Source organism: Aptenodytes patagonicus, chromosome 11 (genome assembly GCF_965638725.1).
Source record: "Aptenodytes patagonicus chromosome 11, bAptPat1.pri.cur, whole genome shotgun sequence".
NCBI lineage: Eukaryota > Metazoa > Chordata > Aves > Sphenisciformes > Spheniscidae > Aptenodytes > Aptenodytes patagonicus.
The window spans coordinates 18,117,377-18,361,169 of NC_134959.1; the positions used below are offsets into that span (position 1 = coordinate 18,117,377).

The window sequence follows — 243,793 nt, forward strand, 5'->3', positions numbered from 1 at the left end:
TGGTTGGAAGACACCACCACAGCTCATACAGTTCAACCTCCCACTCAAAGCAGGACTACTCAATCAAGCCAGCTGTGGCTTCACTGAGCTGATAAATCTGAGGTTAAAAAGGTTCATATGCACCTAAGTGTGCAAAAAAGCTTCATGGAAAAGAAATACAGCTAGCCATGATATTCGATGGGATCTTTAAAAGGCGGGGCATCTGCCAAGATCAAGTACTTGTGATGGGACAATACTGAAAAACACTCATCTGCAAGTTTTTTTAAAGCACATTCTTAGAAAACCCTTATTTCAATCTACTGTATGGTTCCTTTTGGGGTTTGTGTGGATTAGGAAGAGAGATACAAATTACCTCACAAGGACACTTACAGAAAGTGAATATTACTTGCATACGCACAGACTGGGATGGCAGGGGTGGGACCTCAAGCTTTAGAGGTTTTTCATAAGGCTAATCTTCCATATAAAAAAGGAAGTTGAAAGGGGGAAGAGAAATGAACACAAATGCAGCTGAGTGTCATCATTTCCTTTTGGAGCACAGGCAGGACTTAGGTATGCTAGAGGAAGGCTGAAGAAAACCTGGGCTCAAGCAGATAGCCCATGCTCTCAAGACAGAAGGATGCTGTCCTTCCTTATCTAGGCTTTTAAGTTATGCTACTTTAACTGCATTTGGACTGTATTAAGTATAAGCCTAAATGAAGCTAGACCTCACTGTTATTTAAACAAAAATAAACAAGTTGGGTGTTTAGCTTTCCTGTATAGGAAGAAAGAAATACATGAAGAAATATATACTAGCTTATCACACTTTCATACTGATGAAAGTGTCTTCACAAGAACTTGGACTGATAGAAGTATACTACATTAAAAGAGTCATCTCCATAGTCTGAGTTAAGAATGATGTTCCTATTACTACAATATAGAAATCAAGTGTAAATTGAACCAAAGCAATTCAGCAGAATTCAGAACATAAGATCAGGTTACACTATACTCTAATCCTATTTAGAACCAAGCCAGCTATGCTAATTGCTGTTTTTCAATGAGAATGAAGCAGTCTGTAAATGTTGTGTGAATCACCAAGAAATGCTTGGGGATCCTGATGGGTGGAAAGTACTATACACAGACACATGTCATTTTACATTTAATTCTATAGTATTTGTATTTCAAATCCAGATATTCTACATAATTCAATAAGTGAGTGGGCTACATTCAGAGAGATACTCCCTAATTTTTTATCTCCCCCCCACCCCCGCTATCAGTGGGTATGGTCTACAAGGTGTAGCATTGGATTGCTAGTCCTATGTGACATTTTGTACACTGTCTGAAACTGCAGACTCTAGCATTTCCTAAGAGTTACAAGATGATCTTATAACAGATGCTTGCAAAACCTGCAGCCATCTTAGTCAGTAAGGGCTCATTAAGTTCTTCGGGAACTGCAGCAGGAGAAAACGCACAAATTGCAACTAAAAATGCTAACTCAAGAAAATCAGTGCACAAGAAGGCAGCCATGCATACATGCACCATATTTCAAAGGCCAGATATAAAGCAGTGTTCTGGCTTTGTAGAAGTGTGGTTTACAAAGTACCCGGGTCGAAATTCATTATTCCTTAGGGAGGATTGTCTGTGCTGTCAGGGAAAGTGATGCTGGAACCAGTCAAACACACCCACCACCAGTCCACTGGAAAAATAGGATAATGTCATACCTGCATTACAGTATCAAGTGAAGGATTAGGGTTCACTTATTGACCATAATTTCTCACTCTCAACACTTAAATTCACCTGGATGAGATGCATAATAGATACCCCATTTGATTTTGAAGGCCCAGGCAAAGCACTGACCGGGACTTGTAAAGGTTTCCCGCGGGTATACAGGCAGCAAATACTGACTCCTATCAAAACCTCAGTTGAAAGCACACTACACAACCAGAAATTGAGCTTTTCCAAAGACTGAGGATATTTTCATCTGGAGTTTTAGATCAGCCCCAATACAGAAATAGCCACAGAACATAACATCCGCTTCAACTAATTTCTTAGATTCTTTTAAAACATTTAGACTCTTTGGCAGGAGTATAGGATAGGAAAAAGTCTACATTGATGTTACTTGTTTATATATGCTTTGATCATTTGCTTCTCATCTGAAACCTTGACTGTTACACAAAGTGTAACCTTTAGGTTTGGAGCAGAGGGACTTCATTTATTAGGGTGTCTAGGGCTTTTTTAGTTTGTTTTTTAATGCCCCTGCCCCTCAATGACCCTATGAAATTTTAGGATGAAATTACTACATGCATACCCTATGTGAAGTAAATTACAAGTACCTAAACACAAACTCTTCAAGGACACTTACACATTAGAGAGTCAGATAGACCCAAATCTTTATATACAAAATAAACAATATCAGTTCATATAGTACAAGTTTTCAAGCCTATGCAAAACCCAAATAAGATTTTCACGGTTTGGCTAAGAATACTTTATTCAGGCTATTTTAATGCACAAAACATCTTCAAAATGTTCTAACAATCACATTTTGTTTATTCCATACGCTTTTAAGTGTAAACTGTTGATAGTATGTGGGTGAGCAATAAGCTTTTGTCTAAGTAAATGGTGAAAATGCATGACTTAGTAGAAAATATATGAATTTATTTTCTAATGATACCGTCACAGGAAAGTTGGTAAACATTTTCCTTGTATTTCAGTTCCCAAACAATCAGCCAACACTACAGTAAGACTAAAGCAAATAATGAAGACAGTATGACCCTAATATTCTTTCGACATTGTGTATTTGCATTCCAGGACAGTTGCATAACTTGACTTGAAAGTGATAATTCTATCTTTCTAGGTCTCATTTGGATCCAAAAATGCTTAAATATTTAAAGTAATGCAGAAAGCGCCATCACTCTTCACAGCAGATTAAGTGCTAAGATAACCTGCAAAATTCTGAGGTGCCATTTTTATTGCTATTACAATTGTTGCTGTTTAGGATTTTTTTTCTAAAAAAAGGAAGAGCATTTGGTCACCATTGATAAAAGGTGCTAGAAAAATGATACCATACACTGCGTCCAGATATATTGCAACATACATATTTATCTCATCACGTTGCTGTACTAATCGATGAACTAAAACAACATGGCATTTGTTGTACCTCAATTAACTTTTGCTTAACATTTCACAAGAATATAACAACTCAACTTTTCCTAACATTTCCTCCCTTCAGTGACCAAAGATGGACTTGCCCTGAAAAAACATTGATCTTTTAAACAGCAGCATCTACTAGATACATTGAGTTGTTTAACTAGACTACATTCTTTCTTATCTACAAATGCATTAACCCTAGCTGAAACTTTTTTTGTGCAAATCCAGAAGTAAGAGGGAGCAGGAAGCGGACATCCTGTTACCTCCTACTTAGGATAAGCTGGTCAAGCAAAATGTTCTCAGGGCTCCATCCTTCAAGGCTCAGAGGATGCCTCTTACAGAGCAGATGACCTTCACACTCTCGTAAAAGACACCTAAAACTGAAGGCACGCAAAAAACCTGCTTCACCTCAGGCGTAAGTAACTTGAGCATAGGACCGCCGAGAGAAGGTATTTCAAGATACTCTTCCTAGCCAAGCCATTCTACACGGATTTTGGAGGTAAGGGCATAGGCAGAGATAACAGAAAGAGGAAATAAAGGGTAGGGGGATATTTCATTTTTCTGTTTCAGTTTTCCACATGGAAATTCATTTTCCACATTAGGAAATGAAGGGGCAAAATGGGAGAGTTGCCATGGAGACCACAAGTTTCTCATTAGTGAACACACACAGAAATTAGTTGGAAGAGCTAGAGAAGACAGATGCTAAATACATGTTCTTCCTGAACCCACATTCATACTCCCTTTGTATTTTTTGCTCATATTCCCTTCTGACTTACCTATGCACAGATCCTTTCAAAATGTAAGGGGGAATTACTCCAATCAAACACAGAGTATGAGGATTATTTCAAGCTTTTTTTAAAATTAAGTCCATATAAAAATCACACGCCTAAGAAGTCTCATAATTTGTTAGTCTACAAACTAACTGCAACTTACAAACACTTAAAGCTAAGCAGTTTACGTAAAAATTTAGGTAGGGGGCTGCACATGACAAGTCACATAGGTGAAATACAACACATTGAACACATGTAGGATTAATAGAGAGAACAAGCTGGAGTTAAACCCTGAAATAATGCTCTGACTGTTTCTGACTGGTGCAAATCAATTAAATACCATAAATCCATCAGTCAAAATTTGCACCGTAGAAACAGTATGGGCTCCAGAATGAAAGTCTAATAGAAATCCAAAGACACCAATTTCTTGCATCCAAGCAGCATCTGAACTCATAATGCTAACTTAAATGTACATATTACCTGCAGCTGCATTGAAAGGCAATGAGACAGTACAACAGAAATACATCTTTACCTCTCAGTAAATTCTCCTAATTTGATTTTGCAGAATTGTTTCCTTTCAAATATACAGAAAGCTTAGCTTAACGATCAATGTAGGTTGTTAAACAAAAAGGACCATGCTATAACTTGCAACTTCTATATTGTCTTATTGCAATGATATGAAAACGTTTCTTGACAAGAAACACGGAAAGCATGCTGCAGTGCAAGTTTCTTTAAAATTCCTTGTAGTACAGCACATATTACAAATTCAGAAACAGCTCCACAGAACATATTTGAAAAATAGGAAACTTAAGTACTCCTGAGAACCATGGTCTGTTTCTGAAGAAAAAAGTAATTACATGAAACACATAGCCTCTTAAGTGTTTAATAATTTTGTATCAAAAATAAACAGCTAAATTTTGCATGGTGTAAATTGTGAAAGAGAAGTCACATATTGTGCTGTAATCTGGTGCAATTTCCATTAAACTGCTCTTCTTACAAATCCCTTTTTCACCATCTTTACACTGTGGCCAGCTACAGAAACTAACAGTAGACTGACAATGATGGAATTAAAAACAAAAAAGAAATTGGAATCTGTCCCCTAAGTTCCCTTAGTATGAACCAGATGTTTGTTTAGAACAAACTTATACATTAAAGCAAGTACAAGAGTCCTGATTATTTAAGCATATGGCTGAAGGAGAAAATTGAGCTAGCCCCTTTCTACATTGTCTTTTAATTCTTTTATCATAGATAAAACAATGATAAAAGTTTAAAAAACAAAAGACAATCTTAACATGACACTGTAAGGAAACCTTCAAAAGGTGAAGAAACCCAGACTGCACTGATCTTCACTCTTAGAAGAGCCACTCTATTGCCAAAAGCACTCAAATGCCATGCACCAGACACTACATCAAATACTTAACCCCAAACTTGACCAATACATGCCCAGTAAGAGTACTGGACCCACTCCTACTAGGATACTTTGAGTCATCTCCAAACATGTATAAGTTAAGAAAGGAAAAAAAACGTTACAAGTATTAGAACTGTGGTAACTCCAAGAACCTACAGCTAATCCCACGGTATGCATGTTTATCACTTCTTTCTCATTTTAGCATCGCTGTGCCCTTTCAATTCCAGGATATTGTGAAACTGCCTTTAAGAACATTAAGAGCTAAAAGTGGTGGGAAAAAGCACTGACTGAAGCTAATTAAAAACTCACCTGGTACAGTACATAAACTGTTTGACGATGTACATGAATGCCATCATATGAGGAATGCCAAGTATTTTTAAATGTTGCTTTTGCCTGTCATTTTGGAACTCCTTGAAAGTGTTCGCCAAAACTCAAGTTCACATTAACTTTTAAAGGTTCACTCTAGAAAGTTTATAAACTAGAAGAATTCTCCTTCAGAACAAAAATATCCCTGGCATTTTTAACCGTGAATGGAAGTGGATAAAACCAGCCTACGGTAATTTGTGTAGCAGCGGAGGCAAAGTGCTAACTGACCTCTGGGACGCTCTATTGATCAAAATGGATAGTACCACACCTGTATTTTCAAGTTCAGAAAGCACGATAATGAATAGTTTTCTCCAGACTGGACAATATGTTAAGGAAACATCTTGAATATAACTAATGTAATATTATTCAGACACCTATTGTGTAGGATATACCCTAGAAATATAGATATTACTTGTTCTAGAATTTCCCTCTCCTCCCCCTGAAAAGTAAAGAACAGTTGCAGTGACAAACTTGGTATGAAAGTTATGAATATTTGAGTAAAAAGAGAAATTATAACAGTCGTACAATCAAATTTCATCTTTTGCAGAGCAAGATACCTTACAGAAAACACACATTGAAATGCTAATTTATGTAGTCTATAAACTAACAGTATATAAGGTGGAAAAAAAAAACCACAAAAAAAACCCTTTACAAATAAGTTTTTTCTTTTAGCAGCAATGCCAACAATGGGAGGGAGGTTTGGGACCTTGCTCCCTGAAGGACTATCTCTGTCCACGACCTACGTCTGATTTAAAGGTCACTTGTTACCACCTCCTAATCAGTAAGGAAGCAGGATTGCCACTTTGTTCAAGGAGGAAAAGCTTTTACTTCCTCCTTCCTCTTTAGCAGAATATAGATCTGGCCACTTTTTCTTTTTAATGAAGTTACATGTACTGTTGTAGAAAACATTAGAAACAAAGGTACATTGATAAAACAATATAGTCTATATTAAAAGACTTACCATACTACAGTTTCTTTAATACCTGTCAGTGAAAGGGAATGCCTTCTCCATTCTTTTTTTCTTCTTGGATAAGGAATCAGAGTCTATGATAAATGTGTGCCTCAAAGTACATTTATATGTAACCTAAATAAAAGTATCATTACCTCATTCATCTTCGTTCCCTGCAATTTATTAGTATTTCTCTTCCACTTACTGTACTGTAATTAGAAAGAGACCAAAAAACCGAACCATGATAAGCACCACCACAGTTTTTGCTGCCTACTAGGACTGATAGATTTTTGGGACAGATACGTCTTTTTAATATAGTCTAAGTACAACTGAGGCAAAATACAGTAATCTGTCAACATGCAAGGCTATTATGAAATTGCTATAAAATACCTTTTTTAAAAAGTAAAACAAAGACCAATTTTCCAGGTCTCATGCATAGACTATGCAAATATTAAGTGGTCTTTAAAATATATAATTGGCACACTTACGTTACATTATGATTAGCATAAGTGTTTAAGGGAAATGATATGCTTGGAATAAGTATTTGGAGAAATAGACACAAATAGAATTTAACATCCTGTCTCAATTAGTGAAATAAGGACAGAGATTATGCTGGAGGGTGGTAATCATACCTTCAAGTTAAAGTTAGAATTCTACTAAAAAACCAAATTCTCAAAAATAATTCTAATAACCTACACTTTAGAAAATGCTTATAAGCTTTGAGAAACAATTCTGAATATCTACACACTAAATCATAAGGCTCTTGCCAGTTAAGTTACAGACAAGAGGAGGATTCATTTCATTGAATTAATACAGATAACAATCTAGGTTAGAGCCACTGTTATTCTGTACAAAGTGCTAGGGATAGTTTACAGAAAATATTCTATTGATGTTCATATTAGAAGTAGAAAAATATTTAAACTGAGGTGATAAGTACCGCCTTTTTAAAATTGGTTATGTATTTATGCAGAAAGGGTACACGCAATTGGCATTCAAAGCTGAATTATACAATCGTAGCAACCAACAAAAAAATTAAAACATTGAGAAGCCCAATCCTAACTTACTAAAAGGAGGGATCCAAAAATGGAAGTGTATAGTAAATAACAGTATCATGTTTGATCATGCATGTGTGACCTTAAAATGTCATCTTATCCACTTTAATACAAGAAAGATTTCTCAAGATATCAAATAACGTATATAAAAGGAGTACATAATTTTTATTCCATATATATTTTTCTTCTATCACACATACATGTGAGTATATACACATACCCATTCCATACATATATATACACTTTTTTATATATATACATACACATATATATGGAACCACTGAAACAAATAGCACAAAATGTTTACATTGTCATGCCTGAAACAAAATACAATAAAGATGGGGGGAAGTGGGGTTGTCAACTAGCTTTGGGGCCCTTTATATAAAGTCTAGTCCACCATCCCGCTCCATCAAGGAAAAGTTTAGATTCTTTACAGAGCAGATTTTTCCACCATAGCTTCTTAATAAGCAACGCACAGGGATTACACACAAAAATCATCCATATGGAAATCTGACACTGCACAGAAAATAAGATTACCTCTGGTGCCAATCCTGGCAATGAAGTGCTGGCACAAATACTTCTACCGCCAAATTAAGTAAATGCACTGCTCCTCAAGCTGTACTAATACCTTACACTTTCACATTGCTTTTCATTCTTGTCAAACTATTGCATTTCTATACCACTTTTGCTGCTTCGTGTTGTAGCTTCATGTAATTAAGAGTAATTATTTTCCATAAAAAAATTATTTTCTCAATGCTGGAACATTACTATATTTACATAAAATAAATATTATATACTTGCTTCATTCTTGGCTGCTGGGGGATTGAAATTTTAATTTTTTTAAAATAACTTCTGTCAATAATTCAGTTTTTTAGCATTTAATATTACACATATTCGGTATTTATGCTCACATGATATGGATGGAATTGAATCACAAGACTCCTTTTTCTCTCCACTTCTGCCACAGAATCCTGATACAACATAAGCAAGCAATTTAACCCTATTTTACACATCTGTTATTTGTACACTGTACTCACTTGTCTAAAACAAAGCAGTTAATTCCCTTTTGTAAAGAGCTGCTCACTTATCAGGACGTGTAAAAAGTGTAAAGCACAAACCACATAGGAAGCAATATAGATTATTTCATGAATTACAGAAACATATGTAAAGGTGAACAAATGTGCCCTGATACTGAAGCTAGTCATTCTGTTATAAGATGCTGTAAAACTAATTTTAAGCAGCCGTTCAGATATTTACAAGGAAATACAAGGAGCAACACTTAAAATAGATGTGGTTTTTGTATCCCGCAAGCCATATTTATCATATACTTATGAGCATGTTTGTAGATACCGTTTCTCCATAAACATATATGGGCAAAGCACAAAGTACTGCTATATCACAAAGAACATAATTTAAAATACAAACACATTTACATCATTAAAACTCCCAAAGTTACATTTATAGGCTTTTTTACTCAACTACTAAATACATTCCATCCGGAAAAGATAAACACAGTGTTCTTCAGCCAACTCTTCACATCCTGATGTTTGCTTCCGTCATTGGCATTTTCTAACTATGGTCTAATGTATCTCTTTGGCTAATCAGTAGTATAACCTGACAGGCACTACTGAATAGTTCTACTAACTATTGCCAAGAATATATATTTATTTTTATATTTATAAAGACTGAAACATTGTCTCAAAAGTCTAACAGGCAAGAGAGGAAGTTATTTCAAGTCTATAATATGTTTTTATTCATCTTTTTATTTTGAGAAAAAAGTGCATGTAGGAGAAACATGAAAAAAACTCTAAAGCTCTGAAGATTTAAGCTACATTTGAATATATTGTATGGATCTTCAAGTTACTTGCAAATCTACACTTCACTCTCCTGAAAGGGTCAAGGTTATTATAAAAAAGCCTAGAAAGGGAAACCTGCAGAAGAGCAAGCAGAGATGCATTATTTAATATTACTCTGAAATAACATGCTGTGCATAAAGCACCAATGTTACACAAGTTTCTGAAAGATATGGATGTTAGTACTTAAAATTAAGAATAACATTGTCAAAAAAACTAAAGCAAAAATATATTGTATTTTAGGAAGTAATGACTACTAGTTAGCTATTAAATACTTAAAACTCAGATGCTACTTTTTATAAACACTAGCTCATACGTAGTAACGATTCCTTTGCTCTTAATATAAAAATGTAAATGTAGGAAAAGAGGAAAATTTTTTTCCCCCATTAGCATGAACACACAACTTAAATCCAAGACACTGACAGTTAAAGCAGTTTTCTAAAGCCAAAAAAGTTGTTCATGTTATTTTTCTTTCAACAAAAAGAAATGTCAAGAGATAACAAAGCTAGTGAAGTCAGTAACATAAGAATGCTCATTTTCAGAGTACTGAGACCTAGATATATTGACCAAGAGAAAATTGTTTAACATTACATAAGTATTCTGATTTTTTTTCAGATATCCAGAAGTCTGTTAATTACATGTAATTTATTTCAGTTTAGGAAAAAATCTCTCCCCTAAGAAAACACTGGGGAACAAACTCAAATGGCCAAATTATTTACAAAATCATATAAGATTCTGGAATTTGAAAATAAATTAAATACTGGGGAAGAGTTCTTATATACAAAGCAGTAATCTGTAACATTTCAGAAACTCAAGAGCAGTAATTACATATAATTAAGTATCTGAATATTTGGGCACAAAGCTGACATCAATATCAATTCTTCAAAACAGAAAACAAAAGCAGAATAACAATGAGACTTATAAGCTAAATAACATATACTTTGAATTTTAGAGCCCCATTAAAACTTGTTAATAAAACAATTTGAGTAGGCACTTATTATTCTGAGGAAAACAGCATAATGGTTTATGGAATTTCTCCTTTTCTAGACAATTTTACTGAGATTATTCAAGAAAATAAATAGTATAGGTTGCTTATAAGAAATAGCAAGACTAATGGATTTTATCTATAAACCAAAATGCTTTGGTGAGTACTTTCATTTAAAAACCTGAGTTTACTCCATCTGCCAGTCAAGACTGGTTGGAATCATAGAACAGTTTGGGTTGGAAGGGACCTCTAAAGGTCATCTGGTCCAACCCCCCCCCGCCACGGGCAGGGACATCTTCAACTAGATCACATTGCTCAGAGCCCCGTCCAACCTGACCTGGAACGTTTCCAGGGATGGGGCATCCACCACCTCTCGGGGCAACCTGGGCCAGGGCTTCACCACCCTCAGCATAAAACATTTCTTCCTTATATCTAGCCCAAATCTACCCCCCTTTAGTTTAAAGCCATTCCCCCTTGTCCTGTCGCAACAGGCCCTGCTAAAAAGTCTGCCCCCATCTTTCTTATAAGCTCCCTTTAAGTACTGATAGGCTGCAATAAGGTCTCCCCAAAGCCTTCTCTTCTCTAGGCTGAACAACCCCAACCCTCTCTGCCTTTCTTCATAGGAGAGGTGTTCCATCCCCCTGATCATTTTCCTGGCCCTCTTCTGGACCCGCTCCAACAGGTTCATATCTTCCTTGTGCCAAGGGCTCCAGAGCTGGACACAGCACTCCAGGTGGGGGTCTCACCAGAGCAGAGTAGAGGGGCAGAATCCCCTCCCTCGACCTGCTGGCCACACTGCTTCTGATACAGCCCAGGATACGATTGGCCTTCTGGGCTGCGAGTGCACATTGCTGGCTCGTGTCCAGCTTTTCATCCACCAGTACCCCCAAGTCCTTCTCGGCAGGGCTGCTCTCCATCCCTTCATCCCCCAGCCTGTAGTGATACCAGGGGTTGCCCCGAGCCAGGTGCAGGACCCTGCACTTGGCCTTGTTAAACCTCATGAGGTTCACACGGGCCCACTTCTCCAGCTTGTCCAGGTCCCTCTGGATGGCATCCTGTCCCTCTGGCATGTAGACCACACCACTCAGCTTGGTGTCATCTGCAAACTTGCTGAGGGTGCACTCAATCCCACTGCCTATGTCACTGATGAAGATATTAAACAGTACTGGTCCCACTCATCACCAACATCCATCTGGACATTAAGCTGTTCACCACTACCCTCTGGATGCAACCATCTAACACCAATTCCTCACCCATCGGACAGTCCACCCATCAAATCCATAGCTCTCCAATTTAGAGAGCAGGACATTGTGGGGGACCACGTCAAAGGCCTTTCAGAGGTCCAGATAGACAACATCTGTAGCCTTTCCTGTGTCCACTGATGTAGTCACTCCACCAGAGAAGGCCACTAGGTTGGTCAGGCAGCACTTGCCCTTGGCGAAGCCACGCTGGCTGTCTCAAATCACCTTCCTGTCCTCCACGTGCCTTACCATAGCTTCCAGGAGGATCTGTTCCATGATCTCCCCAGGCACAGAGGTGAGACTGACTGGCCTGTAGTTCCCGGGGGTTCCTTTTTCCCGTTTTTAGAAATGGGGGTTACGTTTCCCCTTTTCCAGTCAGTGGGAACTTCACTGCACTGCCACAACTTCTCAAATACAATGGATAGTGGCTTAGCAACTTCATCCACCAGTTCCTTCGGGACCCGCAGATGCGTCTCATCGGGTCCCATGGCCTTGTGCACCTTCAGGTGCCTTAGATGGTCTCAAACCTGGTGTTCTCCCACAGTGGGCGGCTCTTCATTCTCCCAGTCCCCGCCTTTGCCTTCTGCGACTGGGGCAGTGTGGCTTGAGCACTTGCCGGTGAAGAGTGAGGCAAAAAAGTCATTGAGTACCTCCCCTTTCTCCACATCCCGGGTAACCAGGTCTCCTGTCTCCTTCCAGAGAGGGCCCCCATTTTCCCTTGTCTTCCTTTTATCCCTGACGTACCTATAGAACCTTTTCTTGTTGCCCTCGACGTCCCTGGCCAGATTTAATTCTCTCAGGGCTTCAGCTTTCCTAACCTGAACCCTGGCCGCTCGAGCAATTTCTCTGTATTCCTCCCAGGCTACCTGTCCTTGCTTCCACCCTCTGTAGGCTTCCTTTTTGTGTCAGAGTTTGTCCAGGAGCTCCTTGTTCATCCATGCAGGCCTCCTGGCGTTCTTGCCCGACTTCCTCTTTGTCAGGATGCATCGCTCCTGAGCTTAGAGAAGGTGATCCTTGAATATCACCCAGCTTTCTTGGGCCCCTCTTCCCTCCAGGGCTTTGTCCCATGGCACTCCACCAAGCAGATCCCTGAAGAGGCCAAAGTCTGCTCTCTTGAAGTCCAGGGGAGTGAGCTTGCTGTGCGCCCTCCTCGGTGCCCAAAGGATCTTGAACTCTGCTATTTCGTGGTCACTGCAGCCCAGGCTGCCCTTGAGCTTCACATTTCCCACCAGCCCCTCCTTGTTGGTGAGAAGAAGGTCCAGCACAGCACCTCTCCTCATTGGCTCCTCTACCACTTGGAGAAGGAAGTTATCAACAATGCGGACCCCCAGCCTTCTCTACTTTGCTTCTAGTACTCTAAAATGAGGACTGTCTCAACTTAAAGATAACAGGGAAACAACAATATTCTAGATCCGATCCTTTGTTTATGAATACGTTTGTGTAACAGTATAGAAATAGAGGTATCAATTTACAATTTCCTTCTGTATAAGCAGTGAATTCTCAGTGCATGCTCAGTACTTGGCCTTTAATTCTTCACACACATTGAATTAGCATGCAGTCATCTACAAGGGTCAATCCATTTTCAGCATATTGTTAAAACATGCTCAATTTCAGAATACCATACACCAGCATTATACTTACCAAGTATGAATTTAAGATGCATAAAATAGAAGTATTCCTAAACACTGATTTTAATATGTCATTGTACTTTTTCTCAGTTTGAATAGGAGATGAAACAGATTATTACTGTATAGGTATCAGGTTATGTAACATTCAAGAATCCGAATGCTGTGGCTCTTGTATTTGAGAATGACTAAGGCTCTAAAAAGTAAAAATCTAATGGCTGATGTTTATTAGGAGGTCATCTTGCATCCATTTTAGATGTTTAATATACACCAGTCTGAACCCAGTGTTATGTCAGTTAAACAGTTTCCTTGAAGTCTATCAAACAGCATCAACAATAAAGTTGGCCAGAAACAACTTCCAATCACTATAAAATAGCATTCTCCTCCTACTCTGTATCATTTCTACTGTCATTCAATTTTCCTCAAATGATCATCTTTCTGCACATTTTTCTTCAATTATTACAACAAAAGCTCCTTTCAAGTCATATAAAGTGATGCTATTTTCTCCCTGCAGCAAGCAGCACTAACGGAAAGTAGCAGTAATACTAAACATTGTCTACAATTGTTATGGAAATATATTTATCTGTATCCTGTTGTCATGGAAGCTAAAGATCAAGGCATACAAGCCACACAATAATTTATACTGATTTGAAAGAACATTTGAAGGAAATATTCAAACATATAATTTGATAAAAATCAGACTAGTTTTAAAGGCACTGGTTACCCAAGGCATCATTGCCAGACAGTTGTATTTCAATCAATATTTAATTCATTACTTACATCCTCCAGATTATATTAATATCCAGAGTACATCCAATTTAATAGCTCAAGCACTCTCAAAACTTCTAGCAATATTTTATCTTGGCATTAGGCCAATTTTAGCAATGTTCCAAACTACAACAAAAGGACATTTGCTGACATTCCACATTTGTTTATTTTTTGTAAGGCAAGGCTGTTTACTTAAGTCTGTTGTTTTGCAGCTGACCAATTTTCTAGAATGGCAAAACTTGTGTGCAAGTTTCACTTCCGTCAACACGAAGTTACTATTCTTTTATGAGTTATTCAGTTTGCTTCATTTTTAATTCTATAAAAATGAACACTATCACAATGTTTTAGGTAGTGATAGAGTGTCTGAACACTTCTTTACAAAGAAATTGTCCTTTTTTTATACAGGTGTGAAACAGTTTTACCTACACATATGCTTAACCACTGTTGTTGGAGAAATGCTGAGTGCCATGTAGCGTTTTATTTTAGAATTCTTCACAATACTGAACAATCTCATTACTGTGTACATTCCTAAAACAGCACCAGAGTCTGATTTTTTAATCTACAGCAGATTTCAGAATAGTGACTACTTGCTTTCGTTGATTTCAGCTTCATTATATTTTATATCATTTAAACAGTGGAGAAACGGCTTTCACTGCTACTTTAGTTCACTTGAATAGAAATATTTATGGAGCTAAAAAGGTAAGGATAGTCTCGGTTGTAAGTTCTCCAGTATTTACACTTATTTGAGAAGAGAAGAAATGAAAGGAAGACATGGTTTTTTTTAAAAAAAAAGTCAAGTAGCATCTTGCCTTGAATTCTTCCCAGATCAAAATCTTAAGTATTTGAGCTCAACCTTCTGCCAATATTCAAGGAAAACATCTGAAGCAAAATTTGTGGAAAAAGGACAACTGACAGCTTGGATGAGAAACAAATACTTTCACATTTGGGATACAGAAGATCCATGGGGAATCAATTCCAGAATGAAACATCCGCTACTACAAGTGTTAAGCTAGCAATCAGCTAATATTGTAGTATACAACAATGAAGTCATGCTGCATCATTAAATACCAAATTTGTCATGGCCAAATTTCATCTTGACCACCCTAGACTTTGAACAGACCAGTCAGACAAGCAGTACTGCAGAAGACCAGAAACAGCAAAATATGATGACATTGCATAAAGATGCCAATGAGGATTTAAGAAAGGTTTGGAACACCAGAGAAAATTGCTTAAGGAAAAAAGAGAGGGCTGGTAATAGACAGATATCACAGGGAGGAAAGAAAGCATCAGTCTGGAGAAACATTTTGATAGCAGAGAAATACCCTCACAACACAGGAACAGAAGTTTATAGAGACAGAGTAAGAGATAGAAGGTAGCGTTGGAGAAAGAACAAGTTCTGGTCTTGAAGGCAGGAAGCTAAAACATCTAAAGAAATCACTTCAAGACTGCATTTTCAAGACTGCAATTTTACACACATACTCTCTCAAAAAAAATTTATGCATGTATGCTGAGAAATACCTTAACTTTATGTTCCGGTTTTGTTTTTCAAAGATGGTATGTCTTTGGATTTTAAGAGTCTTCCATTAAAGAGTCAGTATTTTAATTAACAAATACAAGAACAACTAAGTTCTTGACCAGAGAAAAATCTTAAACCTGTGCATAGAATTACTTGCATTTTTTCTCAATTCTACCTATTGATAGTAATTTTTCATGCAAAGTGATTTAAAGTGCAATGCACAGAAGCCCAGAGCCTTCACTGCTTAGTTTAGCTTTGTATCTCCACATTTTGCCATGCTTTCTCTTTGATCACTAACAAATCCTCCTTGAAAATGTCCATTTGTGATCTTGGTCTGCTCCCCTCTACTTTGGTGTAGAGAACTCCTTCTATGGAAGTTATTTGACCTTTTGTTAAGTGACCAACTCAATGACTTAAAGTTCCTTGTTAGGTCTCCACATTAGCTGTGAAAAAAAAAATCCCTGATAACTAGTTAGCTGCTTCTCCCACTACAGTAAGTGCTTTTCTGTTGTCTTATAGCGCAAGTTATCTACTATGTAAAACGAAAAAGTTATGATACATGATAAAGTAAAAAGGAACAATAAAAATACTGACAGTTCCTACAGCCAAATTGGAATCCATGAAGTTGCACAGATTCCTAAACCAACTTTAAGAAAATCTCACCAACCGTTACCCTTATTTGGCACTCTGATTTCCTATATTAAGGTAACTCCTTAGGGCCACTAATAAATTAGAAATTACTTTGAATTTTCTATTATGACATCATCTAAATCAGAAATTGTGGTATTACCACAAGATGCTTTCCACATATTTGCATTAGAATGGCATTAACATTTGAATTAAGTCTACTTGTCACTGTGGCCACATCTAATAACTGGAAAGACATTATAATTAGTTGATCATAAGATTATATTGAAGTCATTTTAAAACCGTTAAAGCAAATTGTAATGAGTCAAAATAGCAATGCAACAAGTTTCACACTCCACGCAGGTGAGCTGAAGTTGTTTTGGCATTGTAATGTGAACTAATAATGGTGTGGTAATGGAATCACATTAGAGTCTGTTCTATCTTTAAATCCTTCTAGCATGATAATTTTGCATCATAATAGCATTACGACAGTTGCAGCATAGTCTCCCTTAAAATGGGATGGAATCATTTTTCCATACCACAACACAAGTTAAGAATATATGCACTGTACTAAACAGGATACTGAGAAAGTACAGTATGTTAGCATGTTCAAAAAAAAGTGAAGTTAGCAACATTTCGCAACAATACTAGCTTGGACCTCCAAGGAGGTTAAACATGCTAGCATTAAATTATACCTCTGCTAGGAAATTATCTTCCTCCATGAAGTTGCCTGATCAATGACAGGAACAGAGAGACTGCAGGACTAAACCAGTTTCAAGATGCTCTCCATTTGTTTTGTCTAAAACTGTGGTCAACAGTGCTCTAGCAAAAAGTACAACAGCAGCTGCATGAAGAGATTGTGAAATACCACCTGATCTGAATCCACTTTACATTACGTTAATGCTTCAGTGCTATTTGGACAGTGTCAGAAACCTCTGCTGATTAATAACTGCCATTTAAACTAGTCCAGGATCTACTAAAGTCTCCCCTGACCAAACTTCCTAGTTGACTCAGGCATATTCTCTCCACTCCTCCCTAGATCTGTAGAATTCATTTATCTGGTAAGGTGAGGTTTGACAGAATATTTAAAAGCCCTGTGCAACAGGGAAAGTTACATAGTTTCTATTGCCTACCTGTATTCTGGGAGTTTCCACTCAGCCTAGGCTGCTTTTGAGGCCGATAAAGACATCTCCCAAAGGTTTGTTTGTTGGGGTTTTTTTCCCCCTTTACATTACTTATCTAACACTCAATTTTTGAGCTGTCATTATTTCTTTCTACCACAGCCTCCCTGCTGCAGACATCAGAAGCCACAAGTCAGCAAGCAGCAGGAACAGGCTGTTCCATTTGAGAAGGTAAGCCAGGAGGCAAGCGTGTCAGCAAGGCAGGCACAGGGCAGTGTCCTCACCAGCGAAGGCTGCAGTCCACAGTAGCCAAAAGAGAAGAGCGGAGCAGGTCTGGTGACAGTAATGGGGTCAGCTAACAGTCCAATGGGTGTCAGAGAAGTCACAGCGATGAGGCAGTCTGAGGTTAAGCCAGTGAGCCAGGATCAGGTCTGCTAGTCAGATACAAGCATAGCTGCAACGTAGCCAGGGCAAAGAAGAAGGGCAAAGGCCTGAATTTAAGTGCTGCTTCTGAGCTTGAGGAAGCAGACCCCAATAAGGCTTCACACAACTCCTGCTGACACAGCAGTCTGATTTGAGGCCAGAAAGCTGCACCACATCAGAGCTGGCCTCAGGCACATGCAGCTAAACCTACACAATGGGTGGGGTTGTTCAGGGCCCACATGTGCTGAATATAGGAGAATATAGGTTGTAGCTATTTTAAGATTCCTTTTGTTACTTCATTATTACACTGGAAACTAATCAGATCTTACATCTAGTTCTAGAGCATTACAAAAACTCTACAATTAAAGAAACTTTAAAGACACTCTTCCCATCTCAATTTAGTAAAGGAGTAGAAAAATGGTACTAACAACAAAACTACAGAATGGAAACAGAGAATGATAATCAAAGTGTGAATCACAGGATTGTGCCCGATATTACATATATAGAAAAAAATCTGTACACTTAAGAGAACAGCTGGAGGTCAGCCAAGAGTCTGGCCTCAATTATTTAAATATAAGCACTTTAAGGCCTTTTATCCATGTATTTTGGTTCATTCAGGTTTCAGTTTTGGTTAGGTCACTATTGTTAAGTCCATTAAACTGCAGTAATCTCCCCACTGAACAGACTTACCCTTAAAAGGTTAATAACAGTCATATAAGTTTACTCTAACACATTACATTCTTTTTGTAACAACAAAAAAAGGCAAAATGCCAATCAAATGAAAATGATTCCTCACTTCAACAATAAATGTGTTTAAAGTGTACAAAGATAGCAAAAATTAATTTTGGAATTATCAATTCCTGAATTTAAATGAATATAATTATGTAGTCATTAAGTTACTTAATGGATTTCATCAGGCTTATTTCTGGGTTTGATGTCATTTTTCTTTCCAATTAACTCAGCTGTTAAGATTAATTTTATATGACTAGCAAAAGTAAAGATCAGAGCCAAGATTCACACTACTTAGGGTCACATAAAACCATACAGTATTGAAACTGATGATTTCTTCCTCAGCATGAATACAGATTCACTATGTCCATACAACAATAACTGCAAGTCCTATAAAATAGCATTGTTTTCATATTGTTTAAATGGAGTCATTAAGCCATTTAGGTAGAGTTGTCTTACAGTTTAAGTGTACTTCAGTCACATTATTTTAATACTTCCAGGTATAATAGCCTTAGGTAGTCGATAACTCTAAATATTCTGCTATATTTTTCACTGATATTAATCTGTCCTACAACTCTCAAAAATAACACGTTCTCCCAAGTCTCACCCCTATCCTATTGTTTCACTTGATACTAAAACAAAATTTACCAAGGAGATGAAAATTAAGGCAGCATTTTAGGAAAAAAGTGAGAAGTCTTGCTCCTGGGGAAAAAAGTAACCGTTACAATTATGAGCTTCTGGAAGTATTACGTAAATCTATACCCAGCAAAGAAATTCCATTTCTACCACCACATTATCTGTTCTATGAGAGAGGGGGAATAAAAAGATTTTATGAAACCATCAAAATTAAATAAGACAGAAGCAGAATCATTTTGTCACCTAAACTCTACTTTATAAACTTGAAGACATATAATCTGAAATCTGCTGTGAAATACATATTAGATCTATTAACAGGTCAAGTTCTCTAAAGTAGATAATCAACTTCAGCAGAATACAAAATTTAAAAGACATTTCCCATATGTATATTTCAGATAAATGTTACTGCTGCAGACAGCCTGCCTGTTACACATTTGCTTCACCTCTTTTCTACCAAAATAAGTTATCCCTGGCTTCTTCTGAGTCACCTGTGAACAGTAGTATACCACCACCAGAACAGTAAGGTTTTTCTCTTCCAAAACCTCAATTTGGACCAAAACAAACTATGTACAGAGTCACAAAACTCAAGCTGAAAACTGTCAATAATGATTTTGCTCTACAACAGCCTGATGCTGTAAGGTTCTGAGCACCTTCAACTTTCATTCAAATCAAGAAAGATCAGTGCCAAAGGGTTAAGTTGAAGCATTAGGTGTGGGATGAAAAAACTAAGGTTGCTTAACAATGGATATCTTTTCCACAGGGAAGACACATATAACTGGATTCAAGTTATTTCACCCTACATCTCACTTGCCCCCAAAAATATTAAATAAAAATTAAAAAACCCTGAAGATGCTGTCTTATCGGACACTCGGTGCCTTGCGATGAAACAGGTATCTGTACTACACAGAGCAATTTGATTATTTTAGTTCCTTTTTTCACAGGATTTTCAAATACTACCTGTCCTGGTTTGAAAAAACCCTTATAGGTAAACAAGGCACAGTTAATACATTACATTAACATCTGCCACATTCAGGGAAAAATAAAATTCCTGCTATTTTTAGAACAGTGTGGTTTTAGATCCTCAGGACCTATATTCCAACTAGGATTTATAAGCCATCAGGAAGATACAGCTAGTAGTATAGAACAAGGAAGGTGAGGGAAATAAAAGGGAAATAAAAGGGAAATTATATTGAAATATATCAAAAGCTACCTCAATCTACAGATCTAACCTTTGCATGCATCAATTTCATATGAATGTAATTCTCCTACCAGGGTCCAAAATCAGTTTAGAGTTGTCTGAATGTACCTATTTGCAAAATACTGGGTTGCACAAATTTAATTTAATACCTGAAGATTCTATGAAACTAGTGTCTACTGTTCTAGTTTCCCTGAATAACAGAACCATGAGGTTACTAATACAAGTTGAGGTTGGTTTGGTGGGGGGTTTTTTGGTCCGTTTATTTACTTTAAGGGTTATTCTGTCTTTTGTTTGGTTTTGTGGGGGAGGTTGAGTTTTCGTTTTGTTCTGGGTGGTTTTGTTTGTTAAGTTTTTGCTGTTGTTTTGGGTTTTTTTGGGTTTGATTTTGTTTTGGTTTTTTAGCGTGGTTTTTTTTTTTTTAAATTTGTTCCTGCCACTTAATTGAACAAACATAACCTAGAAGGACAGCACAGTTTAACAGTGCTATAATCTACACTCAGGCAACATGACCAAGACTCTTGAAATGCTAGTCATGCTCACATTGCCAGATTAACATTGCCATTGGAGATAATTTCCCTAAAGACGGTTCATCTTGGGAAGAAGACCAGATATAAGAAGGTTATAATCTCCATTTTAACTTCTATTTTTCTTCACTGTCACTAGATCCAATTCCAAATAGGTACCTAACCCATATTTGCCTTGGTCAGAGTTCAGTATATGTACAGTTCAAGTAGAATTGATTTACAATACCTACAGTAGATAATTTTGCACAAACTCATCTGGTGACAAAGAGAGGGATTTTCTTTCTCAAAAAGACAAAACCTAAAAAGACTAACAACTTCACTATCAGAACTACAGAACACATCTGATCAGAATATTATTCTTTACAGTTACCTGCTCTGTTGCAGCACCTTGTACCAAACATTTATTCTACTCGTCATCTTTCTAAATCAAATTCCTCAGCAAGACCACCTTACCCATAAAGCACCAGGAAAACCTGCAGTGGCTATCCTCCCATAAACTGTAAGCCAAACAAAACATAGGTGGTTATCTCATCACAAGTTGGGGGGGAGGGGGGGGAGACCCCCAACCAAAAAACCCACAACACACAGACACACAACCACATTTAGATGGTTAGCTGTCTCAATGTTGATGTGACTGCCAAACTTCTCTTCCTATGTATCAGGGTACTCCTCAAGAAGTCCAAAAACTTATTCTGCATGCTCCTCTAATACTATTGTGCTAACGCTTGGGAACATTCTGTACTCTTAAACATTTTGCTTCCTTCTTAGATGTTTGACAAACCATCCTCTTATGACCAAGTGATCATTTTCACATCAGCGGTGTCCATCTTTTTGATTCACCCTATATTTCTGCTTAAAAAGCACAAAAAATAGAAGACAATTTTTTACTACTTTTTTTTTCTTTAAAGAAAGAGGTCTGCAGAAACAGCAGTGGCATAGTTGTCCCAGTAACTGCTTTTACAGAACTGGTGCTCCTATATTATCATGTGGGCTTCTATACCATTTGATAACATATGCCTATTCCTTGAAGAACATGAGTCCTGCTAGATTTTACTGGATAAAAAGGACAGCTATCATGTTCCTTATGTTCAAATATGTTGCTAATCTAACACAGAACAGCAAAATCAATATAACAAGCCTTGTTTAGGATCCCTGTCATATCATAGTGCCAGATGTAACTACAGACAGCTGACCAGTTGCTTTGTTGCTGTAGATACAGATATTGCCATATAATCCGAGGATGAAAGTTACTACCTATTTTGTCAGTTTATTCTTTGGCAGTTGCCAAGATTACCAGCTGTTCTTTTCAAGCAGGAAATAAATATTGTATTTGGTTCACAGATATACACACACACAAATGTATGCACCAGAAGAACACTGGGTTTGTTGCATTTGTTTACATTCTGTGGTAACACAAACAGCAATATTGTTGAACGAAAACATTCAGTTAAACTATAAATAAAGGATAAACCAGGTAACCTTCACATTTTTTCCACTACAGTTCACATGAAATGAGAAAGTAACAATGAAGATTTGCTACATTATATTTCATACTCGTTCCTTACATTCATTGAGCTAAAGCACTGCTTATTTAGTTCCCACACAGATACACTGTTAAAAGCAACAAATAAAAAGTATTTTAAAGGGAAAAACCTCCATTGCGTTGTCATCAACTAACAGAGCATCACCTTCATGGTTTGTTGGTTTGGGTTTTTTTTAGCTAAACTAGTTTCTGATCTATTCACATTGAAAACCTGAATTTTGGGGCCTGATCTTGTCAGACACCTACATGGAGCTATTGGGAGAGTAATCTGCAAGTTCACTAAGGGTCTGCTTTTAAACAGCTGAAAACAACAACCACAAAAATGGTAGATTTATCATGGTATCCATTTCCTTAGTAATCTAGTCTTACATATAGTATAAGCATACATTATCTGCAATATCAAAATCATTGAAAAAGAAGGAAAAAGCAAGGGAATAGAGAATCCTAGCTGCCATTAAGAAATCAATTTTCTGCATCCTATTATAGCTCAGAGGAATACAGTCCATTTATTTCACTAAGAAAGAGGGGAAAAAAATGGGGACCAACTTAAAAAATTAGAACTAGAGTTTACGTTACTCCATTAAAGCAAAAAAAAAAAAAAAAGTATTTCGTAAGCAGAAGGGGAAAACCAGAATAGATTTATAGATAATAAATATTGGGAAACTGAGGGTTAGAAGATCAGAATCATGACACTTCCTTCCACCCTCCAAAGTAGCTCCTTAACACTTTAGTTCTTCCATAATGCAAGTAGCAATTACTTTATTGCATCTACAGTAGCTTAAGAGCCCAATATAATGATGTGAATGATCAGAACACATTTTTGTGTAAGCTGGGAACATAAACAAATAGCAGAAGCTGAGGAGATGGGAGAAAAGGAGGGAGAGAATAAAGCAGCACATTAGCCATACAAAGGAATTATCTAGAGCAAATAGGTACATAGAACTTAGATCCTGAGATTATGGTAAGTCAAAGTTGATTATCACAACTTAAAGTGACCATATTTTCAAGCTTTTCCCGCAAATTATCTTTCAACTTTCATATATTAAGTGAGTGGTAGTTACTGTCTTTCCCTCTCCTGATTGTTACAGCCCACCTGAAGCATCAACACAATACACAGTGCTCAAGTGCTGGGGAGGGGGAATCGAATTTATATCTTGTTTCCCTTTATGAAGATCAACCACAGGTCCCAGAGCTCTGTTAACACATACTAGCACAATTAAATACAAATCAAGACTTACCTAACCTAGGCGCATTTGTCATCGCTATTCCATACCTAGTATCTACCCTATATCAACTGTTTATTTTAACTGAGGTGAACTGAAAAAAGAGAAAATTCTGTCCATGGCACTTTGAGGAAAAAGTGGGTTGGTAAAAACTTGAACAAGAGAAGAGATGCTGCTTGTGGTATTACTTTTCATCCTCCCCCTTCTTCCTATTTCAAAGGATCAATAGAGGAGAGATCTTCATATATATGTACATATTTATACATGTGTACAGTATATATTCCATATATTATACATAAAACATTTTATATGTAAAAGCAGGATCTTAAAACTGAACCTTTACACTTTTTTTTTTTTAAATAAGCTCAAGATAGTTTTAGGCGCTGGTTCACAAAATTCAGACTTCAATTCATTCCTGGCACCAGTTTTATACTTATGAAAACATGACCAGGAATGGTGACAAACATTGTACATGCCGATTTAACTGTCTAAGTGTCAACTGCAAGAGACTTCTGGTATCAGTTAAAAATCCATGGACACATTAGCTAATTTGTCAGAGCAAGGAAAAATCTTTATTGAGTTGCAATGGGTCAGTGGCTAGCTGCAGTATTCACTACAGCTTGATTCTGCACTAGTTTTTATACCCGATCTGATCCTGAAACGCTACACATATATAGCATTTAATACAAAGCTAAAAAGGAGAATATGCACATTAGCTTTCTCTACGATTTGCTTACAAAACTGGTTAGAAACAGTAAAGTAGATCTTCTGTACCACAGAAATCTTCTCTGACGACCTTTCATAATGTTGCACCTTTTAAATTTTCTTCTTTAACACGCCATGTTGATTTTAACAAACCTAACATTACACAACATCGCACGGCGTAGCTTACGGACCCTCGTACGATGTGTCACAATACAAACTGTCAACCAGTACATCTAAAAAGGTACTTTTGTAAAAGTGGTCCGAAAGACTCTTGGCTCAAGACAACAGCAAGAACTGAAAGGGGCAGGGCAGCATAGAACAGGACAGAAGGGAGTATTAGTCCTTCAAGTATTCTGAAGTATTCTGAAGTTTCACATTCACAGCTTTAATCTATATATGACTCATTGGATCAAAGGGTTTTCTGACAATACTGATTAAACAATGGTACCAGGCAGGTGCCTAGCTTTTAGCTTATTACAGAAGGGGCTGAACAGAAGGCACAGGTAAATACTGAACTAGATGGATGTTGTACTGATCTATTCAATGATCCAGTGACCTGTTAGCTTGGCTGCCTGTATTACGTTTTCAGGGTGTGCATATAGAAAAGTTGCTCCACATCTGAAAATGGGTAATAATGGAAGTAGTTCTGCCTCCCCAGCCACCAAGAATAAATCTAGAACATTTCTAGAAAAGTAAAAGGGAGAAACTGCTTCAGTTTCTGCAGTATTAGGTTTACCTTCAAAGTGTGTTTGTGTTTTCGGGTTCCCCTCCCCCTTACAGTTGAAAGATGCTGAAATGCTCAAAAAGGGAAGAGTTGGCTTTGTCTAAATTACTTGGTCAAGGCATTTAATTGGCTGGGGGCAGGGGGAAATGTGCTGTTAGGTCCCTAAGTTCCTGCTGTCAAGAGAAACTCTTGACTATTTACTTAATTCCACAGGTAACAGTTGTGAAATTATTGGAATATCACTATATATGAATTACAAATATATGCTCAGTAATATAATGACAATGACATTCCCTTTGCATTTAAGTCAAAATATAAACTAACCCAAGAACTCTGGAATCAAACAAGCACAAAGATCTCATTCACTGCTGTCTCCTTAAAGAGAGAGCTTTTAATTAGCACACAATAATAATAATTCTGTCTCCCCTCCCCCTCTTGTTTTTGTTGTGTCAGATTCCACAGAATTACGCTGATAAACTCATATTAAGGTATTTAAGGTAAAGGAATTTAGAACTGATTTTTTGACAGAAAGGAAGGATAACATAGAACAGAAACAGATCTACAGACTCAAATGTTCAAAACTAAATATGATCAGATACTAACATTTAATACTAATATTTCAAGAAACACTTCACATTCTTATGTAAAAGAAAAATACCCTTGTACAGAATATCCTACTCAGCTTGCTTTCACAATTGTGGAGTAATTTGGAATATTTAACTGATTTTCAGTATTCAGCTATTATAAGACTGAGACATAGTCACTTGGTCTAGCCATGTAACATTAAGTCGTGTGGCTGGAAAAGGGCATCAGAGGAAAAAGGCATAAACATCCTATGCAAGGTTCAGAAACAGCTACAGGATGCTTTTTTTAGTCTCGTGCAAAAAATTCAGGTATCGAAAGTCAGATCAAATGCAGTAGAGAGATAATGAAGCCTTAGCTTCAAACAAAGAATAGGGATGACAAATCTTTTGTGGAAGATTTAGTTCCCTCTGATGAATGTTCAATAGAGCTACAGTGCGGGGAACTTAAGATCAATAACTGGATTTGCTATAGCAATTTAAAAATAAAGCAGCTGGGGAAAGTATCAGCAGCAATAGTCTCCTTCAGCAGATGCCTGTAGAGGTTGTCTCTAGAAAGGCCTGTAATGAGTTTACACTCTTACTCCACCTACCCTATCCATAGGGGTAGGCTACTAATGATTGTTTGGTCCTTTTGCCGCAGTTAGTGTCTTATGCCTCACTAGATGAGATAAATGAGATAATTAAGGATCATGGGGAAAAGCTTGCTAATGATTAAAGCAGACATTGAACCAGCATTCTATTTATTCCCCTTCCATACATTTCAGTGCTACCTGATTTACATCTGCAGTTCCATGTTTGTGAATCATCATATATCACATGAGCGATTTGCCTTCTCTTCACTTTTAACGTTCTTCGTATATGAGAAATGTAACTAATGCCAGCATACACCACTTGGCAGACATCAGGTATCTGCTCAAATAATGGACAGTAAACCGATGTTTCAACAGAAGCACGTATATTTCCCAAATATAAGAATACCCTAGAGAAACAAACAGGTAGTCATACTGACACACACGCTTGTAAATTGTAACAGCTCAAGAGCATCATGCCCTAAAACATATTCCCCTTAAGACAGTAAGTTGCTTATGGGTCACAGAAGTCTTTTCTTGTAAATTCTTTTTTTAACTGAAACAGTGGATAAGTTTCTTCTATACATAAAATGTAAGACCATGGGTTTTGAGCATATGGTCAGGATGTTTTGTTCTCTAGGCAGAGCGTATGAAGTTGGGTGACAACTTCATAGTAACGGTATCTGTGCAGGCTTTCCAGCTCATCAGCCACTTGAAAGTAATGAACTAGAAAAGGTTTAGGAAGTTAATAGTCACATATCTTCATGTTAGGTACCTCCTGATTATACGCTGAAACAGTGACCACAGAAACACTTACAGCTGAAATAATCCTGATAGCAGATCGATTGGGGGGTTCTTTTAGGTTGGGGGGGGGGGCAGGGGGAACAGTATAGGTTGATCATAAAAGCTTTAAATCAGAGAGGAAGTGAGACGGAAAAACAATTCTAAAACATGGAGGTAATTGGCAATTCTCCAATGGAACCTTTTTGTTCAAAAAAATTTATAAAAGATTACTTTTGAAATTAATAAAGTTTTAGAATGGTTCTACATTTTCTAAACGAAGAGAACATATTTGAAGCTTCAGAACAGCTTTTTGTTTAAAAACATTGCAAATTAACTTACAATTATCATGTGAGCCATCTGTTCACTCCAGTGCTTTTCCTTTGATTATTATCAAATCTTAGAAATTTTACCATTCATCCTGTGTTTGGAAGCCATTTTATTTGTTCATTGTTATTATTTTAAAAAAACAAACACACAACTCAAAAGCAGGTACCCACTCACCCCCTGAAGTTATCCAGATCAGGCAGATCCCTAAAAACAATTTTATACCAATTCCAGTCATTTGTGTCTGAGGATTTCTTTCCAGCATCAAATGTGGTACCAAGTAGATCAGTATTTTCTCCCCCCTTAACACTTAATGGAAGAGCTTGCCACTGCATGAAGGAGCTTACTACTTATGCTTTTAATAAGTTCCTTTTTGGTTACACGAGATTTTATTGAGCAAAGTTAGCCAAACAATAATGTCATCATCATGCAGTATTGAATGATGAGTACAAGTGTGTCTTCTGAACTTCCAGAGCAGCTGTTTTGAATCAAATGCTTATTGCCAATTTCTTTCCTTTTTCTTTCCTTTTTTTTTTTTTTTGAGAAGTTTAAGTGAATAGAGAACACTACAACTTAAGAAAGCTGAGCGTTACTACAATTTTCCATCCTAAGCAGAATTTTTTCTTCCTTGGCTATGCACTTATTATAGTTAACTTCCAAGTATGGAAAAAGTTACTGAAATTCAAAGCAACCCCATTACTCCTATAGGGGAATACTTTTTGTCCTACATACACACAGTATGTAGTATCCTAGAAGCACTACACTAGTTTATAAAAGAAAACCCAATCCAAGAATTGGATCCACCATAAAGTTCAACCTCAACTGATTACTAATAGCTTTTCTTCTGTGTAAGTAATTCCATTTCAAAGCCTTACTATCTGCTCTTTACCCCCTTTTTTTGTGCAAAAAAGGGATCTTTTCACACTTCAACCCAATTAAAAGCACTAACTTAAAGCCTGACTCATGTCCAAGCCCAAGAAGATAATTGTATTACAGGGAAATACACAAACCTTAGCTGTGATTGGATGACTTCTATCTTTTTATACCCTAACAACTTTCAGGGAGTAACTGAAACAAGCTATGGCCTTCTCTGTTTATAATTTAGCAGGAAGTTTACTCCTGCTGTAAGAGAAAAGTTTATCATTCCTGCTCTTCCTTCCCTTTCAGAAGTCCCTCCCAACTATTCCAGAAAAATGCTAACAAGGCATATGTTGAAGGAGAAAGCAGAACTGTCCAAGATTAATTTCAAGTATTGGAGTCTGATAAACATTTAGATAGTGCTCTCTCGTATGCAAATCTATTCTTCCGACATTAAGAAAAGTCTTTCTACACTTTGAGATATTAGAAAGCCTAAATGTGGAGGCTTACCAATACAAGCAGTAGCACCCCTTCTAAGAAAACTTCAATATGATCAAAATGGAAGTTTTCTTCAAAAAAGTGTCCGTTTAAAGCTCTGGAAACACTAAAAGATTTTTAAATCCCTAACAGAATTAGTCATTTTTATTTTTTCCCCCACCTGACCTCATTTAGCACAGCAGAAGCCTGCTTTTTCTCGTCTATTAAGACTTCAATAAAATCATTCATTTACAGTTAACTGCAACAGTATTCACATTTAGACCTGAATATTAATTGACTGATAATGAGATGATAAAGCTGCTTTTCTCTGCAGGTGTACCAATCAATTTCAATGAAACTGAAGAAGTATTTTTCCTTACTGCATCTAAAATTAAAAAGTGATTTATACTTTCTAATAAAGTGCTTTTCATTGATCTCCTTCTGAAAAAGTATGGTTTCATTTGCACCTTTTTAAATTATAATAGCTTCCATTTGTATAGGAATGATTTTCCAATATTATTTTGGCTCCGATTGATGATTAGCTTTAATATGCCTTTGCAGAATTAAAAAAAAACTCCAAAGAATTTATAACTTCTGAACAACTTGAAAATTTCCAGTCAACAGAATGAGCCTTTAAGACACAAAAAGGTATCAGAATAATTTTTAAGCAAGTATTTCTCTTGGACTTCTCTATTTGTACAAACTATTTACTATTACTGTTATTCAATGTAGCTCCAAGGTTTAATATATTAAAGACTTTTGCCAGCCATCAGTAACAAAATCCAGCTTGCAGCAATTCAAAGTACCATTATCTATCGAAATCTTCTAGCAGATGTTTGAACTAACAAAGCAATTAGCATTCACTTCAAAATTATTGTCTTTCAAGTGATAATAATTAAGGAACAATGAAAAGAATCCTGTATTCTGAACATGTGTTCAAATACCAGACTCAGTGTCGGGACCAGGAAAATTGGGTACAGATTGTTTGCTTCAGTACCAAGAGACCACAAGAAGAATGAAAATATGGGATATGGGGTAAAATACACACAAATAGAGGTATAAATATTGCTATACACTTGGAGAAACTGAGGACAGAAGCTTGGCCCCCCTTCTATAAGCTCTGGACATCTGGCACCTTACCGAGCACAGGTGCTTAACCAAGTTGGCACCCATGATACATACAAAAAACATTGGTACTTGATTAAAAAAAATCAAAAACAATGTTTAATATTTTAGTATCTGTAGAACAGTGTTGTGGATTATAAAGAGTGATCTGAAATAAGCAGAAGAGCACCTATGTCTTCTTAGCTGAATGAGAGCCAAAACCAAGGACATCGATCTTCAATGTTCTCAGTGACTAAGCACCATGTAACTACTATTGAAACTGGAAGTGACCATAAACTCCACTGCAATCTTGCAAAATTTTTCAGAGCAGTAAAGACTGCACTTAAAGAATCACCCAGTATCCTTACATTTTAGACACCAGAAGAGTCCTAGATATAAACTATGGATCTGCAAGTGACTGTCATCCCAAAAGGAATCTCTCTTATCAAAACACATTTAACATATGACCAGCTTGAGTAAAAGCATGAAGAATAAACAAGCAAACAATGCTCAGTTATAACATTTATTTTACCAGAGGATTTAAGCCTACCCAGATGGGATCTGATGCCAGCATTGCAGACAGCAACCAACCCAGTACAAGCCAAAGTGAAAAACATACAAGCCAAGAGACTGCATTGTTCTGATACACATACAGTAAGATAGAGGCTGACAGATAAGGAGGGAGAGTCAACACAAGCTCTGGAAAGTTTAAATAAAATGGACCAGGACTAGGAAGCTGACTCCAGGACAGATCAGGAACCAGGAGTAGAGACACAAAAATGATGCCAGGACTCAGGAGTTAAGATCGTAAAGCACAGTCTTAGTGAAGAGCAAACATGCAGCTGAGACATAGTACTCAAAGTCTTACATAGGCTTCTCTTGAAGGATCTGTTTAGAATAATAATTTCCCATCACAGCAGGACCTAGGAATTTAACCAGATAAATACTACAAATACTTGCTGTTTATCTAAGACATTTTTGGTAGATAACATAGAATAAACTCATCAGAAGGCAGCAATTTTGGCTCGACAGAGGCTACAGAAGTTAAATGGATCAAAGAATCAATGATGCAAGAAAGTAGCATTTACTATGACATCCTTTAAGTAGACTTCCATATACTTTGTAGATGACAAACAAATATTCTTTTTAATTGAGGTCACTTCTACTTACTGCAGAGCTGCATGACAAATACAGGAAATAGTTTTCAGTCAGAAAGTTTGCTTTGGAGGATTCATTACTTTTGGAGTTTTCTAGAGCTACATGTATAGACTCATGAATAAAAAATAATTAATTTTCCTCTGATATAAGTATTTCATTTGAAGAATTTTAGTTTCTTAATGGTATCATACCTCCATACATTGAAAAGTAATTAATTTTCTTACTGCACTGTAAGAGAGTAAAATACATTTAAATTACAACAGATTTTAAATCTACTGTTTTCAATGGTAGACCTGAAGTTGTTTGTTTCCAATTTGTTAAGAATCATCATCTAAACACAGCAAGCCTGAACTCATGATGATTTTTAACTGTACTTCAAGAATACTTTCTTCTCACATTTGAAGAGGAGTACACAGCAGTTCAAGACATTCACTACAACAGAAATCTTCCATCTCCAGCATTATTCTGAACTCTCCCCAGAGCACTACCGTCACATTTCTGTAAAGCAAAACAAAAGCATGTTTTCCAGCCACTGAAGAACAAAAAAATTGTAAGTTTCAAAATAACCATAGTTTAGAATCAGCACGCATTTCCCTCAAAGGTCTCCCAACAGGATCCTCCATCAAGCCACTGACCTTATCTTTCACTAGTGCTTAACTTCAATTTTAGAAGTAATTTGAACCATTTTGGACTCATATTTGACACAACAGTAAAAACAGTTTTACCCAAGCGCTCAGAGTGAAGGCACACAAAAAATAGTCCACCTCTAAAAACAGCCTCCGTAACTTAGTGCTACAGATGCCCCAATGCAGCCAATAGGCACTGGCTACACAACAGCAGTAATGGCAACAGAAAATACTTTAGAACATAAGCACTAGGCACAAAAGGGATTTTAAACATTCAATTCATAACAACGACAAAAATTTAGATCCAAGCCTTGACAGTTAAAAACATATAGCCTTTCCAACTGGTAGATTTAAGAAAGTTATGCAAGGTAAGTGTCTTGCATTCTCCCCTACTGGTCACCAGCAAAGATTGTGTACCCACGTTCCTTAACACAGCTTTTAGTCTTGTAATCCCTTTTACAACATTGCCCTCTAGTGGGTTCGGCCTGCAGATATTTTCTTAAACAGTAGCTCAATTCCTTCGCTTCAGTGATTTAGTACTCCTGAAAAAAAATTTAATAGGTCTCACCAAGTATTTTTGTATGCAATAAGTGTTCTACAGCTGGGAGAGGAGGCGAAGAATATACAGATAAAGTCTCACTTCCTCTAACCCAGCCTTCTTAGCATTTCAGTTAATTATAAAAAGTATTTTTAATTGCAGATGGGAAGGACTGTTAATTCCAAAAAAGCCTACTGCACAGATCCCGCCACAAATTCCAGTTCAAACTACTGGTTTACCTCTCTGTCACTCATTATTTTTGCTGAAGTGGAGAATAAGACACATAGCACATACATGAAATTTTGTTGGCAACTTACGTTAAAAGTTGCATTTAATTTGCTATGGAATAGAGCAATTTTGATTTAAGAAGTATTTTCATTTATCTATGTATAATTTTATACAGACACACACTTTCTTAAGCATTCAAGATACAGGTAATTTCTTGAGAAGTGTTAGTGGTTATCAAAAGCAGTTTCGGGGGGAAAAAAACCCACAAACATGAGTCTCACTACATTTGACAAAGTCACAAAAACAGTACCCTCGAGTAGTTCAGTCATCAGCATATGCTTTCCAGGCCCCTAGAGCATTCCATTAAGGATGACTGGATCCTTAGATGAGGAAAAAACCAAATACATTTCAAGAGGTGTTGCCTGTTTGTTTTTTCTAAAAAATAACAAAGTAGGCACTACCAGGACTCAGCAATATTTAAGTTAATTACTCAATAGTTATGTAGCAACTCTTGCACAGGCAAGAGTTTTCCTCCTTCTTTGAATAAAACATAATATACCAACTGTTTTTCCTCCCAAAGAGACACACAGAGGTAACAAGAAAAGAAGAAAGCTGAAGAAAAGGGCATATAACAGCTCCCAGGTTACAAAGATAAGATTACAGAGCAGGGGGATGGGGAAGGGAAAAGTGCAAGCAAAAAAAAAACCCCAATAAAATCCCTGATGTTTGGGGGGTCGAATACTCCCATATCAGACTAAGACCCAAGACAGTGTGCGCCTATGACATTGTTTTCCATTCCTGCAGTGTTTGTGATGCATCATGGTACAACGCACAACCTTGAGCTAGCTCTACACATTACTAGCTAGCAAGATAGAGCTCACTATCCCAGTCCAGGGCTCCACAACACTACTGCTGCAGGTGGATCCAGCAGATCCCTATTTTAAAAGTTGGTTTAGATACGAACAAACTGATCTGTGTCACCATCTCCCTCTATAGCAGTATCTTTTTTATAGTTAATCTGTTACAACAGCCTAGACCCAAACCCCCTACTTCTGAAGAGCAGTACCACTGATATGTGCACATTAGCTGTGCCATTGAGGAAGATGTCATGAAGAATGTGGTAGGACAGAATACTAGATAGCCCTTTTTTGTGGGGAAAGGAAGAGACTGTTGAAGATGGCAGAAGTCTTTGAGTTGAAGGAAACCAAGAAGGAGCTCACAGGGTTATCTTTTAGTGAAAACGGAAGGAACAAGGGACTTGCGTGCAATGTCTAAGAGAAACTACAGGACATTCAGTACCACTAGCTTAAAATCTTAAACCATCATCTACTTAACTTCCAGGATATGAGAACACCAAAGTATGAGAAAAAATAATTTGCTTAGAATATAAGTTATTTTCTTACTATAAATACACTGTAAACTACTAGTAAGTTCTGTGACTTCAAGTCTGTATCAAGAAGTGCTAAATAACTACCCAGGCAATGCCTTAAGCTAAGTACTTGAGGACCAAGAACCATTTTAAAAATGCATGTTAGAACTGCCAGCTGCAAAGTGCAGGAGCTAAACTAGTAGTCAAAACTGCAAGTAGTACAATTTTTCCTGGAACTGCAACTTTCTCCTCCCACAAGGGAGTGGAGCTGTAAATACACTAGGAAATCACACACTGGGTCTCCAAAGAAAAGCACACCAAGTTTTTTTTTATGTGACCAAATATGGATACCTCAGGTCCTAAACTACCACTAAAAACTTAGGATCCAGTTCACAAGAGAAAGAATGTATACATACCACACACACCATCAGTAGCAACAGGCAGCTCTGTTAGCAGTGGGCACTTCCAGTTCTCAGCCAGGCTGCACACAACTTTGAAACAGTCTGGGTGACAGCAGTCACTTGGATGAGGAACACCTGTACCACTTGTTTAACATCTCAAATTGTCCAATATTCATCTAAAGTAAGATACCAGCCACCCCACCAAAACTAACAGTTAGACAGCTATTCCGTGACAGAGTAATTCCCTATTATAAGTTTCTGGATTCGACTCCCATGAGCTTCAGGCTGCAAAGTATACAGAAGTACAAACACGGCAACCCTATCTGTTCACCTATTCACTGGCAGTAAAATTATGCCTAGGTTGCTCCAGTTAAACTCAGTTTACACAAAGATAGCAGCTGTATTTCATACTCCCAAGTGAGTATTGCCAGCATTTAAAACAAGAGATGCTAATGCAGACATACAAAATCACCAACATGTATTGGCTAAAGAGAGGCTGTAAGTCTGCTGAACTATGGCTTAATTGGGACAAGTGTTGAACATTTATTTGGAAGCGCCAGCCACCTTTAACTTCTGCTTTCTTCACTGGCTCTTGAGGGTATAATGAAAAAAAAATCACAGCAAGTACTAACAGACCTGATCTCTTTCCTGCTCATCCCTCCCTCAACACAAATTGAAGTAGGTCCAAGAGGTGTACTAAAGAAAGAGCCATTTACGGAACTCAGACTGCTTACTGGACTTAAAACTCCACATTAATGAGATACCCAACATAGCAAGAAACAGACCCTTTGGAGAAACTATCTTTTATTCTTCCTTCTCTACCCAAAGTTTAATTTTGTCCTTTACAGGTGTAACATAACATGACAGATGTATGAGGTTTGCATACATGAGTAAGACAAACACTACTCTGAACACAAATGAGTGACACATGGCTCAAGTATTTCAAAGTATTTGATTTAAGAAAAACAGTGTTTTCATCTACAGGATTTTACTCATTAGTTGACTTAACCTAATGAATCATTTTTTGCCTCCAGATTGATACATCATTCAAGGACAGAACAAGAGAGGGGGACCCCCCCAAAAAAAAACCACAGCCAACCCAACAGTTGATAAACAAAAACCCTCTAGTCTTTAACCTCCTCCCTCCCCAGCCAAATTAACCTGTCTCTTAATAAACAAACTTTGTCCTCTACTCAGTTTGAGCAATATACCACCATCCCTCAGAAATCGCTCATCCTCAGATATTTAAGCAGATACACAATATGTTTGGCTATATGCCTGTTTTGGCAAAGCCCTGTACAGTCCCATGACTAAATTAAAGTTTGTTCAGAATTCACAAACAGCTAGATGTTCCTTTCCAGCTCACTATACTTTTTTTAAAATCAATTCCTTTGCAGGTTCACTACATTAGTTCAAAGCAATTAAGACAGTTTTACCTCATTCTGGCATATCTACCAGACACCAGGCTCAGATTATTAATAGGCTAACCAAGTAACTTTAAAAGCTGCAATATTTACAAAAACAGCGTTCCCAAATATATTTTCTTGTTCTTGAGTTGTTATATATAGCTATCAAAAAAAAACCCTGGAAGTTCAGTGCTATTATAGTGCAATCGTTCACCGCTGTAAATACATCAAGTATCTAGAGTTACAAGCTCTGTTTATATGTGTTTGAGTTTTATACCCCATTGAAGAAATACACACCATACAACATTTTTAATGGACATACAATTCAAATTTCACCTTCTCAAAATTAATATATATAAGCATTATTTACAAACAATTAATGAACAAGCTTTAAGAACTGTCAGACTTCTTTTTAATAGAAGAAACAGTTAGAATTATAGGGTAGTCCACAAAGAAATCTATACCTAGCAGCATATGTCTTGGCATGTGTACATCTTACACTGTACATCTTACACTGCATCTTACACTTACACTGATATTTGGAAGGAACCAAATATCTAACAGGTAAGTTTTAACCAGATTCCCGTCAACCTAAAATACAAGCGGTATAGGCCATGTTAGAAGAGTAATTTACTTTAGTTGTGTCTTCAAGCACAGAACCGTAGAGAAATTGTTGCAAGTCTTTGTGTCAAAAGGAATCAAGATGGATTATAATCAGGATTTTTACATTGCTACAATAGAGTTCATTACAATCAGATACATTAGAGTTACATAGTAAATATAAAGATGGGTCAATGGATCAACTTTCACAGTTGAGAATAGACAGAACTTAATATGTACTTCAGTTTTTAAATACTAAACTAGATTTCTGTGATATGTTTCTTAGATAACACTTTCAGATTATTCAACAAATGTAATCACTATTTATAATTAGAAGTCATTGCAATAGAAACTGTTTCCGAGTCAGAAAATTGAAACATACATACACGTATGTTTTGGGTTTTGTTTCAAAAATCAGTTAATGCCCAAGATTTAGGGCTTTATTGATTTCTGTGAGATTACTTCAGATTCAGCACAAGTTCCCAGGATGCGATGTTGATGGCACGGCTTCTCATACAACACAGTTTTTCTTGAATATTCATGCAGGGAATTCATCAGCTTAGATGGCAATCTCACACCAGCATCTGTAAATGCAGATTTCCTTAAGATCCAATATGAAACTTGCCTTTAACTCCACAGTCTGTCAGTAACAAAGATCAATCCCTTCAAGCACAAAATGCCAATAAACAAGTTGCTTACTTCATAGTTACGGTCTGTATGTGGAGCACATCAATATCCAATTTCAGCTTGTTCTGTCACATGCACTGTCCTTTATAGCTAAATTGCCAATAGCATTGGCAGTTGTTTCTGTGCCAGGGTCTTCATTTTTTTCCTTCTTCCTCAGGCTGTCCTCCAGGCTTCTGGACAGATTCCACAACTGTTGTGCTCTTACTGGTATTGCAGCCCATTTTGGTCTTAAACAGTCAATGAAAGGATTTTTCTCTTTTTTTTGTAGCTGTCTATAGAAGGCTCCCTACATTGCAGGAATGAACAACAAGGAAAGGAACTCCAAGCTAAATAGCCTTCCCTATTGTATTGTTAAGAGCAAGTCTGTTTGGTTTCTGTGACAACCCACTGATCCTGCCAATCAAACACTGGCTAATAAAGAGCTATAGTTTACTGCAGCCAGCAGAAGGCAAGTTTTCAGACTAGGAAACTGTACTTCATTAGTATTTTTTCGTAAGAGAGTAACTCACAATTGCCTTGCCCAAGAAAGTCTGCTTTATTTTAACTTTTAAACATCCTAAAGCTCAGTCCTAGGAAACAGTGTCTGGCTACAGGGAAAATCTATGTTGTCAAAGTAGTAAGTCTGTACAATCTTGTAAACATCTTCAGGATCATAATCTATACTACTATATATAGCTACCAGGTATTTTAAATAAACAGTAACATGTCCATAGTTTTGTTCCTGTTGCTTTAATGGTTTTGAGTCTACAACTTTCAAGTTCCAATGCTAGTTTTAATTGTACTCCTTGATCCGTTCTTAAGGGATAAATAGTTTGCTCAATTAACTTATATAAACCAGCTTCCATATTTAAGTCATGAAGTAATCATTTCATGTTAAACATGACAACTTCTGTAACAAAAAATTGGGCTATTGGCATGTCCTAATGTCTTTCCTGCCAACAAATTAGGTTTCCATTTCAACACAGGTGTAAAGAAACAGTAGCAGAGTGATTACTAAACCCATCACTAAGTAGGTGATTTTATACAGCTTATCTTTTAGCACCATGCAACAACTTTTGATTTTCTCAAGCTTTGTTTGTTTTCTCAAGCATTTGTTTTGTCACTACCAGCCACAAGAAGGAGTCCCAAGAGCAGGGAGACACCTTGCTCAAGACACTAGTCTCTCAGAAGTGACAGAAGGCCATATGCCCAAACCCTCTTAAAATTACTGCTTGAATCTTAGAATTAAGAAATAAAAAACAAAAAAATACCCCCAAAAATCTCTCAACACTGGAGTAGCCTTAAGTTTTCAGCTGAAAAGCAAGACTGAAGGCATACACAAAACTCAAGCATGTCAAATAGCACATCTCTACCAGATTCTAAACCAACTCATTCTAACCCAGCAGACAAAATTTTCTAGCAAGTGGTATACAATGAGTTCACAGTGACTGGCTCATACTATCATCTATCCACTACAAACTAACTACAAGCCAGTAGTACCCTCACGTACAGATAGGCCTCAGTTGTTTGTTCCCCCGTGAAAAAAACTGCCTTCTCAATTTTTTAAACAGTTAACTGCAGAGGTGTACTTAGCTAAACAAAATATGCCAGTATGTCACAGAACTATATGGTAGAGAAGCGCTCAAGAATACTAGATCTTATAGCCATACATGTATCCTATGGGCTTCCACAAATACATATTTGACTATAGGAAGATCCTCCCTCCTGCACAGCACTCAAGCAGCAATGCATTGAAGTTGAGCAGCAATTCTCCATAGTATACTCAAGGATCAAGAGACAAGAACCTCTGAAGAACTTTGATAATTGTAGGGGACCCATCCACCAAGTCAGAAAAGAAAGAATTTAGGAGGGAAGCTCCAGAATCATTTCCATTCCAAGGCTAGAGCTAGTTTAACCTCAGCTGATTAAAGGGCATGCAGCATCCAACAGCTCCAGGGAAAAAAAAAACCACAAAAAAACCCAACACAAAGCACACAAAACCCACACAACACCAGAAAAGAGCTGAATGGAAGTATGGGGAAGAAACGGAAGAGAATTATAGCCGTACTGGAACATTTTGCAATTACTCCCTTACTGCTTTTAAACACAGTCCAGGACCACATTTTCCTCTTTCCAGTACAAAAATCAGTGCATTTCGGCCAAACCCTCTAAACCAGGCTGAGTTTCACTTCAGTTTAGTGATCTTAGCTATTACTGGCAATACTGGAACATCTAACAAGTGGCTTTTGTGAGTTAGCTTAGCTTAAAGTTACATGTAGTTTGTCAGACTGAGGTCCACACAATTGCAAATGGAGCCATACACATGCACTACTTTAATGATTAGCTACTCATTTAATGTAAGTGATGAGCACAGGTTGGCTGTATGGGACTAAGTAGACCCTTATCTTTTAGATCTATTGAAAGCTGCATCAGTAAGCTTCATCACTAGATGCTGCATACACTTTCAAATTTTAATAAAAGTATGCTAAGGTGAACTGTCTTACTGTGAAAGACAGACTAATGTTAATACGGAAGAGCAAATAAACAGCTGCCGCAAAGATCTTCAATGGAAATAAAGAGGGAAACTCATTTTCAGTATTTTGAAGCAGAGACTATTGAATTTGCTGCATGATGTTTAAGGTTCTAAAAGAAGCACTCTTTTTGCCCCAAATTAGGGAGGATCACCAATTTGCGCATCTGAAGCGAGTCAGAACAGCACCACACTGAGTTCGACTCCGTGACTCCAAATGCTTCTCAGATTACTGCCTCTGCCCAGTTATCACCAGAGGCAACATCACTTTTTGCTTTGAGGCTCACATTGTTTGTTCTCCTTGTTTTAGTAACTGCCATTAAGCGAGTTATTTTTCTTTACATCATTACTACCCTCCATTTTATTCAACTAGCATTAGGAACACCCAGTCAACCACTTACTTCTATGAGCACTGTTAAGTAAACAGAGCAGGAAAACCATATTTCATTAAGAAATACCTGAGGAACATACAGCTTTATGTAACATACCTGTTTTGGAAATTTAATTCATACTGCTTGACTTTTGCATTTAACGGTATGTACAGTCTAGATGCCAAAGCAACTGTAACCTAGTTACTGAACTTTGGAATTTGTATCTGCCTGACTGACTTAACCCAGCATGCCTGTTTTGAAAATATAGGAAAGGAAGATGGAAGCATTCAGACTGAAAAGGGACATGGGTGGTTTTCGGTTTTGTAAGGAAAACCCAGGCATACAATTCTATGCTGCATTTCACAATTTGCATGCTTCATCCACTTTAGTATACTTCCTCCTTTTAATTCAGGTAGGCCTTAAGAGGTAGAATGGTCTTCCTTTAAGGACTACGATCAGACAAAAATCTCAGCAGTTCCCCAAAGTATAATACCTGTATAGGTATTAATGATTCTGGAGTGTTTACTGGTCTGCATTTTCAGAACATTACCTCAAATTCCCCACTAGATGGTAGCTGAATACTAGGTTGATTGTGCAATATTATACAGCCTATGGTAGCCACAGGAGCTGCACCTGATGATTACAATTTTACAGGATTAATTACAATGCCTTTTAATAAAAATAAGATATGCTCAGAGATGACACTGTCTTAAGTTTAAGGATAAGAGGTACCTAGATAATTACACTATCCTGCTACTTATACTACTTTGGCCTCATTACATTCCACTTTGTTAGTTCAGTTTTGTTTGCAATAGTGGGCAAACATGTTTGCCAGCTTTCAGTCAGGTGTTTCTTTGGAACATCTCTTGATTTAACACATTTACTTCCTTCCTCTGTTGAAAGAGAACGCTTTTTTTGTAAGGCTCTTCATTACGTCCCTGAAAATACTGAGAAATTCCAAAACAGTTTCTTCAAAATGAGAAATCATTCAGCTAAAGTACTAATGTCCTGCTTGTATTAGTAGCCTAAGATTCAGTGCAATTTAGAGAAGTGTCATTTTTGAACTGAACAATAAATGCAGAAGCACTTTATAAGAGTATTTGAAAGACTTAAGATGTTTTTGATTGTATTTATATCCTATTCTCAAAGTTCCTGACCTCCCTCTACTACAGTCTGGCTACACATTGTTTCTGTATCTCCACAGCAGTAAACGCACCGATGTGCTGCAAACTTAAACAGCAACAACTAGCTTCTATTCAATTGCAGCAAATTATGGTTCCCATAGCAACAACAGTAGTTTTTCCATCCCATATTTCCTTTTCAAAGCTGGAAGTGTGTAAGAGCTAGACAAATGAGAAGTTCTACTGGATGGTTAAGTTTAGAATACTACTTCACTGTATTTGAATAAATGAACTAAAAGACAACTTCTTTCCTTTGTCTACTTCTTAGACTATTACTTGCCAACTATTTTTATAGAAGCACCCTGAAAGCAGCAGGGAAAACTCCACATTGAAACATATTACTGAGCATGTTGTGCTGTCTTCATAGAGTATATTTGTACCCTTTATTTCATAGAGTCATAGAACAGTGTGGGTTGGAAGGGACCTCTAAAGGCCACCTAGCCCAACTCCCCTGCCGTGGGCAGGGACATCTTCAACTAGATCAGGTTGCTCAGAGCCCCGTCCAACCTGACCTCGAATGTTTCCAGGGATGGGGCATCCACCACCTCTCGGGGCAACCTGGGCCAGTGCTTCACCACCCTCAGCATAAAACATTTCTTCCTTATATCTAGCCCAAATCTACCCCCCTTTAGTTTGAAGCCATTCCCCCTTGTCCTGTCGCAACAGGCCCTGCTAAAAAGTCTGCCCCCATCTTTCTTATAAGCTCCCTTTAAGTACTGACAGGCTGCAATAAGGTCTCCCCAAAGCCTTCTCTTCTCTAGGCTGAACAACCCCAACTCTCTCAGCCTTTCTTCATAGGAGAGGTGTTCCATCCCCCTGATCATTTCCCTGGCCCTCTTCTGGACCTGCTCCAACAGGTCCATGTCTTTCTTGTGCCAAGGGCTCCAGAGCTGGACACAGCACTCCAGGTGGGGTCTCACCAGAGCAGAGCAGAGGGGCAGAATCCCCTCCTGCAACCTGCTGGCCACACTGCTTCTGATACAGCCCAGGATACGATTGGCCTTCTGGGCTGCGAGCGCACATTGCTGGCTCGTGTCCAGCTTTTCATCCACCAGTACCCCCAAGTCCTTCTCGGCAGGGCTGCTCTCCATCCCTTCATCCCCCAGCCTGTGCCACTACCAGGGGTAGCCCTGACTCAGGTGCAGGACCCTCATGAGGTTCACAAGAGCCCATTTCTCCAGCTTGTCCAGGTCCCTCTGGATGGCATCCTGTCCCTCTGGCATGTAGACCACACCACTCAGCTTGGTGTCATCTGCAAACTTGCTGAGGGTGCACTCGATCCCACTGCCTATGTCACTGATGAAGGTATTAAACAGTACCGGTCCCACTCATCACCAACGTCCATCTGGACATTAAGCTGTTCACCACTACCCTCTGGATGCGACCATCTAACACCAATTCCTCACCCATCGGACAGTCCACCCATCAAATCCATAGCTCTCCAATTTAGAGAGCAGGACATTGTGGGGGACCACGTCAAAGGCCTTTCAGAGGTCCAGACAGACAACATCTGTAGCCTTTCCTGTGTCCACTGATGTAGTCACTCCACCAGAGAAGGCCACTAGGTTGGTCAGGCAGCACTTGCCCTTGGCGAAGCCACACTGGCTGTCTCAAATCACCTCCCTGTGCCTTACCATAGCTTCCAGGAGGATCTGTTCCATGATCTCCCCAGGCACAGAGGTGAGACTGACTGGCCTGTAGTTCCCCGGGTCTTCCTTTTTTCCCTTTTTAAAAATGGGGGTTACATTTCCCCTTTTCCAGTCAGTGGGAACTTCACCGCACTGCCATGACTTCTCAAATGCAATGGAGAGTGGCTTAGCAACTTCATCTGCCAGTTCCTTCGGGACCCGCAGATGCGTCTCATCAGGTCCCATGGCCTTGTGCACCTTCAGGTGCCTTAGATGGTCTCAAACCTGGTGTTCTCCCACAGTGGGCGGCTCGTCATTCTCCCAGTCCCCGCCTTTGCCTTCTGCGACTGGGGCAATGAGGCTTGAGCACTTGCCGGTGAAGACCAAGGCAATAAAGTCATTGAGTACCTCCGCCTTCTCCATATCCCGGGTAACCAGGTCTCCTGTCTCCTTCCAGAGAGGGCCCCCATTTTCCCTCATCCTCCTTTTATCCCTGACATACATACAGAACCTTTTCTTGTTGCCCTCGACGTCCCTGGCCAGATTTAATTCTCTCAGGGCTTCAGCTTTCCTAACCTGAACCCTGGCCGCTCGAGCAATTTCTCTGTATTCCTCCCAGGCTACTTGTCCTTGCTTCCACCCTCTGTAGGCTTCCTTTTTGTGTCGGAGCTTGTCCAGGAGCTCCTTGTTCATCCATGCAGGCCTCCTGGCGTTCTTGCCTGACTTCCTCTTTGTCAGGATGCATCGCTCCTGAGCTTGGAGGAGGCGATCCTTGAATATCACCCAGCTTTCTTGGGCCCCTCTTCCCTCCAGGGCTTTGTCCCATGGCACTCCACCAAGCAGATCCCTGAAGAGGCCAAAGTCTGCTCTCTTGAAGTCCAGGGGAGTGAGCTTGCTGTGCACCCTCCTCGGTGCCCAAAGGATCTTGAACTCCGCTATTTCGTGGTCACTGCAGCCCAGGCCACCCTTGAGCTTCACATTCCCCACCAGCCCCTCCTTGTTGGTGAGAACAAGGTCCAGCACAGCACCTCTCCTCATTGGCTCCTCTACCACTTGGAGAAGGAAGTTATCAAAGCATTCCAGGAACCTCTCAGATTGCTTATGCCCTGCTGTGCTGCCCCTCCAACAGATATCAGGGTGGCTGAAGTCCCCCATGAGGGCCAAGGCTTGTGAACCTGAGGCTGCTCCTATCTGTCTATAGAGGGCTTCATCCACTCTGTCTTCCTGGTCAGATGGCCTGTAGCAGACCCCCACTGTAATGTCACCTGTCCCTGCCTTCCCCTCAATTCTGACTCATGAATTTATGAACTCCTGTGTTAAAATTCTAATATTTTAAGAAGTCTAGGGATAGCAACTAGTAAGCCAGTTCACTATGAAAAGAGTCAGCTACATGAATTACAGATATACAATCCAGTAATGGAAGAAACATTCTAAGTTCTTGAAGGGCAGGTTGAGAATGCTTTCCAGCACAACCTTTGAAAAGCATCCAACACTTGAAGAAATGATAATTTAAATGATAAAATAATTGTACAATCAATGCCTTGAATCTAGCTGAACAATTTTATTATTAAGACAAAAGTTAACAAAGAAACAGATTTTTGTGTCCCAATTTACCTAGGATAGACTGAGAAAGTTACAAGAAGCAAGAGAGACCAGCCTTGGAAGTCACATAACAGACATGAACATAAGCATCCCCATTCATCTAGCACATCTCTTCTGCAACTCCTAACACCTTTAGCTACGCTCCATTTCTTAAAAGACCCTGCAATGACCTATATGATCCTGGTCATGCTTCCTCTGGAGAAAGAGGATTGCTTTCATCTTCATCAAAACTCTTCTCAAGGGAATTTGTTTTAATCAGTCATATTAGCTTTTACAGGTCTTTAATGAAAAAAGAAACACAAACTTTAAGACTTCTAAAGATTTCTTCATGTTTCTTCATTTAATAAGTACACATTTATTTGAGTAGCATAGGAACATCCCCCAACGTCTTCACAAAAAAGTGGGGAATTTGCTCACATATAATACAGGGTCCTCAGTCTAATATTTAGTGTCATACCTAGCTCAAATATTGAGTTGCTTTGGCAATTACAGTAACTGAAGAGATGAACAATAGTTGTTCAAAACTGAATTAGCTAATATACAAGCCAAGCCTCTACACCATCTAATCAAACAGTTAAACTGAAAGAGTTCTTGCTCATTACTACAGGTAATGAATTAGAAATTTTTGTAGATGTGACCCCTAAAAATATAGGTCTACAGAAAAGCAAAATCTGGTATTAAAGTATTTCAGGCTAGTTAAATGGATTGTGAAGGAATATATTATGGCTTTACTTCATACTACAACTACAGTACACAATAAGATGTTAGGCCTACAACTGGTTTTGGGCAGGAAGACTCAACTTCTTAAAGGAAAGCCAGCAATCTTCAAACAGTTTGAATCCCCATGTGGACAAATTCTGTATCAGAAACAGCTGCATCTTCCCACAGCAAGCAGGCTCAGCACACTGTTTCCTCAGGATGCCTGAAAAAAGTTTCCATAATATGAAATATAGCTGTACACTGCTCCAGTGATAGTGTTCTTCACTGCACACTGATGACAAGGCCCATTGGCCTGTTCAGAATTGCCTTCTGTCAATGCATTTAGATAGTACTGTTATGATTTTCCTCCTATTGACTAGCAGTTTTTGATCACCAGCAGCCAGAGCCACCTGGTCAAGTACTTCCAAACAAGAAGAATGAACTACAATTACTTTGCAGGTACACAGTCAAGATATTTAAATCTTGTGGGTACTGCAATATACCACTTCCTTCCCCACTACTGTGTTCTGCGTTTCCAGTAAAAATACAAAGGAAGTGTTAAAACTTTCAGTGGTACATAAAGTACATACTGTCATTCCTCTATTAATTTACTGGAGATTTTTTTAATTTGAATGGCTAAACTAGACTGGTGACATTGTGTATTTTTACTAATTACGGTTCTTTGAGAAGCGGTCTGCCTACCGCAGATAAGTAACCTTAGTAGATTTTGCTATGAAATTCATGTCAAGTCAGTCTTCTTTAAGCTCCAAATAGCAATATGGAAAGAGACTATTTCTAATTATTTTTAATTAGTAGACATCCACAATTAATTTAGCGGTACACTCTCAAAGGAATGCCTACTTGCTATTTATTAACCTAAAAGACTAAGATGGTAAATAGCTCAACAGAAAACTGATCCATATATGACTATCCTTCTGTCTCAATCCTAACGTGCTGTTCTGTTGCTGTCAAATATGCTTCTGTTTCTGTACACTAAGGAGAAGGAACCACGACAATCTGTTCTCTTTAGAAACACAAGCTGTGTTTGGCTGGCTGGAAAAAAAAAAGTCTGTCAAACTAGTAAATACATTATAGTACTTGACAATTTCACTGAACTAAGTTTAAGAACTCTAAAAGCTCATTTCTTAAGTGAGCTACATCACTCTAAGCCTTGTGTGCATGCTTTTTGAACATCAGTAAGAAATGGATCTCACTAACCTGTTAAATGCCAAATTTCTGCCTTCTGCCAGGTGAGGGAGAAAGAGAAACAGCAAGCCTACGATATGACATGATAAAGTTAAGGACTCAGATTCTAAGCTTTGGTCTATTTTGCCAGAAGGCAAGGTTACCTCTGCAAAGAAAACACACACTATGAATTTCCCACATTAAATTATAGAATCATTAAGGTTGGAGAAGACCTCCAAGATCATCGAGTCCAACCGTCAACCCAACACCACCAGGCCCACTAAACCATGTCCCCAAGTGCCTCATCTACACGTCTTCTAAATACTTCCAGGGATGGGGACTCAACCACTTCCCTGGGCAGCCTGGTCCAATGTTTCACCACTCTTTCAGTAAAGACATTTTTCCTCACCTCCAATCTAAACCTCCCCTGCCGCAACTTGAGGCCATTTCCTCTCGTCCTATCGCTTGTTACTTGGGAGAAGAGACCGACCCCCACCTCGCTACAACCTCCTTTCTGGTAGTTGTAGAGAGCGATGAGGTCTCCCCTCAGCCTCCTTTTCTCCAGGCTAAACAACCCCAGTTCCCTCAGCCGCTCCTCATAAGACTTGTTCTCCAGACCCCTCACCAGCTTCATTGCCCTTCTCTGGACACGCTCCAGCACCTCAACGTCCTTCTTGTAGTGAGGGGCCCAAAACTGAACACAGTATTCGAGGTGCGGCCTCACCAGGGCCGAGTACAGGGGCACGATCACTTTCCTACTCCTGCTGGCCACACTATTTCTGATACAGGCCAGGATGCCACTGGCCTTCTTGGCCGCCTGGGCACACTGCCGGCTCATGTTCAGCCGGCTGTCGACCAACACCCCCAGGTCCTTCTCTGCTGGGCAGCTTTCCAGCCACTCTTCCCCAAGCCTGTAGCGCTGCATGGGGTTGTTGTGGCCCAAGTGCAGGACCCGGCACTTGGCCTTGTTGAACCTCATACAGTTGGCCTGGGCCCATCGATCCAGCCTGTCCAGGTCCCCCTGCAGAGCCTTCCTACCCTCAAGCAGATCAACGCTCCCGCCCAACTTGGTGTTGTCTGCAAACTTGCTGAGGGTGCACTCGATCCCCTCATCCAGATCATTGATAAAGATATTGAACAAGACCGCCCCCCCCCCCCCAATTCTCTGGGCCCGGCTGTCCAGCCAGTTTTTTTTTTTACCCAGCGCAGGGTACACCTGTCTAAGCTGTAAGCCACCAGCTTTTCTAGGAGAATGCTGTGGGACACAGTGTCACAGCATTCTCCTAGAGAAGCTGGCAGCTCATATTTTATCTACTGTAATTTTTTTGTGCTTCATTGGAAGTCTTGTTACCTAGCCTGAACTGCAAACCAAAAATAGTTTCTGTTAACGATCTGACAAGTATTCTCTATTAGCCAGATCACATATAGCTTACTTCCAGATTTACTTGTAGAAGCATTCTTCTGTGTCCTTGAATATCAGAGACAGCATTAGACCTTAACTTACATGGCTTGTCACAAGAAAAGAAATCACAGTATCCTCTTAGCAATTACTACTAACTACTAGAAAGCTTACCACCTAACAAGGTCCTGTAGATGGGGTGGGGGGAACCCCCACAAAAAAACAAGACACACAAAACACTATTCTTGTTATTATAACAGGACATGTCAAGCTACTTTACCTGCTCCTCTTCCCCACCCCTCCTACCCAATTACAGAAGTATTCACTTACAATATTCCATTATCACACACCCCAAAAAAGTACAAAACTAATTTGAAAAGGAGGCTTTCTATTTTTCCAGCTTCCCCTTCTGTATCCTAGATGACTTGTTCTGCAACCAGAATTTTTCTGAAAGTCCTGAAACCTAGAACATACATGTCCTAATTCCAAAATCTGCATTAGAGCAGAGCATCAATAGTCTATTACACAGTTCAGTGTTGCAAATTAGTCTAAAAAAACTGGATGTTCAAGTACTGCCTTAATACTCAATGCCTACAATAACACATCAAAAGGTAAATGTAAAATCAGTGTACGGAAAGGGATATAAGAAACACATTTTAGAAGTGAATAGTTGGTACCTGTTAGAGATGTTAACAAGACACACGCTTTTAAGTTAAGATCACTTCCACTTTACACTGTTTTAATAGTTAATTAAATAGTATACCTTCCTCTAACAAGAAAGCAGAAAGCAAAACATCTTAGATTTATAAACCGAAATCATGGTCTTTGTTCCAAGTTATCAATGTAAAACTTGCAGTTTTACCTGCAATAGAACCTGTCTCTGTGCAGGTTCAATTATGTTTGGGACAGAATGAAAAAGGAAAGAGAAAGAAGGCAGAGCTCAGAGTGGAAAACTCAAACTAAAGCATGGGCTGATAATGAGGGGGAAGTGCATCTTTTTCTATGGCTCATGAAAGAGTTAGGAAATTTACCAATTCAGGGTGTGGAGCACCAACATATAAACCCAACTATTTTAAGTCCCAAAAAACTCATAGCAGGATCTTAGAGCACAGATTCATAACCCAAGGATTCCCATTCTGCGTTCCAATAAAGACACACAATTCTCTCTAGCAACTTCCCAGTTTTGTCATATATGTTTTGATTTAGTTACCTTAGATTATCAAGAATTATTGTCTTACTGTCCACAAAAACACTGTGTTAACAAAGTGCTACAGTAGCAGTATCTGGTAGGTCTATATGGTTAACTATCTGCAGAACTAGTGTAATAACTTGCTAAGCATTAGGACAAACAGCTGATCAATTCCACAAGTTCGGTCTATTCAGAGCTTTTAAAATTTGGTCTCAACATATTTTTCATAGTACTCATCTAGCTAAGCTATTTGTGGCTCCAGTTGCTCCATTATTTCAAGTTATTACAGAGATTATTTAGCTTTAGTCATTAATATAAGCAGCTATATCAAACATACTATTTTAGTTTGGAAGCAGCATTCCTAAGCAGCCAGATACCCACCACCAGATGAAAAACTTGAAGTACTAATAAAAAAGGTAACAACACTATTCTATCACAATTTGAGGCCACCAAATTTGATACCAGCCAAGAAGTTACACCTACTGCAAAACTGTGAACCAAAGTTTTAAGTATTATTTTGAAAGCTTTGCTGTTCCGTATCTTCAGGTTACCAAGGGTATTTAACTTAAATAGTTCTTCCTGATCAATTTAGAATCATAACTTAAGCTATTCTACATCAGCCACTCCTGACATTATATCTCATTGGCTATCTGGACTCAGTATTTTCATCAGCTCTTTTGAAGTTTGTTAGTTTAAGCCACTGCTGTCCATTATCCAAATGCTAATGCCATCCATGAACTCTTCATATCAAAGGCATCATCTATATTTTAAGTCTTAGCTGAGAACCAGATTCACATATTCATTCACTTAACTAAGGTTTCTACACAGTGGTTGAAATTCTAACTAATTTTGCTGAGGTCAGAAGACTTGCCATGAACTCACTGGGACCATATCATCACTACACTTAAAAAAAAAGGGCAAAGTCAAATTTTGGCATTTTTAAGGAGCTAGAAGCACATAAAAGAAAATAATTAGTACCCTTGCCCTCATTTCAAGATGAGGCACATTAAAAATAAATATCAAGATGATAAATATTCACAAATGAATTCCAAAACGTCCTGATTTTGGCTGGGACAGAGTTAATTTTCTTCCTAGAAGCTGGTACAGTGCTGTGGTTTGGATTTAGCATGAGAATAATGTGATAACGCACTGATGGTTTAGCTATTGCTAAGTAGTGCTTATGCTAAGTCAAGGACTTCTCAGCCTCCCATGCTCTCCCAGCAAGGAGGTGCACAAGAAGCTGGGAGGGGGCACAGCCAGGACAGCTGACCCAAACTGGCCAAAGGGATTTTCCATACCATATGACATCACGCTCAGTATATAAGCTGGGGGGAGTTGGCCAGGAGCAGCAATTGCTGCCTGGGGACTGGCTGGGCATCAGTCAGTAGGTAGCGAGCAGTTGCATCACCTGTTTTCCCTGGGTTTTGTTCCTCTCTTCTGTTGTTTTCCTTTTCATTACTTCCCCCCCCCCCCCCCCCCCAAGTATTAAACTGTTCTTATCTTAACGCACAAGTTTTCTCACTTTTACCCTTCTGACTCTCTCCTCCATCCCACCAGTGGGGAGCGAGCAGGTAGCTGTGTGGCACTTGGTTGACAACTAGCGTTAAACCACAACAGTCCTTTTTTGGCACCCAACACAGGGCACGAAGGGTTGAGATAATGACAAATCTGACCAGAGCATGTTAAAGTAAGTGTTTAAGCATTCATTGTATTAGTTTAATAGTCACTGGTCACAATGTTGTTTTACTTGTTCACATGGTTGTATTATGTAAATCCTCACTTGCAGCATGTATTCCCTGTGGTGCTGTTTATCACTTCAGGGAGATGGGTCAGGATTAGCATTTTGCTCTACTGTGTGACATCGGCTTATGATACGATATTACTGATAAAAAGACTAATTTGGTATTTGTAGTTGGTATTGCTGTCATCCTCGTACCTCGGGCGCCATCTCTTGGAAATTATTTATTATGACACTCTTCACCTTTTCGGAGAACCAATCTACAAGGAAGACGCAGGGGAGATGCTTTCCCCCATTCTTTCACCTTCCCTTTCTCCTTCAGGCTAGTTACACCAGCTCTCGAGAATTTTCAATATCCTTGGGATGTTCAAGCCAGCATGCTCCTATTGCTATGTCTCCTGAATGTGTTTCAGGTCTTGTTTAGGGTTAAATAACTATTTTAAAAGGTCACCTAGAGATCTGCCCTGAGGCTGGAAGGTCATGGGTGGCATGGCATGTGGGAGAATATGGGCAGGTACTTGGAGAACTTCTCACCTCCAGTGGTCTGGAACTTCACTCCTGAACAACTACAGGATCTTGATGAAGTGATAGAATGCTTGGAAAAAAGTGCCATGGTTATTCCAAAGAGGCACAACTTACACAGGGCCCTGGCTACTACCTACCAAACACTGCTCGGTACTATGCAGCACCCTTGGGGATAAGAGAGGGAAAACAAAGCAATAGGTACTGTGGCTACTCCAACCCCAGCGACAGGCACTGTGGCTGAACCAGAGAACCAACCCATGCTGGTATCAGTCACCCCTAGACACAAGAATAAATCTTGGAAGCAAAAGTCAGCTCGTTTAATAAGGATGATGAAAGACCAGGGCCATCACAAGAAGAGGAAGAACCCATAAATGAGATGGTAACCACCCAATCCCTATCCCTGAATGAGCTGTGAGATATGCAAAAAGATTTCAGTCATCGTCCAGGTGAGCATGTTGTCACCTGGCTGCTCCAATGCTGGAATAAAGGGGCCAGTAGCCTGGAATTAGACGGTAGGGAAGCCAAGCAGCTGGGATACCTTTCTAGGGAAAGGGGCATTGACAAAGCAACTGGAAAAGGGACCCAAGCCCTCAGCCTCTGGAGGCAACTCCTGTCAGGCATGAAGGAAAGGTATCCCTTCAAGGAAGATGTTCTATGTCACCCAGGCAAGTGGACCACCATGGAGAGACGTATCCAGTACCTGAGGGAATGAGCTGTGCTAGAGGTGATTTATAGTGACCTGGACAACAAGCAGTTATCCAAACATCCAGATGAAGTCCAGTGCACACAACCCATGCGGCAGAAGTTGGTACAGAGTGCACCATCATCATATGCCAACTCACTGGCAGTAATGACCTGGAAAGATGGAGAGGGACCAACGGTGGATGAATTGGCTGGCCAACTCCGGCAATACGAAGGAAGTATCTCTTCTTCCCTCATCTCAGCTGTGGAGAAACTGTCCCAGAAGGTCCAGCAACTCGAAGAGGATAGGTCCTACTCCCCACCTGTACAGACCAGTATCTCAGCTATTAGGAGTCAGCGTTCTTCTGTTCAAGAGAGAGGATATAAAGGTCACGTTTTACCTGCATGACCATGGAGAGGACGTGAGGAAGTATAATGGAAAATCTACCTTGACCCTAGAGGCACAGGTACATGAGTTGCAAGGAAAAACAATCACAAAGGGGGGTTCTTCCAGGAAAACTGCTGTTCCAGTTTCCAGCGGGCAGTTCCCCAAACAGAGTAGAAGTGCTGATCTTACTTCCAATCTTAATGAGGAGACTTCTGACTCTTGTTTACAAGAAGTGAGTAAAGGATACCATGACCAGAAGTAGAGAGGCCCTGCCTCCAGCCAGGTGGAGGAAAGGGGCAACCAGGTTTACTGGACTGTGTGGATTCAGTGGCCTGGCACATCAGACCCACAGGAATATAAGGCTTTAGTGGATACCAGTGCACAGTGTACCCTAATGCCATCAAGCTACAACGGGGCAGAACCCACCTGTATTTCTGGAGTGACGGGGCGATCCCAACAGCTAACTGTGTTGGAAGCCAAAGTGAGCCTTACTGGGAATGAGCGGCAGAAGCACCCCATTGTGACTGGCCAAGAGGCTCCATGCATCCTTGGCATAGACTACCTCAGGAGAGGGTATTTCAAGGACCCAAAAGGGTACCGGTGGGCTTTTGGTATAGCTGCCTTGGAGATAGAAGAAATTGAACAGCTGTCTACCTTGCCCGGTTTTGGAGGACCCTTCTGTTGTGGGGTTGCTGAGGGTCAAGTAACAACAGGTGCCAATTGCTACCACAACAATGCACCAGCAGCAGTATCACACCAACTGAGACTCCCCGATTCCCATCCATAAGCCGATTTGTCAACTGGAGAGTCAAGGAGTGATCAGCAAGACTCGCTCACCCTTTAACAGTCCCAGTGCAAAAGTCTAATGGAGACTGGGGACTAACAGTAGACTATCGTGGCCTGAAGGAAGTCACACCACCACTGAGTGCTGCTGTGCTGGACATATTAGAACTCCAATACGAAGTTAAAGGCAGCCAAGTGGTATGCCACAACTGATATCGCCAATGCGTTTTTCTCAATCCCTTTGGCAGCAGAGTGCAGGCTGCAGTTTGCTTTCACTTGGAGGGGCATCCAGTACACCTGGAACCGACTGCCCCAGGGCTGGAAACACAGCCCCACCATTTGCCATGGACTGATCCAGACTGCACTGGAACAGGGTGAAGCTCCAGAACACCTGCAATACATTGATATCATCATCATGTGGGGCAACACAGCAGAAGTTTCTGAGAAAGGGAAGAAAATAGTCCAAATCCTTCTGAAGGCCCGTTTTGCCATAAAACAAAGGTCAAGGGACCTGCACAGGAGATCCAGTTTTCAGGAATAAAATGGTAAGGTAGACGTCATCAGATCCTAATGGATGCGATCAACAAAATAACAGCCATGTCTCCACCAACTAGCAAAAAGGAAACACAAGTACACATTGTGGGTTTTTGGAGAATGCATATTCCAAATTACAGTCTGATTGTAAGCTCTATCAAGTGTCCCAGAAGAAGAATGATGTCAAGTGGGGCCCTGAGCAAAGACAAGCCTTTGAACAAATTAAATGGGAAACAGTTCATGCAGTAGCCCTTGGGCCAGTACGGGCAGGGCAAGATGTAAAAAATGTGCTCTACACCGCAGCCGGGGAGAACGGCCCTACCTGGAGCCTCTGGCAGAAAGCACTTGGGGAGACTCGAGGTTGACCCCTAGGGTTTTGGAGTCAGGGATACAGAGGATCTGAGGCCCGCTATACTCCAACTGAAAAAGAGATATTGGCAGCATATGAAGGGGTCTGAGCTGCTTCGGAAGTGATCGGCACTGAAGCACAGCTCCTCCTGGCACCCCGACTGCCGGTGCTGGGCTGGATGTTCAAAGGGAGGATCCCCTGTACACATCATGCAACTGATGTTACGTGGATGGGTCGCACTGATCACACAATAGGCTTGAATAGGAAACCCCAGTCACCCAGGAATCCTGGAAGTGATCATGGACTGGCCAGAAGGCAAAGATTTCAGAATATCGCCAGAGGAGGAGGTAACACATGCTGAAGACACCCCACTGTATAATAAACTACCAGAAAATGAGAAGCAATATGCTCTGTTCACTGATGGGTCCTGTCCTCTTGTGGGAAAGCATCAGAAGTGGAGGGCTGCTGTGTGGAGTCCTATACAACAAGTCACAGAAACTGCCGAAGGAGAAGGTGAATCAAGTCAGTTTGCAGAGATGAAAGCCACCCAGCTGGCTTTAGACATTGCTGAACAAGAGAAATGGCCAGTGCTCTGTCTCTATACTGACTCACAGATGGTGGCAAATGCCCTGTGGGGGTGGTTGCAGCAATGGAAGCAGAGCAACTGGCAGCACAGAGGCAAACCCATCTGGGCTGCCGCATTGTGGCAAGATATTGCTGCCTGGGTAGAGAACCTGGTTGTAAAAGTCTGTCATGTAGATACTCACATTCCCAAGAGTCAGGCCACTGAAGAACATCAAAACAACCAGCAGGTGGATCAGGCTGCTAAGATTGAATTGGCTCAGGTGGAACTGGACTGGCAACATAAGGGTGAATTATTTCTAGCTTGGTGGGCCTATGACACCTGAGGCCATCAAGGAAGAGATGCAACATGTAGATGGGCTCAAGATCAAGGGGTGGACTTGACCATGGATACTACTGCACAGGTTATCCATGAACATTAAACATGCACTGCAATCAAGCAAGCCAAGCAGTTAAAAGCCTTTGTGGTATGGAGGACAATAGTTGAAATATAAATACAGGAAGGCCTGGCAGACTGATTACATCACACTCCCACAAACCCACCAAGGCAAGTGCCATATGCTTACAGTGGTAGAAGCAGCCACCACATTGCCAGAAACATATCCCATGCCACCGCCCGGAACACTCTCCTGAGCCTTGAAAATCAAGTCTTATGGTGACATGGCACCCGAGAAAAAATTGAGTCAGACAACAGAACTCATTTCCAAAACACTCATAGACACTTGGGCCAAAGAGCATGGCATTGAGTGGGTATATCATATCATGCACCAGCCTCTGGGAAAATCAAATGATACAATGGACTGTTAAAGACTGCACTGACAGCAATGGTGCTGGGACATTTAAACACTGGGATACACATTTAGCAAAGGCCACCTAGTTAGTCAACACGAGGGGATCTGCCAATCAGGCTGGCCCTGCCCAGTCAAAACTTTCATGTACTGTAGAAGGGGATAAAGCCCCTGTAGTGCACATAAAAAAACATGCTGGGGAAGACAGTTTGGTTATTCCTGCCTCAGGCAAAGGCAAACCCATCATGGGATTGCTTTTGCTCGAGGACCTGGGTGCACTTGGTGGGTAACACAGGAGGATGGCGAAGTCCAATGTGTACCTCAAGGGGATTTGATTTTGGGTGGGAATAGCAATTAACATCATACAGTTCAAATCATTGGCTATATGATACTGTATGTTATTACTACTACAGTTGTTATATGCTGTAACAATGGTACTACAGTAAGTATCACCCAGATAATGAAGAATTAACTTTGATGAAACTGAGCAAAGTACAGCAGTGATGGAACCAGAACTGGCTTCAGCATGCAAGAATGCAACACCACACACCATCTCTCCTGCCCTGAAAGACTGTTATGACAGATGGAGCCCAAAGTCATGACTAAAGGAACAAAACAAACATTTATAGATATGGCCCATAGACCAGGGGGATGATATCTGTGTGTACAGATCAAAAGACAGGAAAAGTGATGGTGATTAATTGGGATGTATTGGACAGTGTAGGACCTGGGCATGACATAGATAGTATAGAATAAGGGGTGGATACTGTCCTGGTTTCAGCTGGGACAGTGTTCATTTTCCTCCTAGTAGCTGGTACAGTGCTGTGTTCTGGATTTAGCATGAGAATAATGCGGTAACACACCGATGGTTTAGTTGTTGCTAAGCAATGTTTATACCAATTCAAGGACTTGTCAGCTTCCCATGCTCTGCCAGCGAGGAGGTGCGCAAGAAGCTGGGAGGGGGCACAGCCAGGACAGCTGACCCAAACTGGCCAAAGGGACATTCCACACCATGTGCGGTCATGCTCAGCATAGAAACTGGGGGGGAGTTGTCCAGGGGGCAGTGATCACTGCTCAGGGACTGGCTGGGCATGGGTCAGCAGATGATGAGTGGTTGTATCATTTGTTTTTCCTGGGTTTTGTTCCTCTCTTTTGTTGTTTTCCTTTTCATTACAATTTATTATTATTATTATTATTATTATATTTCAAGTATTCAACTGTTCTTATCTCAACCCACAACTTTTCTCACTTTTACCCTTCCAATTCTCTCCCCCATCCCACTGGGGGGGTGGGGGGAAGGGGAAGGAAGGGTGAGCAGCAGCTGCGTGGTGCTTGGTTGCTGACTGGGGTTAAACCACAAAGACCAATACCTTAACATTCTTTTTTTTCAAGTTTCTGTTTTCATAGGAAAGTTAGAATAAATTGAATTGAATACCACTCTGTTCTAAGAGGAATGACTTTTAATTTAAAGGAGTCAACTCAGGTAGCTAGAAATAAACAAGCAGGTTCAAACTGGACAATGAGACTGGTAAAAAATACATGTAGGTTAGATACACATTAGGCTTTTAGAAAAGTACAATTAGTTCAGCATACTCATGAAAGAGCTGTAGGTTAAAAAGGTAAATTGAAGTCAATATAGTCGACAGCACTCTTCTGAGGAGAGGGTTATTTTTTTATCCCTTCTTAAATAACAGAAAGGAGAGACTGAACATCTATTTAATTTATGCAATCATCTTCTGTCCACTATTTTTTCCTCACAGAACGTTCCACTGTGCTTTGTCCAGTGTAGCTATTTTCATAACCACCATGTTCTACCTCTTGTTCTTTCACGCTCAAAGGCTTCAACTGCCCATGAGAGTTATACCTATCAATTGCAAATCCTTACAAGACAATTGGATATAGAGTGCTGTTACACAAATTAGTTTCTACAAGAGTTGAAGGTGCAAAGATTTAGAGTAGCTATAAAACAAGTTTATATACTTATACTACTGCAAAATTGAACCTAATATAACGTAACTTAAAAGAACAAGAGTAAAAAGCAGCACAAAGTACTTCTGTGCCTTTCTTCATATTTGACAATTAGTCTGTTCAACTTTGTGCAATGAAAATAATCAAAGAATTTGATATTACCTAACTGGTGTTATTGGTTGCTGTATATACACACACTCTTGGTCAGTTTCTACTTGTTAAATCATTCTCTTGAAAATTAAACAATAAAACTCTGCTGAACAGATCAGTTCTAAATCTTGGAAGAATCCCATTCTGACATCAGAGATTAGAAGTTCTACACATGCCAGCAAGCATCTGCCTGCAAGATACGACAGACAGCAAAAACAGCCTAGTACCTCTGGAGTCAGAAACAGCATAGTGAAAGAGTAGAAAGCCAGGCCACAAGCCTGTACAGGTTTACTGCATTCTGAAGTTTTATTTTTATAACAGTATCTAAGCATATCTTATCACTAAGTTTCAAAGAAAAACTGTCCTGTCATTCTCTTTTTCTACTGGGGGATTTATGACATGGACATACTCTAGCCATAGACAACAACAAAATTTTGCAAATAAAGATACTGAAAGAGGTCTGCAATTTGGATAGCAAAGGTCACGTAAGTGCTTTCAGTCTGAGACCGTGACAAGTTAGGGGAGAAATCAGTGCTTTAGTGACATGCTCTGGGTGTCAGATAAATACATAGAAAAATAGCATGCTGCCCCTGCCAAGCCCTCCATCAGTGTGACAGGTCATGACTGTGATTAACAGTGTATTTGGGGATGGAAGGGTCTTTGGTTACTGTGAAGCATCAGTAATACTTAAAAAAATCAAACTAGGCATTTCAACCACTAGTTCAAAACCAATATGGCCACAGTAACCTTTCAACAATACATGAAAGCTCTATCACCAGTGATAATTATTTCAGAGATTATAGTACCTTAATCAGAAACAATTTGGAGGAAAGAAAGCTCCAGTTGACCTATGAACTTCAGAAGCAGTGATTTCACAGTACTACCAGAAAGTTACAGGGAGTTTTCCTTTAACCAGAGAGGTCATGGGCAATTGAGAATTAGCTGCTTTATTATTTTGCATCTCATAGCAGGTTTTTACATGATGTGACTAATAGGCTTTATAGTAGACTATTGATGCAGTGAATCAATCCTTTCAGCTGCGCAGAACCAGACCTTAACTTCACAGAAAAACATAGATTTAAAATAAACTCCATCAGTTGCACTCAAATTCACCTATTTCTTGAAGGGATGGAGTCCAGTTACTCAATTCTGTCAACAGAAACTAGAAGATTTAAGTCCCAGTACACAGCGCTCACTTAATGAAACACCTTCTGCAAAAGTCCTTGCTCATTTTCTCTAGAGTTTAGTTAGCAGCTACTATAGACAAAATAAGCCACCTAACACATGAGGAAAGGTACCCTGATACTTCCGTAGAAACTGTGCTACACATGCTAAGAAAATACACCATGACCAAAACGCTCTTTCCGAAAGACACTAGAACTTGATTTTGGCAGACAGTCTGTTCATGGTGTCACAGTTTAACCCCAGCCGACAACCAAGCACCACACAGCCACTTGCTCGCTCTTCTCACCCCCAGTGGGATGGGGGAGAGAATCCGAAGAGCAAAAGCAAGATGACTCATGGGTTGAGATAAAGACAGTTTAATAATTGAAATAAAATATAATAAATTGTAACAAAAGGAAAACAACAAGAGAGAAAGTGAGGAACAAAACCCAGGAAAAAACAAGTGATGCAACCATTCACCACCTGCCAACTGACACCCAGCCAGTTCCTGAGCAGCAGTCACCACGCCCTGGCTAGCTTTCCCCCAGTTTATATACTGAGCATGACATCACATGGTATGGAATAGCCCTTTGGCCAGTTGGGGTCAGCCGTCCTGGCTGTGCCCCCTCCCAGCTTCTTGTGCACCTCCTTGCCGGCAGAGCACGGGAAGCTGACAAGTCCTTGACTTGGTATAAACACTGCTTAGCAACAACTAAACCATCGGTGTGTTATCATGTTATTTTCATCCTAAATCCAGAACACAGCACTGTACCAGCTACTAGGAAGAAAATTAACTCTGTCCCAGCTGAAACCAGGACAATGGCTATATGCTCTTTGAGCCAAGCAGAATGCACTCCACAATTCATTTTGCATCATTTTTAAGAGTTGGGGAGGTGCTCCCAAAACACAAGTGAATAAACAACTCAAAATCAAAAACAGGCAAAGCTACTGGAGATGGAGAAAACAGGTAAGCTGGTAAGAATAGCTGCTGAACCAGGTAAAGGGGAAGTTTCAGGGGAATAGGTACTGGAGAAAGTAATCAGACACTAAGAGACCAAGCATTCCTGCAAATTAATTTGCACTGAAACACAACACAAACCATGCCTCAGGGTTACAAAATGAGTCTCTGTATCCCAAATAAGCAGAGCCTCCTCCATTCTTTAAGGCCTCCCCCTTAAACACTGAGCTGTTCCATACAGTAACAGAGATGCACTTTGAGTGATCATTTCTCATTAGAAAAAACCCACACAAGATTTTCTGTAGAGAAAGAACTGGAAGCGGTACACAAAATGAGAGAACTGGACTAGTGACTGCCAAGGAAAAGCATGTGGAGCATATGGGGGCATGAAATGTATATTAGCCCTTCAACTCGGAATTGAATTCATCAAATGAATACAGCAATATTTAAACATATGTGAACAAGTTCAGACAACTTGACTATTTTCCCCTCAAGCTTGCCAAATACAGCAGTTCCTGAGCTCTGTAGGGCCATTTATGGCTTGAAATACAAACCCACAAACCTCAGCAATATGTTGTCAACACAGAGCTTTGGATAGATGTTTTATTCCTAAAGACAAACTGAATTAAGGAAAAACATACTGGCAATAGGTTTGCTTTTTATTTCTGAGGCTCTTGTATTAATGCAGTCAAAGTAAGACATTCTAGTATTTTATTAAATACTTCCTGTAGTCAAGTTCTCTTTTGGGAAAGATTGTCTCATAGGGTAAGTGTTTTCTTTCTTGTGTTCCAATAATATCTTCCTAATATTATCATTAACAAGAATGTTGGGTACATAAAATACTCAAAGTTTTGCTATTCCAGCTTTAAAGACCACTTTTCATACAAGTGCTGAAAAAGGTTGCCTATCAGCTCCAGTTAAGAAATAAATGCTTTCACTAATAGGGTTCAGAGATTCTTGCTCCAAGTGGAAGGGTTTAACAAGCCAAATAAACTAAGTAAAGGAATTCTGAATTAATTTGTTGTTTCAAGTTCTTTCTAACTCCACTTTGAAACAGTCCACTTCAACACAGGTCAGAACAGTGACAGAGTCCAAGCTTAACAGTATCATTGGACAAGCTGCTGAAACAGAACTTCCAAATCTAGAGCATGAGGCTCTGTTTGCAAAATAGGCTCATTAGCTGGAATTAAGATTCCAGTCCTCACACAACTGATTGTTAATCATCTTAGTAGCTCTTCATAAGGAGTAATTTAAGGAGTAAAGTATTCCGTCTGGTTAATATTTTCAAGTTAGATCATAGCAGTGTCACCACATAGATTTGCAAGTGTACTGCAATACACTGCTGTGGTTTATTCCTTCCCACATAGGTTCACATCTAATTTACTAAGTCACACTCATGCGCCATGGACAGCAGTCATACAACATTTTAAAAAAGAGACTCAACTAGCCACCCAGTGACTGTTATCTGTTCTTGATGCATTATGTATCTTGGCATTTTATTTAAGAAAAATTGCTCTCCCCCTATTTCAAAACTGTACTGTAACGAGTCCATCCTGACAGCTCAGTTGTCTTAACTTCCAAAACACAAAATTGTCCCTGCCTCTCACCAATATGAAGTTCTTACTGTTTAAACCAAGAATTACCTTCCTTTTTGACATTACCTTCAGAGCACTGCATAAAAAAAGCAAACTTAAATTCTTCAGCTAAATCCTGTTCTTGAGATCCTAAATTCATTTTGCTATCAGAAGCTTTCCTTACTCTACTGAAGCACCTTACACCATTTCTTACTCACTTCTTCAGTCATCTTTTTCTCATTGTATATTTGGATGCCTCTATTAGCTTTTACCAGCCCCCACCCCCCAGCTTAGGTCATAATCCTATAGCATATATGCTTTTTCAAAAGCATATAATAAAACATTATAATATAAAGTACAGTTTTTCCTCAGTAGATTTTTATGACCCCTTTGGCTATTCACACAATTTCGTTCCAAACCTGCCTTGTCTATTCAGTGATATATACTTTCCGTAACTTAGACTTCGTGAGTTTGTGTCATTCAATGGGAACTAATTTCAGAAGTGAAAGAGCCATTACAGAAAATTGTAAAACCAGCTTGTTATAATGCATTTCTTCAGCAGGTAGACCCTAACAGTCCAGCCAGTTATGGTTTGCCAGTCTTTCATATTTCCACTGAGAAAAACCATTCTAGACCAGAAGTTTAAATCCAATGAATGTGTGGATTAAAGGTAACCAATACAAAAAAAGGACTCTGCTTTACAGTTCAGACACTATCTAAAAAGTTATGTATTAACAACTTCAGTATCAGACCCAATGCTTTCATTTTGTTTTACTTAAAGCACAGAATTAAATACACACAAAAAAACAATTGCAGAATTAGGAACAATTCACCCACAACAACTAATTATTCTTTCAGGAGTCAGACCTTGAGGCAAGAGAACACTATGAAGTGTAAAGACAAACATGTTCCTCCAGCTGTTTGCCATATATATTGGACATAATAAACTTGATATGCTGGAGGCTATAATTAATCTTTACTAAGTGAACACTCCTCTTACGATGACTTGCCTACTGAGCTGTCTAATGACTCTCAAGGCTTTGATAAGTATATAAATTAGTTTATTATGTTCAGACAGTCTTTTTTTAAGTGACATCAGATTTCTTTGTGTAGCTTGCCTTACCCAGTTCATCACCAGCTACACTACTTTGACCCTGAAGGTGATAAAAGGACATTCAATTTCAAAGCTCTCAACTCAAATTTCTGCATTACTTTCAATAATTTTATTTCCATTTTTTAAAAATAAGAGTTGGCAATGATACTTATAAGAGCTTGGTTTTAAAATGAATTATGCTGGAGAGTGACAATATTATTTCCCCTTCTGTTGCTAGATCTCATGGCAAGGCTTGTATCTCACAATAATGTGCAGAACAGTAAAGTTGCAGTGCCCTCTTGTGAGCAGTCAAACCTCATTTTTGCAGAAGTAGTTTTAGCATTAATATTGTGAGGGTTGGGCAGCATTTGTGCTACAAACTGCCTTTATAAGTAGAAGCATGGCACTTCAGAGATATATACATACACACCTCTTCCATCTAACTGTTCTGAAACTGATAAAGATGTTTATATAAAAAATGAAAGAATATTTAAATTCCACTGAACTCAGTAAAAACAGAAATAGACTCATTTCATTATTCTCAACTTCCAAATAGGAAAAACCAAAAACCAGTTTCTTGGAGTCATTATCATGGATCACAATCTTCTTTTATTACGTGCTACTGGAAAAACCCACAAAACCACATGCATGCACAAACACACTCAAGAAGCCTTTCTACAATTTAAGTGTTAAATAACTAGACTGACAAAGACTGGAGGGAAAGGTAACTATTGGTGGAAATTTAAAAAAAAAGGGAAAACAGTGCATAGTAGGGAGAATAAAAGCAGTAAAGCAGTTGAACAATCAAACCCAGTATAGCCAAAATGCAATCCTAATTCCTAGAGGTCCATGGGGAATAATTAGAAGACGGTGGTAAAAGTCTGTACAGGCAATGCATGGCTAGCTGAATAGAACAAATATTTAAGAATTCATTTTTAGTGAACTACAGTTAGAAGGTAGCTAAAAGTCAGCACTTTAAGTCTCAGTCATCCCAAGGTCAATTTTTGTATTCCACAGCATTATGAAATACAAGATCAATTACAGATATCTGAAAATTTACTGAAGTTTTATGGCACCAATAGAAAACTAAACAAGTGACACAGAAGGACCAGAAACAGTACCATACAACTGATTCTGTTGCCTAGGAAGTACATGTTAATTAACTTTCTGAAAAGTGACACTGTTATCTGCCAATAATTATTTTGCCAGGAGACTCAAATTTCTCATTTCCCTTGCATAGATCTGGTTTATTGTATGCAGTAATAGTCAACCACCGAACAAAGACAATCACCTGTAGGCTAAGCTGCACATTACTGTTTCTGTAAGGTTTCCACAGGTAACATTTAAAAAGGCCTTTAAGTTAATTTCGCCATATTCTTACACTTCATGACTGGTAAAGAAGTTTCAAAGAAATGAAGCTTAACACAAGAAATGCAAGGCAGAACATTTGCAAGTTTTTAAAAGTTCATCTTACCACATTAACTAATCACTTGTAAGCAGATGTTAAATATTTGACTTCAGCCCAGAGAGTCAAGGTCCAAAGGAACTTCATTTGTTTAGGCCCAGATCCAAAGAATTATTTCAACTGAGTTTAGGCACACGGGTCCAAATTGCTGCAAAACTCCAATGAAACGCAATCTCTCTCCTGTGACTTTCTAAAAGCACTGGCAGACAGCCACATCTCTGTTCTGCCTTCAGCTCCCTCTTGGACAGTTTCAGTACTGCAGATGAGCCCAACGGCTGCAGCCTGCTTGTGTGGCTCTTAAGAGTACTCAGGCTTTACTAGGGATCGCCTAAATCACTTTAGCCAAATGACTGCTGAATCCCACACAGTTTACCTCGAATCAGTCCTCAAGAGAAGATACTTTGGGGCACACAGATGCAAAACTTCTTTGGTTTAGAAGTTTTACAACTAGTACCCTACTGAAAATTGTATGGCAGGCGCAGCAGTCACACAGAGCCACTCTGGAGGTATACTATACAAGACCAACAAGATTTCTGGTCTAAAGCAGATTATCCAAGTTGATTACTGCAGTGCATATATTTTAAGTGCTCAACTACACAGTTTACAGAATTCAGTAGTATTAGCAGTTACTCCATGATACCTTAGGAACTCACAAGACAACAATTTGCACAAGCTATACAGTACTGATGAAGTTTACATAGTACCAAATTTATTTTACACAGGTCTTGAACTGCAGATCTTGCTTCTACATATACCAAGTTCAAACCAAAGGGAAGATGGTTCACTTAAAAAATGCATTGCATGACTGACACCAAAAAAGTTAGAATTAATTTTAGAATTTGTCTAAGAGCAGTTGAGTTTTAGTCTAACTTAACAACACAGAATTACAAAGAACACATCCTCCTTTTCAGGTTCATGATTACTTGGCTATTACCTCAGTGCAAATTTGAGGTTTTCTCACTGAAGCCAACACAGACAAGAGATTGAATCACTGCTTCATAGTTTCATTACAAGTTTTGTAAAGCAACCGACGATAATCCACGTTTCTCAGACAAAAAGTTGACTAGTTGGTTTGGCATGTTACATTATTTAGATTTACAAAACAAATTTCTGAACATTTTCAAGATAGCAGAGGAGATATCTGAAGACATACTAGGGATCTGGTATTAGAAAAGAAGCTTCAGGAAAGCAAGTTCCTGCCAGTCCTCCAGCCTGTCTAGATCTCTGAATGGCAGTCTTGTCATTGAGCATGTCAACTGGTCCTCCCCTGGTTTTGTGTCACCTGCAAACTCCTCTGAGCAATTGATTGCAAAGTCCCCTGAGCAATTGATAATGATGTTAAACAGAACTAGTCTCAGTATTGATCCCTGTGGTATTCTGTCACCAGCATTTGTACAGAGTATTAAACACTCCCCACACCTGATCATCCAACCAGATGAATCGAAACTGGTTATCTGCCCATTCAGAGCATAAAGTCCTAACTTGGACATATGAATATTGCAGGAGATAGTGTGAAAAGCTTTGCAAAAGTTGATGTAAGTGACATCCACTGCTCTCCTGTCATTCACAAAGCCAGTAATTTTATCATGGAAAATACTCCCTATCCTGTAACATTAGCTCTTGCCTACCAGAATAAGGACATCTTTAACTTTACTGGCAGGTAAAAATTCAGCTTTAAAGGAAAATTAATGTTCTAATAGCTTCAGAGCAAAAATATATCTATACAAAGACCACAGGAGGGCAGCAGAAGCTTTCTTAGTAACAGAAAGCTTAGTCTTGTACAGCTGGTTTTGAGCTCAATCATGCTCTGCTTTATAAGTCACATCAGATAAACGAATACCTCACACAAAGGTATCAAACCCAAACTCTTCAAACACATATCTGTGACAAGAGGGCTCTCGTGAGGCAATACACACACGCTGCACTATAGGAAACAAGTCAGTTTCCAGGGTTTATTTCACTGGCTTGGTATTATATAAAGAGTAAAAGGGAATTAAGAATAAAGCATAATACAATTAACAGTTTGCTGCCTGTTTTGTGGCAGTACACTTCATATAGAGTGAGGAAACAAACAGCATTTTACACCAAAGTACTATATTAACACAACATTTTAGGGATTTACCTTCATACACTGCTCACAACTGATGACATTATGCATACTAACATGGACCTCCACGTTACATAAAACAGTATTTCCAGCTGAATTTTCAGAGATGCCTAAAAGAATCCAGTACATAGATCATACCAGTACTCATAAGTTACTATGTTTTCTGACAAGTTTAAGGGGCTACAACATTACTACCTGATTTTACAGCTAATTTTGGACTGCAAAACAGTCCTGAAGCTAGAACCCCAACAAGCTTAGTAGAGCCACATGGGCAAGTCCCACAAGCCTATTGATTATGATTAGTAACCCTATTTATAGAGCAGCTGTTCTTGACTCTAATTTTGCTTTTCCTTCAGGAGGGTTCCTTCCCTACTACAGTCTCAGAATACAGTGGCTGAGAAACTAGTAACTTACTCTTACATTTCATTTTGTACATTCAAGCTACCTGAAGAGTTTCTAAACCTCTGTTTTAACTAGTCTGAGGTGTTTCCCTATCTAGTATTTAGAATTAGATAAAGCTCCACACTAATACTGCCCTTTCTTCCCACTCCTTACCAAACTTTTACCAGACGCTTCAAATCATTAACATAACTGATTTTCCCATAGCGTGTACTTACCACTTTCACATAAGTAAGAGCACTAAAAAGCCTTCAACAGGGAGAAGTTACCACTAATCCTCTATCCCTCTTCACAAAAAAAACCTGGGGCTATAGCTACTCAAATATCCCTTCCAGTAGACAGTCTTGTCTCACAACACCTAAAACCAGCTCTTTGCATGTCCTACTGTCAAAGAAAAAAAAGCAAAGGAAAACAACAGTAAAGAACAGAATTCAGTTCTAGTAGGAGACCCATTACCACCTCACAGTCAGGAGCCAGACACCTCCAGAAGAGTGTTTTTATTAAAAACCAAAAAGTACACTTCTACTTCAAAATCCATCATATACTATCCCTCTCCCTTCTCCTCCTCATAAGAACTACTTAGTCCTTACTTAAGAATATCCTAGAAGACTTCCCGAAGTCCAGAAGCAGTTCCCAACTCCAGCAACCTTTAAAGCCAACCCAGAAACAATAAACACAAGTAGTTAGTCCTACAGTAAATAAATCCTAGTAAAGAGTATTTAACAGCACAGAACTTCAAAGAGAATTCCACACTCACTCTAAGCTCTACATTCAAAAATCAAGTAATAGCATATCCATTCAGTCTCTATAGATGGAAACAAACAGAAGAGAATTGAAGATCAAAACAGGAAAGATACATCTTTAAAAGGCTCTAACTACTACCTTCACCTTCAGCATCTTACTTGCTAGCACAACTCAAAATACTCACCCTACTATCAGATTGCTTAAGCTACTGCCAGGTTTCCTCTAGACTTTACAGCATAAAATCTCCAACATATTTATACTTTAATAAAAGCTCCTACCTGTTATTTTTACAGCTTCCTTCCCTGTTGAAAACTCCTCCACATTCAACCACCCTACAGAAAACTACAGCAAGGCTTCGGTGTTGTCTTATGTAGCCCAAAGAAAGTCAGGTGACCTTCACCTTCACCAGGTGCTCCACCTGGTCATCAAAACCTCCAACTCTGGCCTTAAAGGGCTACTTTTTTCTTAGCACAAGTGCCTAGAAGAGGTCTGTATCACCTTTCTTTGAACGTGATCTTTACAGACTACACTTTAAACCCCAATTCACAAATCTCCTAAAGTCTCAGCACCCAGATTCACAAACTGGCCTCAGCCTATCAAGATACAAATTTCTGTTCACTCCAAAGACAATGCAGCAAACCTTTGCCAAAACCTAAAATTGGTTACTGCCAGCAATCCCCTAAAAAATACGCTTTTTAGATTTCTTAATGAAAACGTGATTTAGTAAAAAAATACTTTTTCAGTAAGTTCAGATTTAAAATGTTCTCCTTTCATGCTGCCTATTTCACGAGACTTCATTTTAGTACTATCATGGTTTTATCAATTAACAGTGTACTTGTGGCTGTCATTGTGGCAAGCAGACAATCAAACTACAGATGTAGGTGTTTGAGGAAACAGCAATGGAAGCAGTTTTAGAAATCAGTATTTTGATATCCTAACTGCAGGTTTGCTCTATTTACATCAGTAGTTTTCAGCTGCCAAGTAAACTTTTAGGACATATCATCCTGAGAGTAAAGCATTCTAGCTGCCAAGAGATTTCCATCTTACAAAGTAGATTACTTGCAAATTTAATTAGCAATCAGATTTTTATTTGTAGTTGTTTATCACAATAATAAAGGTTTATATTCAGAATTCCAGCCTCTCTTTCTGATCCATACCCTTGGATGCAATTGTTCCCACACACAGAGTCAAAAGAATTAAATTTTGTCCTAATCTAAAATTATTTATAACCATACCCTGGCTTACATCTGCCTCTGCAAGGCCATGAGAGAAACCATCTGCTTCCATGTACTTACTTTGCATCTGCAGTGTTTCACATCTGCAGGTGTACAGCATAGCTGCTCCTTGCAGGAGTTGCAGTGTATACTCCAGATCAAACAAACCTACAAACTGCCAGCCAACAGCACAAACAAAACCAAACAGAGGTCCCCAATTTGAACTGTATGGGAACCTATGACTTTGAATATATTCAGAGGTAAAATGATGTAAGCTTACCCTCACCTTGCAGACTTGTTAATGGCTCCAAGTGTCATCTAGAGCAGTGTTTTGTTCCCTATTCATGCTGCAGGTTGCAGAGGCAATGCACCAAGCAGCCAAAACACCTCAAGGGCCGGGTTTGCATGGCACTACAAGTCTTCACCTGCATCACAGATTCCTGCCAGGCTTTTAGAGCATGTCTACAAAGACGCATGAAGAGCTGCTCTAATAGCAGCAATCTGGGCAGACAGCTGCTCTTTGCGTTCCCACGTCACACAGAGTGGCTACTGAGAAGGATCAAAGCAGTCACTGTGGCAACAGTGGAATCTCAGCAGCTGATTCAGTGCATGTGAACTTCATTCCAGCCCTGACCTCAATACCCCTGCAGCAACTTCCATGGATAATCAAAGTACAGGAAACCAGGCAAGTGCAGCAACCGATTTCCTCTGTTGTTTTTTCTTGGAAAATTTTATCCCACACTCACAGAAGGATAAAGGATGAATGCCCTTGTTTTGAGTACACGGGACTTCCCCCTCTATAGACTACAATGTGTTACAAGGCGCGCACACACGGTAAATCCTAAGGCAGAATAAATTGCTATAGTTCCGTGGGAGTAAAGAACATAAAAAATGCATGTGTTCTAACTCTGTTGTACATGGGACATCTGAAGAAAAATATTTATGGAAAATAAAGGAGGGGAGGGACACAGTATTCTTCCACTCTTATCAAACCCAACATTTTAGAAGAGTTATCTGTATGCTATGATGGATCAAGGCAATATAATTACATTGTGAAGTAGTGGTGCTGAGAAAACAAAGATCTCATAAAATATATAAAACCTGCTAAAATTATGATTGTTTGAAACAATAGTAGAATTTCAGGGTAATGATATAAAGCGGCAGAAGTTTAAACCTGCTAAAATTACAGTTGTTTGAAACTATAGTAGGATTTCAGGGTGGTGATATAAAGCAGCAGAAGTTTTGATGGAAAGAAAATGTAACACTCCGCAAAAGCAATCTCCGAAACTGATGAGATATTGACATGTTTGAGAAAATGAAGCCCAAAACAAAAATCAACATTTAATTCTGTACATTTAAGCAACCTGGGTTTTTTTCTAAATTCTAAGAGGATCCATCCAGACATTAAGTGTTCACGAGATTCAATGTCCTTTTGAGCAACAGAATAACCAGTCGCATGATCCTGTTTTCAGCCATTCATGTGATTTATCATTCTAAGCCTGTGCTCTCAACTTATGACATTACCATTCACACTATCTACAGCTGAGAGCCCTTCACAATATTACAATAGCGTTGATAGCTTTATTAAGGAAGTACTACAATTGGCTGACTAATTCTAATAAAAAGGTGAAAGCTGCCTTTTTTCCATAAAAATACTTGCTTCTTTCTCTATGGAGGTTTGAGAAGTAAAGATATATTTTCTTTTAGAAACTACTAGGATGAAAAAAAATCAGACATGTTCATTTTTTAAAGTTGTTCTCAATTGTTAGTGAGAGAAAGGGAAATTAGAAAGAAGGAAAATCTATAGGGCTGGCTAAAAGAAGAAAGTTGATACAGAAACTTAAGCATAACTGTTAGCAGTAGTCCTTCTGAACAGTCTGAGAGCGAGATTAAAGTTTTAGCCGTGAAGGAATTAAGAGGTAGGGAGAAAGACAAAGGTGCTGTAAAGCTAAAACATTCAAGCTTGCTTAAAGGTTTGTCTTCTGAACTAATGCTGAGTAAGAACCTACTTATGCTTGCATCTACAGAAGTTCAGTTGAGCTATTTCTGAAACCCTGAAACCAATTAATGTATTACAATATATAATTAAGCATATAAGATATACAAGAAGTCTGATACTGGATATAATGACAAACTGTTATTTTATAGTGATATCCTAAATACAAAAGCAACAGGTTGGAGAGAACTGGAAGTATATCCCTGGTTCCCTGCTAGCAAAGTACAGAAGGAAGCCTTAGGATGAGATTTCTCATTACCTCTGTGCATATAGTCCTCCCAGGCACAATATCCAAGCGTAGAAAACTGATCAAGAGTTCTCTTGTATGCCTGGAATTCTTAATGTAGTCCTTAGGTCAACTCAGCAAGAGTTATGTAACTGCTCACCTGAAGAGCTTTTTCTATTTATATGCCACTATAGACAAAACTGCAAGCAAGCCCCTTCAGTGATTCTCTTTTCAACCATGCTAGCAACTCACTCCTCCAGCTCTTTCCTCTGGTCTCCTGCTACAGGGAAATGGGTCCTGTAACAACTTTATTGCTCCAAACTCTTTAAAAGTTACTTCAGATAATATGAATGTAAAGTGTTTTCTTTGTTAACTGCTACTTCTAAATTTTGATCTTGAAATCCATGCTTGGCATTTAATGCATTTTGCTTTACATGATTGAAAAAATATTATGTAAAAGCAAAGGGAAAGGCTTATAGTTAACTTTGTAGGAATGTACGTGCCCTGTTAGCATGTTCAAGCCATCCATTCGAAAATGGCTTGGTACGGTGTGCCTGAGGTTATGCTCGCCCTGTCTGGTGTCCGCCTTTATTTACCTTTGAAAGGCAGGAATTCTCCTTGCTCTCCCTGCTAGTACTTGGGCTTCAATGAAAAACCTGGTGATGCCATCAATAGGTCAAGTTAACTGAAATCCTGGTCACGCAGGCTCTGGCTAGAGAGAGGGAGAGAGTGATAGCTAACTCACAAGCTGTATCTCGAGTGGAGGTGTTAAACGAACCCCAAATATTTTAATAAAGTGAACGATCGTACGCGCGTTGGCCGACGCGGGAGCCCTCCTCCCATGAGGTAGAGCCGCGGCAGGAATCCCGGCCCCGGCGGCGAGGCGGGCTCGGCTCTGCCCCGAGGCGCTGGGCCGCCCGCCGCGCTCGTCATGAGGAAACCGCCGACAGCGACTGCGTAAGCGCCTCGCGGAAACGTGCCGGAGCTCCAAGTTTCCCTTTCCCAGGGAAAATCCCCGCTCCCCCCGCCAGTGCCCCCGGGGGCTGGCACTCCGGGCGGGCGCTGCTCCAGCCGGCGCCCCGGCAGCCTCTCCTCAGCGGGGGCGCCGCCACCAGCGGGGCCGGCCCAGCATCCCGGGCCTGGCCTCTGCCGGAGCCTCCAGAGTAAACGCGCCCGGGATTGGCTTCTGTCGGGGAAGGGGGCCATATTGGATCGGCTCACCCCGCCGCTCACACACCATTTTATCGGCTCCGCGGCGGCTCCCCCCGCCCCCCCCCCCCCGCTCGGGGCTGCCCCCTCCCGCGGGGGCTGCGGCGTGAGGTGAAGGTGTCTCGGGAAAGAAATTCGCACGCTCCCGTTTCCCCTCTCCGCCTCCCGCGCACACTCCTCCCCTACGCACACCCCTTCCCCTGCTCGCGTCCTCACTCCGCCCTCCTCTTCCTCCCCCCGCTCGCGGGCCCCCTCCAGCCGCGCCGCCGCCGCCGCTCACACCCCGCTCGCTCCCTCCCTCCCTTCCCGAGGCGCCGTGTCAGCGCGCGGCGGCTGCCCCCGCGCGGGCGGCCAATCAGCGCGGGGGTGACAAATATGCAAATGTGCCCCCCAGCCCGTCCCCGCGGGTTCGCTGGGGCCGGTGGGGTCGCGCCGCGGAGCGAGTGAAACTTCGCCCACAGCCCGGCCGCCCCTCCCGCCCTGCCTGCGCGGTGGGCGGCGGGGGGAGGAGAGCCAGTCACGCCGCGCCGCCCTCGCCCGCGCCGCCGCCCGCCTCTGCCGGCCTGCGCCAGCCACCCTGCCACCGGGTAAGTGCCGCCCTCGGCCAGCGGCTCCCGGGGCGCCCGGGGGGCGGGGGGAATCCCCGAGGGGGGAGGGGAGGCCGCCGCCGCTCCTGCCGCCGCCTCTGAGCCGCCGCGTCTGCCCGAGGCCGCCCCGGCGGGGAGCTGTCAGGCGCGGGGCATCTCCTCCTCCTTCTCCTCCTCCTCCTCCCCGCGCGTGTGCCTCCTGCCGGGCAGCGGCGGCGGCTCCAGGCGCTGCCGCCGCCGCGTAATGGCGAACCCGGCGGTGAGTACGTGCGAAGGGACGGGCTGCTCCCCGCCACCTTCGGAGCAGGCCGCGCTCCAGGTGTCGGAGACACCGGCTGGCCTCGGCGCCCCGTCAGGCCCCCCCCCGCCCCTCCTCCCGCCGGGGGACGGCGCGGCGCGGCCTGCTCGCCGCCCGGGCTCTCCCCGCCGCCGCGCCTCGACCTGCTTCCGCCCCTCGCCGACACCGGCGGCGGAGCCGGCGGGCGCGGGGCTCCTCGCCGGTCCCGCGCACCTCTCCGGCGGAGGTGGGAGGAGGAAGGGGGGCGGCGGCGAGGCGAGCTTTTCCTGGGGGCGGCGGGGGTGGAGCGGGGCAGGATGGAGGCGGTGGGGCGGGCGGGGGCGCCCAGGGATGCGGTCCCCGCCGCCCCCGTCCTTTCTGCCCCGCAGCGGGGCTGAGGAGGCGGCGCGGGGCCCGCGGGCGGAGGGGCGGCCGCCGGGTGGGGGCCAAAGTTTGGAGGGGAGGAATTGGGCCTTCCTAGATAGCGGGGTGGGGGAGAGGCTGGGTGTCCTGTCCCCGGCCTCTTTCAGGTAAGAAGATGGCAGGGCGAAGGGAAGAGGGCTGGTCTCCTTCTCAGGGAAGTCTGAGGAAGAGGTTGGATGTCCCTCTCTCCCCCAGCGAGAAGGTGGCAGTGGGAGGAAAGGGTTGGGTGGAGGAAGGTAGGGCAAGAATATCCCCAGCCACCGTATGTCGCTTAGGAAGGGGGCTGCGTGGCAGGGAAGGGATGTGGCACCCTCCCAGGCAGAAGAGTGGGAATGTTAGACCTGGTTTCTCGCTAGGCAGGATAATAGAGGTGGGCAGAGGGAGGAGTTAAAATAATTTCCCAGGGCAAGTGAAGCAGTAGGAAAAAGAGGAGCTGAGTTTGGCAGCCCACTAGCTTGGATCCGCAACAGCAGAAAACGTGGGAGCTGGAAAAAGGAGTATGGAAGGGGAGGGCTGGCTTTGGGTGAGGTGTGTCTGGGAGAGATGGAGATGGGCATGCGGTCTGCTGTCCTTCTGGGGTGAGGAGAACCGGTGGCGCATGGCCGCAGGTTCCCGCTGCATGGGTGGAGGCTTAAAAAGGGACTTGGCTGTGAAAGTGCAAGGTTGGAATTTATGGACTGGCATTTTCCAGGTAGGGGCTGCAAGCTGACTTCCTTCAGGGATGACAAGGAGAGGATTTTGAGGCTAGCTCAGTACTGTATGTATATAGCACTGGGTGGATAGGTGGCATGCATCTTGATTCTGTTTCCTACTGAGGCTTAAACCAGTGAAAAGTTAAAACCTCTTCACACACAAGTTTTTATGAACAGGGATAAAAAACAGGTGAAGAGAGTCCAGAATTCTCTCATTTGGCTGTGTAGCTTTGATATTGAGGTTGATGCATACACTTTCAGTTCGTAAGAAATGGTTTGCACTCCTCACTGTCATTGTATCATAAGTGCCTTGAATCTTTAACAACTAAAAACTTCCTTCAGTTCATGGAAGTTGTTTAACTTCATCAGTGTGAGAAAATACAGCTCAGTCTCCCTCCCTTATGTAGAAGAGATCTGAACCCTTTAGTGTTATAATGTGTGCTCATGGGGGACAAAATAACAAGCTGTGTAAAGGGATAAGGTTTCTAGTTCTCCTCTTGTGTCTTTTTTGAGACTTTGTAAGAAGTAGCCATAAAAAGTAATCCTCCTCTCTCAGGAAAACTAGGCCCATCAGTTTTAAGAGCTCTCTGCATCTGTTTTTAAACCTGTGTCATTTGACACCATCAAGTTCCCATTTGGCAGGTGTGAGGTAAAATAATTATTTCACCTTGTTTTACATGTAATCATTTGTATGCAAATATAAATATGTTTAGCATTCAAGGCAGAATATTAACATTCAGTCATCTTCGAGCAATATCTGGATTTTTAGCCTGGCTCTGAGTTTTAATTTATTGGTGCATAGATCAACTTTTCGCTAGTTTCTTTCGCAAGGTAAATATTTTAAAATTAATAATTATTCCTGTCTTACACCTTGTTAACTGTTAAAGAATGAGTAGCAATTAGTATCTTTTGGGTTTACCTACTCACAAAGTTTGTACACACCCTCAGCCCCTCACACCCCCAACTAAGAATGACTTTTTCATTGTTCCTGCATCTGGCAGATGAAACTTCCAAAGCGCCATGGACTTCAATGACCAGTTTTTGTAAACTGAAGAGCAAAAATTAATATACGTGTTCTTGAAAGTTAACCAATTCAGGTCAGGCCCTGTGTATAAATCAAGGGCACACAGAAGTTAGTGGGAAGTAAGGTAGGATGTGAACTTAAGGTATCAACAACTCTCACAATGGTTACTGCCCATTGTGAACTCTCTAACCTTAAAGTAAATGTGAAGTAGCTTTCTCTTTCCCTATTGGTGGGTAAGCTACATCAATTTACTTTGCATTTATAAGATGATAAGGGCAGGCACATAGGTAGTTACAATGCATCTGCGCTGGTTTAGTTTGTGCTAACTTGTTTGCGTTTAACCAAGTAGTTCAATTTATAAGAATTTATGCTGCTCTTCATGATGAAGATTTATGAACTTATTTCACTCTGAGCAAAGCTGTCATTTTTACCATAAAAAGAACTGGAATTTTAAGTCTCACAATTTTTCAAGAATTTTGAGGAATCTCAGCACCTACTCATTTCACATGAGCTGCTGGTGCTAAATGCTCCTGAAGATTAGTCCAAGAATTCAGTCATGGAGAAATGTTGATGAAAGCACAGTGTGGTTTTTAAAAAGTATTTTTAGTGATGTTATCTAAAAGATGTATGACATGAACCACTACTAAGAGACTATAGAGGCCCTAAAACAGGCATTGTTCATTTGTTTCCTTTTATGAGAGACAAGTTAGTGATGTGGGCAGATTAAAACAAAAAGATTGACACGCTGCTTTAAAATTGCCTTGTTCGTGCAATCCATAAAGTAAATAGATGTACTTTCATTCTTCCTTGCTTTATATGGCTAATTGTAAGATTATTTTTTGGGGGGTGTATGTTACAATTTTACAATACAAATTTTCCCTATAATTAAAGTATATGTATCCTTCAGACACTTCAAAAGTACAGGTAAGCTGGACAATTATATGTTTTATAATATAAGGTCAGGATTCCTTACAGTGCATTTTTTTCTTTTATATCAGTCTTGTAGAAATAAGTGTCCAAACACTGCATCGTTGTCTGTCTTTGATACTTTTCATGCAATTTAGGATGAGGAGAAGTTGGATCCGATGGAGTCGAATGGCATGATTCTATTCATCACTGGATTGCAATATTCTACTTCTTTCCACCACTATATATGAACTAAATTCTTAGTAGCATTTGGTACTTATGTTCATAAATCATCCAGTTGAAATATTTTTCTGTGTCTAACTGAAATCCGGTAACCCTTAGCACTCAAACTAGTTTTGTGGATACTTTCTATTCTTCGCTGACCTATCTTTATTTGTCCTTTTAATGGTCTCGGTTCTATCGAACTGTGGAGCTGTGAGCTTAACGAACACTTAGAAATCTCACGCTAACTCGGGCTCATGTAGTGTACTCTCATTCTGTTTTCTAGTGCTTTTCTTGTAGTTAGAAATGGTGCTTCAGGAATGCCGGGTATCTGCATACACATAAATGGGTGATGGAGAAACCATCTGTTTATTTAGTCAAACATTCAAGAATTGATAGTTGGCATTATTGGAAATATTTTAGGATTTTATTGAGGTATTCTCTTTCCCCTTCAGCAGAAGAAACTATGATGCTAAGAAGTAATCCTTTTGCTGATACAACAACCACCAGAAAGAGTTTGCAGCTTTTGCTTTGGCTGAAGGAATGGCAGGGTTCTCATATTTTATCCGTCTGGCCAATTCATAAATGTGAGAGCACGCTGGCCAAAAGTCAAACAGGCTGAACATGCGACTTTCTTATTTACAATAGTGTGGGGAGGAGAGATTTTTTTTTAAGCAATGTTTTTTTCTAAAGTATTACTTGAAAAAAGTATAATGTGGTTTACAATGACCATGTTTTTGGGTAACTGCAGTGTTGAAAACTTGCAGAAGACCAGCTCTAAATCAAACACTTCTTAACAATGTGGTTAGTGAAGCTATAGCTTGACTTCAGAAACATTAGCATCTTAGTAGTACTTTCAAAATGTATATATAGTAGTATTCAGACGGATACACAGCTACTTCTTAAAACGAGTTCTAGTGATCAAGTAAAAGACTACTTTTGGCAGCACCTTGGAACTGAGTTTCCCTTTCAGTGCTGCCTTTATGTTACGTTTACTTACTAAGCTGCAAGAAACAAGTTACAAGGGAGGAAGCTTTTTTTAAAACTCGGAATTCAGCAGAAATATATTGGTGTGATATGGCATCTGTCAGTGAGCAAATGTGTTGAGATCTTCAATTTCATTCACACAGATTACCAAAGAGATATCAAATATTAATGTCTTTAGGCTGCCAGTGTACATGCATCTTTCTTTTTTAAGGTACATGTTTTTGTTTTAATCTTAAATCAACAGTTAAAATGTGCAGGAAGGTGGAAAAATGTTCCCATCCTTTTTCTGAAGACAAATGGTAATTTTGACTTTGTTCTTTATCTGAGTCATATTAGAAAATGTAGTAACTCTGGTTACCAAATTATTTCCTTCTGCAATACATTCTTGGGCGCTTTTCCTTGTGTTGCGTGAGCAGTATTAAAAGGTTGGTTCGCTGTTTTCTGTTGGTCACTAAAATTCAGGAATTCCTCCAAAATTTATTCTGCAAGTGGCTTTTGAAGAGTAAATGATTTTATTATACTTGATACTTAACACCCTAATGAAGAAGGTTTTAAGCTTCAGAAAGATTACATCTGTATAATGGCATGAAAATCTACCCATCTGATATTCCATATGTTAGAAGAAATCTGAGAATTAAATAGGATATATTTTTGTTTTCACTTAACCTGTAGTAAAGCCATTGTAGTTAGTGACTTCCACCAACATTAAAAACAGCATTAGGTAAGACAGTGGGCCTGATTCCACAGAATATGGTGTTGCTGGCTTCAGCATGTAGTTTTTGAAAGTATTTTTTGCTGGTTTTCAGAAGCTAAACTAAAATTTAGCTTCAGAGCTAGTTTTTTAGATAAGTTTTTAAGAATTAATTCATAGATACCCTTGAGGGACAGATGAGTATTGTCCCGTTTCACTGGGGGAAGTCTTATAAAATTCCACTTTGCCAGACTCTTGTGGCAGAGTATTAATGTTACAGTAGAAGTCTGAATCTCTGTCTAGTGCAAGTGAATTCAGGAACATGGCCTGAATGTGCTGGAAGCCATGAAACAAGATGGAAAATGTTTTACTTGAGTTACCAGTTTTAACTGATTTCTTAATTTAAGAAGAGTATGTTGAACAAGTCACAAACTCAGAGTGTCTTGCTTAATACGTGCTTGTGAGTGACTTTTTTGAAAAACTTTCATATCAAATCTCCTTAGAAATAGTTTTTTAAAAAACAGAAAAATTGCATGCAGCCTCTCTGAAAGGTATAGACTTCTGTTATAGATGGAACTCCTTATGCCAGCTAATTTAGTATGAACCTGTTCTGTTCGGTAGAGTACTATTGTGGTATCCTAATCTGGTTGTGTCAAGACTTGAAATTGGGCTCTTTTTTTCCAAATCTTCACTGAGAAGACTTCTCTCTGTCAGTGTCAAGTCTTCACAACTGTTGGCCTGTACTCCTAGATCATGATCCGTAGGCATCTTCTGTAAAACAGACATGATCCTTTGCGTTGTTCTAGTTGGTACTTCCAGATTATAAACTTTCAGTAGTTCACAAAGATGCCTATCAGGGTAGAACCTGAGAGTTGTTGGAAGTTAGTGTATTATCAGATTGTGAATTGAAAGAGGGCTATGCTGTGAAGTCTTTTGTCTCTGATGGTTTGTAATGAAATCTTGGTTTAGGCCACATGTGAAAATGAGAAGGCTTTTTTCTGGTTTTCAATGCAAATGTTTCTCTACATCTTAAAATGGCAATGTGGTTCCTCAGGAAAGATACCGGAATTCAGAAACATATTTTGTATGTCTAATTTAAGGTGTAATGCTGAAATTTATGACAAAACTATAGAAACCCTATAATGCTTACATCCGAAATCTGAACAGCACCAAGATGATTTTGTTTTTAAACTTATAAGGAAGCCTGTGTAACTGTCTTTCTAGTGACCAGAAGTAAACTGTACATTATAAATACGTTACAGTGAATATATTCTAACTCTTTTGACAACTAAAGAGGGTGAAAAGAGACATTCATATTCTGTACAGATATGCTAAGGTTTGTGGGCAGATCTTTTAAAGAAAAAAAGTTGGTTTTAGTGGTATTCAAACCTGAAGAGAAGGAACATTGGGAAATTTTGTTATCTGTATTAGAAAAATAAGCAGGAACTCACTGAAGTCCTGAAATTTATGGAAGTCTTCACAGGTACGCTGTGGAGAAGCAAAATCGCAATAATGTTTAAAGAGCAGAACTAGTTAATAGTATAGCTTCTTTCAGTAGTCTTGTGGCCAAAACCCCTGAACTTAATAGTTATTTTCACTAAAATAAATTGACTCAGGGATAAACTTTGTTCTTTTCAAGCAGATTCTCCAAACTTTTGGTATCTTTCTAGGTCACAATCAATTGTAGCAAATTAAGATGTTGTCATTCTCTGTATTATTATTGTCCCTTTGTTGCAATTAATGCCCATGAACTATAAATTACAAAATAGAATGTATGTATACGCCTCAGCCATTTTTAATGTAAAGTTTAATGGGTTTGTTTAAACTAATGAGAGGAAGGGTTAAAACTAAATTGGGAGACTATACACTGAAGCAGCTGACGCACACGTACATGTTTTGTTCTGCAGGCTGTGCTTTGAAGGCAATAACCTCTGGCAGAGAGGTGAAAGAAGGTGGTTGCAAATAACAACTTCTTAAACTGCTGCTGTTAAATTTTCTAAAGGGTATTTGCAAAGACTGAAGCCATAAAAGCACACAAGGATTTTGTACAAAACTAAATTGTTCTATTAAATTTACGTCATGTTTTAAAAAAATAGAAGTTGGGATACAGTGGTTATTTGGAACTAATTGAAATGAATAGTTTATTTTCTGTTACACTAATGTGTATAGAAGTCTGTGTTTTAGTGTCCAAACTGAGAAAGATTACTGTTGTTAAAAATTTTTTGTTAGTAATGCTTTAGGATTCCATCAAGAACATAAGGAAATCCATGTGCACTTAGGGAAATGTGTATTTTTCTTTAAATATTTTATGGAGAAACTATATTAGTTGGGCTGTGGAAGATAATTTTAAAAAAACTTCCTAAGATAGCTTAATATGTATCTAGGCATGCTTATAACAAATTTAGTTCTGGTTCTATTTAAGCTTTGTTGTATATCAGTGAATTTTCCCAATTCAAGATTTAAAAGCAAGCATTAAGACTGTCTTCCAAAGAAGGAGACTTACAGAACATTTTTTTACCATATCTCATTTAACAGGTATATACAGATATATATATTTATGTAATTAAAAGTTCACATGCAATATAGCTTATTTGAGAATCTGTAGAGGTAGATCCCATTTTGCTTCTTAAGAAACCTTTAAGTTCCTTTTGTGTGTATTTCTCTTTTGGCACTTAGTATAATCATCAGTGATTCTTCTGCTATCTGAAGTATTTCTTATATTTTATATTTAGAATAATGTATCGTAGATCTGGTGAATGTATATTTAGTTATATATGTTTTTTCCTTCTTTTCAACATAGGATTTTTCAAACTTTTAAGTACTCCACAATTGTCTCCATATTGGAAGCTGTTCAAGCAAGTGGACACTGTCCTAAAGAGTAAGAAACTTTTTTCCTCTTTATTTTGAGGATTCACGAAGAATCCAGTTGAGGAAGGATCCAAAACGGCTATGTTTTGAATAGTCAAGAGCTTAAGATAGTGTTTGTATTATATGGTAGTTACAGGTGAATTAGGTTTCTTTTTTTACTGTTGAACTCTTAGAGCTAGGAGAAATTACTTGATTGCAAGTTTTCAGTTTTTCTTTTTTTCAATTAAAAATAAATTTTTGAATGCCTCTATTCAGTTAATTTATATATTGTAAAACCTTTTATACTATAACTTTGTTTAGCCAAAAAAACCTTTTAAATAAAGAGAAGTTTAGGAATTAAAAAAAATATTGAAATGCTGCAGAAAACCTGGCAGTTAAATAATTTCAAACCTGAACCTACTTTCTGGATGGGAAGAGGACTTTTGCATGATGTGAGCTCTATTTGCATGATGGGGGTTCCAGTATAGAAAAAGAGAACAACTAGAGGAAGTTTTCTGGCTGTACTGATACAAAATTCGTATCACTTCACATAGATAGCAAACAACGATGGAAGTATTTTAGCAACCTTCACCTAAGTATGTCTTTGGGCACATGCCTATTGTTTATGAATTTCAGAAAAAAATCTCTGCACATTATTTAAGTGTTCCTATTAATGTACAGCAGAGACATTTTAGTTTAGCAACATTGGAATAAGTCTTGAAGTTACAGAGCAATAAAAGGAGGATAAATTTATGTACCAAATATGCACCGAATAAATTTTTTTTACTGGAACTTTGCAGGCTTTTGATAACTGTTATAACCAATTTATATCTTTGACATGTTACAACATTGTGTCAAAGATGTGGGGAGAAGAAATAATCTTTGTGTTAAAATCTGCTTCTTAATGCAGTGATATATGCTATCTTATCTTTTAATAAAGATCAAAGGCTGAACTGTATTAATTTTCTTGCAAAGGTGTTTAAGAGTTTGTCATCAAGAAACTATATTTAGGTAGAGGGAAATCTGTATTTATTGGAATTGGAGGATGCTCTGTGCCTTGGAGAGAATGATCATGTTTTTGAAAGGGTAGCATTGTTTATGGAAAAACACACTGGTATAGAATGCAAGTTCATATACTAACTTTTTGTTTGTCTTTTAATGTTAGAGGGTGTTTTTCTTTGAGGCTTTTACACACAGGCCCTAGAAGCCTTTACTTTCACCCCATGCGCATTTTCCTGTAAACTGTGTAATGTTTTCAAGCTGCTTTCAGTTTAAAAGAGAAGCTCTTGAAGTTGAGCTCCTCTACCTACTGTCAAGGCAAGGAGTAGGATAAAACTCATGCAAGTATGCTCCTCTAGAAAGGCAGCGTCAATTCCTATTGCCAAGTACATATATATGTCAGTGTGTAATAGCATACTGCTGTTAAAAGATAATATGTGCAGGGCTTTTTGCATTGACAGGTTCAAAACCTAACCTCAAACCCTTTTTTTTTTTTTTTTGGTCCTTATATTCTGTCTTAAAGTTGCCCTAAAACTTTTAGTATTCTGGCACAAACTACCTTTCAACCTTAGAGGTTTGTAGGGTTGGGTTTTTTTCAGTGGTCCTACAAAATGGGCATTTTACTTGCCTGTTTATCAGACATTTATAAAACCATGACTACTAGTGATTGTGTATTAATTCTGGTGTTCTTATTTTTATGGTATCTATTAAATTTTTGAGTTTAAAGTATTGTATTTGAATATACACTCCTGAAGTTAGTTATTGTGTGACTTGTTTACCATGTTTCATTTTCAGGTCTCTAATGATGAGGTATCTGTCTGGCTTTAAAGCACATCTCTGAGCTTCTTAATTCTTCGTTAAAGAGATGTGTTCTATATTCATGGGTAAGGATATTTTTTCTCTTGACTTGGGCCCTTTCCTTAAATATCTTTTGATATCTTTTTATTTAGAAGATTGCAGCAACTTATTTTTGTGTCTTATAGGTTAATCAGATACTTATTATAGTATAGGGTTCTTTAGGTGCCGTTGCTAGCTCTTAATTTTGACCCAAGCGAATTACTAAACTTCGGAATTCATATATCTAAATATCAGTGCTCTAACTAAATCACTCGAATTCTTAGTATTACAGATAGAGAAACAGCATGGTGGTATATAGGTAAATAACTTAAAAACTGGTCTGCGATCTGAGATTCCTTTTCTGAGACATACAACAGTTCTACAGGCTTTAATTGGGCATCTCGCCATACAACTTTTGAATTTGGAGTTGTTCTTTGAAGAAACTCCGTCCTGGAAAGCAATAAAAGGAAAGAATGTGAATTTTGTGGAATTAAAAAACCAACAACACTTTTTTTCAATAATATAAACCGTATTTTATCTGAAGAAACTTTGTGGTATTACACACCCCCACTTCAAAACAGTAGAAACAAAACAACCATGAAAATCTCACTAGAAAACATGAATTTTTCTAAATGCTGCTACTACTTTCAATTTTTGTAGGTCTCTAAATAAAATAGTTAAGATCATATTATAAAAAGTTGTCATGTATGAAGTATTCTCTCCATATATTAAGCACTGATTGCTGAAATATCATTTTGAGACTTTATAAATTTACCTTGAGTTAAAAATTCATGTTAAAATGGATGTTAAAGAAGTATAGTAATTGGCCCAAACATAGGCTGTGGCACTTTCTGATATCATGCTGTTTTATACAGAGTTCTGTGATATACTTTCTCTTTGGTGTGGTTTTGCTCTGTTCAGCTTAAGCAAAGCTATTCTCAGCAAAGAAGCTGTCTCATTCACAGTGAAGGCAAACATCTTTGAGAATGGTTGAAATTTGTCTTTAGTTGCGTTGGAAGATAGATTTTCTTGCCAAGTGAAATGTCATTTGTCATGTTGGTTGACTTGAACTTTCATGAATGACCATAACAATTGACAGTTACTGAATATTTTTTTTTCTATAAATCTTTAATATTTATTTCCCAGAGGCTACCTGCTTCAGGAGAAAGGAGGAGAGGTGGTAGAAGGGAGTTTGTACACGTCTGAGGAGTAGAGGGGGAAACAGTCACATGAGGTGTTTGGTGCAAGCAGAACAAGTGTAGGTATGACAACGCACTACTCTGAATTACTATGACAAGCACACACAAGCCAGTTTGCTCCAGTTTTGTGCTCTTACTCAGAGTTGGAACTGTAGCCATGGACTGGAACCTAGTCCTGAAAATTTAATTTGGGACCATCAGTTTCAAATCTTTCTCTTCCTAATCTTCAATTTCTAAACGAAACCGGTGTGTTGAGGGTATGATTTTACTAAAGGGATGGCTAATTACTCAAAAATTATTATGAATGCATACTGATGAAAAGCGATTTTAAAATAAAATAATGTGTATTTATATATATAATTGGATGTGTATTTTTTTTTAATTAATGAAACAGGCTACCCAAACAAGTTTTCTCCTAATTTTAGTGATAACAGTAAGAGAAAATGCATCTTCTCAGTCCATATTTAGCTACAGATACCATGGCACTCTTGTATAAAGACTTATTTACTCCTTTCTGTTAGGGAATAAAGGAGTTCCATCTCTACTAAATGTCTAAATGTCCTCTTTTTAATCTTCTACATTTTTTGGATTCTGAGGAAATTGTGCTGTCCCTTTGTGCATTTTAAATTTAACATCTACATTGATCTTTAAATCTATAATGGAATATCATTTATATTGGCGCATCAGTGGGAAGTAACTTCTGTATTATTTAATTTACTGCAGCTTTTTGAACTTGGCCAAAGCTTTAATTATAATTAAATCTGACAAATAATGGTAGTGTAATTGTCTTTTTTTAATATTGGGGAGGGAATGTCTCTATAATCTCTGAATATTCTGCAGAAGTGATCAGTTTTTCGAGTACCTGGTTTTTAACATGCTGTATTGTCTACCTCTTTTGACACAGTGTTCCATTTGCTAATAGATGGGCAAATCATACAAAGCCACAAACTTGTCATGCTGTTGTATGCTACACAGAACTTAGAAAATACAAAGATTTTTTTAGTCTCTGTGGCAGATCTCTTGTTTGGAAGGAAGTCTGTTATGCCTGGTTGCGTTGCTTTCCTAAAAAAAAACCAAACCAAAAACCAAACCAAAACAAAAAAAAAAACCCAAACAAAACACTCTGCATGCATATAATGTAAAACTCTTCCCTAGTAACGACTATCTGTGTTTAGCCCTTCTGTGTCCTTTACCTTAGTCTGGATTTCTGTTATGTCATGCTTTTATGACTTCAGTTAAAATTCCTTCTGTCTGCTAACTTGTCCCTAGCTTCTTTCTGAGATAGCTTCTGTTATTTGTCTAGATAGCCATTGTTTCAACTTCTTTTGTGAAAAATGGCCATCAAAGTCACTGACTTCCTCTTATCTATGGTACTGTCACACATCAATCATGTGAAGCAGTGATACTTAGTCTATCAAAGTGTAGAAGTGTGGATGCCATGGTCGTGTGCTGAATCTTTACCTGATTTACTTGCTTATAACTAGAGTAGCTTGTTTTCTGTTGTCACTTCATCAAAAGTAATCAACAATGCAATTAATGAAATAAAACACATCAGTAGTTTTTTTTTTGTCTTGTATTTTACTGCTACTCCCACTTCATTTTTTTGGGAAAGCAAAATTTGATATCTTTGTTCCATTCTGTTTTCTTATGTGTTCATTGTTTTTTGATGTATTCTGTAAAATTAATCTATCTTTCCTTTTCTTCTGGTCTTTAAATTTTGTACCGTTCCCTTAATTTCTGCTCTTGCTTGTGTCTGTAACTACAGCTTTTCTTTTTGCTACTCAGATCTACTGCACACTAACGTAGTATAAGAGGGGATCATCTCTTTGAGACTTTCAGGCTATTTCTTCTTGGTCTTTCTTTCTGACAAGAATAAAGGGTTGTTGTTAAACTCTGATGGGCAACCAAAATGGAGAAAGTTTCTTCTTTTTCTTTTTTTTTTTCCCCTTTGAAGGAATGTTTTTTCCCCCTTTGCATTAACCGTGTTAACTTGAAACCTCAGTTTCCTAACCTAGCGCTGGTATTGGTTCATTCTTCTTGCACACACGCATTCTTGGATTCCTTAAGGAAAGGAATGAAACGGGGCTGAGTGTAGCCAGTTTCATTTCTAAGTGATATTGAATATAATAAGTAAAATTTGAAAAAGATCTTGAAGTTTAAAAAAGTTAGAATTACAGAAGTAGTACATGAGATCTGCTTTTGCAGATTAAGAGGAACAACAGTAGTGCATTGATGTATATTGTCTGTAATTGAAAAGATAGTTTTAGACCATACAGAATACAACATTGTTTGCTTTTAAATGAAAAGCATGGGTTAAGCAGATACTAGTAGTTTTTTTTCATTCACTTGGACTCGTAAGATCTATTTTAATACGAGGTCCCCTGTTCTAATACTTTGGTTTAAATCTTTAATTTAAAATAGATCTCTTAACATTAAGAACTAGTAGATTGAAGTATCGATGTTCTATTTAATGAATAGTGACCAGACTTAAAAAAACCCGAAGAACTGGGAGATGTTTCTGTTCTGATTCAAGCATGTTTGCAGAATAACTTGATACTTCTTGGAGAAAATGCTATGTTTTATGTGAGATGTCAAATGATACAGTTGGCAATCTGAAAAAAATTCCGTGTTTAAATTCTAGATGTTTCAGTATATCTGAAGATGGCAAATCTTGAGCTGTGTTTCAGCTGAAGTTGGGGAATACTGTTGACATTTCCTGGTAATTAATTTTAGAAAACATCATTTTATTTTTAAAGAAAAAAAAAAACCACTTTTTTTTTTTTCAGAATAGTGAGTCTAATGTATGATTTTGTTATATAGCCAGTAGCTAGTAGTTGCCCTGTAGTAGTGGTTCCTGTTGATTAGTTTTCTACATAAAATCAGCTGGATTGGTACCGAGTGGAGAGTTTAAAATACAAAGGGAGAAACTAAATACTAATAAGAAACATTGCTGAATGTCTCTGGGTTCCAGTGCATTTAAAAAAAAATAAAGCCCACTGCAGAAAATTACAAATTTACCAAATGTCCTACAGTTGGTAAATATTGTTGAAGCAATTCTAGCTAATAGGGGGCAGTAACTTGTTAAATTCAAGTACGACCACCGTAGTCTTTCAATTGCTTCATCAGGTTGTACTTCTGTTGTGGTGCTCATGTTATTTTCTAAAATTTTTCCAAGTAGTTCTTAGGCATCGATGTTGTAGAAGGATCTTGCTCACTTTAAACTGGGTAAGGATTAATATTAAATCAGTATACAATGGTGGTAGAGAATTTAGACATACATAGTATTAAATTAATTTAGTTTTTACAAGAAGTGTAACTTCATCACAAATTCTTGATGTAAGAGGGCACAAAGATGTCAAACTGTATTTACCAAGAGAAATAAAATTTTAGGTTGCTGTAAAGTGGAATTATTTGTCATAACAGTGATTGCTTGTGTTGAAATACTTAGTTTTGACAAAGCAAAGATTTTCTTTAAGGAAGAATGAAGAGCTCTTTTTCGTCTCTCCCCCTCCCCCCCCCCCTTTTTTTTTTTTACACATTCTGCTGCTTTTACTGTAGTTTGCTTTATTGAGTAGGGATTCAAAACAAGTTTCCCCATTCTGATTGAAATGCAGCTCCAATAGGAGCTTATCTTCCATGAGAAGTATTTTGGAACTGGTACTATAAAACACTGGCTGCCATTGCATTGTTAAACTTGTAGTCATCAAGTCCAATAGATGAAAGTCTTCAAAACCTTTATTTCCATGAAAGCTTTTTTGCCAGCTGAAGGTAAAAGCATGTCCAAAGTTTGAATTGGTACCACAAATCTCTTTGGGAAAGGAGAAGGCTGGATGAAAGTGTGTTAAAACATAATTGTAGCTGCCATCATTTTCTATATAAGAGAGAGCAAGGACATTGAGAAGAGAATCACTTACAGAAAGCATGTAAAGTTTTCATGTCAGAACTTTTGTTTCATTAAGTTGGATGTGAAAAGGTAGGGTTTTTTCTAAGGAAGGGGCAGAAAAATAATACTTGCATGCCACTTAAGTTCAGAAATGCAGCACAGTTTGCCTTCATTTGCCTTCATATGCCTTCATAATTTGTAAGCTGAGCATCTAATGTTTTCATATTCAAGCACAGCAGAGAGAAACAAAAAGGACAATTGCTCAATAAATTTGGAAGATGACTTTGTGTGAAAGGCTAGTTTCTCCAAATCAAATATCCTTGAATTTCCAAGCTGTGCTTTTCTTTGGGCTGAAAAGCATAGCTTGGACGCTGTAGACACTGAAGAAAAAGGCTAGGAGTAAAAGTTCTTCTCTGGTCAAAAAACAAGGTGTCTTTGCAACAGAGTTGTGTTTAGGCTATCTACAGTGGTATCCTTTCCAAAACAGGTTGGTTGGTTTTTTGTCACTTCATGATCTCCTCTTCACAGAGAAGCTTTCTTCATAATAAATTTATGTTGGTCTAATTAGCCTGGAGAGGTTTCTCGTGTATCTAGCCTTCAGATTTCTCAGTTTGGAAGTTCATCTGTGCTATCCATCTTGCTTGGATCCTTGAAGTGAAGCTGACATCTTCAGGTTATGCTTCCTTTTTATACCTACTAAGATTTATTTGTTTTATAAAGCCTTTGCATTTTATAAAGAGAGTTTGTATTATTTGTCTCTTATTTCCTCCCTTTTTTTCCTTAAGCTGAAAGAAAGTACGAAAAACTAAGATGAAAAGTGTTTCTTGGGTTTTGAGCAGAAAAGCAAATTTCTGTGAGGCAAGCTCAGAGTTATTGTGTTGCAACTGCAGTGATGCCAGCTGTTATGCATGCTTTTTTCCCGTTTTTTTACTATAAAGGTACACAGTAATCAAGAAAACATGAAGTGATTCTCTGGTACGTGTGTTTTCAATACAGGGTTGCTTTAGTCCAGTTTGAGAGTTCTAGACTACTATGTAGTTAAACTCAAGAGCATGTATAGTAGTTAATTGCTATGGAGTAGCTGGCCCATGTGTCACTTACCCTATGTTAAAAAAAATAGTAAAAAAAATTGTACATCCTATTGTATCAATATAATTAAAGACAAAAGAAATATCTTTTTTCCTATTTTTTTCAAGTTAGCACAAATTGAATAGCCCTCCTTACAAATCACAGTGAAATATAGTTTATCTCTGGGCATAACCAAGGTGCTATATGCAATCTGCTGAGCTATTTATACTCACTCTCAATATGTAAACTTTTATTGATACAGGCTTCAGATTTGAGTTTTTAACAGTAGAATCCTTGATAGCCTGGAACATGACATTTTACACATGGCTACCATAATTTCCATCTGTCTTTGCCCAGATGGGGGTTTCTTTAATTAAATCATTTGTTCTGTGTTTCTGATACTCTTTCCTTGTACTTAATCTGATTTGGTTCTCATCTTTTAAAATAGCTCTCCCCCGACTTATCGTTTGAATTGAAATATCCTAAGATAAGGGATGATGATATTACAAATGTTACAAAAACCTAAAACCATGCCACATCATCTGCCTGGATCCTGATGTTGGTTTATCATCTGTTGGAAGGTGTTTGATACTGGGAAAGTCATCATTCTGTTGCTTTTAATCATAAGCAGACAACTTAATCAGTGTTAGAAGATAATGGGGTCTAGTTTTCATGTTTGTGCTTTCTTTACCTTGGGACTTCAGGAAGTCCTAACTTTAAGCAATAAGTTGTACAGGTATCATCTGGAATCCACGGCTCCTTTGTTATGCTAAGCTGTCACCTTCCTGAGCTTCTGTGCCTTTTTTATAGTATGCTTGTTCTCTATACTCATAGTAATTAACACTCATACCAATCCATACGTGATAGATGTCACCAATTGGTGTCTTTCAGTGTGAGACAGGATCCATCTGTCCTTTTTCTGTGTAGACCAGAAGTTTTATATACCCAAACCCTCAAAAAGGTTTATTAATTTAGGTTAGGCTTTATTCTGACTACGGTCACAATACTTTCAGTGGACTAGGAGTGTAAGCAGAACAGCTTTTCATCAGCTTGTCAAAGGCTAGTTTGTACTTAATAGGTTCAACATGAACCTTGTCCGTCAGAGAATATTTCACACTTCCAGGGTGTCCATTTCTGGAAGAATCCTATACTTATTTTATTCTTAGGAGAATTCATTACTGAAGAATTGCAATTGAAATGGAGGAGAGCAGCATAAAGGTGAGCTTTAGTACTAGGGTCAGGAATTAAAAGCTGTGGCTGTTTTCTTTCCTTTTTTCTTTATAGTAATTAGATCTGTGTATTGACAGGATAACGGAATGATTATTCCATGGAGATGCTCATTTAAAGTGATTGCTCCTCTATTCTAGAGGTTTACTAGTTATCTGGGGAGGTAGATTATCACAGAGACACATTTTCATTCATTTCCCATTCTGTTTGATTACACTATGAATGTGCAAGTTTTTAGGCTAAAGTTAAACTACCCATCCTTCTCAGCTCCTCTTGCCTGAAATCCCTGATTGCAAACTAATTCACTAGTGATCACTCAGTCGTATTATGAATAAATAAAAAAGAAAAACAACTTGTGTTTCAAAACTAGATAAGTGTGTAAACTCTGTTGTTGAACAAACGGTAGTTCATCTTTGACTGTATCACTGTATTCATCCTCTTGTCTTTCCTTTAAATAACAGTTCTATTATGTCTTTAAGTGAGATAAAATATAGTTTTTCAGAATGTTACTTAATGCAACTTAAATAGAAGAAATGGTACCTCTGCTTTTCCTACTGAAGTCAAGGTAGCTTTGTTTTTATATGTAGTTTATAACCTCTCAAGTCTCTTGTTTAAACATACAGAATTATTGTGTACATTTTATGTATTACATGATTTCTTTGTACAAACAAATTTTAATTCTGGACTACTAAAAAACCAGTTCTGTTACAATTTGGTAGTTTTAATGAAAGTGGCAAAGGAGAATCTGAAAGTGTGCTTAGGTAATAGAGCAAACTGAATGAAAAAAATGAAACCATTACATTTAAAACATCAAATATTACTTTAATTACGTAAGGCAGAAAAACGATGCACAGGGCATCGAGTATAAACAAAAATAATTGATTTGTGGTTTAAACAAACTGTAAAGTTACGAACAAAATACCAAAAATCAATAAAAGTGTTGGGGAGGGGAAGGAGTGATGAGGAGAGTCATGAAAGTAATTTTTCTCTTTTTTTCTTCTTTTTTTTTTTCTCCCCCCTTTCCCTTAGGCTGCTTTAACACTTTAAGACGAATGTTTCATCAGAAGCACTAATGGATGTTGGCATGCCTTGGATAAGGTGGTGACCGCTGGATGTCATTTGTTTCTGTTCACTGCAGAGAGCCAAAATTGACTCCATTTGGAGTTGAGAGAAAAAGCAGTACAGACCTATCAAGATGACTGATCCTATGATGGATTTTTTTGATGATGCCAATCTTTTTAGTGAGACCTTAGAAGGTTTGTCAGATGATGCCTTTGTTCAACCTGGACCTGTTTCACTTGTTGATGAATTGAATTTGGGTGCAGAATTTGAACCTTTGCACATAGACTCATTGAACCATGTGCAAGATGCTCAAAATCAACAAAAGATGAGTGAGTTTGATCAGCTGAATCAGTATGATTCCCTGAAACTTCACTCAGTAAATCAGTCTTTTAATAGCTCAGCTGACAACGTCTTATCACCACACTCTCAATTCAATTGTTCACCAATTCATCCGCAAAACCAGTCTAATGGGATGTTTCCAGACGTGGCTGATGGTAGTCCTATGTGGGGTCATCAAACTGCCACAACTGTTTCGAATCAAAATGGGTCCCCCTTTCACCAAGGACATTCTCAGTCTATGCAGCAAAACAAAAGCTTTGTAGCACACCATGACTTTGCCTTATTTCAGGCTAATGAACCGCAGCATCAGTGTGCCTCGCTACGGTCGCAACAAAGCAGAAACAACACGGGGCAAGATGCTCTGAGTCAGCCAAAAGACTTCATGGAAGTTAACGTATCTACTTCTCACAGAGTCAGTGTTAACCATCCACCTCCAGTTTCTAATCCATCAACTTCACAGCAGCCTCTGTCTGTTCAACAGTTTTCTCAAACTGCAAGTGCTTCAATACATTTTTGTGGGAATCAAGAAGGAAATTTTGATGGACAGTCCCCAACTATTACTCCATGTTCTGTCAATAATAGCCAACAATTTTCATCTCCTTATTCTTACTCTAACAACCACATTTCTCCTACCAGCCTTCTTCAGTCTACAACAGCTCTTTCTACTAGCCAGCAGACACACTCTATCTCTGACTTCACTGGAAGCGATGCCTTTACATCTCAAACAGGGACCAAGCAAGAAACAACTGAGCACATGTTGAATCCTAATACACCTTTGAATTCAAATAGTTTTCAAATGTTGCATTCTGCGCATCCTCAGGGCAACTTTAGTAGTTCAAAACTCTCTCCTGTGAATATTAATTTTCCAGCTTCTGCTGGTTCTGCTTCTCAGATAAGCCATTTCACTGACCCTATTGAAAGCAACGGTTTTACATCTTTAGATGACAACTTACTTCATCAGGTCGAGACTCATAATGAACCATTTACAGGACTTGACCCGGATGACCTCCTTCAGGAAGACCTTCTGCCACAGTTTGATGATTCTGCGTTTGTCCAGGATAGCACAAGCCATGTTTTAGAGCATGACCTAGAACGCCATATAACCCCACAGCAAGTAACACAGTCATCTGATCTTGTTCGGGCACAGTCTCAAAGTCAGATCCATCCTTGGCATTCTTCAGTTTCTAATCAGCATCTGCAAGACAGAAGTCGTGTCACCTTACAAGGACAGGTATGTAGGGATTTGGGGGGTGGGGGTTTGAGCTGTTTGATTTGGTTGATCTGGTGAAATGAATAATAGTGACTGGTGCTTGTGCCAGAGCACGATAACTGGAGTCTCTGAGCTGTTGTTATTTGACCCTGAAGAAGTCTTAAGTAACTGCTAGTTTAGGAGAAAAAAAAAAAACTGTTGATGCAGGCCTTCCTTTCTCCTGTTGTTTTCTTGCCATTGTAGAAAACAAGATCTATATGAGCTGAAATACTTATTCAGAGAAAATGGTGCTGGTCCTTCTGCTGCTTATATTTCCCAAATACAGCAGAGAAAATTGGTTGTTTTACGATTTTGGTGCAAATACAATGGCTTATTGTCTTTTAAAGTACTTATAGCAACGTATTTTTAAGAGCTTTAAAAAGGCTTGTATGGCTGATTTCCTGGAAGAATTGCACTGGTTTTGTTGTTACTCAGTCCTTTGCTTGGTATCTTTGTGCTTGTGCTCGTTGGCTAAAAATACAAACTTTTTAGTTGTTGTTTTCGATGTGATTAGTAATAATAGAAAACATAAAAGGCTATGCCTATGTTTGATTTTGTTACTTTTGGCTAAACCAAAAAACTGCAGTTGTTTTAGTGTAATGTGCACATCTACTGCAAGTATTAAAGCCCTCCGCGTGGAGGACAAGATAGCATAAAAATTATATTATACTTTTTTTAATGGTATACAAGAGAAACGAACTTTGCAGACAGCACTTTTCAGATTATCTGAGAGAAATTAAAATTGCGTGAGCGTTGAAGAGTTCAGAAAGACAATCCTTCAATCCTTCAGCCTGTTTCTTACGAGTGCTTTCTCATAACACATGTAACGTAGTGAATTTTCAAATAGTTTTAATTGAGATATTAAGTCCACTTTTTTTTAATGCTGACCTTCATCGGTATCATCATCTCTTTTACAGGAAGTGTGTAAGCGTCAATAAATTGAAATATAGACTGGTGCTTCTGGCTTGCTTTGGTCTCTTAGGAGAGTAGCTAAGCTTTTCAAAACCAAACAAAATAGGGCAAGTAAAGTTATTTTTTCACAACACTGTAACCAGCAAAATCATGTTTTTATTACAGCTACTAGAAATCTCAGCATATGTGAGATTCTTGCAGATTTTTCAGCGCAAAAAATTCCTAAATCAAAAGAAAATACATCCTGAGTATAGGAGAGACTTAATAACGGAAGACAAATAATTATTCTTTCAGCTTTTAAAATTTATCAGTCTTTAAAGCTGTTGCTATGGTTTTGGAGGCTAGTTTAGTGGCTTTCTTTGTTAATGCTTGAAGAGTGGTATCAGTGACTGCATTACCTGTAAGTTAATACCTTAATATTATCATAGTTTGGCACTGCTTGGTAGCTTCCAGCCCAAATTTGATTTGACAGGAATGACTGAAACTTCTTCAGTTAGATGGTTTGGCAGAAGGAGCTGTAGCTTCTGTGTGATAAATGCACATATTCAGCTGCCATTGCTGGTTATCTAGGGTTTCCAAAATTGTGAGACTGTCTGTTGAAATCCATGTACATCTGAATGGTGAAAGTAGGAATTTTTATTTTAAACTCCTGTTTTAAATTCTAGTAGGAATTTAGCTTGTATTTGGGAAAGGAGAGGGAATATAAATGTTTTGTAATTTTCAATCTCTGCATTTCAAAATAGGGGCAACTCTGACATCAAATATATACATGCAGAGAGCTTTAAAAAGGTTGTAATAACTGTATTACTTCTCTGTATTCTTGCTACCAATATTCTCTCTACCTGAGAATCTAGAATGGTGTCTTACTGGACAGAATGGTCTTATTGGGAGGGAAAGGAACTTAATTACTGACTCTTGTTTCTACTTAGCTTGCAGGACACGGGCCTGTGAAGGAGGCAATGTAACACTTTTCCCCCGCCCTTAACTTCATGTCATTAGTGTAGAGAAAAGGGTTTAACACATTTAATCTTTGGTCTTGGTTCAGTAGATTGCTTCTCCATTACAACTTCTGCTTATGTTTATGGAGCGTGTAATTTTGAATTCCTACTAGTGAAACTTTTTCTGTACAATTGTGGTGTGATGTTAATAGAACATGGATACGGCTGTGTATTTGAGATTAGCTTGATTCACTGAATGATACAGTAGATGCATTCTGTTGGTTTCGATAAACACTTCTTATTTTTCAGGTCGGGGAGGGTGAAGAAGAGGGCACAGCCCAAGTAGCTACTCTTGTCAGTTATCTCGGTAACCTGAAGACACGTGGTATAGTAGCTACTAGTGAAACATGATCCTCTTTATTGCTGTGTGCACAGTACTGCAGAGGGAGCAGGGCCCGAGCTCCCTGCCAGGAAGCGGAGCAGCGGAGCCCAGAGTTGTGAACAGTAGCGTGGAGGCTGTTGGTCTCCCGTGAGCACGCTCGGGGTGAAGGGTGAAGAGGAAGCGGGTTCCGGGAAAAGTGGGGGTGGCGAGAAATCCAGGGGTTAGTATCGTTTGTGAGGAGCATGTGGGATACAAGCCAGGCGGTGAAAAGTGGGTCTAATAAAATTTTCTGGTGCTGTGACTTTTCTGTTGTATACATCAGAACCTTTCAAGACTTACTTCGATCTTGATGACCGTCAGTTTTAGCGCTTTGTTTTCTAACTAGGAATAGAGGGAAAGTTCTAAGGCCCGTGGAGAGTGTTTTAAGTTTTTGGGGGTTTGGTTTTGGTTTTTATCATCATGTGAAAACAAAGCAACTTTACAGTATTTAAACTTTTTTTACATTTTTCTCCTGGAACTTTGAAATGAAACGGACAGAAAACAGGTAGTTACAAAACTGCTTGGTTTGACTTTTATTATTTTGGGGTATGCAATAAATTGTATAAATTGGATTCTGACCTTGAGTTTACCTAATCAGATGGATGTTTAATGTTTCCTTCAGAAACTGGTTGTGAAGCAGTAGCTGTCAAACTATTGTGAGGAATGTGTTGTTGGGGGAGTGACAGAAGCAAACAATGTCGAAGCCTCTTTAAATCAGCAGTGTGTGTAATATGAATAGTAATAGAAAAGTGTAGCAATTACTGAAGTTAAGAAGTGTTTCAGATCTGTCTTTTGTCTGATTGCAATTCTAAGAGCGGTTCTAATTCTCACTTTTATTCTTTGACTGCTTTGTAGAATTTCAAGTTCAAGATGAGTTTGTTCTGTCTGAGCTTTTTACAAATGTGTGTGGTTTAACCAGAGAGGAAAAAGGTGAGGTAGGGGATGGGAGGGAATACTGGTCTTACTGAAACTGGTTGTTTTTGGGCGAGGAGTTAGGTGGGAAGGGATTTTGATAACTTTCATATGTAATAGTTAAGGTGAAATGTTTATTATTTAACAAGACAATGTCTCATACTGGCTTTTGTACGCATTGAGGAAACGATTACTAGTGGATTTAATTATTTTCATCAGTTTTATTTTGATAATGATTGAGATTTTTTTTCAGAAAGGAAAACTTTATTTTATGAAATAGTTAATGAACTGTAGCTATTGGAATGGACCCAACATTAGACAACCATAGATCTTTAACTACAGTTATGCTGAGGTTATATAAAATTAAGAACGAACATTAAATACTTGTTGTTTCATTATTTGAAAGCAAGCATACTCATCACATTTTTACTTGTACAGCTATTCTTTTGATAGAAACTAATTTAAAAATTAATCCAATCTGTTCAGTATAATAATACTGCAGAATTAAAAACAATCTAGAATGTCTTACGCTGCTATTATACTTTCTATGCCTGCTGTAATTAGATTACAATTATAAATAAATCGTGCCTCTTAATCTTACATCATGCATTTTTCATCAGAGTTAGTTTGAGAACAGAAAGTAAAGTGGAGAAACGCAGTGAAGATTTGTGTAGCCTCAGCTTTGACCAATATAACACTTCTGATCTTTTTAACTCCACTTAAAACTGTTTTGAGTTTGCTAAAGCTAAATAATCTATTTGCTTTTCGTAAAGTTGAAAAAAGACGAAAAAAATACAGGCTTCAACATTCAGTTCTGCATGTTTAGAAGAAAAAGGAAGTTGGAAAGATAATCTGAAGTATAAACTGTCCTAAGAGAAGTTTACAACCATCTCACTGTGTATGTTATTTTGTAATAAGCATTTTAATCTCTTCTGGCTACATACATGAAAGCAGAACAATTGAGATTAAACTGGAAAATAATATTCCATTAATAATCTTAAGTGCTATAGGACAAGGTGGTAGTCTTAGTTCTTAAATCAGGTGAATCTTTTTTTCCCTTTTGTGATGAAAAGTTTGGCACCTAACTTGATAATTCAGTATATTCATGAATTCCAGTATCTTACATCTGACTTTTTTTTTTTTTTGAACTGACTTGAAACATGCAAGTGCTTTTGTGCTCGCAAGCACGAGCTTTCCTACCGCTTGTTTTATAGCACCAGACGACACTCTATTTTTGGAGAAAATTTGTCTTGCTCTTGTTGAAAGTTTAGCAAAGAAAGTCTGAACATTGTAGATGATTGCTTGGTTGGTGTCATACCCTGGGACATCTGCATATATCAGAATGGCATAACCTCATATATGAGCGTATCATCATAGATGGAACTAAGTTTCACCTGATCAAAGTCCAGGCTTATGTGCTGCTGAGATGCACGTCCTGAATAGTCTCAGGCCTTTCACCTTTGACTGTGTTAGCAGATGCCTCCATTTTATAGCAACTCTAAATTGATTGTAGATAAGTATCCCTTGGATTATTCCACTTAAAACCTCTTACTTATTAAACTTCTTACTCTGTCATTGGTTGCTGTTCTTCTTGTATATGAAATCTTGCACTGTGAAGTTTTTATGGGAGAAATACATAGTAACCAGTGATGTATTTTCTGGGCTAGTTATGGTAGGTACAACAAGCCAATTACTTGATAGATACAGTTATGGAAGATGTATAAAAGTCAAGGATAGAGTATTTGTCAGAGTTTATTTCTTACATTTTGTATAGTTTAATTGTAAGTGAGCCTGTAATGAGAAATATTTTAAAGTAATGAACTGATCACACTATACGTAAATTCTTTGTAGAAGAGACTGGCTATATATATTGCTTGTGAAGCAGTGGATGACAGTTTTCAGTGGGACTGAGCATAACAAAATACATGTCTCAAAATGTGCTCTACTTTGCATCATCTGAAAACTGAAATCTAGACATCTGTTCCAGTAAGCATTTGTGGTTGGGGGGGGGGGGGCATTAAAAATCATATCTTGTAATCTTGAAATGTAAAAAACCACACCCCACACCCGCCAAAAAAACAACCCCCAAACCGAGAGAGCCCTAAAACCTTCTTCTTTTTCCTAAAATGCTTAATAGTGTTGGTATAGGTCCCATTAAGCATATCCACTGTATTTACATTGTTCTTGTTTCTTTAATTATGGTTAATTTTATGGGTGGCATCATCATATTAAGAAATGTAAATCTTTGTCTGAACTTTCCTTTTAAACATTTCTAGGAGTTGTATACTCTGGGTTTAGTTTTCTGTGCTTAAAGAACAATTTTCATCTTCCTTGTAGGAGCTTAATAAATTGTCTCTACCACAGTGAGGCAGCAGAATTCAGTTGTCATCTCCCAGCACCTAGTAGGTTTATCATGTATGTACAAGTAATGAAAGTAATCCTTCCACCAACCTTCTTTGTACCGTATTTTCCAGCTTTTTTGCTTTCTTTCCGTTATTTTCAGAAAGGTCTGCACAAATAGGGGGGGAGTGAAAGTGGCAAAGCTGTGTCAAATGCACAGAGTTAATGAGAGGAGGAGGGCAACATCTTTGAGCTCGAGTAGTGCAGTTCCTGGAATGAACTAAGTCTTTTAAACTATAGCTGTGTATAATATGTTTTTACTACTAATCTATGGTTTTTTGCCAATGATGTATTCATCATTGAAGGTAGCAATATTTTGATAGCTTTATTTGTAGTTGAATGTGTATGAAGCATTTCCTTTTGTATATATTTTATCTAAGTTTTATATAAGCATTTTATACATTTTATTTCTTTTTAAAATGACAAATTGCATAGGTTGGGGAAAGGAAGTACATGTTTGCGAGATAAGTTTGTAACACATTTACTGATGAATATTTATTATAATTTTTAATTTCTCCATTTTTCAGTTGCTTTGGTTTTCCTTTCAAATACAGCTGTATAGTAAGGGAAGGACAAATTTCTGGACTTTTAAGGACAGGGAAAATGCACCAGAGTATCTGCTTTACTGTTTTAAAGGCTTTATGAGTTTGTTAGTAATTACCATCTCTGTTGGGTAGAGTTCAATTGTTTCATCATTCTTTTTTTGAATCTTTTTTGCTATCACTAATGCTTTTCTTAAGTCTCTTCGTCACTTGGCAAATAATTACGCTGTCCAATTCTTTGTGTATGTTTCCTCTCTAAAACAAAGTACTTGCTGTTGTAATGATTGTTATAATTTAAGAATATCATTTTTCCTGAGATAATTGCACACACATTAAATGACTGCAATAATTGTCTTTAAAATGTGCCAAAAGAGAAGCATCTGTGTAAAAAGTAGTTAATAGATGGCAAGCATAGGAAGGAAGCTTCTGGCTAGGTCAATTTACAGGAGTAATCCTATAGATACCAAGGTGAGACTAGTTGATAAAAGTAAGTAAAATAGATAATTTTTTTTAATGATTTTGCACAATAAGTGTGATTGAATAGTCTAAATAACTATTTGCAAGCAGATGTCTTGTTAACACTGAAGAACTATAAAGCAATTCAGTAATGTGAGAGTACTGATGTAATTGTGCAAGCTTAGTGCCTGGAAGAAGTGGTACCTAATTACAGAAAAAACAGAAAACAAAACCCATCTCAAATTGTCTTCTAAAGACAGCAGCCCATACTATAGACCGTTAAAGCTGTAGTTCAGTATATGCCTAAAGTATAATTAGTTTAAGGGAAAAAAAGTTTATGGAAAAAAGCTCCTATTCTTCCACTTTGTATTGTGTTAATGCAACCATTTTTGCTATGAGCTGAACTGGGAAACTCATTCAGGTGCAGAGAAACTTTGTACTTTTTTTGTTGGAGGTGTTTTTCAGGCCTAAAAGTTCCTCATTTAGTTTTCCTCTTAGTTGTACAGAATTGTGTACCATAGAAACAGTGGTGCGGAAAGAGGAAGGAGTGGGAAGCATCATTTTCTGTAGTAGAGGAAAAATAATTGCACATGGAACCACAGCCTCAAATGCAAAGAGGGTGCAAGTGGGCTCATTGTGGGACTATCCACTGGCACCAGTAACCACTAATATGCTTTGTCTAACACTATTATCTAAAGTCTGAATTTTGGAGTTGCTTCAAACATACCATTGCCTCTAAAACTTCCAGAACAGCGCTTCATCTTGAGACATTTTGTAGAAAATCAACACTATAAAGTGTTAGTGAAGTGTTATTACTGATAGAGAAGCAGAACTTGTAAAGATGTTAACCAGTAGTATGGTTTTGAAGCCAAAGAATCTGAAGTACATTTGGAATTCATGTGGCTTTTGTCCAGATGTCTGTGCTTTGTGCACTCAGGTTTTACAATTTCTTTTAGCTGTTATGTTAATTCTAAATATATAGAGAGATCAAAATAATTTCCAGCACTTTGTCTACCTAACAGCCTCCCACATCTGGAGAGGTATTGTTTTCTTTGTTCATTATCAGGTTAAAAAAATAGCACAAGTTTCTGGTTACATGGATTTCCAAGACAGTGTTGAGTGGATTGAATTTGGGAACTCTTAAGGCTAATAAATACAAGTGAGTGGATTTCTAGGATGATGAGACTGAGAATTCTTATGTTGATTTGAATAAGTTTGATAAATGAATCTAGGAATGTAGCTTTAGGCTAGAAGCAGTTGACAAGTCTTACATTTTTGAAAGCTGTGTAATTTGTAGTAGAGATTGATTATTTTTTTTTCTTTCATAAATGTGGCAGGTTTTCTTTTGTGTGTGTTATTTGGCTTCTGTTTGCACTTACTTGGGTTTTTTGCTCCCTTGATGTCTTACTGTGAAGGCTAGCATTTTAATTTATATCTTAGGAAAATGTTCCCATCTTTTACGTACTGCCTTTTCAGGAGTTAGTCTGTATTTGAAAGTAATTTCAATGTTAGTAGCATATCATCTATGTGCACATAATGCTATTCAATAGCGTATTGAATTGCAAACCAGAACTAGTTTCATAGATTGATAGGAAGGCCTCTTTTCAGGGATATTCATGACTTCACAATTTAGTTTTAGTTTATATGTTGGAAAGAAAAGAGAAGTTGGTCTTCCTGTTAAAGACAACATCCCAAATATTTTGGTTCTGAGCATTTTGTTTCTTTTCTTATAGTTTGAAACATTGTTTCAGAAAGAGAGTTCTGACGGATAGGTTTTTAAAATAATCTTAAAAGTAATCTTAAAAACAAATGTTTCACTGTACCATCTTTTTTATTGAGTACTACACATATAGAAGGAGAGTTCTTTAATAGTATTTTAAGCAAACTTACTAGAAAAACCTAGCTATTCTGCTTTTCGTGACTTGCAACATGCTATGGCTTACAGTACCTGTTTTTATACTTCAGAAGGATAAGAAATAGTGCTAGAAGATGCAGTACATTTGGGTTGTTTTTCTTCTTTCTAAATCTTTGTAGCAGCTGCTCATGAGGCCCAGGTATGGGTCAGCTTGATGTGTAAATTTTGTTGTAGCAGGAACTTTAGTTCTTGCAAGTCTTAAAAGCATCAACCAGCTGTTACAGAACACAAGTTGTCACAGGGAAGGCAGGTAAATTAATTTAGGGAACATATGAGTGACAAAATCAGACGTGTCTTACTGTCTTTTTTAAAAAATTGTTCTTACTAAACTCAAAGATTAGGCGAATTTATTTTGATGTGTCTGTGTTGTAGCTCCGATTTATATCATCCTATGGAGGACTCTTTGACCTGCAATCATGTGGTATTATGAAATCTGATCAACTCCAGATACTACACAAGAGGCATGTTTTAGGGTGCCAGCCCGGTGTGCTTTTTGGCTTAACATAGTTAATTGCAAATGTGTAAAGGCTTTGACTGATTTCAGGAGATTTTCGGAAATGGCGACCCAACCTTGCTTTTTGGGGACAGAGGTATGCTCCTGGCTGCAGTTGAGGATGTCCTTGGCAGCACACTGCTGTCTCTAACCAGGCTGTCGTTCTGCTGTATGTTGATAGCAGTTTCTGTTGACTTTAACTCCATTAAAATTGATGAGAATTTCCCTTGTCTTGAGCTTTACACTGGGTCTAGTCCTGCCTCTTCTACTAATAGCCAGACTCGAGATAAAAAATTACTGCTATGCTTATGTTTCTAGAGATGTGTCTTGCAACTTTTTCTGTTTGATCCCTACCAAAAGTTTATGCTCCCTGCTGGTTTGGTTTTTAGTGGTTATCCCTGTGAAGCTCTTGGATGCTATGTTCTTTCTCCAGAAATTTTTTTAGGAGACTTCTGGGGAAAAATGTTTTTTGGTGGGGTTTTTTTGGGTGTGGGGTTTTTGTGTTGTGTGTGTGTTTTTTGTTTTTTTTTTTTTTTGCTTTTTTGGGTTTTTTCCTTTGCCTGAAATTGAATCCTGTTGGTCCCCAATAGGATCCTCTGGCTTGTGACCTCTATTTTCAAACCATTGCCTCTTTTTGATAAATTCCTGTTCTGTAGGCATCTAGTTTTCCTTGTCAATTTGGGGGGAGGATTTTGTTCAGGAATATTTAATTGAGAAAACTAGATTCAACAGGAGTGGTTTCATTAGGCTTGCATATATGCTCAAGTACTCTTTTATATTGGAGATTCTGGAATAGAAAGCTGTTAAAGTAGTTCATTGAAACTGACGTAAAAATATTTAAATTGGTTTGAATTGAAGAGGAACAAGTATGCCCCCCTTTAATTTAACTGGAAATACGCTGTGCAGTCAGTACTGGTTTTAATGGTATTAGTGACTCCCTAGCTGTTGATGTTAAAAATAAATTACTTTTCCCAATTTATGTCAGTATAGTTTAACATATATTAAGAGCCGATTTTTTTTGTCTCGCTGAAATTAAAAACATTGAAAACATTTTGGTTACTCTGTTAGGTATCAAGGAATACTAAAAAAAAGCCATGTTCAGAGATTGAGTAAACTTTTAAACTTAACTGCTTCTAGTGAATAAAACTATGGTAAATAGAGATCTTAGATGCTAGCCTTTCTGAATATGCAATCTGTTTTGATTTAAAGATAGTTCATGATCAGTATTACCCTATTAATAGGGAATCAAATCAGATCTTTTTTTCACATCTGTCATCTTTCACAATACTTCATTGTTCTGCCATGAACGAGCAGTGAAAATGCATAGGTTTTTTAAAAACTAAAAAAAAATTTAAAAAGGAGGTTGCCAATATTATCATAGAATCATTTCCTGGTACTGACCAGGACAGTGATCAGTTGTGGCATGTTGTTCCAGGAGCCTTCATACTCTGAATAAGCTGCTTTGCTTCTAAGTGAATTTTATTTTACCATTGCACTCAATGTACTACAAAATTTGAGTAGAATTTGGTAAATTACGCTGTTAAAACATGTTGTGGAAGAGAATCTGTCTCTGTGCTTTGTTTAATCTGTGGTTGTTTCTCTGACCTAGCCCAGCTTTCCTTTCTGTAGGTAATTGCAGAAGTGAGGCGTTGAGCCAAAAGGTGGGCAGGTTCATGCTAGTTCTGCATAGTTCTTGCCTACTTGCCCTCGGCTTTCATCACTTCAGTAGGTTAAGTGACTCCTCTAAGTAGCAGAAGAGTACAAGAAATAGACCGTGGACGGTTCTGCAGTTTACAACCCTTCACAACTGTAATGACTTCTGACTCTGGGACAAAAAACAAACGGAGAGATTTTGAGAGGGAGAATGTAAGGAAATGGTGGCAATAGTAAACTTCATGAGGATGAAAGGGCTTTTGTTTTTAATTATAAAAATGTTTTCTTACAAGGCCACTCCCTTGAGAGGTGTAGAAGGAACACTTTAACTGAGATTAAGTTTTGACAAGAACCAGCTACCATTAAGGTCTCATTGCTTTTTCTTGCTAAGTAAGAGATGTTTACCTTGCTGGTTTCTCAGTGTGCTTGGGATAGGCATGCTGAAGCTCATCTTGGGTGTTTGGATTAAGGTGAATAAAAAGCTCCTTGTGTATTGTTCTTTTTGGAGGTAGTTTGGGTGGCTTTTTGTCTCCTGGTCTTCCTTTCTGGTTGGTAATGAAAAACGTGAGAAAATTACTCTCTTGATGGCACACAAAAGTGGTGGCCATTTAGAACAGGAGTGGGCAGATAGCAACATGGAAAATGGAAAGAGGAAAGCTCTTTTTTCAGTTTAATTTGGAGTTTTTGTAATTTTGTTTACTGTTCTGCACACTTTTGCAGCCAATTCTTTGTTGTTTTACATTAAAATCAGCATTTTTAAGGATTTTGTCATCATTTCTGTCTAAAGGTAAACAAAATTACTTGATTTAAGACTACTTGAAAAGAAGACAGTAGCTAAAACCTGAATACTTTTAAAGTAATATGGAAATCTACTGAAGACTGTAAATCTGAATAGTGCCTATGTTATTTAAGTTATTGGGTGTGTGGTGAAGAGGTTGGATAAAAGCCATCTTAACACATTCAGCTTCATGCCCTCTAGTTTGTATGGTATGTATAGGTTACTCAAATGTTCTTTTTTCCTTAAAAATAAGTAAAGTCAAAAATTCAGCTGCTCTTTACAATTTAAAGCTTTATGCAGCTTCTAAAAGAAAACCTTTATTTAGAATCTTCTGTCTGTATCTACTGTGTTGAAAAGATTGTCCTGTATCTTGATATTTCCCAGTGAGCTCAAACCTGAGTTTACAGTGGCAGGTGAAAAAGCTGCATGCTTGCTTCTGCCAGTTTTTAGGCTTTCCTCAGTGTGAAAGACTTTCTAGTAATGTAGAAAAAAAATGTAGCTTTTAAAATTTTAATTTATTCAGATTGAGTTTGTGCACCTCTTTCTACCCCCTTCCCCCTTTCCAATTTTTAATGTGAGGTAATTTTATATATGCAAATGATAGATAGGGTATGTTTTCAACTGCATATAGCTGTAATGGTTGAACACAATTGTGTCTTTAGTTTTCACAGCGTTTGTTTCACAGTGTGCGTTGCAGTTTGTATTTATTTTGGTATCTGGTCATTGACATAGATATTACTTTGCTATCTGGATGACAATAGCAGTGGGACACTTTGGGTCAGTATTGGCATTCTGTTGTATATACAGGTTGGGTATGTTGCTTTCATAGCTGGTATGCCTTAAAGTTAGGTTATTGAACTCCTAGTCTGCATCTGCTTGATAGTTTCACTTGATAATATGTATGTACTGAGCTGGAGTTAGCAACAGAGTTCTAGTGTATTAATGTGAGTTTATTTGAGCTGTTATAGAAAATACATATTTTAAGAAAACAGCAATAAAAGTTGCGGTGAAAAGGGAAACTTCAAAAGTTCAGTGTACTCTGTGCAACATTTCTTTCTTTTGCCTTATTTTGTGGATGGAGTATATTTCAGGTATTTTGTCACTTTTTTTGTTACAGATTTGAATTTATTATTCTTAGCACTCTGATTACAGAATTCTGACGTTCTGTATTTCCAAGCAAATACAAGCTTGGCTTTTATTTGGCCACTTGTTTTGCTTTTTGATCGTGCTTGCAGTTCGGGAAAAGTGCTAATGCTTAACTTCCTTTTGTGACTCATAAGGCCTTAAAGTGAGCTGCTGTATTAGTATAGATCTTGTTCCTTTCTAGGCAGGCAGTTTCTGAAAGAATCTTTCCCATTAGAGACTAACTTCCTTTGTGTCAGTAAAAAAGATTACATTTCAGAAGCTTTACTTCGACCATCATATTGCAAGACTTGTTTCTGCATTTAAACCTGAGCGTGTGAATTGTCTTTCTGACTTTAGACAACCAAACTTGTGAATTTGTCTTTCTTTCAGGACAGGAGCTTTAGAATATCAAAAGAAAAAAAAGTGTAGAAAGTAAGCAGTAGTTTCTGAAACTGATGGTTAGAAATATAAACTATTACAGCAGTCGCCTTTTTGTTTTGTTTTTAATATACATAGATAATTGAAGCAGAATCTCTTCAAGATATCCTAAATTTTAAATTTCCTATATTAAACTTTTTGGAAGAGGGAGGAGTGATAAACCCTGCATTTCTGGGAATACACAATTTCCTCAAAACGTCAAAATTAATACATTTTAATTTATACATTGAAAAGGAACTTTTCAATCATAATTTAACACTAGAGAATGACATTATGTGTAGACAAATTAATACTTCAATAGAGGAACAACAGTTTAAATATTGTCATAAATGGACAAGTACACTCCACAGCATTTGCCTTTTTAAAAGTATTTATTCAGCCATTTCTTAACCTATAGAATGTAGTAATTTGTCATGGGAGTCCTGTCAGTAGGTGCACATTTAAAAGGCTCAGATGCACAGGTAGGAAGGAAAAAAATAGAAGTTAGAAGGCAATGTCTGATACTAATAAGCATGAATTTAAAACAGGAATAGCAAAACAGGAGGTGTAGAAGACTGATATTTTGGCTACTTAGTCAAAATATCTTCTGAAGAAATATGGATCCCTATAGCATTTCCACAGCTCTTTGGTTTTGATGCATTTGAATGCCTTCAGGGAAGGGGGAAGAGGAGCTAGGTAACAGGAAGGCCTGTTTAGCATTGCTTTAGCAGAACTTTTGTTCAGGTTTCCTTCTGTCAGATGAGAATCTATATGGAAATAGGGAGAAAAGAAAGAATGAGTAGATTATGCGGTGTCAAAGGGTTGGATTTTGAAGCTTGTGGTTACTATAATTGTAATGTCTTATGTGGATTCCCAGAGGTCCAAGAAGGATTGAGCTCATGTTTCATTTCACTCAGTAAGATACCTCCTCTCTACCTGTCTGCCTGCTTCATGTAAGTGGTAGGAACGTCTCCGAGATTCCTGTTCTTCTAATTTGACTAAATTTGATCAATGGGTTAGAAATTATTAGGACCTTGGAAGCATAAATGCACAAACTTGTATGGCATGGTTGTATAGCCTTGTTTCTTTTTAAAAGCAAGCTGCATAAAAATTGAACAGCTGTCACTTGTAATTTAATGTGCATGTATAACTGTAACCTGAGAGGTGAAAAACAACCTAGCTAAATATTTTAAAATTAAATCTTTCTTGTAAGTCTTTAGTCAAAGAATGTATGATTATCAAAGACTGTCTTCGTAATAAGGGACAGAAGTGTTCCTTGCTCTATGAGGGACAACTGTTCTGTCACTTAGGGGGTTGGGGGCACATTTAGTGTATCTTACTATTTTGTTTTAGATCAAGCAACCTGGGAAAGAGGCCAGTCAGGTGAAGGTATTAATAATGTGTTTCCCTGGGACAACCAGTGAGGTTTGATGAAGTTGTAGTGAACAAATTTAGCTCCATGTCATGGTATCCTTTGGTAAGTTAATCTTGAATATGATGACTGCATGAAGATGTCATATGTGTCCAGTGATGAAGCATCCAACTGGGGGGGAAAATGGGCTACTACTTGGTACTCCTATTTTAAATCTCAAAATGTGTGGCATTTGCTAGACTGGCATGGGTTTTAGTTGGTGTAGGGATGGTTTAGATTGAGGAGCACTAGGAAAAAATCCACTGCTGTCTGCGGAACTCTTTTTGCTACTTTACCATTCAGAGCTCTGTAGACAGCTGAAGAGCAATGACGTGGTTCACAACACTGATATTGGCATTTGTCTGCCCTCTTTATTCATATCGCTGCTACATCTGCTTTTTAAAAAATCAGATAGTAGCAGAAGGACTAGAAAATCTTGCCCACGGTAAGCTTATATTTGGTACATTTTGTTGCCATGTGTTGTGTTTTCAAGATACCTGATGTTTGCAAACTGAAAAGATGGGATACTGAATCATTCTGTTATAGAATAATTAATTCTTTGTGTGTATGAATTTTTTTGGTGGTGCTTGTTCTTGCAGTTTTACAATAAACATTTGTATATTGTTTCTCTTTTTTCCAAAGCCTCAAAAAATAACCCCAGGAAAATGTCTGAAACAAGGACTTACCTTGGGGAGAGGGAGAACAAAACCCAAACTTACTCCAGCCAAAAGTCATTTAGGGATTTCCTGTTGTTTGCTTCCATTTTGTGAGGTGGTTTTGTTTTCCCTTTATCAGTTTTAAAGTTAGGAAATAAAGTATCTTCTTATTGTATTATATTTTTGAAGGCAGAATATGAGTAAATAAAAGTTTTCTTCCTATTTGAAATCAGAGAGGCATTCAAAAAAAGACATGTTTCAGTAGTCTGGTCTAAAGAAAAGCTTAGATCTTTAAGTGCAGTAAAAATTATTTTTAGCATCCCTCACTGCACTTTATATTTACATTTAATATCTGTTCAGGGAGTCCCCTTACTTTAGATTTAAAATATAATGCAAAAATAAACTGAATTTAATCTTGTGAGGGATTGCAAGGTTTCCTACACAGAAGAACAAAGTTAAGAGCTTATTCTGATTGTCTCCAGTATTGTTACTCAGCAGGTTCTTGAAGCACCACTTACTGGTGTGAGGAATTACTTGAACCTACATTTGTTCAGTGACGAAAGGCTAGAAATTAATGCAGTTTCAGTTAATGTTCTATTTTTCTGGAGTATAAAAGGTCATTAAAAAAAAACGTTGGGGAGAGCTGTTCTCTTTTGCTGCTTTGCTGCATTCCACTCCCCACGGTTATAGAAGCTATCTGGCTTCACCTGTTAAGTAAAAGTTTTCCTATTGTAAAAACAGGGGCGTGTTCCAGAAGAAGCTAACTCTTACCTGTTTATTCTAAGAATGTCTTTGATGATGTGACATTTCAGTGGATCAATATATTTGTAGGGCTTTATCTGGGGGGTTTGAACTCTAATGACTAGTCTCTTTAAATCAGAAGGATCTGTGTTACTTTCTTGCCCGTAAGTATTTGGTGAAGTATCTTACAGATTTATTTCCAGATGCTTGCACAGGACTTGTTTCAAACAGTGAACTGAAACCTGACTTTCCTTTTATAGAGTATTGAGTTAAGTCAACTCTTTTTAAGGAGTCAAATAATTGTGAAAATAGTCAGGTAAGATCGGTCAAGAGTGCAAGAAAGAAACAGAGTAGTGGAGGTTTTTTGCTAAAACATTTTGACCCTTAGGATAGGTATTAAAGATTTTAGATGTGTAGAAGTAGAGGTATGGCATGACTCTGAAGTTGGTCTGAGCCTAGTAATTCAAATTTATTGTGCATCCACAGTGCCAGTTGACTTGAATGTGATTATTACATTTTTTTCATATATCGGAGCCCACAGTTTTATCATGTTAAGTATAGAGGTACTTCTAGTGGGGACCCCACCCCATAGGTGGAACAAAAGATATGCACTGCATCAGGCTTAGATCAATACAAGTACTCAGTGTTACTAGTTCTGCATGTGAAAAACAGCACCTGAGAAATTTTGCTGAGGCAGTAGATTTTGTTGGTATTGTATGCCATTTTCCAAATAGCTGTGTTCACCATTACAGACTAGAACCAAAGAGAAGTGGGTACATGATGGGCACAGAACACCAAGCCACTGAAAACTGACACGCATCCAATGCTGTAGCTTGGCAGAGCAAGCAGGATGAAGCTCTCAATTTCTTTAATTTCCTGGCAATTTAATATGCTCCATTACATGGTACCTCCTTTAAGAATTACAATGAAAGTTGCACACAGTTTTTATACCACTACTAAATATTCAGAAAAACAATCTAACTATATTTGGCACTGAGCCCCAAAAAACTGTCTTCAAACAAAATTTTCCAAATGGAAGCTTGTGTGTTGTAGACTCATTCTCTAATATCTGATGTTGCCTTTGCAGCATGCCCAGGTTAGCAGCATCTGGTTACATTGGACAGTGGCTTGATTTTCTCCCAATGAATGATACGGTAAATCAGAGGCTTGCTGGTTAAGAAGCTGCTACTAATCACAACTATGGTATCTTAGCTATAGAAGTGGTGAAACATGATTAGTGATATGTATTACTGGATTCTGTAGCATTTAGATGAGAAACAACACCCTATGTAGAGATTTTGTGACATGCAAAGCAGGTGCTTGTTTCATCTTAGAAACATGACTAGTTTAAGGTTGCTGACCTTTACAGTAATGTTTTCATTTCCACATAAATGTAAAATTTGGTCATAAGCTTGGTGTTAAATGCCTTGTGAGGTACAAATCACAGTAACCAAATTTACATTCTGAAGTGACTATTATACAGATAAAAACTGTTGCCTGCCACGTTGCTGTAGTTGTTAGCCATTCATTTATCAACGTTACAGATAACAAATATGGAAGATGGAAAAGGTAGCCAGTTCCCCCCCCCCCCCCCGTATCTTTTTCCCTTTTTTTAATCTATCTGTAACACGTCTATTTTAATTTAGGTTAGGCTTCACATATGTATGTCTTGAGATTTTGTATCCCTTAAACACTGAGACATTCATGAGCAATGATAGTAAGCAAGAAATAGAAGGAAGAGTATTATCAGCATATTGAAAGAACCACAATTTGGAATGCTTCATTGGCTCTCTTAGTTCCATATATGCACCAAAGAGAATGGAAAAAATGATAGAACCCCATGGATTTTCATTTGCCAGTGCTCTTGGTTTTGTTGAGCAATCCCAGCAGATGGTGTGGGGCAACTGTTGAACAAGAAAATAAAAAGCAATTCAGAAGGAACTCTGAAGGGAGGAAAAAAAAAAAAAGGCACTTTTCTGGAGAAAAGAAACCCTGTTGCATGTTTAGGTGATGTTCCCATCAGTTGTGCAGAAGTAGCTTGATTAACCATGGAAAACTTATTTCAGTATATCATCTAAAGAAAACCGCTTCTTTTGCTGGGATTGCCATTCAGCAAAGGAGGCTCCTTTCTGCATGCATGTGGGGTGACACACATTCTTATTGTAAGGAATCTTCTACAGATTGACTCTGTCAAGGGTGTGAGCTCATTTTTTTTTTTTTTTTAATAGATACACATTTTGATTATAAAACCGCCAGTAAAAAATCACTGAAAGAGTTACTTATGCAGACTATTCTAGAGGAAAAAAGTTCAGAGTACTAGAATGGAATTCAGAAGTCACTGAGTTGAGTTCATGCATTTTTTCAGTTGCATTCCTAAACACCGTTTTATAATTCAAATGATAAATGGATATTCCCTTAAGATTTTTCACTGTAGCAGCTTAAAAGCAACTGCAGTTTTCAAATTTTGATGTGATTATAATGTGAAAAAATGAGAAGCTAATTTGGACAAAAACCCCAAGCTATTGATTATCATTAGTTATGCGATTCACTTATTTGTATTACAGTTGTGATATTGATACTATTTTGGTGACTTGACATGCACAAAGGGATTCCTTGTTTAGTAATAAACATGGACAAAGATGTGGTAATGCATGAAGATCGGGTTTCCAGGTGGCTAATTTTAGCTGCTTTCAGTGCAGTTGATGTCAAGGTCATCTTGATTTTCCTAAGGACCTGGTAGACTAGCAAGAACTTGTTATGCTCTTGAGGCATACGGTACTTCGTATGTGCATCTTCCTGCAGATGTGTACTACTACCAGTGGAAGTAAAAGAATCATTCAAGGCATTGCAAATGTAAACCTTAGCTTTCTATTGTTAGACTAGTTAGGGTTGTAATTTAGTTCTTAGTGGCAGCTAGTGTTTGGTGAGTAGATCCACAAGTGAAAATCATTATTAAAAAGAAGTGCTTTATATAATTAAATCAGGAATGTGTGACTCGTTAAAATTCCAGGGAAAGGGATTACCAGTCCTTAGAGTATATCAACTCGAGAGATACTTAGTCTTAAAGATTCTGTGCACACGCAAAATTGAAAGTGATATTCCTCTACCGTGAATGGCCATACCTACTGTAAGAAAGGTGTTCTTACAGTAGAAGCAATGTTTTACTTATGGAACAGGTAAGGCAGGATTTGGGAGGGTTTTCTAGGAGATACAAGTTTTTTCTATGCTAAACTTACTTTCTTCTTGAGGCTTCCTTTGTAGTGATATGCAGAGGATGTGAAGAAACTATCAGTTGTTGTGGAGCAAATTAAAATGGGTTTAGGCCTTCAAGGGGAAAAAACCCAATGTCTGTAAGTGTTGAGGACAGTGATTTGTCCATGCTGTGGGAAGTACTGTTATGCCAGTGAAGGTCTTCAAATGCATGTCCTACGCAACTCACAACAGAATGTTGGAGAAATGCCTTTCAGAGTACTGCTAGCTATTGGGAAGACTGCTGTCATGATTCGGTCTCTCGATGTTGTCTGGTAACTTGATTGCTTTTACATTAGTTTAATTAGAATATCATTCAGACGTGTGTAGTGTACCTTCTACTCCTGGAAGACAGCATGTCAAGTTCTTTTGAATACTGCTGAAGAGAGATGCTCCCCTGGCTGCTGTGAATCAGGGCATATGTGGGGAAGTCTACAGCTGTTGTTCTTACCTGTTCCACCCTTAGTATTTTTTTGGTCTAGCTCTTCCATGTGAAGGGCAGTATGGCCTATACCTATACCTGCTGCTGTTAATGGCCCTTGCAGGCAGCAGCAGTAGCATGGAATTGACATGATTCCTGCCAATTTTCCTGCTGCCCACAGGATTGCGGGGAGCAGCGGGGAACTGACAGGAGGCTTGTTCATTGCACTCTGCTGCTGCTTGGCAAAGCTATTAGCAGCAGCAGATACCCTGGAGCTCTCGCTGTGCAGACTCAAGACAACATTGCATTGGTTTACATTCAGTTATATTTGGATGATTATCTTTGCAACCATGAAAAGTAAAAACATTTTTCCAAATAAAATCTTTGGTTTTTAAATATGTGGCTGTCTCAGGGTCTTCCTTTCCACCTTCCATACGTTTGTCAGTTAAGAACTTCTTTCTTAATGCTGATAGATGGAATAGGTTTGTAAGCCGTTGGCAGAAGGATATGCTCCTTTAGGATGTTTGATCTGTGTCCCCTCTCAGTAACGGGGAGGGGTATTTTTGGCTTGGCAAAATGCTTTGTCCTTTTTGTTGTAGATGCTATGTAGCTTTTGAAATTGTTTTCAGTGTGTGTGATGATTTATAACTGTTTAACTATTTATAGCCACACGTTTTTTGGAAGCATGAAATGATTATCAGAATAAAAGACCTCTGCTGAATTAGATGATCCTTGTTGCTTTAGTTGCTAAGTACACGCAGATACTGTCCTCTGTAGTGCAAGCATGTTTCTGGTTCATCTAATCTCAAAACACTTGTGTTGCTTTCCAGTTTTGGTTTTTGTGACAATGGTGACTTCCTTGATGAAGGTTTCATTACAGCTTTATTTAGCTTAGAATGGCTGGCTGCTGGTGCCTTCCTGCATCTTCATGAATGTCATTTCCATATGGTTAGAAATGTCATAGCAAGATTAAAAAAATACATTCTCGGTTTTCTAACAGATAGCTTACTGCTTGTGCAGTGCAGGAGACGTAAACAGAAGCAGTACTGTAGAGCAAGAAGCAGAGGGGTCAGCCTGAGGAATTAAAACATACAGTAGCCTCGTCCAGCATATTCACAATTCTGCAGTAAGAAAGTAGTAAAAGTTGTTGAGGAAAAACTTGGGAAGCAGCTTGGAGCTCTGAGGAAATGTAGCGTAAGAAACTTTGTTTTAAAAGTAATACAATATCTAGGACGATTATTGAAAAGAATAATGAAAAAGCCACCATTTCTATATTGCCCACTTAATTATTAGGCATTTTTTGTTTGTTTCTGGCCCAGGAATGTTCAAGAACGTACCAATTTCTTTTAAAAAATCCTCTAACCATACTGGCTTTAGTAGCATTTGGTTTAGAGCTGAAATTATACCAAGAGTACATTAGCAATATTTTTTGTTTAGCTGATCTCAAAATGCAAAATAGTACATTATTTAGCATTATTACTAAGTTATGAAATAATAACCCTAAAAGATAAATCACTGCAATTTGTTATATATACTGTAACTATAACGTAGAAGCATCTTGGCTAGAGTTCTCAAAAGTAAAATTAAAATTTAATAATTGTCCTTGTGATTAAGCTGCATGTTTACAGAAATATCTTTGAATTTAAGTGGTATTGTTAAGAAAAGAATCCATTTAATGTGTTGGTACCACTAGTATTTTCGATGGACAATGAACTTAATTTTGAAATGCATCTTAAATAGAAGTGAAATTCTGATTAAGCATAAGGCCTAATCTTAACAATTTCAAAATCCTTGCAGTATTCTAAATTTTCTATGGAAAACCACATATGTATCACAAAGTAAAAGTGTAAATATATATTAAGCAAAACAGAAATAAAATCCTGATCTTTCTTCATTCTTCTTTAATGGGCTTCTGAGGAACTGCTAGGATGGAGCTATGCTGTCAAAAGCTTCTTGTTTTTTTAATAACCTTTCAAAAAACCTGATCATATCTTCTTTTTGGTTTTATTTGCTATGTTGACAATACGTATTGAAAAACTTGTCTGATCTTTTAAAATAGCACTTTAAAACAACCTTGGAATGAAGAGGAGTTTACCATGTTGCCGTGTCCCATGTAATTGAGGAGATTTTCACACCACAAAGCGACCCGTAGGTCTGGGCAGGGAGCGGAGGGATGAAATCAAGTTAAGGAGTTCTCCCGTTTTCTATAGGAAGCAGGGAAGTCTGTAAGCAAATGCTTCTACAGTCACTGTTGCTAGCTTATAGTAATGAATTCAATGAAAAAAAAAAAAGTTAAAGTATATTGGAGAGCAAAATATGTTTGAGGCCACAGACTCAGATTTTAGTCTCTGTCCCCCCGTGCCGTCCCCCGGCCCCATTGTGATGAGAGAACTGGAACTGCAGAGTTGCCATGAGCTGAAGTCTAAGGCAGAAAAACGCTTAGTTCCCACGATTTTCCATCCAAGTGAAGAAACATGGGCGGCAGTACTGCAGGAGGTGGAGAAGCAAGAGTTAATGCCCGTACCACAAGTAGGGAAGAGCAGTCCGTTGGGGGTTAAACTGCAGAGTCTAATGGAATAATAACGGGTAGCACCATCTGCTGGCCTACTTCCGCAGAAGGAGTCAGTATTTTTAACGACATCTCTAATATTCATGCTGATGCATTTTGATGCTTTGTGCATTCATTTCTTTCTGTGCTTTGTTGGAATCTGGCTATCTGCTTACAGCTGTTGTTGAAACCCCGCTCTGGAGGGGAGGCGGGCAGCCCTTGCCATACCTGAGCTGGAGGATCAGCGGATGTGTACTTGCCAAGGGAGGAATATGTTGATAAATCACAATGTGTGTTTGTGGAGGGTTGTGCATATCTTGGCTGCAGCTCGCTAAATAGGCCATTTAGCAATCTTCTTTCAATGCTTTTCTCTTGAGCACTGCCTGGGGTGCTGAAAAAGCAGAGGGCAAGCCTTTGTCTGACGCCAAAAATGTCTTCAGTGAAGAGGCCAAGAGGAAGGGTAAGTGAAAGCCTGAATGAGTGGGAGGAGGAGGGGTTCTTTGGGCTAAAAGGCTAATGGGATTGAATAACCTTCCTTATTACTGGCTGCTGCTGCGGGAGCCGTGCTGCATCGCCATCTTGAGCTTGTTGCTGTTTTCTCGAGTCTTGGTTATTTGTTGTAGCCTGTAGGCCTTAAGGTGGCATTTTAGAGAGTGATCCTGAACCCTGCCTCCTTCCCGGTGCTGCAGCGCAGCTGTTAAGGCTTTGATGAGGCACGTATAGAAAATGTATCCAGTGAAGTGCACTGGATTTGGCCAGAAAATGTGTTTGGAAATTCCTGGTGGCTTTTCTTCATGCTGTAGGCAGAGGCGCATTTACGGGTGAGAACGTAACATAACTGTTATCTGCTGGGGTTTTTGTCTGTTTGAATAGGAAATTCTTTCCATTCCTCAAAGGGGAAGGGGGGAGGGGAGGAAAGCAAAAACATGTCTTCTAGTCTGTTTGAGAGGCTGATAATCTGAATATTGCATTCTTAGCGTAAACAATTCTGTGTCTATAAAATGCTGATTAAAAACCTGAAAATATAAACAAGTTACATTTTCTAACTAAGGCACTGGCCTTTTGTTGATCTAAATAAAAGTAGTACTGCTTTCTGATCTTTTTATGAATATAGAGCTGTGTAATTCGAGTTTTGGTTTTGTCTTTTGTCTGTTTTTTAATCTTGATTTTGTTTGAGCATCTGTTCTGTTTAGCACTGAGTTAGTCTTGTAGATCTTTCGTCTGCTTTAAGGTATCTGTGGTCCTGGTATCTTACCAAAGGCGAAATACTGATGCTGTTACCTTCGGGAGTTCTTTGCTTTTTCAGATTTTATGAGAAGAACATTTATTGGAGATGTTGGAGGTGTGTGTCAAATGTATGGGAATGCTTGCAAGGTTAAGGACTGGTGTCTCTAACTACAGAGGTGGAAATAAGGCTGAGAGAATTTTAGATATTTTTTTACCGATTTTCACCCACAATTGATGTAGTTATTCTGAAACCCACGCCATTCTGTGGTATAAACAGAATTCCTCCTTTTTTGTGTCTGCATGAGTCCCTGCCAGTTTAATTTTTTTTAAATGCATATCCAGATCAAAAACATTTGCACTTTTTCTCTCAGGAAATGGTTATATTCTTAAAATAAAGTGATTTTATTTACTTTTTTTGTCTCGTGCTACAGCCTCCTTCCTCCAAGAAGACTGATGGTTCAGGATCATATACTAAGTTGCAGAATACCCAGGTGAGGGCAATGTCTGAAAAGAAGCAGAAGAAAAAAGCAGACTCGGAAAGTAAACAAGAGAAGGCAAATCGCATAATATCTGAAGCGATTGCAAAAGCAAAAGAGAGAGGAGAGAGAAACATTCCACGAGTAATGAGTCCTGAAAACTTCCCCAGTGTTTCAGCTGAAGGAAAAGAGGAAAAGAAGGGTAGAAAAGTTAAATCCAAACCAAAGGACAAGGAGAGCAAAAAACCGAAAACTGGTTCCTCATCCAAAATTAAAGAGAAAACAAAAATTGGGTAAGTAGATTAAAATGTCTTCTTACTTCTCTTCAGACAGTAAATCCTTGATTAAAATGAAAACTGCTTGCTGATAATAAAATGTTCTCCTCCGCTGCCTACACAAAATTCTTCCTGATGAAGTCCATGTGTGGACTCTCTCATTCAGGAACAAGAATGCTCTCTTTTCTCTTTAGATAAAAATCATTGTAGGACTGTCCTTTTGAAAGGAATTATTTTAAATTCATATCCTAAACTATTCTATACTTACTTTGAAGCACAGACAAGACCAAAGTATTTTCCATCTAGTGTGGTAATCAGTTCCGACTCCAAATTAAGTTTTATCTGGTATTAAAATGCTGTCTTTATCAATTTTGGCATGTATCTTCAATACAGTTTGCGTGATAAACTGCATAGGAAGAAACTGGAAGCTTAATGAACTTGTTAGTAAGTGAATATTCTTGTAGATACTACATGTATCAGAAGTAAAGTACATATCGGAAAATTTGTATTCTAAGCACTTTGTAGTCTTCAGTCATATCAATTTAATCTGCCCTCTTAAAAATTTTGCAGACTCAGGTGGGTCAAGCTGGGTGGATACCTTGGGGTAAGGAGCTTTCAAAAGACATTACATGAATGCTCCAAGGGATTCAGTAGGCGGCACGTCTTCTGACTCTAGAGCTAAACTAGTTCTCCTGTATACTTTTAAAGGAAACTGTAATTTCCAATGTTAAGTATGTCAGTCAGGACTTGAAATGGAAATCTTAGCTACAGTCTGATTTTTTTTTTTTTTTTTCAATCCATGCTCTTTTTGCGGTAACAGAAATATTAACTGGCATATCTCTCCAAATTTAAATGTCTCATATACATATGTATATTCTCATGTATATGGAGCAGAAATGAATGTTCTTTTAATCAGCCCATTTCTCTGCATTTTCTTTTTTTTTTTTTCCTAGAGATCAGTGCTTTTCTTATATGTTTGAAGTAAACAACTTCCTTGAGATGTTATCCTATAGTATAAAGGTTACTGCTCTAAGCTCAACTTGATTCTTAACCTGAACTTTCATGGTCTGTCTTTCTTTCTCTTCTGGTTATGGGTTGGCATATGAATGCTGCTCATGATACTCCTTTGCGCACTGTATAGTGCTTCCTTTTCTTTCTCCATCTTGTTTAAAGTGGGATTTGGATGTGTAGTTCCAAAGCTGATTTCACTTTCATGTTTCTGAGTTTACTTTTGTTCTAACAGACATTTTGTGTGTCTGTCTAATCAGAGAACTTATACAGTGTTATCTAGCTAGTGTCAGTTTCCTGAAGCTTTATGTGAATTGACCTTAGTGTGCTTTTTATTCATTCTTTCAGATAATTAGTAAAACCTGCCAAAATATCATCCTTATGATATACTAGATAGTTCCCATATTTTTACTGTTTTAAATCAGAAAAGTGAAATAAACTGTTACATCTGCATTCAGTTTTCTGTCTTCATGAAAAGCTTAGCTGGGCACATCAGTTAGGATCAGTTTTCAAGATTTCATGAGGCAGCATTAATTGAGAAATAGCTGTTTCTCAAACTATGTTTTTAACCATGACATTTGTGCTTGATCCAAAGTACAGTGAAGCTAGTAGAGAGACTCCCATTTAATTAAGTATGGCCAACTTTTCATAATTTTGCATTCAGCTGTGAAGGTTTGCCTCCCCGTTATTTACCACTCTAATCAACTAATGCCCCAGTAGCACTCTAACTTAATCATGCTGCCAGGTATTGCTTTAACTACGTGGGACACGTACCTAAAGATTTAGCAGTCAGATCCTGTTAAAGAGCGGTGAAGAGAGTCTTCTAGAGCCACATACTACAGATTTTACAGAATTTCTATGTATTTTGATGGAGAGCAGTGAATCAAATGCTTTGAGGCATCCACATACTTCCACTTTTGTATCCAGACAGCTTCATGTGTTATGTTGTGTTAGCACTATTTTGTATTATTTATATAAATACATAAAATGTGAACTGTTTAGCAAAGAATATACTACAGTGGTTTTGAAGAGCAGTAATTGCAAGAAGGCCTTTTTTTAAAAGTACAATCTCACCAGACTGTTCTCTATGCAAATGTAACGATTGGTCTTATATAATAAGAATATTTACTATAGAATGGCTATACTTGTGCTTTCAAAGGTGGTTAAAAGAATTGTGTGATTAATAAGATTTGTTTTACTTAGAGAAGAACAAAATTAAATCCAATAACTAATAAGGGGTTTAGAAGGCTAAACAACTCTTCTAAAGGTTTCTTCCTATCTTACATTCTTAGAAAAGTATTTCTTAACGAATCTAAGCACATCCTGGAAATTATTGTTATGTCAAAATAGGATCGGGGTTTTAAATGTGTGTGTTGCTACACTGGTTTTCTCATTTATCTTAAAATAAAATAAACTCTGACTGAATCTTGGAAGAAAATTGTACCATGTTAAAATAATACCTTCAGAAGACAAGTGCTTTATTGGGCTAGAAGGGAAAGAGAGGACCTCAATTCTATGAAAACTTTTGGTTTTCTCTTGGAAATAAGGATTTTTGAGTTCTGTTTAAAATTAAAAGAAAAATTACTATTTTTTCTTTTTTTACTCAATGAGGAGAAAAACTATTAAAAAAAAAAAAAGCAAAGTTGTATATATGACATTGCTATTTAAGCAGGAAAGAAAACCTGAAGACAGTAAAAAGTCCCCTCATGATTAAAAAGATGAATAAACAATTTCCAACTGTTAAACTGTTATCAACTGTAGTTCTTCTACAAGCAACAAAATCACGAGTGAAACCTTACAACCAATAAAGGTCTACAGTAAAAAGAATAAGCTAAGTATACGTCTTTTAACAGTAGTGGAGAATTTGTTTGAATGCATCTGGCCTTCCTTTTTAGAAGGAGTTCCACTACGATACGTCCATCCCAGGTGAATATCTTTCTTTTCATTCAGTGTTTTCTATAGCAAACATATTTAACTTGCAGTAACTGTTCAATATGCTGATTCAGTTTGGATTCTGAGAGCCAGACTGGTGCGGGAGGTGGTGTGGAGTTATGTGTGTTTGAGAAGATCAGACCTGTGTTTCAGGTGACTCCTGTTTGATTTGCAGGCTAGTATTAGAGCTGAAAGAGCAGAAACTACTAACAAATACATTGTTTCAGGGTTTTTTGAGAAGTGTTTGGAGAATTGTTTTAATGTGATCTTTCACATCTCTGCTAGCATCAAACATAGCCTATCCAATATGAGCACAACTGTACCTTCTCTAGTCCAGCACTCAAACACCAAACTCTTATTTAGATTGTGATCATAGACTTTGCTGGGATCTTACAAGGGTCCTGTCTGTGTAGCGTATCCTGTGTAGCATGTCCTGTATTGCTCTTGAGGAGGATTTGCAGAGGTACGCAGTTGTCCAGCTGTGAAAATGAGATACTCTGCCTCGCTGATCTGGCAGAGCTGGAACACTAGTTGCTGAACAGACCTTGTGTCCTGGTAGCCATGTGTGTTTAAAAAAAAAAAAAAGTGTGCTTTTGAATGTAATACGATACGGCTTTTACTGAAATTGTGTAGCCCTCATCTAGGATCAAGATAAGTTTTAACTACTGTGTCTCAGTTTAGGGAATTTAGGGGACAGGATGATTTTTAAACAGTCTTTTTTTTTTCCCCTTGCTAATTAAACATAATTGGTATGTCTTTGGGGCTTCATGTTAACTTACATTTTCCTTAGTGAGTCCTATGAGATCTACATGTACAGAAGAAATTTATAGCACGATTCTTTTCAATTTATCATTACTAGTTATAAATTACTAGCAGTTACTTTCTAGGCAGGCTGTAGTTTCTTTCTAAAGGTGAGGATTAAGGTTTTTAATCCTCTGACCTGTTGAAGTCATAGAAATAATGCCTGTTAATTTCAGTCAAATGGTTTAGAACTGGATTCAGTAATTAGTAAAGTTTCTGTGCCATAAGCATTGGTGAAGATAAATGACTAAATTCTTTTGTTACCAAGAGCATTGTAGGTGTATGACAGAAATAATTAGAAGTAGAAGAATGCATGTGTAATGTATTTAGTGTTACCAAATTAAGTAACCAGTTTGCTTTTTGTGTTGATTACTGATAAAGTTAATTCTTTAAAATTAACTTACTTTACAATTTTTTTGAGGACTGCAGAACCATTTTTCATATGCTGGCTATTTACCAAGGTGCGTTGCTGCTTAGGAATCTATTTAAAACCTTAATATTTTTGCATAGAATTTATTTCCATTTATAAGCTTTTTTCCTAACTGATTATAATTCCAGTTCTTCCATTTAAGGTGATGCATATTTAAACTAAAAAGTCTACTTCTTACCACTTGATATGAAGGATAGAAGAATTATGAATTTGTGAACATTCTGTTGTTCAAAAAAGTAGATTGGCATTTAGGTTTTATAGCTCTCAATGTATTCCCACCTACTCAAACATAAAATTAAATATCAAGGCCCTGATGAAAAGCAGCAGCTCCGCATTGGTGATGTAAAGGGCAATATCAGTAGACTACATTTAGGAAATTTTTTTTATCACTGCAAAGTTCAAATAAATAAATAAATCCCCCAAATCCTAAGAATTTGATTTATAGAAGTTCGATTCGGGGTGGTAGTCCTTAAGTTCAAAACTGTTTCCTGTTATCAGAAATGGCTGTATTGTTTCATGTGCTAAAAAAACAATGGTGGATTTTTTTTTTCTATTAATCCTTAAATTACATAGTAATGAATTCAGCAAGTCCTATGTGATTCTGTTCACTACTCAAATGAGTAAATGTCCTTGTTGCCTTGAAGTAGGTTGCACATGTACTGTCAAGACAGAGCATTTTTAGGACCCAAGACCCTGACAGAAAATCTTTATATGGTTGCTTGTTGATATGATACTGTTAAGATGGTTTGAAACCTTTGTAAACTCAATTAGCAACAGGAGACATGGGGAGAGGGGTGGAAAGGAAGTGATTCACCTGTTACGCTGAGCCTGTATCATTTAAGTTTAAATGCATAGAACTTGAAGTGAATTTCCTAGAAGGCAGACATTGTGAGTTGTCTTTTGGGTTTCATGTAAGTAAGGCAAATGTTGGCTAATAGATCTATGCTCAAAGGGAAGAGATCTCAATGAATCTTTTTGTTCTGTTAGACCTGTTAATCATAAACAACTTCTGTCATGATTAGAAATGGCACACAAATTCCAAATTTGACCATCCTTCTGGGATGTCTTTGCATGCATTGAGCTGTGACTCCTTGGTGAAGTTTGCTCTGCTCCCAGATTCCAGTTTTGATGCATAAGTTGGGTCTAAGTGATATAATCTTAGGTTTCTACTGAAAAATATATGAATGCAAAATAGTTTGGTCTTGTCGAATAACTAACTAAACACTTGCTTGTTCTCTTGCATTATTATTCCAATGTTGTATGAGCTTGAAATGGCTGTTGGCTCCAATAAGACTATAGGAGTGTTTTAAAAATCTGTGCACAATCCAAAAGTTATTAATATGAAACATAACTGGAGAAGGAGGCAGTGGCTAATATTAGTGTGTTAGTATTATTCATTAAACATATACTAAAAGCATAAGAGCAACTGTTTTTATACCACCAATTTAGCTCTCATTCCAAGAGGATATGCTACCTTGTCAAGGAAATACCTGCTTTGTATTTTGCTAATAGGTAAGATTTTTAGCTAAGTTTTTAGTGATAAATAAATACTAATACTGTTGATAACACAGGAGTTTTATTGCTAGTAATATAACAAAGTGTTTTGACTACGAATTAAAACATTTGGGAGGTGGCTTTGGACACTAATAATTAGTTACTTGGTGTTTTCCTGTTTTGGGAGAATTGAAGTAAAATGATGTATTAAAGGCATGCATTGAAGGCCAGCAATACTTACTAGTTTTTACATGCCTAATACATATTTGCTGTTTTTCTTTTCTTTCTTCTTTAATACTTCCTCGTGTTCACTATTTGGAAGGCTTTGAAAACTTTATAATTTTAAAGCTGTTCAAAGTGCTGACAACTCTTCCGTCACGTTCTCTGCTATCAAACAGAAAGGGAATGGAGCAGATTCTTACTGGTTCTTACTTTATAAGAAAGAAGTTGCAGTGTTCCTCAAATAGTGGTTCCTGGTGGTCTTGCTGGTACTTTGTCTTCTAGTTTTGTGGATCTAAACCACGTTAGGAGTCTTGTGCTAAGGATCAGACGTAATAATGGCTCATGAGATGGCTTCTTTTTAAAGTTTTCCATTGGCATAAGTTTCTCAACATTTTTACTTTAGTTTGTAGTTACAGAAGAATGAAATAGATGTTGAAGGAATCTATACTGTCTAATTGTTAAAGTATTTCTAGATGTTATGTAATAAGATAAGTTTTAAATTTCAAAAGGCAAGAGAGAGTGAAATTGGAATGGAGTCTAGTGATATTATTTATTCTGTGTCTACAGTGTGCTGTTTCCTTTTCATAGAAACAGAATAGATAGTTTCTGTTCAGAACAGTTTGTTTCGGGGTGGAAAAAGGGATTTTAGCCAAGGATCTTTATGCTTTCATGCAGAAATTTATAAACTGGCAAGAGAACTTGCTCTCTCAATGAAAATTTTTCACAGAATTGATCCAGTTTACAAGCTTCTGAAAATCATTGTTTTCACATAGCAGATTTTTTAGAAGTTTTTGGCCAAAATATGAGCAGATTGCATTTTTACTAATAGAAATGCGTGACTTTAGCACCATACTGTCGTTCAGCAACTTTCGATAGCAAGGAGCATTGTGGTTCTGGGCACTGGATCAGAAAGAAGTGAAACTGTGCATTTATTCCTCTCATTGGCACCATATTCATATAGAGGAGGAAGCATTCTGATCTGCAACATGTATAGATGATGTTAAGAAAACTTCAGGGAGGCGCTCAAAGAGAAGTACTGGGGGTAGGGAATACAAGATCAAGATAAGACACAAAAGCTGACAGAGAAATGGAATATTATGTGATAGGACTGCAGGGGCAGAGCAAGAGGTGAACACAAGGGAGGACTATGACTACAGAGAAGGAGAGGAAAAAATGTGCAAGGAAAGATGTAGCTAGAGCACTCTAATCACAAAATAAGCCCATGTTCTAAAGCAGAAGGTCCTTAAAATCCTCTGCTATTCAATGGATACTACTACAACCCATAGTAAAATAGTCATGGCCTTTCTTAGTATTGTGCTTCTTGAATCCAAAAGGAACCTGAGCCTAAAATGTTAGGTAGTAGTGCGTGAAATGAGGATGAACTATGGTTGCATGGATACAAATGCTTAACATAGCAACGTGCATTTATGAAGCATTTTAATCTACCGTTTCACAAAAGAGGATCAAAATTTGGAATAGGTTGCCCAGGGAGGGGTCAGCCTTGGAGATAAGCAGAACTTGACTGGACTGAGCTATATAAAAGAACTGTGAAGTTGGCTTTGAGTAGGGACCAGATGTCCTCCAGAGACCCCTTCCAGCTTGACTTAGATCTCAACACTTATTTCATGAAAGAACATTTAGTTATCCTTTTTCTTCATTGTTAGTAGTCTTGTTCATTTAAAAATCAGAATGTGTATCACATTCACAATCATCTCTACATGCCATACATGCATCAGGCGTTTAATGCCTTTGCTCCAAATCAAAGAGAAAACTTGGGATCTTACTTATTGGTCAAAAAATAATAATTTACAAATTATATCATGTGAGTTCACTGGATTGAATATGTTCTATGTCCAGTTATTTCAATGAAAAGATCAACAAGGGACAGGGACAGGCACAGATCAGCACAGCTTGTTGCACTTAATAACATATGGGCAAAGTTTAGAAGAGTGCATACCCAGTTGAGACCAGAGTTTCGTCTAGCCTAGTATCCTCTCTCCAGCAATGGCCAGAAGCAGATGCAATGGGAAGAATTTGAGAGCACGGAAAACATACATGATACTTCTTAATATTTTCCCAAACTCCAAAGATGTAAACCAGGAACTTCGTGGGATGGGTACCATTTCATGAGTTTACTGGTCTTCCAAGAAATTCTCACTCATAAGTTTATCAGGTTTTCCTTTAAATCCATGTTAAATTTTAGCATCCACAATTCCGTTTAACAACAAGCTCAGAAGATCAATCATGGTGATTGATCTTTGGATCATCTTTGATCCACTTTGGAATCTACTAGCTAATTTGACGTATTAGGTGACAAGTGCTAATGTAATACTTAAATTCTATGAAACAAAGTGAGATAAAAATAGAAAAAGTAGTTTATCCAAGTCCATCACTGGAAAGAGTCAGACAAATACCTGAGACTCCAACAGTCTTAAAAAAAAGAAAAGAAAAAAGAACCCTAATCAGAGATTGAAAAGTGAGGGGGGGGAAAAACCCGAACTACTCTTGAAGACAGTAGTTCATTGAAGACAGTGTGTTCATTGTTGAAATTATTTCCTGCAATGATGAAACATGTTTTCTAAGTAATCATTGAACTCAGAACACCTAATGGAAAGCAAGGACTTGAGGACCAGAATTTACTTTTGAACAAGCAGCTCTGTGAACAGGCAGATCTGTGATTATGCTTACTGCAGCTTACATGCAACGTGCATTTGCCAGTGCTATTCACTTCATACTGGAAGTAAAAAATATGGGAGTGGAAAATGTTTTCTTTATTTTTTTTTTAACCTTTCCACTGAACATACCTAGTGGTTAAATATTGAAAACCAATGAAAATGTTCATTGCTTCTTAAAATATGCCTATAATCTATTGTAAGCCATGTTGCTTAAACTATCCATAGTGTTTTGGTAATTTAAGATTTTCATTTTGTGTGTGGACTGTTAGTTTGGGCATAGAAAATATGTGATAGTTCTCTCACTTGGACACTTGCAAAGATAAGCAAATGAGATACAAGTGTTTCAACCACTACCTTCTCATCAGTGGTTTTTCAGGTGGCCAATATATTTGATGCTCTTTTGGTGTAAGATAACTTGTACTGTGTGTATAAAGACTGAAGTCTTGTTTCATTTGTTCCGTGAAATGGCAGAAGAGGCTTGTATGCTGGAACAGTTACCTCATTTTCTGTTACACAGATCTGATGATTAGATACTATATGAAATATATATTTTAGGACACCTCTCTATCTGTGATTTTATTGGATAGTTTATCATTCTGCCATTATGCCACTGAAAACATGTTTAAGAAGGAGTATTTGGCACATTTCAAATATGAAAAAATAAATACTTTGACATGCTTTAGTTAAAAACAAATGAGATGAATTGGTATCGTGATTTACAGCATAACCTTTAAATCTGAACAAAGAAATAATTGGTGCTTTTTCATTAGAATTTAACTAACTTATTCAGCACAATGTTGGTTCTTAACGTATTCTGAGAGGTTCTATCTTACAGATAAAACTATTGGGTTTTGAACACAGCTGCTCTTTTTTTACCTTTTTTTAAAGGGCAGAAAGGATTCATGCAGTTCCCTCATTTTTACCGTTGAATGACTTATTTAAACATATAAGTTTTGCATGTCAGACAGCTTTGAATGATTTTAGATTGTTGTCCATAGCTAATTTTTTTGAGTAAAAAGATTTATTTTGCAATGATGAATCGTTTATGGTAAATCATTTATTGTTGTCATCTGCAGATGGTATTTATGCTAACTTTGTATAGTTTACCATTGTCAGTTAGTTTAAATGTTGGATTTTGCATGTCTCTTACTCATTTATAGATTTAAAATATGTATGATACAGAGGACTTTGCAATAGTAAGGTAACTGCTTACCTGTAGAGAAGCTCAGTAAGAGTAGCAGAAAATACTGTCTACGGTAAAGTTGTAGCTTTTTGTTTTCAGACATATTTTTCATTTTTCAGACAGTGGCGCTTCCTGAGTTTTATAGTAAGAAGAATACGGGAATTGCTAGTGGATGTGGTATTGTTTTTACTCTTGAAGTTAAGTGCATTCACTTAGATGTTGGGGTTTTTTTTCCTAACAGAAAGCTAATCATCACACTGGGTAAGAAGCAGAAAAGAAAAAATGAATCGTCAGATGAATTGTCTGATGCTAAGCAGACTCCGCAGCGGCAATTGAAAGATGAAGACTCACAGGTAAGTAGTCAGAATTTTTCCCGTTTAAATTTGTATGTGGTGTTATTTCTACAGGTCTTTTTTCCCCTCTTTCCAAAAAGTTATACTCCTTTTGACACAGTGACAGTTACTTTCTTACTGCTCTTTATCTCTCATAGGTACAACCTTACATTATCAGCTACTTTTCTCAGTTGAAAATCAGAAACTCCTACAGGTTAGAGTCCCTTTTCAGAAACGGGACATCAATGCCTTGCTTGTATCTGTTTCATTTCAGTACAGAAGTCCATAGATTTGAGACTGTAAGTACTCATCTATTGAGCTGGCAGTTAGACCTGGTCCTTACTTTGGCTGACTTTGTGGCGAAAATGCAGAGATTGCCTAATAGAAGGGACTGGCTCTTTGAGCACATTTAAAAGGCTTGTTTCAAACCTTACTGTTTTTTCTGAGTTCTGCTTCTGTAGAAATAATTGGTTTCTTGCAGTATTGGATCTGAAGGGAGCAATGATCAATATGCTGATAGGCTCTAGTTGCTTGTGGAATGCTTCTGAAGGAAGTGCCAGGTCAAGAATTAAAGTGGTGGAGTCATTCCCTTGAGGAATATCTCCCTCGTAACTTTCTTTCTGCAATTTATTCATAGATTGCCCTGGTGTAATAGTAGCATAGCTAATTATTTACAAAACTTGTGCACAAAGTAGTATGAACTGTTTGTAAGAGATTATATCCTATTTATGTGTATGTTAGTAACAGAATTATAACTTTCTTGCTTTAAAAGTAAGGTTATATGCTGGAAATGCACAGGTTTTTATCCTGTGGCAATTTCATCCACAGAGATGAAATCAATATTCAAAATAAGTTGGTGTTGAGTAAAAATTAATTGCATTATTTGATGACAATGTCAGGAAACAATTATGAGATACTGAGTTGACCATCAGTATTTCACAGATAATAATGGTGGGGGGAAAAAGAGGATCAGAAGCTATTTCCCAGAATGACTTTTTATTAACTTAAGTGATAGCTTGTCTTAGGTAAAAGTTACCTGGAAGGGAGCATGAAATTAGTTATTTATCAGGGAATTTGTCTTGGTATAGAAAGTCCATTTAGTACACTGAAGGAGGTGAAAGCAGGTTTGGTGGTTCTGAAGTACTGTAACTTATCAGTGTTCTGTAATCGGATAGGTATAAATTTGCAGGCCAACAAATATAATACAAAAGACTGAAGATAATTTCTTTTTTCTCATTGCTTTTGGTTTTTTGGATATTTGATTTTTAGCACAACAAGGGTCATCTTCAATTCTAGTGTGGATAGACAGGGAGAGTATTGTCAAATCGCATGATCCTGGCATGAAGGGAACAGAGGGTAGATATAATAAGGAGTGGCGTGGGATAGAAAAAAATTATACGGCAGAATGTCATGGCACTACCCCATCTATCTTTGAACGAGTTTGGGAGAATCATAACAGGAAAGACTTAAGTTGCTTTACTTCATTAATTCGTTCTCTTTAGTTTTCGAACATTTTCATGATTTTCTTTTCCTATTGCAAATAACTGTCCATTTCTAAGCTCTGGGGGGCAATTTTAGGTCTTTCTTTTTCCCGAATTCATTTTGTATGCTTAGTTTCACAGTGAGTGTCTTCCTTAAATACGTTGATTCATTTCTTGGAACAATGTGTGGTACCACTTTATTTTGTGCCTTAGAGCATTTGTTTATGACCATGCTTCTCAGCTCAGGGAAATACGAAGTTTTGTTCAAACAAGTCAGGTTACATATTAATGTGTTGGAGAACACACGTCTGTTGATGTTTTGTTAATCACTTCATACTTTAAGAAAAGACATAGTGAGAAGGATTGAAAATGCCAGTTAATGCCTCATTAGGTTTTGAAAAATTCAACAAATACTTAATGAGTAAAGCTTGAACCTGGTTCTTAATCCTTCTTTTCCTAATTCATACATCATTTTGCATTGCTCCTATTAGCTGGTATTTTAAAAAAAAAAAAAAATCTACTGTCAGCAAACTATTGTTGATGTAACTGTAATATGACATTTTATGTTACATTGTCTGTTTAAATCTGAAGTTTCTTTTTGTGCTAACACCCCATCCCGCATACACTCGCTTTTTATTGAAGAATAGCTAATCTGGCTACATTATTGTGGAAAGCTGACTGAGTAGTTTCATATATGCACTGTCCCAGCTTCTCCAGAAGAATGGCGATGCCCCTTCTTTGGTTTTTACTGTGTATGTAGTGTTACTACTCTACCTTACTAAAATACTTATAATGTAGTTGTTAAAGTATAGCTAGGACATTAACCAGATACCAGCCAGACCAAGGGCTGAGTTTAACACGAAGAAAGTTCCTGTGCTGCAATCTTACTGTTACTTAATATCTGCTCTGCAGAAGCCAGTATGACCACAGGATTTTGGTTTTTGTTCTGTTCACAACTTGTTCTTCTCCCTGCTGATTACTACAGTGTATTGCAGCCAGCAGTGGCCTTTCCTGAACAAAAATACGCTTTGCTGTGTAGCTCAATAGAATTAATTTATTTTATAGAGATGTTTTACTTTGCTGATTTTATTTTTGTGATGATCAGTTCTTTAAAGCAGATTGCAGTGTTTTCAAATGTTAGCCTGTTAGTTTGATTCTGCTATCATTATTTAGCCAGTGGATTTACAAATTAATCTTATAGTTAAGTGTGCACTGTCTCATATATTGGTACTGAGGGGTGGAAAGGATATGCAATATCCTAATAATCTAAGCATTTGAAACTTAGTGAGTGAGAAGGAATTATTTTCTTAGACTGAACATTATTTCTCCAACTGGAACTTGTCCTCAAATTCTTGCAGAAACGAGAGTGGGAAGATCAGAGAGATAAACAGCAAAGCAAGCCAAATGCTGCTGTTAAACAAGCTTGATTAAGGTGGAGGAGAAAACAAATACATTAACAAAGCAACAAACTTTATTAGCCATCAAATCAGACTTCACCAGCAATCTGACCAATATGACCTAGTGAAAATCTTCCTAATTTTTTGTGTAGCACTGTTAGTAGAGACACTTCAGCATATTTTCTGTCTTTCACTCAGGTTCTTGAATTGGACAGTAACACACTGCTGTTAGGCTGCATTATGAAATTGCTGTTGAAATACTGATGCTCATGGGAGATCTGTTATATATCAGCTTTGTTCCCATACCCTGAAAATATCATTCCATGTTTGCTTTTGAATTGTACAAATAAAAGTATCAAATGTTTATATGAAACAGAAAAAAAAATAATTTAATTGATTGAAAATAGTATATAGCTACTTCTGTCCCTCTGTGATTCACATGCTTCATATTTTCTATCAAATGTTGGCCTTTGGTTTTAGATACAGCTGAAGTATTGCTTAGCGTCTCCCAAAACTTGCAGTTCATGTTAAAGGAAGTTTTTGGTAAAACCTCTATTTTTATTCTCCCGTGTGCAGAAGAGAAGATCAAATCGTCAAGTTAAAAGGAAAAAATATGCTGAAGAAGGAGAAGGAAAACAATCAGAAGAAGAAGCTAAAGTTTCTGTGAAAATCAAAAAGAATTCTGCCCCTTTGCCTGCTGAACAGCCTTTACAATTATTTGTGGTAAGTAAAAACTGGCTTGGTCTGTAGTGGGAACTTTCCATTTGTCTCAAGTAGTTCAGTGAATAAAGCTCATAACTTGGGAGGAATACGTTATCATTATTAAGCTATAGTTTATTTAATGTGACATCTTGCTAAGATCTTGAAAACTGGAAGAAATGGCTTATTACTATTTTTTCTTTTCTGTTATAAACATTCGTTGACTTAACTGAAGTTAAGGATAAGCATAAGACTCAAATAATGTGTTATGCTGCATAGGCATATGAAAAAGCTGTATGCTAATATTGTCATGACTTTCAGAAGTATAAAATTAATTGAGCCTATGGGGATCTCTGCTTACCGAGATTTTTAAAAAGGACACTCCTCCCTTTTTTCCCCCCTTCAGGTTTACGCTTCACTGTTTAAATTGTGCCAGCTCTGGTACTCAAACTTACTGTTGAGCCATTCTAGGTAAATAAAGTGGCAGGAAAGAAACGGGGGAAAGAAGTGTTTGTGAGATGTTTGAGGGAGTGCTAAAGTTGTAAGGGAAGGAGAAAGATAGTATGATTGGGATCAAATCAGACAAGAGGGAAGGTGACTTTATATTGGAAGCAACCTTTAAAGATTGGCTCTTTATCTCTGGAACCACAGCTTCAGTCTTGGCAGAGCTAAGTAATCCTGTATCTGTGTCACACCTAAGCCCTGCTGGAATTCCTAGGCACGACCTTGTCTGCCTGATTCCACAGCATGTTTGTTATCTATGTTCAGAGTAAATCTATTAAATTGAGTTTGACACATGCTGGTTTTGTTTTACTAATTTTTTTTAACCTGTCTGCCAGAGTTCTTATTTCTCCATATCTGTATAACGAAATTCTTGCTATGTCCACTGCATGAGATCAACTCAACAGGGCATTCACAGTGAGTCTGAGTCTGGAAAGCATCAGAATGACCATTGCTTGCACTGTAAGTGTGTTTGGCAGGTGAGCATTGCATCTGATGCTCTTTGGAAGTACCAGACTTACTGTACTTTTGCATGTATTTCTCTCTGGATATAGACCTGGATTTTAAATTTTACTCCCAGACTGTTAGAGTGCTACTGGTAGAGGTCAAATTTGCCTTTATTGTTGATCTTTTAACAAGCCACTTGTGTTTGAAGGTTTTAAGCCCGATCAGTTTGAAGAGAGGGCATTTACTGCAATTTATAATGTCCTTGTTTTCCTGTTTTAAGCCTGATCAGTTTGAAGAGAGGGCATTTACTGCAATTTATGTCACTGTTTTCCTGCATTTATAGGAAAACCCAAGTGAAGAAGATGCAGCAATCGTAGACAAAATCTTATCCTCCAGGGTAATAAAGAAAGAAGTAAGTGATTGTCATGGGATGAAGTTGCTTATTTGAAAAAGGGGTTTGTATCGATCATTTTACATTTCCCCTGAATTTCCTTTCCTAGATATCTGCTGGGATGACAGTAGAAACAGAAGAATTTTTTGTAAAATACAAGAACTAGTAAGTATTAAAAAGTTGCTTCATTGGAGGTGTTGACTGAAATAAGTACCATATTCATATACTGAAGTTTTGTATTGTTTGAAGATTACTTATAACCAGATTTTGTCATCTTTTGAGATTTTTCTTTACAAATTTAATCTTAAAATTGTTAAGAATCTGCATTATATTGTTAGTAATAATTTTAAAATTATCAGTATTGTGAAACCAGCACTGACCAATAAGCTGACAGCCATTATTGCCAAAAGAACAGAATTTTTAGAGAACATATATTTATTAAATTCAGCAGGGCTACATGCCTGAGGCTAATTTTAATTTCATTAATTTAAATCAGAGCTATTTCGTGAACCTAGATTAGATTTACAGTGTCATACATTTAGGAGAGGTTGATGTAGGAGTTGGTCTTACCGTTTTAAAAAGAAAAAAACTTCTAGCAATAGAAATTATTTTACATCAGAAGCAGGAAATTAAGAATGAAGAAGAAAAATAACTTTTTCCATATTTTCCTATTTTTAAATTCCATACCTATCTTCCTGTCACTACTCAGTTCTTGATGTTGTGAAAATGCAAGCACATTTTTAATTTTACATATGTAATTTCATTAGATTCTTGCTAATAAATGTAATTTTTTTTGAGACTCTGGATTCACAGGTTTCTAGAGGCCATTTAGCTCTTGTTTTCTGAAAGGGTAAAAAGTCTGTCTTTTCGTCCGAGAATGAGTAATGCTCAGCAATAGCTCTTTTTTATTTCTGGCATACCTTTAGAAACCTTAAAAATTGATGAAAATATGTTAAAAAGGGGGTGTGAGGAAGAAATATATGTACTTGTAGCAAACCAGTCTAACTTCAGAAGGGCTCACTTGGGGTGCAGTTAGATGGTGTAGGTACTGGTGCTCATGCTTCCTCCTTCCTTTGACTCGGTTACTTCATGCTTCTCTCCCAACCTAATCTGATGGCATGCTCACTGATGTTTTAATGGGCTCAGCTATATAGTTCAGCAGTACCTGTGAAGAGGTGTTCACATGAAGTATGTGCAAAAGTTAGATCCAATGTATCAAGTACTTTATATCTCTGGGTACTTTCAGATAGAGGTGTCAGATTTTAAACTTGATTTATTTAAGCTCACTTTAAATATGCTTGTTTCTCTTCTTAGGACACACGAAAGAAATTTGTGAATCCATAGAGTTCTATGGATCCTAGCCCAAAAAAACTGCCTTAACTAAATGCTGTAAGATGATTATTTGGAGGAGAAAATCTTTGATCTTTACAGTGAATTCTGTCTTAAATGATAAAATTTTCTTTTTTGAGTGAAATCTGGTTTATAAAATACATTATTTTAACTGTATATTAAAAATAGATAATAAGCTTTTGCGTTCACTAATATGTTAATCTCTGTAATTTTAGCTCTTATCTCCACTGTGAGTGGGCCACAGAACAACAGCTTTTAAAGGATAAAAGAATCCAGCAGAAAATAAAACGATTCAAACTAAGGCAAGCACAAAGAGCTCACTTTTTTGCAGATGTGAGTATGAAATACACAAAGAAGCTTTTTTCCCCTTGTAAAATTGTGATTAATAGTTTGCTTTTAAATAGAACAGCTGAATGTTGAGAAGTAAAAATTAGCCATTGGGTTTGGGTTTTTGGTTGCTGCAGGGGGTTGTTCAGCATAATTTTAAGAGCAAGTCTTCTGGAGTCACTGAACTAACCTGACTTAGCATGGTTTAAAACTGGGATTGTTTGGGTAACTACTTGAAAGTGGTAAGGAGGGAAAGATTATGTTAGTATGGTTAGTTTCACTATTATATGACTTTCCCAAGACAGCGCTTCATCCCTAAACGACTGCATTTTCTATTCTAATGTCAGATCCCTCTTCAGTGCCAGTTGCCAGGAAAAAAAAAAGGGGGGGGGGGGGGAGGCTTTTAAGGTGTGTACAGAAGCTTCAATAGTTTCCAACTGCCAGATTCATTTTGTGTACGATGAGACCAAGTTTTAGCATATACCAGCTTTTTTTTCATCTCTACTGATTTTATTAATCTTGCATTGCAGATGGAAGAAGAACCTTTTAATCCTGACTATGTAGAAGTAGACCGGGTATTAGAAGTATCTCTTTGTGAAGATAAGGACACTGGTGAGGTAAATATATCTTAAAGCAAGTCAAGAAGATACACCTCCAAATAGTGTTTGATAATCGTAATTTGAGCAGATTTCGGAGTAACACCTTAATGATTTTAAGCTTCAATACATTTTTAATGAGACATGACAATCTTGTAATTTTCTATGCTAGCCATGAATTTTGAAATAGAAATCAAGAGTTCAGTGGCTTATATTTTTATTAATATTAATAGGTCATAGTAGACAAAGCTTAGGTAGTTACTGACATAAATGTGAGGTTTGATAATTGCCTTGTGAGTTCTGACAAAAGGCTGATCCCATGTACTGTCCTGGCTCTCTGACAGTGACAAGGGGTCACTGAAAAAAGCGCAGGAAGGCAGGGCACTGGTGGTTCCCTCTTCTTCTCTAACTCCGTCCCTAGGCTTTAGGCAGCCAGTGATTGAGAGGTGTTTTAATAGCCACCAGTGGACCTTTCCCTCTGTATTTATCAAAACTCGTTTTTTAACTTAAAGTATCTCTTCTGGAAAGCTATTGCAGAACAAAAACATGAGATCAGAAAATTAAAAAAGAAAACAGAAAAGCAAATCAAGCAAATAAATTGCCAAAATTCAGAGTGAGTCTGAGGCAAGCAGGGAACAAAGACTGACAAAGTTGTTGGTTAAGGCTATTGGAATAGCTATGATACTTATTCCGTTCTTCTACATAGCAAAATGAGCAGACTTTTACCCAGTGATTTTTGCATTAACCTTTCTAAAGCAGGGTTGAGGGTTAAAATTACTTTTCATTGTATATAGCAGAGTTGTCATTATTACACTTTTAGAGAAAATTTGTTGTTGTCATAAGACTTTCCCCCAACTTCTTCAAAAATGACTTTTTATTTGGTTTTTAAATATTTATTTACTGAATCTAAATAATCTGCATGGTTCCATCTTTTGAGACTTTACCTAAATCTTTATATATGTCGCCCAGCAGACCTGTAAAGCTTTCTATTTTGTTGAGAAGACCTCTGTTTTAGGAACTTCTTCAAGCTCTTTGTTTTAGGCTTAGGTAGCCTTATTTGGAGAGTGGAGGAAATGTTCTGGGTAGCACCTCTGTAGTTAACCTCTGTAGTTAATTCCGCTTCCCCCCGCCCCATTTCCACAAACATCACAAATGTAGTAATTTATCTTTCCTAAGACTAAGATTTACTTGTGAGTAAGTGGGATTGAAAAGTAAAGTACTTCAGGGGTCTACAACAAGTGGCAGAGTATAAGATGCCAAGGGTAAGTAGGTAGATAACAAGAATCTGCACCCAACATTTTAAAAAGTATCAGAAATGTGCTTTTGTTTTCAGCTCATGTAAGCTAGCTACTCAAATAGTAAGGCATATTAACAGTCTGTATACTAAATTAAAAGCTGATAACATTCAGAATTTTCTTCTGCAGCCTGTTATTTACTATTTAGTAAAATGGTGTTCGTTGCCATATGAAGACAGTACGTGGGAGCTGAAGGAAGATGTAGATCAAGCAAAAATAGAAGAATTTGAACAATTGCAAGCTTCCAGGCCTGACTCACGGAGATTGGTAAAATTATACCTAATTTACTTGTCTGTCTTGGCAAATTGGATTTGGTTTTCCCAACTTTGAACTTATGTGTTAAAACGTAAGGCTTATTGACATTCTGTGTAAAGGATCTGTGTGCCTTGTTACCTAGGAATAATAATATTTTCAGGTAGGCATAGATCTAATAGATCTCATCTAATTTGTTACTCTCAAAAAAAAAAAAAACAACCAACTTTTGTTTAGGAAAAAATATGAAGTGCTATAATTTTCTGAGCTTCTGAGTGATGAGCAACACATTGAAACTGCTATCAGAGAATCTAAACACCATTAAGACGAGGAGAAAACAGAATAAAGTATAAACATCCTTTTATAGAGAACAGAGTTAAGTCTTGTGCTTCAACACTGAAGGAAATTGGCAAACAAGATCAGTCAAATGGATTCCATAATTACTTCCTGCTTTTATTTTTCTTCTTGTCATAAAGGGCTAGCTGAAAGGAAGAAAAAGACGTGTAATAAGGAAAAGTGTTTTATCTTTAAATTATCAATCTTCTGTCTCACAGAGCAGGAGAAAACAAAATAGTTCTATTTAAAGTCCTGTATGTCATTGTCAGAGTAAGACGTGTCCTGTGTGGTGTAGTACAACACTTGCTCTAACTTATTTATTTTACATAACTGAATATGCACAGCATTTTAATTTGTAGTCTTTGGATTTTATTTTAATGGTTTTTCCATCTACAGATAATGACAGTAGTCATGATGAGTGTCTTCATATTATATATTTAGTTCAATTTTCTAGTATTTATTTAGAATCCTGCCATTTTGGCATGTGGGAAGAAGGGCTTTTATACCTCTCTGTTACTGTATTTGGCTTTGAGAGAAAAAGGTGATTAAAGTGCAGCTGTACAACTGACAGTCATCTTAGCATCAGCCACAAGTATTTTCTGTTCCAGGCTCCAGCAAGTACAAGAAAGTATTTGCTGACTGCAACCCTGCGAGGAGGAGCGTGGCTGCTCCTGGTGTGGGGGAGTGGACAGATGGTTGCTTATGGGTGAGGGGAGGAAGCCACAGCTGCTGGGGAGGGACAGCTACTGCTGCACTGAGACCTGGTGTCAGGTGATGCTGACGGTGGCAATAAAGAGAGATAAAAAATTCAAGTCTAAAATTCAGAGCTGCCAGATAAGGCCACATGAGTCTAGAGTGAATGCAAGCTTTTATAAATACTGAGAAATGGCAGGGAGGAGGTACAGCTGATCAGAAAAGCTCTTACTAAAAGTATTTTGCTTGAATTTGTGAGTTTGTTCACGTTGGGTTGCAGAAGCTATCCAAAGAGAGTGTTTTCTGCTGGAATCCTACCTAGTATCAGTCAAAAACTAGGTGACTTCTCTACTAAGTTGCCTGCTAAGCTAATGGCCAGCCTGTTGAGTCTCCAGGCTTGGGAAAAAGTGTGTGTGTGTATATATATATTTTTATACATAGCCTCAGCTTTCCTTTAGCTTGCTAGGGACATTAAGATGATATACCTTGATACTGTTACAGTCTGTTTTGTCATGTCCTTTGTATCATGATCCTGCATATGTTGATACTGTCTTTTATCTGATCCCTTGGTGAAATTGATTCAGGGAACTAAGCCACTCAGAAGTCTACTTTTTTGTGTTCCTGGTGTTGGCTTCCTGAACTGGCTAACTGTGAGATCGAGTGATCAGCAGTGACCAGGGCAAGTGCTGAAAGGAAGGGGCAAGATCACAGTAACTCAGTGTAGATTGCCCAAACGGCTTCAGGAGGACGGCATCAGCACCCAGAGTTACTTAGACTTCGGGGATTTTGGTAGTCCCAAATACTCGGTTGGCTCTGGTTGTATGACAGCTGTTCTTGGAGCTTCCAAAGTGAAACTTGATATATTCTTGAATTTTCTCGTATAAATGAATTAGTGTTTCAAATTACCAGTGCCAAGCTATTTATATGCTTAGTTTTAGAAATCAGTTGCTTGATATTATTGTAATACAGTCTTAAATTAATTTTAAAAGTATTAATTTATGTAGACAAATAAATACAAATTTCAGGTTTCCGCAGACTAGTAATTAGTAAGTAATGTTAACAATGACACCTTCCCAGTTTTAAGGTTGAATAATTACCTTCTAAATCTAAATTGTTACACTTGGAAAATATTGGGTTAAAATGTTTTGGAGAAATAAAGCATGTACTAACTTGCATGTATGTTAATCTTTCACTTAAAGGACCGACCACCTCCAAACTCCTGGAAGAAGATAGAACAGTCCAGGGAATATAAAAATGGCAATCAGCTCAGGGAATATCAACTGGAAGGACTTAACTGGCTCCTATTCAACTGGTACAATAGGTATATGCATGGAATATTTTTTAATATAAATTTTAAACTATATGGAGTGAATCACTGTTACTGGGGATGAATACTGTTTTAACTAAATTTATCTTAACTTCTCTGCTTATAACTAAAAGGGTGTAACTAGAAAAAAATTTCCTTTGGGTGTATAAGTATGTTTTTATCAACAAGAATAACAAAAAACAAATCTTAAAAGAATAAAACTAACCTAACTGAAAATAAATTTTCAATAGCTATGAGGAAATTAAAACAAAAAGTAACTTCCACCAAAGTACAAGCTTTCAGAATTTTTGGAACAAATGGGAAACACTTGCATCTTTCAAAATGATTTCTAGAATTAGTATGTATTTCAAATAAAGTTACCTCTCTTCAAAAATAAGGCTAGTAAATAATTGTGTTTTCTATATTGTAAGCTAAAGTTAACTTCTGTTCATTAATGCTATGATGTATTAACGGGAATATATTAACTTTCAAGATTTTTTCCAGAATGATGTATTTTCTCTATATTTAAGTTGGATTTCTATTAATGAATCTTCCTGCTTGCTTTATTTCCAAAATAGCAGTTGCCTGTCCTTTATAGAGGTTATGTCAAGGAGCATACCGTTTTACCATACGGTTTCATGATCTGCAAAAGAAAATTTTCTTTTAAATCGCAGTCAGGCACTGCATAGCTGTGTGAGCATCTGTGCAAACAGAGTGAAGGGCTGAGAGTGTATGGCTGAGGGTGAGCAGCTAGTGGTACTTCATGTAGTAATTTGGTTATATGCATCTGTCTCAGTTTTGGAAATGAGGGGAAATTTGTCAGTGGTGCTATAATGCACTCCTTTTATGTGAGTTGTAGCTGAGATGCTTTCCATCTGTGACTTTTAGGGAATCTCCATTAATTTCTAGGAGTTTTGTCAAGGTGAGTGTACATGTAGGAAATCTGATTAATTTGAATTCCTTTAATTAGGGCAGATGTAGTCCCAAAAGAATACTTTTGGAATATTTTTCTAGGAGAACCTCATGGAACATTCCATTCTCAGGTTTTGCCAGTGCTGAACGTGATTGAAAGCTTGTGGGTTTGCGTACTGAGTTTATTCTTTCACCATAACCAGGGAACGTTTCATAGAATCACAGAATAGTTTGGGTTGGAAGGGACCTCTAAAGGTCATCTAGTCCAACCCCCCTGCCATGGGCAGGGACATCTTCAACTAGATAAGGCTGCTCAGAGCCCCGTCCAACCTGACCTTGAATGTTTCCAGGGATGGGGCATCCACCACCTCTCTGGGCAACCTGTGCCAGTGTTTCACCACCCTCAGTGTAAAACATTTCTTCCTTATATCTACTCTAAATCTACCCCCTTTTAGTTTAAAGCCATTCCCCCTTGTCCTGTTGCAACAGGCCCTGCTGCCATCTTTCTTATAAGCCCCCTTCAAGTACTGATAGGCTGCAATAAGGTCTCCCCGAAGCCTTCTCTTCTCTAGGCTGAACAACCCCAACTCTCTCAGCCTTTCTTCATAGGATAGGCGCCTCAATTTTGACTATTGTTTTAAACTGGTATATTTGAGCTTTGTTTTTATAAATTGTCCATTTGAGTAACAGCTTTAGTGTATGTCCTTTCTTTGATGCTAATAACAAATAAATATGTTTTACTTTCAGGCGAAATTGCATTTTAGCGGATGAAATGGGTCTTGGCAAAACCATTCAGTCAATTACATTCCTCTATGAAATCCTCCTGGCTGGTATAAGAGGGCCTTTTCTGATCATAGCTCCGCTTTCCACTATAACAAACTGGGAAAGAGAATTTCGCACGTGGACTGACCTTAATGTTGTAGTGTATCATGGAAGTATGATCAGCAGGCAGATGATTCAGCAGTATGAAATGTACTTCAGGGACTCCCAGGTATTGTAATGTCACTTGTATGCAATAACTTTACCCAAAACCTGTTTCAGGTAGTAGTAATGAAAAGTATACTTTACATTATCGGTACATATGTCTTAGTGAAAGTCATTTTACATCCCACGATGTGTTTTTTAAGCTTGTTACATATCAGAATCTTTAACATATGCTTACTGAGTAAATTTTGTGAAAGTGGTTGCAGCAAGATATATGTTGTTTCAGTATGCTGAATTATTTTGCAATTGAATAGCAGTGATGCTGATACTCATGTGGAGATTGAAGTGTACACAGATGGTTGCAGTTGGGTCCTGAATTTGAAGAGCAGTGAGAACAAAAATACAGCTGATTAAGCTCTATGTTACCTTTAGGTAGCTGTCGATTTCCTTTTCCTAGGGTAAACTAGCTTTGTCTGTGTATAGTTTGTTTTTCTGTCTGAAATACTTCACATTAAATGGCAGGAAAAAAAACTTGAAATCTGACTATTTTAAAAGGGGTTTTTTGCCTTTTCTACATATACTGCATAAATAATCTTTTTTAAACTATCATGGTATTTCTACAAAATTGATAAGGCTGAAAACTTTTTGTTTAAGTAGTGCTAAATATTAAAATGATATCTTGTTTCTCTAGCAAGTTATTGTATACTGCCTTATTGAAGGCCTTACATATTCTTTTTGTCAGACCAATGGAGTAGAGTAAGCTGGATAAAGAGTGTTCATTTAGTTCTCAGGTGATATTTTTATTACTTACTGCATGAGTGCTAAACGTATTACTGTCATATGTTTTGATTGATTGACTGTAGGGTTTTTCCTGTCAGTCTTTCAGATTTTCCCAGGGTTAAAAATGAGATATTATCTGCATGCACCTTTTGAAACAGTTTTATTAGACGGTTGTATCTGTGATTGAAAAGTGGTTAAACTTTTACTGTTGGTTAGACAACACTGGATTTGTGGCTATGCATAATTACTCATTAGTATTAATTACGGAGTTATAGAGATGTAATAAATGTGTATGGGATGACAAAAGAATTTATAATGTAAAATCTGATGTCTGGCTCTCGAGAAAATTTCAGCAACAAAATCTTTCAATTGAGTAGATATGAGGTAATGTAACAAATTTTGTGTGTTGATGAATCTCTAGGGACGTATCGTTCGAGGTACCTACAGATTCCAAGCCATTATCACAACTTTTGAAATGATTCTTGGTGGGTGTCCAGAGTTAAATGCAATTGAATGGCGGTGTGTTATTATTGATGAAGCTCACAGACTGAAGAACAAAAATTGCAAACTCTTGGAAGGGCTGAAATTAATGAACCTTGTGAGTAACTGTATTTCATTTTTTGGGTTTGATTCTAGTTAAGTACAGTATGATAATAAATCAGAAATTTGTTTTACCTGCCAAAAAAGTCGTCTCAAGCAGTCTTTCTCAGGAGATATCTGTTCCTAATACTCTCTTCAAATGTATGTATTTTTGATAGCTGATGCTGGTACGTTTTTGATGAAATAAAATGTGGCAAGTTCTAACTGTAAGCAGAATCTATTTCTGATGATACTATTCTATAGTTTGTTTTTATTATGATGAAGATTTCATTTAAAATGCACTTTTTAATAATGAAATAGATTTTGTGCAGCAATTAATGTTTTAAAACCTAGAAAGTGTTTTAAACAAGTTATTTAACAATAAAAGCAAGCAAGTAATAACACCACTAAGCAAGTAGTAGAACTTAAAACAGAATTATTGTCTAGTCTCGTATTTAAGGTTTTATTTGATCTAGTGCAAGATTTTAAAAAGCAGATATTACCATGAATCTTGAGGCTTTTGGTGCATTACTACAAGATGCAGCATGACTAGTTTTGCATTGTTTTTTTTTTTTACTTCATTATTACTTTGATACACTTGTTGCTGCATGTTCTCAGCAGTTGTCTTATTTGCTTTCTGATACAGGCTTAGTGTATATTTTCCACGCTATAGAGAGAGAGGATTATACATGTGTCAATATTACAGGCAAAAGTTGAAGTGTTCAGTCATTTCTTCATTACAGATGCAGGAAGACAGAATTTAAAGAAAAACTAGTAGAAAATACTTATTGTTGTTTTTATAAATCTGTTTATCTGTCTTACCTGTGTACTTAGTGACACACAGAACTGGTGTTTTCAGGTTATGACACTCAGACTCAACACAAATTTTTGCAAATGTGTGCACATAAGGTCATGTGAGTTTTTTGTTTCCTTTTATAGGAGCATAAAGTGCTGTTAACGGGTACTCCGCTGCAGAACACAGTAGAAGAATTATTTAGCCTCCTTCATTTTCTTGAACCATTGCGTTTTCCTGCTGAATCTACATTCATGCAAGAATTTGGAGACCTTAAAACAGAGGAACAGGTATTGCATGTTGAATGAGTTCGTTTTGAGCTTCAGTGTTTGAGTGACTTCCTTGAAGGAAAAACTTCTGGTTTATATAGTAATTGTTACTGTTCTCTACCCTCCCCTTCACTCCCCACGTATCCCCTACGAGTTCTTTTGTCATGCAATTTCTCTAAACTGTGCAGGCAGTAGAAATCAGTTCAGTATGATGTTTTATGTTAAAGAATTATTTTTACTTGTTTGGGTCGGTTTTGTAAATTTGGCAAGTAAATAGTGAGAATAATAAAAATTGCAGTTTTCTGGCTTTGTAGGCAGAGTCTTTGCAGACAAATGCTAAAAAGATACTCTTTTTTGGGTTTGGAGTACATAAAAAAAATCCTTTAGTAATTTGGGGTAAAAAATAAGGCTATATCCCATCTGGAAAATATTTTATATAAGTCTAGGAAAAAAATATAGTATATGGAGTTCAAAAAAAATTTAATTAAACTACACTATTACTCTTTCATGTTCCAACTGTTGTGTTTCATTTAGGTTCAGAAACTACAAGCTATCCTGAAACCCATGATGCTCAGACGATTAAAGGAAGATGTAGAAAAAAAGCTGGCTCCTAAGGAGGAAACTATAATTGAAGTAGAACTAACTAATATTCAGAAGAAATATTATCGAGCGATTTTGGAGAAGAATTTTGCTTTCTTATCCAAAGGAGCAGGGCAAGCAAATGTACCCAATCTGGTTAACACTATGATGGAACTCAGAAAGTGTTGTAATCACCCTTATCTCATCAAAGGTAAATACATGATAAAGACTGATTCTTTTTTTTTTTACTACTTTTGTACTTCTACTTAAAATATGTAAGAACTTCTGTTGTAATTCTTTGACGATTTCATCAGACTTGCCAAGGACTGGATTAGGTGGAAGCATTTTTTTTGATAGATGTAAGGCGAAGTTGTGAGGCAGTTGCGTATTTGAGGCCTGAAACGTGAACTTGTTTTGTAGGATTTCACAGAACATTTAGAAGCAATTATCTCATGGAAATGTTACATCTCTTCAAAAGCAGTATGAAAAAGAACTTCTGGAGCTAACTTTTAATGCTTCTTGCAAGTGATATGGTCTGTGTCAGTCTTCATTGCTTTTCTCAGTTATAACTAACTTGGATGTTTTTCCTGCTTGCAAGAAAATACACTTTAAGCTCTTAAAGTTTTTGCTATGATTTCAATCATAGTGGGACTTCAGAAAAGGTCTTCAAAATACTGTTTTTAAGACTCGCGTCCCATTTAAAATATCCCAGAGACAAAAGGACTTGTGGTTTTTAGTTGGTTTTTTATACAACACTTAAGAGCAAGTTGTATTTTCGTTTTTGCAATTTGGGGGGTTCACCTCATTCTAGGATCCAGAACTTTGTTCTGTCTCCAGCAGTGGCTAATGGGGGATATTTAGAGTGCAAGCACTGATTTTCGTAACTTAGTCTTGTATGTATACGGAGATATTTGTGTAGATACACCTATAGATAACAGAAATACATTCTTTGATAGGTGCTGAAGAGAAAATCCTTGGAGAGTTTAAAGAAACATATAGCCCAAGTGCTCCTGACTTCCATCTGCAAGCAATGATCCAGTCTGCTGGTAAATTGGTTCTTATTGATAAACTTCTTCCAAAAATGAAGGCAGGAGGCCACAAGGTCCTTATCTTCTCTCAAATGGTGCGCTGCCTTGATATTTTGGAGGATTACCTTATACATAAAAGGTAAGATATTGCATATTCTGTCTCCCATATATTGTTCTCAGTGGACATATCTTTGAGCGTTAGTGCAGGATTAATGATTACAGCATACCAAATATAGGAATTTTTTTTTTTTTTTTTTGCTAATCACTGTGTAACTTGCGTTCTGTGATGGCTTATCATTTATTCACCAACCAATGAAAAACTTCAGAGAACAACTAAAGAGAGGTTGTTGAGTAAACCATGTGCCTTCAGTTTGTTGCTTTTTCTATTAAACATTCTTGTATGTATGTACTGTTTATACATTGCCTGTGAGAAACCAAGTAAGTTCAAGTTCAATGTTGCTCATCCAAACCCCAGAAGCATAGAACGTGTGCTTTTTTTACATTGTGTTGAACTTGGACCAGACAGGGGTGATGCAGCTCCTTACTCCTAACAGAATATAAGTACAAAATGGTAAACAACTGAAGGTTTGTTTTTTATTAATGTAAGTAAAAATAAAAATGTGCTTCCTATCTTTCCTAAATTATTACTGCTTTGAATTTTGCAGCAGAACTGAACTGCTAGCCGTAAAGCTGCTCCTTAGATCGGCTTTTGCTGTCACATATAATTGACTCCACGGAAACTAAGAGCTTATTTAAGCACGTGACTAAATACTGTGTATAAAGCCTTAGCACATAAAATCTAACTTTAAACTTGGTTACAATCAGTAGTTGCTATATCAACCTGAAAAACTATAAAAAGGCATAGTTCTGGTTGTTTTAATAGTCCATTTGTTGGAATGTACATACTGCCTTGAAGTGTGTATTTGTCAGTGAACTACATAGTAATACAGAGTTAACATGTTAAAAAAAAAATTAGTAAAAATGTCGAGCCTTTCTGCAGTGGATACTGGAATGTATATTGAAAATCATTAAAAGATTATATTAATACCTTTTTTATGATAATTTTATATAACTTATATGCTTCTATGTTTTCTGTTTCATAAAGCTATCTATTTGAACTGAGAGCTCAACAGTTCGTATGTTTTATTTTAATAGACTAATTTTTAACTTCATAGTAGTACTTACAATCCAGTATGGAAAATATTCCTTTTTCTGTAACAATGTAACATCTAGTCTAGTGCATCATATCTGCAGGTAGAATCTTCTGAAATCCCCAGAAGATGAAACCTGCTCTATGCTACCGTTTGATTAGAAATGTTAGAGTGCACACATGATTAGACTTAATACTTAACAGAATTCATGACTGTAGGAGATGGCTGCCTGCCAAAATGCCTGTGGTCCTGTGGTTTATCTGCTGTGCCATTTTATAGCTGATTAGAAGAAGAATGGTTATGAATTTTTTTGACTAGTAGATACACATTCAACAACTTAGTCAATTCACAATGTACAGGAGTATTTGCTCTCTTTTTAAGCATTTCACTTGATTTTAGAAGTTTCATAGGAGTCTTTGCAATTATCAAAGGTAACAGAAATGACAGTTTTTCTTCAGGCTTTCAAATTTGCTGGTTTTAGTTTAGGAAGCCCTGGATTTATCGATGCCTTGATAAAGACTGTTAGAGGTGTTGTCCTGTCATTTTTGTTCCATTTCTCTTAAATAATAACTAAATAAATACACAAGCAGGAGATCTGTTCTAATCTCCCTTTAAATTATGAAAACTTTTGTAATGACTTGTGCATGTGTATCTGTGGCGATTTCCAGATACTTATATGAACGAATTGATGGGCGAGTACGAGGGAATCTCAGACAAGCTGCAATTGACCGGTTCAGCAAACCAGATTCCGATCGCTTTGTCTTCCTTCTGTGCACCAGAGCTGGTGGTTTGGGCATTAATTTGACTGCAGCAGATACGTGTATAATTTTCGATTCTGACTGGAATCCTCAAAATGATCTGCAGGTAAATTCCTTTGAGCATAATAGTGAGGCCTAAGAAGTCAAACCTGGTTGATATAAATTTGGTCACTTTGAATAGTCTCTGTTTTGAACATGCCTCATTTAAAAATGTTCAGGGTTTTTTAAGGCATATGTTTAATGTTTCTTGATGAATACTTTCTACTTAGATAGGAGAGGTCATCTGGGTTTGGCTGGGTTCTAACTTTTTCTTTCAAATTGATTACTCTTTAAAAGCAGAACACAGGTAAACTAAGTCAGTGAGTTGATTAAAAACCTTTAAGAGTTTGATGACATTATGAAACTGGGGGTTAGATTTTACATATACTGACTAACACAGTTTATGAAAATAGAGCTGTTCAGCTAAAACATAATATATAGAAAAGGATTAATATGTATTAAGCAACAGTGAATTAATCAAATCTAAGAATTGGACACTGAAATTGAATCAATTCTCAGGTTGCAACTCCTTTACCATTTGTATCTGGAGATCAGATAACTTCCGAGCTAGCATGCCTTTTTATCTAGTGTCACTGCAAGAGCATTACCATTCTGTAGCATTCTGCACAGATCATTCATCTGCATTTTACTTACTACGCTGTTTTTAGAAAACTGTTCACAATGTGGAAAATGTCTGATAGCTTCCATTTACTTAAATGTGAATAGACTTCCTTTTGAGTTCGTACTATTGTTTTTCAGATTGCGCTACAGCAGAAACAATTTCTTAAAAGAATCATATCTTATTCCTAGATAAGTCTAAATTCTTATTGCCGTTCTCCCTTCCTTCAAAAGGCTCAAGCCCGTTGTCACAGGATTGGTCAGAACAAAGCAGTGAAGGTCTACAGACTGATAACACGTAACTCCTATGAAAGAGAGATGTTTGACAGAGCAAGTCTGAAACTGGGACTGGATAAGGCTGTCTTACAGAGTATGAGTGGAAGAGAAAACAGTGTCGGTGGTGTATGTAGACTTACTTCTTGAAATAACTTCATTTTGCTTTTGTAATCGTGTGGGAACTATTTTAAATTACAGAAGCTACCATTTTTCTGTTTGCATCTCATGTTTTCTGATGTGGACTAGCAATATAGTTGACATTTTAAATGTAGTCAGTTACTCTGATAAATCTTTCACTATTTCTTGCCTCTTAAGGTCTAAGGTAGATAGTGTCAAAGTTAAAACAAGGAGAAAAGTTTCCCTTTGTTTCCTTGTATCTTCTCATATTAACATAATGCGTTACTTTAATATACGATGAGATTTACATCTAGTATTAACAGGTAATTTTTTTAAACTTATGTTCATCACGGTGTTGAGAATAGCCAAAATGGAAAAGACACATACTTGTAAAAATGTATACCGTAACCACATAACAAATTATTTCAACTGTCAACTAGACTTTTCTCATAGCTTTTAATAACCTACATTTTAAGTTTATAAATTATAACACACAGTTAGGTTGCAGAAACACTGGAATGGGAAAGAGAAATAGAAAAGACTTCAGGGGATTTTTTTCTCAACTGTCTAAAACCTATTTTATTTGCACAGATCCAGCAACTCTCTAAAAAAGAAATAGAAGACTTACTTCGAAGAGGTGCATATGGTGCCATTATGGATGAAGAAGATGAAGGCTCTAAATTCTGTGAGGAAGACATTGACCAAATTTTGCAGCGTCGTACTAAAACTATCACAATTGAATCAGAAGGAAGGGGCTCCACGTTTGCCAAGGTGCAAAAGCAGCAAGTTGTTCTTTGACAGTATAGAGCTGTAAATGTAACTGAATGTTGTAAAGCTTATGCTTTTTTTTAAGTTACGTTTACTTTTATTTAGTGTGTGTGTATGTTTGGTACGTTTTTGGGGTTCTTACATCTATGTGTTTATATTAACGTGCACATAGCAAAATCAGATTTGCACATACAGATTGAGTAAATGCTAGATGCGAAGAGCATGCTTGAACAAAGATGAGTAATAGGTGTGTGCTGCTTTTGAAAAGGCTAGGATATGTGTGAGGTATAATGGACTGCATTAACCAAAAATATTAAAACGGCTTTGTTTATAGATCCATTTGTATTCAGATATATTAAAAGCAGGGGAAAATGTATATAATTAATAAGACTAAAAAATGTCAGGCTTATTCTAAAAATGCCTACACATATGATATAGTTTGAACCTTTAGCTTTTTTGGTGAGAGTTTGAAAAGCAAAATAAGAAAGCTTCTAAAATAGCAGGGGGTGGAGAGTATATAGATATGTACATGGCGGGGGACTGAGAATGTAAGGTCTTAAGAGTAATAGTCTAGAATAAAATTGGACCAACACTTTCTAATTTTTGGTGGGTAAGAGAAAAACAGTAATATCATAGCATCCAAAAACCTATGCTGGAAAATTGGATGAACAGAACAAAAAGTAAATTTGGACTCCTTAATTTCCAAAGCATGTGCAAATATGAATCTGAACAAATACGAATTCAGGTAAATTAAAAAATACATAAACAATTTTAAAAAACCAAAACAAGCAGTATAACTGAACTTGGAACATGGGTACTTCACGAATGCAGTTGTGACAATTCAAAAAAAAAAAAGGGCAAAGCAAAAGGAAGACTTTTAAGAATATAGATGTATATTTATTATTTATAAATACACATTTATTTAGGCTCTCTTATATCTTGCTGATTGTGGGTTAAATAAGAAAGAGACTTCTAAAGAAGAGATAGGAAACCAATTAGGGAACATCATCATCACTGTCTCTCTATCAGAAGAGTTAGAAATTTTTATATGTATTTGCTCTTTTCCCAAAAGCAGTGTATCAGGGTTTCTTAAATGCCTTCTGAAATTAAGCTTATCCCATGCTTTCAAGCTTTGATTGTTGGTAGTTTAAACACTCCTTTGAAATTTCCCTCAAGCGAGTACTTTTGCATGAGATGAAATCCTCAAATGCTGATAAGCCTCTTCAAAAGATTCTATTTTCTTCCATTCAAGTAATTTACATTCAGACTTAGAAGCAGAAGAATCTTGCTGCTTAATGTTCTTCTCTCCTGATGGTGCATAAAAGTTCATTAGATTTTTCTGATACATTATGGATCTGATTTTAAAAAAATACGGGGAAGGAGAACTTTTGCGTTGCTTTGCACTGTAAGTAACTTCTGAAGTCGTAACAGCTGCTTGGGAGATTTTTTGATACAAGGTTATGCAGTCTTCACAGCACTGAGGCATTCAAACTCTAGAAACTTTTGATGTATGATGTTGGTAAGACTTAGTTTTATTTATTACAGGCTAGTTTTGTTGCATCTGGAAACAGGACTGATATTTCCCTAGATGATCCCAACTTCTGGCAGAAATGGGCCAAAAAAGCAGAAATAGATATAGATGCTATCAGTGGTAGAGTAAGTATTTTTGGTTTTTAATGCACATTTTTTCACGTATGTGCTTGCTTGCTCTTGAATTCTGAAATAGCAGGTGTAGGATTTCTGGTGCTTTTTTGATTAATATTTCGACAAATCAGACTTCTTGTGCTGGTTAGTTTGTACATGGGTAATCAGCCTGCTTGATAGCTTTAGTATTTCCTAGCTCCCTGCTGTCCCAAAAGAGTTTGGGGGTCTTTGATTTTTGTCGAGGACCTGGAAATAGTTGAAAGCGTGTAATTGTTCTGATTGTCCTGTTTCTCTGTTTGTAAATCCTGGGCTGGAATCTGCAAAACATCTGACTAAGGATTATATCAATTTTATAATACTGGAAGTTGTGTCCCATACTTGAAGACATTTCCAGTCAGTTCTAAAAAGGTTTCAGTGCCTCTTTTTACTCACAGAGACTGCAGTGTAGTCTGTGTTAAGTATTCAGCTCAGATAAGGTTTTCAGTATTGTTTATAACTGATGTACTGGCATCATGGTATGAAACCCATTTTTTGTTGCCTTAAATATCACAAAATGTTTTACTTGCTCTATGGGTGTTTACTGCGATGTCTTTACAAAATACCTATTAATGACATTAGATAGAAATTGTTGTTTCTGAACTGAAGCGGTCTGCTTAAGAAAAACTTATCAACTGTTTTTCTGATAAGTTTTGTTTGAAATTTTGCAGAACAGCCTGGTTATTGATACCCCAAGAATTAGGAAACAAACACGGCCCTTTAGTGCTACAAAAGATGAGCTGGCCGAGTTGTCTGAAGTGGAGAGCGAGGGTGATGATAAACCAAAACTCCGCCGGCCTTGTGACCGTTCCAATGGATACGGAAGAACAGAGTGCTTTCGGGTGGAAAAAAACTTGCTGGTCTATGGGTATTGTATACATCCTTCTTCATTCTAGGAAGTTTTTAAAAAATAGTATTTTTCCATGTACTAAATTGTATTTATGGAATAACTTTTAGCTATATTGGCAATAACCTGGTGTGTATATATAGAATTTGTTTAGAATATGGATTTATGTGAATTTATCATGCACCATGTATAAATCTTTCTGACAATTTGCAGTTGAAAAAACATTAAAGAGAGGTGAAAACCTTTCTTCAAAGGAGATGATGACATTTAACATGGGCACTACAGTAGTCTCTCTAAAATTCATTACAGTGATTGTGGCAGGCAGGCTCAAAACTCTGTAAATAAATAACTGAAATAAAAGCTTGGTACGTGACTTAATGTTCATAATTGCAGAACATCTTGCACTTCCATGAGGTGCAAATAGGAACTGAAAATCTAACCAGTTATTTTAAGCATACTTAAATCTGACATGTTGATTTGGAAATAAAATCTTAGGTCTTCTCTCACCCACCTTATAAGATAAATGACTGTGGTGCTTATCAGTATGAGTTCCTGTCAGTGTTGTGTCTTAGAAGCCTAAAACAATCATCCATATTTTTTTGTAAACAGGCAAGTTTTGTTTAAAACTGTTTTAAACAGTTGGACTTTAGCTGCAGATGTTACTTTCATATTTCCACTCAGTAACTTAAGCTGAAGAAAAAAGTGGAAAGCTAACTATTTTACAGAGAAATTCCCTTTTGTAACAGAAATCTCCAGGCTACCCAGGTGTTTTCACTTCTAAGTGCTGATTTGTGTTTCACTTTGGACTAGGTGGGGTCGATGGAGAGAAATTTTGTCACATGGTCGCTTCAAGAGACAGCTGAATGAACAGGATGTGGAGATAATTTGCCGAGCTCTATTAGCCTATTGCCTTGTTCACTACAGAGGGGATGAGAAAATAAAAAGTTTTATATGGGATCTCATTACCCCAACAGAGGATGGGCAAACACGAGAGTTACAGAATCACCTTGGTAAGGACTTAAGTGTTTCTGCAGTTAAATAGCTTCATATACTGTGGTACTGGGATAAAAAACTGGGATAAAAAACTGGGATAAAAACAGCTAAAAATTGTCTCTGAATGCGTCCTACTTGAAGTAAATGGAATTTATTCCAGATACACAGTTCAATTGATGGGAAAAGTGTCATTTCTTCTTAGTTTTGTATTTGATGGCTTGCCCAAATGGATTGGTATACTCTGTGTAAGCTTTCTTTTCAGTTCATAAGAACCGATTCTGTTTCATAGTAGGTGACAACACACTCTCCTTTCTTTCCCCCTCTCCTGCTTTGTCCTTAGCTGGTGAAATGTACTCCAGAGATGCTCTGAGACAAAAGAGGGGAAAAAAAACCTCGTATCCAGAGGCTGTGATACTAGGGGTTTTTTTCTGCACTGCAGGTCACAATACTGGTATAGGATATAGGAACTATGGCATGGGGATCTATACCTACCTGTTGGTGTTACTGTATTATATTTTAAATTATATAGGCTTATCAGCCCCTGTGCCTAGAGGAAGAAAAGGAAAAAAAGTGAAGACCCAGGCTAGCACTTTTGATATACACAAAGCAGAATGGCTTCGAAAATACAATCCAGAACATCTGTTGCAAGATGAAGGATACAAAAAGCACATAAAACACCATTGCAACAAGTAAGCAGTAGCTGAAGTGTGAATGTCTTTCAATGTTTATGTAAAGATTCTTTTTTCTTCTAATTCCTCATTGTCTTAGAACACTTTAAAATACTTGTGGCACTATGAAGAAACAAGTTTTAATGGTGTTAGCTTGATTAGAATAAATAGGTTGCAGTGTATTAGGAGGTGACCCAAGTATTTCACATTTAAAAGAATACTGTTATCATTTTTAAAGAAACGGTATGTTTGTGTCTGTACAGAGAAAGAGAGAGATCTTGCTATCATGTTTGGGGAGCCTTGTAGCAGCCAAAGGACTAAAGAGGCTGGGAGTGCTTAGCAAAGAAACTTGAAAGCACTGAAGTCGTTGCCTCTCTCTTATATGCTGTTTACCTGGCACGTTTTCTAGGCTTCTGAGAATCTGAGCTACTAGCTTGTTGAAAGTTCATTCGTAGCCATGAATGACCTTGTTTTAGAAAATCTTTTTTCTGTAGCAAAACTTGTCATACTCTGCTTGAAAACTTCATACAGCTGTAGTCAAGAATTGAGATAAAGCATGGAGAAGCCATTGGGGTCCCAAACCAAATTCGAAGTGAGAAGGAATGAAAAGGTGATGTGAAAGATGTTCATTGTCAGCCTGCTCGATTCTTTCTAAGGGAATCTTCTAAGTAGGAAAAGGGAAATAGCAGTTTGTTCTTAGCAGTATTTTATGAAGCAAGTGAGGAGTATTCTGCTGGCCCTGGTATTTGTCTAGGATTTGAAAGAATTTTTGCAATGAAACGATTTGTAACAGTGATCGCAATGAAAAGTGTTAGATGACCTGAATTGGAGGTTATCTTATAACTGAAGGAAGTCTGTTTTAGGAAAATGACTTGAAAGCTTTGTGATATTATAAAAGAGAAAACAAAACCACCCACAACTATTAAAAGCTTTTAGAGTGCTAATATTTGTATTTCTTCTTTTCTTTGTTTAGGGTCTTGCTTCGAGTAAGAATGCTGTATTACTTAAAACAAGAAGTCATTGGTAATGAATTCCAAAAGGTGTTTGATGGAATTGATGCCAGGTGAACTATAGAGAGGTTTTTTGCTTGTTTATTTTAAATGTAAACTATCAAATGAAAATTCAGAAATAATCTTAGACCTGAATAAGAAATGTTAAAACCAAATATTTGTATCCTTGGGCTGTGAGAAAAATGGTTTTGTTTACTCTTTGTTTACTAAACACTTTGTATCGACTTGACATGAGGAAGTCCTGATTCCTATTTATGAGTCTAGCTATAGAAAGTAAAATTATTTAAGTCAAATAGACTGAAAAAGTGAGTGAAAGATAGAATTATATACTTTGCATTGTAATTGGTGGGTTTTTCCTGCCTCTTTATGCACACTTTTGGTTATGTGCTGCATATTCCTTTTTTTTTTTTTAATGGACGTATTGCTGTCTGGAAATTCTTGGAACTCACTGCTAGAGGAGCTTGTGGTGGATAGAAAGTTTTAATTTGATTCAGAAAGCTGTTGTAAACATTTGTGGAAGAACAGTCCATCTTGTGCTATTAAACATAAAAGCAGATAATCCTTGGTTTGCTAAGTTTTGCAAGCACAAACTGCTAGGAGTTGGCAGAGTTTACTGAGAGAGGAAGAATATTGTATGCTGGTTCTGTTTTCATGTTCTTTCCCTGTTACTGGTCTCTGTCAAATACAAAATACCCAGCTGTCTGGGTATTTTGTATTGCTGTTTTTAGGGTCTTACTGAATGCAGAGGTGAAAAATTGTATGCCTCAGTTTCTTTAGGTTATCAAAATTATTCTTAATGATAAATTAATACTGTATTGTGTGGCTTATGTAACTTAGTAGCGTAACCATCCACTTTTTAACTTACTGGCTATTAATAACAAAGTGCATTAAAAAATTAAACATTTCAATCCTAGGAGTCTTTACAACCTTCAAAGTAATCTTTGAATTAGTTTGCTGGACATGGAATGTTGTATATGTGTGCTTGAAGAGACAAGTTTAAAAATCCCCCATAAAGTACAAATGTACAAAGAGAAAATAAAAATGTATTTCCTCCTCTGAGTATTATTGACGTTGGTGTGCTGTTGGTGATTCTCCTTAGTGAAATTGATGTTTGGGTCCCTGAGCCAGATCACTCTGAAGTTCCTGCCGAGTGGTGGGATGCAGATGCAGATAAATCCCTTCTAATTGGAGTTTTTAAACATGGTGAGTAATATGGATGACTATGTATGTACTTCCCCACCCCTCAATATAAACACCCTACACACTTTTTTTTTTTATCACTTACACTGAAAGTTGAATTTGTGCCACTTTTTTTTCCTTTATAGGTTATGAAAAATACAACACTATCAGAGCAGACCCAGCGCTGTGCTTCTTGGAAAGGGTTGGCAAGCCAGATGAAAAAGCAGTTGCTGCCGAACAGAGAGCAAATGATTATATTGATGGGTATGAGCACTTAAAAGCGGGCATGAATGTTTTGGGGCCTTAAAGTAAATGAGACTGAATTTATATGTTGTACTTTATACTCTTCTGAACTGGTTTTATACTAGTTTGATGTCATTGTTGTGAAGAGTACTACTTTGATTCTACTCCCACAGAGTGGAAAAGAGTTAGGAACAGTGTAACAGAACCATCGAAGTTTGGGATTTCACAGTTAAAGAAAAAATGCAGCAACTTGTTGTTAACAAGGACTCTACTTTGTGTTGCTGTATCAGAAATATTACTTAGACACTGAAGTGCAAAAGCCTTCAGAGGCGGAGTACTACAGACCTATTTAACTTGATTGTAGGTCAGTTAGCTTGGTGTATTAGTTTTGTGTAGCTAACCAGTGACCCCAGTAGATCAATTTGAGTATCACTGATAACTGCTGAAAGGGAGAACTGCTTTTATTCATTGCTTCATCAGTGAGGTTAGCAGCTGCGGTCATAAAGAACATCTTTGAATGAGATAGTGAACTGGGGGGGACGGGATTCAAGCCATGAAATATTTTCCTTGTTTCAAATAGAATATTAAATACAGTATATCTAACTAAATTTCAATGAGTTTTGCTTAATTGAAAAGAGTGTAAGGACTTCTAAAATATTACTAAGATGGGTTCTTTTGTGTTGAAATTTTGACAGGGATGTAGAAGACCCAGAATATAAACCAGCACCAGCGATGTTTAAAGATGACATAGAGGTATAGTAGGCACCTATTAATAGCTCCTTTTAACACACTTAGAATGTAATACTTCCACCTTTTCATTGAGCGAATTATTACATTCTTCTATATTTCTTTAAATTGATAGAACTTATTCCGTGTGTTTGTACAGTTGGGGGGGGGGGGAATGGGAGGGAATTGTTGTATAATTCTGTTGTATGCCTTGTTAGCCATTTGTCCAAAATACATGTTACTCTTGTTCTTTGTCATATTCATAAATTTTCTGCAAGATGTAAGTTTAACCTAAATCTCTGGAGAGGGCTACGTTTTTACTTTTGCTTCACTTTTGTTTTTCTACAGGACGATGTTTCATCCCCAGGTGATCTAGTAATAGCAGATGGAGGTAAATACATAAAACTTCAAATCTGAGCCAATTCAATCTGTTTTGAATTGTTTAATTCTCCTGACTCTTAGCTAAAATGTATTTAGATTGCCTAGTGTAGAACCATAGGCACCAGCAACGATTAACTTCTTTATTTTTCCTGTGACTTTGTTTTAATATAGATGGACAAATGATGGAAGGAGACAAAATCTATTGGCCCACTCAATCTGCCTTAACAACACGTCTTCGCCGCCTAATAACAGCTTATCAACGAACAAGTAAAAATAGGCAGGCCCAGCAGATCCAGCCAGCATTCCCAATACAAACTAGTATGATGCAGCCTCCGTATGAAGAAGCTGCTCTAAATCCAAAGATGGCTGCTAAGATTGAAAGACAGCAAAGGTATGTGCGGCATGCAAATACACACTTTTAATACGTCCTTATATAAAAAATATTGAAGAAATAATAATTGCTAGCTGTGTGAAATAGTGAAGAAAATGACAGAATTTCCAATTTTTTTCTTGCTGATCAAGATGGACGAGAAGAGAAGAAGCTGACTTTTACAGAGTTGTGTCCACATTTGGAGTGGTGTTTGATCCTGAGAGGGGACGATTTGATTGGACCAAATTTAGAGCAATGGCTAGACTACATAAGAAAACTGATGAGAGCTTAGAGAAGTACTTGTATGCATTTATGTCAATGTGCCGGAGAGTCTGTCGTCTCCCCTCAAAAGAAGGTGGGTGTATTTTTACTTTTAGTTTTATCTTTAATTTCTGTTGCCAGTGCTTATCTTGAAAAGGTTTTTTTTTTTAATGTGTTCCAAAATAAAAATGGGGGAGAAGGAAATAAGGAAACATGTTAAGTGTAAAATTGAAAGCTTATAATGGGAGACATATATTAACTGATTAAAGCCATCTACTTCTAGTATTGATTTGCAGTGGGGTGTGTTTTGACAGATTCTCATCTTTGTTTTGTTTTAATACAGAACTCGTAGACCCAAACATTTTTATCCAACCAATTACAGAGGAGCGTGCTTCTCGGACTTTGTATCGCATTGAACTCCTAAGGAAAGTGCGAGAACAGGCTCTTAGACACCCACAGTTGTTTGAACGACTAAAACTATGCCAGCCAAACCCAGACTTACCTGTCTGGTGGGAGTGTGCGACTCATGACAGGGATTTACTTATTGGAGCTGCTAAACATGGAGTTAGCAGGACAGATTATCATATTCTTCGTGATCCTGAACTCTCATTTATGTCTGCCCAGAGGAACTATAATCAAAATAAAGTGGCACTCTCAAGGACTTCTACTCCACTCTTGCATCAGTACCAGATGGCATTATCTGCTTCTCCTCTTACACCTCAGTCAAGATTGTCAGATGCTAAAGTGAATGCTTTTGAGGACGCAAAAGCTAAAAATGAAAATCTGAAAGAGGACCCTCAGTCTTCTGAAGAGGAATCTATGTCTACAGAGGAGACGCAGACAATAATGAAATCTGAACCTCTGAGTCCAAAAAATGGCACACCAATACAAAATACAGACCACAAACCTAGTGTGAAGACTGAAACGGACAGGCGCATGGTGGCAGCAAGGACAGAGCCTCTAACTCCAAACCCAGCTTCCAAAAAACAGAGAGTCAGCAAAAGAGGATCTGACTCTAGCTCTGACTCAGACTCTGACTCAGATAGATCATCCTGTTCTTCCAGGTCGTCTTCTTCATCCTCTTCGTCTTCCTCATCTTGTTCACACTCTCGATCAGGCTCTAGCTCTTCATCATCTTCATCTTGTTCTTCAGCATCTTCATCCTCATCGTCATCTTCCTCATCATCATCGTCATCGTCATCATCATCATCCGAAGAGAGTGATAGTGATGAAGAGGAGGCGCAAAAACGTGGTACGTGTGTAGTCTTACTTCTGCAGTATAACTCTTAAACGGAACAAGTTTATTCTTAATGGAAAAATGTCTAAAAAAGGATATTAAATCCCACAAAAGTAAACTTAAATGAACATATTTGCTCAACTCGTCAAGTGAGTTGTAAGAATTTCAGGGGTACAACATTTTCTTTGCTTCATATCAGTGTCTTGGATGAGGTAGTTAGGATTTGTTGACTGATTCCCTAAGCAAGCTTATTGTGCATGTGGTTCACATGTGGGAAGAGAGTTGAATGGCTAATGTTTTCTGGAAATACATATTGTGCGTGTTCCCTACTGCTGTTTCTTTTTCTTCCTAAATATAGAGATTCTTTTGGTTTCCCTGTTAGTTTTTTCCACTCTTGCTCACCTGTCTTTGTAGCTTCCTCAAAGCTACATGTGCTTTCATGAAATCTGCAAGCTTCCTTCTGCCCAAGCTATAGAGTAATGTAAGCTGCTTTTTCTTGTAAACTGGAGGTGGCCAAGCAGTGTACTTGCACTGATAATTTTCAAACACTTAAAAATATGTTCCTGCTTAGGAAAGACTAAGGTGATTATAGAGCATAGGACCAAATAACCCAGAGACACTTCTGAAAGCTTCAAAGTAGAAGCAAAAACCTCTGATCAGTGAAGTGATTTAAAATTTTTAATAAACCAACCAATCATTATTTAATACATTCCTTATTTTGATACTATGAAGTGTCCTCTACTCCTGCCCCGTTGAAACTCAGAATGTGAAAAGATTTCTCTATTGTGTGATAACAAATGGTAACAGAAAAAGGAAGAGGGTGAAGTTAGGCAGTGGGATTACAGCATAAGTAAGCTATTTTTTTTCCAATACCTCAGGGAAAAAGGTATTGGAAATTGTGTTAATCAGAACAATCCTCTTGTCTGTGGAAATGACAAATGGAAACCATAGGGTTAATTTACTGGGAAAATGATTACTGGGCAAGTAAAATGCCACTTAAATAAAATGATTAAGATGCTGCTGCCTGTAGCAGTGGAAGGACATTTTCAGAGGAAACAGTTGTATGCAAACATTAAAACAGTGAGAGAAAAGGAATGCTTATATGACATAAATATTTAGATCTAGATGGCGGATACTAACGTGCTACAAGTCCAAATGCTAGGCTTGCTTTCTGCCAGCTCAGTCTGTTTAGGCAAGTAATTGTGCCATCCTCAGATTGCAAAATCTTGTAAATCGGTCAGCCTTTCTTTTTGTGGCTATTTTACTGTAAGGTGGTGTTGAAGAGATTGGTAAATGCTGAAAAATTCTGTTAACTTCATCTGCGTTTTAATTTTAAGCCCAGGTTTTATTCATATGTTGTACAATGATCGTGGACCTTTGGCATACTTTTCACATTTGAAACATCTATTAAGGAAGAGCTAAATTGTATTGGATGACTCGATACATAGCTATTGTTAAGGACAAATTTGAGTTCTGTACAATTGTACCTCAATACTCTTACTCATTGTGCTGATGTAGTATTTACCTTTTCAGGCAGCACCTTTTTTATTTTTTTTAGTTTCAGACTGTTTCCCCATGTCATAGTGAAACTTACATTGTTGTCTGGATGGAGGCAAAAGTAAAATAATAATGAGGAGAGAAGTATAAGTCAGAGGACACACTGGAAAGATACTAGGAAAAAATCCTCTGTGATTAAAAGTTAAAACATTAAATGATGCAGACACACGTGTTCAAGATGTGGAACATCCAGCATACCATCCAGTAAAAGAAATGGGGTGTTTTTTTTAAAGTAGTATCCCAATAGATTTGCCATGTTCTGGTGATAGACACGTTTCGTTTCAATTTAATTCTGTATTTTAGTGCATGTTGGCTTACAAAGGAAATATGTTAAAATAAGTAAGGACTGTCTATCAGATATTTTGAAGCATGTCTGTTTTCAAATAGCTAAATGCTTGACATGTTAAGCTCTTGAAATATTAACAGGAATATGTGTGGAATTTACATGCCTAGAAAAAGATCAGCAGTCATCCTGAAAAACCTAACAGATTAATTCTTCAGTTTAACTTTGTGTTTGGACTTTCTCTGAACATTGTTCTGTGTGTTTTGTTCACCTGAACCTCTTACAATAAGTGTTTAACTTCTTAACAACATCAAATGATATTAGTGGTTTTATTTAGCAGAAGGAACCCCGCATATAAAAGCGTATGATGAAGAGAGTGTAGCCTCTCTGAGTACAACACAAGATGAGACGCAAGACAGTTTCCAGATGAACAATGGGACACCAAATTCCAGTTACCTCCTACAAGGTGGATACATGTTGGCTGCATCATACTGGCCAAAGGCAAGTTTTGGGGGGAAAAAAAAACCCAAACAAACTCTGAAAGCCAAAGTTGTAGGGGAAGGTGGGTTGTGACATTAGTGTTCAATTAAATATGTTAAAACCATACCACTGAGTTGTGGGGAGACCTTGGAAAAAGAACCAGAATTTTGTTCATGGTAAATTATAGTAAAATTACGATGAAACATTTTATACATCAGTTGTATAGCTATATCTGTAAAAGAGAGAATGTTCATATAGGAAACAAAACTTTAAAGGAAGCATATTTAAGATGAGATAATTTATCGGGTATTTGGATGATCTTAAGTCAGTGAGAGGAATTGTTTAGAGTAGTCCAAAAGAATGTAAAAAATGAAACAGAGCAAGAAATCAGTTAAGCTAAACATTAGAAAAACTTTCTTAGTAGTAGTAGGACTCCTTTAGCTATGTTGCAAAATCCTGAGTCATGTTAAAGTATAGACTGGCTGAAGCAGTGGTGTAATACAACTTTTACATTAAAATTTAACTATATGATTCCATACGTGAATTAGTGAAATTCTAAAGTATACTTTGAAAAGATAATAACACTAAGTGACTGGAAATTCATCTTGTTTGAAATAAATACTGAATATTTTTAAGCTCTTTAGTCATATCTGAATTTCTATGGCTGACATAGCTTGGAAGACCACAGAGCAGTTTCTTACACTATCAATTACTAGCTTACTAAGAAGATGAAGCAAAAATTGTGAATTGCTGGAACACCTGTTCACTACATAAACTTTAACTGTGATATATTTTTGGATGGGTTTCTTTCCTGACACATAAGGAAAATGAGACTGACTTGGACATACTCTGGGTCTGAAAAATCTACTTGCTTTTATAGTCAGTATTACACTTACAGGTTTTAGTGTGTCACTTTTTTTTTTTAAGTGTGGGAAAGCCCATGTGATGTTAACTCTTGTGACAGATTTTTTTGATGCTTATATTTTTCAATAATTCTAAAGAAATTTTAGCATGTCTTAGTATGTTTAGTGTGTTGCTAGGCATATGCTATACAGAAAAAAATACACTGACATTTTAATAAAAAACATAATTTCAAAATCTCCTTCTGTGGAACAGGCATGAGTTGTGAATCAGCTTGAAAATTCAGAGCCAGATCACAAGCTTGTAATGGAGGAAAAGTTTCAAGGTCAGGCAGTTGAGGAAAGTCTGAAAAGGAGGGCAACGCAGGAGACAAAAAGGGTGATGAAACAGGGAAAATAGATGTAGGATCTGAACTTTCCAGAGCTTTTCGTTTTTATGTTTGCTCCTGGAAGATGCATTTAAATCTAAATACTACTTGTCATAATATTTGAACGTTCATTTTGAGAAGAGGAGCATAACTTTCATGTCACAGGTGCTTGGCAGATTGTGAAAAATGACATTCAGAGTGTACAAAATCAGACTTTTTTTAAATAAAGGGGAGGGTCTTGAACTTTGTGAAAAATGTTTGCTTACAGAACAGGTAATTTTAGCGTTCACATTTTTTATTGACAAATAACTGCACTCTGAAAGTATCAGAAAACTTGGTAGTTTCTGGAGTGTACATGTATGTACTTAGCTGAGTTTATTGGGACTCGAGATCTATGTATTATGCAGGTGTGTGAAGTCAAATCTGTGTTTGGTGTCTAAGAAGGTGAATGAGGAATAATATGGTTTCAAAAGCTAAAATGAGACATGAATAAAAGTCTGTAGATGTAGTTTCATAAATGCTGTTTGCCAGATACATTATGGTGCTGCCCACAAGTTCAGACCCAGCTACCAGTGAGTCAAACCCACAAATACTACTTTGGTGGTTACGATATCTTTCCTTTAAAAATCAGTGAGATAATGTGTTTCAAGCATTTGCAGGCCCCAGACCCCATATAGTTGAGATTGTGTATTTGCTTACAGGTGGTGAAATTAACTACAGAGGTGGCTTTCACAAAGTTTTACAGGGAATCTGTACAAATCCAGGAACTTGGAGATCTTTTAGGTCCAAGTCCAGTGATTTAACAATTTCGTCATTTTTCTTCTTTTTAGAATTAGAAGATAATACATAAACGTAGTGTGTACAGTGTTGGTAAGCATTACTCTTATAAAAATATTTTCTCTTTTTTAGGATCGAGTTATGATTAATCGACTTGATAGTATTTGTCAAACAGTGTTGAAAGGTAAATGGCCTTCAGCAAGAAGGAGCTATGACAGCAATACGGTGGCATCTTTCTACACAACCAAACTTCTGGATAGCCCAGGTGCAGCTGCAGATTACAGTGAGCCCAGCGCACCGACACCCCCTCTTGCAGGTGTTAAAGAAGAATATGATCAATCACCACAGATGTCAAAGGTGAAGAAGCATGTACGAGAAAAGGAGTTTACAGTGAAAATCAATGACGTATGTTTATTTTTATTGCCCTAGGACCTGATTGCGATTGCGGTGTGCGGCATGCTTTACCTGCAAGTGGCTGCCTGCTCTCACTCTCACTTCCTTCACACACTTGTTTGTGGGTATTTGGGTCTGCTGCTTCTGGGCATTGAGTGTTTGGGTTCGGTTTTTGGGGGGGGGTTTTGTTTGGTTTTTTTGGTTGGGTTTTTTTTGTTTGTTTTTTGTTTTTGTTTTTTAATTTGCATAAGCCACTGGAAGGAATCACTGTCATTTCTCTCTCTGAATTGAAATTTTGCCATTCTGGTGCTTCCTCAGACAGCCTGTTTTATGCTGTTTCTAAGAAATCTGGTTAGTAAAAAAAGGTATTTCTGTTGTTTGGCTCTTTTTGAACATTTCAGCATGTCCTATCCAGCAAGCACTTTACTATTTCATGGCCTTTTGGAGGGTTACAGGTAAATTTCCCAGTTTAAATGCAGTCTAGAAGCTTCAAAGGTTTTTCTTATCTGTAGTTTGAGACCTGTCGGTAGCACATATGAAAAATTCCTCTTGGAATTGGGCTTGGCATTTCTTTAGGACTAGATTAGGGAGCTAGACAGCTGTTCAGTGTCTGGATTTTTCAGTTAAGATAGTAGATAATTTAAAATTTATATTCATAGAAGCAAATTCATGAAATTTCTGTTAAGATTTTTTTACATGGAAGAGAAGCAAGACTTGTTTTACGGTCTAATACAATGTTTTCATTCTTCCTCAACTCTTCTGGAGTAACTGTTTGTCTGTGAGAATCCTGATCATGAAGTAGTTATTTCTGCTTCAGAAGAGACTCTTCTAACCCTGGGATTTATTTAACAGGAAGGTGGTTTGAAATTGACTTTTCAGAAGCAGGGACTGTCTCAGAAAAGGCCATTTGAAAGCGAGGAAGGTGCATTGGGACAGCAGCAATACCTGGCTCGGCTACGTGAACTCCAGAATGCTTCAGAAACCAGCCTTGTCAACTTCCCAAAATCACTTTCCGAATCAGGTAAAATGTTAGAGGGCATAAGAGTTAGTCATAAATCTTATCTTCTGGTTTCTTCCGTTGTTCTCCATGTGTAGGCAGTGGAGAGAGATGTTTGCAATGTTACGTGTTCTAAACTGCAATCTGGAGGAATTCTCTCTGGTGTGCTAGGGAAACTGGGCACCCAAGTTGAGGCACGAGGTTGAACCACATGAAAACTCTCTCACAGTGTCAGTTACTGTAATGTTCATTTATTAGAAGGGTGCCATTATACATTATAAACACCCCCACAAGAAGATTTTAATAATTACGAAGTGCATCACTCTACACTGACAGTAGTCAGTTTAAATCAGAACTTATTGTGGCTAGTTTCTAAGTAAAGATGAAGAATTCCAGATTTATGCCAGTGTTAATTTGCGCTCTTCATATTCTTTCCTGTGTCTCATGTAAGGAAGCAGTGGAGGACAATAGTCTAGAACCAATTTTTTGGCTTATAACCAAAACCTTACAGCTTATTTTCATAAAAAATAACAGTAGGTGTACACTGACAAATAAAAATGAGCCTAAAGTAAGCAGCTAAAATTTGGATTAAAATATTTGAAATTATTAGAATTGGGTGCTTGATTTAGGTCAGCTTCTGATTAAATGACTAATTCATTGAGATTGCATACATACACAGATGAGAACATTTCCTTCAAAAAAATACTACCCTTCACTTGCATTTTGTAGTTTCTTGTTCTTTTGCAACATACCATTAAGGTCTTGTTATAAACATTTATTTAGGGATGTCTGCCTCTGAGTGTGTGTGATGTCAGCAGTTTTTAACAGCTCTCTGCCCTGTACAGGTTTATTTGGAGCGGGTAGGGGTCAGTAACAGGAAACTTACATAGTGGAGTGGCTTTTCAGAGCCTGATATTAAGTGTTTTAAACAGTCATAAAACAATAGGCAATTTCTGTTAGATATTACATGTAGAAATTATATGCACTTGCACTATTTCAAGTAATTTTATTTCCCTTTTTTATTCAGGCATGTTTCTTGTTATAAACAGCTCAAGCATCTGACACTAATTTTATTGCATCGTTAATTAGGTACTTCCAGTCACTTAACAGCCAGTGCCAATGGAGTCATAGTTGACAGTCAGCCTGTAGTCAAGAAGAGAAGAGGAAGAAGAAAGAATGTGGAGGGAGTTGATGTCCTCTTTATAAATAGAAATAAACAGCCTAATCATGTAAGTAAACTTGATTTTATATCCAAAAATAAGGTCCAAATTACTGTTAATCCCTTAACTGAGCATAACCAGCTGTCAACATATGATAAAAACTTTATTACTTGAAACTGTTGGGTTGGGTTTTTTCCCAAAATTGTTCACTGACAGTTTATGACTACACAAATGAGAACTGGTAGAGTTTTACTAAATATTAGATATATTCAATATTGATAACTATTTTTAAAAAGTAAGCTTAATTCTAGTTTTGATGAACTGCAATTAACAATGTATTATTTAAAACTTGGTATTTGACCTAGCAACTGTTTCTGACATCCTTTCCTGTAACATCTGTTACAGGACCCGATTGTACCATCACTTAAAGGGAGCTATCTTTATGGCATGAGTAATCTCACTCAGTCCTTGAGTTGTGTGCATAATGATCTCCAGGACTGTAGCCTTCGTTGTATCATACATTAAATAATTGTGATGGCTTGTTTTCTGTGGGGAACTTAGTCAAATGTTTTGAATTTCTCCAGGTTAATCCAGGTATTAACTCCTGTCAAGTTGCTGCAGGAATAAACCCAGCACTCACTTACACGCAGTCCCAAGGCATGCTTGATGCAGAGAGTCCAGTTCCTGTTATTAACCTAAAAGATGGAACAAGGCTTGCAGGTGATGATGCCCCCAAAAGAAAAGATTTAGAAAGGTGGCTTAAAGAACATCCTGGATATGTTGAAGATTCAGGAGCTTGTATTCCTGTGAGTATTCCTTTCAGCTCTGTTTTAGCTAAATAGTAAAACATTTCTCATGAAATGTATTTGAATTTGTATTCTGTGTTACATGGAATTATTCTTTCTTTGTTCTTTTGTTTAGGAAAAGGAAAATGTCTGTTTTCTTTTTACATAATTTGAGCTCCGCAAGCCTTCCTGTTCCCTCACAAATGTAATTGCCAAGAAAAGCAATACTAAACAAAGACATTTGATCTTTGTCTGATTTCACCTAGTATTAAAAAAATTATCTAAGATAAGAAAGCTCTTATTACCGTGATACTGATGATGGGAGCTGAAAATGTGTAACAGTGTATTTAGTGATGTGCAAGAGGGTTAAAGACACTACTGTGGGATGTATCTCATATCTACATTACAGTGCTACGATAGTGATGTTTGTGTGGGTATGATGTTCTCATTTTAACTCTGAATTTGAGACTTGGTAATGTTGAACAGAATATAAGAAAATCATATTTATGACGTCTGGAATAACAACCTTATTCCTCCATAAAGATGTTATAAAACAAAATCGTAGCAACATTCCTGACAGTTAAAGCACTGTTGAAAACAAAAATTATTAAAACAAAGCAATGAGTAGAGGCATCAGAGAGAGGATGTAGTGCTGTCTGCTGGGCTGCTTATTATATGATTGTGATTAGTAAATTAGTATTGTTACTAAAATATTTCTGAAATCGAAGATGACTTCAAATGAATGCTTGACTCAAGAGAATGCACAGATATCTTACCATTTTTAAAACAGTTATATCAGAAAGATAATTGGCTTTTTAATTCCTTTATAACAGAGGATGCAGCTGCATGATGGGAGGCCCAAACAAAAAAGACACCGTTGTCGAAACCCTAATAAACTGGATGTTAATAGTTTAACTGGTGAAGAACGTGTTCAGCTCATAAATAGAAGAAACGCAAGAAAGGTATTCATATTACTGTCTCATTCCAATGTTCCCCAAATACAAAGTTAGCCAAAATTAAGAACGCTAATATTACACTTGCTAAAATACTGTGTACATATGAAAGGTTTTTGTTTTAAGGTTTTGGCACAGAGCAAGAACGTCAATGACAATCTTCTAGTAAATGTTTTGCAACTATGAAAATATGCAAGATATGGCTAGAAACTTACCCCGTGGTTTATGTTCAGATGGAATTGAACACTCTGTTGCAGTATTTGTGCCATTGACTTATACAGAGACATGGCCACGTACGTTGTTCTGATCAAAGTAGCAACATACTCACAAGTTCTAAATTTTGTGTACATCTTCTCATTACTACTTTTGACATGATTAAAACTATATTGGTAGTGCATCCTGCATAGAAACGTGTCCATTGGAATTGCTTAAATCCTGTGTACTGTATTATTTTGCTTTTTGCTTTTTTCCGTTACCTCTGGCATTTGACCTTGATGGTTCACCAGTATATATCTGTTGTAAATCACATCGCTAGCTTAAACAGTAGTGTAACAGGGGAACAAAAGTAGAAGGTGGATTCTTGTACAAAATCCCAACAGTGCAAGATGGGAGACCAGGTGTTGAATTCAAGTTTTTGGGCAGGTGATCAAAGTTTGGGAAAGGCATAATACATTTGAATAGGCTTTGGGGAAGGCTAAAAGGCAATATTTGAGAAAAGCATGCGGAACACTACTGTTGTTTATTGAACAAATTTGGACAGATGTGTGGGATGGTGTCTTTGAATGTCAATGTAGTACCAGAGTAGCAGTCCAGTAGGAGTTTTTGAGGTATTTTGTCAATGTATGGAGCGTTTTCTCTGGTGATACTGCTAGCTGTTCTTTTTGTTAGACATCAGTTGCAAGGAAAGCAGGAAGCTTTTTTTATGCTGTTATATTAAGGTCAGAAGCTTTTTGCATCTGTAGAGGAGAGTGAGGCAGAATTTGAGTCTATAATCTCTTCAGTGCATTGAGACAGCAGCTCTAAAGAGGAACCTGGATGGTTGCTAGTCTCTTGAAAAACAGACCCTTGGCTGCTCTACAGTAAGCTGTGCCCTGAGGAATCTTTTCAAAGTTGATGATCAAGGAGTGAGAGATTTGATCTGTGCTTGCTGTAAAAGCCTATATTTTCTTGATGGCTTTTGCTCGCTAATAAATTTCCACACCATAGTTGAGACTCTGTTCTGTTACTTTGTTAACCTCAGTTTTCCCATTTATAACCTGTCCCTAACTTCTTTGCATCACCAAACTCATTTTGTCTCATTTTCTTTTTTAGTTCAGTTATACATTTAGTAGCAGGGGGTGAGGGAACCAAAAGTAGCCTAGAAAATGTGAGTTTAAGTTGCAGTTTATAGAGAAAGTTGAGCAGAAACTGGAATTTTTTTTCCCTTTTTTCTTTCTACCATTTCTTCTTTCTTTCTGGATCTGAATAATACTTCTGATTAATTTGAAAGCTTACTTTTCTGCTTATATGATTTTATTAGGACATGCTGTTTAGCAATCTTACCTTGGCCTTTTTTGCATGAAAAAAATACAAGAAATAATTTCACAAGAGAAGCAGAGCCTCTTAATGGAAGTATTTTTAGAAGTTGACTGAGATGATAGGACTGATAAAGTGGAAAAAGGAAACGTTTAACGAGACTGTAGTTACAGCCTTCTTGGTTGGTAATACCTGGACCACTATTGTTATCTATTCATGTGGTTGCTCTTCCATTCATTGCATGTCTAAATAAACTCTGATATTAAACATTAGTAGGAATGTCAACCATTGAAGTTGTAAAGCATCAGTTTAATAGATGAGTTTGAGTTTAGTAGATTTAGAACAAATCAAGAGTATCTCACATATACCACCAGGAATCAGTCAAAAGCTATATCATACTCATTGATAATTTAAAGTGAGATTTTACTTGTATTGTTTTATATAAAAGGCAAAAATGAAACGGTGCCAGGTGTGAATGTTGCCTTTTCTTATCGAATGAGAAGTATTTCCTGACTTCTATTTTCTGCTTCTCAGGTGGGGGGTGCATTTGCTCCCCCTCTGAAGGATTTGTGCAGGTTCTTGAAAGAAAATCCAGAGTATGGAGTGGCTCCTGAATGGGGAGAAGTTGTAAAACAGTCTGTGAGTATTTGCAGAGTAAGATAACCGTGACATGAAATGTATCTTAAAAACAAACAAGGCAAACAGGAAGAAAAGAAAAAAAAAAAGGCATGCTAAAAGGCATGCTCTTCATTTCTGGTATTGTATTAAATGCTGGATGTGAGTCAATGTTAGCTTTTTTTCTGCCAGCTCAGTTCCCTAAACTGGTTTGCTGGCACAGCTGTGAGTAGGAGGAAGGGAGGGATGGTGGCTGGCAACCCCAAATTAGAGATTTGGTTGCAGGTGTTACAATACTGTGACTTTTTCATTTCATAAATGTAGCCTTGGAAGGTTTTTAGGAAAGGTATTAGCCCACAGAATACTTCCTTATTCTTCAAGTTACAGTTAGGAAGATAAATATAATTTTAAATATTTATTTTATGTTTTAATTAATTTACTTTCAGTGTGCATCTTTAAGAAATTACTACCCTCAATCAAAATGTAAATCAAGTATTAATATAGCTATTTTCTACTATTTAGAATTTCTATTTTCTGTTGCTTAGAGGTTTTGTTTTTAGCTAAAAACTAGTGTTGAGATTCCAGTGGAGGGAATGAGGTTAATATATTAATATATTTTTAGGAGTAGGTCTGCACTACAACTTCCGTGTTGCCCGTGTATTCCTTCTGTATGGATTACCAACAAAGTTAGTGGTAAGAGTTCTACATTCCCTGGTAGTCCTGAGCCAGCTTCTTACTAGTAGCAAGATGCGTTCAGTGAGTTTGGGGGTTTATTTTGTTTGAGCTTTGTACTTGGTTAAATTTAAAAGAAGAAAGTTTTTTGATAGACTTTGTCCACAGTTCCGACAAAACAGCAGGTACGCTTTTTCATTACGGGAACTATTATATAGCTGGTCTCTCTTTGCTTTTAAGTGTCATTGGTTCAAGTATGCTGTATGGTTCTGAGTTCATTCCCTGTTTGCCTTGAAGATAAGGACATACTATGAACTGCAAAAAGTTGCGTTGTATAATAAAGAATGGTTTCTGGGTAACCCAGTTACTTTTCCGTTCCATGTGTCTAACAGAAGTGAAGATGGTTTTGTCAATATTCTTGTGAGTTTGTTTCCTCATGAACTATAACTTGTCAGAAGTATATTATATTTACGCTACGCTTTCAGCCTCTGGCAAAGAAATGACCAAGTTAATTTTTTTTTTCTAGTTCACTAGCAACAGAACTTGTAATCTTTCTGTGGAGTTCTAAATGCCAGTCTCTCCAGTACCCTTGTGGGACATCCTGGTAGAAAAATAGGTAACTAGGAACAGGATTAGACTGCAGTGAATAAAAGTATAAATAATAGCAGAATTACTTCTAGAATTTAGTAGTGGTGCACAGGACAGAAGAACAGAGCATGAGTTCTGAATTCCTCTAGTTGTATTAGGCTAGTTTAAATTAGAGATATTTGCTGGGGAAAAAAAGGCTGTTGTAGTATGGAGGTGAGTGATAGTTGATCTTATGATGGCCATTTTTAACAGGAATTTTCAAGACAAGGCATTTCAAAGACAGTAATATTAGTGTCCATTGCAGTTCTTTCTTCATCATTAGGTAGGAGGGCTTACAGAGGTGAAGCAATACTGTGGAAGCCCTAAAAAGAAGTGCTCTGGATTTCATTTTAATTGAGCTTGAGTCTTTACTGTTTGTTCTTAAGTTTATGGATGAGGTGAAATATGACGATGTTAAACAGACACTAGCAATAATAAAAAAGGCTCAGACTGTTGGTCTGTGTGCAATCACACATTTATATTTAATTTTAAATTGAGTAAGTATTTTTAATTAAGCTGCCAAATGATTGGAATGTGGTAACATTGCAAAGCAATGCTGGTTTAGATCTTAAATTGAGATTGCTCCTATAATTAGCTGTATTTGGCTTGATCTGCAAACAAACCTCTAAAGATGAGTTAGCAGGGGGTCTGAGAAGATACCTGTGTAGACCTCACTGCAGAAATGGACCTTTAAACGTTTGAGATGTGATAGCACAGTGTCATCACAAATTCCAGTGAGTTGTCTGGAGATCAAGCTGCTATGCTAACAATACCAGAATAATCTTTGACACTGTTACTGTACACTTGGGTCTTTCGTTTGCTTTTACTTTTCCATCTTTAAGCTCTCAAAATACTAAAAATGCCCAATGTGTCTCTTGCAGGGATTTCTTCCAGAAGGTATGTTTGACCGTATTCTCACTGGACCTGTTGTGCGGGAAGAAGTAAGCCGGAGAGGAAGGCGCCCCAAAAGTGAGATTGCTAAGGCAACAGCAGCTGCAGCAGCTGCCACCACTGCAAGTGTCTCAGTTAACCCTCTGCTAGCTAATGGATTGCTTCCAGGAGTGGATCTGCCTAGTCTTCAGGCCTTACAACAAAACCTGCAAAACCTGCAGTCGCTGCAAGTAACAGCAGGATTAATGGGAATGCCAGCTGGCTTAACTACTGGAGGAGAAGCGAAGAACATGGCTGCCATGTTCCCCATGCTGCTGTCAGGGATGGCTGGATTACCAAACTTGCTGGGCATGGGAGGACTTCTAACAAAGTCTACAGAATCTATTTCAGAGGAAAAAAAGGGAAGCGATTCAAAGGAGGCAGATATAAAGAAAGAAAGGACAGAAGACCAAAATACTGATACTGGTGGTGAAAACTCTGTTTCAAGTTCTCCTTCAACATCCTCTGCAGCTGCCAATCCTCTCTCTCTTAACCCATTACTTTTGTCCAACATACTTTACCCAGGGATGCTTCTCACTCCAGGCCTTAATCTTCATATCCCAGCTTTGTCTCAGTCTAATATTTTTGATGTACAGAACAGTGAAAGCAATGACACAGGCTCAGCCAAGCCCACAGAAGAAAAGGAGGAAAATTCTAGGGTTAGAGATCAGGAGGACAAAGGGGGAACAGAACCAAGCTCTCATAATGAAAACAGCACAGATGAGGGTTCAGAGAAAGCAGGTGCTTCATCTGGATCTGATAGTACATCGTCTTCATCTGAGGATTCAGATTCTAGTGATGAAGACTGACCCCAGACTCTGCACTTAAATTATAAACTGATTTTGAATTTATTCTTTAATTATTTCATTGTAAATAAACCAGTGTTGAGTGCATCAATGATTTACTGACCGAACATTTCAGTATTTGTTTAGAAGTGCAAACTGCTTTCAGAGACGTTTTGCATGTAATATTTCCTGAAGTTCATAAGTTTCTGAACTTGTATGTACTATCAAATACACAATGGTGTAAAATTACAACAAAAGGCATTATAATTTTGTTGGGGGGTTAATTTTATGAAAATAATGCTCAAGTAAGAGCTGTATATTTAATATATTTGCAGTGAACACAGAATACTTTATGCATATTATTGATTTAATTTGAATATAGTTTTACAGCCTCCTTGACACTTATAATTTACAGATCAAAACTCAGCAATAATTTGGGCAGCTAATGAATGTCATGAAAGCTGTAGAATCTACATCACCATCCATTGCTTTAATTACATGAAAATGCTCTAGTGTTGTGATGCACTGCTGTTTCCAATTCAGGTACAAGTGTGTTTAAAAGAAGATAAATTTTTCCCAATCAGCCAATTAAACTGGCTACCTGTTACCTCAGCTGAGTTAGTTTAGGAAGTTTACATTGGTTTCTATTACTTGTTTTCAGGTTTTGTTTCGTTTTCTAAAGACATCCTGTATATCATGTTAAAATCTGAATTGAGATATGACTGTTGGGGGTTTTTTTTCCCCCTTATTACAACTGTTCTCTTTGACAGCAGTAAGGGGAAATTAAAGCAAAAACTGTCTTATCTCATGCTACTTGGCACCATGTAGATCTATTTAGTTTACACCTTGCAAAGTTTTGGGCTCCCTCTGCAGAAAATAAAAGTCCCAAAATGAGGAGTAGTTTCCCCAAGACTCAGAAGAGGCAAACTGTCATAAAGTGCCACTGAAAAGACCTTTCAACACTGCATACTTCATGTAAAAATTGTTTGTTTGCTTTGTTTGTGTAGATTTCTATTTGTGTTTTATGTCATAAAACCTCCTGGAGTTACCAGTTAATAATGGTAAATAAAGTATAGATAGTTTTGAACTCCTTTTGAGTTTAAACTTCTCTGCAGATTTAAATCTGACTAAATATTAAATATTACCCAAAATCATTATTGGGATATCACTTCATATATTATGCTGAGTTACCCACTAAAGAAAAAGCACTTTGCGTAGTAAGGAAGACAAATTATTCCTAGAAACCACAATAACAGGGCATAAGGTGTCTGTTTAAGTCCAAATCCTTAGAACCCTTTACTATATAAAATCTGTCTAATATTTGATGTGTGATATGATTCCTCCTTCTTAAGCTGCTATTACTCTGACACAGTCGAGGCCCAGATTGACATTTACAGAAGTTCTGAACTGACTGAGACTTCAGTTGACCTTGGTTACATCGTTTGCGGTCCAAGAATAGGCAAGTGTTAAGAGAAAATAAGATACAGGTACTAGTAGAAGTCATTGAAAAAGCTTTACAAAGGGATAAATTTAAAAAGAAAAACAAAAACTGTATATTTTGATATAGTTCTGTTGCTTGCTTGTACAGTAAAAACAACTGTGTTGTTTTTTATCAAGAACTTTACCAATGAAATATAAGTTTCTATGTGCAAAATAACTAGCCCCATGATTAGAAGCAGTATTACATGTAATTACACAATTATACAAGTACCATTTGGATTGTGCTGGTTATGTATTTTCCCAAATAGTATTCTGATTTTTGGCCCTTCATGCAGTGTCTTAGCAATAGTGAAAATTAAAAACTGCCAAGAGAAGGGGGTAGCAATTCTTCATCGCAGGAAAAAAAAAAAAGTATTTCATATTTAATATTTTGCCCTTTGTGATATAGCACTTTTATTTAACTAGGATGCATCTATGAAATAGCCAAAGTTTTACAAACAGTTATTAACTTAGTTTGCTGATGGAGTATGTCAACAATACCATCACTTCCCACCCTTACCCCACAAAACAAATCCTAAATCTTGTGGCTAAATCCTAATTTATATCAGATTTATGAAAGAAAGTATTTTCCTAATAATGGTCAAGTGAGTTTGGTTACCATTCTAGTGATTCTTTCTATGTAATAAGGCAATTACAGTTTCAAGTAATGAAGGCTGGTGTAGACTTGAACATAATATATTGGGTTTATTTTTAATCGGTTTGAACCAGAAGGGGAAAAAATGTCCCACTATCAGCTAAACTATATGCAAATACGGTTGTATAAAGTTAAGGGTTATAAGGAAACCTCAGTAGAATTACACTAACACTGAAGTTAAAAGGATATCCAAGGTGATGATAAAGTGTGTGTTGGTAGTTACTAAAAGAACCTTAGCTGTTATTGCCTTGTATTTCTATCCCTTGTTTCAGGCTTCATGATCCAAGTCTTAGTCCAGGTTTTTTTTGGACATTTGCAATATTTGCCAGTTGTGTTCTGTGTAGTCTGAATTTGCTTTCTGTAGTTGAACAAGCGTCTCAAAAAGTCATTTGTAATTTATTGAATTACTTTCTATGATGTTCTATAGAGCAAATGGAAGTTTAATTATTTTTTATTAAACATATTCTTTGACTACCCATGATGTTGGCCTCAGTATGTGAAAATAATGTTGTCTGTGTAAGGATTAAACATGTATCTTTCAGCAGCAAAAGTTAAGTTTCAGTGTTAAGCTCTAAATCTGAAATTATTCTTAAGACATTAAAAAAAAAACCCACGAAAAACCTCAAGCCAAGGAGGTAACCTGCCCCCACCCCCCTGACCATGCTTTACTGTTGTATAATTTTTCTGGGAATCAATTTCCTGTAATTTCCTGTAATTCTGTTGTCTTACAAACAAAATAAGCTGCTGTTCCAGCCCTTCAGCAGTTACGGTTAGAAAGGAATACACAGCCTAGGTTCTGGTCCAAAAGTTGACTTAATTTGAAATAGTGATGCACCTTATGTTCCAGGGTAAGCACGTTGGCAGTGGAGTACCTTTTGAATCTTTCTTTTTAAAACTCTGCATTACTGTATACGTGTTTACTAAATATTTTAATTATGTACACAGCATTTACTACTGCTATCTTTCATATATTTCATATAAGGCACGGACATTTCTCCTGAATGCGAGTTGTCTCCTGGTTGTCAGGTGCCTTCTTGTTTTAACCTGTCACTGCACTTGAATGATTCGGTGGTATCCTTATTTATTCCAGTCTGAGTTTTGTCTTCAGATCATGATCATCCTTTCTGAGCTTCTGCCTTCTCAAATCTGTACACAGGTGTTAAAAATGCACATATGCGTATGAGCTCCCTAATGGTATTTTTAAATTTATTTTTAGCAGGTCTATTGGAAAACTCTCACAAATCTAAAAAAAAAAAAAAGGGAAAAATCATGTGTTGTAATTTTACAATCCAATCCTCTTAGTCTGTAAATTAAAATATAACTAGATCTGTTTTTCAATGAAACTATTTTCAAGGCACAGTATTGGTGTTTTAACTTCTTTCACTCCTTTGAACTTTTTTGAAACAGTATCTGGATTTGGTGATTAGATGAGATAATAGTCTCAAGGTGTCCCAGGCAAATTCCTGTCCTATTTGTTATATCTTGTCTCAGAGAAAATGATTTCTGTCATGTTATTTATTAATATATTTTTCATTTATTGCTCTGTACGACAGTACTGATGCACCATCAAAATGAATGTTTACTTCTTAATGCCTGCATTTAAGCTGCAGTGAGATGAAGTGTGCCTGGTGTACATGGCTAATATAAAGGGATCTGCAGTGTAGCATTATATGGAATTATTTGTGATGTGAAAGTTACTAACATTTAGTTGTATAAGCAGTTTCTGATCTAGTTCTATTACACCTATAATTATCTTCAACATAAGCAAGCTGTATCAGTATAATGTGGGATTTACACTGCTGTAGTTGACCAACATTTCAAATTTTACACCTGTACATTGTTGGGACATCGGGGTTATGCTGGTGTCTACAGAGGAGACTAATTACACTAGTGTAGCCACGGGAGTTTACAAAATAACTCTCCTGGCTTATCTAAATGGCCCTAATGTTACACGGGCAGGCAGTATCATTTCTTTGTCACGTTTAGAGGAAAAGGAAATTAAGATAACAGCTTTCCATGACTAAAACAGTAAGAAAATCTTGATCATGTTGTTTTTAACTAATGATTTGTAAAATGAAATTTTTCTGTTAAAAGATACAGCAAGGACTTCTGATGGTTAAGTGTCTCTGATGACAAAGGGAAGTTTCAGTTAACACTTCCCCGAGGAAAAACTCTTCTTTTAGGAGAAAACCTTTTCTAGCTTTTAGTAATTAAGTACATGTGAGATAGGTCTTTGAAAATATTGACAATATACAGAGAGGAAGGATGTTGAAATGCATTACAACTCTAGCGGTGTCAGTAAATTACATCATTCATCACTGCCAAAAGTTCCAGCCTGCCAGAAATGATAAACAATATTTTGATGGTTATATTTCAGTCTTTAACCCAGCATTTTAGGAACACTGTTCACTGAGAAATAAATACAAAGAATTAAGGAAAAATTTCCACAAAATAGGGTGGGCTGAAGTCTTGAAATGGAGAAGTACATACAGGTAAGTATCTCCATTCAGAATAGTTACGACCCCAAAACACTTTGACTTACATAATTTAAATTTTAGCTTCAATTTAGAGTATCTTATACTCTAGCTAGCTAACATTCAGATTTCTTTGGAAAAAAAACCCAAACTACTTAGCATTAATCAAACTAGCATTTCTCTACTTAAAAGGAGACGGGAACATTTTCAAATTAGACTATTTAAGGCTATGATTTTTTTTTTAAACACTGTCTCCTTTCAGGCTCTCTCAGACAAGGAAGGAAGGAAAGTGCCATTCACAAGACCCTGCTGTGAAGTTACTCTGCAAAATGAGGACTGTTTTCCCCTGCCTCTTGTCTGCTTCAACTGTGCACGAGACCTAAGAGTGCAAAATTCTCATTAGTGTTCCAGGTAAGGTCTCTTGTGCCTAACACTTCTACGGTCTCTTCTGCGTGAAAGGGAGGCTGGTTTGGGAAATTCTGGGGATCCTGATGTCAGATACGGTATCATCATCTCTGTTTTTCACCAGTGCTCACTAAAACTGATAGCGTGTCCTGAAGCTGTTTTCTGTTCTCGGGGGAAAAAACAGCTTTTAATTTGGGAACTACTGTGTCAGGTCCTCAGCTTCACGCTGTTTGATCTCTGTTCAGCTTCTCAAAGCAGGTGGTAGGAGCTCAGCTTTTTGCTCCTGTAAGGCAGAGTTTATAACTCCTAGTCCCGAAATAAGATGAGTGCACATGGCTTCATTTTTTTTTTAATGCAGCAGCAATTCTAACCTAAATAAATTGATTTTTTTTTTTTTTTTTTTTTTGCTTTTTAGTGTTATGAATGTTTCTCAGGGTCATGAGATGAAGAAACATTCTCCTTTTCAAAAGACGGGTGAAATCTTCATGTAATCATTGGTCTTCATCAACTGAGGCTTAAGGTAAAATACGAAATGTTGGGAGATTCCTGATGAAGTCATGCACATTGACAAAACAGCATCAGAAGTATCAGGAGACTGGCTGTGGTGGGAAGGTCCCAGGGAGAATACTGGGAGAAAGGTTTCTGTGGTGTGTTTTTCTCTTTACACACGTACTTCTAAGAGCTGGTCATCTTGGACTTTCCTTATTAGGAGATCAGACTTTGCCTGCTGTGTATCCAGCCTTATCTGGGAGGCCACTTTATTTCCCTGCAGGTAGACAACGTTAACCACCATTTCAAAAATTTCTTGTCGCAGTCAATCTTCACTACTTGGGGCTAGTACAGTCAGGGCCTGTGCTATGACTGTGCAGCATTTCTTTGGCCTCAAGATTTGCTACCTGTTTCTTGTATTTTGCAAGGAAACTACAGTTTATTATCAAAGTCACCAGGAGAGAAAGAATTTGAGGCCATTTGCCTTATTTTTGTGCAACCCTATTTTGAAAATGTTCACTATTTGTTCCGCGAGCTGCAAACAGTACCTGTGTCTCTGGAGTGCCACCTGTCTGAAGAGCTCAGCTTGCCACGGCTGCATTCCCCAGCGTGACATTAGCTGGGGGGGGGGCACAAAACAGAAACACGTATGGCTGAAACCCTTTGATGCTCTAAGTACCATTTGTAGTTCATACAGAAGTCCATTCCATAGGATGTTCATAAGCTAAGTTTCTGAAACTTCAAAACAGTAAAAAATGTGTTTTGTTGTAGGATAGCCTAGCAGCTGTCAAGGACCCAGACTGAGAGGATGTATGTGGTATCCCCACTAGAGTTTTGCATTAGTGGTAACGCTAGTGGCTGTAACTTATTCTTACAATATCGGTAGATATAATATGGAATCCAGTAGCGGAAATGATTCAAGTAATTAACATGCCAAATAAGGATATCTCTTTATTTCAGTGTTCATGTTGAACATTGCTATTGTCTTGAAGAAAATTCTTGCTTCTTTGTAAGGGGGAAAAAAGGAGGGAGAGGTGGAGGAACAAGTGAAGTTAAGTCCTCAGGGATGAAAGATTTCAGTGTGTCTATTATGTCTAAAATGTTTCTTGTCTAAGTTTTCAGTAGACCATTAAATGAAAAATTACCTTTTTTTAAGTCTTCTACACAAGAGCAGTCAAGTGAAACCATTTGTTTACAAAGTCTGGATGCATAAGAACATAGGGAAGTATGCAGGTGTAATCACAGCATAATAACCTTACCTTTAACCTAGGCTTTGTTTATCTTTTAATACTGTGGGGGTTTGTTACTTTTTATCCAAAGGATTTTGAAAGAGTAGATTAATGTTTCTCAGTAGAAAGTAAAATACTATTATAAGTTATTGCTGCTTTCTGCTTTAACGAGTACTGTAAATCTAGCTTAACAGAAAAGCCCTACGGTATTATGCACAGACTTCTGGGTGGCAGAGAGCATCCCATCAATGCCCTGTATACCTCAAAGCAGCTGCTGCCTCACTGCAAAGTTCACAGCTCCTCCGTGTTAAAAAGAGAGGTGTAAGACATTAGATACAGCCTAACCATTAGTTTTTAATGTTACAGTGAAATGGGCAAGACCCCCATCTTGTCCTGGCAGGCCCCGGGGGGCTGCAGGCGCCGGGTGACCCTGCTGCCATTGCCGTCTTCCAGCGCCAGCTTGGGCTTTCTGCCGCCATTGGTGCTCTCGCTGCTGGGTAAAAATGCATACTCACATCCTGGAAAACATCTCGGGTTAGCCAGATCATCTTTTCCTGACATTCCTTTTTTCCCCTGAAGCTTTCATTGTTGTTACCTTTGAAATGTTAGTAGTACAAAAGCAAACGGGTGTAGTCAATAACTCTCTTTCAGTAAAGTACAGTCTGTTTTACTGCTCTCTTAATGCACGTGTACCTGCTCTAGGACTGACCTCTCCGTAAGGCTTGTTTTTGGGAGTCTCCTCTCTGCTCGGGAGGGCCTTCACAGGAGGAGCTCTCGCTGTCTCTTTCCAACGTGTTGCTGTTTATCACCCGCTTCACCTCCCGTTACTGGGACAGCCACTGAGCGGTTTTGACTCATGCAGAAGTGATTCAAATCAGAAGTGAATCTTTGTTACTTTGGGGCCTTGTTTTGAAAACTGCTTTTTTCTTCGTAGCTGTCTAAAAGCCTTCAGCTGTATTTGAAGAACTGAACGCCCTTGCTTCTACCTGGCTGTGTAAGTGCTCTGCACCGCTGCCTTCAGCAGAACCTGAACTCCTTGTCTTTTGGTTTTACTTTACGGTCTCTTACACGAGGTCGTCAGTACCGTTTTTGCTTTGCTCACGAAGCGTTCGTCACCCATGCGTGTAATAATGCTGCAGTGCCGACATCTGCATCGGCGCGCAGCCGCCTGCCCGCGGAGGGGTAACCTGCCCCTTTGGGCGAACCCTCCTCTCTCCCAGCGTTCCTCCGCCACGGGCCACCGGCCCGGGCCTTCCTCCTGTTTAACGCGGGGGGGGGGGGGGGGGGGCACCGCCCCGCCAGGCCGGCGCGCCCCTGGCCGTGACGTGTACGCGGTGACGACAGGAACGCGCAGCGCTCCCTCCCGCTGCATTCTGGGAGCAGGGGCAGGGAGCGCTGCCGCAGGGCGGGGCGGGAGGGGAAGTCCGTGGCGTCGCCGAGGGCGCGATGCGCCTGCGCGCAGCGAGGACGCGAGGGGGCGGGCGTTCGCCCGCCGCCCAATGAGAGGCCGCGGCGCGGCGGAGGGCGGGGGCGGGGCCCGGCGCCGGGGTGTTTGGATTCGAATGCGCGTCGCGACCCTGCGGGGCGGCGGCGCAAGCGCAGTGTGCGGCGGGGCGGCGCTGCCCCCTAGCGCCGGGGTGCGGGATGCCGGGCGAGGAGGAGGACGACGCCGAGTCGGGGGCCGGGGGGGGCGCCGCCGCCCCCTCCCCGCCGGCCGAGGAGGGGGACACCCGGCAGCGCTACGAGGAGCTTTGCAGCAGCCTCAACATGGACGAGCGCGCCCGCTCCGAGGCCTGGCTGAGCTACCAGAGCATGAAGCGCAACTACACCTTGGAGGTGAGGGGCGGCGGGGCTGGGGGGCCGCGCTGAGGCGGCGGGTGGGGGCGAGCGGCCGCGCTGAGGCGACCGGCCCGGGGCGGACGGCCCGGCGGGAGGGAGAGGGTTAAGCGGGGGGAGGGAAGGGGACGGCCCTCGAGGCGCGGCGGCCTCTCCCTCACACCGCCCGGCGCGGGGGCGCCGCCCGGGCGTTAGCTCGCAGCTGGGCGAGGGCACATTCCGCCCCCCCGCCCGCCCACGCAGCGCGGCCTCGGCCCGGCCCGTCAGCCCTCGGCCCGCTCGGGGGCCGCGCCTCGGCCGCGGGGAGCGCCGCTGAGGGACGTTCCCTTCCCCGCCCCGCGCCGTGATCGCGGCCGCGGCCCTCACGCCCGCCGGGGGAGCGGGGCTGCCGCGGGCCCGGCCCGCCGTCGCTCGCGGAGGGCGCCGCTGCCGAGGGAGCGCGGGCGAGCGGCAGCGCAGCGGCGCTCTCCGGCTCCGAAACGGGGAAAAAAGGGCAATCCCGAGTCACAGCGGTGAAAAGGCGTCAAAAATAAAAGCGATCGTACCGCTGTAGCCTTTCTACTTTCAGCCGTGTAGCTGACGGACGTAGTACAGCCATCTCGGTGAACGGTTACCGGTGGCTGTTCCATTGCCCGCATAGATGCTTTCAGCCCCATTATCCTCAATCGGGTTTTGCGTGAACGTGGCGCAAAACTTCGTGGGCGGCGAAAGGCGTGCGGGTTTTGTAACACCATTCTTCAAAACGGTAACACGAAGTGACGCACCCGCTTTGTTTGGGAGACGCCTTGCACCGGCTGGCTTCTTAAAAATAAAGGTGGCCCTCGCGATAAAAGCGCGTCTGTCTGGAGTTACTGGGAACTCTCTAGGGCTGCCCGTTCCGTAGCCAGGCAGCTCTCGGTGCAGAGCTGAAGGCGGCCTCGCACGCGTGGAAGGCGGTTAGTCCTGCGGTGCCCGGGGCCCCGCGCCTCGGCCGGAGGGGGCGGGCGGGCGGGCGGGCAGGCAGGCAGGCAGGCAGGCAGGCAGGCAGCGTTCTGCTCTGAAGGCACCTCTGTCGCGCACGCTGCTCGCAACCGTCAGGAGCGGGCTGAGAAGATCAGGAAGAAAACCTGCGTTTTCCCCGACGGTGTGTGCTCATCTGGCCCCGGGATACCACGTAGCCCAAGAAACGCACAGCATCGAGTTCAGTGTTCTGTGCCCCTTTTTTTACTATTCCCCCCCCCCCCCCCCCGTTAAAACGTTATTTTTTAATCCAAGAGGGAGAATAAGATTTGAAAGGTTTTCGTTGGAATTGATTTCTGGTTTTAGGTACCAGATCGAGTAATTGTTCTGTTGTGTAATACAGAGAAAAACGGAACCTATGTTTTTCTGTTCCCACTGTCTGTTCAGGGCAGGAGAATGCTCTGATAGCAAGGAACTGTAGCTTTTGTATTTTTTTCCTAACGCCAAGGCAGTACAAAATGTTACTATAGGAGGAGAGTAACACTAAAAATATACTGTTAAACTTCGGGTCAGGTGTGAAATTTATAAAGGTAACTAGTAACTACGTAATTTGAGTTTTGACACAGTTCAATCTTAAGTATCTGTTTGACACCTGTTTTTCTTGTCGTTAAAAAACGCAAAGTAGCTCAACAGAACTTGGAAACAACGAATCAACTTTGTCACTGGTTGAACTTCATTCGTTTAGGATGTTCTACCCTTTAGGAAGTTCTATCCTTTTTCTTGGTGTTGGGCGCATAGCTGAAAACTGTGGTTTTCTTTTCAGTGAAGTCTTTTAGATGCCTGATGTTTTAATTCACAGGGAAATGATCTGCACTGGCTAGCGTGTGCCTTGTATGTGGCTTGCAGAAAAGCAATTCCAACTGTGAGCAGAGGGACAGCTGAGGGAAATTATGTATCCTTAACCAGAATTTTGCGCTGTTCAGAACAAAGGTAACTTTTCTTTTTTGCTAATTTTTAAACGCTTACAAAATCTCGAAGACTGCTTATCAGCTTGTGAAGTTTTAGAAACTGAGAACAAAGGCTAAACGTCTTTCTTGTTTCCTGCTTTTAAAGATAGAATTTATATCATCAGAATCTTTGCGTTATAGCTCATTGCCACAGAAGGAGGACAGTTCCATTTGGTCATTACTACGTTGTAAAAACACTGGTTTTCAAAATCAGAGATTGCCTTCCCTCACTCAAAGGAGAAAGAAACCCATCCCTGAAGAATAGTCTGGTTTTGAAAAGTGTGCAAAGTGTGAACTTCTCACATGAGAAACCATTTTTAATTGGCTGTGAAAATATTTACAAAATTTATCCTTTTTTTTGTAAGAAGACTTTACTTTTCACATGTCCTTGCCTTATGAAACTAAAGTGATGTCAGAATCTGATAAACAAATGTGTATCAAATGTTTATGTCCATAAAGTAATGAAGAAAAACTACCTGAAACAATTGCCTTCCTTTATTAGCAATCTGATTGTTTTGTAACAATTTAGTAGATTGGCAAAAAAAAAAATGTTCTTGTGCACTTTTTTCCCCATCTCCTTTACTGTTGGAGCATTGCTATCGGTTTAAACAATACAAAAGTGTTCCTTTAAAAACTTTTTTTTTGCAAATCAGAAATTCAGGGAATTGAATAGTTTCTGTGATCTGGGTTATCAAAGACTAATAACATTGAAAAAGCAGGTGTAGATAAAGGAGTGAAAAATAAATTAAAGCCAAACTTATGGGGTGTAATTTACTGAAACTCAGGGTTTTTTCATACTTTGTAGAATCTTCCCAGCATTGTAGAACTCAGAGTTTGTTTTATTTAAGTTAATAAATCAGTCAGAAAGATGAGGGAAAACTGATTTGAGAGTAATCTGACTGTTGGAGCTGATTGTGTCTTTGTGAGGAAAAGCCAAGAACTGCGACTACGTAGTTAACACAGTCATCAACCGAGGATATAAAAATATTTTGCGAGCTGTCTGAGCTCATCCTCGTTTATGGGTGAAGGACTGGCTCTGAGTATGTTGTTGTGTTTGCAATACCGCCATTTTGTCAGTAGTTTGGGAAGTAGAAATTGCACTTTTGTTGTAAATAAATAAAATGTATAGTGTATTTCTGAAAAAACAAACAAAAAAAAATTCAGATCTAACCCATTTGGTATTTTCAGCTTGATAGAGTTTTTTAACAAGATGAAAAAATGGGAAGACATGGCAAATCTACCCTCCCAATTCAGAGAACGAACTGAGAGGTTAGAGAGAAACTTTACAGTTTCTGCAGTAATTTTTAAGAAGTATGAGCCCATTTTTCAGGACATTTTCAGATATCCTCAAGAAGATCAACCTCGGCAACAGAGAGGAAGAAAACAGAGGTACGTTTCTGTTATTTCCAGACCAATTTTAGAGTATTACTACTATAAAAATATAATTAAGTTGCTCAGTTGTGTTAGTTGTATTTTTGACTGTAATTTCATAGTAGTTCTTTGTAATATTGAGGTTGGTCTGTCTGTCCTTGCTCGCAGTAATTTTTGAATCTTTTTTCAGTTTGTCAGATCTGGCAGGGTTCAGGAAATCCCAAAGCTGTTAAGTTTCTGTGATTTGGGGGGCAGGGGAAAGGGGAGAGATTAAAATCAGCCTGTAGACAAGAGAAATATTAGTATTTCTAAGATGGGAAAGGCTGGAAGATTTGATCATTGTACGATCAGTATAGCCTCAGTAGCTCAAAGAACAACTCAGCCTGTTTCACTGCCTAGTAATTCTCACAGTTTTCTTCATAGACGTAGACCATCTGGGTGTTTTAACTTTATAGCAGAAGCTTTATTTCTTTGTTACTGTTCGTATTAGGAGTGCTGTGAAAACAGTGCCCTGGCTGCCTTTTCTGGGTATTCTGATCTCAACAAGATTTCATCTGTTTGTGCCAGCACTTAACATGGCTTGTGATTTCTCGTGGTAGTTAATAGAGATTGATTTATTCCCATTATTTCTTTCATCTTCACTACTGTGAAGTGCTGTTGTCTGGTTGCTTTTGTGGTTTGTTTGGGGTTTTAAAAATTATTTTATTTTACTTCTTCTAATATTTACAGGCTATTTCTTAGTTGGGTTTTTTGGCTTTTTTTTTTTTTTCTCCTTGATGTTCTTGTGACCATAACATTTGTAACCAAATATATTTGAATCTATAATAAAAGGTAGGATTGTGCCTAAATGATTTTGTTGGAGAATGCAAAAGGTGAGTAAATTGGAATTGGACTATAGATGGAATAGAATTATGTATCTAGATGAATATTTGCATATAATCTTGAAATTAAAATATACTGCGTATATAATTCTATGATTAGAAGAGTAAACCCTGCTAGTTGGTTACCTTGGATGGTAAGGTGTGAAGTAATTTTGAAGATTAAGTTGGAAGATGATACTTACTAATTTTTGTGTGAAATGTATGTTAATTTTGACATTTAAAACCATTCTTCACATAACCTGATGGAGGATGAGCTGTGATATATGAAATAGCCCTTCCAGTGATACGTTTTACGGAAACAAGGAATGATGTCATGGAGTTATAAAAATCGGTGCTAGAGGAGGTTTGTTTGGTTTGGTTTGGTTTTTTTAAATACATGCAATAAATACTTGAGCATCGTTTCTGATTTTTTGGTTTTTTTTTAATTTGGATGAGTTGATTACTCTGTCAAGATTTTTCTGCTACCAAGAACACAAACCGAACTTACTAGCCAGAAACGTGAAAGTAGGAAGGAGATTTAGGAAATGTGTCCAGTATGGTGTATGTAGCAGTATTAAGAAATAATAAATCCTTAATAGCTGCAAAATTTTTGATTTAAAAAGGGGCCTTATGAATGAGTTATATTTTATTTGAAAGCATTTTAAACAAAGACCAGCAGAGGAACTTGGTTCTAATAAACATTTAATATATTTCAAAATTCTGTACGCTATCTAAAATCCTATACAAAATGCTTTACCTTAGCACACAGATGACACTCTTGTGAACACACAGTTCTGAAACTCTTGCCCATACTGAGGATATTAATATCAACACGCGGTGTAATGTGTTCCTCCAAGAACATGTATACATGCTTATATTACTCAGAATGCTTATGAAGAAGGAATTTCAGCTCTGGCCCTCAAACTATTTTGATTGACTAAATGTGCTATTTGTTGTATGAAGAAGCAGAAATAACATTTTCTGTAGATTTTAAATTCAGATTTTTCTTTGGAACTAAGATCATACTTTTGCCTTAAAAGAAAACATTTAGGCCAGCCATGTTTAACATTAAATTTACAGTAATTTTCTGCTCAAGTCTTGGCCTATTTCTAATGGAATCTGCTGCGTTGGACTGCCGTAGTGACATTTGAATCATTACATGCAGACTGAAACTGGGGTTCCGTTTGTGTCTGCACTAAACCAGTGTGCGGCTTTCTTTATTACCTTTAGTCAGGTTTTTGTGGGAAGGGTTTAAGATTTTGGCCACACTATAGTAAAGCTTCATTCTTTTAGAATGATTGAATGTTGTATGATGTTCTATCAGTTTTAATTCATTGAGCTTACTGGGTGTCTTCTTGCTGTATTTTTCCCCAAAAGACGACAACCATGCACTGTGACTGAAGTTTTCCAGTTTTGTTGGGTGCTGTTTGTTCATGCAAAAGGTAAGAGATTTGAAAGGGATTAAATACTGCACACCTGGTTTTGTTAGTCATTATGTTATATCAATCCTTAAACACTGAATGGGTGCAGGCATTTCTGAATTCAGAAATGCCTTTGGAGAAGGGACCTTCTCAGAACAGCCTGAAGGAATGTATTCTGTCTTAATTTCCCCAGCTGTATGTTTTACCACACTTCTAAGGTAAGCTATATGTCTAAATAGTTTGGTAGCTTTTATGTGGAATATTTTTACAAAGTTTCCAGTATTGTGAAGATTTATGCTGTAATTCCAAGGGAAAAACTAGCTTAGAACTTTAGTGAATTCATACTTAGATGTTGTTGTAATTAACATAAGGTGTATATGTATGTTTACTAGGAACAAAGAATATTTAAATTCCGCCTAAGTTTCCAGCAAGGCTGAAAATATTTAATGAATTTTTTCCTATCACCTAGTAAAAATTTGTCATAAAACTCTAGGTGTGAATACTTTCACGCTAGTATCACAGATAGCATTCTAATTCTTTTGATAGCCTTTTTGCCCCCTTACCTTTTTAAAAAATGAGTACACAGCAACTGTATCAAATAACCATATGTGTTACTAAATAGGTCTGCATGCGCCTGTCTTGCAAGGGTGATTTTCTCTTGCATTTTGGACATAGAAGTATATATATAAACGGCTGGCGGTCTTGAAGACTCAGATCCCTTTGGAACGCATAAGGGGATCCTCTGTTAATATGCTTCTGTAGAAATAATGCAATGAACAGACAATATATTGCAATGTATATATAACCTTTGTCGTAAGCACAGCCTTAAAGCTAATGAGAATAGTAGAGGATTTCAGCAGTTTTTCTTGATAATGATTGATGGGAGAAAAAGCCACAGGAGGGAACAGGATTAAATCCTTATTTTAGGCTTAAGTTGTTCAGTCATGTCACGTATAGTCTAAAGTCTTTCCTCATCAAACCTGCATCTTAAAGTTTCTGCATACCTAGGGCTTTATTCAAGTACTGCTTGGATGAGTGTTCACTGGGAATTCTGTATAAGTAAGATAGTGTTTTGAGGGAAATAAAGACAAGATTTATATTCCTCACTGAAAGAACATCTTTGTAGATTCAGGTCCATTGATAACTTCCAGAGACTTTTTATAATTTTTCATAAGATAACTTCTAGTAGAAGAAAACTAATAGTTTAATTTCTACAAGGGAAGGATAAAAGGAATTTTGTTTTGGTTTTGGGATGTGTGGTGGGGTGGGTTTTTTCCAATTGCAAAGTGAATTAGTGTTAAGATTCCTGCAGTGTGCTGCGATTTCCTTAATTGGCTGCTTTTGAAGATAGAACGGAGTAGGCTGTCACAATATTGAATTATCTGGCACTAATTTTGTTCAGTACAGATTAGCCTTTCTTTCTACACTGTACCACATTGCAAAGGGTTGCCAGCAGCTCCCTTTTGGAAAAGTTACTGGCGATATTACTGGACCCTCACCATCACATCTTTGTACAGAGATCAAGAAGGGTGTGGTATTGCACGAGTGCTGTACTGAACACTGTATCTCATGTAGAAGATGCCTTTTTCCAATAGGCTGCAAATTCTACTCTACCGGGGAAGAGAAATCTTTCCTAAATAAGTATGTTGCTCGCAACCCTGAAACACAGTATGATTTTCATCTTTTTTTTTCTTTTCCTTTTCAGTCCAGAACAGCTCTCTCAAGCAGTATGAAATAACCTATTCATATTCCACTGAGTCCAGAGGAGAGTTAGTACTGTACTTTATTTCCAGTCAGTCAGGACTTTACTTCTTTAGCACAGTTAGGCAGCTGAGAGAGTAAGTAGGTCAGTCTGAAAAATCACAGATTTTTCTTTTCCCTTCTATAAAATCCCCACTTCTATGAGTAGATTGGACAGTTGACAAGGTGCAAAGGGACTTTATGAGCCTTCCTATTGCTAAATTATTGGTGAATATGTTTGAGTAACTCCATCATCAATTAACTACCTGTTAATTAGCGAGCAGTTTCAGACATACAAATTAACTTTGTAGAGAATACCATGTTTATAACACAACCAATTAAATTTTACAAGAAAAAGGAAAATTTACAGTAATTATAAACTGTAAAATTAGTAAGTGACTAGTGGTAAATTTATTAAAGTGTGGCAGCACAAAAATGGAAACTAAATGTTGACCATTTAAGGCATTAAATATTCACGTTAAGTTTTGTTCACTGTGTTTTGAGGGTTGGCAGTAATCCTTATCATGGCAACCGCACATCAGTGGCAAGTTCAGGCTTGTCTCTGTGATATTTCTGCAAGCCTGAAGATCATTGCATTCAGTTTCACAAATGCAGAAAGTACAGGTCTCGTTCGTACCTTTGGTATACGCTGCAAAGTAAGAGAGCGACTTTGTTTAGCGATACTGCAATTCTCGCATACTATTTGTAAGAATTTATCTTTAAATTCTCTATCTTGACTTTTTTTCTTTCTTTAAAATGGAAATGAAAAAATGTATCTCTGCTGCACTGAGATAACTATTTTTTATTATTTGGTACTAGGTTGGGAAAGGGAGTAGTAAGCTATTCTTTGAAATGTCATTGGCAAATCATTTGTATGAAACTACTGGTACTGTAAAACTAGATTTATTTTTGACTGTGCTGACAGTAACGATTGCCATGCTAGACTTCACGGTTATGAAAGTGAACCTATGTTACGAGAGTTACTTTAAGATTTTTATTGATTAACATTTTGCTATTGTATTTACGACTTTCATTGCTTTGCTGTGAACCTTTCATGATTTGGAAATAACTGATAAATGTGTACAGTTAATTCAAATTTCGTGTAGGCTTAATTATTTTAAATAGGTCCAATTATCTGCATTCCAAACACGGAATCAGAAAGTTGAATATAAATTTGAACAAACTGGTACGTTACTGGTAGAAAAGTAACAGCATAATTTAGAAAAATTCTTTAATCATATATACATTTTGATGTGTTCTAAGTGAGTTTATTATCATATGATAGATTTCTTCAAGGACTTAAAACTGTTCTTCATAGTGGGCTCAGCTAAGTGGTTTGGAGCATACCTGAAGAAAAAAAAAAAAAGTAGAAGAGTTGTTAGTATTGAAAGAGTGATAGAAAATCATGCTGTGCATATAAATTCATGGAATTGTGATTTATGGTATTAATTAATGGTATAGTTTATTTTACAAGACTGTTTTTAGCTATGGCCATTCCTCTAAAGGAATATCATAAACCTAAATGAGTTCAGTAGAGAGTAATGAATCTGAATATAATCTCTGTGAAAGGTGGTAAGAGTGAAGAGGTTTCAAGGATTCTTTTCTACAGGAAGATGATAAATAAGAAATACTTTAGAGGTATATGAAATAAAGCTACATTGTAAACCAGATCAGAGGTATGCATTTTAACTCTTTTGTAAAGCACAAGAGAAATAAAGTTGAATTTATTACTGTTTATAATGAGCATGCCCCCAACAAAATTTTTGTAAAGAAAACAGATTGGTAAAGGAACATAATCTCCTGACTTTGAGTTGAATATTGAGTCATTCTGGAGAATGGGGGGAATTGAGGGAGGGGGCGGTGCTTGCTTTTTCTAGGACACCTGAACACTTGGGTCCAGCCTAGCAAAAGCTGAACTTCTTTGCCACACTTTACAGCAATGCAAAACTGGGGAAAAGGAAAGTCTCGGTCGGAACGCCTTCTTCCCCCTTAGGCGCCTTTAGAACGAGATTCTGCTTCAGGCAGGTGGAGTAAGAATCTGTTGAAGGATGTAACACTGCCAGACCGTGGGGCTTGTGTTGCCAGAGTTATGGTAACAAATTCTTCTTCCTTGAGACAGTTTGCATTATACAGTTTATGCTGCTTCAAGTTATTTATGCACTGATTAATCAGATTACTGTGAATTGAGGGAGTCTGCAATATCACGTTTACCAACAATTTGGTAAGGTCTGATTTCAAAACAGCACGGTATGTTTGAGTTCCTACACAATTGCTGCTGTTCCTGAAAACATATTTTACTCTTATATTTGCTATATTTTATTAAGCGTGTGTCTGTTTTACTACCTGCGTTTCTATCCAGGTATTTATAGTCACCGAAGTCTGTGTTTCCAAGACTCCATTATTGACTGTAATACAAATATTAACAGTTTCTTGGTTAAAAGAATGTTAAATCTATGCTAATTTTAATTAACCTCTTATGTCTTTCTAATACTGAAGGTAATTTTCCTATGATCAGCGATGACTTGGTCAATTCCTACCATCTCTTGTTATGTGCTTTGGATCTAGTGTATGGAAATGCTCTCCAGTGTCCTAACCGTAAGGAACTTCTGAATCCTAATTTTAAAGGTATGTTGAAAAAAACTATCTATCCAAAGTCTGCAAGAACTTCTAAGGCTACTGAAATTAGCATGAATCTATGTGGCAGAGAATAAGGTGAATAATATTGATTTGAAATATGTGGGAATTAATATTTTCTATATCTGGCTACACAGATTTCTATTAACGTAGTATGTAATAACAGACTACTGAATTTCGTCAATAATACAGTAAGTCAAGAATTTAATTTACTATGGAAATACCATTGAAGAAAGTTCCAAAGTAAAAATTTCAGTTAATGACATTTTAATGTCAGTGAAAGGGTGCATAATGACGCGGTCATTATTGGACGCAGTCAGACGGGAGAGTTCCCGTGAGGCAGCAGTTTGGAAAGATCCAGTGTTCAAATCCGAGAGTGGCAACTTTGTTTCTCTCTCATTTCTGGATTGCTGCTGTTCTCTTTCTGAAAGAGAATGGAAATGTAGGTTGACCTGATAACCACGAATGCAAATGAGTAGTGAGAAGTTTCCATTGAATTTCTGATGTAATTCTTTCCAGACTTATACTTCATTTTTAGTGCTGTACAGTATTCGCATTTACTTCATAGTGGTTCAGATGTGAACTGGGACCACTATCTCAAGTTTATTTGAATGAATGTTATAGTTCACAAGTGTTTGAGTGATTTTCTATCAGAACTGATATTTTTAATTTTTATTACTCAATATCTAATTTTTTTAAATCTCCGACTCAAAATTGACTTTTGATAACCTTATCAAATTGAGTGGGCATTATATAATTAATAATTCTTTCAAGGGATCTAATTAGTTTACCATTTTAATTTCACACCACCTAGACTATATAGCATAGAATTTAAGTTTAATAAGAAAACAGGATATGGATTTGCAAAATTAAATAATATGTATTCTTAACTGCAGGTCTACCTGAAGACTTTCATAGCAAGGATTATAAAGTATCGTCTGATCCTCCCTGCATCATTGAAAAACTGTGTTCATTACATTATGGATTAGTTTTAGAAGCAAAAGGCATAAAGGAACATTTTTGGAAGCCATATATTCGGAAACTTTTTGACAAGAAGGTTGGTCAATAAATTGGTAATGTAGAAAAATTTCTCCTTACTCATTACCTTCAGAACCTTTGTAAGAACTGAAATGTCCATCCTTTGTTCTTAACTGTCTTACAGCTTTTAAAAGGAAAAGATGAAAATCTGACTGGATTTCTAGATCCTGGGAACTTTGGAGATAGCTTGTGAGTCACTGTATTCGTGGTTTGGTTTGAATTAGTATCCCTCTGCAATACAATTGCACTTGCATTATTACCTGTATCTTAACAGTAACACTAGCTACTTGACTTGCGTATTTATTAATGTTCATACATTGCATTGCGTTTCAGTTCCTTTTCTTTGAGGTGGTATGGTCTGAGGCATAGTTGAAAGAGGAGTGATTCTTCAGGATGCTGTTACTTGATGTCTGCTTTTATTCTTATGTTTCCTCAATTTTTTTTTTTTATATAACTCAAAGTGTTAGTATGAAAAAGATGTGGGATCACATTGAATGAGTGGAAACTGGGAGGGAAAAATTGGGTTTGGTGGTATTTTTTTATTTAGAAACTGAGAGATGCTTATGAGTAGGACTTATTTTCTTTTAAATGGTATGAAAACAGTAAGCGTAGTTTATGATGATGTGATGCTGCATAAGTTTTGAGGAGTTTCCAGCCATATACAAGTTCTCAGTATTTTATTGTGTTCCTCCTGCAGCTATACTAAATGGCAAGCCATCAGATTTAGTGGAAAAATAACGTCCTTGCCACTGTCATTTTTAAGATACTGTCGATTTTAAAGGAGCTCCAACACTTAAGTCAGGCTTAAAAGAAGTTCTGAAGTAGACTTCCAACAGGCCAGAACTGTGTTCATTCAGTAAGCAGGTGAACAAAGCACTGTCTAAATAAAGGGGGTTTTGTATCTGTCTTCTCCTTTCTGCTGTAGCAAAGCCATCAACAAGGCCTACGAGGAGTATGTTTTGTCAGTAGGAAATCTCGATGAGCGAATATTTCTTGGGGAGGATGCAGATGAAGAAATTGGAACTCTCACAAGGTGCTTAAATACACCTTCAGGAATGGAAACAACTGAAAGGGTACAAGTGAAGCATAATTTGCAGCAGCACTTTGACAGGGTGAGTATGACATGGTCTGTGCTGCTGTTTTTATGTGGAGAATGAGTTGAGTTAGTCTATTTCTGATGAAGAGAAGCAGCAACTAAAAAATTACCGTCTTTATTGTTTAAGGGGATCTGGGAGTGTACACAGCATAACTGAGTTAGATTTTGTAATTGATTAGATATGTTGTTTACTTTTGGGGGTTTTGGACAGAATTTCTCCATGCATTTGGGTTTTCTTTGATTAAATCCAGTAGAGAGAATATTTAGGTAACTAACCTAAAGAGGTATCTTTAGGTAAATCTTTAGGTGAAGATTTTCAAGCACACCAGAACAGGCAAGTCTCCATGGTTGTTTGGCAGGTGCTGAATTGTCCTGCAACTGTTGGGGCCCTCTGGAGCTGTCTGTCCAACTTCCCCTTCCCTCTCACGTCTGTCCCACATGCAGAGTGTTTTGGTTAACATATGCAAAGCTGCTCAGGGATTTGCTCTATGCATAATTTTTTTTGTTTTCTTTTAACGGATATGCTTCAGGTGTTAATATTACATCTGTTTACAGTTTTAGTTAAATCACTAGGGAATGGTTTTCACCTTGCTTGCCTAAAAGCACGATACATAGACATTAAAATAGCATAGAATATGGTCTTTAAGAGGATAAAGAACACTACGTGTTTCAGAACAATAAAGTGAAGACCTATAAAATTATCAGGGCCTTCGTGTGACTGGAGTAGCTTTTGAAAAACAGGCACTGGCTTTGAATGCAGACATATATACCTGTGATTACAGAATATCAAAATGTTCCTGAAGATGGAAAAGATATCTTAAAGGAGGAAGGCTACAAGACAGGCAAATAAAGAAGGATATAAGCTGTATTAGCAAAATCAGAGTACAGAGAGCAAAGGTGTGAAACAGTCTAGATCACTTGAATAGTTATGTGATCTTTTTCCAGAGTGAGAGCTGGTTAATGGCTTTCAACATTCTTGAGAGAAGAGATCAAAATAACCTTATCTGCAAACTCAGTGCAAGGAGTTCATTCTTTGCTTCTGATCTATTTAAAAAAATAATCAACCACTGTTTTGCTGGCATAGTTCTGGGTGCATAACTCTGGTAGGTTTCTGTAGTGATGAAAGTGTGGCCTGTAAGACAGCAGCTGCGACGCCTGTGCTGCTGCACGCTCCGGGGAGTCCAAGGCAGGGCTGGGGGAACCAGCTTCCCTTAGGGTATGGAGACAGAAATAAAACACTCCTAGGAGCATGGGGGGAAAATGGGAGGAGTATTGGGAGCTGGACTTGATGGTGAAAAGACTGCAAAATGTAATGTATTCATTAAAATAAGGAAAAATTTCTTGGTTAAGTAATGGTGTGCTTAGATAATTAGAAGATGCATCATTTTTGCTGTACATTAATTGAAGGAACATCCTTCACGTTAAATTATTTTGATATGATGGATTGAACTGACGCAAATGAATTAAAATGCTAATTGTTACGTTCAGGAGGACTTTTAATGTAAGAGTTAAAGTTGCTGAAAGGAAACCCTGGCTCAGTACACTTTTCCTATGAGCTACAGCTGCCTTTGGTACTCAAGGGATAGGAGGGGTCTGCTGGGGTTTTTTGGGGGTTCTGGTTGTGTTTGGTTTTTTTTCAGATTGGCCTAGTTGTTTCACACTTCACTCCCAGTATCTGCATTTCAGTGTGAGGTCACACCCTCTCTGTTTATATGTTTGTACAGTATTATTTGATACAAACATCCAAGTGACACAGATAAATCTTTCATTGCTGACTGTTATCTGAGACATGAACTAGTTTGGGCTGTTTGATTCCTGGTCTTTCCTTCCAGGCATATATCATAACACAGGGTAAGAAAGCATTCTACAGACGCTGCGAGGGTATGTCCTGTATCTAAGTTTCATAATAATGTGCGGTTATATGCCTATTTTTTGTCTTTTTAGTCCAAATCACTTAGGATTACAACCCCACTTACTGGCCGCAAGTATATTAAAGACAGCAACCCGTATGTGACACCTGTTTCTATAGCAACATACAGTTTGAGCCGCCTTCATACGATGCTGGCAGGACTGAGAAATGCCCCCAGTGAAAACCTGGAGCAAATACTCAGGTAAGTTTGATGTTTAGCTAACCAAATAATTCTATTTTTTAAATAGTTTTAATAACAAATGTTAATGCTAAACAGTGTAATTTAAAATGTGAGGCAGTCTTGAAAGGTTCTGGAGTAAAATAGGACCCAGAGAGACACTTAAATTTCAAAAGACTTCACTGTCTTTAATGAGACACCTTTGTCCTTAAGAGATCGATGGCTGTTAAGAACATACATTTTAAACACAACAGGTCTGAGCTTCTCTAACAGCAAACCGCTAATTCAAAATTTTCAAGACTTTTCTTCTTCCTACTTAGCAAATCTCACTACCTAGCAAATCACTCCATACTGTAGGAGATTTGAAATAACATTTATTCTCCATGTAGATAAACTGTGGCCTCAGGTACAATATATTTTTAAAACAATTTTTATATCACATGAAAAATGCTGTTTATCCCTGATTGTGGAAAGATGTGCGTATTTACTACAATATATACAATAATAATAATATGCTGTGGACATCTTACAGTACATATACAGTTAGGCACATATGGGTGTGTTTGTATTCCTATCCAAGACATTTATAGTTTCATGCTTTAATCATATGATAAAAATAGTTGTAGATTTTTTTTTTTTCCTTGGTCTTAGTAGGAATAGTATGTTGAAAATGTTTAGTTTTTATTTCCAGGGCATGTTCCAGAGATCCTTCTCAATCTATTGCAAACAGAGTAAAAGAAATGTATGAAGTATACTGCCAGAGCATGCAGTCTGAAGGAGAATTCAGTAATTTTTCCAAAGGTGGGAAACATTTTACTTAGCCATTTTAATTCTTAGCTATATGTAAACACATTTATCTCTTGTAAGTAACTTACAGTTTTACTTCCAGGTTATGCTTTAGCACAAGAGTCTTTTCTATTACTGCTGTCTTTTCCTGGTATTCTTAAGGCATGGCAAATTTCAACCCTGCATGCAATTTTGTAACCAGCCTTAGCTTAAATCACTGGAATGTGATGATACTTCTGGTTCTACCGAAGTGAAACGAAAAGCACTCTTAAGGGTACCGCTTTTCTCTCCGTTACAAGAATAGCGATGGCACGGATTTCTGTGACGGTAACGAAAAATCTGTCTAACTGCAGTCTTTAAAAGTCCTACAGCAATTTTGGCTTACATACATGGATGGGTTAGTACAGGTATTATTAAAATCCTGCCAGTATAAACACAAAGTATTATTTGCAAAGCTGTCAAGATTTGTGAAGCACGTGAAGACGGATTAAAAATTAGGAAGATGCTCTTGACCACCTTGTTTCTTAATAGGGCCTTCCTTACTTTGTATTTGTTCTTGTCAACATAGTTGCTTCAGTGTTTTCTGTTGCGCAGTGCAAGTTGGATCCATATAGGTATTACTTTTCAAACAATGTATTTTCTAAGCTTGACATACGTATATTATAGTAGAGCAATTTAAAGATTGTTCTTAATACATGGTGTTTCCATCAAAATCTGGGTTCAGTAATAAGTTATTCTGCTCTGCATTCACAAGTCGGTGCAGCGTAGGAGAGGGATTCCTAAATTAACTTTACATTAACTGATTTAGTCCTGAAAGTATTGTAGCCACAGCAGCACAGAAATCCACACAAGCTACCGAACCGTTGTATCTCTATAGCTTAGGCTATAGAGATAAAATTCTTTTATTGCATTTCACGATGTTTCTGTTTAAAATTCCTGCAGATGTTGCTAGTAAGCATTTTCGTCGTGCTGAGGTGCTATACTACAAGGTCTTGGAGTCAGTCATTGAGCAAGAGAGGAGGAGACTGGGAGACGCTGATTTATCTGTAAGGAAAACTAATCAAGTTGTACCTCACTTTTAAAGTTGGATCTACAAAAAAGGAAAACGGTTGTAGGGCAGAATAGACAGCTAATTAAAATGATCATAAATCTCTGAAAAGTAGCCTGTAAGTACACCTGAATGGAAGAAAAAGTGTACAAGAAATCATTTGTGTTTGCAAACACAAAGGTGTATGAAATTTTTAATGAGTAAAGATGGCTCGTTTTGGGTTCTGTTCTGTCTCTTTCTTACAAAATAAGTAAGTCCTCTTTTTATAAGCTTGATAATCTTGCTGTGGAGGCAGAATAGAAAGCATTTTACTGTTCTATAGTTACACTGTAAATTAAGTCTTAAAATTTGCATTTTAATTGCTCTTGCAGGCAATACTGGAGCAAGACGTGTTTCATAGATCTCTGCTGGCATGTTGCCTTGAGATCATTACTTTTACGTATAAGCCACCTGGAAACTTCCCATTCATCACTGAAATATTTGACATTCCCGTTTATCATTTTTATAAGGTAAAGTGTTTGATAGCTAGAAATGCTTATCAAGTCATGAGTACTCTACTGACTTCTACTAAGTAATCTCCTTACCTGGACGTTAACTTACACATTAACCCTTCATCCTCAGCTTTGCCCCTTTGGAAAAATGTTACCCAAGTGTCTGTCATTCTGGGGTGTGTCTTGGGTATTTACAAATCAAAATACTGTTAGCAGTTTAACCCAGGAGCAGTCTCCAAGTATCTAGATAGTAACTAATGGCTTACCATTTTCTCAGGAGCCACTGTTGCAGCACTTGGCATGTTTGTTTAGAAAGATACAAGTATCTGTCTTCTGGTAAACTGCAAGACAACATATGATTGAGTCATAGTAATGCAGCCTTAATATTTCTAATAGCCTCTTCTTCCTCGAAGATCAGGAATTCTTTCTGTAAGAAGAAATATATGAATCAAGTATATTATGTTGACCATAATTATCCACCTTACAGGTAATTGAGGTTTTCATTAGAGCAGAGGATGGCCTTTGTCGGGAAGTAGTAAAACACCTTAATCATATTGAGGAACAGATCTTGGAAAGTATGGCATGGAAACAGGAATCCATATTGTGGGACAGGATCAGAGATAATGAAAACAAAGTTCCTAGCTGTGAAGAGGTGAGCACTTCTTTGTATGTTTTACATAGTTTTCCTCATCAGACGGGATGGCAGAGAGTGGACGTTAATACCCCAAAGGGAGAGGCTTTACCTGTCCAAATTTCAGTTTCATCCTACGAGCTCATCAGTGCAGAGAAATAGTAAGTGTAGTGTGCTCTGGTCTGTTCACGGCCATCTCTGTAGAGACACCCACAATGGAGACATGCAGCTGAGATGCTTCTCACCCAGTATTTGCAGAGCACAGCAGAACAAGGAACAAAACGAACAAGCAGGGAAGGTTTGGACCAGTCACACTTGAAAAGATTACTAGACGAGAAGGAAGGTGGTAAAAAGTACAGACTTTTAATTGTAGTCACAGAACGATTATTACAGTACTGTATCTTCTAGAGTAGTACCACCACTACAAAATTTTAGTTAGGCTTATGGTAAGTTTTTCAGTGTTCTTGTTTTTATTTTTTTCCACAGTTTTTCTGTTCAAAATTTGTAGTGTGGAAGCTTTTAAAAATTCGTTACGTAGTCAATCTGTGATACAGACACTCTAACAAAAGTATAAATATTTTAGGTAATGCCACCTCAGTATTTTGAGAGATCTGCTGGGAACAGTGTTGTAGGTTCACCATTGACACCAAGACGAATAAACGAGGTTCGCGCTGAAACTGGAGGACTAGGAAAAGGTGAGACTTTTTTAAGCAAAACATACTTACACTATTTAGACCAGGGCTTCAATTTTTAAATCTAAGTAAGTGGTGTACAGCAAGGAACCTGCTTTAATGTCAATGTGCAGTTAATTGCAAACACATTTGTAAATGGTATTTCTATTGCAACTCACATAGTTAAGTCAGCTGTCTAAGACCGATACATTTGTTACTTCAGTGTGAACAGCATACTGGTTTGGTAGGGCATTTTCAGGAGGTTATGTATATGAATAGCATGTATGTATGTACACATATGTATACGTTAAATAGTATTGATACACGCACACTACTTATGTTCCGATCGGTAGCACTTGAACAGTTTGCTTTATTGTTATACCAGAATAGAAGCTCCACTATATATTTAGTTATGTGCAGTCTCAAACTTTTTCTCTGGAAAAAGAAAACATCATACAGTAGCTTAGAAAAATATTAAACACAGCATTATTTGAGACTAAGTCATCTCGAAAAGCAATCTGTAAGCCACAAATGTAGACATAAGGAATTTTTCAGAACGTTTCCTGAAGAGCTTTGCGTGACGTATGTTGGTTCTCATTAGATTTCTGTCACGTATTTGTATAATAAGGGATTATACAACAAGAGTTAAATACATATATATGTGTGTGTGTGTGTTTTAATCCACAGGCCTTTCATCCTCTCCAACTACCCTGTATGACAGATACAGTTCTCCTACAGCCAATCCTACAAGGAGAAGACTGTTTGTTGATAACGATAATACCTCTGACAGTGGAACTCCAGTAAGAGTTTCCCAACAGCCCGTGGTAAATACGGTGCCTGTGCAGAACATGAATCCCGAAGCAATGTCGGTAACTCCGGTGCCTGGCCAGACACTGGTTACAGTGGCAACTGCCACCGTAACAGCCAATAATGGGCAAACTGTTACAATACCAGTGCAAGGTGAGAGAAAAGCGACTGTAGAATTATTCAGGCTTGTTCCCATCAGAGTATTAGCACACAGTAGGGGGGAAAGGGGGAACAGCACGCCAGCAGAGAAAAAAATATGTTTAGGGATTCCTAATTGGGAAAATTGTATGAATAGATGAGCAGAATTTAGAGACAGAACGTGTACAGCACAGGGATGTTCTGCCTGCCAACATCTATTTATAAAACTTAGTTATTTCAGTACGCCTTCCTTCCTGAACTAGCACAGGATGAAAGTTGCATCAATATCAAAAACTTAGTTCAAGTCCATTATCTTCTTGTCTCCTTATGATGAAAAGTCCAAAGTATTTTGATGAAACAATTTCATATACAATATACTAAATATATAGTTATAAGCAACTAATAAAAGAATTACCCAATTCTGAAAAAAACCCCAACAAAACCACAAACAACCACCCCCCCCAACTTGCTCTTGTTTCAGACTCTTTTTCTTAAATTACAGGTATTGCCAATGAAAATGGAGGAATAACTTTCTTCCCAGTCCAAGTAAACGTAGGTACCCAGGCTCAAGCCGTCTCCGGTCCCATTCAGCCTCTCAGTGCCCAGACTCTTGCTGGTACCCTGAACACTCAGATGACTGGGGCAACGCTGCAGTTACCAGGCCAGTTAACTGTTCAGCAGATCTCTCCTGGAGAGCAAAGACAAACCCAGCAATTTACCACCGCCACGTCCATCAGGCCGCGGAAGATGGGCTCACTTTCACTCTTCTTTAGAAAGGTAGTTTTCAGTCTAATTTGTGCTTTGCTGAGTTTGTATTTTGGTAAGTCTTCAGTGATTTTTAAAATATGTACTACTTATTAGTAAGAAGAGAATATTCAATTTCAAAGTCAAGCTATACCCTTTGTCTATTCATGGACATACCTGAAGAGTAGTTTTCTTAAGCAGGCAACTTCTCACTAGCAAAGGAGTAGACTATTGCCACAGGCACCAGGAGTTGTGAAGTAGATTATGTACTTGGCCAGCAGGTACTTAAAGGTGTCCATTTTCTTTAAGGCTCTTTAAAAGAAATTCACCTTTGAGACACTCTGGTTTACTCAGTACGGTGGTTTCTGCAGGCTATGCAGTGCCCTTCCTGCGCTCAGGAGAATTCATATGTTTTCTTGGCTTTAATACCAGTACTGGGAATGTCTGTGTCTTGTAAGCAAAAAAGTTAAATTTAGTTATTCTTCTTTTAGCTCATCATTTGCACAAGTTCTACAGGGTGTGCAAGTCTGAACTACCCTTTAGCTGGGTACGAAGAGCAGTATTGCTATGGCCCTAAGCATGGTCTCCATTTCAACAGGTGTATCATTTAGCTAGTGTTCGTCTGCGAGACCTCTGTGTCAAACTTGATATATCTGATGAGCTGCGGAAAAAGATCTGGACGTGTTTTGAGTATTCCTTGGTGCACTGCCCTGAAATCATGATGGACAGACATTTGGATCAGCTGCTGATGTGTGCCATCTATGTAATGGCTAAGGTAAGGTGAATAAAGAAAAAACAACCAACCAACTTCTTTAAGACTTAATAATCCAAAGATTACAATTCCTCAAAAAAACCTCAAACCAACCAACCAACACACTCACAACAACCCCCAAACAAACAAAAAAACCCACAGAAAAACTATTAACCTTTTCTGTTCGTCTACTCTTAGGTCACGAAGGAAGACAGATCATTTCAGAACATTATGCGCTGCTATCGGACACAACCACAAGCCAAGAGTCATGTAAGTACAGTTAGTATTAAACAAGGAGGTATCTGGTTTATTAAATGCCTTAGTTCTATTTTAGGAATGGATCGCTTTTTAAAGTAACAGTATTTAAATTTAATGAATGCAGTCTGTGAGCCGTACTCCTCAGAAGACAGCAGTCATATCCAAAATCCTGCACTACTGGAAGCTTTTTGTGCTAAACTATACCTAAAATAGAAAATATCTTTACTTAAACCCTAAGGAGGCAGTGCCTATTGGATGATACTCCTCTTAGGAGGCTGTATTTTCCCCTTAAGAAGCAATTTGATACCACAATGAAGTTTCTAAAAAGCAGATATATCACGCAGACTATTGTTTCCTAACTATGCAACTGCCCATCTAGTCATCCTTCCTTTTTTATGCTCCTCTTTTTCCCTGCAGGTATATCGGAGTGTCCTGATAAAAGGCAGGAGACGACGACGCTCCGGCAGCAGTGATAGCAGTAGCCAGCAGCACTCACCTATGGACAGAAGTAAAGAGAGAAACAAAGAAAGAAGTGAGTGATTCTAGATTCCAGATGTTTGTTTTTAATTCCATTTTAAAGCAAGAGTTGGATTTTGTGTCGCCCCACCCCAAACGGTTCCTTCTTTGGTAAACTTGGACACAATTAAGAACATATTGATAACATTTAAGAGTTGCTGTAACTGAAGCTTAATATTACACCCACTTCGACAGTTTTGAATCTACCACCACATGAGCTTACCTTAAGAGTTTAGCATGACGGCTGGCCTGAACTCCGAGTTCAGTTTGTACACCAAAGAACATGTCTCTGTGAATGAAAAGGAAATCCGTGCTAGCCGGTGCTCACAGGTCCTCTTTCACGTATAACAATCGTGGAGCTGCAGCAGTTTCTTTTGCAGTAGCTGGCTGTCTTCAGAGATAGGAACAAACCAGCCACCCACAGCATCTCTTGTAGCGTATCTGACATCTCTGAAGATTCTTTCCTTGATATTTGAACTGACACATTTTCCTTGAATTGACTTTTGTAACGGAAAGCAACTAAGCGATGCTGTATATTCCTACCACCAGTTTTCAAGATATTTAATAGATGACAGTATAAACTGTAGGTATTAATGTTTTCTGTCACGGAGAGGTGGCAGGGAGAGGAGGGAAAAATTACATATATTTTGCAACTTCCCACATTAGACCAGCAGGAAGTATTACCAAGCCAAATATTTTTACTACTAGCTGAAAAAGACTGCCACTCTGTATTTGAAATTGTGCCAGCTGGCAAGAAGAAAGAGCTACTGCTAGAAGTATAGCACAAAAGCCTGAAAAAGGGAGTTTTAGCTCTGCTTATATTGTGATGAAACTCAGCTTATGCAGAAAAGCCACTTGCAGTTTACCCAGTAAGAAGTTAGAAATCGCGTGTTTCTGTACACGTACTCAGCAGTTTGTTGATCTTTAACAACACACTGCTTTTTCGTAAGGGAAGATGCTAAGGGAACAAAATTAGCATCGCTGATACTGACACCAGATTCATGGTCACCGTACTGCAATTTAAACGTCTGGAACGCAGTTTCTGCATGCGGCTGAATGTCTGGAACTCAAGCGGTTGAAGTGCATTAAACAGGAGGGATTGCTCTCACCTTCACAGCTAGCAGAGACTCCAGCCCAGTGATGCGATCCAGCAGCACCCTGCCTGTGCCGCACCCCAACAGCGCTCCCCCTACTCCAACCCGACTGACTGGTGCCAACAGCGACACCGAGGAGGAAGAGCGAGGTGACCTGATACAATTCTATAACAACATCTATATCGAGCAGATTAAAGAATTTGCCCTGAAGTATACTTCAAATGCAGTAAGTTAAATTCTGTGCTTTTCATTAGTAAATGGATTATTTTTTTTACTGTGCATGCAGTACTCTCGGCTAACCTCACTGCAAGCAAATTCAGTATTTTTGTGACAATAATTTCAGTTCAGGACCTACTCTGCTGCTAAAAGACTAAGCACTTTTGCTGCCTATTTGCTGTTTCCTCCTGTATGAAATAAACAGCACTGTGCAACGTCATCCACCAGCCTCAGACAGGGTTAGAAAAGTCAGTAATAAAAAAATAACCCTAACCTGGCCTAATAACATGACAAAACTTGCATCTGCTCTAAACACGTATGGTATGACATTAGTGGAAAAAACCCTAAAGTGTGTTTAAGATGACCAACTTACAGAAGCCTTGCTGTAGTAACACCCGGGATCAGATACCAACTATTGAATGATTTTCATTTTCTCTTGAGCAGACCGATTCACCCCCGCTCTCGCCCTACCCGTTTGTAAGGATTGGCTCCCCTCGCAGAATACAGCTGTCCCAGAATCACCCAGTGTACATCTCGCCACACAAAAACGAGTCCACTCTCTCGCCTCGAGAGAAAATATTCTATTATTTCAGCAGCAGCCCGTCTAAGGTGAGACTGAAGGGTTTTAGTTTGCTTTTATAAATCTGTAATGCTACCTTTTCTTTTTGGTCGTGAAATTAGAGAAGAGTCTGCAACACACCTTTCTGCTTACGTTGTTTAACGTACACTTTCTCACCTTACGCTCTTCAAACTGTCAGCTCAGGTATCTAAGAAGTTGTAAAGCAATTAGGTGTCCAAGCTACTTGTGTACCTTTAAAAGAAGTTACTCTTTGTACTGGTACACATGAAAGCCTCGGGAGGCGCGGCAATGGTACCCTTTGCTTTCAGGTAACAGATGGGTTACTTGGTATGGAGACTGTTCAAAGAGCAGAACGTTAAGTACAATCGCGTGCTCTGATCGACCCAGTGGGGGAAGAAAAACCCAAATGGCTCTTAACTTGAAAAGACTTGCCAGGTGAATAGGTAATAGGCTGAATCCTGTGATCTCTGCTCACCGAGAATGAAGTAGAAGTCTTTCCTGAGAAGCACCTTCATTCCAGATAGGAACTGTTGCATCTATGGTGTAAGATAAGAGTCGTAACTATGGATGGAAGGCCCTTCAGCTCTGCGTGTGCTGAAAGAAGCAGCTTGCTTAGGTCTGAGTAAGACTCTAGCACACAGCAGTGGAAAGACCAGTGCAGTGGTTAAAAAGCTTAGTCTGTCACAGGAAGCACTATGTACAGTGCAGATTTCCAGAAATAAAGCATATGTAATCCCACTGTAAGCAATTAACAAAAGCTCACTTTATATTTTGGTAGTCACAATAATGAGAGAGAATTCTACTTTCTTTTCCCCCCTCCTCTCTCCAGAGGCTAAAGGAAATTAACAGCATGGTTAGAACTGGAGAAACTCCAACCAAGAAGAGAGGCATTCTCTTAGAAGATGGCACTGAAGCACCAGCTAAGCGCATCTGTCAGGAGAATCACACTGCTCTGTTAAGACGACTACAAGATGTAGCAAATGACAGAGGGTCTCACTGAGTCCAGGGTTCCAGCACAGGTATTCCCTCTCTGCTGCTCCACTGGGCCGGGCTGCTCAGCGCACCACATGGATTCACCAGGCCTTTGCGAGTGTCTTCAGCCAGGCTGTCCTCTTCCCACCCCACCGCCCTGGTTGTGACCCATCTCCTGCTGGACCTTGCTGAGCCTTTCCACTTGTCGGGCAGGGGCAGGAGCAGAGCCTCCCACAACGCCCGGGACAGCGAGGATACGCTTCAAACCCTGCGACCCAGCCTCACCCCATGGTTAAGCTAATCATAAGGCAAGTGATCCATCTCCAGGCTCCGGCTTCGGAAAGCAGCTGAAGAGCTTTTTGGTGCTTGGAGAACACACCCCCGATACAGCTTTCTACGCTTTCTACCTTGCAACAGGTATTTAAATCTGCTTGCTCTAACCAGTCCACTCACTGGTTTTATCAGTGCTTTACCATTTTCATCTTTGGACTAGAAAGTTACATGTGTGTCAGAGCTGGGAGCACTGCCCCAAGATAACCACATTTGACGGCGCCTTGGTTTTACGATAATGACCTCCACAAAAATAACGACTGACTCACAAGTAATATCCTAGCGAAGTCCAGTTCTGCTTGAAAGGGAAGATGGGAATCATCTTTTTAAGCCCTGAAGGAAGCTGTCGGAATGGATCCTTTCCATATTCAGGATGTTTCGCGTGCCCCTGAAAACCATCGCGTTGTTTTGCTTTAATGTTTGGGCACCTTGTTGTTTAAAGGTAGACAATTTTGTTTATGCATTGTTTTTAGCTGTGCAATGTTTTAAAGTGAACTCACGTTCAAAAGGTGGCACTTTGGATAGGGCTGTGAAGCATCGTTTTTAATGCAGATTAGTTTTGCTGTATATTTGCAATGGCACTTTCTAAATGTGAATATTTTTTTCAAAGGCTGACTTCAGCTGTCTTTCTGTATTGAAGCAATTTGACTTTGTATTTATTTTCAAATTGACATCCCATAGCTCCCCTCTTCAGCAAATGGCATTAAGAATTCCTGCTAACTTGCTGTAAGGAAGGCGGGAGGCTAGGGATGTTTGCTTTTTTCAAGGAATTTTATATGCTTGTAATGTTTCTTCAGATCGCTTTTCTTGAGAGTTGGGAACCGGCCACCTCACTCACTCACTCGCTCGCTCAGCGGAAGGACGGTGGCGTCCATCTCTTAAAACATATACCTAGCTTTTTTGTTTGTTTTTAAAGGAGAGGGCTTGGAGGGGGTGTTACTGGTTTTTTTTAAATGGACTAAATCAAGCTGCCTGGGAGAAATCTCTCCCCTACTAACAGGATAAGAAAGGGGTGCAGATATTAGACTTCCTAGTTGTTTTCATTTGATGTAGTTCCAAAACACCAGGAAAGCGTTCAACATGCTAACCACCGGTACAGCGCAGCGAGGTACTCCTTTTCAACGATGTAACCGGGACAGTGGTGGTGCTAATGAAAAATGTAGCCCACGCGGATTCTAGAAGTTGTTTGTAAGGGAAGCAGAAGTTAAAACCGCCATGTTTTCAGCCATTCCTGCTCCTCTGAATAATGGGAAAATTTATGACTTAATTGCACCGCACATTCAATTAAAGTAGAATAAAAGCATCTTTCGTTCTTACCTGCATAACAAAAAGGCTGAAGTCGAGAAATTGTGTAGATGTTTCTGTAAAAATATTTATGAAATTGTCACAGTTCTTGTTACTCTCTACCATTTACATTACTTTGTATGAAAATATTGCGAGTGTATTTTTCAATAAAGAATTTATAAACTCACAATTTTATGTCCTTGTATGAAAAAAGCACCATATGTGCAAAGCTAAAAACAGTCTGTAGCTCTCAAACACGAGGTGCGACCAGGTAGCGCAAAAAGAAAACATCAAAATGGTCATAGAGCCAGGACCAACAAGGCACGTGATACACCTGAGGTTCCAAGAACTTCAGTCAAACACTGCAATTAATGGTTTGGGAAAAAAAATAAATACAAGAACCACACTTACTTATTAGTCACACAACAAGGAAAAGGATTTACGCTGGCGCCAGCTCAGTCATCGTGTTTGTTCTGAATGCATTTCCTCCTGTCGCTCTGCCAGAACGTGGCACAATGGAGCCTGCAGAGGGACAGGGCCAAGGACCGCCTTTGCCGGGGAGTCTCGCCAAGCGCAGCCACGGGCTCCCAGTGCTGCTCGTCTTTGCGGAGGAGGAGGAGGGGGGCAGCTGGCTAGGCTACACAGTGGAAGAGGACCCTAGAACAAAAGCAAGCTGGTACGGCTTCCTTGCAGGAGCTTTCAATTCAAGATCTCACACTTCAATCCGATGAAAGCAGAATTATTTTCGTACATACTAGCCTATGTACTCATGTTTGAACTAAATTAGGGAAATTTCTAAGACGTCTCAAGTAAGTTAAGAACCTGGCAGCCAGGTACTGTATGTACTTCTACAGCTAAGTACGGACTGTTTCCCCTGCGTCTTTACCTAGTGGCCCTAGCACTGGCTTTCATCAGCTTCTGCTGTTTCTATCCCTTTCTGAAACCAAGTTGTTTAGTAACCCTCAATTGTAAATAATAATACATGTACAATTTGTGGTTTATGCTTTGAGACAAATGCCAAAAGCGCTACTTCAGAGGTGTTCTGAAGGGAAAAAAAATTAGTATGTAAACATGACTAAAAAAAAAACTAACCTCAAGTGGTTTCAGAACATGTGTTTCAAGACTTAGAATAGTTTGGTTGGAAGGGACCGACAATGATCATCTAGTCCAACTGCAAACTTAACTGTTCAAGACTGCTCTAGCATAACTCGTATTTCTCCTTCTGAAATATTCTTTACAGAATTCAGAATTGCAAAGATGATATTAAAAAATGTCACTTTTTCAAAGTATTGGCAGGGCCTTAAATTTAGTTTTTCATTAAATGATACACTTGTACTAGGAACGATGACAGCTAAATTGAGGAGAAAGGGTTTGATTTCAGCGGTATCGTTTCAGTACTCATTCGCCTACCTTGCTCCTGGAACAGCCTCTTTTAATACACAAATCTGATTACAGAAGACATAGTTAGTGTTCTCTCCCCTTTCTCAATTTAAAAAAAAAAAAAAAAAAAAAAAGGATTCAGACTATTCATTCTAAGCTAAACAAAATTCAGCATTCTTTAAAAGAATAAAATTCTTTTCTTTTCCACAAACTGCTGTTAGCATGGATTTAGCTTAGAGCAATCCAGCCTACTCACCAGACTGACAGAGGTCCGTAACAGCTCAAAGATAAACAAAACTTACTCAGATAACCATCATTTTTACTACATCATTCCATCATTCTTCCTCGTCATTGTTGTTACTGATCTTTAACTGTGGTGCTTTCTAAACCCCGGCAACAATCGGACAAATAAAACGACAGCCGCCACATCTCTGAATTGTCCTTAAGTAACAGTTGCCAGGATTTGCTCCACATTTAACCCTCCCCTCACCCAACGCCACCACTAAGCGTGGGGATACGGGCGCTCTTCTGCTTTGTACGGCACCAGGAACTAAGGCCGGTGTCTACCCTGCTGCAGCCGAGATGAGCATCCCAAGATTAGAAGGGATTAAACTTCCACACAAGTCCTTCACCTAAGTGGCTCAGGAAATTTGCAAGTCAGTGATGTATTACAAAGGCTTCTGAGTAATCATAAAAACAAATAAAGAAGAACTACCACATTCCAATTTAACACTCTAGTTCTGTCTCCCTGCCCAGCTGGTACATTGTGCTCAGTCAAAATGCTAGGCCTGTTTTCTGCTTCACACAAGAGTCCTTTAGTTAAACTTTTCTAATGCTAAATCTGAAGAATTAAAATTTCAATTTCAGCCTTCCCAAGAAAAGCATAAGAGAAGTAACAGCAGCAGCAGACTTAGCGTTCACAGCATTTGAGTAGCTACACTCCAGCCCTCAAAAACTCTCCCCACATGCTTTTCTTGAAAAAAACATGTCACCGCTTTCCAGGCAACACAAGGTCAGATCAGTTCCTCCATTTCTGTTTTCTATTGCAAACTCAGAACAAGCATTTGACAATTCCAAGGCACTCGCAATTCCTCATAACCTGCCAGATGTCCGAAACACACAGGCTAACGGGGCATTAATGCCACACAGAAGAGAAAGCCGACCGAGGTAAGTGACACAGAGCCACCTCTTTTTCCTTTGCACTGGGTTACAAGGAAGCTGGCAGTTTCTCTCACAAGTTTTTACAAGTCCCACACCGTGTTAGAGCCCACTTCAACTACGCTGAACCCCATTCTAGAGACTTCCCTAGCAGAAAAGGGCTACTGGAAGCAAGCTGCCCAATAGCGGGGTCATCTTGACTAAAAACCACCTGTTTGTTAGAAAGGTTAACGACCAGAGACACATGACATGGAGGATGGAGTGAAACTGAACAAACACCTATTTAGGATTATCAGACATCTGTTCCCTAGAATGCAAATAACAAAAGCCAGAAACACTATGAAGGATTTTTTTTTTCTTAAGTAGCGAATCCGCTGCGCAAGAAGCAAGGAAAAGGTAAGAGAGCAACAAAAGAAACATTGTCCAAATATTAAGCTAGTTGTCAAGCGGTTGTCAGCCACCCCACACTCCCAGAAACAATTTGATTTAAGGCATGAGACATCAGCTGTGGCCGCTGCAAGCGCTCCCCTCTATGTTGTGCCACACGTCCACCCCTTTCCATGGGCATAAACCTGCTGGGGAAGGCGCAAGCTGGATGTGAGCTACTTCCTGCACGTACCTTCCTAACAACACAAATTGCAAGGCACAGCATTAAATAAGAGATATTAAGAAAGATATCTAGAAGCATTGGAGGGATCTAAACCAGAGTGAGAGAACAGCTGAACTCCTGCCCAAGCTATGCAGAGAAAGGCCGTTCCCCACGTGCGCTGCCTTCAGGTCTGCGAAACAGCATGAAAAAAAGCAAAAGGTGCCCAACAACCTAAGCACACTCTTGAGAACAAAAGATCTTCAGACAGTTCCCTTCTTCAACCCCAGTCTATATGCACGAGCACTCAAGGCCTTTGCTTCAGCAGCCTTTGCTTTTACCAAGTATTTCAGAAGTACTTGAGGCAGAAAACAACTGAAGTCCCACACTACAGCCACTGTTACAGCCCCGTCCTGCACTACCTACGAGCTTTTCTTCTGGTATAAGAGGAGGGAGGCTGAGCAAGACACTGGTTCCCCCACTACCGCCTCCCACTCTCCCTCCCTGCCTCCCAAAGGAGTAGATCAGCAGCGAGATCACTCACCCTTTTCCACGAGGGGTGGACGTGGTCTTCGATCTCTTCAGCAAAGATCCCAGGGAGAAGTGACCACATCCACGCTGGGAGATGAAGCCAGGAGCTCTCTGCAGAGCTGCGCGGGGCCCACGGAGCTGCACACGGCCATGCTGGCCCAGGAGATGCCACGGGTGCTGCCAGCACATGCTTTATGTGCCACCTCAGGCAACACACTGCACCTGAGAGTGGGCACTCACAGCCTCCCGGCCCACAGGATTTCCCTCTCACCAATGGAGGTGGGCCAGACAGCTCCCGTGGTTGGCAATACAGGGTAAGAATTTCAGTCTTTGCTTTGAAAGACTGAAAAATTGAGTTTCAAACCCCTATTTTACACTGGCAGTAGCTTCCTAAAGATCACTGAATCGGGAGGACTGCAGCAGAGAAGTGCTATGTGCCCAGTTATCCGTTCCTTTGCTCACACAGGAGGAAAACCACATGTGCGCACGTACGCACACACACACTCTCACACCCTCTAGCACTGCTACTCACTAGCTTTTCAAGAAACAGCTGTGGCACTGAGCAACTGCTCCAGAAGGCTTCTGCTTCCTTTTGCTCTCCCATGGTGGGTAAGGAAGAGAGGGAAGGACAGAAAGTCTTTCTGCACATGTCATCACAGAGCTGACAAGAGGAACAGCAGAGCGAATCGCTTGCCTTCTTCCAAGATCCACAGGTTTTTGCTTTTCTATACTGACACACAGAAAAAATCATAAAAGGGTTACAGCTATCTGCCACCCAAGTCCTGTTCTCACAAACTAACTAACTCTAGCACGCAAGATAAAGAATGCAAAAACGACGTTAGAAAAACCATCTTTAAATAAAGAGGTAGAATGTTCCTACTATAGGAAAGGGCATACAAACCAAAGTGCCAATTCAGAATTTTACACTCTCCTCAAAGTTTTTGATCTGAAGACAGGACTTAACAGTTTATTTATGTAACGTGTTTTTTCAAAAAACTACTTTAAGAGCAAACTTCTTGCAAGTCCTAAGCCTTCTCCCACTCCTTCCTCCCCAAGGGGTAGGAATGGGAGAAGAGAGAAACCACCACAAAAAAAATCTCAAATCCGTTATTTGCATAGGTTTATTTCGAGGTTTGGAGTTGAACGTTTTGCTCCAACAAGCCACCACTACTAGCAAGAAAGCAACGTGTAGTTTGAAGTTATCTTGCTGGTGCTGGTTTCTAGTGTTACTGTAGAAACAGATGTAGAGCTGCTCCTAACAGTAGCCACTGTTTCAAGACTCAAACAGCAAAACATCCTACGCCAAGTCTGTTGGCTTTACTCTAGTTACTGATGTATCAAAGTACTAGATTGTTTGTGATGAGCTTCTCCAGGGATGACATGGCAATAGTGACGTAAGTGGAAATACACAGAATTATTCTAGTAATGACTTTGCAATTGTCTGAAAGCGTATCAGCAGCAACCTTCAGAGACGCTTCAGCAACGCTTAGAATTCCTCTTCAGAGAGCTACTAAAGACTGAAGATTAGCTTTAGACTTCCCTATCCGTTTTTAAATACCACTGCCTTAACACATCTTCTTCTCGGCCTCATAACAAAGTTGGATTGAGCTCTGAGCTAGAGGAGACAGATTTGTGTTGAAGACAGTAGAAACTGAGTTTACTCTGAGTTAATTGCCCTACAAAATCATACCAAGTCACAGACATCTCACCCAGTGATTGACTCACTTTCGCAAAAATATCCTTTTGGAAGATCTGCACTCAACCACCACTTTCGATAGAGCTTACAATAAAAAACCCAGTGCATTTAAAGCCATTAAATATGTTTAAATCTGCTGTACTAATTCACATGACCAGAGCCTGCCAGAGCCTTCAGTTTACATAGACCCATACCTCACATATACAGAGCTAGCAAGAGCTTTCAGAAAGCTGAAGGCAACAGTTCAGTTGCAAATACCTTGCTCAGAAGCACCTGCTTGGTAACTTGCGCTTAGAACTCCTCTTACTTTAACCTCAAATTTGTTTAGCAAGGAGCCACTCTAAAGTATATTTCTCTTATTACACTGAGTATAAATGGATAAACTAAGGTTTAGAAAGAACATTTTAGCATTTAGTCAAGAACCTAGGTCCTGTAACAGACCCTTTATAAGATGAGGCGAGTTAAAGAGGAAGGAGTAGCCCCAAGAAATGCACCTTTGGATGCACTTCCTTCTCCGCCTGAAAGAGGATCCTAGCTCTCCATGTACCCTCTGCCTTCTTCTCTCTAAAGAGGAATTCCAGCAGCGCTAGAGACACTCCAGGCAGCCCCAGGAAACCGCTGCATCTCAAAGGCAGAAGCTTTAAAAGGTTTAAAGCAACATCATGCATTAAGATTTCAACATTACCCAAAACAGAGTAAATACTTAATTCATACAATGTTAAGTGCTGCACAGAAACCACTCAGGTCATCCTTAGCAGTACATTAAATTAATCATTTGGTATATGATAGCATATTACTTGTGAAGTCTTTGTCTATTTCCTTAAGAGCTAAGAAGTTGTTCTCAAAAACAGGGAAAGGTTGTTATATGACAAGTGTATTTAGCTTGTCAGATAAAACCAGAAGACAATACCCCCCAACAAAAAACAAAACACACACCACACCACTCCCCACCCTCCCCAAACACCACATCACGCTTATATACGAAGTCACTACTACTTGTTACTAGACAGTAGGGTTTGCATTAATGCCATCAGTACAGGTGTAAGGAGCCAAAGAAAAAGCAGCCCAGCTGTAAAGGGTTAACATTACAGGCTTGGGCAGGAAAATCCCGTTAGGCAAGAATAAGGCATTATGCTAGCCTATGACACTAGGAAGACTCTTGCGAGAAGTAAAAGATTCTGTCCTGAGCTCACACATGCTTTAGAAAGGTCTTCCTGCATGTGGAACACGACTGTGTTTAACCAGTCTCTTCAGTACAACCTGTTAGCCCATTAACAACATCCTGAATACACATGCAGGCAAGTACATATGTAGCCAGGTGCTTCCACTCCGGTTCCAGTCTTTGCTAAATGTCTACAACATAGACAAACAGAGGGACAAAAGCTAGATCACGGTTTCTTTTTATTTTAAGATGTCACTATTAACACACATTAGTCAAGCTATCCTAAGTAATCCCCTAGACACCTAGGGAATCTAAAATCCTCTAAGATTTTATTAGCTCAAGAGACCACCATTAAAAGCTTGATTTCAGTGTTTATGTAATAAAAGTCTAACAAGCCTGACATTCTGCTTTTACCCTGTCAGACTAATGTGCGCTTTAGTGACAATATCCATTTACAAATCAATAATACATCATACATCATCCCCAGCTTTACCTCTGAAAGTGCTAAATGGAGTCAATGAACCATCTATTTACAATTTCAAATCCTAATATATTTACAATAGAAACCAAAGTATTTAAAACCATTAAATATAGTGTTTAACTCTGCTATATTAGTTTACATGAACACAGCTTACCTCTGGCATCATATTTCCAATGCTAATATTTCTGCCAGTAATTTAAGATTTTTTTAAAAAATTGCTATTCCTGGAGGGAAAAAAATAAAAGCTTAAAAACCAACCCAAAACCTCCAGGCATTTCAGAGCCCTGAGGAATTACCCACCCTAGACAGTCTTCAGGTAGAAGTACTGCAGTGTTCAAGAGAGACTTCCGAACTCCAGGCAAGCCTTTAAAACCTAATGCATATGTAAAACGTTAAGAGTCAGTAATCCATTGAACAGGTTTACTGGAGTCACTGCTACCGTTCGGTTTTTACTAATCCGTAGTCAAGAAGGAAACCGCTGCTTTGCTGTTTCTCCCTCCATTATATTCCCTCCACCCACAGAAAGTGTTTTGTGCACCACAGTCCAGAAGAGCTAAGTAGGCATCGTCTTCTCTTCTTTGCTGAAAGGCTGAACTGAGCCAGGCTTTACCCATGACAGGCCAGAAACATGCATGCTTTTGCAGTGCTGATCTTCTGGCTTCTTCTAGGTAGAAGAAAGTTAAAGTCAGAATTATTAGATACTCCAAAGCCTCTTAAGTCCCTCCCCGTCCATTTTACCTTTGGCAAATACAACCATAAAAGAGGCTAGCATCGTTTCCTCTCCTCGAAGAGGAACAGTAAAATGGCTATCGGTTTAATTTCTGTGAACGTGTGTGGCACCTGTAGAACCACCCTGATGCTACAGGGGAGTTTTAACGACTTAGTTCATGTGCTGCTACCCCATCACACCATAAAGATGAAAAGATACTCTTGGAATAGTGCCTTTTGCTTGAAGGCTGTGGCCCACCACCACCGCACTGCTATTTGCCAAATATCTCTGTTCTACAGAAAGAAGTGTCAATCCAAATCAAAACATTTCTGTCTAATCCTGACGTTAGAACTGTAACATACTACCTTGTGATGCTGGGCATACTGTGGAGGAGCACTCCATGCCACGGAAGGCTTCTGAACGCAAATTAACATAGCAAAGTAGCAACTGATACCTTTGCTATACCATGTAGTTTCTTAATGCTTTCCAATGATGGTCCTTCCCTTCCTGAGCATTTATCACTGTTAAATGCTTGGACAGTAGCTATTTCTACCCAACCCAATGCAATGAACATTTGAGACTGACTATTGCAATTTAGAAGACAAAAAAAAAAGCTTCAAGTTGAGGGAGAAAGGTGCAACTTTGAGCATCTGTAGACTTAAAGTAGTTTAAGACTAGTAAATTGGATACCTAACTCTAGCAGGTCAAAGAAACAGACTAGCTTGCAGGTTTTTTGCATACCAGGAACTAGCCCTGCCTCCACATTGCTATAGGCTCATCAGATCATCTGTATGCCAACTACATCAAACCTGGAATGACGCATCAAGTTCTAGAAAGGGATAATTATGTGAATAGACTTTGTCAGGCAAAAGGCTTCCCATAGTATGACAAAGTAAATTAAGTCAGCAAGAAAACTGAACCTGCACTTCTTCTGTCCCTCCCCATGTTTTGTGTAAAAGGTGACACTGCGTGACAGAACTGCCGTAACACATCAGACAACAGCAAACAAGAGGGATCAGTTAGGCTTGAGCCTGGCAGAGTAGCACCTGCCTATCATGTGCTGCACACAGGACATCACTAGTAAAAGCCACGTGCTCAGCAGGGAACTGGGACATCACAGCCTTTCCTGGGCTACAGTTCTAGAATGGCCTAGTTGTTTCCCAAGGCACAGGAATTACACGAGTAATAAACAAGGATCCAGGGTTGCAGAAGAAAGGAAAGACAGGATACATGATTAGGGAACTTCCTTTTAGAGGGAAGGAAAAGAACGTTCTCGGCTACACTGACATTTTGGAACAAATCTCCTAAGGCACGAGAAGTTTGGCCATTCCTGCTATCAACAAACTACTCCAGCAACTGAAGTACCATACATGCAATAGTTACTGGAGATGTTAGTTTTCACTTAAAAAGAAATTAACGTGCATTTCCAAAGAAAAAGGACAAAAGAAAAGTCATCACTGGTATCACGTTTGCTATCAGTCTCTGAGACAATATCATATCCCTTCCATTTCAAGCACCTCAACCTGTTCTTCTTTCTCTTTAGGTCTTTGATTTAAAGGATAAGAAAGGAGGAGGTGGAGAATGAAGGAGAAGGGGGGTGTGGGGAAGTCAAAAGTATTTTTTCAGTTTTTATAAGAACATCAAGAAGTCAGAATCTGATCAAAATATTTTCCTGTGTGTTCTAAGGCTGGAGAAAGGCCACCTCACCTCAAGCCCTACTGGGACTCTGGCAGGTGGGAACATTGCTACACTGAGCTTACAGGCAGCGTATTGTATTAAGATCAATGTAAAAATCTCATTCATGCCAGAAGACACGCAAGAACAGGAGTTAAAGCTTGCAGTGAGGAAGACTGAAGTTTGGACTGACCAAAAAAAAAAATTAATTTTTTAATTTTTTTATTACAAAAAAGCAGCAAACTACACCACAGCTCTAGTGCAAGGAGCTCGAGTCGGTAACTAAAACATTCAGAGTGCATTTCCTTGCCAGTCCAGCAAAGATACCAGCCACCATTTCAGAATCCCTAGGCACTGCAAGTGGATTGACTTTTCATGCCACTCAGCACAGACTCAGAATTGCTGTGTGCCAGCTCTTGTCAGGTGTAAAGAAATAACTAACAAAACAAAAACACCCCCCTCCCTCAAAACAAAAGGTGTTGCTCAGGTGAAAGCTATACGAACCAACACATTCTTACTATATCAGTAAGAGTGCTTTGTGATAGAAGTAACTCTAAGCACTCTTCCATTAGCTGTCTTATTAGAAATCAGCAGCATTAGAGATGTGAGCAAGGTACTCACTCTGCTTGTCCTGCTTCAAAAAGTTTGGAATGAGAAGAAAGCCCTGAAGCTTTGATTCAGTAATGAAAGATCTCTCAACAGAAGAGAACAAAGAAGTTGGGGACTGTCAGGTTATGCAGAAGTGGCAATGGTCACGACAAGTGCAGAGCAAGCTAATAGGCAGTCCGCAAATCTCTTCTTTCCCCTTCTTCCCTCCCTTCCATCCCTAAACAAAAAAAATCTGCCAAGCGTGCCAACAATTGTACTAACAAAGCTTTCCAGCTGGCTAAATGATTAATTGCTTAACACACTGAAGTTGGAACAGTGACATAACCGCTTAGTTTAGGAGACCAGTTTCAGCATGCCTGCTGATCCAAAAGAGGGGTGGAATAAGGTCTGTCTAGTACATGTTCACCACAAAGAGACAGAGAACCTTTCTTCCCTTATCAGGCAATAAACCCTTACTATAGTGAGAATCTGGACTCTGCACATACCTTCTGAGTCAACATCTTCTCTCTAGCTTCATCATGTATAGCTGGATTCCATGGAGAAAAACTATGAAGAAAGTATAGTTATCTCTTACCTTGCATTTTTGCAAACTACAGCACAGACAGAGCAGAAAGCAGCAATTTTCCTTGGTTTAGTCTCTTGGATTTCAAGTAAACTACAAGTCTGAGTTTTCAGTGTTAAAACATACAGTTAAGAACTAATTCACTAAGTTAATTCTCATTGTCATGGATCTTTTCAACAAGAAATAGTTAGGTTTTCATTTTTGTTTGCAATGAGAATTCAGCAATTCAGCAGGTGTTACATGAAATACTACTCATATTCACTATGGAGCTGACTGTTCCATCCCCCATGCAGTCAAGCTTAAAAGTATAATCAAAGCTACAGTCATGCAAATTGAATTCAGGAAAGCGCGAAAGCAATATTTACTCCATGGGTATCTCTACTTGAGGGAGGTGGGGTGGTTTTGGGGCTTTGTTGAGGTTTTTTTTTTTTTAAGTCTTGGTTGCTTAGTGAAAAACCAGCAAACACAAGTGTCTGATTACATTTAAGATTCAATACTAAACAGAAGGAAATGAGGGTAGGAATATTCGAAGTATTGCTATAAATGTAAGAAAAAAAACCAGGTCAGTCAGCCTGGCAGAGAAAGGCTTCAAATCAACAACTACACCAAAACTTGTTCTCGAAATGTTAGGACATGGTGAATTTGCTCATGGTACTTACATGATTGCATAGGGATCCTCTATTTTAGGCTGATCAAATAAATGACTGCTGCATAGTTTGACACTGTCCACCACTTTACTTTTGAACAACTGAATATCTTTTTCATACCTGCAAGAAAGTAAGTAATGTTAAGTAATTGCAAGGAGGCACCGGTTTGCTCTAGAAGCACAGACAGACTTGGCAAAGCCTCAACTTCAGTTGCTAGTGCAACCAGCTCTAGAGGTAGAGACCATGAACTGATAAACAATTTTACAAATCTCTTGTTTCCGCAAGTCTACGCAAAAATCTCTCACGAGACCATGTCCATATGCATGGAAGATACTTACAGCACTGCAGCCTCAGGGTTCAGAGGACTAGTTGTATCAATCTTGTAGAAGACTCTGCGAGCATACATTAATACTTGCCATATGTGATTATGATTTCGCCTAAGAAGAACAAAACACAATGAAGAAAGGAACAAACTTCTTTCAAATTATACATCAATATGTTACCACTAACCTCCATTTTGCAAATGCTCTTTTCACATCCAGTTCACCAGATAAAGGATCTACTAGCGGATGGAAGACAGGCAGATCAAAAACCAAGCGCTGCATTAGAAAAGAAATTCATTATGACAACTTCAGTCCTAATGTTAAAACCACTGGGTGAAGGTCAGTCAGATGTTGCTTCCAAATACTAATTAATTGTTACTGTATTAAAAGAAAGCAACCTGAAGTGATTTATACCAGCTGTGAAACTGTAACCCAACACACCCATGTTACATGCAGGATCTTGTCCTCTCTCACATGCTTATCACTAAATCAGGAAACTAATCCAGCTAACTGCACAAGCAGTAGTGCCAACACAGGTAATATCATCAGATAAGATCAGATTAAAGGAGTTTTTCTGGTTTAGCTATTTGTGACTGAAAGCTTTTTACATACCTGAGCTACAATCAACACTTTTTTTACCCTACACATTTTTAAGTAAATTGTGCAGTGACACCATGGTGTCTTCAGTTCTGGACAGCTAGTTTCCTCTGGTGTTCGTGCATTCTTCTAAAAGAAAACTTAGTTTCAACAGGAAGGTTTTAAAGCCCTAAGCTAGCAAAAGAATGATGGCTGTATGAGAGATACTCAAGCCTAATCTTTGAAAGAAACTGTTTCCTACTAGTTCTGTCCTTTTAAAGATGACAGCTTTACACAAAACTTGACACCAAGCAGACAGCTTCCTGACATAGCAACTCGTTCTCAGCTACAGCAGTTACATACACCTGTCCCCCAGTCTTCCTCTTAAAGAAGTTTGTCCAAGAGGGCCGGCTGCTCTGCTCTAGAGAGTCGGATTGCCACAAGATTGTTATTTTTTAATTTTTTAATTAATGTAATAACTTGGATACTTTTCCCTAAAGAGAAAAAGAGAAAGCAGAGATGGAAGGTAACACCATACTACCTATCTCACTCTCCCTTTGTTTCACCAACTTTCTCCTCAAGTTCTTTTAGTTCTTTGTTTCAATGTAATTTAGAAGAGACAGGCAAGGAATCCTGTAGTACTACAGCAAGCACAGCACAGGTGCCTGGATTTTATGTTCCATTATATCACTACTCAGAATCTGGATACTTCTTTAAGCGTTTCAACATAAACTTCCTTGCCAAGGAAGTAGCAGATCAAGATTTGAGGTAAAGAACTGGTTGATTACTTAATACTCGAATGCATCTAACCTCAGGAAGTTCACTCTGCACCAGCCTCAGTAATCAGAGTAACACGATTCCTCCACAGATGTTAGGAAATACGTACAAGACATCGCAAATGAGCCCAGCCAACTGAACAAAACTAGTTCAAGGAAATGAGAAGCTAATTGGTATATTAGCTTTAACAAAAAGTCATACTTAAAACACCAGAAAACAAGAAAAACCCGAGACACACACAGCCACTTACCGGGCAGTCTCCATCTGGGTAATTATCAGGAATATAGACAGTAAATTTAAACACGCCATCCTGGTAGAGCCCATTTCTTATGAATATTACACCAAACCACACTGCAAGTAAGAAAGTTTGCTTGAGTGAAAGAATTTAAAAATATATATACACAAAAAAAATTAAAAGTTAAGTTTCAACTTACTTAATGCTGATCGGTAAGATGGCTGCACATAGACACCTGGCAATTTCTGCTTTACAACCAAGGTACTGCAATTAGAATCAGTATTTAGAACAGCTCCACAACTACACTAAATCTACAGCAAGCTGACAACAGTAAACCCAGAACGTACTACCAATAGCTTAACAGGGGACTTCTTCACAAACTTACAATCAATTCCCAAGGGCAGATTGCTCACAGAAGGAGGTGGCAGAAAACTAGTGAAACCATATTCTTTCACTCCTGCGTTTCCTGCCCCTCCACTTAAAGAGTTACTAACAGGAAACATTATTTCTCCTGATAAAACTGTAAGTAGAGAAGTAGAAATAAATTCTTCCCCCAGTAGATGCATTTAATGCATGTCAGTGCTGAAATTTCCACTTATCTACTAAATCCCCAGTTTCAAAGTAAAGAAAAAAAGAAATGCAATTAAGTAACTTTGAATGCAGATTTGCAGTCAATTGTAGTTAATTCTGAAGTGTGACCAAAGCTTTAACTTCAATTTTAAACAAGTAGTTTTCCAGTTTTAGATGAGACTATGCTGCAGGTCAAACAGAAATTACACTGGCAACTGACAAAACAAAGTAACAGAGAATAAAAAGGACAGTCAAGAAGCAGGGTATATTAGAGATCCGGATCAAGTGATTCCAGGCATCTCATTAACAGGATGGACCAAGTAATTTTCCCAAACTTGCACTTATTTGCTATTTCACTTCTTGTGATGATAATCCAGTCACGATCTTCAGTCATCAATGACCAGTGCATTATGAAAAGAGTTTCTCCCTCTCCCTTTGCCTATTAGGAAAGTCCATTTGATAATCAACAGTACTACCGGGGCAAAATGTGCTACTTTTACTATTTTTCAAATCAATGAACACAAGAAGTTGCTAGTAAGTTTAACCAGCTGTAGTTATATGGTATGCAGATTCTACTGAACACTATAAATGATAAACAAAATTATTCACTTCATAGCTTTTTCAGTTACTTGGCATATAGGCCCATTAAATTGAACTCCACATGCTTGCACAAATAAACAATAATCTTAAGGCAAAATATTAACAGTTCTCTGCTTACGATTTCCATAATATTCATTATTATATCCCTAATAATGACTTTGTTAAGCTAGAGGAGTTTACATTGCGATACCAATATATTTTTGCATGCTGCAGAAGAAAAACATCTTTCTTGAATTAAGAAGTCAGGGTCAGTTCCCCGAAAAAAAAAAGTTCATGTTTTGAGAGTTCTCAGTTTCAATTTAATGGTTAAATGCAAGAACTGAGACTTAGTGTTGCGTAAGGACTCCAGGGATTTCATTCCAAAAGGCACTACATACTTGAGAATCCAGTATGTCTGTTACAGAGGAAGTCCCTTCAGTTTTGTAACACAAAACAGTTTATGTAACTTTATATACCTAGAAAGTTTTGCAGACAAATAGAGATTTTTATGCTCCCACAGCAGTCTACAAATCACTAGACTGGATCAAATGCAACTGATCCAAAGAAAGCTATTTAAATCGCACTAACTCCTCCCTCATAAGTTTCATGGTAAGTATCACTGAAAGACAGGAAAGAATATAGTCTTCCTAATATCCATTTAATAAGCCATACCAGGCAGCGTTCAAGTGTTCCATGTAACGACTGAAGGAAGCTCCCACATCCTAACTCCATTAGACAGTACCATACATTCATAACCATCTTCCCACTAGACATCTGCTTGCTTCTATTTTAATACTAGTTTCAAAAATTCAGTATTTCTGACCAAAAAGCTATTAAGCTAACTAGTCAGGATGCCTAAACCCGAAGTGTGTTTACTTGAAGACTGAGAAATATAATAATTCAGAGAATCACATCTAAACACACCCTTAAAATCTCATCTCATTTTCCTCTCCACTGCTACCTCAGGAAATTGAGGCTGCTGCTCCAGAAAAACAACGTTTTTGTGTGGAACTTAAGTTTACTGCCTTCTTCAAGGACTAAGGCAAAGACACCGTGCAAGAACCAGATCCCTGCATGTTTTTTTTCCCACTGAAGCATAAGCCCAGTGACCTAAAAAAGACAAAAAAGTGAAAACCTACAATTCTGCAAGGAGGGAATACTCCAAATAAAAAGGCCCATAAGAAGCATGTGTTCCATTTGTCGACTGGGATGATGTGGCAGGTGAAGCAGGCTTAGTTATTGGCACAGCATTCTTTGGAATAGAAGGCAACTGTTTCTTTGTAGAGGCTCGTAGAGGACTGGTTCGCAGCTCTCCACTCAAAGTTTTCTCTTCAGCCTCAGGTCTCTGTTAGATAAAAAAGAACCACGAGATTACAGGCCATATTTCATAAACATTTAGCATATGAACATATTTTAACACAGGTTTAAACCCAACCTTGCTAATTGCAAGTTTGGCCACTGAAACATATTTTGGGTTTCGGTGTTCTATTGCTTGGGGGTTGGGGATGGTGTCTCTTTGGGTTTTGTTTTTAAATAGACTTTTATTCACTCAAACCTAGCCTGCAGTCATAAAATCATAGATTAGTTTGGGTTGGAAGGGACCTTTAAAGGTCATCTAGTCCAACCCCCCTGCCATGTACAAAAGTAATCAATGTTGGATAAGAAATCTACAGATTAGGACAAATGCTTAAGGCGGCTTACATTTATTTAGAAACTGGAACCAGACAGTATGTAACATCAGCTTAGAAGTCAATCTATTTCTAGCACACAGTGCATCAAGATAAATCATTTCCACTGACAAGCATCCTCACGTTCTAGACTTCAAAGTGTCTTTAAAAGTAGTGTAGTAAAGCTGAGATGAAATAAGAACTTTCTACAGAAAACTTTGTGTATTTCACTTCCTGCCTGTGCTTAAGACACCAACATCCCACTGGGAGCTGACCATATAGCCCATTCCCACCACAGGATAATCACTGTTTGACAGTGATATCAAGCCCAGTTTAAACAGTTTTGCTATAGCAACCTTTTTATGCCTATGCTGTCTTTTCTTAAAAAAGGAAAAAAAAAAAAACCAAACCAAAAAACTTTTCTACTTAATTGGTCACTGCTACACTGCTAGACAAGACTGTACTACATACAGGCCTCAAAATCATTCTATAGATTGCCAAGACAAACCTGCAGGCTACAGACTTGAGATTAGGCGAGTTGTGGTGACTGAAGGTGTGATTTAGGCTATAGTGTTTCAAAGCGCTTGAGACTTGGACTAGTAACAATACCTACGTCACAAGCATCATCAACAAAGTTATATAATTTACCCTTGCACTGAACACCTGAGACGCAATTAACCCTAGAACTATCATGCTTTTATACACACAATCTAAAGTAGCAATAGCATTATGGAGGCGCAGTTTTGTCAACACCTGCTGCACATGCAATACCTGGCTAAGGTCTATATGTAAGACAGTAAACAAATGTCCTAAGAAACAAGTGTTTGAACCATTTGAACAAGTTTGTTCCATCTTTCCTACTTAAAGATGCTTCAGATAAGAAAAGTCGACAAATTCTGGAGTAGACTCCATCCACAGTCACATTCCAGTTAATACAGCTCAAAGCTAGCTTACACTTTCATTGAAGATGATCGCAATCCTCGGGATTAAAACACACACTCCAACTGTATTTGTAGATCGTCTGATGGTCTTTTCCAGCACTGCTACTGCCCCTCAATGCACGTTAACACCTTATGGCATTCATTCATTAAATATCTACCTTGCGCACAGAACTTGTAGACATGCTCCAGAAAGGGTTCATAACGTGTATTCCAAATAACAGACTGCAACTTTTCAGTGTCTTCAGAGTGTCCTCAGGCCTCTCTGGTTTACACCCTAAAAATACACAGAATGAATATGCATTCTAACAGATAAACAGGACTCAATATATAAATAGGATTCAGATCTAATTTTGCAGCCAGCTTTATACCTCTGTAACTTCAGAAGAAAATTTCTTGTAGTTAAGACTGACAATAGTTAGAACTGCCAAAGCTTTATTATGTTTTAGACTCCAGGACAATAACATAGTTGTCTATGAAATCATTTTTGTGCGTGAATTCCTGCCTTCTTTCTGCTAGAAAGACACTCTAGGTTCTGCATTCCATGTTTCGTCTTGCCAATTGGAAAAACAGACCGTCATCGGCCTGGCACAGTCAAGAAAGATCTTCTACACATGCAAATATTAAAAAGTTATCACTTCACCATTCAAGTCCAGCACTGGACAGTACTACAATGGCTTACTCTTGTAGTTACGGTTAAGTGTTGCCCCTAGCATGCACTGCTGACTTTGCATGTTTCTGAAGCACTCCAGTTTGAAAAAATCTCTGTCATTCCCGGTGAAAGAGATGATCCTCCCATTGAGTTTGCATCATGTATGTGTCATTTTGTTTTCATCTGCATTGGAACACCACCAGGAACAGACAAAGCCACAGAACACAGAAGTTTTTCTGTAGCTTATTTAATCATTTTACTATGAGCACTAAGGCTTAGTGCTCTTTAGATCAGCAGTTCAATAACAAAGACTTCAGCAGTGTTTGGCATTTCAGTGTGTCATCTACTGAATATGTCCTTGGTTTTCTCTCTCTTTTTTTTTTTTTTTTTTTTTTAAGCCTTGCTATTGTTTGTGCAAGACCTCTCACCTACAGCACCCCTTGTCTGGCACAGCCTATTTCCTCCAGTTCTCCTACTTTCCCTTCCCCTCCCTGCCCCCCCATTTCTGGCTACATTAACTAAAGGTTTGAGGCAATTCACTTCACTCAATTTCTTTCATAGGAAGTTGTACAACATTGACCAAGGCAATTCGTAGCATGTCAGAGAAAGAGAGAATGGCACAGGCTTCTATTGTGGTCAACACTAAGTTTTTCTACAGTAAGCAAGGCACCACCTGTTCACCCTTTGATTAGTTTATCAAGAAAATGGTAACATTATGATCAAAAATCTTCCTAAAAGGAAAATAAATGCCAATCTTGTTAAAAGAAGAAAAAAAAAAAAGCCAGGCGATTTATCCAAAGGAAGTCTAGCAATGGTAAATTTTTAGAAGAAACATTGATATCATAAGTATCCTTCTAGACTATATAGCAGCCAAGCATTCAAAAAATGCAAACACCATTCAGAAAAGTGATGAAAATTAATTAATTTCCCCACCCCAAAATAATCTCAAACATTCCAGTAAACATGATTCCTCCAGATATTTTTCCTCTTCAGCAGCCAGAAAGTCTCACATCATTCTGAGCCACTGAAAACAGAAAATCAAAGCATGGCTACTGCACTGGGGCATGCCCTGTGATAGCAGTGAGAACATGTTGTCACTTTTCCCCCATCTCCTGTCTAGGCTAGGAAGGTACAAGACCTTTCCTCGGGAAACTTCAGTGTAACCAGAGGGAGGAGGAACTGACGCACAAAGAGAGCACCTGAGAGCTACGACTTTGACAAGGGAGAAAAGTGCTGGAAGCTGACGTACAGGTTGGAAGACAATTAGCTGGGATCTGGAGTGATTATGGGGTTTGGGTAGGATTTTTTTCTTTGTTTGTTCGATTTCGGCTGGTGTTTTTTTAAGACTAGGTAATATAAATCGCATTATTCCAGAACCAGAGATATGAGATACAGGAGCTGAGCAGGACAAAGAATGAGGCATGTACATAAAAACCAGCCTAACCTATTACCAGTGAAACAGGGAACTGCCCTAGAAGCTTGACAACTGGTGCTAGATGGAGTTCAGTCACTGACTCCACCTTTCAGAAAGCAGCTATGCATCTCAGTACACTTCCAGCTTCGTTGAAAAGCTTTTCATTAGAGATGCCTATTTACAGGCTATTAAGAATGGTTTATATCTCCAAATAAAACATTATTTTAGCTCTAGTTAAACTACAGAGATTCTCCTGCACAGAGATCTTTTATCCAGTTGCCCGCCAGTAATAAGTGATACATGGTGTTGTCCTAGACTTATTGTTAAACTGTCTCCAGTCTCACTCACCTGTTAAAATACTTTTTATGATGGAAAACTAATAACCTCACAAGTACCAGCTTCCCAGAGAAGGGTCATTTAAAAAGCCTTTCAAGGTGTTTTAGACTTTGTTTATTCCAACTCACACCCAATCCTTCTAGCTCTGCTACATGGGAGGGGAGAATGATTTCAGTACGGGAAACTTATCTGCAACTGCTTATGCTCTCTAGTGCCTTCACCTCACAGTTTACTACCCACATCAATCACAATTAAAAAAAAACCAAAAAAACAAGTAACAGCACATTTAAGTTAGAATGTTTATCCTCACTATGCAGAAGGTCTGCAGCAGACACGGAGAGCCAAGTTCCAGTATCATTAAGTGGAATTTCTAGGCAGTTTAGTCATTCAATCTTACACGGGGCTACAGTGTCCACTACAAGGTACCTACCATTACAGCAGCTTACGGTGCTGTAACTACTGAAACCATCAGCTTCCCAAAATAACCCAATACACTCTCCTCATTTTATGAAAAGGAAATAAATACACTCAAAATCATCAGCCTGTCTCCTTTCACATTCTCATCATTCACAGTGCCTCACTGTCCTGGTTTTGGCTGGGATGGAGTTAATTTTCTTTATAGTAGCTGGTATGGGGCTCTGTTTTGGATTTGTGCTGGAAACAGTGTTGAGAACACAGGGATGTTTTCGTTACTGCTGAGCAGTGCTTACACAAAGTCGAGGCCTCTTCTGCTTCCCACCCCACCCCACCAGCAAGCAGGCTGGGGGTGCACAAGGGGTTGGGAGGGGACACAGCCGGGACAGCTGACCCCAAATGACCAAAGGGATATTCCACACCATATGATGTCATGCTCAGCAGATAAAGCTGGGGGAAGAAGGAGGAAGGGGGGGACGTTCGGAGTGATGGCGTTTGTCTTCCGAAGTCACTGTCACACATGATGTAGCCCTGCTTTCCTGGAGATGGCTGAACACCTGCCTGCCCATGGGAAGGAGTGAATGAATTCCTTGTTTTGCTTTGCTTGCGTGTGCGGCTTCTGCTTTACCTATTAAACTGTCTTTACCTCAGCCCACGAGTTTTCTCGCTTTTACCCTTCTGATTCTCTCCCCCAACCCACCAGAGGGGAGTGAGCGAGCAGCTGCGTGGGGCTTGGTTGCTGGCTGGGGTTAAACCATGACACTCACTTAAGAAGAGGCTTAATAGCGTGTCGCTCAGTAATACGTTCTACTAATTTCTCCTACTTTGAGAATAGAAAGTAACAGCAACACTCCTAAGCAGTGCTCCTCCCATGGGCTTTTTATAGATATCTTTTTCTCTAGTGGTTTTCTTCTAGTACAACAGCAATTAAAAAAAAAAAGAACACAAACTTGTGAAGAAACATTATTTCAAATGCTGCTTCTTGGAAAGGCCTTCTAACTTCTATACAGCACTGCATTACTAAGGTTCCATCACACCTGGACCAAGAAAGCCACCTGCTGCCAAGCATAACCTTATGTCAATGTTCACCAGCGCTGAGGTACACAATACATGAGAGCAGTCAGAGCAAGCGCAAACTCATGCAGTACTTCATCATCACTCTAAAATACTTCAAAAAACCTAAAGTTATCACTAATGACAACCAAAATTTTAAGTAATTTGCTTTTGCACCTTTTCCTTCTCTACACTAGGTAGTCTCATTAATGGATTACTTTTACTATTTATACCTACTGTCATATCATGTGTCATACTTTTTCCCTGTCATCAGCAGAATCATTGGATTAAATACAACACCAATTCAACAGAAACTTCATCTGCCTGTAACAGAGCACTTTTCTAAATATTTTCTGGAAACATAAACGATTCCTCAAGAAGAAAAAAAACTTATAGACAAACATATATTTATAGTGCATATAAATATCTTTTTTTTAATGCAGTTTGTTCCCTACTCAAAAGGGAATGGAACCACTCCTACACCTGAGAATAAACAGAATTGATTAGGCAGAGCACTAGAGAACAACAACATTACACAATTGTCCAGCGACTGTAACTGTCAGTTTACACCAGAACCGATTTCTTCTTGGCAAACCTATACCTGATGTCCCTAGGACCCAAGGACTTCACTAGCCCACACCGTAACCTACTGGACAACAAGGGAGCCGCTGGAGGAATGCTGGCAGTGGAGAGGAACACTGACCAGTCAAGCCTGTTTGCCAACTCTTCCTCCCCAGACGGATTACACCTTTCACACCAACACCTGCTGCTATGACTCCAATCCTCTGACACACTTCTCAAGGAAATCATAATCTACACCGACGAAACCAGCTCTTACACAACAGCTAACAGTTTAAAAGACACGAGGGGATGACCTGCCAAGTTTCACTGGACAGCTGGGTTTCCAGAGGGGCCTGTCAGCTGCAGGAGAACCGGTGGGTCACAGGAGGAAAGAAAATAGTTCTGCAAAGCCCTGAGACCGGAGCAGGGCAAAGCCTCCCCTGTCAGTCCCGGCGGTATTTCAGGTCGAGGCCGCGGCTGTGCCCGGCACCGCGGAGCGACGCCGCTTGGAGGGGCGTGGAGGGAGGCCCGCCGGGCCCCAGCCTCGACGGCAGCCGCCCCAGGGCCCCGAGAAGCCGCCCCGAGCCCTGGCGCTCGCCCCCGCCGCGCGGTCCCTGGGGGAAAGGGGCCGCGGGGTGCCTCACGCGGCGGGCGGCGCCGGGCCGGTTCCCCCGCGAGGAACAGGGCTGTCCGCGCCGGCTGACACTCTGCGCGGCGGCGGCAGCTGCTCACGGGGCGAACGGACGGGCGCCGCCCGCGCCGGTCCGGCCCCTCCCGGCGGCAGGTGACGGCCCCGCGGGGCACAGACAGACGACCCGCCGCCGCGGCCGCCCCTCAGCGCGGCCGGGGCCGTCCGCCGCCCTCCCGTGTCGGCGGGGACCGTCTCCCCGCGACCACCGTCGGCGTTACGCCCGGGAAGGCAGGGCAGGGCAGAGCTGGGCCGGGCCCGGCGCTGTCATGCCGCCGCAGTCAGTCAGGCGCGCGCGCGCTCGCTCACCCGCGCCAAGGCTCCCGCCGCTCCGCCTCACGCGCAGCCCAGGCCCCGCCAGCCGCCGCCGCCGCTCCCCCTCTACCCCCGCCACTGCCCCATTTAAAGCCCGCCCCTCGGCATCGCACATCCGGACACGGCCTTTCCCTCGGCCAATCGCCGCCCGGTTCTTCCGGGACGGCTCCGCGGGGCGGGGCGGGGCGGTGGCGGCGACCCAGCCAGCCAATCACAGCCACCGCCCTCCCCGTGATGCAGTAAGGCGGGCGCTTCCCGCGTCACGGCGCGGGGCGGGCGGCCGCTGAGGGCTCCGCCCTGGGCCCGGGTGCCCGTCCGTCTCGGGGCGGGCGGGGGCGCAGCCCTCGCTCCCTCAGCGGGAAGAAAGCGCCGGGGCCGGAGCGGGGAGCCGCGACTCTCTCTCGTCGGCCGGCGGTGCGGAGCGGCGCCCCGGGGAGACGTGCCCGCCGGCAGCAGCGGGGACGAGCTTCCCCTCCGCGCGATAAATCGGCGTTCGCTGAAGCACGCGCCGGGAGATGGCCGCGGCCGTAGGCCAGCGGCGTGGCGCCGCGCGCGCAGAACGCCGGCGGTGCGAGAGGGGCGGGCCGCGCCCGCGAGGGCCGCTGCGGGAGGGGGAGGAGGAGGAGGAGGAGGGGCCCCAGCAGCCCTCCGGCGGGCGCGCGCCCCCGCGCCGGCTCGGGGCCCGCCACAACGCTGGAGCGGGCGGCGCGTGCACGAGGCGGGAACTCCGACCGCCGGCCGGTGAGGGGTTCGTCAGCCGCGGGCCGCCGTCGCCGTCCCTCAGCGGGCCCCTACCCCCTGAGGGTTTACAGAGCAGTTCAGCTGGGCCTTCTTCCTTTTTTAAGTCAGTAACACATACTACCGCCGGGCAGGTGCACACACAGCGTGTTAATGGATAGGTAACCGGACACACACGTGTACACACAAAATTTACCTCCAAAAAGCTGCTGCAGAGAAGCGGCAAAATAACAACAGAACTCAGGAGTTAGTTTTTGTTTGTAATTAGACTTTTTCTGAGCCCAGTAGAACAATTACAGAAATGCTATACCAAACTTCCAAGTAATGTGTCAAGGTTTAGAAGATGACAACAAAATCCGTGCTATCTCAAGTTTAAAAGTTACAGAGAAAATTAAAAATCAATGAATACGGGGTGGATTTTTTTTGTTCCTAAGCTATGAGCAAAAATGCTATGCTAAAGTTATCACTTTGTCTCAATTATTGTAACCTTCTCCTATCTTCCTGTCCTCAAAATGCCACTTTCAAATCTTCAGCCAGTTAATAACGCTATTATTCTGGCCAAGCCACTGGCTCAGTTTCTAAAACCCTTCTGCGGTTTCCTGTTCTTCAGCGTTTCAAATGCAAACCCTTTGCCCGGGCCTCTGAAGCGCTGCACAGCTTCCGTTTCGCTTCATACCCTCAGTTATCTGCCTTCCACTGCTACATGCAGTAGCAGTCACCTGTTACCGCCTTTTCTTTCTTAAGCTCTTTCCTGCTATTTATATTTTCTTTTTTCTGCTCTAAATCTTTTCCCGCCATCTCTCCTTTGAAGCTTACGTTTCCAGAAGTCTTTTTTTACATGGTTACCTTCATCAGTGGGCTTCTCGGACCTAACCATTCCTCAGTGTCTTGCCTGTATCGGGTCCCGATCTTGCTAAGGAACACAAGATGATCATTAAATCCTCATCTACATGTTAGGCAGATGTCATAGATCTTATACTGCAAAATTCTGTGCCTTGAATGACGTTTTAGTGTTAACTGAGTGTACATGTTCAGGATGTTGCAAAACTGTATCACAATAATTGAATAATATTTTAACTTTGATACCAAGGATTGAGTGGAATACTTTATCAAGCCGTTGAACACAATGCTGTTAATCCTCCAAACCCCACTATAGTCCAAAGTTTCCCATTTTGCCAACTACAGAAATAATACTTTGACATGAAAGAAGCTAATATTTGTCTAACACAATTTCTTAAATGCTTTTTTCTGAACCACTGATAAGGAAAACACTTTTTCTATCATTTTTTACTAGAACCACCTGTAATTAATGTACAGATCTACATCACCACCATTTGTGTGAATCGAGAAACAGTATCTGTTTGCAATCTGGATGCAAGGTCATCACTTCAAATAGTGTCTCTGTACTCAAATGATGCCAGATGTTTTCCTAAAATATCAAAGCACTCTGGTTTAGGTCCCTGGATTTCTTGTATCATTTTGTCCTGTGTATGATCAAGTGAGGAAATCTGAAAACATGGCTTTCAATAAAATGCGATAGTAAACCTTTGGCGTATGCACAAACCTCACTTAGCAGTACCAATTCTACAACTGCAGTGTAATAAAATTTATTCCCTCTTTTGCTTCTGAAACCCAAAAGCCCATCCAAATAGATGTCCTCAGGTGAGCTTTACACATCAGGAAAGTTAAATGGATATATATTTTACACACTGGTAAATCCATAACCCCAGAATAGCTAAACTTAAATATAACGATTTTGAAGAGGAATGCAGAAAGTCAACCTGCAAGCTGAACTAAAATACAGAAGCCTCAAAAAATTACATGGCAGACTAGATTCCCTTCTTAGCCATACCGGATCTGGATGAATTCTACTTAGCAAAACCTTTGTATTTTGACCGATATGAGAGAATAATCTGGCCTAGAATGCTTTTTGTATATTGCTTACCTTATGACAGGTTTCTTTCCCTATGGCTTGGTACCTGTAGAAAATATTGTAAGATTAATACAAGTCTAAATAACCTTTAGATACAAAGAAACTAAAGGTAGGAAAAAAGGTATCAGTTTCACCCAGAAGTCTAAATACAGTAAGGAATTTCATTTAAAACAATGTTTTTAGGCTAGCATAGGAAAAAAAGCATTGTCCAAGATTGTCCCCGATACATGTGTCCATACCCCCAAACCATATATACTCATAATCCAAAACCTAGAATTGTCAAGCACCTGCCTGTATCTCTCTGGAAGAAGGAAGAGCGCGATGGCCGTACCGTTTAAGGCATATCCAGTATTACGTTTAATTTCTCAGTGCGCGAAGACTCTGGATAGTTCTGACTGACTGAATCTGGGCCGGAACTTCACCTTGTGGTGGCAGCAGTTTTGAGAAGCAATCTGAACTGAAGAGGAGCGAGGAAAGCTAAGCGAGGTCTGTCACTAGTTTGTGGGAATGCTGGGCACCACTAGGTGGTGGGCTGCGGCTGTTCTAGTCGCGTGTCGTGATCCACAGGCAGGTGAATGACAAAATACCACTGACTGTAGGACAAAAAGAAACCATCGGGCCTAGTGTGCTTAATAACGGATATGTACGCTTAACTCCCACTGAAGTCCCCAGTAGTTCTACAGGGAGACTAATAAAAGAATTTTAAAAAATAACCTATATAACTACAGAAAACATTACCTTACTTGATAACTATCGATACTAGCGTGACTTTTTCTCTCTAAAAATGCAAAGGTGAAAGATGGCGTTTTCTCTTTTTCAAAGCTAAAAAGCAGAATTACAAACGTGGTTAAAAACCTGACCCCTGAACATCTTTTTTGTACTTTCAAGTGTAATTCCTTTGTGAGTTGTATACTAGAAGAACGTACTGTCAACACTTTATAGAACAATCTAAGCAAAAATAAAACCAGTCAAGTAGTCAATTTAGATTTTTTTTTAATTTTTTTTTTTTTTACCTTTGTGAAAATGGTGTAGTCTCTGATGCAGGGATTGTTTTAAATTTCTCCATGCTGGTCTCTATTTGCATAGTTACTGAATGGTGCATGTGCAATTGCAGGTAACAGGACATATCCTTTCAGTAAACCAAGAGAGAGAAATTATCAGATCCCTAAAATATGTTGATAAACATACAGGAATATTTAAAAATGAGTGTTTTCATTTTAAATGCATCCATGAATCAGTGAATGGAAGGAGGTTATTTCACAGTGTACAACACCACAAGTTGTCCATAAGGAGGAATACATCATGTCACAGTTCTCTCATCGTTCTGAAGGATGGTAGTACAAACAATACCTGAGTAAACTGTTTGGAGTGGATATTTTCTGGTAAGGCTAGAGCTATTGAATGTCTCTGGCCCTTCTTGCTAGGTAATGCCAGGTATATGCCAGAAAGGTATTTGATTTGGGAAGGCCTCCCCGAAACTTCCCACCCGAAGTGCTAGTTCCCATACAGGCCTCCATAGCTTGACAGAAAATGCTGTCCAGATCCGTGGTTCCCATAACACGTGCCGGGGTATGGGTCTCTTGAGCTGCTTTGGCACACTGCTCCATTTGGATTTGAAAGTTAAGTACTGTTCTTCTCAGTTTCACCCAGATTTACCTTAGCACAAGACAAGCCTGTTAACAAAGTATAAGAAAGAAAAGATTGAAATTAGTAAAGATTAATTAGAAGTTAAGTTTTTTTAGGAACAAGATTGGAAACAAACAGCAAATCAAATACAAAAGCCCCTTCTAGCTTACACTTAACAGTGTGTTATCTCTCTAGTTTCTTAAAACCAAGCATAAGCTGGAAACTTTTTCTTACAGTACTGTCAGTTAAAGATGTTGTACTTATTTTTCCTAATGTTTTTATTACAATGAAATTGCTAGAATGGATGTATCTATAGATGCACCAACATAAAAATGCTTTTGACTGCATATTTATTTTCCCTGAGGAAGAGGTAAGACGAGACAGCGCTAACTGCATCATCAACATTTGTTATTTAGTTCTTAGGGTAGAATTGCAGGATCTACTGTTGGTCTCTACTCAGTCAGCAGCAAAAGGGGAAATCTTCAACTGCAAACACTATTATAACAGAGGGACAGAAATATTAAATTTATTTATTCCCCATAGGAAGCCTCCTGTCTATCTAGACTCACTTCATATAAAAAAAAGAATACATATGTATATTATATTCAGACACTTTTATATTTGCATAGCTGTCAATGTATTTAATAACATGAGAGATTGGCTGTATTAATGGTTCGTGAATAGCAGAAGCTATCAATGACTAAAGATCACGTCATAGCTGTCAAACCATGCTTTCTTCAATATAGTGAAGAAATTGTGGAGAAACACATTGTGGAGAAACTACATTAAACGTTTCATAGAATCATAGAATAGTTTGGGTTGGAAGGGACCTTAAAGATCATCTAGTTCCAACCCCCCTGCCGTGGTCAGGGACATCTTCAACTCGATCGGGTTGCACAGAGCCCCGTCCAACCTGACCTTGAATGTTTCCAGGGATGGGGCATCCACCACCTCTCGGGGCAACCTGGGCCAGTGCTTCACCACCCTCAGCGTAAAAAATTTCTTCCTTATATCTAGTCTAAATCTCCCCTCTTTCAGTTTAAAGCCATTACCCCTTGTCCTATCACCACATGCCCTTGTAAAAAGTCCCTCTCCGGCTTTCTTGTGGGCCCCCTTCAGGTACTGGAAGGCTGCTATAAAGTCTCCCCAGAGCCTTCTCTTCTCCAGGCTGAACAACCCCAACTCTCTCAGCCTGTCTTCATAGGAGACATGCTCTGATAGTCTCCACGGCCCTCCTCTGGACTCGCTCCAGCAGGTCCGTGTCCTTCTTATGTTGGGGGCCCCAGAGCTGAACGCAGTACTCCAGGTGGGATCTTATGAGAGCAGAGCAGAGAGGGAGAATCACCTCCCTCAACCTGCTGGCCACGCTTCTTTTGATGCAGCCCAGGATTCGGTTGGCCTTGGGGCTGCAAGCGCATATTGCTGGGTCATGTTGAGCTTCTCATCAACCAACAGCCCCGAGTCCTTCTCCTCAGGGCTGCTCTCAATCCATTCTCCACTCAGCCTGTGTTTGTGCTTGGGATTGCCCCGACACACGTGCAGGACCTTGCACTTGGCCTTGTTGAACTTCATGAGGTTCGCATGGGCCCACCTCTCAAGCCTGTCCAGGTCCCTCTGAATGGCATCTCTTCCCTCCAGTGTGTCGACCGCACCGCACAGCTTGGTGTCATTGGCAAACTTGCTGAGGGTGCACTCGATCCCACTGTCCCTGTCGCCTACAAAGTTGTTAAACAGTGCCGGTCCCAATACTGACCCCTGAGGAATGCCACTTGTTGCTGGTCTCCACTTGGACATCGAGCTGTTGACTGCAACTCTTTGAGTGCGACCATCCTGCCAATTCCTTATCCACTGAGTGGTCCGTCCGTCAAATCCTTCTCTCTCCAATTTAGAGATGAGGATGTCATGCGGGACAGTGTCAAATGCTTTGCACAAGTCCAGGTAGATGACATCCGTTGCTCTTCCGTTATCCACCAATGCTGTAACCCCATCGTAGAAGGCCACCAAATTTGTCAGGCACGATTTGCCCTTAGTGAAGCCATGTTGGCTGTCGCCAATCACCTCCTTATTTTCCATGTGCCTTAGCACAGCTTCCAGGAGGATCTGCTCCATAATCTTGCCGGGCACAAAGGTGAGACTGACTGGCCTGTAGTCCCCCGGGGGTTCCTTTTTTCCCTTTTTAAAAATGGGGGTTGTGTTTCCCCTTTTCCAGTCAGTGGGAACTTCACCGCACTGCCACAACTTCTCAAATACAATGGATAGTGGCTTAGCAACTTCATCCACCAGTTCCCTCAGGACCCGCAGATGCATCTCATCGGGTCCCGTGGACTTGTGCACCTTCAGGTGCCTTAGATGGTCTCAAACCTGGTGTTCTCCCACAGTGGGCGGCTCGTCATTCTCCCAGTCCCCGCCTTTGCCTTCCGCGACTGGGGCAGTGTGGCTTGAGCACTTGCCGGTGAAGACCAAGGCAATAAAGTCATTGAGTACCTCCCCCTTCTCTGTATCCTGGGTAACCAGGTCTCCCGTTTCATTCCGGAGAGGGCCCACATTTTCCCTTGTCTTCCTTTTATCCCTGACATACATACAGAAGCTTTTCTTGTTGCCCTCGACGTCCCTGGCCAGATTTAATTCTATCACGGCTTTAGCTTTCCTAACCTGAACCCTGGCCGCTCGAGCAATTTCTCTGTATTCCTCCCAGGCTACCTGTCCTTGCTTCCACCCTCTGTAGGCATCCTTTTCATGTCGGAGTTTGTCCAGGAGCTCCTTGTCCATCCATGCAGGCCTCCTGGCGTTCTTGCCTGACTTCCTCTTTGTTGGGATGCATCGCTCCTGAGCTTGGAGGAGGCGATCCTTGAATATCACCCAGCTTTCTTGGGCCCCTCTTCCCTCCAGGGCTTTGTCCCATGGCACTCCACCAAGCAGATCCCTGATTTAAATCTGAATATATTTCAGATTCCATAATTTATGAGCTAGAAGCCTTAGCTATTGTGAGTCCCACTGTGCAGAATTAGGAACCATGAAACTTCTAAAACTGACTTATAGTTCTTTTTTTATTCCTTTTTTATTTGCTTACCTAGTAGCTCTTATTTGAATGGTGAGAATTACAGTTCTAAGATGAATTTTGATTCTGCACAGTATGATTTTGGAAGTAATTTCCCATTTTGAGGAGAGGAAGGACTATTTTATCAATAAATTAAAAAAAAAAAAGTTGGATACTTGAATCTGACTAGAGGCTTATAATGTCAGAATAAATCCTCTTAAAGAAGTCTTAGATCCCAATTGCACTGTTTTTCTACTTACAGGAATACTTGCTTATAGGGTAAAATATCCCAGAGAAGATAAGTGGTTGAGAGACACTCAATTTGTTTGTCACACGTTTTGAAAATATGTTCCGTGGGTATCGAAATCATATGAATCCTCTGCCTTGTAAACGTGCCTCTAACACGTAAAATCAATCTAAAACCTACAAATTCATACAACTTATTTATATATAGATGTTTTCAGGATAAGAGCCTATATTTAATTCTTACCTACATATGTCTACTGATGAATTAAAATTCCTCATTTTAGATTTTTTACAGCCATTCTTTGATGATTTTTCATAAGGTGTTAATTAGACTTACAGCTGTCATTACTATTTCCTTATGAATAAGATTTTTTTTTTTTTTGCAATACCTTCCTTTCATGGAACATTTTGAATCATAATAATGTAAAACATACTTTCAAACAAATATGTATGTAATCTCACACTCTCAAGAATAACTAAGATTACAGAGTAGTGAGATTAAAGAATCTTTTTTGAAAAATCAGTTTTGCAGAGAATAGTCATTAAAGTGCATTTGTATGAGACAGCTTTGGCAAATCAGTGAACACCGTCCGTGTAAACAACCTTTGATCAGCAGTTTCCACAATATCATTATGAACTCCAGTTTTTGCTGTAATGGTATGATATGATGAGTGAAAGGCAGACCAAAACCAATTCATAACTGTGATTTTCCATCTGAAAATTAATTTGTTGACTGAAAAATACCCACATAATTTCAGAGATGATAAGACATAATAAAGTAGGACTATTTTTTTTCTCCACTCACACCTCGAGCCAGATTTCTACACAAAAGTCACTTTCCTCCTTTCATCTTCTTATTACTTTCCCGGTAAAGTGACATATTAAGCAGGTATGTAAGTGGTTGGTAATTTTAAAAAGCTGCATATTTAAAAAACTTAGTGTATGACTGATCAAAGAACTGAATATGAAGAGTAAAGACTGGAGAGAGAGGGTGAAGATGCAAAGGAAGCTATCACATTCAATGGGAAACAGCTATGAAAAGCTACCAAAGATTGTGTCTGCCTAGCTCAGCTGATGCAGTTCCAAACAGAGATGATTTAGGGCTCTCTAGTCCAGAACACAACAGTAAGAATTAGCAAGATCTGATACTTAGAGAAATAACGCAGAATGTCCCCTCAATGCGAGAAAGAGTATCACATCAGACCAGTTAAACCTCCCAGCTCAAATATGAGACTTTAAAAGTGTACCCATCTGTATTTCTGGAGTGTGGGGTTGGAGTAGCCACAGTGCCTGTCACGGGGGTTGGAGTAGCCACAGTGCCTGTCGCGGGGGTTGATCTCTGGATGGTATTCTTAAATAATTGTTTAACCTTAAACAAGACCTGAACCACATTCAGGAGACATAGCAATAGGAACACGCTGGTTTGAACATCTCAAGGATATTCAAAATTCTCAAGAGCTGTTGTAACTAGCCTGAAGGAGAGAGGGAAGGTGAAGGAGCGGGGAAAAGTGTCCGCCCCCATCTCCCCCATAGATTAGTTCCCTGAGGAGAAAAGGTAAAAGGTGTAATTATTAATAGTTTCCAAAAGGTGGCTCCCGAGGCATGGACATGATGACAATGTCGAGTATAAATACAAAAGTATAAACACAAAAATTAGTCTCACGACCAATAATTTTATCATATCATAAACCAGTAGTGTTACACAGTGCAGCAAAATGATATCCTTGATCCAGCTCCTGGAGGTGATAGACAGCACAACAGGGAATACGTACAGCAAGTAAGGTGTTATGTAACACAACTTTGGGAGCAAGCACACCAACTTTGAGAGTGAAGAAATCAACATTGTGGCCAGCGACTATTAAACCAGTATGATGAACGCTTATAACAAATTTGCCTTAACATGCTCTGGTCAGATCTGTTGTTATCTCAACCCTTTGTGCCCCACGTTGGGTGCCAGAAGAACTGTTGTGGTTTAACCCGGCAGGCAGCTGAACACCACACAGCCGTTTGCTCACTCCCCCCCTGCAGTGGGATGGGGGAGAGAATTGGGGGGTGGGGGTGGGGAGTAAATTTGTGGGTTGAGATAAAGACAGTTTAATAGGACCAAAAAGGGAAAATAGTAATAATAATAATAATGATAAAAGAATATACAAAATAAGTGATGCACAATGCAATTGCTCACCACCCACTGACCGATGCCCAGCCAGTTCCCCAGCAGTGGTCACCCCTCCCCCAGCCAGCTCCCCCCAGTTTCTGTACTGAGCATGACGTCCCATGGTACGGAATGTCCCTTTGGCCGGTTTGGATCAGCTGTCCTGGCTGTGCCCCCTCCCAGCTTCTCGCTGGCAGGGCATGGGAAGCTGAAAAGTCCTTGACTAGTGTCAGCACTGCTCAGCAACAACTAAACCATCGGTGTGTTACCAACATTATTCTCATCCTAAATCCAGAACACAGCACTGTACCAGCTACTAGGAAGAAAATTAACTCTGTCCCAGCTGAAACCAGGACAACCCTCTATCTCTCTTCAGCTAAAAAAAACCAAACACGTCTCAACCATATGAAACAGTACTGGGCTTCTTGCTTCAAAGGCAGAAAGAAAAAGCAGGATATGAACATGTCATCTAGTAAATCCCCATGCAGAAAGAAATGTGCTTAAATAAATGGTATGCCACTTAGCAGCACCTTATATCCCATGCTTCCAGTCCATGCCATAACATCCTGTCTTCTTTAGAGCTCATCTAACCCCTCAGTGAGCCAATCTCGATTACTAGCTGCCCTGTCAGGCAGTCTAACATGCGAGGTTGGTGACCTCAGTATTCCAATAAATGAAAAATTTGTGAGAAAGATTGTTTCTCTTCCCTCCATCCCTCCAAATAGAAACTATAGCCAATGCTACCTACTCAGAGTTTATAACTCGGTCAGAGAAGCTACTTTGCATACATAAAGGACTGAATGAAAACTCAGAACCACCCCTCTTGCCCCCCAATTTTTTTTGGTTTCTATATTCTCTATACATATATTTCTGGCTTAAACTAAACAGAAATACTATAGACAGTATATAAAGAAAACAATTACTACATTTAACTCTTTCTAAAGCTAGACTGGACACAAAGAGATACAAAGAGAAATAAAAGACTAACAGCCTAGCATCTTCCCACAGCCTGCGCATCCTGGCATTTGGGGTAGAAGTAGATGTGGTACTGTCATTCTTTCACTGGAAGCAGGCACGTAGGAGCCGGTTACGTCTCAGATTTGTTCTCAAATTTTTAGCCAACACACGCTGAGCTGATGGGTGGCGTGGGAAAACAGAGTAACATTTTGGTTCCGCTGCAGATGGATCCCTTGCAATGAGCAAGAGAGAAGCAAGGAGAACGCTGACTCAGATGACTGACTATCCTGGAAATGCAGTTGGATTCAGGATCTGGCTATCTTCAGTTACAGCTGAAGAGCCTCAGAAAAACAAACATTGGTAGATGGAAAATAAAATATCTGCTCAGTAGGAAGCGATTTAAAGTCAAGTAAGGTTATTGTTAGCTTCTACTGCATCATGACCAAAACAGAGAAACTTCAGTCTGCCTCCCAATTCTGACTATTCACAACCAATTTGACTAGTCACAAATTAATGCTTTAGGGGCATTATAGACCAATTAAAAGTATTGACAAAATTCCTGTTAACTTCAACAAGATTTCAGTTGAGATACTTCGTCCATGAATAAGAACTTATGTTGGCAAAAAAATCTTCAATTGAACATCTCTGTCCACATCTGTTTCAAGTGTTTTATTTTGGTAGCTTTTCTATACCACCTGCAACCTTTTATTTGTAGGTTAGTGTAAGTTTTTACCTCCCATTCAGTTCCTTCTGTTTCCTCAAGGTACTGTGATTCTCGTTTCATTCAGTCCTATCTTCTATCCATTTGACAGTTACCAAAACCACAAGATGTTGGGAAGTTTAATTTTTCTTCTTTTTTAAGGGACACAAGTAGTGTCTCTGCAGTTTCGAAACGTGGTTTGGCTGTTTGTGGTTTCCCTTTATTACATAGCATTTCATTCTAAAAAGCCAGACTGTGAACTGAGATTAGATTTAAACTGAGTATTTCCAAACATCATGAGAATTCCTCTATCAAATAAAACTTTCATCTTAATTATCCTTAATAATTTCCACTTTGCAAATATAAGGTCCCTTAATGGCTTTGAAAAATGAAGATTATGAGAAAGAGACTATACGAAGATAATCCTGTATCATTTTGCAGAATTTTAAACACCTTCTTTCAGATAGTAAATCTAATGTTAATTAATAGCAGGATATAATATTAGATTCCTCTCTCTTATGAAAACCCTGGATAGAATGTTCCCCAATGCAGTATTTTCTGTGTTATTTTATATATTGGTTCCAATTTATAGCAGAGCGTATTGCTGAAAAATGTCAAGTAACTTACTCAATAGCCAAGCAAAGAGCTACTGTCACAACTGAATTACTTTCCATTATTTCAGTACAGACTGTATAATTATAAATTAATTTTTCTTTTCAGTACCTCTGAAAATCCTGCCCACCAAAGTTTTGAACACAGGCAGGTGCTTTGGGTATTTGGGCTGGAGGGAAATTCCCCACCTTCTTTAACTTATGACAACCTCAGTCTGTGTGTTTGTGTATGCACAAGTCTGTGTATACAAATAGAGCGCTAATCCAAACACACCAATACCTTATTTAAGTAATTATGGCAGCTGCACACCAAGCTAAGCACTGTATTTTTAGAAAAACTCATATTATTTTAATTTTCTGTAATACACAATTCAATATCCTATCAATTTCTAGAAACAACTTGTCTGAAACTAAGATATGTCTACAAAAACTATTGGCAACATTTTCTTTTTAAGACCGTTGCTACTTCCCATTGTAAATTGCATAAACATGTTCTTAAAAAGGAACATGCAATGGATTGTGTACAAAAAGCAGAAAGTGAGCCAACATTAAAACAATAGTAACACAACAGCTGTACTTCCATGTGAGAAAACCATTAAGCATACAATAGTTAACATTTCTTCCAAACACTCGTTACATTTCATAAAGCCAAATCAGCCACCATGACAAAATAAGCGTATTTAGAATTCAGATCTTTTTAATATTAGAGATTAGAAAGGATCAACAACCACCATAAGGACAGGAAAATGAAACCTTCCTTCCTCTCTGAGTGTTTTTGTGATTAATCTGAAGTAAAGATTTTGTTTCAAAACAATCTTTAGGGCTTGGTGTTGAAGTTTTCTGTGGCTGGCCTCTTTAGAAATCTGGTTTAAAACCTACCTACCACTTAATTAGCAGAAAATATTTTGCATCTGCTCCTATTGACTAAAATGGCATGGAATCAGTCAGGCCTAAAATTAGCTAAGTAGATCTGTATTTTTTAACACCCCACCCCACCCCCCCCCAAAAAAAAAGACCCCCCCCCCAAAAAAAACAACCCACAAAACAAAAAACCCAAACCCAGAAACAAAAAACCCACAAAACCCCAAGCAATCGGGCAAAATAAAGTTCTTTACAACTGGTAATGCAGATTAATATTTTGATCTCACTATAAAATCCTTACCAAACTATGACAATAAATAATACTATATCTTTATATCCTTTATATAAAGTACTTTTACAAGTCATATGGCACTTCCGCATCCTTGAATTAGAGAAAGGATGAGGTGGGAAGGGTCCTCTGGAGATTGTCTGGTCCAACCCTCCTGCTCAGAGCAGGGTCAGCTGGAGCAGATTGCTCAGGACCATATCCAGCTGGGTTTTGAATATCTCCAAAGATGGAGAGACACCACAACCTTTCTGAGCAACCTGTTCCACTACTCGATCCCCCTCACAAGACCTTCAGTTTCAGTATCTGTCTATACAGGCTACTGTGTAGTAGCAGCAACAGCTGGTCTGTAGTGAACAGCTATTTGGGTCAGAACACAATATGAAAGCAAAGGTAAATTATGGAAGAGGACAGGATGAGGAACTGTATTCTACAGAAAAAAAATGCCATGTAAACTGTAACAAGCCATGCAGACTGGTGAAAAGATCTTTAGTAGTCTCAAACTTAAGAGAAAAACCTCTCATCTCCCTTTCCTACTCACTAGATCTCCATCTACGGGTGTTTAACTACCTGAAGGAAATTTATATGCTTTTACCAATTTCCTTTGATGAACATTTTGTTATTCAGGAAGGTTAATGAGAGTTCTGAGTTAGAATAAATCTGCACTGCTATGCGTAATGTAGAAGAGGAGTATCCAAGATCATTCATGAAGTAGAAGCAGCCCAGGCAAATAACATTGTGGCATCTAGCTAGAGCGTGCTTCTGACACCTACGCCCCACATTTCATATTTGGGTGTCTCTATACTACACTGCAGCACACAGTCCAGTGGAAGTCCCTTGCACAGTCTGTCAGATTTAGAATGTTTTACATCATAACCTATCTTAGCACGAGAGATCCCAGTCCTGGGTTGATAACAGACCTAATACGTTTTTCCCTAGGAAATAAAAGTTACAAGCATACTTGGATAATACAAATGTTCGATCCATTCCACAGTGGTAAATAATGATCAAGATACATAGTCAAAGGGTGATCACAACTGCTTCGTAGGTATGCTCATTCAGACAAAAATGCAAACTAAATACTAAACGATACAGCGAAGAAAAAAAGAAATGCAGTCCTTTCTTATATTTAAAAAAAATACAGAACTAAAAAAGCTCAATATTAGCTGCCTATTACAACTGTTATGCCTCCCTGCCCCCCAAAATACAGATTAATGTTATACCAAACACTGCTCAGATATCTGATGTCATTACTTACTTGTGACAAAAACAAAGAGCTGTGTACACATAAAAAGCTGGTGAAATGCCATGTTAAGGGATATGTTAATTTTGCTAAAAAACTACTGAGAAAGAACTCAATTACAAGACAAAAGAAAACAGAGGGAAAACGCTGGGAGATAAATATCTTTTTAATCTAGTGTGGAAAGCCATAACAAGAACCAATTTCAAACAAGACATTCAGTAAATATTTTAATAGTGAGAGTGATTAACCACTTTAACTACTGAAAGGAGTTATTTTATATCTCTTAATTTCTTCAAAGTGAGTTTGAAAATCTCACAGTATAAATTTGTTTTATCTAGCTACTGGGTTCAATATCACATTGACTGGATGAAACGTAATGGCCTATCACAAAGGCTGGAGGTGACTTATTAGTCCTTTTTTGGACTTCTGTGAGTTAATGAGATCTTCTATTTAAATGTGGACTTTCTGAATTCAGGCAGCTAAAGAAACTATCCCCATGTTAATATTACGACTAATCACTCTCTCTTGCTATATCTGAACACTATTAGATCGAGTTTTTACAAATACAAAAGATGTCCTCAAGTTCAGCTGCCTTAAAATATTAGTACTCCCTCTGACCCACCACCAGAGTCCCAGCTAAGCTCAATGCAGGACTTCGAATAAAAAGAGGGAAGCTAAACATAGATGTATTCTCTCGTAGGCAATTTTAGTCTGGTTTTTCATTTTCTTTCAAATAAACCATTAAATACTTGCTGTTTGGAATACATTTAAACATACAAGTATTTTAGGCTCCTAATGAGTATGCCACCGAGACGGAATCACCCCCAAAATACGGGATCATGATTACTATCACATGGCAGTGACTGCTATATTAAGTGTGCAGTGAAGGAGCTAAGGTTTGTGTTACACGGATAGATTCCTCATTTTTACTTCCGCCATCCGTCATAGTAGAATCTACTGGAAAATGGAGTACAATCATTCACGAATTTACAACAGTAAGTTGAGCTAGTTCTGTGCTCTATCATTTCTGGAAGTGAACGCCTTTGTTTTGCGCCCTAAGGGCTGCTCATATGCGTAAATAGCCCCCTTTTTTCTGTTTCTGAATCACAGTGTCCACCCAATACAAAAAAGATTATGAAGTATGAAGACTGCACATATCTCCACCACAGAACAATAACAAGATCTATACTTTGATTTCCTGGGAAATAAAAATTGTAGCTATACTTCCTGTCAGCCCATTCCTTTGAACATGTTCTCTTCATAATTTGGATTTTGAATCGAGTTTAAATGGCGGTTAAAAATTGTATCTGGCAGTACACAATGAAATTTAGCTTGACAGCTTGGACATCAAAAGTAAAAATAAATGACTTCACATCCAAATAATAAGTAATAACAATGTTAGCCTGCATAAGAATAGCAGGACTGGATTCAAATACAATATTAATTTTAGGGATATGAGTGACTAGGGAGAGACAGAGGCAAAGAAACAAATCCTTCATATAGCAATAGTCTCCTCTTATCCCCCAGGCAACTGGCTGCCTTTCACCTCAGCGGCAGAGCAATTATGTGGCATAATGACTGCAGTGCAAATAAGCAGAGAGATTTTATTAAACCAAATGAGCAAATCATCTGCGTATTATTGCGATTTGATTGACAGTGACAAGTGTCGAGCAGACACGGATGTGAATATGATAAAGAAGCTTGCGGGAAAGCTCTTGATAATGTTACTCTTGATAAAGTTGCTCGGCAAACCTCTCTGAGTAAATAAAGGGGAAAGAATATGATGCATATTAATTCGCATAGTTTGCAACCTGCCACAGGACTAGAGGAAAAGTTGCAATAGGTTCAGCACATGGCATTTCATATGAATTCTAAAATTGCATTTATGAGTCTCATAGACTTTACAATAATATATTAATATTAAAAGTAAAGGTCATTCCACATAACAGTTAAGCTGCCTGAGCTTCAACCTTTATATCAATAGCAGACTCGGGCTGGGGGCAAGAGGAGGAGGAAAACAAGCGGAATGATCCGAGTAATGTAAAATGTTACTTGGAAAGATTGCTGCCTTTTGCTGGGATGTCCATTTACACATTTGTACTTTCACTGGACAATTACAGTGAAATGGTTAAATTGATACCTTTCATATGGGAATGTGATTAACTGGCAGGGGCCTTCAGGCCTCCATATAAGCCACTCTTACATTAATGACTCCCTTATGACACCATAGCTGCAGAGATTCCAAAGTTTCACATCGTTGCAGTCAGCGTGGAGCTTAGGATAACTACTTTTGCACATGGAATGAATTAGCCAAGGTGACTGGGAAGCTTTGACAGCAACGCCCATGGAAGAAAAGCAGCGGGGATAAAATCACCTGTGCTGTAATGGCACTAACATCATGAATAAATTTGGGCTTACAAGTTGAAATTGTTTTAGTGGATAAACCATGTGATAAATAGTTCTCTTTCCTCCACTCCTTTTTTTTTTATTATTTTAAATTTGAACGTGAACAAGCAACAGCATTACACCACACTTCAGTTAACGTTCTTTTGCCATCAAGTACCACCAAGTTGAAGATTTTCACTCTTTGAAAAAGAATTATATCTGAGAGGAAACGTTCTTGTCATATGAAGTACACTGTAAAATGTGGAAAGCATTTCTGATTTATGTTGTAATACTGATTTGAATATCTATTTGGACATATTTCAAAGAGACCAGCTTTGCAAGGTTCTGCATACTCTGAGCTGATTCCTACAGATTTTGTGCTTAACTTTAACTATGCAAGTAAACTCCAGCAGAGGCATTCAAGAGCTGACATGCTCAGAATAACTGAGGCTTGATAAAAAATACTTAATCCCTCTATAACTTACTTACATGAAAAATATCACCGATGCATTTTCCACGATGTGAGCCCTCCAAACTCTAATGAGCAGTCCAAGGGGTATGAACTAAGAAAAAAAATGACAGTAGAATAAAATATTTAGTACAAAATCCATTTGTTATAACATTTGTTATAATTTGTTGTATAATACATTGGTTACAATAAAAATCGTGCTTACACAAATATTATAATTTATCATTTAAAAGCATGAGATGACATTAATTTCACAAAAAGGAACTAGAGTATTCAATAAAATAAGTTACTGTACTAACCGAGTCCAGTTGTCGGAAATTAGTAATTTGTTGTTTATATGAAAATCAGAATGAAATTTCATACAGATGCAGGTTTTTCACTGTT

At 38.6% G+C, this 243,793-nt stretch overlaps 3 protein-coding genes across 15 annotated transcripts; 2 read left to right on the top strand and 1 right to left on the bottom strand.

Moving 5' to 3' along the window:
- The first annotated feature begins 71,753 nt into the window (after window positions 1–71,753).
- CHD9 (chromodomain helicase DNA binding protein 9) lies at window positions 71,754–172,403 on the top strand. 10 transcript variants are annotated; one of them, XM_076349294.1, is made up of 42 exons: window positions 71,761–71,806; window positions 79,829–79,906; window positions 81,670–81,758; window positions 82,858–82,973; window positions 90,118–91,720; window positions 115,385–115,722; window positions 125,691–125,802; window positions 129,236–129,382; window positions 130,650–130,718; window positions 130,807–130,862; window positions 132,263–132,380; window positions 132,905–132,991; window positions 134,395–134,532; window positions 136,746–136,867; window positions 138,512–138,755; window positions 139,890–140,066; window positions 140,987–141,130; window positions 141,644–141,899; window positions 142,645–142,855; window positions 144,536–144,731; window positions 145,517–145,684; window positions 146,267–146,446; window positions 147,989–148,099; window positions 148,795–148,991; window positions 149,781–149,980; window positions 150,493–150,652; window positions 151,605–151,694; window positions 152,741–152,844; window positions 152,967–153,084; window positions 153,759–153,816; window positions 154,138–154,180; window positions 154,342–154,561; window positions 154,693–154,895; window positions 155,145–156,053; window positions 158,216–158,379; window positions 160,496–160,768; window positions 161,609–161,777; window positions 162,843–162,982; window positions 163,498–163,719; window positions 164,532–164,660; window positions 166,701–166,805; window positions 168,962–172,403. In XM_076349294.1, exons 5-42 carry the CDS (start codon window positions 90,284–90,286, stop codon window positions 169,817–169,819), a joined length of 8,673 nt encoding a protein of 2,890 aa, XP_076205409.1. In that variant the 5' UTR covers window positions 71,761–71,806; window positions 79,829–79,906; window positions 81,670–81,758; window positions 82,858–82,973; window positions 90,118–90,283; the 3' UTR covers window positions 169,820–172,403. The 10 variants fall into 10 exon arrangements, with proteins under 10 accessions (XP_076205413.1, XP_076205409.1, XP_076205415.1 ...); XM_076349300.1 differs by having other exon boundaries at window positions 161,636–161,777; XM_076349299.1 differs by having other exon boundaries at window positions 158,219–158,379.
- Window positions 172,404–178,170: 5,767 nt separating this feature from the next.
- Window positions 178,171–204,062, top strand: RBL2 (RB transcriptional corepressor like 2). 3 transcript variants are annotated; one of them, XM_076349305.1, is made up of 22 exons: window positions 178,171–178,362; window positions 180,161–180,291; window positions 181,497–181,697; window positions 183,917–183,981; window positions 188,197–188,325; window positions 189,231–189,391; window positions 189,497–189,561; window positions 190,298–190,484; window positions 192,413–192,579; window positions 193,247–193,356; window positions 194,284–194,387; window positions 194,761–194,898; window positions 195,368–195,532; window positions 196,095–196,206; window positions 196,870–197,142; window positions 197,630–197,904; window positions 198,470–198,646; window positions 198,821–198,892; window positions 199,298–199,412; window positions 200,514–200,716; window positions 201,148–201,315; window positions 202,116–204,062. In XM_076349305.1, exons 1-22 carry the CDS (start codon window positions 178,171–178,173, stop codon window positions 202,284–202,286), a joined length of 3,381 nt encoding a protein of 1,126 aa, XP_076205420.1. In that variant the 3' UTR covers window positions 202,287–204,062. The 3 variants fall into 3 exon arrangements, with proteins under 3 accessions (XP_076205420.1, XP_076205421.1, XP_076205422.1); XM_076349306.1 differs by having other exon boundaries at window positions 201,151–201,315; XM_076349307.1 differs by lacking the exons at window positions 178,171–178,362; window positions 180,161–180,291; window positions 181,497–181,697 and adding an exon at window positions 182,512–182,903.
- A 6,545-nt stretch (window positions 204,063–210,607) lies between these two features.
- On the bottom strand, window positions 210,608–226,220 carry AKTIP (AKT interacting protein). 2 transcript variants are annotated; one of them, XM_076349309.1, is made up of 10 exons: window positions 226,160–226,220; window positions 220,894–221,009; window positions 219,267–219,472; window positions 217,178–217,242; window positions 216,994–217,094; window positions 215,578–215,666; window positions 215,406–215,504; window positions 215,080–215,187; window positions 214,344–214,404; window positions 210,608–211,530 (listed from the first exon to the last, which is right to left on the bottom strand). In XM_076349309.1, exons 2-10 carry the CDS (start codon window positions 220,933–220,935, stop codon window positions 211,420–211,422), a joined length of 882 nt encoding a protein of 293 aa, XP_076205424.1. In that variant the 5' UTR covers window positions 220,936–221,009; window positions 226,160–226,220; the 3' UTR covers window positions 210,608–211,419. The 2 variants fall into 2 exon arrangements, with proteins under 2 accessions (XP_076205424.1, XP_076205423.1); XM_076349308.1 differs by lacking the exon at window positions 226,160–226,220 and having other exon boundaries at window positions 210,608–211,527; window positions 220,894–221,005.
- Between the last annotated feature and the right edge of the window lie 17,573 nt (window positions 226,221–243,793).

What these genes read in the sequence shown, in the direction of transcription:
- CHD9 (XM_076349298.1), top strand. Translation starts at nt 90,284, where the DNA reads ATGACTGATCCTATGATGGATTTTTTTGATGATGCCAATCTTTTTAGT. An exon ending in GTGTCACCTTACAAGGACAG is followed by an intron (nt 91,721 to 115,384) that starts GTATGTAGGGAT and finishes CTCGTGCTACAG; the next exon opens with CCTCCTTCCTCCAAGAAGAC. An exon ending in TCTAGTAATAGCAGATGGAG is followed by an intron (nt 154,181 to 154,341) that starts GTAAATACATAA and finishes GTTTTAATATAG; the next exon opens with ATGGACAAATGATGGAAGGA.
- RBL2 (XM_076349305.1), top strand. Translation starts at nt 178,171, where the DNA reads ATGCCGGGCGAGGAGGAGGACGACGCCGAGTCGGGGGCCGGGGGGGGC. An exon ending in ATTCAGTAATTTTTCCAAAG is followed by an intron (nt 193,357 to 194,283) that starts GTGGGAAACATT and finishes AAATTCCTGCAG; the next exon opens with ATGTTGCTAGTAAGCATTTT. An exon ending in TGAAGTATACTTCAAATGCA is followed by an intron (nt 200,717 to 201,147) that starts GTAAGTTAAATT and finishes TTTTCTCTTGAG; the next exon opens with CAGACCGATTCACCCCCGCT.
- AKTIP (XM_076349309.1), bottom strand. Translation starts at nt 220,935, where the DNA reads ATGAACCCTTTCTGGAGCATGTCTACAAGTTCTGTGCGCAAG. An exon ending in AACCCTGAGGCTGCAGTGCT is followed by an intron (nt 215,188 to 215,405) that starts GTAAGTATCTTC and finishes ACTTTCTTGCAG; the next exon opens with GTATGAAAAAGATATTCAGT. An exon ending in GAGGATCCCTATGCAATCAT is followed by an intron (nt 214,405 to 215,079) that starts GTAAGTACCATG and finishes CTTTCTTCATAG; the next exon opens with TTTTTCTCCATGGAATCCAG.